The following is a 288,358-nucleotide window of genomic DNA, read 5'->3' as shown; positions in this document are numbered from 1 at the left end:
GCACTAACATGGCACTAACATGACAATGACATGACACTAACATGGCACTAACATGACAATGACATGACACTGACATGGCTCTAACATGGCACTAACATGACACTGACATGACACTGACATGACACTAACATGGCACTAACATGACACTGACATGACACTGACATGGCACTAACATCGCTCTAACATGGCACTAACATGGCACTAATACGTCACTAACATGACACTGACATGGCACTAACATGGCACTAACATGACACTAACATGACACTAACATGACACTAACATGACAATGACATGACAATGACATGGCACTAACATGACAATGACATGGCACTGACATGGCACTAACGTGACAATGACATGGCACTGACATGGCACTACCATGGCACTAACATGACACTAACATGACACTAACATGACAATGACATGGCACTGACATGACACTAACATGGCACTAACATGGCACTAACATGACACTAACATGACAATGACATGACAATGACATGGCACTAACATGACAATGACATGGCACTGACATGGCACTAACATGACACTAACATGACACTGACATGGCACTAACATGGCACTAACATGACACTAACATGACACTAACATGACAATGACATGGCACTAACATGACAATCACATGGCACTAACATGACAATGACAATGACATGACAATGACATGGCACTAACATGATAATGACATGGCACTGACATGACACTAACATGACACTAACATGACAATGACCTGGCACTAACATGACACTAACATGGCACTAACATGGCACTAACATGACACTAACATGGCACTAACATGACACTAACATGACAATGACATGGCACTAACATGACACTAACATGACACTAACATGACAATGACATGGCACTAACATGACAATGACATGGCACTGACATGGCACTAACATGGCACTAACATGACACTAACATGACAATGACATGGCACTGACATGGCACTAACATGGCACTAACATGACAATGACATGACAATGACATGGCACTAACATGGCACTGACATGGCACTAACATGGCACTAACATGACACTAACATGACACTAACATGACACTAACATGACAATGACATGACAATGACATGGCACTAACATGACAATGACATGGCACTAACATGGCACTGACATGACACTAACATGACAATGACATGGCACTAACATGACACTAACATGGCATTAACATGGCACTAACATGACAATGACATGACAATGACATGGCACTAACAAGACAATGACATGGCACTAACATGGCACTAACATGACACTAACATGACAATGACATGACAATGACATGGCACTAACATGACAATGACATGGCACTGACATGGCACTAACATGACACTAACATGACACTGACATGGCACTAAAATGGCACTAACATGACACTAACATGACACTAACATGACAATGACATGGCACTAACATGACAATAACATGGCACTAACATGACAATGACATGACAATGACATGGCACTAACATGACAATGACATGGCACTGACATGGCACTAACATGGCACTAACATGACACTAACATGACAATGACCTGGCGATAACATGACACTAACATGGCACTAACATGGCACTAACATGACACTAACATGGCATTAACATGACACTAACATGACACTAACATGACAATGACATGGCACTAAAATGACACTAACATGGCACTAACATGACAATGACATGACAATGACATGGCACTAACATGACAATGACATGGCACTGACATGGCACTAACATAGCACTAACATGACACTAACATGACACTAACATGATACTAACATGACAATGACATGGCACTAACATGACACTAACATTGCACTAACATTGCACTAACATGACACTAACATGACACTAACATGACAATGACCTGGCACTAACATGACACTAACATGGCACTAACATGGCACTAACATGACACTAACATGGCAATAACATGACACTAACATGACACTAACATGACAATGACATGGCACTAACATGACAATGACATGGAACTGACATGGCACTAACATGGCACTAACATGGCACTAACATGACACTAACATGATACTAACATGACAATGACATGGCACTAACATGATACTAACATTGCACTAACATGGCACTAACATGACACAAACATGACAATGACATGGCACTAACATGACAATGACATGGCACTAACATGGCACTAACATGACACTAACATGACAATGACATGGCACTAACATGACACTAACATGGCACTAACATGGCACTAACATGGCACTAACATGACACTAACATGACAATGACATGGCACTAACATGACACTAACATGACACTAACATGACAATGACATGACACTAACATGGCACTAACATGACAATGACATGACACTAACATGGCACTAACATGACAATGACATGACACTAACATGACAATGACATGGCACTAACATGACACTAACATGACACTGACATGGCACTAACATGACACTAACATTGGCACTGACATGGCACTAACATGACACTAACATGACAATGACATGGCACTAACATGACACTAACATGGCACTAACATGGCACTAACATGGCACTAACATGACACTAACATGACAATGACATGGCACTAACATGACACTAACATGACACTAACATGACAATGACATGACACTAACATGGCACTAACATGACACTAACATGATACTAACATGACAATGACATGGCACTAACATGATACTAACATGACACTAACATGGCACTAACATGGCACTAACATGGCACTAACATGACACTAACATGACAATGACATGGCACTAACATGACACTAACATGACACTAACATGACAATGACATGACACTAACATGGCACTAACATGACACCAACATGACACTAACATGGCACTAACATGACAATGACATGACACTAACATGACAATGACATGGCACTAACATGACAATTACATGACACTGACATGGCACTAACATGACACTAACATTGGCACTGACATGGCACTAACATGGCACTAACATGACACTAACATGGCACTAACATGACAATGACATGGCACTAACATGATAATGACATGACACTAACATGGCACTAACATGGCACTAACATGAGACTAACATGGCACTAACATGACAATGACATGGCACTAACATGACAATGACATGACACTGACATGGCACTAATATGGCACTAACATGACACTAACATGGCACTAATATGACAATGACATGGCACTAACATGACAATGACATGACACTAACATGGCACTAAGATGACACTGACATGACACTAACATGGCACTAACATGACACTAACATGACACTAACATGGCACTAACATGACACTAACATGGCACTGACATGACACTGACATGGCACTAACATGACACTAACATGGCACTAACATGACACTAACATGGCACTAACATGACACTAACATGGCACTAACATGACAATGACATGGCACTAACATGACAATAACATGGCACAAACATGTGACTAACATGGCACTAACATGACACTAACATAGCGCTAACATGACAATGACATGGCACTAACATGGCACTAACATGACTCTAACATGGCACTAACATGACACTAACATGGCACTAACATGACACTAACATGGCACTGACATGACAATGACATGGCACTAACATGACAATGACATGACACTGACATGGCACTAACATGACACTAACATGGCACTAACATGACACTAACATGGCACTAAAATGACACTAACATGGCATTAACATGACACTAACATGGAACTAAAATGACAATGACACTGACATGGCACTAACATGACACCAACATGGCACTAACATGACACTAACATGGCACTAACATGACACTAACATGGCACTAACATGACAATGACATGGCACTAACATGACAATGACATGACACTAACATGGCACTAACATGACAATGACATGACACTGACATGGCTCTAACATGGCATTAACATGACACTTCATGGCTCTAACATGGCACTAACATGGCACTAATACGTCACTAACATGACACTAACATGGCACTAACATGGCACTAACATGACACTGACATGACACTAACATGGCACTAACATGGCACTAATACGTCACTAACATGACACTGACATGACACTAACATGGCACTAATACGTCACTAATACGACACTAATACGACACTAACATGGCACTAACATGGCACTGACATGGCACTAACATCGCTCTAACATGGCACTAACATGGCACTAATACGTCACTAACATGACAATGACATTACACTAACATGGCACTAACATGACAATGACATGACACTGACATGGCTCTAACATGGCACTAACATGACACTGACATGACACTGACATGGCACTGACATGACACTAACATGGCACTAACATGACACTAACATGGCACTAACATGAAAATGACATGGCACTAACATGACAATGACATGACACTAACATGGCACTAACATGGCACCAACATGACACTAACATGGCACTATTATGACAATGACATGGCACTAACATGACAATGACATGACACTAACATGGCACTAACATGGCACTAACATGGCACTAACATGGCACTAACATGACACTGACATGGCACTAACATGACAATGACATGACACTAACATGGCACTAACATGACAATGACATGACACTGACATGGCTCTAACATGGCACTAACAAGACACTGACATGGCTCTAACATGGCACTAACCTGGCACTAATACGTCACTAACATGACACTAACATGGCACTAACATGGCACTAACATGACACTGACATGACACTAACATGGCACTAACATGGCACTAATACGTCACTAACATGACACTAACATGGCACTAACATTGCACTAACATGGCACTAATACGTCACTAACATGACACTAACATGGCACTAACATGGCACTAACATGACAATGACATGACACTAACATGGCACTAACATGACAATGACATGACACTGACATGGCTCTAACATGGCACTAACATGACACTGACATGACACTGACATGACACTAACATGGCACTAACATGACACTGACATGACACTGACATGGCACTAACATCGCTCTAACATGGCACTAACATGGCACTAATACGTCACTAACATGACACTGACATGGCACTAACATGGCACTAACATGACACTAACATGACACTAACATGACAATGACATGACAATGACATGGCACTAACATGACAATGACATGGCACTGACATGGCACTAACGTGACAATGACATGGCACTGACATGGCACTAACATGGCACTAACATGACACTAACATGACACTAACATGACAATGACATGGCACTAACATGACACTAACATGGCACTAACATGGCACTAACATGACACTAACATGACAATGACATGGCACTAACATGACCATGACATGGCACTGACATGGCACTAACATGACACTAACATGACACTGACATGGCACTAACATGGCACTAACATGACACTAACATGACACTAACATGACAATGACATGGCACTAACATGACAATCACATGGCACTAACATGACAATGACAATAACATGACAATGACATGGCACTAACATGATAATGACATGGCACTGACATGACACTAACATGACACTAACATGACAATGACCTGGCACTAACATGACACTAACATGGCACTAACATGGCACTAACATGACACTAACATGGCACTAACATGACACTAACATGACAATGACATGGCACTAACATGACACTAACATGACACTAACATGACAATGACATGACAATGACATGGCACTAACATGACAATGACATGGCACTGACATGGCACTAACATGGCACTAACATGACACTAACATGACAATGACATGGCACTGACATGGCACTAACATGGCACTAACATGACATTAACATGACAATGACATGGCACTAACATGACAATGACATGGCACTAACATGGCACTAACATGACACTAACATGACACTAACATGACAATGACATGGCACTAACATGACACTAACATGGCACTAACATGGCACTAACATGGCACTAACATGACACTAACATGACACTGACATGGCACTAACATGACACTAACATGGCACTAACATGACACTAACATGGCACTAACATGACACTAACATGGAACTAACATGACAATGAAATGACACTGACATGGCTCTAACATGGCACTAACATGACACTGACATGACACTGACATGGCACTGACATGACACTAACATGGCACTAACATGACACTAACATGGCACTAACATGACAATGACAGGGAACTAACATGACAATGACATGACACTAACATGACAATGACATGGCACTAACATGACAATGACATGACACTGACATGGCACTAACATGACACTAACATTGGCACTGACATGGCACTAACATGGCACTAACTTGACACTAACATGGCACTAACATGACAATGACATGGCACTAACATGATAATGACATGACACTAACATGGCACTAACATGGCACTAACATGAGACTAACATGGCACTAACATGACAATGACATGGCACTAACATGACAAAGACATGACACTGACATGGCACTAATATGGCACTAACATGGCACTAACATGGCACTAACATGACAATGACATGGCACTAACATGACAATGACATGACACTAACATGGCACTAAGATGACACTGACATGACACTAACATGGCACTAACATGACACTAACATGGCACTAACATGACACTAACATGGCACTAACATGACACTAACATGGCACTGACATGACACTGACATGGCACTAACATGACACTAACATGGCACTAACATGACACTAACATGGCACTAACATGACACTAACATGGCACTAACATGACAATGACATGGCACTGACATGACAATAACATGGCACAAACATGAGACTAACATGGCACTAACATAGCGCTAACATGACAATGACATGGCACTAACATGGCACTAACATGACTCTAACATGGCACTAACATGACACTAACATGGCACTAACATGACACTAACATGGCACTGACATGACAATGACATGGCACTAACATGACAATGACATGACACTGACATGGCACTAACATGACACTAACATGGCACTAACATGACACTAACATGGCACTAACATGACACTAACATGGCATTAACATGACACTAACATGGAACTAACATGACAATGACATGACACTGACATGGCACTAACATGACACTAACATGGCACTAACATGACACTAACATGGCACTAACATGACACTAACATGGCACTAATATGACAATGACATGGCACTAACATGACAATGACATGACACTAACATGACACTAACATGGCACTAACATGACACTAACATAGCACTAACATGACACTAACATGGAACTAACATGACAATGAAATGACACTGACATGGCTCTAACGTGGCACTAACATGACACTGACATGACACTGACATGGCACTGACATGACACTAACATGGCACTAACATGACACTAACATGGCACTAACATGACAATGACAGGGCACTAACATGACAATGACATGACACTAACATGACAATGACATGGCACTAACATGACAATGACATGACACTGACATGGCACTAACATGACACTAACATTGGCACTGACATGGCACTAACATGGCACTAACTTGACACTAACATGGCACTAACATGACAATGACATGGCACTAACATGATAATGACATGACACTAACATGGCACTAACATGAGACTAACATGGCACTAACATGACAATGACATGGCACTAACATGACAAAGACATGACACTGACATGGCACTAATATGGCACTAACATGGCACTAACATGGCACTAACATGACAATGACATGGCACTAACATGACAATGACATGACACTAACATGGCACTAAGATGACACTGACATGACACTAACATGGCACTAAGATGACACTGACATGACACTAACATGACACTAACATGGCACTAAGATGACACTGACATGACACTAACATGACACTAACATGGCACTAACATGACACTAACATGGCACTAACATGACACTAACATGGCACTGACATGACACTGACATGGCACTAACATGACACTAACATGGCACTAACATGACACTAACATGGCACTAACATGACACTAACATGGCACTAACATGACAATGACATGGCACTGACATGACAATAACATGGCACAAACATGAGACTAACATGGCACTAACATGACACTAACATAGCGCTAACATGACAATGACATGGCACTAACATGGCACTAACATGACTCTAACATGGCACTAACATGACACTAACATGGCACTAACATGAGACTAACATGGCACTGACATGACAATGACATGGCACTAACATGACAATGACATGACACTGACATGGCACTAACATGACACTAACATGGCACTAACATGACACTAACATGGCACTAACATGACACTAACATGGCATTAACATGACACTAACATGGAACTAACATGACAATGACATGACACTGACATGGCACTAACATGACACTAACATGGCACTAACATGACACTAACATGGCACTAACATGACACTAACATGGCACTAATATGACAATGACATGGCACTAACATGACAATGACATGACACTAACATGGCACTAACATGACAATGACATGACACTGACATGGCTCTAACATGGCATTAACATGACACTGACATGGCTCTAACATGGCACTAACATGGCACTAATACGTCACTAACATGACACTAACATGGCACTAACATGGCACTAACATGACACTTACATGACACTAACATGGCACTAACATGGCACTAATACGTCACTAACATGACACTGACATGACACTAACATGGCACTAATACGTCACTAATACGACACTAATACGACACTAACATGGCACTAACATGGCACTGACATGGCACTAACATCGCTCTAACATGGCACTAACATGGCACTAATACGTCACTAACATGACAATGACATTACACTAACATGGCACTAACATGACAATGACATGACACTGACATGGCTCTAACATCGCACTAACATGACACTTACATGACACTGACATGGCACTGACATGACACTAACATGGCACTAACATGACACTAACATGGCACTAACATGACAATGACATGGCACTAACATGACAATGACATGACACTAACATGGCACTAACATGGCACTAACATGACACTAACATGGCACTAACATGACAATGACATGGCACTAACATGACAATGACATGACACTAACATGGCACTAACATGGCACTAACATGGCACTAACATGGCACTAACATGACACTGACATGGCACTAACATGACAATGACATGACACTAACATGGCACTAACATGACAATGACATGACACTGACATGGCTCTAACATGGCACTAACATGACACTGATATGGCTCTAACATGGCACTAACATGGCACTAATACGTCACTAACATGACACTAACAATGCACTAACATGACAATGACATGGCACTAACATGACAATGACATGACACTGACATGGCACTAACATGACACTAACATGGCACTAACATGACACTAACATGGCACTAACATGACACTAACATGGCATTAACATGACACTAACATGGAACTAACATGACAATGACATGACACTGACATGGCACTAACATGACACTAACATGGCACTAACATGACACTAACATGGCACTAACATGACACTAACATGGCACTAATATGACAATGACATGGCACTAACATGACAATGACATGACACTAACATGACACTAACATGGCACTAACATGACACTAACATGGCACTAACATGACACTAACATGGAACTAACATGACAATGAAATGACACTGACATGGCTCTAACGTGGCACTAACATGACACTGACATGACACTGACATGGCACTGACATGACACTAACATGGCACTAACATGACACTAACATGGCACTAACATGACAATGACAGGGCACTAACATGACAATGACATGACACTAACATGACAATGACATGGCACTAACATGACAATGACATGACACTGACATGGCACTAACATGACACTAACATTGGCACTGACATGGCACTAACATGGCACTAACTTGACACTAACATGGCACTAACATGACAATGACATGGCACTAACATGATAATGACATGACACTAACATGGCACTAACATGAGACTAACATGGCACTAACATGACAATGACATGGCACTAACATGACAAAGACATGACACTGACATGGCACTAATATGGCACTAACATGGCACTAACATGGCACTAACATGACAATGACATGGCACTAACATGACAATGACATGACACTAACATGGCACTAAGATGACACTGACATGACACTAACATGGCACTAAGATGACACTGACATGACACTAACATGACACTAACATGGCACTAAGATGACACTGACATGACACTAACATGACACTAACATGGCACTAACATGACACTAACATGGCACTAACATGACACTAACATGGCACTGACATGACACTGACATGGCACTAACATGACACTAACATGGCACTAACATGACACTAACATGGCACTAACATGACACTAACATGGCACTAACATGACAATGACATGGCACTGACATGACAATAACATGGCACAAACATGAGACTAACATGGCACTAACATGACACTAACATAGCGCTAACATGACAATGACATGGCACTAACATGGCACTAACATGACTCTAACATGGCACTAACATGACACTAACATGGCACTAACATGAGACTAACATGGCACTGACATGACAATGACATGGCACTAACATGACAATGACATGACACTGACATGGCACTAACATGACACTAACATGGCACTAACATGACACTAACATGGCACTAACATGACACTAACATGGCATTAACATGACACTAACATGGAACTAACATGACAATGACATGACACTGACATGGCACTAACATGACACTAACATGGCACTAACATGACACTAACATGGCACTAACATGACACTAACATGGCACTAATATGACAATGACATGGCACTAACATGACAATGACATGACACTAACATGGCACTAACATGACAATGACATGACACTGACATGGCTCTAACATGGCATTAACATGACACTGACATGGCTCTAACATGGCACTAACATGGCACTAACATGGCACTAACATGGCACTAACATGACACTGACATGACACTAACATGGCACTAACATGGCACTAATACGTCACTAACATGACACTGACATGACACTAACATGGCACTAATACGTCACTAATACGACACTAATACGACACTAACATGGCACTAACATGGCACTGACATGGCACTAACATCGCTCTAACATGGCACTAACATGGCACTAATACGTCACTAACATGACAATGACATTACACTAACATGGCACTAACATGACAATGACATGACACTGACATGGCTCTAACATCGCACTAACATGACACTTACATGACACTGACATGGCACTGACATGACACTAACATGGCACTAACATGACACTAACATGGCACTAACATGACAATGACATGGCACTAACATGACAATGACATGACACTAACATGGCACTAACATGGCACTAACATGACACTAACATGGCACTAACATGACAATGACATGGCACTAACATGACAATGACATGACACTAACATGGCACTAACATGGCACTAACATGGCACTAACATGGCACTAACATGACACTGACATGGCACTAACATGACAATGACATGACACTAACATGGCACTAACATGACAATGACATGACACTGACATGGCTCTAACATGGCACTAACATGACACTGATATGGCTCTAACATGGCACTAACATGGCACTAATACGTCACTAACATGACACTAACAATGCACTAACATGGCACTAACATGACACTGACATGACACTAACATGGCATTAACATGTCACTAATACGTCACTAACATGACACTAACATGGCACTAACATTGCACTAACATGGCACTAATACGTCATTAACATGACACTAACATGGCACTAACATGGCACTAACATGACAATGACATGACACTAACATGGCACTAACATGACAAAGATATGACACTGACATGGCTCTAACATGGCACTAACATGACACTGACATGACACTGACATGACACTAACATGGCACTAACATGACACTGACATGACACTGACATGGCACTAACATCGCTCTAACATGGCACTAACATGGCACTAATACGTCACTAACATGACACTGACATGGCACTAACATGGCACTAACATGACACTAACATGACACTAACATGACACTAACATGACACTAACATGACAATGACATGACAATGACATGGCACTAACATGACAATGACATGGCACTGACATGGCACTAACGTGACAATGACATGGCACTGACATGGCACTGACATGGCACTAACATGGCACTAACATGACACTAACATGACACTAACATGACAATGATATGGCACTAACATGACACTAACATGGCACTAACATGGCACTAACATGACACTAACATGACAATGACATGACAATGACATGGCACTAACATGACAATGACATGGCACTGACATTGCACTAACATGACACTAACATGACACTGACATGGCAATAACATGGCACTAACTTGACACTAACATGGCACTAACATGACAATGACATGGCACTAACATGATAATGACATGACACTAACATGGCACTAACATGGCACTAACATGAGACTAACATGGCACTAACATGACAATGACATGGCACTAACATGACAAAGACATGACACTGACATGGCACTAATATGGCACTAACATGACACTAACATGGCACTAACATGACAATGACATGGCACTAACATGACAATGACATGACACTAACATGGCACTAAGATGACACTGACATGACACTAACATGGCACTAACATGACACTAACATGGCACTAACATGACACTAACATGGCACTAACATGACAATGACATGGCACTGACATGACAATAACATGGCACAAACATGAGACTAACATGGCACTAACATGACACTAACATAGCGCTAACATGACAATGACATGGCACTAACATGGCACTAACATGACTCTAACATGGCACTAACATGACACTAACATGACACTAACATGACACTAACATGGCACTGACATGACAATGACATGGCACTAACATGACAATGACATGACACTGACATGGCACTAACATGACACTAACATGGCACTAACATGACACTAACATGGCACTAACATGACACTAACATGGCATTAACATGACACTAACATGGAACTAACATGACAATGACATGACACTGACATGGCACTAACATGACACTAACATGGCACTAACATGACACTAACATGGCACTAACATGACACTAACATGGCACTAACATGACAATGACATGGCACTAACATGACAATGACATGACACTAACATGGCACTAACATGACAATGACATGACACTGACATGGCTCTAACATGGCATTAACATGACACTGACATGGCTCTAACATGGCACTAACATGGCACTAATACGTCACTAACATGACACTAACATGGCACTAACATGGCACTAACATGACACTGACATGACACTAACATGGCACTAACATGGCACTAATACGTCACTAACATGACACTGACATGACACTAACATGGCACTAATACGTCACTAATACGACACTAATACGACACTAACATGGCACTAACATGGCACTGACATGGCACTAACATTGCTCTAACATGGCACTAACATGGCACTAATACGTCACTAACATGACAATGGCATTACACTAACATGGCACTAACATGACAATGACATGACACTGACATGGCTCTAACATCGCACTAACATGACACTGACATGACACTGACATGGCACTAACATGACACTAACATGGCACTAACATGACACTAACATGGCACTAACATGACAATGACATGGCACTAACATGACAATGACATGGCACTAACATGACAATGACATGACACTAACATGGCACTAACATGGCACTAACATGACACTAACATGACAATGACATGGCACTAACATGACAATGACATGACACTAACATGGCACTAACATGGCACTAACATGGCACTAACATGACACTGACATGGCACTAACATGACAATGACATGACACTAACATGGCACTAACATGACAATGACATGACACTGACATGGCTCTAACATGGCACTAACATGACACTGACATGGCTCTAACATGGCACTAACATGGCACTAATACGTCACTAACATGACACTAACATGGCACTAACATGGCACTAACATGACACTGACATGACACTAACATGGCATTAACATGGCACTAATACGTCACTAACATGACACTAACATGGCACTAACATTGCACTAACATGGCACTAATACGTCACTAACATGACACTAACATGGCACTAACATGGCACTAACATGACAATGACATGACACTAACATGGCACTAAATGACAAAGACATGACACTGACATGGCTCTAACATGGCACTAACATGACACTGACATGACACTGACATGACACTAACATGGCACTAACATGACAATGACATGACACTGACATGGCACTAACATCGCTCTAACATGGCACTAAAATGGCACTAATACGTCACTAACATGACACTGACATGGCACTAACATGGCACTAACATGACACTAACATGACACTAACATGACACTAACATGACACTAACATGACAATGACATGACAATGACATGGCACTAACGTGACAATGACATGGCACTGACATGGCACTGACATGGCACTAACATGGCACTAACATGACACTAACATGACACTTACATGACAATGACATGGCACTAACATGACACTAACATGGCACTAACATGGCACTAACATGACACTAACATGACAATGACATGACAATGACATGGCACTAACATGACAATGACATGGCACTGACATGGCACTAACATGACACTAACATGACACTGACATGGCAATAACATGGCACTAACATGACACTAACATGACACTAACATGACAATGACATGGCACTAACATGACAATAACATGGCACTAACATGACAATGACAATGACATGACAATGACATGGCACTAACATGATAATGACATGGCACTGACATGACACTAACATGACACTAACATGACAATGACCTTGCACTAACATGACACTAACATGGCACTAACATGGCACTAACATGACACTAACATGGCACTAACATGACACTAACATGACACTAACATGACAATGACATGGCACTAACATGACACTAACATGACACTAACATGACAATGACATGACAATGACATGGCACTAACATGACAATGACATGGCACTGACATGGCACTAACATGGCACTAACATGACACTAACATGACAATGACATGGCACTGACATGGCACTAACATGGCACTAACATGACACTAACATGACAATGACATGGCACTAACATGACACTAACATTGCACTAACATGGCACTAACATGACATTAACATGACAATGACATGGCACTAACATGACAATGACATGGCACTAACATGGCACTAACATGACACTAACATGACACCAACATGACAATGACATGGCACTAACATGACACTAACATGGCACTAACATGGCACTAACATGGCACTAACATGACACTAACATGACACTGACATGGCACTAACATGACACTAACATGGCACTAACATGACACTAACATGGCACTAACATGACACTAACATGGAACTAACATGACAATGACATGACACTGACATGGCTCTAACATGAAACTAACATGACACTGACATGACACTGACATGGCACTGACATGACACTAACATGGCACTAACATGGCACTAACATGGCACTAACATGGCACTAACATGACACTAACATGACACTGACATGGCACTAACATGACACTACCATGGCACTAACATGACACTAACATGGCACTAACATGACAATGACATGGCACTAACATGACAATGACATGACACCAACATGGCACTAACATGGCACTAACATGACACTAACATGGCACTAACATGGCACTAACATGGCACTAACATGGCACTAACATGACACTAACATGACACTGACATGGCACTAACATGACACTACCATGGCACTAACATGACACTAACATGGCACTAACATGACAATGACATGGCACTAACATGACAATGACATGACACCAACATGGCACTAACATGGCACTAACATGACACTAACATGGCACTAACATGACAATGACATGGCACTAACATGACAATGACATGACACTAACATGGCACTAACATGGCACTAACATGGCACTAACATGACACTGACATGGCACTAACATGACAATGACATGACACTAACATGGCAATAACATGACAATGACATGGCACTGACATGGCTCTAACATGGCACTAACATGACACTGACATGGCTCTAACATGGCACTAACATGGCACTAATACGTCACTAACATGACACTAACATGGCACTAACATGGCACTAACATGACACTGACATGACACTAACATGGCACTAACATGGCACTAATACGTCACTAACATGACACTGACATGACACTAACATGGCACTAACATTGCACTAACATGGCACTAATACGTCACTAACATGACAATGACATGACACTAACATGGCACTAACATGACAATGACATGACACTGACATGGCTCTAACATGGCACTAACATGACACTGACATGACACTAACATGGCACTAACATGGCACTAACATGACACTGACATGACACTGACATGGCACTAACATGGCACTAACATGACACTAACATGACACTAACATGACACTAACATGACAATGACATGACAATGACATGGCACTAACATGACAATGACATGGCACTGACATGGCACTAACATGGCACTAACATGACACTAACATGACACTAACATGACAATGACATGGCACTAACATTGCACTAACATGGCACTAACATGGCACTAACATGACACTAACATGACACTAACATGACAATGACATGACAATGACATGACAATGACATGGCACTAACATGACAATGACATGGCACTGACATGGCACTAACATGACACTAACATGGCACTAACATGACAATGACATGGCACTAACATGACAATGACATGACACTAACATGGCACTAACATGGCACTAACATGGCACTAACATGGCACTAACATGACACTGACATGGCACTAACATGACAATGACATGACACTAACATGGCACTAACATGACAATGACATGACACTGACATGGCTCTAACATGGCACTAACATGACACTGATATGGCTCTAACATGGCACTAACATGGCACTAATACGTCACTAACATGACACTAACAATGCACTAACATGGCACTAACATGACACTGACATGACACTAACATGGCATTAACATGTCACTAATACGTCACTAACATGACACTAACATGGCACTAACATTGCACTAACATGGCACTAATACGTCATTAACATGACACTAACATGGCACTAACATGGCACTAACATGACAATGACATGACACTAACATGGCACTAACATGACAAAGATATGACACTGACATGGCTCTAACATGGCACTAACATGACACTGACATGACACTGACATGACACTAACATGGCACTAACATGGCACTAATACGTCACTAACATGACAATGACATGACACTAACATGGCACTAACATGACAATGACATGACACTGACATGGCTCTAACATGGCACTAACATGACACTGACATGACACTAACATGGCACTAACATGGCACTAACATGACACTGACATGACACTGACATGGCACTAACATGGCACTAACATGACACTAACATGACACTAACATGACACTAACATGACAATGACATGACAATGACATGGCACTAACATGACAATGACATGGCACTGACATGGCACTAACATGGCACTAACATGACACTAACATGACACTAACATGACAATGACATGGCACTAACATTGCACTAACATGGCACTAACATGGCACTAACATGACACTAACATGACACTAACATGACAATGACATGACAATGACATGACAATGACATGGCACTAACATGACAATGACATGGCACTGACATGGCACTAACATGACACTAACATGGCACTAACATGACAATGACATGGCACTAACATGACAATGACATGACACTAACATGGCACTAACATGGCACTAACATGGCACTAACATGGCACTAACATGACACTGACATGGCACTAACATGACAATGACATGACACTAACATGGCACTAACATGACAATGACATGACACTGACATGGCTCTAACATGGCACTAACATGACACTGATATGGCTCTAACATGGCACTAACATGGCACTAATACGTCACTAACATGACACTAACAATGCACTAACATGGCACTAACATGACACTGACATGACACTAACATGGCATTAACATGTCACTAATACGTCACTAACATGACACTAACATGGCACTAACATTGCACTAACATGGCACTAATACGTCATTAACATGACACTAACATGGCACTAACATGGCACTAACATGACAATGACATGACACTAACATGGCACTAACATGACAAAGATATGACACTGACATGGCTCTAACATGGCACTAACATGACACTGACATGACACTGACATGACACTAACATGGCACTAACATGACACTGACATGACACTGACATGGCACTAACATCGCTCTAACATGGCACTAACATGGCACTAATACGTCACTAACATGACACTGACATGGCACTAACATGGCACTAACATGACACTAACATGACACTAACATGACACTAACATGACACTAACATGACACTAACATGACAATGACATGACAATGACATGGCACTAACATGACAATGACATGGCACTGACATGGCACTAACGTGACAATGACATGGCACTGACATGGCACTGACATGGCACTAACATGGCACTAACATGACACTAACATGACACTAACATGACAATGATATGGCACTAACATGACACTAACATGGCACTAACATGGCACTAACATGACACTAACATGACAATGACATGACAATGACATGGCACTAACATGACAATGACATGGCACTGACATTGCACTAACATGACACTAACATGACACTGACATGGCAATAACATGGCACTAACTTGACACTAACATGGCACTAACATGACAATGACATGGCACTAACATGATAATGACATGACACTAACATGGCACTAACATGGCACTAACATGAGACTAACATGGCACTAACATGACAATGACATGGCACTAACATGACAAAGACATGACACTGACATGGCACTAATATGGCACTAACATGACACTAACATGGCACTAACATGACAATGACATGGCACTAACATGACAATGACATGACACTAACATGGCACTAAGATGACACTGACATGACACTAACATGGCACTAACATGACACTAACATGGCACTAACATGACACTAACATGGCACTAACATGACAATGACATGGCACTGACATGACAATAACATGGCACAAACATGAGACTAACATGGCACTAACATGACACTAACATAGCGCTAACATGACAATGACATGGCACTAACATGGCACTAACATGACTCTAACATGGCACTAACATGACACTAACATGACACTAACATGACACTAACATGGCACTGACATGACAATGACATGGCACTAACATGACAATGACATGACACTGACATGGCACTAACATGACACTAACATGGCACTAACATGACACTAACATGGCACTAACATGACACTAACATGGCATTAACATGACACTAACATGGAACTAACATGACAATGACATGACACTGACATGGCACTAACATGACACTAACATGGCACTAACATGACACTAACATGGCACTAACATGACACTAACATGGCACTAACATGACAATGACATGGCACTAACATGACAATGACATGACACTAACATGGCACTAACATGACAATGACATGACACTGACATGGCTCTAACATGGCATTAACATGACACTGACATGGCTCTAACATGGCACTAACATGGCACTAATACGTCACTAACATGACACTAACATGGCACTAACATGGCACTAACATGACACTGACATGACACTAACATGGCACTAACATGGCACTAATACGTCACTAACATGACACTGACATGACACTAACATGGCACTAATACGTCACTAATACGACACTAATACGACACTAACATGGCACTAACATGGCACTGACATGGCACTAACATTGCTCTAACATGGCACTAACATGGCACTAATACGTCACTAACATGACAATGGCATTACACTAACATGGCACTAACATGACAATGACATGACACTGACATGGCTCTAACATCGCACTAACATGACACTGACATGACACTGACATGGCACTAACATGACACTAACATGGCACTAACATGACACTAACATGGCACTAACATGACAATGACATGGCACTAACATGACAATGACATGGCACTAACATGACAATGACATGACACTAACATGGCACTAACATGGCACTAACATGACACTAACATGACAATGACATGGCACTAACATGACAATGACATGACACTAACATGGCACTAACATGGCACTAACATGGCACTAACATGACACTGACATGGCACTAACATGACAATGACATGACACTAACATGGCACTAACATGACAATGACATGACACTGACATGGCTCTAACATGGCACTAACATGACACTGACATGGCTCTAACATGGCACTAACATGGCACTAATACGTCACTAACATGACACTAACATGGCACTAACATGGCACTAACATGACACTGACATGACACTAACATGGCATTAACATGGCACTAATACGTTACTAACATGACACTAACATGGCACTAACATTGCACTAACATGGCACTAATACGTCACTAACATGACACTAACATGGCACTAACATGGCACTAACATGACAATGACATGACACTAACATGGCACTAAATGACAAAGACATGACACTGACATGGCTCTAACATGGCACTAACATGACACTGACATGACACTGACATGACACTAACATGGCACTAACATGACAATGACATGACACTGACATGGCACTAACATCGCTCTAACATGGCACTAAAATGGCACTAATACGTCACTAACATGACACTGACATGGCACTAACATGGCACTAACATGACACTAACATGACACTAACATGACACTAACATGACACTAACATGACAATGACATGACAATGACATGGCACTAACGTGACAATGACATGGCACTGACATGGCACTGACATGGCACTAACATGGCACTAACATGACACTAACATGACACTTACATGACAATGACATGGCACTAACATGACACTAACATGGCACTAACATGGCACTAACATGACACTAACATGACAATGACATGACAATGACATGGCACTAACATGACAATGACATGGCACTGACATGGCACTAACATGACACTAACATGACACTGACATGGCAATAACATGGCACTAACATGACACTAACATGACACTAACATGACAATGACATGGCACTAACATGACAATAACATGGCACTAACATGACAATGACAATGACATGACAATGACATGGCACTAACATGATAATGACATGGCACTGACATGACACTAACATGACACTAACATGACAATGACCTTGCACTAACATGACACTAACATGGCACTAACATGGCACTAACATGACACTAACATGGCACTAACATGACACTAACATGACACTAACATGACAATGACATGGCACTAACATGACACTAACATGACACTAACATGACAATGACATGACAATGACATGGCACTAACATGACAATGACATGGCACTGACATGGCACTAACATGGCACTAACATGACACTAACATGACAATGACATGGCACTGACATGGCACTAACATGGCACTAACATGACACTAACATGACAATGACATGGCACTAACATGACACTAACATTGCACTAACATGGCACTAACATGACATTAACATGACAATGACATGGCACTAACATGACAATGACATGGCACTAACATGGCACTAACATGACACTAACATGACACCAACATGACAATGACATGGCACTAACATGACACTAACATGGCACTAACATGGCACTAACATGGCACTAACATGACACTAACATGACACTGACATGGCACTAACATGACACTAACATGGCACTAACATGACACTAACATGGCACTAACATGACACTAACATGGAACTAACATGACAATGACATGACACTGACATGGCTCTAACATGGCACTAACATGACACTGACATGACACTGACATGGCACTGACATGACACTAACATGGCACTAACATGGCACTAACATGGCACTAACATGGCACTAACATGACACTAACATGACACTGACATGGCACTAACATGACACTACCATGGCACTAACATGACACTAACATGGCACTAACATGACAATGACATGGCACTAACATGACAATGACATGACACCAACATGGCACTAACATGGCACTAACATGACACTAACATGGCACTAACATGGCACTAACATGGCACTAACATGGCACTAACATGACACTAACATGACACTGACATGGCACTAACATGACACTACCATGGCACTAACATGACACTAACATGGCACTAACATGACAATGACATGGCACTAACATGACAATGACATGACACCAACATGGCACTAACATGGCACTAACATGACACTAACATGGCACTAACATGACAATGACATGGCACTAACATGACAATGACATGACACTAACATGGCACTAACATGGCACTAACATGGCACTAACATGACACTGACATGGCACTAACATGACAATGACATGACACTAACATGGCAATAACATGACAATGACATGGCACTGACATGGCTCTAACATGGCACTAACATGACACTGACATGGCTCTAACATGGCACTAACATGGCACTAATACGTCACTAACATGACACTAACATGGCACTAACATGGCACTAACATGACACTGACATGACACTAACATGGCACTAACATGGCACTAATACGTCACTAACATGACACTGACATGACACTAACATGGCACTAACATTGCACTAACATGGCACTAATACGTCACTAACATGACAATGACATGACACTAACATGGCACTAACATGACAATGACATGACACTGACATGGCTCTAACATGGCACTAACATGACACTGACATGACACTAACATGGCACTAACATGGCACTAACATGACACTGACATGACACTGACATGGCACTAACATGGCACTAACATGACACTAACATGACACTAACATGACACTAACATGACAATGACATGACAATGACATGGCACTAACATGACAATGACATGGCACTGACATGGCACTAACATGGCACTAACATGACACTAACATGACACTAACATGACAATGACATGGCACTAACATTGCACTAACATGGCACTAACATGGCACTAACATGACACTAACATGACACTAACATGACAATGACATGACAATGACATGGCACTAACATGACAATGACATGGCACTGACATGGCACTAACATGGCACTAACATGACACTAACATGACACTAACATGACAATGACATGGCACTGACATGGCAATAACATGGCACTAACATGACACTAACATGACACTAACATGACAATGACATGACAATGACATGGCACTAACATGACAATAACATGGCACTAACATGACAATGACAATGACATGACAATGACATGGCACTAACATGATAATGACATGGCACTGACATGACACTAACATGACACTAACATGACAATGACCTTGCACTAACATGACACTAACATGGCACTAACATGGCACTAACATGACACTAACATGGCAGTAACATGACACTAACATGACACTAACATGACAATGACATGGCACTAACATGACACTAACATGACACTAACATGACAATGACATGACAATGACATGGCACTAACATGACAATGACATGGCACTGACATGGCACTAACATGGCACTAACATGACACTAACATGACAATGACATGGCACTGACATGGCACTAACATGGCACTAACATGACACTAACATGACAATGACATGGCACTAACATGACACTAACATTGCACTAACATGGCACTAACATGACATTAACATGACAATGACATGGCACTAACATGACAATGACATGGCACTAACATGGCACTAACATGACACTAACATGACACTAACATGACAATGACATGGCACTAACATGACACTAACATGGCACTAACATGGCACTAACATGGCACTAACATGACACTAACATGACACTGACATGGCACTAACATGACACTAACATGGCACTAACATGACACTAACATGGCACTAACATGACACTAACATGGAACTAACATGACAATGACATGACACTGACATGGCTCTAACATGGCACTAACATGACACTGACATGACACTGACATGGCACTGACATGACACTAACATGGCACTAACATGGCACTAACATGGCACTAACATGGCACTAACATGACACTAACATGACACTGACATGGCACTAACATGACACTACCATGGCACTAACATGACACTAACATGGCACTAACATGACAATGACATGGCACTAACATGACAATGACATGACACCAACATGGCACTAACATGGCACTAACATGACACTAACATGGCACTAACATGACAATGACATGGCACTAACATGACAATGACATGACACTAACATGGCACTAACATGGCACTAACATGGCACTAACATGACACTGACATGGCACTAACATGACAATGACATGACACTAACATGGCAATAACATGACAATGACATGGCACTGACATGGCTCTAACATGGCACTAACATGACACTGACATGGCTCTAACATGGCACTAACATGGCACTAATACGTCACTAACATGACACTAACATGGCACTAACATGGCACTAACATGACACTGACATGACACTAACATGGCACTAACATGGCACTAATACGTCACTAACATGACACTGACATGACACTAACATGGCACTAACATTGCACTAACATGGCACTAATACGTCACTAACATGACAATGACATGACACTAACATGGCACTAACATGACAATGACATGACACTGACATGGCTCTAACATGGCACTAACATGACACTGACATGACACTAACATGGCACTAACATGGCACTAACATGACACTGACATGACACTGACATGGCACTAACATGGCACTAACATGACACTAACATGACACTAACATGACACTAACATGACAATGACATGACAATGACATGGAACTAACATGACAATGACATGGCACTGACATGGCACTAACATGGCACTAACATGACACTAACATGACACTAACATGACAATGACATGGCACTAACATTGCACTAACATGGCACTAACATGGCACTAACATGACACTAACATGACAATGACATGACACTGACATGGCTCTAACATGGCACTAACATGACACTGACATGGCTCTAACATGGCACTAACATGGCACTAATACGTCACTAACATGACACTAACATGGCACTAACATGGCACTAACATGACACTGACATGACACTAACATGGCATTAACATGGCACTAATACGTCACTAACATGACACTAACATGGCACTAACATTGCACTAACATGGCACTAATACGTCACTAACATGACACTAACATGGCACTAACATGGCACTAACATGACAATGACATGACACTAACATGGCACTAAATGACAAAGACATGACACTGACATGGCTCTAACATGGCACTAACATGACACTGACATGACACTGACATGACACTAACATGGCACTAACATGACAATGACATGACACTGACATGGCACTAACATCGCTCTAACATGGCACTAAAATGGCACTAATACGTCACTAACATGACACTGACATGGCACTAACATGGCACTAACATGACACTAACATGACACTAACATGACACTAACATGACACTAACATGACAATGACATGACAATGACATGGCACTAACGTGACAATGACATGGCACTGACATGGCACTGACATGGCACTAACATGGCACTAACATGACACTAACATGACACTTACATGACAATGACATGGCACTAACATGACACTAACATGGCACTAACATGGCACTAACATGACACTAACATGACAATGACATGACAATGACATGGCACTAACATGACAATGACATGGCACTGACATGGCACTAACATGACACTAACATGACACTGACATGGCAATAACATGGCACTAACATGACACTAACATGACACTAACATGACAATGACATGGCACTAACATGACAATAACATGGCACTAACATGACAATGACAATGACATGACAATGACATGGCACTAACATGATAATGACATGGCACTGACATGACACTAACATGACACTAACATGACAATGACCTTGCACTAACATGACACTAACATGGCACTAACATGGCACTAACATGACACTAACATGGCACTAACATGACACTAACATGACACTAACATGACAATGACATGGCACTAACATGACACTAACATGACACTAACATGACAATGACATGACAATGACATGGCACTAACATGACAATGACATGGCACTGACATGGCACTAACATGGCACTAACATGACACTAACATGACAATGACATGGCACTGACATGGCACTAACATGGCACTAACATGACACTAACATGACAATGACATGGCACTAACATGACACTAACATTGCACTAACATGGCACTAACATGACATTAACATGACAATGACATGGCACTAACATGACAATGACATGGCACTAACATGGCACTAACATGACACTAACATGACACCAACATGACAATGACATGGCACTAACATGACACTAACATGGCACTAACATGGCACTAACATGGCACTAACATGACACTAACATGACACTGACATGGCACTAACATGACACTAACATGGCACTAACATGACACTAACATGGCACTAACATGACACTAACATGGAACTAACATGACAATGACATGACACTGACATGGCTCTAACATGGCACTAACATGACACTGACATGACACTGACATGGCACTGACATGACACTAACATGGCACTAACATGGCACTAACATGGCACTAACATGGCACTAACATGACACTAACATGACACTGACATGGCACTAACATGACACTACCATGGCACTAACATGACACTAACATGGCACTAACATGACAATGACATGGCACTAACATGACAATGACATGACACCAACATGGCACTAACATGGCACTAACATGACACTAACATGGCACTAACATGGCACTAACATGGCACTAACATGGCACTAACATGACACTAACATGACACTGACATGGCACTAACATGACACTACCATGGCACTAACATGACACTAACATGGCACTAACATGACAATGACATGGCACTAACATGACAATGACATGACACCAACATGGCACTAACATGGCACTAACATGACACTAACATGGCACTAACATGACAATGACATGGCACTAACATGACAATGACATGACACTAACATGGCACTAACATGGCACTAACATGGCACTAACATGACACTGACATGGCACTAACATGACAATGACATGACACTAACATGGCAATAACATGACAATGACATGGCACTGACATGGCTCTAACATGGCACTAACATGACACTGACATGGCTCTAACATGGCACTAACATGGCACTAATACGTCACTAACATGACACTAACATGGCACTAACATGGCACTAACATGACACTGACATGACACTAACATGGCACTAACATGGCACTAATACGTCACTAACATGACACTGACATGACACTAACATGGCACTAACATTGCACTAACATGGCACTAATACGTCACTAACATGACAATGACATGACACTAACATGGCACTAACATGACAATGACATGACACTGACATGGCTCTAACATGGCACTAACATGACACTGACATGACACTAACATGGCACTAACATGGCACTAACATGACACTGACATGACACTGACATGGCACTAACATGGCACTAACATGACACTAACATGACACTAACATGACACTAACATGACAATGACATGACAATGACATGGCACTAACATGACAATGACATGGCACTGACATGGCACTAACATGGCACTAACATGACACTAACATGACACTAACATGACAATGACATGGCACTAACATTGCACTAACATGGCACTAACATGGCACTAACATGACACTAACATGACACTAACATGACAATGACATGACAATGACATGGCACTAACATGACAATGACATGGCACTGACATGGCACTAACATGGCACTAACATGACACTAACATGACACTAACATGACAATGACATGGCACTGACATGGCAATAACATGGCACTAACATGACACTAACATGACACTAACATGACAATGACATGACAATGACATGGCACTAACATGACAATAACATGGCACTAACATGACAATGACAATGACATGACAATGACATGGCACTAACATGATAATGACATGGCACTGACATGACACTAACATGACACTAACATGACAATGACCTTGCACTAACATGACACTAACATGGCACTAACATGGCACTAACATGACACTAACATGGCAGTAACATGACACTAACATGACACTAACATGACAATGACATGGCACTAACATGACACTAACATGACACTAACATGACAATGACATGACAATGACATGGCACTAACATGACAATGACATGGCACTGACATGGCACTAACATGGCACTAACATGACACTAACATGACAATGACATGGCACTGACATGGCACTAACATGGCACTAACATGACACTAACATGACAATGACATGGCACTAACATGACACTAACATTGCACTAACATGGCACTAACATGACATTAACATGACAATGACATGGCACTAACATGACAATGACATGGCACTAACATGGCACTAACATGACACTAACATGACACTAACATGACAATGACATGGCACTAACATGACACTAACATGGCACTAACATGGCACTAACATGGCACTAACATGACACTAACATGACACTGACATGGCACTAACATGACACTAACATGGCACTAACATGACACTAACATGGCACTAACATGACACTAACATGGAACTAACATGACAATGACATGACACTGACATGGCTCTAACATGGCACTAACATGACACTGACATGACACTGACATGGCACTGACATGACACTAACATGGCACTAACATGGCACTAACATGGCACTAACATGGCACTAACATGACACTAACATGACACTGACATGGCACTAACATGACACTACCATGGCACTAACATGACACTAACATGGCACTAACATGACAATGACATGGCACTAACATGACAATGACATGACACCAACATGGCACTAACATGGCACTAACATGACACTAACATGGCACTAACATGACAATGACATGGCACTAACATGACAATGACATGACACTAACATGGCACTAACATGGCACTAACATGGCACTAACATGACACTGACATGGCACTAACATGACAATGACATGACACTAACATGGCAATAACATGACAATGACATGGCACTGACATGGCTCTAACATGGCACTAACATGACACTGACATGGCTCTAACATGGCACTAACATGGCACTAATACGTCACTAACATGACACTAACATGGCACTAACATGGCACTAACATGACACTGACATGACACTAACATGGCACTAACATGGCACTAATACGTCACTAACATGACACTGACATGACACTAACATGGCACTAACATTGCACTAACATGGCACTAATACGTCACTAACATGACAATGACATGACACTAACATGGCACTAACATGACAATGACATGACACTGACATGGCTCTAACATGGCACTAACATGACACTGACATGACACTAACATGGCACTAACATGGCACTAACATGACACTGACATGACACTGACATGGCACTAACATGGCACTAACATGACACTAACATGACACTAACATGACACTAACATGACAATGACATGACAATGACATGGAACTAACATGACAATGACATGGCACTGACATGGCACTAACATGGCACTAACATGACACTAACATGACACTAACATGACAATGACATGGCACTAACATTGCACTAACATGGCACTAACATGGCACTAACATGACACTAACATGACAATGACATGACAATGACATGGCACTAACATGACAATGACATGGCACTGACATGGCACTAACATGACACTAACATGGCACTAACATGGCACTAATACGTCACTAACATGACACTGACATGACACTAACATGGCACTAACATTGCACTAACATGGCACTAATACGTCACTAACATGACAATGACATGACACTAACATAGCACTAACATGACAATGACATGACACTGACATGGCTCCAACATGGCACTAACATGACACTGACATGACACTAACATGACACTGACATGACACAAACATGGCACTAACATGGCACTAACATGACACTGACATGACACTGACATGGCACTAACATGGCACTAACATGACACTAACATGACACTAACATGACACTAACATGACAATGACATGACAATGACATGGCACTAACATGACAATGACATGGCACTGACATGGCACTAACATGGCACTAACATGACACTAACATGACACTAACATGACAATGACATGGCACTAACATGACACTGACATGTCACTAACATGGCACTAACATGACACTAACATGACACTAACATGACAATGCCATGGCACTAACATGACAATAACATGGCACTAACATGACAATGACATGACAATGACATGGCACTAACATGACAATGACATGGCACTGACATGGCACTAACATGGCACTAACATGACACTAACATGACAATGACATGGCACTAACATGAAACTAACATGGCACTAACATGACAATGACATGACAATGACATGGCACTAACATGACAGTGACATGGCACTGACATGGCACTGACATGGCACTAACATGACACTAACATGATAATAACATGACAATGACATGGCACTAACATGACACTAACATTGCACTAACATGGCACTAACATGACATTAACATGACAATGACATGGCACTAACATGACAATGACATGGCACTAACATGACACTAACATGACACTAACATGACACTAACATGACAATGACTTGGCACTAATATGACAATAACATGGCACTAACATGGCACTAACATGACACTAACATGACACTAACATGACAATGACATGGCACTAACATGACAATAACATGACAATGACATGACACTAACATGACACTAACATGGCACTAACATGACAATGACATGACACTAACATGACACTAACATGGCACTAACATGACACCAACATGACACTAACATGGCACTAACATGACAATGACATGGCACTAACATGGCACTAACATGACAATGACATGGCACTAACATGACAATGACATGACACTGACATGGCACTAACATGACACTAACATGACACTAACATGACACTGACATGACACTGACATGGCACTAACATGACACTAACATGGCACTAACATGACACTAACATGGCACTAACATGACACTAACATGGAACTAACATGACAATGACATGACACTGACATGGCACTAATATGACACTAACATGGCACTAACATGACACTAACATGGCACTAACATGACACTAACATGGCACTAACATGACAATGACATGGCACTAACATGGCACTAACATGGCACTAATACGTCACTAACATGACACTAACATGGCACTAACATGGCACTAACATGACACTGACATGACACTTACATGGCACTAACATGGCACTAATACGTCACTAACATGACACTGACATGACACTACATGGCACTAACATGGCACTAACATGGCACTAACATGACACTGACATGACACTGACATGGCACTAACATCGCTCTAACATGGCACTAACATGGCACTAATACGTCACTAACATGACACTAACATGGCAGTAACATGGTACTAACATGACACTGACATGACACTGACATGGCACTAACATGACACTAACATGACACTAACATGGCACTGACATGGCACTGACATGGCACTGACATGGCACTGACATGACACTAACATGGCACTAACATGACACTAACATGGCACTAACATGACACTAACATGACACTAACATGGCACTTACATGGCACTGACATGGCACTGACATGGCACTGACATGACACTAACATGGCACTAACATGACACTAACATGGCACTAACATGACAATGACATAGCACTAACATGACAATGACATGACACTAACATGACACTAACATGACAATGACCTGGCACTAACATGACACTAACATGGCACTAACATGGCACTAACATGACACTAACATGGCACTAACATGACACTAACATGACACTAACATGACACTAACATGACAATGACATGGCACTAACATGACACTAACATGACACTAACATGACAATGACATGGCAATGACATGGCACTAACATGACAATGACATGGCACTGACATGGCACTAACATGGCACTAACATGACACTAACATGACACTAACATGACACTAACATGACACTAACATGACAATGACATGACAATGACATGGCACTAACATGACAATGACATGGCACTGACATGGCACTAACGTGACAATGACATGGCACTGACATGGCACTGACATGGCACTAACATGGCACTAACATGACACTAACATGACACTAACATGACAATGATATGGCACTAACATGACACTAACATGGCACTAACATGGCACTAACATGACACTAACATGACAATGACATGACAATGACATGGCACTAACATGACAATGACATGGCACTGACATGGCACTAACATGACACTAACATGACACTGACATGGCAATAACATGGCACTAACTTGACACTAACATGGCACTAACATGACAATGACATGGCACTAACATGATAATGACATGACACTAACATGGCACTAACATGGCACTAACATGAGACTAACATGGCACTAACATGACAATGACATGGCACTAACATGACAAAGACATGACACTGACATGGCACTAATATGGCACTAACATGACACTAACATGGCACTAACATGACAATGACATGGCACTAACATGACAATGACATGACACTAACATGGCACTAAGATGACACTGACATGACACTAACATGGCACTAACATGACACTAACATGGCACTAACATGACACTAACATGGCACTAACATGACACTAACATGGCACTGACATGACACTGACGTGGCACTAACATGACACTAACATGGCACTAACATGACACTAACATGGCACTAACATGACACTAACATGGCACTAACATGAAAATGACATGGCACTGACATGACAATAACATGGCACAAACATGAGACTAACATGGCACTAACATGACACTAACATAGCGCTAACATGACAATGACATGGCACTAACATGGCACTAACATGACTCTAACATGGCACTAACATGACACTAACATGACACTAACATGGCACTGACATGACAATGACATGGCACTAACATGACAATGACATGACACTGACATGGCACTAACATGACACTAACATGGCACTAACATGACACTAACATGGCACTAACATGACACTAACATGGCATTAACATGACACTAACATGGAACTAACATGACAATGACATGACACTGACATGGCACTAACATGACACTAACATGGCACTAACATGACACTAACATGGCACTAACATGACACTAACATGGCACTAACATGACAATGACATGGCACTAACATGACAATGACATGACACTAACATGGCACTAACATGACAATGACATGACACTGACATGGCTCTAACATGGCATTAACATGACACTGACATGGCTCTAACATGGCACTAACATGGCACTAATACGTCACTAACATGACACTAACATGGCACTAACATGGCACTAACATGACACTGACATGACACTAACATGGCACTAACATGGCACTAATACGTCACTAACATGACACTGACATGACACTAATATGGCACTAATACGTCACTAATACGACACTAATACGACACTAACATGGCACTAACATGGCACTGACATGGCACTAACATTGCTCTAACATGGCACTAACATGGCACTAATACGTCACTAACATGACAATGACATTACACTAACATGGCACTAACATGACAATGACATGACACTGACATGGCTCTAACATCGCACTAACATGACACTGACATGACACTGACATGGCACTGACATGACACTAACATGGCACTAACATGACACTAACATGGCACTAACATGACAATGACATGGCACTAACATGACAATGACATGACACTAACATGGCACTAACATGGCACTAACATGACACTAACATGGCACTAACATGACAATGACATGGCACTAACATGACAATGACATGACACTAACATGGCACTAACATGGCACTAACATGGCACTAACATGACACTGACATGGCACTAACATGACAATGACATGACACTAACATGGCACTAACATGACAATGACATGACACTGACATGGCTCTAACATGGCACTAACATGACACTGACATGGCTCTAACATGGCACTAACATGGCACTAATACGTCACTAACATGACACTAACATGGCACTAACATGTTACTAACATGACACTGACATGACACTAACATGGCATTAACATGGCACTAATACGTCACTAACATGACACTAACATGGCACTAACATTGCACTAACATGGCACTAATACGTCACTAACATGACACTAACATGGCACTAACATGGCACTAACATGACAATGACATGACACTAACATGGCACTAACATGACAAAGACATGACACTGACATGGCTCTAACATGGCACTAACATGACACTGACATGACACTGACATGACACTAACATGGCACTAACATGACAATGACATGACACTGACATGGCACTAACATCGCTCTAACATGGCACTAACATGGCACTAATACGTCACTAACATGACACTGACATGGCACTAACATGGCACTAACATGACACTAACATGACACTAACATGACACTAACATGACACTAACATGACAATGACATGACAATGACATGGCACTAACGTGACAATGACATGGCACTGACATGGCACTGACATGGCACTAACATGGCACTAACATGACACTAACATGACACTTACATGACAATGACATGGCACTAACATGACACTAACATGGCACTAACATGGCACTAACATGACACTAACATGACAATGACATGACAATGACATGGCACTAACATGACAATGACATGGCACTGACATGGCACTAACATGACACTAACATGACACTGACATGGCAATAACATGGCACTAACATGACACTAACATGACACTAACATGACAATGACATGGCACTAACATGACAATAACATGGCACTAACATGACAATGACAATGACATGACAATGACATGGCACTAACATGATAATGACATGGCACTGACATGACACTAACATGACACTAACATGACAATGACCTTGCACTAACATGACACTAACATGGCACTAACATGGCACTAACATGACACTAACATGGCACTAACATGACACTAACATGACACTAACATGACAATGACATGGCACTAACATGACACTAACATGACACTAACATGACAATGACATGACAATGACATGGCACTAACATGACAATGACATGGCACTGACATGGCACTAACATGGCACTAACATGACACTAACATGACAATGACATGGCACTGACATGGCACTAACATGGCACTAACATGACACTAACATGACAATGACATGGCACTAACATGACACTAACATTGCACTAACATGGCACTAACATGACATTAACATGACAATGACATGGCACTAACATAACAATGACATGGCACTAACATGGCACTAACATGACACTAACATGACACTAACATGACAATGACATGGCACTAACATGACACTAACATGACACTAACATGGCACTAACATGGCACTAACATGACACTAACATGACACTGACATGGCACTAACGTGAAACTAACATGGCACTAACATGACACTAACATGGCACTAACATGACACTAACATGGAACTAACATGACAATGACATGACACTGACATGGCTCTAACATGGCACTAACATGACACTGACATGACACTGACATGGCACTGACATGACACTAACATGGCACTAACATGGCACTAACATGGCACTAACATGACACTAACATGACACTGACATGGCACTAACATGCCACTACCATGGCACTAACATGACACTAACATGGCACTAACATGACAATGACATGGCACTAACATGACAATGACATGACACCAACATGGCACTAACATGGCACTAACATGACACTAACATGGCACTAACATGACAATGACATGGCACTAACATGACAATGACATGACACTAACATGGCACTAACATGGCACTAACATGGCAGTAACATGGCACTAACATGGCACTAATACGTCACTAACATGACACTAACATGGCACTAACATGGCACTAACATGACACTGACATGACACTAACATGGCACTAACATGGCACTAATACGTCAGTAACATGACACTGACATGACACTAACATGGCACTAACATTGCACTAACATGGCACTAATACGTCACTAACATGACAATGACATGACACTAACATGGCACTAACATGACAATGACATGACACTGACATGGCTCTAACATGGCACTAACATGACACTAACATTGCACTAACATGGCACTAACATGACATTAACATGACAATGACATGGCACTAACATGACAATGACATGGCACTAACATGGCACTAACATGACACTAACATGACACCAACATGACAATGACATGGCACTAACATGACACTAACATGGCACTAACATGGCACTAACATGGCACTAACATGACACTAACATGACACTGACATGGCACTAACATGACACTAACATGGCACTAACATGACACTAACATGGCACTAACATGACACTAACATGGAACTAACATGACAATGACATGACACTGACATGGCTCTAACATGGCACTAACATGACACTGACATGACACTGACATGGCACTGACATGACACTAACATGGCACTAACATGGCACTAACATGGCACTAACATGGCACTAACATGACACTAACATGACACTGACATGGCACTAACATGACACTACCATGGCACTAACATGACACTAACATGGCACTAACATGACAATGACATGGCACTAACATGACAATGACATGACACCAACATGGCACTAACATGGCACTAACATGACACTAACATGGCACTAACATGGCACTAACATGGCACTAACATGGCACTAACATGACACTAACATGACACTGACATGGCACTAACATGACACTACCATGGCACTAACATGACACTAACATGGCACTAACATGACAATGACATGGCACTAACATGACAATGACATGACACCAACATGGCACTAACATGGCACTAACATGACACTAACATGGCACTAACATGACAATGACATGGCACTAACATGACAATGACATGACACTAACATGGCACTAACATGGCACTAACATGGCACTAACATGACACTGACATGGCACTAACATGACAATGACATGACACTAACATGGCAATAACATGACAATGACATGGCACTGACATGGCTCTAACATGGCACTAACATGACACTGACATGGCTCTAACATGGCACTAACATGGCACTAATACGTCACTAACATGACACTAACATGGCACTAACATGGCACTAACATGACACTGACATGACACTAACATGGCACTAACATGGCACTAATACGTCACTAACATGACACTGACATGACACTAACATGGCACTAACATTGCACTAACATGGCACTAATACGTCACTAACATGACAATGACATGACACTAACATGGCACTAACATGACAATGACATGACACTGACATGGCTCTAACATGGCACTAACATGACACTGACATGACACTAACATGGCACTAACATGGCACTAACATGACACTGATATGACACTGACATGGCACTAACATGGCACTAACATGACACTAACATGACACTAACATGACACTAACATGACAATGACATGACAATGACATGGCACTAACATGACAATGACATGGCACTGACATGGCACTAACATGGCACTAACATGACACTAACATGACACTAACATGACAATGACATGGCACTAACATTGCACTAACATGGCACTAACATGGCACTAACATGACACTAACATGACACTAACATGACAATGACATGACAATGACATGGCACTAACATGACAATGACATGGCACTGACATGGCACTAACATGGCACTAACATGACACTAACATGACACTAACATGACAATGACATGGCACTGACATGGCAATAACATGGCACTAACATGACACTAACATGACACTAACATGACAATGACATGACAATGACATGGCACTAACATGACAATAACATGGCACTAACATGACAATGACAATGACATGACAATGACATGGCACTAACATGATAATGACATGGCACTGACATGACACTAACATGACACTAACATGACAATGACCTTGCACTAACATGACACTAACATGGCACTAACATGGCACTAACATGACACTAACATGGCAGTAACATGACACTAACATGACACTAACATGACAATGACATGGCACTAACATGACACTAACATGACACTAACATGACAATGACATGACAATGACATGGCACTAACATGACAATGACATGGCACTGACATGGCACTAACATGGCACTAACATGACACTAACATGACAATGACATGGCACTGACATGGCACTAACATGGCACTAACATGACACTAACATGACAATGACATGGCACTAACATGACACTAACATTGCACTAACATGGCACTAACATGACATTAACATGACAATGACATGGCACTAACATGACAATGACATGGCACTAACATGGCACTAACATGACACTAACATGACACTAACATGACAATGACATGGCACTAACATGACACTAACATGGCACTAACATGGCACTAACATGGCACTAACATGACACTAACATGACACTGACATGGCACTAACATGACACTAACATGGCACTAACATGACACTAACATGGCACTAACATGACACTAACATGGAACTAACATGACAATGACATGACACTGACATGGCTCTAACATGGCACTAACATGACACTGACATGACACTGACATGGCACTGACATGACACTAACATGGCACTAACATGGCACTAACATGGCACTAACATGGCACTAACATGACACTAACATGACACTGACATGGCACTAACATGACACTACCATGGCACTAACATGACACTAACATGGCACTAACATGACAATGACATGGCACTAACATGACAATGACATGACACCAACATGGCACTAACATGGCACTAACATGACACTAACATGGCACTAACATGACAATGACATGGCACTAACATGACAATGACATGACACTAACATGGCACTAACATGGCACTAACATGGCACTAACATGACACTGACATGGCACTAACATGACAATGACATGACACTAACATGGCAATAACATGACAATGACATGGCACTGACATGGCTCTAACATGGCACTAACATGACACTGACATGGCTCTAACATGGCACTAACATGGCACTAATACGTCACTAACATGACACTAACATGGCACTAACATGGCACTAACATGACACTGACATGACACTAACATGGCACTAACATGGCACTAATACGTCACTAACATGACACTGACATGACACTAACATGGCACTAACATTGCACTAACATGGCACTAATACGTCACTAACATGACAATGACATGACACTAACATGGCACTAACATGACAATGACATGACACTGACATGGCTCTAACATGGCACTAACATGACACTGACATGACACTAACATGGCACTAACATGGCACTAACATGACACTGACATGACACTGACATGGCACTAACATGGCACTAACATGACACTAACATGACACTAACATGACACTAACATGACAATGACATGACAATGACATGGAACTAACATGACAATGACATGGCACTGACATGGCACTAACATGGCACTAACATGACACTAACATGACACTAACATGACAATGACATGGCACTAACATTGCACTAACATGGCACTAACATGGCACTAACATGACACTAACATGACAATGACATGACAATGACATGGCACTAACATGACAATGACATGGCACTGACATGGCACTAACATGACACTAACATGGCACTAACATGGCACTAATACGTCACTAACATGACACTGACATGACACTAACATGGCACTAACATTGCACTAACATGGCACTAATACGTCACTAACATGACAATGACATGACACTAACATAGCACTAACATGACAATGACATGACACTGACATGGCTCCAACATGGCACTAACATGACACTGACATGACACTAACATGACACTGACATGACACAAACATGGCACTAACATGGCACTAACATGACACTGACATGACACTGACATGGCACTAACATGGCACTAACATGACACTAACATGACACTAACATGACACTAACATGACAATGACATGACAATGACATGGCACTAACATGACAATGACATGGCACTGACATGGCACTAACATGGCACTAACATGACACTAACATGACACTAACATGACAATGACATGGCACTAACATGACACTGACATGTCACTAACATGGCACTAACATGACACTAACATGACACTAACATGACAATGCCATGGCACTAACATGACAATAACATGGCACTAACATGACAATGACATGACAATGACATGGCACTAACATGACAATGACATGGCACTGACATGGCACTAACATGGCACTAACATGACACTAACATGACAATGACATGGCACTAACATGAAACTAACATGGCACTAACATGACAATGACATGACAATGACATGGCACTAACATGACAGTGACATGGCACTGACATGGCACTGACATGGCACTAACATGACACTAACATGATAATAACATGACAATGACATGGCACTAACATGACACTAACATTGCACTAACATGGCACTAACATGACATTAACATGACAATGACATGGCACTAACATGACAATGACATGGCACTAACATGACACTAACATGACACTAACATGACACTAACATGACAATGACTTGGCACTAATATGACAATAACATGGCACTAACATGGCACTAACATGACACTAACATGACACTAACATGACAATGACATGGCACTAACATGACAATAACATGACAATGACATGACACTAACATGACACTAACATGGCACTAACATGACAATGACATGACACTAACATGACACTAACATGGCACTAACATGACACCAACATGACACTAACATGGCACTAACATGACAATGACATGGCACTAACATGGCACTAACATGACAATGACATGGCACTAACATGACAATGACATGACACTGACATGGCACTAACATGACACTAACATGACACTAACATGACACTGACATGACACTGACATGGCACTAACATGACACTAACATGGCACTAACATGACACTAACATGGCACTAACATGACACTAACATGGAACTAACATGACAATGACATGACACTGACATGGCACTAATATGACACTAACATGGCACTAACATGACACTAACATGGCACTAACATGACACTAACATGGCACTAACATGACAATGACATGGCACTAACATGGCACTAACATGGCACTAATACGTCACTAACATGACACTAACATGGCACTAACATGGCACTAACATGACACTGACATGACACTTACATGGCACTAACATGGCACTAATACGTCACTAACATGACACTGACATGACACTACATGGCACTAACATGGCACTAACATGGCACTAACATGACACTGACATGACACTGACATGGCACTAACATCGCTCTAACATGGCACTAACATGGCACTAATACGTCACTAACATGACACTAACATGGCAGTAACATGGTACTAACATGACACTGACATGACACTGACATGGCACTAACATGACACTAACATGACACTAACATGGCACTGACATGGCACTGACATGGCACTGACATGGCACTGACATGACACTAACATGGCACTAACATGACACTAACATGGCACTAACATGACACTAACATGACACTAACATGGCACTTACATGGCACTGACATGGCACTGACATGGCACTGACATGACACTAACATGGCACTAACATGACACTAACATGGCACTAACATGACAATGACATAGCACTAACATGACAATGACATGACACTAACATGACACTAACATGACAATGACCTGGCACTAACATGACACTAACATGGCACTAACATGGCACTAACATGACACTAACATGGCACTAACATGACACTAACATGACACTAACATGACACTAACATGACAATGACATGGCACTAACATGACACTAACATGACACTAACATGACAATGACATGGCAATGACATGGCACTAACATGACAATGACATGGCACTGACATGGCACTAACATGGCACTAACATGACACTAACATGACACTAACATGACACTAACATGACACTAACATGACAATGACATGACAATGACATGGCACTAACATGACAATGACATGGCACTGACATGGCACTAACGTGACAATGACATGGCACTGACATGGCACTGACATGGCACTAACATGGCACTAACATGACACTAACATGACACTAACATGACAATGATATGGCACTAACATGACACTAACATGGCACTAACATGGCACTAACATGACACTAACATGACAATGACATGACAATGACATGGCACTAACATGACAATGACATGGCACTGACATGGCACTAACATGACACTAACATGACACTGACATGGCAATAACATGGCACTAACTTGACACTAACATGGCACTAACGTGACAATGACATGGCACTAACATGATAATGACATGACACTAACATGGCACTAACATGGCACTAACATGAGACTAACATGGCACTAACATGACAATGACATGGCACTAACATGACAAAGACATGACACTGACATGGCACTAATATGGCACTAACATGACACTAACATGGCACTAACATGACAATGACATGGCACTAACATGACAATGACATGACACTAACATGGCACTAAGATGACACTGACATGACACTAACATGGCACTAACATGACACTAACATGGCACTAACATGACACTAACATGGCACTAACATGACACTAACATGGCACTGACATGACACTGACGTGGCACTAACATGACACTAACATGGCACTAACATGACACTAACATGGCACTAACATGACACTAACATGGCACTAACATGAAAATGACATGGCACTGACATGACAATAACATGGCACAAACATGAGACTAACATGGCACTAACATGACACTAACATAGCGCTAACATGACAATGACATGGCACTAACATGGCACTAACATGACTCTAACATGGCACTAACATGACACTAACATGACACTAACATGGCACTGACATGACAATGACATGGCACTAACATGACAATGACATGACACTGACATGGCACTAACATGACACTAACATGGCACTAACATGACACTAACATGGCACTAACATGACACTAACATGGCATTAACATGACACTAACATGGAACTAACATGACAATGACATGACACTGACATGGCACTAACATGACACTAACATGGCACTAACATGACACTAACATGGCACTAACATGACACTAACATGGCACTAACATGACAATGACATGGCACTAACATGACAATGACATGACACTAACATGGCACTAACATGACAATGACATGACACTGACATGGCTCTAACATGGCATTAACATGACACTGACATGGCTCTAACATGGCACTAACATGGCACTAATACGTCACTAACATGACACTAACATGGCACTAACATGGCACTAACATGACACTGACATGACACTAACATGGCACTAACATGGCACTAATACGTCACTAACATGACACTGACATGACACTAATATGGCACTAATACGTCACTAATACGACACTAATACGACACTAACATGGCACTAACATGGCACTGACATGGCACTAACATTGCTCTAACATGGCACTAACATGGCACTAATACGTCACTAACATGACAATGACATTACACTAACATGGCACTAACATGACAATGACATGACACTGACATGGCTCTAACATCGCACTAACATGACACTGACATGACACTGACATGGCACTGACATGACACTAACATGGCACTAACATGACACTAACATGGCACTAACATGACAATGACATGGCACTAACATGACAATGACATGACACTAACATGGCACTAACATGGCACTAACATGACACTAACATGGCACTAACATGACAATGACATGGCACTAACATGACAATGACATGACACTAACATGGCACTAACATGGCACTAACATGGCACTAACATGACACTGACATGGCACTAACATGACAATGACATGACACTAACATGGCACTAACATGACAATGACATGACACTGACATGGCTCTAACATGGCACTAACATGACACTGACATGGCTCTAACATGGCACTAACATGGCACTAATACGTCACTAACATGACACTAACATGGCACTAACATGTTACTAACATGACACTGACATGACACTAACATGGCATTAACATGGCACTAATACGTCACTAACATGACACTAACATGGCACTAACATTGCACTAACATGGCACTAATACGTCACTAACATGACACTAACATGGCACTAACATGGCACTAACATGACAATGACATGACACTAACATGGCACTAACATGACAAAGACATGACACTGACATGGCTCTAACATGGCACTAACATGACACTGACATGACACTGACATGACACTAACATGGCACTAACATGACAATGACATGACACTGACATGGCACTAACATCGCTCTAACATGGCACTAACATGGCACTAATACGTCACTAACATGACACTGACATGGCACTAACATGGCACTAACATGACACTAACATGACACTAACATGACACTAACATGACACTAACATGACAATGACATGACAATGACATGGCACTAACGTGACAATGACATGGCACTGACATGGCACTGACATGGCACTAACATGGCACTAACATGACACTAACATGACACTTACATGACAATGACATGGCACTAACATGACACTAACATGGCACTAACATGGCACTAACATGACACTAACATGACAATGACATGACAATGACATGGCACTAACATGACAATGACATGGCACTGACATGGCACTAACATGACACTAACATGACACTGACATGGCAATAACATGGCACTAACATGACACTAACATGACACTAACATGACAATGACATGGCACTAACATGACAATAACATGGCACTAACATGACAATGACAATGACATGACAATGACATGGCACTAACATGATAATGACATGGCACTGACATGACACTAACATGACACTAACATGACAATGACCTTGCACTAACATGACACTAACATGGCACTAACATGGCACTAACATGACACTAACATGGCACTAACATGACACTAACATGACACTAACATGACAATGACATGGCACTAACATGACACTAACATGACACTAACATGACAATGACATGACAATGACATGGCACTAACATGACAATGACATGGCACTGACATGGCACTAACATGGCACTAACATGACACTAACATGACAATGACATGGCACTGACATGGCACTAACATGGCACTAACATGACACTAACATGACAATGACATGGCACTAACATGACACTAACATTGCACTAACATGGCACTAACATGACATTAACATGACAATGACATGGCACTAACATAACAATGACATGGCACTAACATGGCACTAACATGACACTAACATGACACTAACATGACAATGACATGGCACTAACATGACACTAACATGACACTAACATGGCACTAACATGGCACTAACATGACACTAACATGACACTGACATGGCACTAACGTGAAACTAACATGGCACTAACATGACACTAACATGGCACTAACATGACACTAACATGGAACTAACATGACAATGACATGACACTGACATGGCTCTAACATGGCACTAACATGACACTGACATGACACTGACATGGCACTGACATGACACTAACATGGCACTAACATGGCACTAACATGGCACTAACATGGCACTAACATGACACTAACATGACACTGACATGGCACTAACATGCCACTACCATGGCACTAACATGACACTAACATGGCACTAACATGACAATGACATGGCACTAACATGACAATGACATGACACCAACATGGCACTAACATGGCACTAACATGACACTAACATGGCACTAACATGACAATGACATGGCACTAACATGACAATGACATGACACTAACATGGCACTAACATGGCACTAACATGGCAGTAACATGGCACTAACATGGCACTAATACGTCACTAACATGACACTAACATGGCACTAACATGGCACTAACATGACACTGACATGACACTAACATGGCACTAACATGGCACTAATACGTCAGTAACATGACACTGACATGACACTAACATGGCACTAACATTGCACTAACATGGCACTAATACGTCACTAACATGACAATGACATGACACTAACATGGCACTAACATGACAATGACATGACACTGACATGGCTCTAACATGGCACTAACATGACACTGACATGACACTAACATGACACTGACATGACACTAACATGGCACTAACATGGCACTAACATGACACTGACATGACACTGACATGGCACTAACATGGCACTAACATGACACTAACATGACACTAACATGACACTAACATGACAATGACATGACAATGACATGGCACTAACATGACAATGACATGGCACTGACATGGCACTAACATGGCACTAACATGACACTAACATGACACTAACATGACAATGACATGGCACTAACATTGCACTAACATGGCACTAACATGGCACTAACATGGCACTAACATGACACTAACATGACAATGACATGGCACTAACATGACAATGACATGGCACTGACATGGCACTAACATGACACTAACATGGCACTAACATGGCACTAATACGTCACTAACATGACACTGACATGACACTAACATGGCACTAACATTGCACTAACATGGCACTAATACGTCACTAACATGACAATGACATGACACTAACATAGCACTAACATGACAATGACATGACACTGACATGGCTCTAACATGGCACTAACATGACACTGACATGACACTAACATGACACTGACATGACACAAACATGGCACTAACATGGCACTAACATGACACTGACATGACACTGACATGGCACTAACATGGCACTAACATGACACTAACATGACACTAACATGACACTAACATGACAATGACATGACAATGACATGGCACTAACATGACAATGACATGACAATGACATGGCACTAACATGACAATGACATGGCACTGACATGGCACTAACATGGCACTAACATGACACTAACATGACAATGACATGGCACTGACATGGCACTAACATGGCACTAACATGACACTAACATGACAATGACATGGCACTAACATGACACTAACATTGCACTAACATGGCACTAACATGACATTAACATGACAATGACATGGCACTAACATAACAATGACATGGCACTAACATGGCACTAACATGACACTAACATGACACTAACATGACAATGACATGGCACTAACATGACACTAACATGGCACTAACATGGCACTAACATGGCACTAACATGACACTAACATGACACTGACATGGCACTAACGTGAAACTAACATGGCACTAACATGACACTAACATGGCACTAACATGACACTAACATGGAACTAACATGACAATGACATGACACTGACATGGCTCTAACATGGCACTAACATGACACTGACATGACACTGACATGGCACTGACATGACACTAACATGGCACTAACATGGCACTAACATGGCTCTAACATGGCACTAACATGACACTAACATGACACTGACATGGCACTAACATGCCACTACCATGGCACTAACATGACACTAACATGGCACTAACATGACAATGACATGGCACTAACATGACAATGACATGACACCAACATGGCACTAACATGGCACTAACATGACACTAACATGGCACTAACATGACAATGACATGGCACTAACATGACAATGACATGACACTAACATGGCACTAACATGGCACTAACATGGCAGTAACATGGCACTAACATGGCACTAATACGTCACTAACATGACACTAACATGGCACTAACATGGCACTAACATGACACTGACATGACACTAACATGGCACTAACATGGCACTAATACGTCAGTAACATGACACTGACATGACACTAACATGGCACTAACATTGCACTAACATGGCACTAATACGTCACTAACATGACAATGACATGACACTAACATGGCACTAACATGACAATGACATGACACTGACATGGCTCTAACATGGCACTAACATGACACTGACATGACACTAACATGACACTGACATGACACTAACATGGCACTAACATGGCACTAACATGACACTGACATGACACTGACATGGCACTAACATGGCACTAACATGACACTAACATGACACTAACATGACACTAACATGACAATGACATGACAATGACATGGCACTAACATGACAATGACATGGCACTGACATGGCACTAACATGGCACTAACATGACACTAACATGACACTAACATGACAATGACATGGCACTAACATTGCACTAACATGGCACTAACATGGCACTAACATGGCACTAACATGACACTAACATGACAATGACATGGCACTAACATGACAATGACATGGCACTGACATGGCACTAACATGACACTAACATGGCACTAACATGGCACTAATACGTCACTAACATGACACTGACATGACACTAACATGGCACTAACATTGCACTAACATGGCACTAATACGTCACTAACATGACAATGACATGACACTAACATAGCACTAACATGACAATGACATGACACTGACATGGCTCTAACATGGCACTAACATGACACTGACATGACACTAACATGACACTGACATGACACAAACATGGCACTAACATGGCACTAACATGACACTGACATGACACTGACATGGCACTAACATGGCACTAACATGACACTAACATGACACTAACATGACACTAACATGACAATGACATGACAATGACATGGCACTAACATGACAATGACATGGCACTGACATGGCACTAACATGGCACTAACATGACACCAACATGACACTAACATGACAATGACATGGCACTAACATGACACTGAAATGTCACTAACATGGCACTAACATGACACTAACATGACACTAACATGACAATGCCATGGCACTAACATGACAATAACATGGCACTAACATGACAATGACAATGACATGACAATGACATGGCACTAACATGACAATGACATGGCACTGACATGGCACTAACATGGCACTAACATGACACTAACATGACAATGACATGGCACTAACATGACACTAACATGGCACTAACATGACAATGACATGACAATGACATGGCACTAACATGACAGTGACATGGCACTGACATGGCACTGACATGGCACTAACATGACACTAACATGATAATAACATGACAATGACATGGCACTAACATGACACTAACATTGCACTAACATGGCACTAACATGACATTAACATGACAATGACATGGCACTAACATGACAATGACATGGCACTAACATGACACTAACATGACACTAACATGACACTAACATGACAATGACTTGGCACTAATATGACAATAACATGGCACTAACATGGCACTAACATGACACTAACATGACACTAACATGACAATGACATGGCACTAACATGACACTAACATGACAATGACATGACACTAACATGACACTAACATGGCACTAACATGACAATGACATGACACTAACATGACACTAACATGGCACTAACATGACACCAACATGACACTAACATGGCACTAACATGACAATGACATGGCACTAACATGGCACTAACATGACAATGACATGGCACTAACATGACAATGACATGACACTGACATGGCACTAACATGACACTAACATGACACTAACATGACACTGACATGGCACTAACATGACACTAACATGGCACTAACATGACACTAACATGGCACTAACATGACACTAACATGGAACTAACATGACAATGACATGACACTGACATGGCACTAATATGACACTAACATGGCACTAACATGACACTAACATGGCACTAACATGACACTAACATGGCACTAACATGACAATGACATGGCACTAACATGGCACTAACATGGCACTAATACGTCACTAACATGACACTAACATGGCACTAACATGGCACTAACATGACACTGACATGACACTTACATGGCACTAACATGGCACTAATACGTCACTAACATGACACTGACATGACACTACATGGCACTAACATGGCACTAACATGGCACTAACATGACACTGACATGACACTGACATGGCACTAACATCGCTCTAACATGGCACTAACATGGCACTAATACGTCACTAACATGACACTAACATGGCAGTAACATGGTACTAACATGACACTGACATGACACTGACATGGCACTAACATGACACTAACATGACACTAACATGGCACTGACATGGCACTGACATGGCACTGACATGACACTAACATGGCACTAACATGACACTAACATGGCACTAACATGACACTAACATGACACTAACATGGCACTGACATGGCACTGACATGGCACTGACATGGCACTGACATGACACTAACATGGCACTAACATGACACTAACATGGCACTAACATGACAATGACATAGCACTAACATGACACTAACATGACACTAACATGACAATGACCTGGCACTAACATGACACTAACATGGCACTAACATGGCACTAACATGACACTAACATGGCACTAACATGACACTAACATGACACTAACATGACACTAACATGACAATGACATGGCACTAACATGACACTAACATGACACTAACATGACAATGACATGGCAATGACATGGCACTAACATGACAATGACATGGCACTGACATGGCACTAACATGGCACTAACATGACACTAACATGACAATGACATGGCACTGACATGGCACTAACATGGCACTAACATGACACTAACATGACAATGACATGGCACTAACATGACACTAACATTGCACTAACATGGCACTAACATGACATTAACATGACAATGACATGGCACTAACATGACAATGACATGGCACTAACATGGCACTAACATGACACTAACATGACACTAACATGACAATGACATGGCACTAACATGACACTAACATGGCACTAACATGGCACTAACATGGAACTAACATGACAATGACATGACACTGACATGGCACTAATATGACACTAACATGGCACTAACATGACACTAACATGGCACTAACATGACACTAACATGGCACTAACATGACAATGACATGGCACTAACATGGCACTAACATGGCACTAATACGTCACTAACATGACACTAACATGGCACTAACATGGCACTAACATGACACTGACATGACACTTACATGGCACTAACATGGCACTAATACGTCACTAACATGACACTGACATGACACTACATGGCACTAACATGGCACTAACATGGCACTAACATGACACTGACATGACACTGACATGGCACTAACATCGCTCTAACATGGCACTAACATGGCACTAATACGTCACTAACATGACACTAACATGGCAGTAACATGGTACTAACATGACACTGACATGACACTGACATGGCACTAACATGACACTAACATGACACTAACATGGCACTGACATGGCACTGACATGGCACTGACATGACACTAACATGGCACTAACATGACACTAACATGGCACTAACATGGCACTAACATGGCACTAACATGACACTAACATGACACTGACATGGCACTAACATGACACTAACATGGCACTAACATGACACTAACATGGCACTAACATGACAATGACATGGCACTAACATGGCACTAACATGACACTAACATGGCACTAACATGACAATGACATGGCACTAACATGACAATGACATGAAACCAACATGGCACTAACATGGCACTAACATGACACTAACATGGCACTAACATGACAATGACATGGCACTAACATGACAATGACATGACACTAACATGGCACTAACATGGCACTAACATGACACTGACATGGCACTAACATGACAATGACATGACACTAACATGGCACTAACATGACAATGACATGACACTGACATGGCTCTAACATGGCACTAACATGACACTGACATGGCTCTAACATGGCACTAACATGGCACTAATACGTCACTAACATGACACTAACATGGCACTAACATGGCACTAACATGACACTGACATGACACTAACATGGCACTAACATGGCACTAATACGTCACTAACATGACACTGACATGACACTAACATGGCACTAACATTGCACTAACATGGCACTAATACGTCACTAACATGACAATGACATGACACTAACATGGCACTAACATGACAATGACATGACACTGACATGGCTCTAACATGGCACTAACATGACACTGACATGACACTAACATGACACTGACATGACAATGACATGGCACTAACATGACACTAACATGGCACTAACATGGCACTAACATGACACTAACATGACAATGACATGACAATGACATGGCACTAACATGACAATGACATGGCACTGACATGGCACTAACATGACACTAAAATGACACTGACATGGCAATAACATGGCACTAACATGACACTAACATGACACTAACATGACAATGACATGGCACTAACATGACAATAACATGGCACTAACATGACAATGACAATGACATGACAATGACATGGCACTAACATGATAATGACATGGCACTGACATGACACTAACATGACACTAACATGACAATGACCTTGCACTAACATGACACTAACATGGCACTAACATGGCACTAACATGACACTAACATGGCACTAACATGACACTAACATGACACTAACATGACAATGACATGGCACTAACATGACACTAACATGACACTAACATGACAATGACATGACAATGACATGGCACTAACATGACAATGACATGGCACTGACATGGCACTAACATGGCACTAACATGACACTAACATGACAATGACATGGCACTGACATGGCACTAACATGGCACTAACATGACACTAACATGACAATGACATGGCACTAACATGACTCTAACATTGCACTAACATGGCACTAACATGACATAAACATGACAATGACATGGCACTAACATGACAATGACATGGCACTAACATGGCACTAACATGACACTAACATGACACTAACATGACAATGACATGGCACTAACATGACACTAACATGGCACTAACATGGCACTAACATGACACTAACATGACACTGACATGGCACTAACATGACACTAACATGGCACTAACATGACACTAACATGGCACTAACATGACACTAACATGGAACTAACATGACAATGACATGACACTGACATGGCTCTAACATGGCACTAACATGACACTGACATGGCACTGACATGGCACTGACATGACACTAACATGGCACTAACATGGCACTAACATGGCACTAACATGGCACTAACATGACACTAACATGACACTGACATGGCACTAACATGACACTACCATGGCACTAACATGACACTAACATGGCACTAACATGACAATGACATGGCACTAACATGACAATGACATGACACCAACATGGCACTAACATGGCACTAACATGACACTAACATGGCACTAACATGACAATGACATGGCACTAACATGACAATGACATGACACTAACATGGCACTAACATGGCACTAACATGGCACTAACATGACACTGACATGGCACTAACATGACAATGACATGACACTAACATGGCAATAACATGACAATGACATGACACTGACATGGCTCTAACATGGCACTAACATGACACTGACATGGCTCTAACATGGCACTAACATGGCACTAATACGTCACTAACATGACACTAACATGGCACTAACATGGCACTAACATGATACTGACATGACACTAACATGGCACTAACATGGCACTAATACGTCACTAACATGACAATGACATGACACTAACATGGCACTAACATTGCACTAACATGGCACTAATACGTCACTAACATGACAATGACATGACACTAACATGGCACTAACATGACAATGACATGACACTGACATGGCTCTAACATGGCACTAACATGACACTGACATGGCTCTAACATGGCACTAACATGACACTGACATGGCTCTAACATGGCACTAACATGGCACTAATACGTCACTAACATGACACTAACATGGCACTAACATGGCACTAACATGACACTGACATGACACTAACATGGCACTAACATGGCACTAATACGTCACTAACATGACACTGACATGACACTAACATGGCACTAACATTGCACTAACATGGCACTAATACGTCACTAACATGACAATGACATGACAATAACATGGCACTAACATGACAATGACATGACACTGACATGGCTCTAACATGGCACTAACATGACACTGACATGACACTAACATGACACTGACATGACAATGACATGGCACTAACATGACACTAACATGGCACTAACATGGCACTAACATGACACTAACATGACAATGACATGACAATGACATGGCACTAACATGACAATGACATGGCACTGACATGGCACTAACATGACACTAAAATGACACTGACATGGCAATAACATGGCACTAACATGACACTAACATGACACTAACATGACAATGACATGGCACTAACATGACAATAACATGGCACTAACATGACAATGACAATGACATGACAATGACATGGCACTAACATGATAATGACATGGCACTGACATGACACTAACATGACACTAACATGACAATGACCTTGCACTAACATGACACTAACATGGCACTAACATGGCACTAACATGACACTAACATGGCACTAACATGACACTAACATGACACTAACATGACAATGACATGGCACTAACATGACACTAACATGACACTAACATGACAATGACATGACAATGACATGGCACTAACATGACAATGACATGGAACTGACATGGCACTAACATGGCACTAACATGACACTAACATGACAATGACATGGCACTGACATGGCACTAACATGGCACTAACATGACACTAACATGACAATGACATGGCACTAACATTACACTAACATTGCACTAACATGGCACTAACATGACATTAACATGACAATGACATGGCACTAACATGACAATGACATGGCACTAACATGGCACTAACATGACACTAACATGACACTAACATGACAATGACATGGCACTAACATGACACTAACATGGCACTAACATGGCACTAACATGACACTAACATGACACTGACATGGCACTAACATGACACTAACATGGCACTAACATGACACTAACATGGCACTAACATGACACTAACATGGAACTAACATGACAATGACATGACACTAACATGGCACTAACATGGCACTAACATGGCACTAACATGACACTGACATGGCACTAACATGACAATGACATGACACTAACATGGCACTAACATGACACTAACATGGCACTAACATGACACTAACATGACACTGACATGGCACTAACATGACACTACCATGGCACTAACATGACACTAACATGGCACTAACATGACAATGACATGGCACTAACATGACAATGACATGACACCAACATGGCACTAACATGGCACTAACATGACACTAACATGGCACTAACATGACAATGACATGGCACTAACATGACAATGACATGACACTAACATGGCACTAACATGGCACTAACATGGCACTAACATGACACTGACATGGCACTAACATGACAATGACATGACACTAACATGGCAATAACATGACAATGACATGACACTGACATGGCTCTAACATGGCACTAACATGACACTGACATGGCTCTAACATGGCACTAACATGGCACTAATACGTCACTAACATGACACTAACATGGCACTAACATGGCACTAACATGATACTGACATGACACTAACATGGCACTAACATGGCACTAATACGTCACTAACATGACACTGACATGACACTAACATGGCACTAACATTGCACTAACATGGCACTAATACGTCACTAACATGACAATGACATGACACTAACATGGCACTAACATGACAATGACATGACACTGACATGGCTCTAACATGGCACTAACAAGACACTGACATGACACTAACATGACACTGACATGACACTAACATGGCACTAACATGGCACTAACATGACACTGACATGACACTGACATGGCACTAACATGGCACTAACATGACACTAACATGACACTAACATGACACTAACATGACAATGACATGACAATGACATGGCACTAACATGACAATGACATGGCACTGACATGGCACTAACATGGCACTAACATGACACTAACATGACACTAACATGACAATGACATGGCACTAACATTGCACTAACATGGCACTAACATGGCACTAACATGACACTAACATGACAATGACATGACAATGACATGGCACTAACATGACAATGACATGGCACTGACATGGCACTAACATGACACTAACATGGCACTAACATGGCACTAATACGTCACTAACATGACACTGACATGACACTAACATGGCACTAACATTGCACTAACATGGCACTAATACGTCACTAACATGACAATGACATGACACTAACATAGCACTAACATGACAATGACATGACACTGACATGGCTCTAACATGGCACTAACATGACACTGACATGACACTAACATGACACTGACATGACACAAACATGGCACTAACATGGCACTAACATGACACTGACATGACACTGACATGGCACTAACATGGCACTAACATGACACTAACATGACACTAACATGACAATGACATGACAATGACATGGCACTAACATGACAATGACATGGCACTGACATTGCACTAACATGGCACTAACATGACACTAACATGACACTAACATGACAATGACATGGCACTAACATGACACTGACATGTCACTAACATGGCACTAACATGACACTAACATGACACTAACATGACAATGCCATGGCACTAACATGACAATAACATGGCACTAACATGACAATGACAATGACATGACAATGACATGGCACTAACATGACAATGACATGGCACTGACATGGCACTAACATGGCACTAACATGACACTAACATGACAATGACATGGCACTAACATGACACTAACATGGCACTAACATGACAATGACATGACAATGACATGGCACTAACATGACAGTGACATGGCACTGACATGGCACTGACATGGCACTAACATGACACTAACATGATAATAACATGACAATGACATGGCACTAACATGACACTAACATTGCACTAACATGGCACTAACATGACATTAACATGACAATGACATGGCACTAACATGACAATGACATGGCACTAACATGAAACTAACATGACACTAACATGACACTAACATGACAATGACTTGGCACTAATATGACAATAACATGGCACTAACATGGCACTAACATGACACTAACATGACACTAACATGACGATGACATGGCACTAACATGACACTAACATGACAATGACATGACACTAACATGACACTAACATGGCACTAACATGACAATGACATGACACTAACATGACACTAACATGGCACTAACATGACACCAACATGACACTAACATGGCACTAACATGACAATGACATGGCACTAATATGGCACTAACATGACAATGACATGGCACTAACATGACAATGACATGACACTGACATGGCACTAACATGACACTAACATGACACTAACATGACACTGACATGGAACTGACATGGCACTAACATGACACTAACATGGCACCAACATGACATTAACATGGCACTAACATGACACTAACATGGAACTAACATGACAATGACATGACACTGACATGGCACTAATATGACACTAACATGGCACTAACATGACACTAACATGGCACTAACATGACACTAACATGGCACTAACATGACAATGACATGGCACTAACATGGCACTAACATGGCACTAATACGTCACTAACATGACACTAACATGGCACTAACATGGCACCAACATGACACTGACATGACACTTACATGGCACTAACATGGCACTAATACGTCACTAACATGACACTGACATGACACTACATGGCACTAACATGGCACTAACATGGCACTAACATGACACTGACATGACACTGACATGGCACTAACATCGCTCTAACATGGCACTAACATGGCACTAATACGTCACTAACATGACACTAACATGGCAGTAACATGGTACTAACATGACACTGACATGACACTGACATGGCACTAACATGACACTAACATGACACTAACATGGCACTGACATGGCACTGACATGGCACTGACATGGCACTGACATGACACTAACATGGCACTAACATGACACTAACATGGCACTAACATGACACTAACATGACACTAACATGGCACTGACATGGCACTGACATGGCACTGACATGGCACTGACATGACACTAACATGGCACTAACATGACACTAACATGGCACTAACATGACAATGACATAGCACTAACATGACAATGACATGACACTAACATGACACTAACATGACACTAACATGACAATGACCTGGCACTAACATGACACTAACATGGCACTAACATGGCACTAACATGACACTAACATGGCACTAACATGACACTAACATGACACTAACATGACACTAACATGACACTAACATGGCACTAACATGGCACTAACATGACAATGACATAGCACTAACATGACAATGACATGACACTAACATGACACTAACATGACACTAACATGACAATGACCTGGCACTAACATGACACTAACATGGCACTAACATGGCACTGACATGGCACTGACATGGCACTGACATGACACTAACATGGCACTAACATGACACTAACATGGCACTAACATGACAATGACATAGCACTAACATGACAATGACATGACACTAACATGACACTAACATGACACTAACATGACAATGACCTGGCACTAACATGACACTAACATGGCACTAACATGGCACTAACATGACACTAACATGGCACTAACATGACACTAACATGACAATGACATGGCACTAACATGACAATGACATGGCACTAACATGACACTAACATGACAATGACATGGCACTAACATGACACTAACATGGCACTAACATGGCACTAACATGGCACTAACATGACACTAACATGACACTGACATGGCACTAACATGACACTAACATGGCACTAACATGACACTAACATGGCACTAACATGACACTAACATGGAACTAACATGACAATGACATGACACTGACATGGCTCTAACATGGCACTAACATGACACTGACATGACACTGACATGGCACTGACATGACACTAACATGGCACTAACATGGCACTAACATGGCACTAACATGGCACTAACATGACACTAACATGACACTGACATGGCACTAACATGACACTAACATGGCACTAACATGACACTAACATGGCACTAACATGACACTAACATGGCACTAACATGACACTAACATGGCACTAACATGACACTAACATGGCACTGACATGGCACTAACATGGCACTAACATGACACTAACATGACACTAACATGACAATGACATGGCACTAACATGACACTGACATGTCACTAACATGGCACTAACATGACACTAACATGACACTAACATGACAATGCCATGGCACTAACATGACAATAACATGGCACTAACATGACAATGACAATGACATGACAATGACATGGCACTAACATGACAATGACATGGCACTGACATGGCACTAACATGGCACTAACATGACACTAACATGACAATGACATGGCACTAACATGACACTAACATGGCACTAACATGACAATGACATGACAATGACATGGCACTAACATGACAGTGACATGGCACTGACATGGCACTGACATGGCACTAACATGACACTAACATGATAATAACATGACAATGACATGGCACTAACATGACACTAACATTGCACTAACATGGCACTAACATGACATTAACATGACAATGACATGGCACTAACATGACAATGACATGGCACTAACATGACACTAACATGACACTAACATGACACTAACATGACAATGACTTGGCACTAATATGACAATAACATGGCACTAACATGGCACTAACATGACACTAACATGACACTAACATGACAATGACATGGCACTAACATGACACTAACATGACAATGACATGACACTAACATGACACTAACATGGCACTAACATGACAATGACATGACACTAACATGAAACTAACATGGCACTAACATGACACCAACATGACACTAACATGGCACTAACATGACAATGACATGGCACTAACATGGCACTAACATGACAATGACATGGCACTAACATGACAATGACATGACACTGACATGGCACTAACATGACACTAACATGACACTAACATGACACTGACATGACACTGACATGGCACTAACATGACACTAACATGGCACTAACATGACACTAACATGGCACTAACATGACACTAACATGGAACTAACATGACAATGACATGACACTGACATGGCACTAATATGACACTAACATGGCACTAACATGGCACTAATACGTCACTAACATGACACTAACATGGCAGTAACATGGTACTAACATGACACTGACATGACACTGACATGGCACTAACATGACACTAACATGACACTAACATGGCACTGACATGGCACTGACATGGCACTGACATGGCACTGACATGACACTAACATGGCACTAACATGACACTAACATGGCACTAACATGACACTAACATGACACTAACATGGCACTGACATGGCACTGACATGGCACTGACATGGCACTGACATGACACTAACATGGCACTAACATGACACTAACATGGCACTAACATGACAATGACATAGCACTAACATGACAATGACATGACACTAACATGACACTAACATGACACTAACATGACAATGACCTGGCACTAACATGACACTAACATGGCACTAACATGGCACTAACATGACACTAACATGGCACTAACATGACACTAACATGACACTAACATGACACTAACATGACAATGACATGGCACTAACATGACACTAACATGACACTAACATGACAATGACATGGCAATGACATGGCACTAACATGACAATGACATGGCACTGACATGGCACTAACATGGCACTAACATGACACTAACATGACAATGACATGGCACTGACATGGCACTAACATGGCACTAACATGACACTAACATGACAATGACATGGCACTAACATGACACTAACATTGCACTAACATGGCACTAACATGACATTAACATGACAATGACATGGCACTAACATGACAATGACATGGCACTAACATGACACTAACATGACAATGACATGGCACTAACATGACACTAACATGGCACTAACATGGCACTAACATGGCACTAACATGACACTAACATGACACTGACATGGCACTAACATGACACTAACATGGCACTAACATGACACTAACATGGCACTAACATGACACTAACATGGAACTAACATGACAATGACATGACACTGACATGGCTCTAACATGGCACTAACATGACACTGACATGACACTGACATGGCACTGACATGACACTAACATGGCACTAACATGGCACTAACATGGCACTAACATGGCACTAACATGACACTAACATGACACTGACATGGCACTAACATGACACTAACATGGCACTAACATGACACTAACATGGCACTAACATGACACTAACATGGCACTAACATGACACTAACATGGCACTAACATGACACTAACATGGCACTGACATGGCACTAACATGGCACTAACATGACACTAACATGACACTAACATGACAATGACATGGCACTAACATGACACTGACATGTCACTAACATGGCACTAACATGACACTAACATGACACTAACATGACAATGCCATGGCACTAACATGACAATAACATGGCACTAACATGACAATGACAATGACATGACAATGACATGGCACTAACATGACAATGACATGGCACTGACATGGCACTAACATGGCACTAACATGACACTAACATGACAATGACATGGCACTAACATGACACTAACATGGCACTAACATGACAATGACATGACAATGACATGGCACTAACATGACAGTGACATGGCACTGACATGGCACTGACATGGCACTAACATGACACTAACATGATAATAACATGACAATGACATGGCACTAACATGACACTAACATTGCACTAACATGGCACTAACATGACATTAACATGACAATGACATGGCACTAACATGACAATGACATGGCACTAACATGACACTAACATGACACTAACATGACACTAACATGACAATGACTTGGCACTAATATGACAATAACATGGCACTAACATGGCACTAACATGACACTAACATGACACTAACATGACAATGACATGGCACTAACATGACACTAACATGACAATGACATGACACTAACATGACACTAACATGGCACTAACATGACAATGACATGACACTAACATGAAACTAACATGGCACTAACATGACACCAACATGACACTAACATGGCACTAACATGACAATGACATGGCACTAACATGGCACTAACATGACAATGACATGGCACTAACATGACAATGACATGACACTGACATGGCACTAACATGACACTAACATGACACTAACATGACACTGACATGACACTGACATGGCACTAACATGACACTAACATGGCACTAACATGACACTAACATGGCACTAACATGACACTAACATGGAACTAACATGACAATGACATGACACTGACATGGCACTAATATGACACTAACATGGCACTAACATGACACTAACATGGCACTAACATGACACTAACATGGCACTAACATGACAATGACATGGCACTAACATGGCACTAACATGGCACTAATACGTCACTAACATGACACTAACATGGCACTAACATGGCACTAACATGACACTGACATGACACTTACATGGCACTAACATGGCACTAATACGTCACTAACATGACACTGACATGACACTACATGGCACTAACATGGCACTAACATGGCACTAACATGACACTGACATGACACTGACATGGCACTAACATCGCTCTAACATGGCACTAACATGGCACTAATACGTCACTAACATGACACTAACATGGCAGTAACATGGTACTAACATGACACTGACATGACACTGACATGGCACTAACATGACACTAACATGACACTAACATGGCACTGACATGGCACTGACATGGCACTGACATGGCACTGACATGACACTAACATGGCACTAACATTACACTAACATGGCACTAACATGACACTAACATGACACTAACATGGCACTGACATGGCACTGACATGGCACTGACATGGCACTGACATGACACTAACATGGCACTAACATGACACTAACATGGCACTAACATGACAATGACATAGCACTAACATGACAATGACATGACACTAACATGACACTAACATGACACTAACATGACAATGACCTGGCACTAACATGACACTAACATGGCACTAACATGGCACTAACATGACACTAACATGGCACTAACATGACACTAACATGACACTAACATGACACTAACATGACAATGACATGGCACTAACATGACACTAACATGACAATGACATGGCAATGACATGGCACTAACATGACAATGACATGGCACTGACATGGCACTAACATGGCACTAACATGACACTAACATGACAATGACATGGCACTGACATGGCACTAACATGGCACTAACATGACACTAACATGACAATGACATGGCACTAACATGACACTAACATTGCACTAACATGGCACTAACATGACATTAACATGACAATGACATGGCACTAACATGACAATGACATGGCACTAACATGGCACTAACATGACACTAACATGACACTAACATGACAATGACATGGCACTAACATGACACTAACATGGCACTAACATGGCACTAACATGGCACTAACATGACACTAAGATGACACTGACATGGCACTAACATGACACTAACATGGCACTAACATGACACTAACATGGCACTAACATGACAATAACATGGAACTAACATGACAATGACATGACACTAACATGACACTAACATGACAATGACATGGCACTAACATGACACTAACATGACACTAACATGACAATGACATGGCAATGACATGGCACTAACATGACAATGACATGGCACTGACATGGCACTAACATGGCACTAACATGACACTAACATGACAATGACATGGCACTGACATGGCACTAACATGGCACTAACATGACACTAACATGACAATGACATGGCACTAACATGACACTAACATTGCACTAACATGGCACTAACATGACATTAACATGACAATGACATGGCACTAACATGACAATGACATGGCACTAACATGACACTAACATGACAATGACATGGCACTAACATGACACTAACATGGCACTAACATGGCACTAACATGGCACTAACATGACACTAACATGACACTGACATGGCACTAACATGACACTAACATGGCACTAACATGACACTAACATGGCACTAACATGACACTAACATGGAACTAACATGACAATGACATGACACTGACATGGCTCTAACATGGCACTAACATGACACTGACATGACACTGACATGGCACTGACATGACACTAACATGGCACTAACATGGCACTAACATGGCACTAACATGGCACTAACATGACACTAACATGACACTGACATGGCACTAACATGACACTAACATGGCACTAACATGACACTAACATGGCACTAACATGACACTAACATGGCACTAACATGACACTAACATGGCACTAACATGACACTAACATGGCACTGACATGGCACTAACATGGCACTAACATGACACTAACATGACACTAACATGACAATGACATGGCACTAACATGACACTGACATGTCACTAACATGGCACTAACATGACACTAACATGACACTAACATGACAATGCCATGGCACTAACATGACAATAACACGGCACTAACATGACAATGACAATGACATGACAATGACATGGCACTAACATGACAATGACATGGCACTGACATGGCACTAACATGGCACTAACATGACACTAACATGACAATGACATGGCACTAACATGACACTAACATGGCACTAACATGACAATGACATGACAATGACATGGCACTAACATGACAGTGACATGGCACTGACATGGCACTGACATGGCACTAACATGACACTAACATGATAATAACATGACAATGACATGGCACTAACATGACACTAACATTGCACTAACATGGCACTAACATGACATTAACATGACAATGACATGGCACTAACATGACAATGACATGGCACTAACATGACACTAACATGACACTAACATGACAATGACTTGGCACTAATATGACAATAACATGGCACTAACATGGCACTAACATGACACTAACATGACACTAACATGACAATGACATGGCACTAACATGACACTAACATGACAATGACATGACACTAACATGACACTAACATGGCACTAACATGACAATGACATGACACTAACATGACACTAACATGGCACTAACATGACACCAACATGACACTAACATGGCACTAACATGACAATGACATGGCACTAACATGGCACTAACATGACAATGACATGGCACTAACATGACAATGACATGACACTGACATGGCACTAACATGACACTAACATGACACTAACATGACACTGACATGACACTGACATGGCACTAACATGACACTAACATGGCACTAACATGACACTAACATGGCACTAACATGACACTAACATGGAACTAACATGACAATGACATGACACTGACATGGCACTAATATGACACTAACATGGCACTAACATGACACTAACATGGCACTAACATGACACTAACATGGCACTAACATGACAATGACATGGCACTAACATGGCACTAACATGGCACTAATACGTCACTAACATGACACTAACATGGCACTAACATGGCACTAACATGACACTGACATGACACTTACATGGCACTAACATGGCACTAATACGTCACTAACATGACACTGACATGACACTACATGGCACTAACATGGCACTAACATGGCACTAACATGACACTGACATGACACTGACATGGCACTAACATCGCTCTAACATGGCACTAACATGGCACTAATACGTCACTAACATGACACTAACATGGCAGTAACATGGTACTAACATGACACTGACATGACACTGACATGGCACTAACATGACACTAACATGACACTAACATGGCACTGACATGGCACTGACATGGCACTGACATGGCACTGACATGACACTAACATGGCACTAACATTACACTAACATGGCACTAACATGACACTAACATGACACTAACATGGCACTGACATGGCACTGACATGGCACTGACATGGCACTGACATGACACTAACATGGCACTAACATGACACTAACATGGCACTAACATGACAATGACATAGCACTAACATGACAATGACATGACACTAACATGACACTAACATGACACTAACATGACAATGACCTGGCACTAACATGACACTAACATGGCACTAACATGGCACTAACATGACACTAACATGGCACTAACATGACACTAACATGACACTAACATGACACTAACATGACAATGACATGGCACTAACATGACACTAACATGACAATGACATGGCAATGACATGGCACTAACATGACAATGACATGGCACTGACATGGCACTAACATGGCACTAACATGACACTAACATGACAATGACATGGCACTGACATGGCACTAACATGGCACTAACATGACACTAACATGACAATGACATGGCACTAACATGACACTAACATTGCACTAACATGGCACTAACATGACATTAACATGACAATGACATGGCACTAACATGACAATGACATGGCACTAACATGGCACTAACATGACACTAACATGACACTAACATGACAATGACATGGCACTAACATGACACTAACATGGCACTAACATGGCACTAACATGACACTAAGATGACACTGACATGGCACTAACATGACACTAACATGGCACTAACATGACACTAACATGGCACTAACATGACAATAACATGGAACTAACATGACAATGACATGACACTGACATGGCTCTAACATGGCACTAACATTGCACTAACATGGCACTAACATGACATTAACATGACAATGACATGGCACTAACATGACAATGACATGGCACTAACATGACACTAACATGACACTAACATGACACTAACATGACAATGACTTGGCACTAATATGACAATAACATGGCACTAACATGGCACTAACATGACACTAACATGACACTAACATGACAATGACATGGCACTAACATGACACTAACATGACAATGACATGACACTAACATGACACTAACATGGCACTAACATGACAATGACATGACACTAACATGACACTAACATGGCACTAACATGACACCAACATGACACTAACATGGCACTAACATGACAATGACATGGCACTAACATGGCACTAACATGACAATGACATGGCACTAACATGACAATGACATGACACTGACATGGCACTAACATGACACTAACATGACACTAACATGACACTGACATGACACTGACATGGCACTAACATGACACTAACATGGCACTAACATGACACTAACATGGCACTAACATGACACTAACATGGAACTAACATGACAATGACATGACACTGACATGGCACTAATATGACACTAACATGGCACTAACATGACACTAACATGGCACTAACATGACACTAACATGGCACTAACATGACAATGACATGACACTGACATGACACTTACATGGCACTAACATGGCACTAATACGTCACTAACATGACACTGACATGACACTACATGGCACTAACATGGCACTAACATGGCACTAACATGACACTGACATGACACTGACATGGCACTAACATCGCTCTAACATTGCACTAACATGGCACTAATACGTCACTAACATGACACTAACATGGCAGTAACATGGTACTAACATGACACTGACATGACACTGACATGGCACTAACATGACACTAACATGACACTAACATGGCACTGACATGGCACTGACATGGCACTGACATGGCACTGACATGACACTAACATGGCACTAACATGACACTAACATGGCACTAACATGACACTAACATGACACTAACATGGCACTGACATGGCACTGACATGGCACTGACATGGCACTGACATGACACTAACATGGCACTAACATGACACTAACATGGCACTAACATGACAATGACATAGCACTAACATGACAATGACATGACACTAACATGACACTAACATGACACTAACATGACAATGACCTGGCACTAACATGACACTTACATGGCACTAACATGGCACTAACATGACACTAACATGGCACTAACATGACACTAACATGACACTAACATGACACTAACATGACAATGATGTGGCACTAACATGACACTAACATGACAATAACATGACAATGACATGGCAATGACATGGCACTAACATGACAATGACATGGCACTGACATGGCACTAACATGGCACTAACATGACACTAACATGACAATGACATGGCACTGACATGGCACTAACATGGCACTAACATGACACTAACATGACAATGACATGGCACTAACATGACACTAACATTGCACTAACATGGCACTAACATGACATTAACATGACAATGACATGGCACTAACATGACAATGACATGGCACTAACATGGCACTAACATGACACTAACATGACACTAACATGACAATGACATGGCACTAACATGACACTAACATGGCACTAACATGGCACTAACATGGCACTAACATGACACTAACATGACACTGACATGGCACTAACATGACACTAACATGGCACTAACATGACACTAACATGGCACTAACATGACAATAACATGGAACTAACATGACAATGACATGACACTGACATGGCTCTAACATGGCACTAACATGACACTGACATGACACTGACATGGCACTGACATGACACTAACATGGCACTAACATGGCACTAACATGGCACTAACATGGCACTAACATGACACTAACATGACACTGACATGGCACTAACATGACACTAACATGGGACTAACATGACACTAACATGGCACTAACATGACAATGACATGGCACTAACATGACAATGACATGAAACCAACATGGCACTAACATGGCACTAACATGACACTAACATGGCACTAACATGACAATGACATGGCACTAACATGACAATGACATGACACTAACATGGCACTAACATGGCACTAACATGGCACTAACATGACACTGACATGGCACTAACATGACAATGACATGACACTAACATGGCACTAACATGACAATGACATGACACTGACATGGCTCTAACATGGCACTAACATGACACTGACATGGCTCTAACATGGCACTAACATGGCACTAATACGTCACTAACATGACACTAACATGGCACTAACATGGCACTAACATGACACTGACATGACACTAACATGGCACTAACATGGCACTAATACGTCACTAACATGACACTGACATGACACTAACATGGCACTAACATTGCACTAACATGGCACTAATACGTCACTAACATGACAATGACATGACACTAACATGGCACTAACATGACACTGACATGACACTAACATGGCACTAACATGACACTAACATGGCACTAACATGACACTAACATGGCACTAACATGACACTAACATGGCACTGACATGGCACTAACATGGCACTAACATGACACTAACATGACACTAACATGACAATGACATGGCACTAACATGACACTGACATGTCACTAACATGGCACTAACATGACACTAACATGACAATAACATGACAATGCCATGGCACTAACATGACAATAACATGGCACTAACATGACAATGACAATGACATGACAATGACATGGCACTAACATGACAATGACATGGCACTGACATGGCACTAACATGACAATGACAATGACATGACAATGACATGGCACTAACATGACAATGACATGGCACTGACATGGCACTAACATGGCACTAACATGACACTAACATGACAATGACATGGCACTAACATGACACTAACATGGCACTAACATGACAATGACATGGCAATGACATGGCACTAACATGACAGTGACATGGCACTGACATGGCACTGACATGGCACTAACATGACACTAACATGATAATAACATGACAATGACATGGCACTAACATGACACTAACATTGCACTAACATGGCACTAACATGACATTAACATGACAATGACATGGCACTAACATGACAATGACATGGCACTAACATGACACTAACATGACACTAACATGACAATGACTTGGCACTAATATGACAATAACATGGCACTAACATGGCACTAACATGACACTAACATGACACTAACATGACAATGACATGGCACTAACATGACACTAACATGACAATGACATGACACTAACATGACACTAACATGGCACTAACATGACAATGACATGACACTAACATGACACTAACATGGCACTAACATGACACCAACATGACACTAACATGGCACTAACATGACAATGACATGGCACTAACATGGCACTAACATGACAATGACATGGCACTAACATGACAATGACATGACACTGACATGGCACTAACATGACACTAACATGACACTAACATGACACTGACATGACACTGACATGGCACTAACATGACACTAACATGGCACTAACATGACACTAACATGGCACTAACATGACACTAACATGGAACTAACATGACAATGACATGACACTGACATGGCACTAATATGACACTAACATGGCACTAACATGACACTAACATGGCACTAACATGACACTAACATGGCACTAACATGACAATGACATGGCACTAACATGGCACTAACATGGCACTAATACGTCACTAACATGACACTAACATGGCACTAACATGGCACTAACATGACACTGACATGACACTTACATGGCACTAACATGGCACTAATACGTCACTAACATGACACTGACATGACACTACATGGCACTAACATGGCACTAACATGGCACTAACATGACACTGACATGACACTGACATGGCACTAACATCGCTCTAACATGGCACTAACATGGCACTAATACGTCACTAACATGACACTAACATGGCAGTAACATGGTACTAACATGACACTGACATGACACTGACATGGCACTAACATGACACTAACATGACACTAACATGGCACTGACATGGCACTGACATGGCACTGACATGGCACTGACATGACACTAACATGGCACTAACATGACACTAACATGGCACTAACATGACACTAACATGACACTAACATGGCACTGACATGGCACTGACATGGCACTGACATGGCACTGACATGACACTAACATGGCACTAACATGACACTAACATGGCACTAACATGACAATGACATAGCACTAACATGACAATGACATGACACTAACATGACACTAACATGACACTAACATGACAATGACCTGGCACTAACATGACACTAACATGGCACTAACATGGCACTAACATGACACTAACATGGCACTAACATGACACTAACATGACACTAACATGACACTAACATGACAATGACATGGCACTAACATGACACTAACATGACAATAACATGACAATGACATGGCAATGACATGGCACTAACATGACAATGACATGGCACTGACATGGCACTAACATGGCACTAACATGACACTAACATGACAATGACATGGCACTGACATGGCACTAACATGGCACTAACATGACACTAACATGACAATGACATGGCACTAACATGACACTAAGATTGCACTAACATGGCACTAACATGACATTAACATGACAATGACATGGCACTAACATGACAATGACATGGCACTAACATGGCACTAACATGACACTAACATGACACTAACATGACAATGACATGGCACTAACATGACACTAACATGGCACTAACATGGCACTAACATGGCACTAACATGACACTAACATGACACTGACATGGCACTAACATGACACTAACATGGCACTAACATGACACTAACATGGCACTAACATGACAATAACATGGAACTAACATGACAATGACATGACACTGACATGGCTCTAACATGGCACTAACATTGCACTAACATGGCACTAACATGACATTAACATGACAATGACATGGCACTAACATGACAATGACATGGCACTAACATGACACTAACATGACACTAACATGACACTAACATGACAATGACTTGGCACTAATATGACAATAACATGGCACTAACATGGCACTAACATGACACTAACATGACACTAACATGACAATGACATGGCACTAACATGACACTAACATGACAATGACATGACACTAACATGACACTAACATGGCACTAACATGACAATGACATGACACTAACATGACACTAACATGGCACTAACATGACACCAACATGACACTAACATGGCACTAACATGACAATGACATGGCACTAACATGGCACTAACATGACAATGACATGGCACTAACATGACAATGACATGACACTGACATGGCACTAACATGACACTAACATGACACTAACATGACACTGACATGACACTGACATGGCACTAACATGACACTAACATGGCACTAACATGACACTAACATGGCACTAACATGACACTAACATGGAACTAACATGACAATGACATTACACTGACATGGCACTAATATGACACTAACATGGCACTAACATGACACTAACATGGCACTAACATGACACTAACATGGCACTAACATGACAATGACATGGCACTAACATGGCACTAACATGGCACTAATACGTCACTAACATGACACTAACATGGCACTAACATGGCACTAACATGACACTGACATGACACTTACATGGCACTAACATGGCACTAATACGTCACTAACATGACACTGACATGACACTACATGGCACTAACATGGCACTAACATGGCACTAACATGACACTGACATGACACTGACATGGCACTAACATCGCTCTAACATGGCACTAACATGGCACTAATACGTCACTAACATGACACTAACATGGCAGTAACATGGTACTAACATGACACTGACATGACACTGACATGGCACTAACATGACACTAACATGACACTAACATGGCACTGACATGGCACTGACATGGCACTGACATGGCACTGACATGGCACTGACATGACACTAACATGGCACTAACATGACACTAACATGGCACTAACATGACACTAACATGACACTAACATGGCACTGACATGGCACTGACATGGCACTGACATGGCACTGACATGACACTAACATGGCACTAACATGACACTAACATGGCACTAACATGACAATGACATAGCACTAACATGACAATGACATGACACTAACATGACACTAACATGACACTAACATGACAATGACCTGGCACTAACATGACACTAACATGGCACTAACATGGCACTAACATGACACTAACATGGCACTAACATGACACTAACATGACACTAACATGACACTAACATGACAATGACATGGCACTAACATGACACTAACATGACAATAACATGACAATGACATGGCAATGACATGGCACTAACATGACAATGACATGGCACTGACATGGCACTAACATGGCACTAACATGACACTAACATGACAATGACATGGCACTGACATGGCACTAACATGGCACTAACATGAAACTAACATGACAATGACATGGCACTAACATGACACTAACATTGCACTAACATGGCACTAACATGACATTAACATGACAATGACATGGCACTAACATGACAATGACATGGCACTAACATGGCACTAACATGACACTAACATGACACTAACATGACAATGACATGGCACTAACATGACACTAACATGGCACTAACATGGCACTAACATGGCACTAACATGACACTAACATGACACTGACATGGCACTAACATGACACTAACATGGCACTAACATGACACTAACATGGCACTAACATGACAATAACATGGTACTATTATGACAATGACATGACACTGACATGGCTCTAACATGGCACTAACATGACACTGACATGACACTGACATGGCACTGACATGACACTAACATGGCACTAACATGGCACTAACATGGCACTAACATGGCACTAACATGACACTAACATGACACTGACATGGCACTAACATGACACTAACATGGGACTAACATGACACTAACATGGCACTAACATGACAATGACATGGCACTAACATGACAATGACATGAAACCAACATGGCACTAACATGGCACTAACATGACACTAACATGGCACTAACATGACAATGACATGGCACTAACATGACAATGACATGACACTAACATGGCACTAACATGGCACTAACATGGCACTAACATGACACTGACATGGCACTAACATGACAATGACATGACACTAACATGGCACTAACATGACAATGACATGACACTGACATGGCTCTAACATGGCACTAACATGACACTGACATGGCTCTAACATGGCACTAACATGGCACTAATACGTCACTAACATGACACTAACATGGCACTAACATGGCACTAACATGACACTGACATGACACTAACATGGCACTAACATGGCACTAATACGTCACTAACATGACACTGACATGACACTAACATGGCACTAACATTGCACTAACATGGCACTAATACGTCACTAACATGACAATGACATGACACTAACATGGCACTAACATGACACTGACATGACACTAACATGGCACTAACATGGCACTAACATGACACTGACATGACACTGACATGGCACTAACATGGCACTAACATGACACTAACATGACACTAACATGACACTAACATGACAATGACATGACAATGACATGGCACTAACATGACAATGACATGGCACTGACATGGCACTAACATGGCACTAACATGACACTAACATGACACTAACATGACAATGACATGGCACTAACATTACACTAACATGGCACTAACATGGCACTAACATGGCACTAACATGACACTAACATGACAATGACATGACAATGACATGGCACTAACATGACAATGACATGGCACTGACATGGCACTAACATGACACTAACATGGCACTAACATGGCACTAATACGTCACTAACATGACACTGACATGACACTAACATGGCACTAACATTGCACTAACATGGCACTAATACGTCACTGACATGACAATGACATGACACTAACATGGCACTAACATGACAATGACATGACACTGACATGGCTCTAACATGGCACTAACATGACACTGACATGACACTAACATGACACTGACATGACACTAACATGGCACTAACATGGCACTAACATGACACTGACATGACACTGACATGGCACTAACATGGCACTAACATGACACTAACGTGACACTAACATGCCACTAACATGACAATGACATGACAATGACATGGCACTAACATGACAATGACATGGCACTGACATGGCACTAACATGGCACTAACATGACACTAACATGACACTAACATGACAATGACATGGCACTAACATGACACTGACATGTCACTAACATGGCACTAACATGACACTAACATGACACTAACATGACAATGCCATGGCACTAACATGACAATAACATGGCACTAACATGACAATGACAATGACATGACAATGACATGGCACTAACATGACAATGACATGGCACTGACATGGCACTAACATGGCACTAACATGACACTAACATGACAATGATATGGCACTAACATGACACTAACATGGCACTAACATGACAATGACATGACAATGACATGGCACTAACATGACAGTGACATGGCACTGACATGGCACTAACATGGCACTAACATGACACTAACATGATAATAACATGACAATGACATGGCACTAACATGACACTAACATTGCACTAACATGGCACTAACATGACATTAACATGACAATGACATGGCACTAACATGACAATGACATGGCACTAACATGGCACTAACATGACACTAACAAGACACTAACATGACAATGACATGGCACTAACATGACACTAACATGGCACTAACATGGCACTAACATGGCACTAACATGACACTAACATGACACTGACATGGCACTAACATGACACTAACATGGCACTAACATGACACTAACATGGCACTAACATGACACTAACATGGAACTAACATGACAATGACATGACACTGACATGGCTCTAACATGGCACTAACATGACACTGACATGACACTGACATGGCACTGACATGACACTAACATGGCACTAACATGACACTAACATGGCACTAACATGACACTAACATGGCACTAACATGACACTAACATGGCACTAACATGACAATGACATGGCACTGACATGACAATAACATGGCACAAACATGAGACTAACATGGCACTAACATGACACTAACATGGCACTAACATGACACTAACATGACACTAACATGGCACTGACATGGCACTGACATGGCACTGACATGGCACTGACATGACACTAACATGGCACTAACATGACACTAACATGGCACTAACATGACAATGACATAGCACTAACATGACAATGACATGACACTAACATGACACTAACATGACACTAACATGACAATGACCTGGCACTAACATGACACTAACATGGCACTAACATGGCACTAACATGACACTAACATGGCACTAACATGACACTAACATGACACTAACATGACACTAACATGACAATGACATGGCACTAACATGACACTAACATGACAATAACATGACAATGACATGGCAATGACATGGCACTAACATGACAATGACATGGCACTGACATGGCACTAACATGGCACTAACATGACACTAACATGACAATGACATGGCACTGACATGGCACTAACATGGCACTAACATGAAACTAACATGACAATGACATGGCACTAACATGACACTAACATTGCACTAACATGGCACTAACATGACATTAACATGACAATGACATGGCACTAACATGACAATGACATGGCACTAACATGGCACTAACATGACACTAACATGACACTAACATGACAATGACATGGCACTAACATGACACTAACATGGCACTAACATGGCACTAACATGGCACTAACATGACACTAACATGACACTGACATGGCACTAACATGACACTAACATGGCACTAACATGACACTAACATGGCACTAACATGACAATAACATGGAACTATTATGACAATGACATGACACTGACATGGCTCTAACATGGCACTAACATGACACTGACATGACACTGACATGGCACTGACATGACACTAACATGGCACTAACATGGCACTAACATGGCACTAACATGGCACTAACATGACACTAACATGACACTGACATGGCACTAACATGACACTAACATGGGACTAACATGACACTAACATGGCACTAACATGACAATGACATGGCACTAACATGACAATGACATGAAACCAACATGGCACTAACATGGCACTAACATGACACTAACATGGCACTAACATGACAATGACATGGCACTAACATGACAATGACATGACACTAACATGGCACTAACATGGCACTAACATGGCACTAACATGACACTGACATGGCACTAACATGACAATGACATGACACTAACATGGCACTAACATGACAATGACATGACACTGACATGGCTCTAACATGGCACTAACATGACACTGACATGGCTCTAACATGGCACTAACATGGCACTAATACGTCACTAACATGACACTAACATGGCACTAACATGGCACTAACATGACACTGACATGACACTAACATGGCACTAACATGGCACTAATACGTCACTAACATGACACTGACATGACACTAACATGGCACTAACATTGCACTAACATGGCACTAATACGTCACTAACATGACAATGACATGACACTAACATGGCACTAACATGACACTGACATGACACTAACATGGCACTAACATGGCACTAACATGACACTGACATGACACTGACATGGCACTAACATGGCACTAACATGACACTAACATGACACTAACATGACACTAACATGACAATGACATGACAATGACATGGCACTAACATGACAATGACATGGCACTGACATGGCACTAACATGGCACTAACATGACACTAACATGACACTAACATGACAATGACATGGCACTAACATTACACTAACATGGCACTAACATGGCACTAACATGGCACTAACATGACACTAACATGACAATGACATGACAATGACATGGCACTAACATGACAATGACATGGCACTGACATGGCACTAACATGACACTAACATGGCACTAACATGGCACTAATACGTCACTAACATGACACTGACATGACACTAACATGGCACTAACATTGCACTAACATGGCACTAATACGTCACTGACATGACAATGACATGACACTAACATGGCACTAACATGACAATGACATGACACTGACATGGCTCTAACATGGCACTAACATGACACTGACATGACACTAACATGACACTGACATGACACTAACATGGCACTAACATGGCACTAACATGACACTGACATGACACTGACATGGCACTAACATGGCACTAACATGACACTAACGTGACACTAACATGCCACTAACATGACAATGACATGACAATGACATGGCACTAACATGACAATGACATGGCACTGACATGGCACTAACATGGCACTAACATGACACTAACATGACACTAACATGACAATGACATGGCACTAACATGACACTGACATGTCACTAACATGGCACTAACATGACACTAACATGACACTAACATGACAATGCCATGGCACTAACATGACAATAACATGGCACTAACATGACAATGACAATGACATGACAATGACATGGCACTAACATGACAATGACATGGCACTGACATGGCACTAACATGGCACTAACATGACACTAACATGACAATGACATGGCACTAACATGACACTAACATGGCACTAACATGACAATGACATGACAATGACATGGCACTAACATGACAGTGACATGGCACTGACATGGCACTAACATGGCACTAACATGACACTAACATGATAATAACATGACAATGACATGGCACTAACATGACACTAACATTGCACTAACATGGCACTAACATGACATTAACATGACAATGACATGGCACTAACATGACAATGACATGGCACTAACATGGCACTAACATGACACTAACAAGACACTAACATGACAATGACATGGCACTAACATGACACTAACATGGCACTAACATGGCACTAACATGGCACTAACATGACACTAACATGACACTGACATGGCACTAACATGACACTAACATGGCACTAACATGACACTAACATGGCACTAACATGACACTAACATGGAACTAACATGACAATGACATGACACTGACATGGCTCTAACATGGCACTAACATGACACTGACATGACACTGACATGGCACTGACATGACACTAACATGGCACTATCATGACACTAACATGGCACTAACATGACACTAACATGGCACTAACATGACACTAACATGGCACTAACATGACAATGACATGGCACTGACATGACAATAACATGGCACAAACATGAGACTAACATGGCACTAACATGACACTAACATAGCGCTAACATGACAATGACATGGCACTAACATGGCACTAACATGACTCTAACATGGCACTAACATGACACTAACATGGCACTAACATGACACTAACATGGCACTGACATGACAATGACATGGCACTAACATGACAATGACATGACACTGACATGGCACTAACATGACACTAACATGGCACTAACATGACACTAACATGGCACTAACATGACACTAACATGGCATTAACATGACACTAACATGGAACTAACATGACAATGACATGACACTGACATGGCACTAACATGACACTAACATGGCACTAACATGACACTAACATGGCACTAACATGACACTAACATGGCACTAATATGACAATGACATGGCACTAACATGACAATGACATGACACTAACATGGCACTAACATGACAATGACATGACACTGACATGGCTCTAACATGGCATTAACATGACACTGACATGGCTCTAACATGGCACTAACATGGCACTAATACGTCACTAACATGACACTAACATGGCACTAACATGGCACTAACATGACACTGACATGACACTAACATGGCACTAACATGGCACTAATACGTCACTAACATGACACTGACATGACACTAACATGGCACTAATACGTCACTAATACGACACTAATACGACACTAACATGGCACTAACATGGCACTGACATGGCACTAACATCGCTCTAACATGGCACTAACATGGCACTAATACGTCACTAACATGACAATGACATTACACTAACATGGCACTAACATGACAATGACATGACACTGACATGGCTCTAACATCGCACTAACATGACACTTACATGACACTGACATGGCACTGACATGACACTAACATGGCACTAACATGACACTAACATGGCACTAACATGACAATGACATGGCACTAACATGACAATGACATGACACTAACATGGCACTAACATGGCACTAACATGACACTAACATGGCACTAACATGACAATGACATGGCACTAATATGACAATGACATGACACTAACATGGCACTAACATGGTACTAACATGGCACTAACATGACACTGACATGGCACTAACATGACAATGACATGACACTAACATGGCACTAACATGACAATGACATGACACTGACATGGCTCTAACATGGCACTAACATGACACTGACACGGCTCTAACATGGCACTAACATGGCACTAATACGTAACTAACATGACACTAACATGGCACTAACATGGCACTAACATGACACTGACATGACACTAACATGGCATTAACATGGCACTAATACGTCACTAACATGACACTAACATGGCACTAACATTGCACTAACATGGCACTAATACGTCACTAACATGACACTAACATGGCACTAACATGGCACTAACATGACAATGACATGACACTAACATGGCACTAACATGACAAAGACATGACACTGACATGGCTCTAACATGGCACTAACATGACACTGACATGACACTGACATGACACTAACATGGCACTAACATGACACTGACATGACACTGACATGGCACTAACATCGCTCTAACATGGCACTAACATGGCATTAATACGTCACTAACATGACACTGACATGGCACTAACATGGCACTAACATGACACTAACATGACACTAACATGACACTAACATGACACTAACATGACAATGACATGACAATGACATGGCACTAACATGACAATGACATGGCACTGACATGGCACTAACGTGACAATGACATGGCACTGACATGGCACTGACATGGCACTAACATGGCACTAACATGACACTAACATGACACTAACATGACAATGACATGGCACTAACATGACACTAACATGGCACTAACATGGCACTAACATGACACTAACATGACAATGACATGACAATGACATGGCACTAACATGACAATGACATGGCACTGACATGGCACTAACATGACACTAACATGACACTGACATGGCAATAACATGGCACTAACTTGACACTAACAAGGCACTATAATGACAATGACATGGCACTAACATGATAATGACATGACACTAACATGGCACTAACATGGCACTAACATGAGACTAACATGGCACTAACATGACAATGACATGGCACTAACATGACAAAGACATGACACTGACATGGCACTAATATGTCACTAACATGACACTAACATGGCACTAACATGACAATGACATGGCACTAACATGACAATGACATGACACTAACATGGCACTAAGATGACACTGACATGGCACTAAGATGACACTGACATGACACTAACATGGCACTAACATGACACTAACATGGCACTAACATGACACTAACATGGCACTAACATGACACTAACATGGCACTGACATGACACTGACATGGCACTAACATGACACTAACATGGCACTAACATGACACTAACATGGCACTAACATGACACTAACATGGCACTAACATGACAATGACATGGCACTGACATGACAATAACATGGCACAAACATGAGACTAACATGGCACTAACATGACACTAACATAGCGCTAACATGACAATGACATGGCACTAACATGGCACTAACATGACTCTAACATGGCACTAACATGACACTAACATGGCACTAACATGACATTAACATGGCACTGACATGACAATGACATGGCACTAACATGACAATGACATGACACTGACATGGCACTAACATGACACTAACATGGCACTAACATGACACTAACATGGCACTAACATGACAATGACATGGCACTAACATGACAAAGACATGACACTGACATGGCACTAATATGGCACTAACATGACACTAACATGGCACTAACATGACAATGACATGGCACTAACATGACAATGACATGACACTAACATGGCACTAAGATGACACTGACATGGCACTAAGATGACACTGACATGACACTAACATGGCACTAACATGACACTAACATGGCACTAACATGACACTAACATGGCACTAACATGACACTAACATGGCACTGACATGACACTGACATGGCACTAACATGACACTAACATGGCACTAACATGACACTAACATGGCACTAACATGACACTAACATGGCACTAACATGACAATGACATGGCACTGACATGACAATAACATGGCACAAACATGAGACTAACATGGCACTAACATGACACTAACATAGCGCTAACATGACAATGACATGGCACTAACATGGCACTAACATGACTCTAACATGGCACTAACATGACACTAACATGGCACTAACATGACATTAACATGGCACTGACATGACAATGACATGGCACTAACATGACAATGACATGACACTGACATGGCACTAACATGACACTAACATGGCACTAACATGACACTAACATGGCACTAACATGACACTAACATGGCATTAACATGACACTAACATGGAACTAACATGACAATGACATTTCACTGACATGGCACTAACATGACACTAACATGGCACTAACATGACACTAACATGGCACTAACATGACACTAACATGGCACTAACATGACAATGACATGGCACTAACATGACAATGACATGACACTAACATGGCACTAACATGACAATGACATGACACTGACATGGCTCTAACATGGCATTAACATGACACTGACATGGCTCTAACATGGCACTAACATGGCACTAATACGTCACTAACATGACACTAACATGGCACTAACATGGCACTAACATGACACTGACATGACACTAACATGGCACTAACATGGCACTAATACGTCACTAACATGACACTGACATGACACTAACATGGCACTAATACGTCACTAATACGACACTAATACGACACTAACATGGCACTAACATGGCACTGACATGGCACTAACATCGCTCTAACATGGCACTAACATGGCACTAATACGTCACTAACATGACAATGAAATTACACTAACATTGCACTAACATGACAATGACATGACACTGACATGGCTCTAACATCGCACTAACATGACACTGACATGGCACTGACATGACACTAACATGGCACTAACATGACACTAACATGGCACTAACATGACAATGACATGGCACTAACATGACAATGACATGACACTAACATGGCACTAACATGGCACTAACATGACACTAACATGGCACTAACATGACAATGACATGGCACTAACATGACAATGACATGACACTAACATGGCACTAACATGGCACTAACATGGCACTAACATGACACTGACATGGCACTAACATGACAATGACATGACACTAACATGGCACTAACATGACAATGACATGACACTGACATGGCTCTAACATGGCACTAACATGACACTGACATGGCTCTAACATGGCACTAACATGGCACTAATACGTCACTAACATGACACTAACATGGCACTAACATGGCACTAACATGACACTGACATGGCTCTAACATGGCACTAACATGACACTAATACGTCACTAACATGAAACTAACATGGCACTAACATGGCACTAACATGACACTGACATGACACTAACATGGCATTAACATGGCACTAATACGTCACTAACATGACACTAACATGGCACTAACATTGCACTAACATGGCACTAATACGTCACTAACATGACACTAACATGGCACTAACATGGCACTAACATGACAATGACATGACACTAACATGGCACTAACATGACAAAGACATGACACTGACATGGCTCTAACATGGCACTAACATGACACTGACATGACACTGACATGACACTAACATGGCACTAACATGACAATGACATGACACTGACATGGCACTAACATCGCTCTAACATGGCACTAACATGGCACTAATACGTCACTAACATGACACTGACATGGCACTAACATGGCACTAACATGACACTAACATGACACTAACATGACACTAACATGACACTAACATGACAATGACATGACAATGACATGGCACTAACATGACAATGACATGGCACTGACATGGCACTAACGTGACAATGACATGGCACTGACATGGCACTGACATGGCACTAACATGGCACTAACATGACACTAACATGACAATGACATGGCACTAACATGACACTAACATGGCACTAACATGGCACTAACATGACACTAACATGACAATGACATGACAATGACATGGCACTAACATGACAATGACATGGCACTGACATGGCACTATCATGACACTAACATGACACTGACATGGCAATAACATGGCACTAACTTGACACTAACATGACACTAACATGACAATGACATGGCACTAACATGACAATAACATGGCACTAACATGACAATGACAATGACATGACAATGACATGGCACTAACATGATAATGACATGGCACTGACATGACACTAACATGACACTAACATGACAATGACCTTGCACTAACATGACACTAACATGGCACTAACATGGCACTAACATGACACTAACATGGCACTAACATGACACTAACATGACACTAACATGACAATGACATGGCACTAACATGACACTAACATGACAATGACATGACAATGACATGGCACTAACATGACAATGACATGGCACTGACATGGCACTAACATGGCACTAACATGACACTAACATGACAATGACATGGCACTGACATGGCACTAACATGGCACTAACATGACACTAACATGACAATGACATGGCACTAACATGACACTAACATTGCACTAACATGGCACTAACATGACATTAACATGACAATGACATGGCACTAACATGACAATGACATGGCACTAACATGGCACTAACATGACACTAACATGACACTAACATGACAATGACATGGCACTAACATGACACTAACATGGCACTAACATGGCACTAACATGGCACTAACATGACACTAACATGACACCGACATGGCACTAACATGACACTAACATGGCACTAACATGACACTAACATGGCACTAACATGACACTAACATGGAACTAACATGACAATGACATGACACTGACATGGCTCTAACATGGCACTAACATGACACTGACATGACACTGACATGGCACTGACATGACACTAACATGGCACTAACATGGCACTAACATGGTACTAACATGGCACTAACATGACACTAACATGACACTGACATGGCACTAACATGACACTAACATGGCACTAACATGACACTAACATGGCACTAACATGACAATGACATGGCACTAACATGACAATGACATGACACTAACATGGCACTAACATGGCACTAACATGGCACTAACATGACACTGACATGGCACTAACATGACAATGACATGACACTAACATGGCAATAACATGACAATGACATGACACTGACATGGCTCTAACATGGCACTAACATGACACTGACATGGCTCTAACATGGCACTAACATGGCACTAATACGTCACTAACATGACACTAACATTGGCACTGACATGGCACTAACATGGCACTAACTTGACACTAACATGGCACTAACATGACAATGACATGGCACTAACATGATAATGACATGACACTAACATGGCACTAACATGGCACTAACATGAGACTAACATGGCACTAACATGACAATGACATGGCACTAACATGACAAAGACATGACACTGACATGGCACTAATATGGCACTAACATGACACTAACATGGCACTAACATGACAATGACATGGCACTAACATGACAATGACATGACACTAACATGGCACTAAGATTACACTGACATGACACTAACATGGCACTAACATGACACTAACATGGCACTAACATGACACTAACATGGCACTAACATGACACTAACATGGCACTGACATGACACTGACATGGCACTAACATGACACTAACATGGCACTAACATGACACTAACATGGCACTAACATGACACTAACATGGCACTAACATGACAATGACATGGCACTGACATGACAATAACATGGCACAAACATGAGACTAACATGGCACTAACATGACACTAACATAGCGCTAACATGACAATGACATGGCACTAACATGGCACTAACATGACTCTAACATGGCACTAACATGACACTAACATGGCACTAACATGACACTAACATGGCACTGACATGACAATGACATGGCACTAACATGACAATGACATGACACTGACATGGCACTAACATGACACTAACATGGCACTAACATGACACTAACATGGCACTAACATGACACTAACATGGCATTAACATGACACTAACATGGAACTAACATGACAATGACATGACACTGACATGGCACTAACATGACACTAACATGGCACTAACATGACACTAACATGGCACTAACATGACACTAACATGGCACTAATATGACAATGACATGGCACTAACATGACGATGACATGACACTAACATGGCACTAACATGACAATGACATGACACTGACATGGCTCTAACATGGCATTAACATGACACTGACATGGCTCTAACATGGCACTAACATGGCACTAATACGTCACTAACATGACACTAACATGGCACTAACATGGCACTAACATGACACTGACATGACACTAACATGGCACTAACATGGCACTAATACGTCACTAACATGACACTGACATGACACTAACATGGCACTAATACGTCACTAATACGACACTAATACGACACTAACATGGCACTAACATGGCACTGACATGGCACTAACATCGCTCTAACATGGCACTAACATGGCACTAATACGTCACTAACATGACAATGACATTACACTAACATGGCACTAACATGACAATGACATGACACTGACATGGCTCTAACATCGCACTAACATGACACTTACATGACACTGACATGGCACTGACATGACACTAACATGGCACTAACATGACACTAACATGGCACTAACATGACAATGACATGGCACTTACATGACAATGACATGACACTAACATGGCACTAACATGGCACTAACATGACACTAACATGGCACTAACATGACAATGACATGGCACTAATATGACAATGACATGACACTAACATGGCACTAACATGGTACTAACATGGCACTAACATGACACTGACATGGCACTAACATGACAATGACATGACACTAACATGGCACTAACATGACAATGACATGACACTGACAAGGCTCTAACATGGCACTAACATGACACTGACACGGCTCTAACATGGCACTAACATGGCACTAATACGTAACTAACATGACACTAACATGGCACTAACATGGCACTAACATGACACTGACATGACACTAACATGGCATTAACATGGCACTAATACGTCACTAACATGACACTAACATGGCACTAACATGGCACTAACATGGCACTAACATGGCACTAACATGACACTAACATGACACTGACATGGCACTAACATGACACTAACATGGCACTAACATGACACTAACATGGCACTAACATGACAATGACATGGCACTAACATGACAATGACATGACACTAACATGGCACTAACATGGCACTAACATGGCACTAACATGACACTGACATGGCACTAACATGACAATGACATGACACTAACATGGCAATAACATGACAATGACATGACACTGACATGGCTCTAACATGGCACTAACATGACACTGACATGGCTCTAACATGGCACTAACATGGCACTAATACGTCACTAACATGACACTAACATTGGCACTGACATGGCACTAACATGGCACTAACTTGACACTAACATGGCACTAACATGACAATGACATGGCACTAACATGATAATGACATGACACTAACATGGCACTAACATGGCACTAACATGAGACTAACATGGCACTAACATGACAATGACATGGCACTAACATGACAAAGACATGACACTGACATGGCACTAATATGGCACTAACATGACACTAACATGGCACTAACATGACAATGACATGGCACTAACATGACAATGACATGACACTAACATGGCACTAAGATTACACTGACATGACACTAACATGGCACTAACATGACACTAACATGGCACTAACATGACACTAACATGGCACTAACATGACACTAACATGGCACTGACATGACACTGACATGGCACTAACATGACACTAACATGGCACTAACATGACACTAACATGGCACTAACATGACACTAACATGGCACTAACATGACAATGACATGGCACTGACATGACAATAACATGGCACAAACATGAGACTAACATGGCACTAACATGACACTAACATAGCGCTAACATGACAATGACATGGCACTAACATGGCACTAACATGACTCTAACATGGCACTAACATGACACTAACATGGCACTAACATGACACTAACATGGCACTGACATGACAATGACATGGCACTAACATGACAATGACATGACACTGACATGGCACTAACATGACACTAACATGGCACTAACATGACACTAACATGGCACTAACATGACACTAACATGGCATTAACATGACACTAACATGGAACTAACATGACAATGACATGACACTGACATGGCACTAACATGACACTAACATGGCACTAACATGACACTAACATGGCACTAACATGACACTAACATGGCACTAATATGACAATGACATGGCACTAACATGACAATGACATGACACTAACATGGCACTAACATGACAATGACATGACACTGACATGGCTCTAACATGGCATTAACATGACACTGACATGGCTCTAACATGGCACTGACATGGAACTAACATCGCTCTAACATGGCACTAACATGGCACTAATACGTCACTAACATGACAATGACATTACACTAACATGGCACTAACATGACAATGACATGACACTGACATGGCTCTAACATCGCACTAACATGACACTTACATGACACTGACATGGCACTGACATGACACTAACATGGCACTAACATGACACTAACATGGCACTAACATGACAATGACATGGCACTTACATGACAATGACATGACACTAACATGGCACTAACATGGCACTAACATGACACTAACATGGCACTAACATGACAATGACATGGCACTAATATGACAATGACATGACACTAACATGGCACTAACATGGTACTAACATGGCACTAACATGACACTGACATGGCACTAACATGACAATGACATGACACTAACATGGCACTAACATGACAATGACATGACACTGACAAGGCTCTAACATGGCACTAACATGACACTGACACGGCTCTAACATGGCACTAACATGGCACTAATACGTAACTAACATGACACTAACATGGCACTAACATGGCACTAACATGACACTGACATGACACTAACATGGCATTAACATGGCACTAATACGTCACTAACATGACACTAACATGGCACTAACATTGCACTAACATGGCACTAATACGTCACTAACATGACACTAACATGGCACTAACATGGCACTAACATGACAATGACATGACACTAACATGGCACTAACATGACAAAGACATGACACTGACATGGCTCTAACACGGCACTAACATGACACTGACATGACACTGACATGACACTAACATGGCACTAACATGACACTGACATGACACTGACATGGCACTAACATCGCTCTAACATGGCACTAACATGGCACTAATACGTCACTAACATGACACTGACATGGCACTAACATGGCACTAACATGACACTAACATGACACTAACATGACACTAACATGACAATGACATGACAATGACATGGCACTAACATGACAATGACATGGCACTGACATGGCACTAATGTGACAATGACATGGCACTGACATGGCACTGACATGGCACTAACATGGCACTAACATGACACTAACATGACACTAACATGACAATGACATTGCACTAACATGACACTAACATGGCACTAACATGGCACTAACATGACACTAACATGACAATGACATGACAATGACATGGCACTAACATGACAATGACATGGCACTGACATGGCACTAACATGACACTAACATGACACTGACATGGCAATAACATGGCACTAACTTGACACTAACATGGCACTATAATGACAATGACATGGCACTAACATGATAATGACATGACACTAACATGGCACTAACATGGCACTAACATGAGACTAACATGGCACTAACATGACAATGACATGGCACTAACATGACAAAGACATGACACTGACATGGCACTAATATGGCACTAACATGACACTAACATGGCACTAACATGACAATGACATGGCACTAACATGACAATGACATGACACTAACATGGCACTAAGATGACACTGACATGGCACTAAGATGACACTGACATGACACTAACATGGCACTAACATGACACTAACATGGCACTAACATGACACTAACATGGCACTAACATGACACTAACATGGCACTGACATGACACTGACATGGCACTAACATGACACTAACATGGCACTAACATGACACTAACATGGCACTAACATGACACTAACATGGCACTAACATGACAATGACATGGCACTGACATGACAATAACATGGCACAAACATGAGACTAACATGGCACTAACATGACACTAACATAGCGCTAACATGACAATGACATGGCACTAACATGACACTAACATGGCACTGACATGACAATGACATGGCACTAACATGACAATGACATGACACTGACATGGCACTAACATGACATTAACATGGCACTAACATGACACTAACATGGCACTAACATGACACTAACATGGCATTAACATGACACTAACATGGAACTAACATGACAATGACATTTCACTGACATGGCACTAACATGACACTAACATGGCACTAACATGGCACTAACATGACAATGACATGACACTGACATGGCTCTAACATGGCATTAACATGACAATGACATGGCACTGACATGACAATAACATGGCACAAACATGAGACTAACATGGCACTAACATGACACTAACATAGCGCTAACATGACAATGACATGGCACTAACATGGCACTAACATGACTCTAACATGGCACTAACATGACACTAACATGGCACTAACATGACACTAACATGGCACTGACATGACAATGACATGGCACTAACATGACAATGACATGACACTGACATGGCACTAACATGACACTAACATGGCACTAACATGACACTAACATGGCACTAACATGACACTAACATGGCATTAACATGACACTAACATGGAACTAACATGACAATGACATGACACTGACATGGCACTAACATGACACTAACATGGCACTAACATGACACTAACATGGCACTAACATGACACTAACATGGCACTAATATGACAATGACATGGCACTAACATGACAATGACATGACACTAACATGGCACTAACATGACAATGACATGACACTGACATGGCTCTAACATGGCATTAACATGACACTGACATGGCTCTAACATGGCACTGACATGGAACTAACATCGCTCTAACATGGCACTAACATGGCACTAATACGTCACTAACATGACAATGACATTACACTAACATGGCACTAACATGACAATGACATGACACTGACATGGCTCTAACATCGCACTAACATGACACTTACATGACACTGACATGGCACTGACATGACACTAACATGGCACTAACATGACACTAACATGGCACTAACATGACAATGACATGGCACTTACATGACAATGACATGACACTAACATGGCACTAACATGGCACTAACATGACACTAACATGGCACTAACATGACAATGACATGGCACTAATATGACAATGACATGACACTAACATGGCACTAACATGGTACTAACATGGCACTAACATGACACTGACATGGCACTAACATGACAATGACATGACACTAACATGGCACTAACATGACAATGACATGACACTGACAAGGCTCTAACATGGCACTAACATGACACTGACACGGCTCTAACATGGCACTAACATGGCACTAATACGTAACTAACATGACACTAACATGGCACTAACATGGCACTAACATGACACTGACATGACACTAACATGGCATTAACATGGCACTAATACGTCACTAACATGACACTAACATGGCACTAACATTGCACTAACATGGCACTAATACGTCACTAACATGACACTAACATGGCACTAACATGGCACTAACATGACAATGACATGACACTAACATGGCACTAACATGACAAAGACATGACACTGACATGGCTCTAACACGGCACTAACATGACACTGACATGACACTGACATGACACTAACATGGCACTAACATGACACTGACATGACACTGACATGGCACTAACATCGCTCTAACATGGCACTAACATGGCACTAATACGTCACTAACATGACACTGACATGGCACTAACATGGCACTAACATGACACTAACATGACACTAACATGACACTAACATGACAATGACATGACAATGACATGGCACTAACATGACAATGACATGGCACTGACATGGCACTAATGTGACAATGACATGGCACTGACATGGCACTGACATGGCACTAACATGGCACTAACATGACACTAACATGACACTAACATGACAATGACATTGCACTAACATGACACTAACATGGCACTAACATGGCACTAACATGACACTAACATGACAATGACATGACAATGACATGGCACTAACATGACAATGACATGGCACTGACATGGCACTAACATGACACTAACATGACACTGACATGGCAATAACATGGCACTAACTTGACACTAACATGGCACTATAATGACAATGACATGGCACTAACATGATAATGACATGACACTAACATGGCACTAACATGGCACTAACATGAGACTAACATGGCACTAACATGACAATGACATGGCACTAACATGACAAAGACATGACACTGACATGGCACTAATATGGCACTAACATGACACTAACATGGCACTAACATGACAATGACATGGCACTAACATGACAATGACATGACACTAACATGGCACTAAGATGACACTGACATGGCACTAAGATGACACTGACATGACACTAACATGGCACTAACATGACACTAACATGGCACTAACATGACACTAACATGGCACTAACATGACACTAACATGGCACTGACATGACACTGACATGGCACTAACATGACACTAACATGGCACTAACATGACACTAACATGGCACTAACATGACACTAACATGGCACTAACATGACAATGACATGGCACTGACATGACAATAACATGGCACAAACATGAGACTAACATGGCACTAACATGACACTAACATAGCGCTAACATGACAATGACATGGCACTAACATGACACTAACATGGCACTGACATGACAATGACATGGCACTAACATGACAATGACATGACACTGACATGGCACTAACATGACATTAACATGGCACTAACATGACACTAACATGGCACTAACATGACACTAACATGGCATTAACATGACACTAACATGGAACTAACATGACAATGACATTTCACTGACATGGCACTAACATGACACTAACATGGCACTAACATGGCACTAACATGACAATGACATGACACTGACATGGCTCTAACATGGCATTAACATGACACTGACATGGCTCTAACATGGCACTAACATGGCACTAATACGTCACTAACATGACACTAACATGGCACTAACATGGCACTAACATGACACTGACATGACACTAACATGGCACTAACACGTCACTAACATGACACTGACATGACACTAACATGGCACTAATACGTCACTAATACGACACTAATACGACACTAACATGGCACTAACATGGCACTGACATGGCACTAACATCGCTCTAACATGGCACTAACATGGCACTAATACGTCACTAACATGACAATGACATTACACTAACATGGCACTAACATGACAATGACATGACACTGACATGGCTCTAACATCGCACTAACATGACACTGACATGACACTGACATGGCACTGACATGACACTAACATGGCACTAACATGACACTAACATGGCACTAACATGACAATGACATGGCACTAACATGACAATGACATGACACTAACATGGCACTAACATGGCACTAACATGACACTAACATGGCACTAACATGACAATGACATGGCACTAACATGACAATGACATGACACTAACATGGCACTAACATGGCACTAACATGGCACTAACATGACACTGACATGGCACTAACATGACAATGACATGACACTAACATGGCACTAACATGACAATGACATGACACTGACATGGCTCTAACATGGCACTAACATGGCACTAATACGTCACTAACATGACACTAACATGGCACTAACATGGCACTAACATGACACTGACATGGCTCTAACATGGCACTAACATGGCACTAATACGTCACTAACATGACACTAACATGGCACTAACATGGCACTAACATGACACTGACATGACACTAACATGGCATTAACATGGCACTAATACGTCACTAACATGACACTAACATGGCACTAACATTGCACTAACATGGCACTAATACGTCACTAACATGACACTAACATGGCACTAACATGGCACTAACATGACAATGACATGACACTAACATGGCACTAACATGACAAAGACATGACAGTGACATGGCTCTAACATGGCACTAACATGACACTGACATGACACTGACATGACACTAACATGGCACTAACATGACAATGACATGACACTGACATGGCACTAACATCGCTCTAACATGGCACTAACATGGCACTAATACGTCACTAACATGACACTGACATGGCACTAACATGGCACTAACATGACACTAACATGACACTAACATGACACTAACATGACACTAACATGACAATGACATGACAATGACATGGCACTAACATGACAATGACATGGCACTGACATGGCATTAACGTGACAATGACATGGCACTGACATGGCACTGACATGGCACTAACATGGCACTAACATGGCACTAACATGACACTAACATGACAATGACATGACAATGACATGGCACTAACATGACAATGACATGGCACTGACATGGCACTAACATGACACTAACATGACACTGACATGGCAATAACATGGCACTAACTTGACACTAACATGACACTAACATGACAATGACATGGCACTAACATGACAATAACATGGCACTAACATGACAATGACAATGACATGACAATGACATGGCACTAACATGATAATGACATGGCACAGACATGACACTAACATGACACTAACATGACAATGACCTTGCACTAACATGACACTAACATGGCACTAACATGGCACTAACATGACACTAACATGGCACTAACATGACACTAACATGACACTAACATGACAATGACATGGCACTAACATGACACTAACATGACACTAACATGACAATGACATGACAATGACATGGCACTAACATGACAATGACATGGCACTGACATGGCACTAACATGGCACTAACATGACACTAACATGACAATGACATGGCACTGACATGGCACTAACATGGCACTAACATGACACTAACATGACAATGACATGGCACTAACATGACACTAACATTGCACTAACATGGCACTAACATGACATTAACATGACAATGACATGGCACTAACATGACAATGACATGGCACTAACATGGCACTAACATGACACTAACATGACACTAACATGACAATGACATGGCACTAACATGACACTAACATGGCACTAACATGGCACTAACATGGCACTAACATGACACTAACATGACACTGACATGGCACTAACATGACACTAACATGGCACTAACATGACACTAACATGGCACTAACATGACACTAACATGGAACTAACATGACAATGACATGACACTGACATGGCTCTAACATGGCACTAACATGACACAGACATGACACTGACATGGCACTGACATGACACTAACATGGCACTAACATGGCACTAACAGGGCACTAACATGGCACTAACATGACACTAACATGACACTGACATGGCACTAACATGACACTAACATGGCACTAACATGACACTAACATGGCACTAACATGACAATGACATGGCACTAACATGACAATGACATGACACCAACATGGCACTAACATGGCACTAACATGACACTAACATGGCACTAACATGACAATGACATGGCACTAACATGACAATGACATGACACTAACATGGCACTAACATGGCACTAACATGACACTGACATGGCACTAACATGACAATGACATGACACTAACATGGCAATAACATGACAATGACATGACACTGACATGGCTCTAACATGGCACTAACATGACACTGACATGGCTCTAACATGGCACTAACATGGCACTAATACGTCACTAACATGACACTAACATGGCACTAACATGGCACTAACATGACACTGACATGACACTAACATGGCACTAACATGGCACTAATACGTCACTAACATGACACTGACATGACACTAACATGCACTAACATTGCACTAACATGGCACTAATACGTCACTAACATGACAATGACATGACACTAACATGGCACTAACATGACAATGACATGACACTGACATGGCTCTAACATGGCACTAACATGACACTGACATCACACTAACATGACACTGACATGACACTAACATGGCACTAACATGGCACTAACATGACACTGACATGACACTGACATGGCACTAACATGGCACTAACATGACACTAACATGACACTAACATGACACTAACATGACAATGACATGACAATGACATGTCACTAACATGACAATGACATGGCACTGACATGGCACTAACATGGCACTAACATGACACTAACATGACAATGACATGGCACTAACAATACACTAACATGGCACTAACATGGCACTAACATGACACTAACATGACAATGACATGGCAATGACATGGCACTAACATGACAATGACATGGCACTGACATGGCACTAACATGACACTAACATGGCACTAACATGGCACTAATACGTCACTAACATGACACTGACATGACACTAACATGGCACTAACATTGCACTAACATAGCACTAATACGTCACTAACATGACAATGACATGACACTAACATGGCACTAACATGACAATGACATGACACTGACATGGCTCTAACATGGCACTAACATGACACTGACATGGCTCTAACATGGCACTAACATGGCACTAATACGTCACTAACATGACACTAACATTGGCACTGACATGGCACTAACATGGCACTAACTTGACACTAACATGGCACTAACATGACAATGACATGGCACTGACATGATAATGACATGACACTAACATGACACTAACATGGCACTAACATGACACTAACATGGCACTAACATGACAATGACATGGCACTAACATGACAATGACATGACACCAACATGGCACTAACATGGCACTAACATGACACTAACATGGCACTAACATGACAATGACATGGCACTAACATGACAATGACATGACACTAACATGGCACTAACATGGCACTAACATGGCACTAACATGACACTGACATGGCACTAACATGACAATGACATGACACTAACATGGCAATAACATGACAATGACATGACACTGACATGGCTCTAACATGGCACTAACATGACACTGACATGGCTCTAACATGGCACTAACATGGCACTAATACGTCACTAACATGACACTAACATGGCACTAACATGGCACTAACATGACACTGACATGACACTAACATGGCACTAACATGGCACTAATACGTCACTAACATGACACTGACATGACACTAACATGCACTAACATTGCACTAACATGGCACTAATACGTCACTAACATGACAATGACATGACACTAACATGGCACTAACATGACAATGACATGACACTGACATGGCTCTAACATGGCACTAACATGACACTGACATCACACTAACATGACACTGACATGACACTAACATGGCACTAACATGGCACTAACATGACACTGACATGACACTGACATGGCACTAACATGGCACTAACATGACACTAACATGACACTAACATGACACTAACATGACAATGACATGACAATGACATGTCACTAACATGACAATGACATGGCACTGACATGGCACTAACATGGCACTAACATGACACTAACATGACAATGACATGGCACTAACAATACACTAACATGGCACTAACATGGCACTAACATGACACTAACATGACAATGACATGGCAATGACATGGCACTAACATGACAATGACATGGCACTGACATGGCACTAACATGACACTAACATGGCACTAACATGGCACTAATACGTCACTAACATGACACTGACATGACACTAACATGGCACTAACATTGCACTAACATAGCACTAATACGTCACTAACATGACAATGACATGACACTAACATGGCACTAACATGACAATGACATGACACTGACATGGCTCTAACATGGCACTAACATGACACTGACATGGCTCTAACATGGCACTAACATGGCACTAATACGTCACTAACATGACACTAACATTGGCACTGACATGGCACTAACATGGCACTAACTTGACACTAACATGGCACTAACATGACAATGACATGGCACTAACATGATAATGACATGACACTAACATGGCACTAACATGGCACTAACATGAGACTAACATGGCACTAACATGACAATGACATGGCACTAACATGACAAAGACATGACACTGACATGGCACTAATATGGCACTAACATGACACTAACATGGCACTAACATGACAATGACATGGCACTAACATGACAATGACATGACACTAACATGGCACTAAGATGACACTGACATGACACTAACATGGCACTAACATGACACTAACATGGCACTAACATGACACTAACATGGCACTGACATGACACTGACATGGCACTAACATGACACTAACATGGCACTAACATGACACTAACATGGCACTAACATGACACCAACATGGCACTAACATGACAATGACATGGCACTGACATGACAATAACATGGCACAAACATTAGACTAACATGGCACTAACATGACACTAACATAGCGCTAACATGACAATGACATGGCACTAACATGGCACTAACATGACTCTAACATGGCACTAACATGACACTAACATGGCACTAACATGACACTAACATGGCACTGACATGACAATGACATGGCACTAACATGACAATGACATGACACTGACATGGCACTAACATGACACTAACATGGCACTAACATGACACTAACATGGCACTAACATGACACTAACATGGCATTAACATGACACTAACATGGAACTAACATGACAATGACATGACACTGACATGGCACTAACATGACACTAACATGGCACTAACATGACACTAACATGGCACTAACATGACACTAACATGGCACTAATATGACAATGACATGGCACTAACATGACAATGACATGACACTAACATGGCACTAACATGACAATGACATGACACTGACATGGCTCTAACATGGCATTAACATGACACTGACATGGCTCTAACATGGCACTAACATGGCACTAATACGTCACTAACATGACACTAACATGGCACTAACATGGCACTAACATGACACTGACATGACACTAACATGGCACTAACATGGCACTAATACGTCACTAACATGACACAGACATGACACTAACATGGCACTAATACGTCACTAATACGACACTAATACGACACTAACATGGCACTAACATGGCACTGACATGGCACTTACATCGCTCTAACATGGCACTAACATGGCACTAATACGTCACTAACATGACAATGACATTACACTAACATGGCACTAACATGACAATGACATGACACTGACATGGCTCTAACATCGCACTAACATGACACTTACATGACACTGACATGGCACTGACATGACACTAACATGGCACTAACATGACACTAACATGGCACTAACATGACAATGACATGGCACTAACATGACAATGACATGACACTAACATGGCACTAACATGGCACTAACATGACACTAACATGGCACTAACATGACAATGACATGGCACTAATATGACAATGACATGACACTAACATGGCACTAACATGGTACTAACATGGCACTAACATGACACTGACATGGCACTAACATGACAATGACATGACACTAACATGTCACTAACATGACAATGACATGACACTGACATGGCTCTAACATGGCACTAACATGACACTGACACGGCTCTAACATGGCACTAACATGGCACTAATACGTAACTAACATGACACTAACATGGCACTAACATGGCACTAACATGGCACTAACATGACACTGACATGACACTAACATGGCATTAACATGGCACTAATACGTCACTAACATGACACTAACATGGCACTAACATTGCACTAACATGGCACTAATACGTCACTAACATGACACTAACATGGCACTAACATGGCACTAACATGACAATGACATGACACTAACATGGCACTAACATGACAAAGACATGACACTGACATGGCTCTAACATGGCACTAACATGACACTGACATGACACTGACATGACACTAACATGGCACTAACATGACACTGACATGACACTGACATGGCACTAACATCGCTCTAACATGGCACTAACATGGCACTAATACGTCACTAACATGACACTGACATGGCACTAACATGGCACTAACATGACACTAACATGACACTAACATGACACTAACATGACACTAACATGACAATGACATGACAATGACATGGCACTAACATGACAATGACATGGCACTGACATGGCACTAACGTGACAATGACATGGCACTGACATGGCACTGACATGGCACTAACATGGCACTAACATGACACTAACATGACACTAACATGACAATGACATGGCACTAACATGACACTAACATGGCACTAACATGGCACTAACATGACACTAACATGACAATGACATGACAATGACATGGCACTAACATGACAATGACATGGCACTGACATGGCACTAACATGACACTAACATGACACTGACATGGCAATAACATGGCACTAACTTGACACTAACATGGCACTATAATGACAATGACATGGCACTAACATGATAATGACATGACACTAACATGGCACTAACATGGCACTAACATGAGACTAACATGGCACTAACATGACAATGACATGGCACTAACATGACAAAGACATGACACTGACATGGCACTAATATGGCACTAACATGACACTAACATGGCACTAACATGACAATGACATGGCACTAACATGACAATGACATGACACTAACATGGCACTAAGATGACACTGACATGGCACTAAGATGACACTGACATGACACTAACATGGCACTAACATGACACTAACATGGCACTAACATGACACTAACATGGCACTAACATGACACTAACATGGCACTGACATGACACTGACATGGCACTAACATGACACTAACATGGCACTAACATGACACTAACATGGCACTAACATGACACTAACATGGCACTAACATGACAATGACATGGCACTGACATGACAATAACATGGCACAAACATGAGACTAACATGGCACTAACATGACACTAACATAGCGCTAACATGACAATGACATGGCACTAACATGGCACTAACATGACTCTAACATGGCACTAACATGACACTAACATGGCACTAACATGACACTAACATGGCACTGACATGACAATGACATGGCACTAACATGACAATGACATGACACTGACATGGCACTAACATGGCACTAACATGACACTAACATGGCACTAACATGACACTAACATGGCATTAACATGACACTAACATGGCACTAACATGACAATGACATGACACTGACATGGCTCTAACATGGCATTAACATGACACTGACATGGCTCTAACATGGCACTAACATGGCATTAATACGTCACTAACATGACACTAACATGGCACTAACATGGAACTAACATGACACTGACATGACACTAACATGGCACTAACATGGCACTAATACGTCACTAACATGACACTGACATGACACTAACATGGCACTAATACGTCACTAATACGACACTAATACGACACTAACATGGCACTAACATGGCACTGACATGGCACTAACATCGCTCTAACATGGCACTAACATGGCACTAATACGTCACTAACATGACAATGACATTACACTAACATGGCACTAACATGACAATGACATGACACTGACATGGCTCTAACATCGCACTAACATGACACTTACATGACACTGACATGGCACTGACATGACACTAACATGGCACTAACATGACACTAACATGGCATTAACATGACACTAACATGGAACTAACATGACAATGACATGACACTGACATGGCACTAACATGACACTAACATGGCACTAACATGACACTAACATGGCACTAACATGACACTAACATGGCACTAATATGACAATGACATGGCACTAACATGACAATGACATGACACTAACATGGCACTAACATGACAATGACATGACACTGACATGGCTCTAACATGGCATTAACATGACACTGACATGGCTCTAACATGGCACTAACATGGCACTAATACGTCACTAACATGACACTAACATGGCACTAACATGGCACTAACATGACACTGACATGACACTAACATGGCACTAACATGGCACTAATACGTCACTAACATGACACAGACATGACACTAACATGGCACTAATACGTCACTAATACGACACTAATACGACACTAACATGGCACTAACATGGCACTGACATGGCACTTACATCGCTCTAACATGGCACTAACATGGCACTAATACGTCACTAACATGACAATGACATTACACTAACATGGCACTAACATGACAATGACATGACACTGACATGGCTCTAACATCGCACTAACATGACACTTACATGACACTGACATGGCACTGACATGACACTAACATGGCACTAACATGACACTAACATGGCACTAACATGACAATGACATGGCACTAACATGACAATGACATGACACTAACATGGCACTAACATGGCACTAACATGACACTAACATGGCACTAACATGACAATGACATGGCACTAATATGACAATGACATGACACTAACATGGCACTAACATGGTACTAACATGGCACTAACATGACACTGACATGGCACTAACATGACAATGACATGACACTAACATGTCACTAACATGACAATGACATGACACTGACATGGCTCTAACATGGCACTAACATGACACTGACACGGCTCTAACATGGCACTAACATGGCACTAATACGTAACTAACATGACACTAACATGGCACTAACATGGCACTAACATGGCACTAACATGACACTGACATGACACTAACATGGCATTAACATGGCACTAATACGTCACTAACATGACACTAACATGGCACTAACATTGCACTAACATGGCACTAATACGTCACTAACATGACACTAACATGGCACTAACATGGCACTAACATGACAATGACATGACACTAACATGGCACTAACATGACAAAGACATGACACTGACATGGCTCTAACATGGCACTAACATGACACTGACATGACACTGACATGACACTAACATGGCACTAACATGACACTGACATGACACTGACATGGCACTAACATCGCTCTAACATGGCACTAACATGGCACTAATACGTCACTAACATGACACTGACATGGCACTAACATGGCACTAACATGACACTAACATGACACTAACATGACACTAACATGACACTAACATGACAATGACATGACAATGACATGGCACTAACATGACAATGACATGGCACTGACATGGCACTAACGTGACAATGACATGGCACTGACATGGCACTGACATGGCACTAACATGGCACTAACATGACACTAACATGACACTAACATGACAATGACATGGCACTAACATGACACTAACATGGCACTAACATGGCACTAACATGACACTAACATGACAATGACATGACAATGACATGGCACTAACATGACAATGACATGGCACTGACATGGCACTAACATGACACTAACATGACACTGACATGGCAATAACATGGCACTAACTTGACACTAACATGGCACTATAATGACAATGACATGGCACTAACATGATAATGACATGACACTAACATGGCACTAACATGGCACTAACATGAGACTAACATGGCACTAACATGACAATGACATGGCACTAACATGACAAAGACATGACACTGACATGGCACTAATATGGCACTAACATGACACTAACATGGCACTAACATGACAATGACATGGCACTAACATGACAATGACATGACACTAACATGGCACTAAGATGACACTGACATGGCACTAAGATGACACTGACATGACACTAACATGGCACTAACATGACACTAACATGGCACTAACATGACACTAACATGGCACTAACATGACACTAACATGGCACTGACATGACACTGACATGGCACTAACATGACACTAACATGGCACTAACATGACACTAACATGGCACTAACATGACACTAACATGGCACTAACATGACAATGACATGGCACTGACATGACAATAACATGGCACAAACATGAGACTAACATGGCACTAACATGACACTAACATAGCGCTAACATGACAATGACATGGCACTAACATGGCACTAACATGACTCTAACATGGCACTAACATGACACTAACATGGCACTAACATGACACTAACATGGCACTGACATGACAATGACATGGCACTAACATGACAATGACATGACACTGACATGGCACTAACATGGCACTAACATGACACTAACATGGCACTAACATGACACTAACATGGCATTAACATGACACTAACATGGCACTAACATGACAATGACATGACACTGACATGGCTCTAACATGGCATTAACATGACACTGACATGGCTCTAACATGGCACTAACATGGCATTAATACGTCACTAACATGACACTAACATGGCACTAACATGGAACTAACATGACACTGACATGACACTAACATGGCACTAACATGGCACTAATACGTCACTAACATGACACTGACATGACACTAACATGGCACTAATACGTCACTAATACGACACTAATACGACACTAACATGGCACTAACATGGCACTGACATGGCACTAACATCGCTCTAACATGGCACTAACATGGCACTAATACGTCACTAACATGACAATGACATTACACTAACATGGCACTAACATGACAATGACATGACACTGACATGGCTCTAACATCGCACTAACATGACACTTACATGACACTGACATGGCACTGACATGACACTAACATGGCACTAACATGACACTAACATGGCACTAACATGACAATGACATGGCACTAACATGACAATGACATGACACTAACATGGCACTAACATGGCACTAACATGACACTAACATGGCACTAACATGACAATGACATGGCACTAATATGACAATGACATGACACTAACATGGCACTAACATGGTACTAACATGGCACTAACATGACACTGACATGGCACTAACATGACAATGACATGACACTAACATGTCACTAACATGACAATGACATGACACTGACATGGCTCTAACATGGCACTAACATGACACTGACACGGCTCTAACATGGCACTAACATGGCACTAATACGTAACTAACATGACACTAACATGGCACTAACATGGCACTAACATGGCACTAACATGACACTGACATGACACTAACATGGCATTAACATGGCACTAATACGTCACTAACATGACACTAACATGGCACTAACATTGCACTAACATGGCACTAATACGTCACTAACATGACACTAACATGGCACTAACATGGCACTAACATGACAATGACATGACACTAACATGGCACTAACATGACAAAGACATGACACTGACATGGCTCTAACATGGCACTAACATGACACTGACATGACACTGACATGACACTAACATGGCACTAACATGACACTGACATGACACTGACATGGCACTAACATCGCTCTAACATGGCACTAACATGGCACTAATACGTCACTAACATGACACTGACATGGCACTAACATGGCACTAACATGACACTAACATGACACTAACATGACACTAACATGACACTAACATGACAATGACATGACAATGACATGGCACTAACATGACAATGACATGGCACTGACATGGCACTAACGTGACAATGACATGGCACTGACATGGCACTGACATGGCACTAACATGGCACTAACATGACACTAACATGACACTAACATGACAATGACATGGCACTAACATGACACTAACATGGCACTAACATGGCACTAACATGACACTAACATGACAATGACATGACAATGACATGGCACTAACATGACAATGACATGGCACTGACATGGCACTAACATGACACTAACATGACACTGACATGGCAATAACATGGCACTAACTTGACACTAACATGGCACTATAATGACAATGACATGGCACTAACATGATAATGACATGACACTAACATGGCACTAACATGGCACTAACATGAGACTAACATGGCACTAACATGACAATGACATGGCACTAACATGACAAAGACATGACACTGACATGGCACTAATATGGCACTAACATGACACTAACATGGCACTAACATGACAATGACATGGCACTAACATGACAATGACATGACACTAACATGGCACTAAGATGACACTGATATGGCACTAAGATGACACTGACATGACACTAACATGGCACTAACATGACACTAACATGGCACTAACATGACACTAACATGGCACTAACATGACACTAACATGGCACTGACATGACACTGACATGGCACTAACATGACACTAACATGGCACTAACATGACACTAACATGGCACTAACATGACACTAACATGGCACTAACATGACAATGACATGGCACTGACATGACAATAACATGGCACAAACATGAGACTAACATGGCACTAACATGACACTAACATAGCGCTAACATGACAATGACATGGCACTAACATGGCACTAACATGACTCTAACATGGCACTAACATGACACTAACATGGCACTAACATGACACTAACATGGCACTGACATGACAATGACATGGCACTAACATGACAATGACATGACACTGACATGGCACTAACATGGCACTAACATGACACTAACATGGCACTAACATGACACTAACATGGCATTAACATGACACTAACATGGAACTAACATGACAATGACATTTCACTGACATGGCACTAACATGACACTAACATGGCACTAACATGACACTAACATGGCACTAACATGACACTAACATGGCACTAACATGACAATGACATGGCACTAACATGACAATGACATGACACTAACATGGCACTAACATGGCACTAACATGACACTAACATGGCACTAACATGACAATGACATGGCACTAATATGACAATGACATGACACTAACATGGCACTAACATGGTACTAACATGGCACTAACATGACACTGACATGGCACTAACATGACAATGACATGACACTAACATGTCACTAACATGACAATGACATGACACTGACATGGCTCTAACATGGCACTAACATGACACTGACACGGCTCTAACATGGCACTAACATGGCACTAATACGTAACTAACATGACACTAACATGGCACTAACATGGCACTAACATGGCACTAACATGACACTGACATGACACTAACATGGCATTAACATGGCACTAATACGTCACTAACATGACACTAACATGGCACTAACATTGCACTAACATGGCACTAATACGTCACTAACATGACACTAACATGGCACTAACATGGCACTAACATGACAATGACATGACACTAACATGGCACTAACATGACAAAGACATGACACTGACATGGCTCTAACATGGCACTAACATGACACTGACATGACACTGACATGACACTAACATGGCACTAACATGACACTGACATGACACTGACATGGCACTAACATCGCTCTAACATGGCACTAACATGGCACTAATACGTCACTAACATGACACTGACATGGCACTAACATGGCACTAACATGACACTAACATGACACTAACATGACACTAACATGACACTAACATGACAATGACATGACAATGACATGGCACTAACATGACAATGACATGGCACTGACATGGCACTAACGTGACAATGACATGGCACTGACATGGCACTGACATGGCACTAACATGGCACTAACATGACACTAACATGACACTAACATGACAATGACATGGCACTAACATGACACTAACATGGCACTAACATGGCACTAACATGACACTAACATGACAATGACATGACAATGACATGGCACTAACATGACAATGACATGGCACTGACATGGCACTAACATGACACTAACATGACACTGACATGGCAATAACATGGCACTAACTTGACACTAACATGGCACTATAATGACAATGACATGGCACTAACATGATAATGACATGACACTAACATGGCACTAACATGGCACTAACATGAGACTAACATGGCACTAACATGACAATGACATGGCACTAACATGACAAAGACATGACACTGACATGGCACTAATATGGCACTAACATGACACTAACATGGCACTAACATGACAATGACATGGCACTAACATGACAATGACATGACACTAACATGGCACTAAGATGACACTGATATGGCACTAAGATGACACTGACATGACACTAACATGGCACTAACATGACACTAACATGGCACTAACATGACACTAACATGGCACTAACATGACACTAACATGGCACTGACATGACACTGACATGGCACTAACATGACACTAACATGGCACTAACATGACACTAACATGGCACTAACATGACACTAACATGGCACTAACATGACAATGACATGGCACTGACATGACAATAACATGGCACAAACATGAGACTAACATGGCACTAACATGACACTAACATAGCGCTAACATGACAATGACATGGCACTAACATGGCACTAACATGACTCTAACATGGCACTAACATGACACTAACATGGCACTAACATGACACTAACATGGCACTGACATGACAATGACATGGCACTAACATGACAATGACATGACACTGACATGGCACTAACATGGCACTAACATGACACTAACATGGCACTAACATGACACTAACATGGCATTAACATGACACTAACATGGAACTAACATGACAATGACATTTCACTGACATGGCACTAACATGACACTAACATGGCACTAACATGACACTAACATGGCACTAACATGACACTAACATGGCACTAACATGACAATGACATGGCACTAACATGACAATGACATGACACTAACATGGCACTAACATGACAATGACATGACACTGACATGGCTCTAACATGGCATTAACATGACACTGACATGGCTCTAACATGGCACTAACATGGCACTAATACGTCACTAACATGACACTAACATGGCACTAACATGGCACTAACATGACACTGACATGACACTAACATGGCACTAACATGGCACTAATACGTCACTAACATGACACTGACATGACACTAACATGGCACTAATACGTCACTAATACGACACTAATACGACACTAACATGGCACTAACATGGCACTGACATGGCACTAACATCGCTCTAACATGGCACTAACATGGCACTAATACGTCACTAACATGACAATGACATTACACTAACATGGCACTAACATGACAATGACATGACACTGACATGGCTCTAACATCGCACTAACATGACACTGACATGACACTGACATGGCACTGACATGACACTAACATGGCACTAACATGACAATGACATGGCACTAACATGACAATGACATGACACTAACATGGCACTAACATGGCACTAACATGACACTAACATGGCACTAACATGACAATGACATGGCACTAACATGACAATGACATGACACTAACATGGCACTAACATGGCACTAACATGGCACTAACATGACACTGACATGGCACTAACATGACAATGACATGACACTAACATGGCACTAACATGACAATGACATGACACTGACATGGCTCTAACATGGCACTAACATGACACTGACATGGCTCTAACATGGCACTAACATGGCACTAATACGTCACTAACATGACACTAACATGGCACTAACATGGCACTAACATGACACTGACATGGCTCTAACATGGCACTAACATGGCACTAATACGTCAATAACATGACACTAACATGGCACTAACATGGCACTAACATGACACTGACATGACACTAACATGGCATTAACATGGCACTAATACGTCACTAACATGACACTAACATGGCACTAACATTGCACTAACATGGCACTAATACGTCACTAACATGACACTAACATGGCACTAACATGGCACTAACATGACAATGACATGACACTAACATGGCACTAACATGACAAAGACATGACACTGACATGGCTCTAACATGGCACTAACATGACACTGACATGACACTGACATGACACTAACATGGCACTAACATGACAATGACATGACACTGACATGGCACTAACATCGCTCTAACATGGCACTAACATGGCACTAATACGTCACTAATATGACACTGACATGGCACTAACATGGCACTAACATGACACTAACATGACACTAACATGACACTAACATGACACTAACATGACAATGACATGACAATGACATGGCACTAACATGACAATGACATGGCACTGACATGGCACTAACGTGACAATGACATGGCACTGACATGGCACTGACATGGCACTAACATGGCACTAACATGACACTAACATGACAATGACATGGCACTAACATGACACTAACATGGCACTAACATGGCACTAACATGACACTAACATGACAATGACATGACAATGACATGGCACTAACATGACAATGACATGGCACTGACATGGCACTAACATGACACTAACATGACACTGACATGGCAATAACATGGCACTAACTTGACACTAACATGAAACTAACATGACAATGACATGGCACTAACATGACAATAACATGGCACTAACATGACAATGACAATGACATGACAATGACATGGCACTAACATGATAATGACATGGCACTGACATGACACTAACATGACACTAACATGACAATGACCTTGCACTAACATGACACTAACATGGCACTAACATGGCACTAACATGACACTAACATGGCACTAACATGACACTAACATGACACTAACATGACAATGACATGGCACTAACATGACACTAACATGACACTAACATGACAATGACATGACAATGACATGGCACTAACATGACAATGACATGGCACTGACATGGCACTAACATGGCACTAACATGACACTAACATGACAATGACATGGCACTGACATGGCACTAACATGGCACTAACATGACACTAACATGACAATGACATGGCACTAACATGACACTAACATTGCACTAACATGGCACTAACATGACATTAACATGACAATGACATGACACTAACATGACAATGACATGGCACTAACATGACACTAACATGGCACTAACATGGCACTAACATGGCACTAACATGACACTAACATGACACTGACATGGCACTAACATGACACTAACATGGCACTAACATGACACTAACATGGCACTAACATGACACTAACATGGAACTAACATGACAATGACATGACACTGACATGGCTCTAACATGGCACTAACATGACACTGACATGACACTGACATGGCACTGACATGACACTAACATGGCACTAACATGGCACTAACATGGCACTAACATGGCACTAACATGACACTAACATGACACTGACATGGCACTAACATGACACTAACATGGCACTAACATGACACTAACATGGCACTAACATGACAATGACATGGCACTAACATGACAATGACATGACACCAACATGGCACTAACATGGCACTAACATGACACTAACATGGCACTAACATGACAATGACATGGCACTAACATGACAATGACATGACACTAACATGGCACTAACATGGCACTAACATGGCACTAACATGACACTGACATGGCACTAACATGACAATGACATGACACTAACATGGCAATAACATGACAATGACATGACACTGACATGGCTCTAACATGGCACTAACATGACACTGACATGGCTCTAACATGGCACTAACATGGCACTAATACGTCACTAACATGACACTAACATGGCACTAACATGGCACTAACATGACACTGACATGACACTAACATGGCACTAACATGGCACTAATACGTCACTAACATGACACTGACATGACACTAACATGCACTAACATTGCACTAACATGGCACTAATACGTCACTAACATGACAATGACATGACACTAACATGGCACTAACATGACAATGACATGACACTGACATGGCTCTAACATGGCACTAACATGACACTGACATGACACTAACATGACACTGACATGACACTAACATGGCACTAACATGGCACTAACATGACACTGACATGACACTGACATGGCACTAACATGGCACTAACATGACACTAACATGACACTAACATGACACTAACATGACAATGACATGACAATGACATGGCACTAACATGACAATGACATGGCACTGACATGGCACTAACATGGCACTAACATGACACTAACATGACAATGACATGGCACTAACAATACACTAACATGGCACTAACATGGCACTAACATGACACTAACATGACAATGACATGGCAATGACATGGCACTAACATGACAATGACATGGCACTGACATGGCACTAACATGACACTAACATGGCACTAACATGGCACTAATACGTCACTAACATGACACTGACATGACACTAACATGGCACTAACATTGCACTAACATGGCACTAATACGTCACTAACATGACAATGACATGACACTAACATGGCACTAACATGACAATGACATGACACTGACATGGCTCTAACATGGCACTAACATGACACTGACATGACACTAACATGACACTGACATGACACTAACATGGCACTAACATGGCACTAACATGACACTGACATGACACTGACATGGCACTAACATGGCACTAACATGACACTAACATGACAATGACATGACAATGACATGGCACTAACATGACAATGACATGGCACTGACATGGCACTAACATGGCACTAACATGACACTAACAAGACACTAACATGACAATGACATGGCACTAACATGACACTGACATGTCACTAACATGGCACTAACATGACACTAACATGACACTAACATGACAATGCCATGGCACTAACATGACAATAACATGGCACTAACATGACAATGACAATGACATGACAATGACATGGCACTAACATGACAATGACATGGCACTGACATGGCACTAACATGGCACTAACATGACAATGACATGACAATGACATGGCACTAACATGACAGTGACATGGCACTGACATGGCACTGACATGGCACTAACATGACACTAACATGATAATAACATGACAATGACATGGCACTAACATGACACTAACATTGCACTAACATGGCACTAACATGACATTAACATGACAATGACATGGCACTAACATGACAATGACATGGCACTAACATGGCACTAACATGACACTAACATGACACTAACATGACAATGACATGGCACTAATATGACAATAACATGGCACTAACATGGCACTAACATGGCACTAACATGACACTAACATGACACTAACATGACAATGACATGGCACTAACATGACACTAACATGACAATGACATGACACTAACATGACACTAACATGGCACTGACATGACAATGACATGACACTAACATGACACTAACATGGCACTAACATGACACCAACATGACACTAACATGGCACTAACATGACAATGACATGACACTAACATGGCACTAACATGACAATGACATGGCACTAACATGACAATGACATGACACTGACATGGCACTAACATGACACTAACATGACACTAACATGACACTGACATGACACTGACATGGCACTAACATGACACTAACATGGCACTAACATGACACTAACATGGCACTAACATGACACTAACATGGAACTAACATGACAATGACATGACACTGACATGGCACTAATATGACACTAACATGGCACTAACATGACACTAACATGGCACTAACATGACACTAACATGGCACTAACATGACAATGACATGGCACTTACATGGCACTAACATGGCACTAATACGTCACTAACATGACACTAACATGGCGCTAACATGGCACTAACATGACACTGACATGACACTTACATGGCACTAACATGGCACTAATACGTCACTAACATGACACTGACATGACACTACATGGCACTAACATGGCACTAACATGGCACTAACATGACACTGACATGACACTGACATGGCACTAACATCGCTCTAAAATGGCACTAACATGGCACTAATACGTCACTAACATGACACTAACATGGCAGTAACATGGTACTAACATGACACTGACATGACACTGACATGGCACTAACATGACACTAACATGACACTAACATGGCACTGACATGGCACTGACATGGCACTGACATGGCACTGACATGACACTAACATGGCACTAACATGACACTAACATGACACTAACATGACAATGACATGGCACTAACATGACACTAACATGGCACTAACATGGCACTAACATGGCACTAACATGACACTAACATGGCACTAACATGGCACTAACATGACACTAACATGACACTAACATGACAATGACATGGCACTAACATGACACTAACATGGCACTAAAATGGCACTAACATGACACTAACATGGCACTAACATGGCACTAACATGGCACTAACATGACACTAACATGACACTGACATGGCACTAACATGACACTAACATGGCACTAACATGACACTAACATGGCACTAACATGACACTAACATGGAACTAACATGACAATGACATGACACTGACAGGGCTCTAACATGGCACTAACATGACACTGACATGACACTGACATGGCACTGACATGACACTAACATGGCACTAACATGGCACTAACATGGCACTAACATGGCACTAACATGACACTAACATGACACTGACATGGCACTAACATGACACTACCATGGCACTACCATGGCACTAACATGACACTAACATGGCACTAACATGACAATGACATGGCACTAACATGACAATGACATGACACCAACATGGCACTAACATGGCACTAACATGACACTAACATGGCACTAACATGACAATGACATGGCACTAACATGACAATGACATGACACTAACATGGCACTAACATGGCACTGACATGGCACTAACATGACAATGACATGACACTAACATGACAATGACATGACACTAACATGGCACTAACATGGCACTAACATGGCACTAACATGACACTGACATGGCACTAACATGGCTCTAACATGGCACTAACATGACACTGACATGACACTGACATGGCACTGACATGACACTAACATGGCACTAACATGGCACTAACATGGCACTAACATGGCACTAACATGACACTAACATGACACTGACATGGCACTAACATGACACTACCATGGCACTACCATGGCACTAACATGACAATGACATGACACTAACATGACAATGACATGACACTAACATGGCACCAACATGGCACTAACATGGCACTAACATGACACTAACATGGCACTAACATGACAATGACATGGAACTAACATGACAATGACATGACACTAACATGGCACTAACATGGCACTAACATGGCACTAACATGACACTGACATGGCACTAACATGACAATGACATGACACTAACATGGCAATAACATGACAATGACATGACACTAACATGGCTCTAACATGGCACTAACATGACACTGACATGGCTCTAACATGGCACTAACATGGCACTAATACGTCACTAACATGACACTAACATGGCACTAACATGGCACTAACATGACACCGACATGACACTAACATGGCACTAACATGATACTAATACGTCACTAACATGACACTGACATGACACTAACATGGCACTAACATTGCACTAACATGGCACTAATACGTCACTAACATGACAATGACATGACACTAACATGGCACTAACACTACAATGACATGACACTGACATGGCTCTAACATGGCACTAACATGACACTGACATGACACTAACATGACACTGACATGACACTAACATGGCACTAACATGGCACTAACATGACACTGACATGACACTGACATGGCACTAACATGGCACTAACATGACACTAACATGAAACTAACATGACACTAACATGACAATGACATGACAATGACATGGCACTAACATGACAATGACATGGCACTGACATGGCACTAACATGGCACTAACATGACACTAACATGACACTAACATGACAATGACATGGCACTAACATTGCACTAACATGGCACTAACATGGCACTAACATCACACTAACATGACAATGACATGACAATGACATGGCACTAACATGAAAATGACATGGCACTGACATGGCACTAACATGAAAATAACATGGCACTAATACGTCACTAAAATGACACTGACATGACACTAACATGGCACTAACATTGCACTAACATGGCACTAATACGTCACTAACATGACAATGACATGACACTAACATAGCACTAACATGACAATGACATGACACTGACATGGCTCTAACATGGCACTAAAATGACACTGACATGACACTAACATGACACTGACATGACACTAACATGGCACTAACGTGGCACTAACATGACACTGACATGACACTGACATGGCACTAACATGGCACTAACATGACACTAACATGACACTAACATGACACTAACATGACAATGACAAGACAATGACATGGCACTAACATGACAATGACATGGCACTGACATGGCACTAACATGGCACTAACATGACACTAACATGACACTAACATGACACTAACATGACAATGACATGGCACTAACATGACACTGACATGTCACTAACATGGCACTAACATGACACTAACATGACACTAACATGACAATGCCATGGCACTAACATGACAATAACATGGCACTAACATGACAATGACAATGACATGACAATGACATGGCACTAACATGACAGTGACATGGCACTAACATGACACTAACATGGCACTAACATGACAATGACATGACAATGACATGGCACTAACATGACAGTGACATGGCACTGACATGGCACTGACATGGCACTAACATGACACTAACATGATAATAACATGACAATGACATGGCACTAACATGACACTAACATTGCACTAACATGGCACTAACATGACATTAACATGACGATGACATGGCACTAACATGACAATGACATGGCACTAACATGACACTAACATGACACTAACATGACACTAACATGACAATGACTTGGCACTAATATGACAATAACATGGCACTAACATGGCACTAACATGACACTAACATGACACTAACATGACAATGACATGGCACTAACATGACACTAACATGACAATGACATGACACTAACATGACACTAACATGGCACTAACATGACAATGACATGACACTAACATGACACTAACATGGCACTAACATGACACCAACATGACACTAACATGGCACTAACATGACAATGACATGACACTAACATGGCACTAACATGACAATGACATGGCACTAACATGACAATGACATGACACTGACATGGCACTAACATGACACTAACATGACACTAACATGACACTGACATGACACTGACATGGCACTAACATGACACTAACATGGCACTAACATGACACTAACATGGCACTAACATGACACTAACATGACACTAACATGACACTAACATGACACTGACATGACACTGACATGGCACTAACATGACACTAACATGGCACTAACATGACACTAACATGGCACTAACATGACACTAACATGGAACTAACATGACAATGACATTACACTGACATGGCACTAATATGACACTAACATGGCACTAACATGACACTAACATGGCACCAACATGACACTAACATGGCACTAACATGACAATGACATGGCACTAACATGGCACTAACATGGCACTAATACGTCACTAACATGACACTAACATGGCACTAACATGGCACTAACATGACACTGATATGACACTTACATGGCACTAACATGGCACTAATACGTCACTAACATGACACTGACATGACACTACATGGCACTAACATGGCACTAACATGGCACTAACATGACACGTACATGACACTGACATGGCACTAACATCGCTCTAACATGGCACTAACATGGCACTAATACGTCACTAACATGACACTAACATGGCAGTAACATGGTACTAACATGACACTGACATGACACTGACATGGCACTAACATGACACTAACATGACACTAACATGGCACTGACATGGCACTGACATGGCACTGACATGGCACTGACATGACACTAACATGGCACTAACATGACACTAACATGGCACTAACATGACACTAACATGGCACTGACATGGCACTGACATGGCACTGACATGGCACTGACATGACACTAACATGGCACTAACATGACACTAACATGGCACTAACATGACACTAACATGACACTAACATGGCACTGACATGGCACTGACATGGCACTGACATGGCACTGACATGACACTAACATGGCACTAACATGACACTAACATGGCACTAACATGACAATGACATGGCACTAACATGACAATGACATGACACTAACATGACACTAACATGACAATGACCTGGCACTAACATGACACTAACATGGCACTAACATGGCACTAACATGACACTAACATGGCACTAACATGACACTAACATGACACTAACATGACAATGACATGGCACTAACATGACACTAACATGACACTAACATGACAATGACATGGCAATGACATGGCACTAACATGACAATGACATGGCACTGACATGGCACTAACATGGCACTAACATGACACTAACATGACAATGACATGGCACTGACATGGCACTAACATGGCACTAACATGACACTAACATGACAATGACATGGCACTAACATGACACTAACATTGCACTAACATGGCACTAACATGACATTAACATGACAATGACATGGCACTAACATGACAATGACATGGCACTAACATGACACTAACATGACACTAACATGACACTAACATGACAATGACATGGCACTAACATGACACTAACATGGCACTAACATGACACTAACATGACACTGACATGGCACTAACATGACACTAACATGGCACTAACATGACACTAACATGGCACTAACATGATACTAACATGGAACTAACATGACAATGACATGACACTGACATGGCTCTAACATGGCACTAACATGACACTGACATGACACTAACATGGCACTAACATGGCACTAACATGGCACTAACATGGCACTAACATGACACTAACATGACACTGACATGGCACTAACATGACACTAACATGGCACTAACATGACACTAACATGGCACTAACATGACAATGACATGGCACTAACATGACAATGACATGAAACCAACATGGCACTAACATGGCACTAACATGACACTAACATGGCACTAACATGACAATGACATGGCACTAACATGACAATGACACGACACTAACATGGCACTAACATGGCACTAACATGGCACTAACATGACACTGACATGGCACTAACATGACAATGACATGACACTAACATGGCACTAACATGACAATGACATGACACTGACATGGCTCTAACATGGCACTAACATGACACTGACATGGCTCTAACATGGCACTAACATGGCACTAATACGTCACTAACATGACACTAACATGGCACTAACATGGCACTAACATGACACTGACATGACACTAACATGGCACTAACATGGCACTAATACGTCACTAACATGACACTGACATGACACTAACATGGCACTAACATTGCACTAACATGGCACTAATACGTCACTAACATGACAATGACATGACACTAACATGGCACTAACATGACAATGACATGACACTGACATGGCTCTAACATGGCACTAACATGACACTGACATGACACTAACATGACACTGACATGACACTAACATGGCACTAACATGGCACTAACATGACACTGACATGACACTGACATGGCACTAACATGGCACTAACATGACACTAACATGACACTAACATGACACTAACATGACAATGACATGACAATGACATGACAATGACATGGCACTAACATGACAATGACATGGCACTGACATGGCACTAACATGGCACTAACATGACACTAACATGACACTAACATGACAATGACATGGCACTAACATTACACTAACATGGCACTAACATGGCACTAACATGACACTAACATGACAATGACATTACAATGACATGGCACTAACATGACAATGACATGGCACTGACATGGCACTAACATGACACTAACATGGCACTAACATGGCACTAATACGTCACTAACATGACACTGACATGACACTAACATGGCACTAACATTGCACTAACATGGCACTAATACGTCACTAACATGACAATGACATGACACAAACATGGCACTAACATGACAATGACATGACACTGACATGGCTCTAACATGGCACTAACATGACACTGACATGACACTAACATGACACTGACATGACACTAACATGGCACTAACATGGCACTAACATGACACTGACATGACACTGACATGGCACTAACATGGCACTAACATGACACTAACATGACACTAACATGACACTAACATGCCACTAACATGACAATGACATGACAATGACATGGCACTAACATGACAATGACATGGCACTGACATGGCACTAACATGGCATTAACATGACACTAACATGACACTAACATGACAATGACATGGCACTAATATGACACTGACATGTCACTAACATGGCACTAACATGACACTAACATGACACTAACATGACAATGCCATGGCACTAACATGACAATAACATGGCACTAACATGACAATGACAATGACATGACAATGACATGGCACTAACATGACAATGACATGGCACTGACATGGCACTAACATGGCACTAACATGACACTAACATGACAATGACATGGCACTAACATGACACTAACATGGCACTAACATGACAATGACATGACAATGACATGGCACTAACATGACAGTGACATGGCACTGACATGGCACTAACATGGCACTAACATGACACTAACATGATAATAACATGACAATGACATGGCACTAACATGACACTAACATTGCACTAACATGGCACTAACATGACATTAACATGACAATGACATGGCACTAACATGACAATGACATGGCACTAACATGGCACTAACATGACACTAACATGACACTAACATGACAATGACATGGCACTAACATGACACTAACATGGCACTAACATGGCACTAACATGGCACTAACATGACACTAACATGACACTGACATGGCACTAACATGACACTAACATGGCACTAACATGACACTAACATGGCACTAACATGACAATAACATGGAACTAACATGACAATGACATGACACTGACATGGCTCTAACATGGCACTAACATGACACTGACATGACACTGACATGGCACTGACATGACACTAACATGGCACTAACATGACACTAACATGGCACTAACATGACAATGACAGGGCACTAACATGACAATGACATGACACTAACATGACAATGACATGGCACTAACATGACAATGACATGACACTGACATGGCACTAACATGACACTAACATTGGCACTGACATGGCACTAACATGGCACTAACTTGACACTAACATGGCACTAACATGACAATGACATGGCACTAACATGATAATGACATGACACTAACATGGCACTAACATGGCACTAACATGAGACTAACATGGCACTAACATGACAATGATATGGCACTAACATGACAAAGACATGACACTGACATGGCACTAATATGGCACTAACATGACACTAACATGGCACTAACATGACAATGACATGGCACTAACATGACAATGACATGACACTAACATGGCACTAAGATGACACTGACATGACACTAACATGGCACTAACATGACACTAACATGGCACTAACATGACACTAACATGGCACTAACATGACACTAACATGGCACTGACATGACACTGACATGGCACTAACATGACACTAACATGGCACTAACATGACACTAACATAGCGCTAACATGACAATGACATGGCACTAACATGGCACTAACATGACTCTAACATGGCACTAACATGACACTAACATGGCACTAACATGACACTAACATGGCACTGACATGACAATGACATGGCACTAACATGACAATGACATGACACTGACATGGCACTAACATGACACTAACATGGCACTAACATGACACTAACATGGCACTAACATGACACTAACATGGCATTAACATGACACTAACATGGAACTAACATGACAATGACATGACACTGACATGGCACTAACATGACACTAACATGGCACTAACATGACACTAACATGGCACTAACATGACACTAACATGGCACTAATATGACAATGACATGGCACTAACATGACAATGACATGACACTAACATGGCACTAACATGACAATGACATGACACTGACATGGCTCTAACATGGCATTAACATGACACTGACATGGCTCTAACATGGCACTAACATGGCACTAATACGTCACTAACATGACACTAACATGGCACTAACATGGCACTAACATGACACTGACATGACACTAACATGGCACTAATACGTCACTAACATGACACTGACATGACACTAACATGGCACTAATACGTCACTAATACGACACTAATACGACACTAACATGGCACTAACATGGCACTGACATGGCACTAACATCGCTCTAACATGGCACTAACATGGCACTAACATGACAATGACATGGCACTAACATGACAATGACATGACACTAACATGACACTAACATGACAATGACCTGGCACTAACATGACACTAACATGGCACTAACATGGCACTAACATGACACTAACATGGCACTAACATGACACTAACATGACACTAACATGACAATGACATGGCACTAACATGACACTAACATGACACTAACATGACAATGACATGGCAATGACATGGCACTAACATGACAATGACATGGCACTGACATGGCACTAACAAGGCACTAACATGACACTAACATGACAATGACATGGCACTGACATGGCACTAACATGGCACTAACATGACACTAACATGACAATGACATGGCACTAACATGACACTAACATTGCACTAACATGGCACTAACATGACATTAACATGACAATGACATGGCACTAACATGACAATGACATGGCACTAACATGGCACTAACATGACACTAACATGACACTAACATGACAATGACATGGCACTAACATGACACTAACATGGCACTAACATGGCACTAACATGGCACTAACATGACACTAACATGACACTGACATGGCACTAACATGACACTAACATGGCACTAACATGACACTAACATGGCACTAACATGATACTAACATGGAACTAACATGACAATGACATGACACTGACATGGCTCTAACATGGCACTAACATGACACTGACATGACACTAACATGGCACTAACATGGCACTAACATGGCACTAACATGGCACTAACATGACACTAACATGACACTGACATGGCACTAACATGACACTAACATGGCACTAACATGACACTAACATGGCACTAACATGACAATGACATGGCACTAACATGACAATGACATGAAACCAACATGGCACTAACATGGCACTAACATGACACTAACATGGCACTAACATGACAATGACATGGCACTAACATGACAATGACACGACACTAACATGGCACTAACATGGCACTAACATGGCACTAACATGACACTGACATGGCACTAACATGACAATGACATGACACTAACATGGCACTAACATGACAATGACATGACACTGACATGGCTCTAACATGGCACTAACATGACACTGACATGGCTCTAACATGGCACTAACATGGCACTAATACGTCACTAACATGACACTAACATGGCACTAACATGGCACTAACATGACACTGACATGACACTAACATGGCACTAACATGGCACTAATACGTCACTAACATGACACTGACATGACACTAACATGGCACTAACATTGCACTAACATGGCACTAATACGTCACTAACATGACAATGACATGACACTAACATGGCACTAACATGACAATGACATGACACTGACATGGCTCTAACATGGCACTAACATGACACTGACATGACACTAACATGACACTGACATGACACTAACATGGCACTAACATGGCACTAACATGACACTGACATGACACTGACATGGCACTAACATGGCACTAACATGACACTAACATGACACTAACATGACACTAACATGACAATGACATGACAATGACATGACAATGACATGGCACTAACATGACAATGACATGGCACTGACATGGCACTAACATGGCACTAACATGACACTAACATGACACTAACATGACAATGACATGGCACTAACATTACACTAACATGGCACTAACATGGCACTAACATGACACTAACATGACAATGCCATGACAATGACATGGCACTAACATGACAATGACATGGCACTGACATGGCACTAACATGACACTAACATGGCACTAACATGGCACTAATACGTCACTAACATGACACTGACATGACACTAACATGGCACTAACATTGCACTAACATGGCACTAATACGTCACTAACATGACAATGACATGACACAAACATGGCACTAACATGACAATGACATGACACTGACATGGCTCTAACATGGCACTAACATGACACTGACATGACACTAACATGACACTGACATGACACTAACATGGCACTAACATGGCACTAACATGACACTGACATGACACTGACATGGCACTAACATGGCACTAACATGACACTAACATGACACTAACATGACACTAACATGCCACTAACATGACAGTGACATGGCACTGACATGGCACTAACATGGCACTAACATGACACTAACATGATAATAACATGACAATGACATGGCACTAACATGACACTAACATTGCACTAACATGGCACTAACATGACATTAACATGACAATGACATGGCACTAACATGACAATGACATGGCACTAACATGGCACTAACATGACACTAACATGACACTAACATGACAATGACATGGCACTAACATGACACTAACATGGCACTAACATGGCACTAACATGGCACTAACATGACACTAACATGACACTGACATGGCACTAACATGACACTAACATGGCACTAACATGACACTAACATGGCACTAACATGACAATAACATGGAACTAACATGACAATGACATGACACTGACATGGCTCTAACATGGCACTAACATGACACTGACATGACACTGACATGGCACTGACATGACACTAACATGGCACTAACATGACACTAACATGGCACTAACATGACAATGACAGGGCACTAACATGACAATGACATGACACTAACATGACAATGACATGGCACTAACATGACAATGACATGACACTGACATGGCACTAACATGACACTAACATTGGCACTGACATGGCACTAACATGGCACTAACTTGACACTAACATGGCACTAACATGACAATGACATGGCACTAACATGATAATGACATGACACTAACATGGCACTAACATGGCACTAACATGAGACTAACATGGCACTAACATGACAATGATATGGCACTAACATGACAAAGACATGACACTGACATGGCACTAATATGGCACTAACATGACACTAACATGGCACTAACATGACAATGACATGGCACTAACATGACAATGACATGACACTAACATGGCACTAAGATGACACTGACAAGACACTAACATGGCACTAACATGACACTAACATGGCACTAACATGACACTAACATGGCACTAACATGACACTAACATGGCACTGACATGACACTGACATGGCACTAACATGACACTAACATGGCACTAACATGACACTAACATAGCGCTAACATGACAATGACATGGCACTAACATGGCACTAACATGACTCTAACATGGCACTAACATGACACTAACATGGCACTAACATGACACTAACATGGCACTGACATGACAATGACATGGCACTAACATGACAATGACATGACACTGACATGGCACTAACATGACACTAACATGGCACTAACATGACACTAACATGGCACTAACATGACACTAACATGGCATTAACATGACACTAACATGGAACTAACATGACAATGACATGACACTGACATGGCACTAACATGACACTAACATGGCACTAACATGACACTAACATGGCACTAACATGACACTAACATGGCACTAATATGACAATGACATGGCACTAACATGACAATGACATGACACTAACATGGCACTAACATGACAATGACATGACACTGACATGGCTCTAACATGGCATTAACATGACACTGACATGGCTCTAACATGGCACTAACATGGCACTAATACGTCACTAACATGACACTAACATGGCACTAACATGGCACTAACATGACACTGACATGACACTAACATGGCACTAATACGTCACTAACATGACACTGACATGACACTAACATGGCACTAATACGTCACTAATACGACACTAATACGACACTAACATGGCACTAACATGGCACTAACATGGCACTAATACGTCACTAACATGACAATGACATTACACTAACATGGCACTAACATGACAATGACATGACACTGACATGGCTCTAACATCGCACTAACATGACACTTACATGACACTGACATGGCACTGACATGACACTAACATGGCACTAACATGACACTAACATGGCACTAACATGACAATGACATGGCACTAACATGACAATGACATGACACTAACATGGCACTAACATGGCACTAACATGACACTAACATGGCACTAACATGACAATGACATGGCACTAACATGACAATGACATGACACTAACATGGCACTAACATGACAATGACATGACATTGACATGGCTCTAACATGGCACTAACATGACACTGACACGGCTCTAACATGGCACTAACATGGCACTAATACGTCACTAACATGACACTAACATGGCACTAACATGGCACTAACATGACACTGACATGACACTAACATGGCATTAACATGGCACTAATACGTCACTAACATGACACTAACATGGCACTAACATTGCACTAACATGGCACTAATACGTCACTAACATGACACTAACATGGCACTAACATGGCACTAACATGACAATGACATGACACTAACATGGCACTAACATGACAAAGACATGACACTGACATGGCACTAACATCGCTCTAACATGGCACTAACATGGCACTAATACGTCACTAACATGACACTGACATGGCACTAACATGGCACTAACATGACACTAACATGACACTAACATGACACTAACATGACACTAACATGACAATGACATGACAATGACATGGCACTAACATGACAATGACATGGCACTGACATGGCACTAACGTGACAATGACATGGCACTGACATTGCACTGACATGGCACTAACATGGCACTAACATGACACTAACATGACACTAACATGACAATGACATGGCACTAACATGAGACTAACATGGCACTAACATAGCGCTAACATGACAATGACATGGCACTAACATGGCACTAACATGACTCTAACATGGCACTAACATGACACTAACATGGCACTAACATGACACTAACATGGCACTGACATGACAATGACATGGCACTAACATGACAATGACATGACACTGACATGGCACTAACATGACACTAACATGGCACTAACATGACACTAACATGGCACTAACATGACACTAACATGGCATTAACATGACACTAACATGGAACTAACATGACAATGACATGACACTGACATGGCACTAACATGACACTAACATGGCACTAACATGACACTAACATGGCACTAACATGACACTAACATGGCACTAATATGACAATGACATGGCACTAACATGACAATGACATGACACTAACATGGCACTAACATGACAATGACATGACACTGACATGGCTCTAACATGGCATTAACATGACACTGACATGGCTCTAACATGGCACTAACATGGCACTAATACGTCACTAACATGACACTAACATGGCACTAACATGGCACTAACATGACACTGACATGACACTAACATGGCACTAATACGTCACTAACATGACACTGACATGACACTAACATGGCACTAATACGTCACTAATACGACACTAATACGACACTAACATGGCACTAACATGGCACTGACATGGCACTAACATCGCTCTAACATGGCACTAACATGGCACTAATACGTCACTAACATGACAATGACATTACACTAACATGGCACTAACATGACAATGACATGACACTGACATGGCTCTAACATCGCACTAACATGACACTTATATGACACTGACATGGCACTGACATGACACTAACATGGCACTAACATGACACTAACATGGCACTAACATGACAATGACATGGCACTAACATGACAATGACATGACACTAACATGGCACTAACATGGCACTAACATGACACTAACATGGCACTAACATGACAATGACATGGCACTAACATGACAATGACATGACACTAACATGGCACTAACATGGTACTAACATGGCACTAACATGACACTGACATGGCACTAACATGACAATGACATGACACTAACATGGCACTAACATGACAATGACATGACATTGACATGGCTCTAACATGGCACTAACATGACACTGACACGGCTCTAACATGGCACTAACATGGCACTAATACGTCACTAACATGACACTAACATGGCACTAACATGGCACTAACATGACACTGACATGACACTAACATGGCATTAACATGGCACTAATACGTCACTAACATGACACTAACATGGCACTAACATTGCACTAACATGGCACTAATACGTCACTAACATGACACTAACATGGCACTAACATGGCACTAACATGACAATGACATGACACTAACATGGCACTAACATGACAAAGACATGACACTGACATGGCTCTAACATGGCACTAACATGACACTGACATGACACTGACATGACACTAACATGGCACTAATATGACACTGACATGACACTGACATGGCACTAACATCGCTCTAACATGGCACTAACATGGCACTAATACGTCACTAACATGACACTGACATGGCACTAACATGGCACTAACATGACACTAACATGACACTAACATGACACTAACATGACACTAACATGACAATGACATGACAATGACATGGCACTAACATGACAATGACATGGCACTGACATGGCACTAACGTGACAATGACATGGCACTGACATTGCACTGACATGGCACTAACATGGCACTAACATGACACTAACATGACACTAACATGACAATGACATGGCACTAACATGACACTAACATGGCACTAACATGGCACTAACATGACACTGACATGACAATGACATGACAATGACATGGCACTAACATGACAATGACATGGCACTGACATGGCACTAACATGACACTAACATGACACTGACATGGCAATAACATGGCACTAACTTGACACTAACATGGCACTAACATGACAATGACATGGCACTAACATGATAATGACATGACACTAACATGGCACTAACATGGCACTAACATGAGACTAACATGGCACTAACATGACAATGACATGGCACTAACATGACAAAGACATGACACTGACATGGCACTAATATGGCACTAACATGACACTAACATGGCACTAACATGACAATGACATGGCACTAACATGACAATGACATGACACTAACATGGCACTAAGATGACACTGACATGACACTAACATGGCACTAACATGACACTAACATGGCACTAACATGACACTAACATGGCACTAACATGACACTAACATGGCACTGACATGACACTGACATGGCACTAACATGACACTAACATGGCACTAACATGACACTAACATGGCACTAACATGACACTAACATGGCACTAACATGACAATGACATGGCACTGACATGACAATAACATGGCACAAACATGAGACTAACATGGCACTAACATGACACTAACATAGCGCTAACATGACAATGACATGGCACTAACATGGCACTAACATGACTCTAACATGGCACTAACATGACACTAACATGGCACTAACATGACACTAACATGGCACTGACATGACAATGACATGGCACTAACATGACAATGACATGACACTGACATGGCACTAACATGACACTAACATGGCACTAACATGACACTAACATGGCACTAACATGACACTAACATGGCATTAACATGACACTAACATGGAACTAACATGACAATGACATGACACTGACATGGCACTAACATGACACTAACATGGCACTAACATGACACTAACATGGCACTAACATGACACTAACATGGCACTAACATGGCACTAATACGTCACTAACATGACACTAACATGGCACTAACATGGCACTAACATGACACTGACATGACACTGACATGACACTAACATGGCACTAACATGGCACTAATACGTCACTAACATGACACTGACATGACACTAACATGGCACTAATACGTCACTAATACGACACTAATACGACACTAACATGGCACTAACATGGCACTGACATGGCACTAACATCGCTCTAACATGGCACTAACATGGCACTAATACGTCACTAACATGACAATGACATTACACTAACATGGCACTAACATGACAATGACATGACACTGACATGGCTCTAACATCGCACTAACATGACACTGACATGACACTGACATGGCACTGACATGACACTAACATGGCACTAACATGACACTAACATGGCACTAACATGACAATGACATGGCACTAACATGACAATGACATGACACTAACATGGCACTAACATGGCACTAACATGACACTAACATGGCACTAACATGACAATGACATGGCACTAACATGACAATGACATGACACTAACATGGCACTAACATGGCACTAACATGGCACTAACATGACACTGACATGGCACTAACATGACAATGACATGACACTAACATGGCACTAACATGACAATGACATGACACTGACATGGCTCTAACATGGCACTAACATGACACTGACATGGCTCTAACATGGCACTAACATGGCACTAATACGTCACTAACATGACACTAACATGGCACTAACATGGCACTAACATGACACTGACATGACACTAACATGGCATTAACATGGCACTAATACGTCACTAACATGACACTAACATGGCACTAACATTGCACTAACATGGCACTAATACGTCACTAACATGACACTAACATGGCACTAACATGGCACTAACATGACAATGACATGACACTAACATGGCACTAACATGACAAAGACATGACACTGACATGGCTCTAACATGGCACTAACATGACACTGACATGACACTGACATGACACTAACATGGCACTAACATGACAATGACATGACACTGACATGGCACTAACATCGCTCTAACATGGCACTAACATGGCACTAATACGTCACTAACATGACACTGACATGGCACTAACATGGCACTAACATGACACTAACATGACACTAACATGACACTAACATGACACTAACATGACAATGACATGGCACTAACATGACAAAGACATGACACTGACATGGCACTAATATGGCACTAACATGACACTAACATGGCACTAACATGACAATGACATGGCACTAACATGACAATGACATGACACTAACATGGCACTAAGATGACACTGACATGACACTAACATGGCACTAACATGACACTAACATGGCACTAACATGACACTGACATGGCACTAACATGACACTAACATGGCACTAACATGACACTAACATGGCACTAACATGACACTAACATGGCACTAACATGACAATGACATGGCACTGACATGACAATAACATGGCACAAACATGGGACTAACATGGCACTAACATGACACTAACATAGCGCTAACATGACAATGACATGGCACTAACATGGCACTAACATGACTCTAACATGGCACTAACATGACACTAACATGGCACTAACATGACACTAACATGGCACTGACATGACAATGACATGGCACTAACATGACAATGACATGACACTGACATGGCACTAACATGACACTAACATGGCACTAACATGACACTAACATGGCACTAACATGACACTAACATGGCATTAACATGACACTAACATGGAACTAACATGACAATGACATGACACTGACATGGCACTAACATGACACTAACATGGCACTAACATGACACTAACATGGCACTAACATGACACTAACATGGCACTAACATGACAATGACATGGCACTAACATGACAATGACATGACACTAACATGGCACTAACATGACAATGACATGACACTGACATGGCTCTAACATGGCATTAACATGACACTGACATGGCTCTAACATGGCACTAACATGGCACTAATACGTCACTAACATGACACTAACATGGCACTAACATGGCACTAACATGACACTGACATGACACTAACATGGCACTAACATGGCACTAATACGTCACTAACATGACACTGACATGACAATAACATGGCACTAATACGTCACTAATACGACACTAATACGACACTAACATGGCACTGACATGGCACTAACATCGCTCTAACATGGCACTAATACGTCACTAACATGACAATGACATTACACTAACATGGCACTAACATGACAATGACATGACACTGACATGGCTCTAACATCGCACTAACATGACACTGACATGACACTGACATGGCACTGACATGACACTAACATGGCACTAACATGACACTAACATGGCACTAACATGACAATGACATGGCACTAACATGACAATGACATGACACTAACATGGCACTAACATGGCACTAACATGACACTAACATGGCACTAACATGACAATGACATGGCACTAACATGACAATGACATGACACTAACATGGCACTAACATGGCACTAACATGGCACTAACATGACACTGACATGGCACTAACATGACAATGACATGACACTAACATGGCACTAACATGACAATGACATGACACTGACATGGCTCTAACATGGCACTAACATGACACTGACATGGCTCTAAAATGGCACTAACATGGCACTAATACGTCACTAACATGACACTAACATGGCACTAACATGGCACTAACATGACACTGACATGACACTAACATGGCATTAACATGGCACTAATACGTCACTAACATGACACTAACATGGCACTAACATTGCACTAACATGGCACTAATACGTCACTAACATGACACTAACATGGCACTAACATGACAATGACATGACACTAACATGGCACTAACATGGCACTAACATGACAAAGACATGACACTGACATGGCTCTAACATTGCACTAACATGACACTGACATGACACTGACATGACACTAACATGGCACTAACATGACAATGACATGACACTGACATGGCACTAACATCGCTCTAACATGGCACTAACATGGCACTAATACGTCACTAACATGACACTGACATGGCACTAACATGGCACTAACATGACACTAACATGACACTAACATGACACTAACATGACAATGACACGGCACTAACATGACAATGACATGGCACTGACATGGCACTAACGTGACAATGACATGGCACTGACATAGCACTGACATGGCACTAACATGGCACTAACATGACACTAACATGACAATGACATGGCACTAACATGACACTAACATGGCACTAACATGGCACTAACATGACACTAACATGACAATGACATGACAATGACATGGCACTAACATGACAATGACATGGCACTGACATGGCACTAACATGACACTAACATGACACTGACATGGCAATAACATGGCACTAACATGACACTAACATGACACTAACATGACAATGACATGGCACTAACATGACAATACCATGGCACTAACATGACAATGACAATGACATGACAATGACATGGCACTAACATGATAATGACATGGCACTGACATGACACTAACATGACACTAACATGACAATGACCTTGCACTAACATGACACTAACATGGCACTAACATGGCACTAACATGACACTAACATGGCACTAACATGACACTAACATGACACTAACATGACAATGACATGGCACTAACATGACACTAACATGACACTAACATGACAATGACATGACAATGACATGGCACTAACATGACAATGACATGGCACTGACATGGCACTGACATGGCACTAACATGGCACTAACATGACACTAACATGACAATGACATGGCACTGACATGGCACTAACATGGCACTAACATGACACTAACATGACAATGACATGGCACTAACATGACACTAACATTGCACTAACATGGCACTAACATGACATTAACATGACAATGACATGGCACTAACATGACAATGACATGGCACTAACATGGCACTAACATGACACTAACATGACACTAACATGACAATGACATGGCACTAACATGACACTAACATGGCACTAACATGGCACTAACATGGCACTAACATGACACTAACATGACACTGACATGGCACTAACATGACACTAACATGGCACTAACATGACACTAACATGGCACTAACATGACACTAACATGGAACTAACATGACAATGACATGACACTGACATGGCTCTAACATGGCACTAACATGACACTGACATGACACTGACATGGCACTGACATGACACTAACATGGCACTAACATGGCACTAACATGGCACTAACATGGCACTAACATGACACTAACATGACACTGACATGGCACTAACATGACACTAACATGGCACTAACATGACACTAACATGGCACTAACATGACAATGACATGGCACTAACATGACAATGACATGACACCAACATGGCACTAACATGGCACTAACATGACACTAACATGGCACTAACATGACAATGACATGGCACTAACATGACAATGACATGACACTAACATGGCACTAACATGGCACTAACATGGCACTAACATGACACTGACATGGCACTAACATGACAATGACATGACACTAACATGGCAATAACATGACAATGACATGACACTGACATGGCTCTAACATGGCACTAATACGTCACTAACATGACACTAACATGGCACTAACATGGCACTAACATGACACTGACATGACACTAACATGGCACTAACATGGCACTAATACGTCACTAACATGACACTGACATGACACTAACATGGCACTAACATTGCACTAACATGGCACTAATACGTCACTAACATGACAATGACATGACACTAACATGGCACTAACATGACAATGACATGACACTGACATGGCTCTAACATGGCACTAACATGACACTGACATGGCACTAACATGACAATGACATGACACTAACATGGCACTAACATGGCACTAACATGGCACTAACATGACACTGACATGGCACTAACATGACAATGACATGACACTAACATGGCACTAACATGACAATGACATGACACTGACATGGCTCTAACATGGCACTAACATGACACTGACATGGCTCTAACATGGCACTAACATGGCACTAATACGTCACTAACATGACACTAACATGGCACTAACATGGCACTAACATGACACTGACATGACACTAACATGGCATTAACATGGCACTAATACGTCACTAACATGACACTAACATGGCACTAACATTGCACTAACATGGCACTAATACGTCACTAACATGACACTAACATGGCACTAACATGGCACTAACATGACAATGACATGACACTAACATGGCACTAACATGACAAAGACATGACACTGACATGGCTCTAACATGGCACTAACATGACACTGACATGACACTGACATGACACTAACATGGCACTAACATGACAATGACATGACACTGACATGGCACTAACATCGCTGTAACATGGCACTAACATGGCACTAATACGTCACTAACATGACACTGACATGGCACTAACATGGCACTAACATGACACTAACATGACACTAACATGACACTAACATGACACTAACATGACAATGACATGGCACTAACATGACAAAGACATGACACTGACATGGCACTAATATGGCACTAACATGACACTAACATGGCACTAACATGACAATGACATGGCACTAACATGACAATGACATGACACTAACATGGCACTAAGATGACACTGACATGACACTAACATGGCACTAACATGACACTAACATGGCACTAACATGACACTGACATGGCACTAACATGACACTAACATGGCACTAACATGACACTAACATGGCACTAACATGACACTAACATGGCACTAACATGACAATGACATGGCACTGACATGACAATAACATGGCACAAACATGAGACTAACATGGCACTAACATGACACTAACATAGCGCTAACATGACAATGACATGGCACTAACATGGCACTAACATGACTCTAACATGGCACTAACATGACACTAACATGGCACTAACATGACACTAACATGGCACTGACATGACAATGACATGGCACTAACATGACAATGACATGACACTGACATGGCACTAACATGACACTAACATGGCACTAACATGACACTAACATGGCACTAACATGACACTAACATGGCACTAACATGACAATGACATGGCACTAACATGACAATGACATGACACTAACATGGCACTAACATGACAATGACATGACACTGACATGGCTCTAACATGGCATTAACATGACACTGACATGGCTCTAACATGGCACTAACATGGCACTAATACGTCACTAACATGACACTAACATGGCACTAACATGGCACTAACATGACACTGACATGACACTAACATGGCACTAACATGGCACTAATACGTCACTAACATGACACTGACATGACACTAACATGGCACTAATACGTCACTAATACGACACTAATACGACACTAACATGGCACTGACATGGCACTAACATCGCTCTAACATGGCACTAACATGGCACTAATACGTCACTAACATGACAATGACATTACACTAACATGGCACTAACATGACAATGACATGACACTGACATGGCTCTAACATCGCACTAACATGACACTGACATGACACTGACATGGCACTGACATGACACTAACATGGCACTAACATGACACTAACATGGCACTAACATGACAATGACATGGCACTAACATGACAATGACATGACACTAACATGGCACTAACATGGCACTAACATGACACTAACATGGCACTAACATGACAATGACATGGCACTAACATGACAATGACATGACACTAACATGGCACTAACATGGCACTAACATGGCACTAACATGACACTGACATGGCACTAACATGACAATGACATGACACTAACATGGCACTAACATGACAATGACATGACACTGACATGGCTCTAACATGGCACTAACATGACACTGACATGGCTCTAAAATGGCACTAACATGGCACTAATACGTCACTAACATGACACTAACATGGCACTAACATGGCACTAACATGACACTGACATGACACTAACATGGCATTAACATGGCACTAATACGTCACTAACATGACACTAACATGGCACTAACATTGCACTAACATGGCACTAATACGTCACTAACATGACACTAACATGGCACTAACATGACAATGACATGACACTAACATGGCACTAACATGGCACTAACATGACAAAGACATGACACTGACATGGCTCTAACATTGCACTAACATGACACTGACATGACACTGACATGACACTAACATGGCACTAACATGACAATGACATGACACTGACATGGCACTAACATCGCTCTAACATGGCACTAACATGGCACTAATACGTCACTAACATGACACTGACATGGCACTAACATGGCACTAACATGACACTAACATGACACTAACATGACACTAACATGACAATGACACGGCACTAACATGACAATGACATGGCACTGACATGGCACTAACGTGACAATGACATGGCACTGACATAGCACTGACATGGCACTAACATGGCACTAACATGACACTAACATGACAATGACATGGCACTAACATGACACTAACATGGCACTAACATGGCACTAACATGACACTAACATGACAATGACATGACAATGACATGGCACTAACATGACAATGACATGGCACTGACATGGCACTAACATGACACTAACATGACACTGACATGGCAATAACATGGCACTAACATGACACTAACATGACACTAACATGACAATGACATGGCACTAACATGACAATACCATGGCACTAACATGACAATGACAATGACATGACAATGACATGGCACTAACATGATAATGACATGGCACTGACATGACACTAACATGACACTAACATGACAATGACCTTGCACTAACATGACACTAACATGGCACTAACATGGCACTAACATGACACTAACATGGCACTAACATGACACTAACATGACACTAACATGACAATGACATGGCACTAACATGACACTAACATGACACTAACATGACAATGACATGACAATGACATGGCACTAACATGACAATGACATGGCACTGACATGGCACTAACATGGCACTAACATGACACTAACATGACAATGACATGGCACTGACATGGCACTAACATGGCACTAACATGACACTAACATGACAATGACATGGCACTAACATGACACTAACATTGCACTAACATGGCACTAACATGACATTAACATGACAATGACATGGCACTAACATGACAATGACATGGCACTAACATGGCACTAACATGACACTAACATGACACTAACATGACAATGACATGGCACTAACATGACACTAACATGGCACTAACATGGCACTAACATGGCACTAACATGACACTAACATGACACTGACATGGCACTAACATGACACTAACATGGCACTAACATGACACTAACATGGCACTAACATGACACTAACATGGAACTAACATGACAATGACATGACACTGACATGGCTCTAACATGGCACTAACATGACACTGACATGACACTGACATGGCACTGACATGACACTAACATGGCACTAACATGGCACTAACATGGCACTAACATGGCACTAACATGACACTAACATGACACTGACATGGCACTAACATGACACTAACATGGCACTAACATGACACTAACATGGCACTAACATGACAATGACATGGCACTAACATGACAATGACATGACACCAACATGGCACTAACATGGCACTAACATGACACTAACATGGCACTAACATGACAATGACATGGCACTAACATGACAATGACATGACACTAACATGGCACTAACATGGCACTAACATGGCACTAACATGACACTGACATGGCACTAACATGACAATGACATGACACTAACATGGCAATAACATGACAATGACATGACACTGACATGGCTCTAACATGGCACTAATACGTCACTAACATGACACTAACATGGCACTAACATGGCACTAACATGACACTGACATGACACTAACATGGCACTAACATGGCACTAATACGTCACTAACATGACACTGACATGACACTAACATGGCACTAACATTGCACTAACATGGCACTAATACGTCACTAACATGACAATGACATGACACTAACATGGCACTAACATGACAATGACATGACACTGACATGGCTCTAACATGGCACTAACATGACACTGACATGACACTAACATGACACTGACATGACACTAACATGGCACTAACATGGCACTAACATGACACTGACATGACACTGACATGGCACTAACATGGCACTAACATGACACTAACATGACACTAACATGACACTAACATGACAATGACATGACAATGACATGGCACTAACATGACAATGACATGGCACTGACATGGCACTAACATGGCACTAACATGACACTAACATGACAATGACATGGCACTAACAATACACTAACATGGCACTAACATGGCACTAACATGACACTAACATGACAATGACATGGCAATGACATGGCACTAACATGACAATGACATGGCACTGACATGGCACTAACATGACACTAACATGGCACTAACATGGAACTAATACGTCACTAACATGACACTGACATGACACTAACATGGCACTAACATTGCACTAACATGGCACTAATACGTCACTAACATGACAATGACATGACACTAACATGGCACTAACATGACAATGACATGACACTGACATGGCTCTAACATGGCACTAACATGACACTGACATGACACTAACATGACACTGACATGACACTAACATGGCACTAACATGACATTAACATGACAATGACATGGCACTAACATGACAATGACATGGCACTAACATGGCACTAACATGACACTAACATGACACTAACATGACAATGACATGGCACTAATATGACAATAACATGGCACTAACATGGCACTAACATGGCACTAACATGACACTAACATGACACTAACATGACAATGACATGGCACTAACATGACACTAACATGACAATGACATGACACTAACATGACACTAACATGGCACTAACATGACAATGACATGACACTAACATGACACTAACATGGCACTAACATGACACCAACATGACACTAACATGGCACTAACATGACAATGACATGACACTAACATGGCACTAACATGACAATGACATGGCACTAACATGACAATGACATGACACTGACATGGCACTAACATGACACTAACATGACACTAACATGACACTGACATGACACTGACATGGCACTAACATGACACTAACATGGCACTAACATGACACTAACATGGCACTAACATGACACTAACATGGAACTAACATGACAATGACATGACACTGACATGGCACTAATATGACACTAACATGGCACTAACATGACACTAACATGGCACTAACATGACACTAACATGGCACTAACATGACAATGACATGGCACTAACATGGCACTAACATGGCACTAATACGTCACTAACATGACACTAACATGGCGCTAACATGGCACTAACATGACACTGACATGACACTTACATGGCACTAACATGGCACTAATACGTCACTAACATGACACTGACATGACACTACATGGCACTAACATGGCACTAACATGGCACTAACATGACACTGACATGACACTGACATGGCACTAACATCGCTCTAACATGGCACTAACATGGCACTAATACGTCACTAACATGACACTAACATGGCAGTAACATGGTACTAACATGACACTGACATGACACTGACATGGCACTAACATGACACTAACATGGCACTAACATGGCACTGACATGGCACTGACATGGCACTGACATGGCACTGACATGACACTAACATGGCACTAACATGACACTAACATGGCACTAAAATGACACTAACATGACACTAACATGGCACTGACATGGCACTGACATGGCACTGACATGGCACTGACATGACACTAACATGGCACTAACATGACACTAACATGGCACTAACATGACAATGACATGGCACTAACATGACAATGACATGACACTAACATGACACTAACATGACACTAACATGACAATGACCTGGCACTAACATGACACTAACATGGCACTAACATGGCACTAACATGACACTAACATGGCACTAACATGACACTAACATGACACTAACATGACAATGACATGGCACTAACATGACACTAACATGACACTAACATGACAATGACATGACAATGACATGGCACTAACATGACAATGACATGGCACTGACATGGCACTAACATGGCACTAACATGACACTAACATGACAATGACATGGCACTAACATGACACTAACATTGCACTAACATGGCACTAACATGACATTAACATGACAATGACATGGCACTAACATGACAATGACATGGCACTAACATGGCACTAACATGACACTAACATGACACTAACATGACAATGACATGGCACTAACATGACACTAACATGGCACTAATATGGCACTAACATGGCACTAACATGACACTAACATGACACTGACATGGCACTAACATGACACTAACATGGCACTAACATGACACTAACATGGCACTAACATGACACTGACATGGAACTAACATGACAATGACATGACACTGACATGGCTCAAACATGGCACTAACATGACACTGACATGACACTGACATGGCACTGACATGACACTAACATGGCACTAACATGGCACTAACATGGCACTAACATGGCACTAACATGGCACTAACATGACACTAACATGACACTGACATGGCACTAACATGACACTAACATGGCACTAACATGACACTAACATGGCACTAACATGACAATGACATGGCACTAACATGACAATGACATGACACCAACATGGCACTAACATGGCACTAACATGACACTAACATGGCACTAACATGACAATGACATGGCACTAACATGACAATGACATGACACTAACATGGCACTAACATGGCACTAACATGGCACTAACATGACACTGACATGGCACTAACATGACAATGGCATGACACTAACATGGCACTAACATGACAATGGCATGACACTGACATGGCTCTAACATGGCACTAACATGACACTGACATGGCTCTAACATGGCACTAACATGGCACTAATACGTCACTAACATGACACTAAAATGGCACTAACATGGCACTAACATGACACTGACATGACACTAACATGGCACTAACATGGCACTAATACGTCACTAACATGACACTGACATGACACTAACATGGCACTAACATTGCACTAACATGGCACTAATACGTCACTAACATGACAATGACATGACACTAACATGGCACTAACATGACAATGACATGACACTGACATGGCTCTAACATGGCACTAACATGACACTGACATGACACTAACATGACACTGACATGACACTAACATGGCACTAACATGGCACTAACATGACACTGACATGACACTGACATGGCACTAACATGGCACTAACATGACACTAACATGACACTAACATGACACTAACATGACAATGACATGACAATGACATGGCACTAACATGACAATGACATGGCACTGACATGGCACTAACATGGCACTAACATGACACTAACATGACACTAACATGACAATGACATGGCACTAACATTACACTAACATGGCACTAACATGGCATTAACATGACACTAACATGACAATGACATGACAATGACATGGCACTAACATGACAATGACATGGCACTGACATGGCACTAACATGACACTAACATGGCACTAACATGGCACTAATACGTCACTAACATGACACTGACATGACACTAACATGGCACTAACATTGCACTAACATGGCACTAATACGTCACTAACATGACAATGACATGACACTAACATGGCACTAACATGACAATGACATGACACTGACATGGCTCTAACATGGCACTAACATGACACTGACATGACACTAACATGACACTGACATGACACTAACATGGCACTAACATGGCACTAACATGACACTGACATGACACTGACATGGCACTAACATTGCACTAACATGACACTAACATGACACTAACATGCCACTAACATGACAATGACATGACAATGACATGGCACTAACATGACAATGACATGGCACTGACATGGCACTAACATGGCACTAACATGACACTAACATGGCACTAACATGACACTAACATGACACTAACATGACAATGCCATGGCACTAACATGACAATAACATGGCACTAACATGACAATGACAATGACATGACAATGGCATGGCACTAACATGACAATGACATGGCACTGACATGGCACTAACATGGCACTAACATGACACTAACATGACAATGACATGGCACTAACATGACACTAACATGGCACTAACATGACAATGACATGACAATGACATGGCACTAACATGACAGTGACATGGCACTGACATGGCACTAACATGGCACTAACATGACACTAACATGATAATAACATGACAATGACATGGCACTAACATGGCACTAACATTGCACTAACATGGCACTAACATGACATTAACATGACAATGACATGGCACTAACATGACAATGACATGGCACTAACATGGCACTAACATGACACTAACATGACACTAACATGACAATGACATGGCACTAACATGACACTAACATGGCACTAATATGGCACTAACATGGCACTAACATGACACTAACATGACACTGACATGGCACTAACATGACACTAACATGGCACTAACATGACACTAACATGGCACTAACATGACACTGACATGGAACTAACATGACAATGACATGACACTGACATGGCTCTAACATGGCACTAACATGACACTGACATGACACTGACATGGCACTGACATGACACTAACATGGCACTAACATGGCACTAACATGGCACTAACATGGCACTAACATGGCACTAACATGACACTAACATGACACTGACATGGCACTAACATGACACTAACATGGCACTAACATGACACTAACATGGCACTAACATGACAATGACATGGCACTAACATGACAATGACATGACACCAACATGGCACTAACATGGCACTAACATGACACTAACATGGCACTAACATGACAATGACATGGCACTAACATGACAATGACATGACACTAACATGGCACTAACATGGCACTAACATGGCACTAACATGACACTGACATGGCACTAACATGACAATGGCATGACACTAACATGGCACTAACATGACAATGGCATGACACTGACATGGCTCTAACATGGCACTAACATGACACTGACATGGCTCTAACATGGCACTAACATGGCACTAATACGTCACTAACATGACACTAAAATGGCACTAACATGGCACTAACATGACACTGACATGACACTAACATGGCACTAACATGGCACTAATACGTCACTAACATGACACTGACATGACACTAACATGGCACTAACATTGCACTAACATGGCACTAATACGTCACTAACATGACAATGACATGACACTAACATGGCACTAACATGACAATGACATGACACTGACATGGCTCTAACATGGCACTAACATGACACTGACATGACACTAACATGACACTGACATGACACTAACATGGCACTAACATGGCACTAACATGACACTGACATGACACTGACATGGCACTAACATGGCACTAACATGACACTAACATGACACTAACATGACACTAACATGACAATGACATGACAATGACATGGCACTAACATGACAATGACATGGCACTGACATGGCACTAACATGGCACTAACATGACACTAACATGACACTAACATGACAATGACATGGCACTAACATTACACTAACATGGCACTAACATGGCATTAACATGACACTAACATGACAATGACATGACAATGACATGGCACTAACATGACAATGACATGGCACTGACATGGCACTAACATGACACTAACATGGCACTAACATGGCACTAATACGTCACTAACATGACACTGACATGACACTAACATGGCACTAACATTGCACTAACATGGCACTAATACGTCACTAACATGACAATGACATGACACTAACATGGCACTAACATGACAATGACATGACACTGACATGGCTCTAACATGGCACTAACATGACACTGACATGACACTAACATGACACTGACATGACACTAACATGGCACTAACATGGCACTAACATGACACTGACATGACACTGACATGGCACTAACATTGCACTAACATGACACTAACATGACACTAACATGCCACTAACATGACAATGACATGACAATGACATGGCACTAACATGACAATGACATGGCACTGACATGGCACTAACATGGCACTAACATGACACTAACATGGCACTAACATGACACTAACATGACACTAACATGACAATGCCATGGCACTAACATGACAATAACATGGCACTAACATGACAATGACAATGACATGACAATGGCATGGCACTAACATGACAATGACATGGCACTGACATGGCACTAACATGGCACTAACATGACACTAACATGACAATGACATGGCACTAACATGACACTAACATGGCACTAACATGACAATGACATGACAATGACATGGCACTAACATGACAGTGACATGGCACTGACATGGCACTAACATGGCACTAACATGACACTAACATGATAATAACATGACAATGACATGGCACTAACATGGCACTAACATTGCACTAACATGGCACTAACATGACATTAACATGACAATGACATGGCACTAACATGACAATGACATGGCACTAACATGGCACTAACATGACACTAACATGACACTAACATGACAATGACATGGCACTAATATGACAATAACATGGCACTAACATGGCACTAACATGGCACTAACATGACACTAACATGACAATGACATGGCACTAACATGACACTAACATGACAATGACATGACACTAACATGACACTAACATGGCACTAACATGACAATGACATGACACTAACATGACACTAACATGGCACTAACATGACACCAACATGACACTAACATGGCACTAACATGACAATGACATGACACTAACATGACAATGACATGACACTGACATGGCACTAACATGACACTAACATGACACTAACATGACACTGACATGACACTGACATGGCACTAACATGACACTAACATGGCACTAACATGACACTAACATGGCACTAACATGACACTAACATGGAACTAACATGACAATGACATGACACTGACATGGCACTAACATGGAACTAACATGACAATGACATGACACTGACATGGCACTAATATGACACTAACATGGCACTAACATGACACTAACATGGCACTAACATGACACTAACATGGCACTAACATGACACTGACATGACACTGATGTGGCACTGACATGACACTAACATGGCACCAACATGGCACTAACATGGCACTAACATGGCACTAACATGACACTAACATGACACTGACATGGCACTAACATGACACTAACATGACACTAACATGACACTAACATGGCACTAACATGACAATGACATGGCACTAACATGACAATCACATGACACCAACATGGCACTGACATGGCACTAACATGACACTAACATGGCACTAACATGACAATGACATGGCACTAACATGACAATGACATGACACTAACATGGCAATAACATGACAATGACATGACACTGACATGGCTCTAACATGGCACTAACATGACACTGACATGGCTCTAACATGGCACTAACATGGCACTAATACGTCACTAACATGACACTAACATGGCACTAACATGGCACTAACATGACACTGACATGACACTAACATGGCACTAAAATGGCACTAATACGTCACTAACATGACACTGACATGACACTAACATGGCACTAACATTGCACTAACATGGCACTAATACGTCACTAACATGACAATGACATGACACTAACATGGCACTAACATGACACTGACATGGCTCTAACATGGCACTAACATGGCACTAATACGTCACTAACATGACACTAACATGGCACTACCATGGCACTAACATGACACTGACATGACACTAACATGGCACTAACATGGCACTAATACGTCACTAACATGACACTGACATGACACTAACATGGCACTATCATTGCACTAACATGGCACTAATACGTCACTAACATGACAATGACATGACACTAACATGGCACTAACATGACAATGACATGACACTGACATGGCTCTAACATGGCACTAACATGACACTGACATGACACTAACATGACACTGACATGACACTAACATGGCACTAACATGGCACTAACATGACACTGACATGACACTGACATGGCACTAACATGGCACTAACATGACACTGACATGACACTAACATGACACTGACATGACACTAACATGGCACTAACATGGCACTAACATGACACTGACATGACACTGACATGGCACTAACATGGCACTAACATGACACTAACATGACACTTACATGACACTAACATGACAATGACATGACAATGACATGGCACTAACATGACAATGACATGGCACTGACATGGCACTAACATGGCACTAACATGACACTAACATGGCACTAACATGACAATGACATGGCACTAACATGACAATGACATGACACTAACATGACACTAACATGACACTAACATGACAATGACCTGGCACTAACATGACACTAACATGGCACTAACATGGCACTAACATGGCACTAACATGACACTAACATGGCACTAACATGACACTAACATGACACTAACATGACAATGACATGGCACTAACATGACACTAACATGACACTAACATGACAATGACATGACAATGACATGGCACTAACATGACACTAACATGACAATGACATGGCACTAACATGACACTAACATGACACTAACATGACAATGACATGACAATGACATGGCACTAACATGACAATGACATGGCACTGACATGGCACTAACATGGCACTAACATGACACTAACATGACAATGACATGGCACTGACATGGCACTAACATGGCACTAACATGACACTAACATGACAATTACATGGCACTAACATGACACTAACATTGCACTAACATGGCACTAACATGACATTAACATGACAATGACATGGCACTAACATGACAATGACATGGCACTAACATGGCACTAACATGACACTAACATGACACTAACATGACAATGACATGGCACTAACATGGCACTAACATGGCACTAACATGACACTAACATGACACTGACATGGCACTAACATGAAACAAACATGGCACTAACATGACACTAACATGGCACTAACATGACACTAACATGGAACTAACATGACAATGACATGACACTGACATGGCTCTAACATGGCACTAACATGACACTGACATGACACTGACATGGCACTGACATGACACTAACATGGCACTAACATGACACTAACATGGCACTAAAATGACACTAACATGACACTAACATGGCACTGACATGGCACTGACATGGCACTGACATGGCACTGACATGACACTAACATGGCACTAACATGACACTAACATGGCACTAACATGACAATGACATGGCACTAACATGACAATGACATGACACTAACATGACACTAACATGACACTAACATGACAATGACCTGGCACTAACATGACACTAACATGGCACTAACATGGCACTAACATGACACTAACATGGCACTAACATGACACTAACATGACACTAACATGACAATGACATGGCACTAACATGACACTAACATGACACTAACATGACAATGACATGACAATGACATGGCACTAACATGACAATGACATGGCACTGACATGGCACTAACATGGCACTAACATGACACTAACATGACAATGACATGGCACTAACATGACACTAACATTGCACTAACATGGCACTAACATGACATTAACATGACAATGACATGGCACTAACATGACAATGACATGGCACTAACATGGCACTAACATGACACTAACATGACACTAACATGACAATGACATGGCACTAACATGACACTAACATGGCACTAATATGGCACTAACATGGCACTAACATGACACTAACATGACACTGACATGGCACTAACATGACACTAACATGGCACTAACATGACACTAACATGGCACTAACATGACACTGACATGGAACTAACATGACAATGACATGACACTGACATGGCTCTAACATGGCACTAACATGACACTGACATGACACTGACATGGCACTGACATGACACTAACATGGCACTAACATGGCACTAACATGGCACTAACATGGCACTAACATGGCACTAACATGACACTAACATGACACTGACATGGCACTAACATGACACTAACATGGCACTAACATGACACTAACATGGCACTAACATGACAATGACATGGCACTAACATGACAATGACATGACACCAACATGGCACTAACATGGCACTAACATGACACTAACATGGCACTAACATGACAATGACATGGCACTAACATGACAATGACATGACACTAACATGGCACTAACATGGCACTAACATGGCACTAACATGACACTGACATGGCACTAACATGACAATGGCATGACACTAACATGGCACTAACATGACAATGGCATGACACTGACATGGCTCTAACATGGCACTAACATGACACTGACATGGCTCTAACATGGCACTAACATGGCACTAATACGTCACTAACATGACACTAAAATGGCACTAACATGGCACTAACATGACACTGACATGACACTAACATGGCACTAACATGGCACTAATACGTCACTAACATGACACTGACATGACACTAACATGGCACTAACATTGCACTAACATGGCACTAATACGTCACTAACATGACAATGACATGACACTAACATGGCACTAACATGACAATGACATGACACTGACATGGCTCTAACATGGCACTAACATGACACTGACATGACACTAACATGACACTGACATGACACTAACATGGCACTAACATGGCACTAACATGACACTGACATGACACTGACATGGCACTAACATGGCACTAACATGACACTAACATGACACTAACATGACACTAACATGACAATGACATGACAATGACATGGCACTAACATGACAATGACATGGCACTGACATGGCACTAACATGGCACTAACATGACACTAACATGACACTAACATGACAATGACATGGCACTAACATTACACTAACATGGCACTAACATGGCATTAACATGACACTAACATGACAATGACATGACAATGACATGGCACTAACATGACAATGACATGGCACTGACATGGCACTAACATGACACTAACATGGCACTAACATGGCACTAATACGTCACTAACATGACACTGACATGACACTAACATGGCACTAACATTGCACTAACATGGCACTAATACGTCACTAACATGACAATGACATGACACTAACATGGCACTAACATGACAATGACATGACACTGACATGGCTCTAACATGGCACTAACATGACACTGACATGACACTAACATGACACTGACATGACACTAACATGGCACTAACATGGCACTAACATGACACTGACATGACACTGACATGGCACTAACATTGCACTAACATGACACTAACATGACACTAACATGCCACTAACATGACAATGACATGACAATGACATGGCACTAACATGACAATGACATGGCACTGACATGGCACTAACATGGCACTAACATGACACTAACATGGCACTAACATGACACTAACATGACACTAACATGACAATGCCATGGCACTAACATGACAATAACATGGCACTAACATGACAATGACAATGACATGACAATGGCATGGCACTAACATGACAATGACATGGCACTGACATGGCACTAACATGGCACTAACATGACACTAACATGACAATGACATGGCACTAACATGACACTAACATGGCACTAACATGACAATGACATGACAATGACATGGCACTAACATGACAGTGACATGGCACTGACATGGCACTAACATGGCACTAACATGACACTAACATGATAATAACATGACAATGACATGGCACTAACATGGCACTAACATTGCACTAACATGGCACTAACATGACATTAACATGACAATGACATGGCACTAACATGACAATGACATGGCACTAACATGGCACTAACATGACACTAACATGACACTAACATGACAATGACATGGCACTAATATGACAATAACATGGCACTAACATGGCACTAACATGGCACTAACATGACACTAACATGACAATGACATGGCACTAACATGACACTAACATGACAATGACATGACACTAACATGACACTAACATGGCACTAACATGACAATGACATGACACTAACATGACACTAACATGGCACTAACATGACACCAACATGACACTAACATGGCACTAACATGACAATGACATGACACTAACATGACAATGACATGACACTGACATGGCACTAACATGACACTAACATGACACTAACATGACACTGACATGACACTGACATGGCACTAACATGACACTAACATGGCACTAACATGACACTAACATGGCACTAACATGACACTAACATGGAACTAACATGACAATGACATGACACTGACATGGCACTAACATGGAACTAACATGACAATGACATGACACTGACATGGCACTAATATGACACTAACATGGCACTAACATGACACTAACATGGCACTAACATGACACTAACATGGCACTAACATGACACTGACATGACACTGATGTGGCACTGACATGACACTAACATGGCACCAACGTGGCACTAACATGGCACTAACATGGCACTAACATGACACTAACATGACACTGACATGGCACTAACATGACACTAACATGACACTAACATGACACTAACATGGCACTAACATGACAATGACATGGCACTAACATGACAATCACATGACACCAACATGGCACTGACATGGCACTAACATGACACTAACATGGCACTAACATGACAATGACATGGCACTAACATGACAATGACATGACACTAACATGGCAATAACATGACAATGACATGACACTGACATGGCTCTAACATGGCACTAACATGACACTGACATGGCTCTAACATGGCACTAACATGGCACTAATACGTCACTAACATGACACTAACATGGCACTAACATGGCACTAACATGACACTGACATGACACTAACATGGCACTAAAATGGCACTAATACGTCACTAACATGACACTGACATGACACTAACATGGCACTAACATTGCACTAACATGGCACTAATACGTCACTAACATGACAATGACATGACACTAACATGGCACTAACATGACACTGACATGGCTCTAACATGGCACTAACATGGCACTAATACGTCACTAACATGACACTAACATGGCACTACCATGGCACTAACATGACACTGACATGACACTAACATGGCACTAACATGGCACTAATAAGTCACTAACATGACACTGACATGACACTAACATGGCACTAACATGGCACTAACATGGCACTAATACGTCACTAACATGACACTGACATGACACTAACATGGCACTAACATTGCACTAACATGGCACTAATACGTCACTAACATGACAATGACATGACACTAACATGGCACTAACATGACAATGACATGACACTGACATGGCTCTAACATGGCACTAACATGACACTGACATGACACTAACATGACACTGACATGACACTAACATGGCACTAACATGGCACTAACATGACACTGACATGACACTGACATGGCACTAACATGGCACTAACATGACACTGACATGACACTAACATGACACTGACATGACACTAACATGGCACTAACATGGCACTAACATGACACTGACATGACACAGACATGGCACTAACATGGCACTAACATGACACTAACATGACACTTACATGACACTAACATGACAATGACATGACAATGACATGGCACTAACATGACAATGACATGGCACTGACATGGCACTAACATGGCACTAACATGACACTAACATGGCACTAACATGACAATGACATGGCACTAACATGACAATGACATGACACTAACATGACACTAACATGACACTAACATGACAATGACCTGGCACTAACATGACACTAACATGGCACTAACATGGCACTAACATGGCACTAACATGACACTAACATGGCACTAACATGACACTAACATGACACTAACATGACAATGACATGGCACTAACATGACACTAACATGACACTAACATGACAATGACATGACAATGACATGGCACTAACATGACACTAACATGACAATGACATGGCACTAACATGACACTAACATGACACTAACATGACAATGACATGACAATGACATGGCACTAACATGACAATGACATGGCACTGACATGGCACTAACATGGCACTAACATGACACTAACATGACAATGACATGGCACTGACATGGCACTAACATGGCACTAACATGACACTAACATGACAATTACATGGCACTAACATGACACTAACATTGCACTAACATGGCACTAACATGACATTAACATGACAATGACATGGCACTAACATGACAATGACATGGCACTAACATGGCACTAACATGACACTAACATGACACTAACATGACAATGACATGGCACTAACATGGCACTAACATGGCACTAACATGACACTAACATGACACTGACATGGCACTAACATGAAACAAACATGGCACTAACATGACACTAACATGGCACTAACATGACACTAACATGGAACTAACATGACAATGACATGACACTGACATGGCTCTAACATGGCACTAACATGACACTGACATGACACTGACATGGCACTGACATGACACTAACATGGCACTAACATGGCACTAACATGGCACTAACATGGCACTAACATGACACTAACATGACACTGACATGGCACTAACATGACACTAACATGGCACTAACATGACACTAACATGGCACTAACATGACAATGACATGGCACTAACATGACAATGACATGAGACCAACATGGCACTAACATGGCACTAACATGACACTAACATGGCACTAACATGACAATGACATGGCACTAACATGACAATGACATGACACTAACATGGCACTAACATGGCACTAACATGGCACTAACATGACACTGACATGGCACTAACATGACAATGACATGACACTAACATGGCACTAACATGACAATGACATGACACTGACATGGCTCTAACATGGCACTAACATGACACTGACATGGCTCTAACATGGCACTAACATGGCACTAATACGTCACTAACATGACACTAACATGGCACTAACATGACACTGACATGACACTAACATGGCACTAACATGGCACTAATACGTCACTAACATGACACTGACATGACACTAACATGGCACTAACATGACAATGACATAACACTGACATGGCTCTAACATGGCACTAACATGACACTGACATGACACTAACATGACACTGACATGACACTAACATGGCACTAACATGGCACTAACATGACACTGACATGACACTGACATGGCACTAACATGGCACTAACATGACACTAACATGACACTAACATGACACTAACATGACAATGACATGACAATGACATGGCACTAACATGACAATGACATGGCACTAACATGGCACTAACATGACACTAACATGACACTAACATGACAATGACATGGCACTAACATTACACTAACATGGCACTAACATGGCACTAACATGACACTAACATGACAATGACATGACAATGACATGGCACTAACATGACAATGACATGGCACTGACATGGCACTAACATGACACTAACATGGCACTAACATGGCACTAATACGTCACTAACATGACACTGACATGACACTAACATGGCACTAACATTGCACTAATATGGCACTAATACGTCACTAACATGACAATGACATGACACTAACATGGCACTAACATGACAATGACATGACACTGACATGGCTCTAACATGGCACTAACATGACACTGACATGACACTAACATGACACTGACATGACACTAACATGGCACTAACATGGCACTAACATGACACTGACATGACACTGACATGGCACTAACATGGCACTAACATGACACTAACATGACACTAACATGACAATGACATGACAATGACATGGCACTAACATGACAATGACATGGCACTGACATGGCACTAACATGGCACTAACATGACACTAACATGACAATGACATGGCACTAACATGACACTGACATGTCACTAACATGGCACTAACATGACACTAACATGACACTAACATGACAATGCTGTGGCACTAACATGACACTAACATTGCACTAACATGGCACTAACATGATATTAACATGACAATGACATGGCACTAACATGACAATGACATGGCACTAACATGGCACTAACATGACACTAACATGACACTAACATGACAATGACATGGCACTAACATGACACTAACATGGCACTAACATGGCACTAACATGACACTGACATGACACTAACATGGCACTAACATGGCACTAATACGTCACTAACATGACACTAACATGGCACTAACATGGCACTAACATGACATTGACATGACACTAACATGGCACTAACATGGCACTAATACGTCACTAACATGACACTGACATGACACTAACATGGCACTAACATTGCACTAACATGGCACTAATACGTCACTAACATGACAATGACATGACACTAACATGGCACTAACATGACAATGACATGACACTGACATGGCTCTAACATGGCACTAACATGACACTGACATGACACTAACATGACACTGACATGACACTAACATGGCACTAACATGGCACTAACATGACACTAACATGACAATGACATGGCACTGACATGGCACTAACATGGCACTAACATGACACTAACATGACAATGACATGGCACTAACATGACACTAACATTGCACTAACATGGCACTAACATGATATTAACATGACAATGACATGGCACTAACATGACAATGACATGGCACTAACATGGCACTAACATGACACTAACATGACACTAACATGACAATGACATGGCACTAACATGACACTAACATGGCACTAACATGGCACTAACATGACACTGACATGACACTAACATGGCACTAACATGGCACTAATACGTCACTAACATGACACTAACATGGCACTAACATGGCACTAACATGACACTGACATGAAACTAACATGGCACTAACATGGCACTAATACGTCACTAACATGACACTGACATGACACTAACATGGCACTAACATTGCACTAACATGGCACTAATACGTCACTAACATGACAATGACATGACACTAACATGGCACTAACATGACAATGACATGACACTGACATGGCTCTAACATGGCACTAACATGACACTGACATGACACTAACATGACACTGACATGACACTAACATGGCACTAACATGGCACTAACATGACACTGACATGACACTGACATGGCACTAACATGGCACTAACATGACACTAACATGACACTAACATGACACTAACATGACAATGACATGACAATGACATGGCACTAACATGACAATGACATGGCACTGACATGGCACTAACATGGCACTAACATGACACTAACATGACACTAACATGACAATGACATGGCACTAACATTACACTAACATGGCACTAACATGGCACTAACATGACATTAACATGACAATGAAATGACAATGACATGGCACTAACATGACAATGACATGGCACTGACATGGCACTAACATGACACTAACATGGCACTAACATGGCACTAATACGTCACTAACATGACACTGACATGACACTAACATGGCACTAACATTGCACTAACATGGCACTAATACGTCACTAACATGACAATGACATGACACTAACATGGCACTAACATGACACTGACATGGCTCTAACATGGCACTAACATGACACTGACATGACACTAACATGACACTGACATGACACTAACATGGCACTAACATGGCACTAACATGACACTGACATGACACTGACATGGCACTAACATGGCACTAACATGACACTAACATGACACTAACATGGAACTAACATGACAATGACATGACACTGACATGGCTCTAACATGGCACTAACATGACACTGACATGACACTGACATGGCACTAACATGAAACAAACATGGCACTAACATGACACTAACATGGCACTAACATGACACTAACATGGAACTAACATGACAATGACATGACACTGACATGGCTCTAACATGGCACTAACATGACACTGACATGACACTGACATGGCACTGACATGACACTAACATGGCACTAACATGGCACTAACATGGCACTAACATGGCACTAACATGACACTAACATGACACTGACATGGCACTAACATGACACTAACATGGCACTAACATGACACTAACATGGCACTAACATGACAATGACATGGCACTAACATGACAATGACATGAGACCAACATGGCACTAACATGGCACTAACATGACACTAACATGGCACTAACATGACAATGACATGGCACTAACATGACAATGACATGACACTAACATGGCACTAACATGGCACTAACATGGCACTAACATGACACTGACATGGCACTAACATGACAATGACATGACACTAACATGGCACTAACATGACAATGACATGACACTGACATGGCTCTAACATGGCACTAACATGACACTGACATGGCTCTAACATGGCACTAACATGGCACTAATACGTCACTAACATGACACTAACATGGCACTAACATGACACTGACATGACACTAACATGGCACTAACATGGCACTAATACGTCACTAACATGACACTGACATGACACTAACATGGCACTAACATGACAATGACATAACACTGACATGGCTCTAACATGGCACTAACATGACACTGACATGACACTAACATGACACTGACATGACACTAACATGGCACTAACATGGCACTAACATGACACTGACATGACACTGACATGGCACTAACATGGCACTAACATGACACTAACATGACACTAACATGACACTAACATGACAATGACATCACAATGACATGGCACTAACATGACAATGACATGGCACTAACATGGCACTAACATGACACTAACATGACACTAACATGACAATGACATGGCACTAACATTACACTAACATGGCACTAACATGGCACTAACATGACACTAACATGACAATGACATGACAATGACATGGCACTAACATGACAATGACATGGCACTGACATGGCACTAACATGACACTAACATGGCACTAACATGGCACTAATACGTCACTAACATGACACTGACATGACACTAACATGGCACTAACATTGCACTAATATGGCACTAATACGTCACTAACATGACAATGACATGACAATGACATGGCACTAACATGACACTGACATGTCACTAACATGGCACTAACATGACACTAACATGACACTAACATGACAATGCCATGGCACTAACATGACAATAACATGGCACTAACATGACAATGACAATGACATGACAATGACATGGCACTAACATGACAATGACATGGCACTGACATGGCACTAACATGGCACTAACATGACACTAACATGACAATGACATGGCACTAACATGACACTAACATGGCACTAACATGACAATCACATGACAATGACATGGCACTAACATGACAGTGACATGGCACTGACATGGCACTAACATGGCACTAACATGACACTAACATGATAATAACATGACAATGACATGGCACTAACATGACACTAACATTGCACTAACATGGAACTAACATGACAATGACATGACACTGACATGGCACTAATATGACACTAACATGGCACTAACATGACACTAACATGGCACTAACATGACACTAACATGGCACTAACATGACAATGACATGGCACTAACATCTCACTAACATGGCACTAATACGTCACTAACATGACACTAACATGGCACTAACATGGCACTAACGTGACACTGACATGACACTTACATGGCACTAATATGGCACTAATACGTCACTAACATGACACTGACATGACACTACATGGCACTAACATGGCACTAACATGGCACTAACATGACACTGACATGACACTGACATGGCACTAACATCGCTCTAACATGGCACTAACATGGCACTAATACGTCACTAACATGACACTAACATGGCAGTAACATGGTACTAACATGACACTGACATGACACTGACATGGCACTAACATGACACTAACATGACACTAACATGGCACTGACATGGCACTGACATGGCACTGACATGGCACTGACATGACACTAACATGGCACTAACATGACACTAACATGGCACTAACATGACACTAACATGACACTAACATGGCACTGACATGGCACTGACATGGCACTGACATGGCACTGACATGACACTAACATGGCACTAACATGACACTAACATGGCACTAACATGACAATGACATGGCACTAACATGACAATGACATGACACTAACATGACACTAACATGACACTAACATGACAATGACCTGGCACTAACATGACACTAACATGGCACTAACATGGCACTAACATGACACTAACATGGCACTAACATGACACTAACATGACACTAACATGACAATGACATGGCACTAACATGACACTAACATGACACTAACATGACACTAACATGACAATGACATGACAATGACATGACAATGACATGGCACTAACATGACAATGACATGGCACTGACATGGCACTAACATGGCACTAACATGACACTAACATGACAATGACATGGCACTGACATGGCACTAACATGGCACTAACATGACACTAACATGACAATGACATGGCACTAACATGACACTAACATTGCACTAACATGGCACTAACATGATATTAACATGACAATGACATGGCACTAACATGACAATGACATGGCACTAACATGGCACTAACATGACACTAACATGACACTAACATGACAATGACATGGCACTAACATGACACTAACATGGCACTAACATGGCACTAACATGACACTGACATGACACTAACATGGCACTAACATGGCACTAATACGTCACTAACATGACACTAACATGGCACTAACATGGCACTAACATGACACTGACATGACACTAACATGGCACTAACATGGCACTAATACGTCACTAACATGACACTGACATGACACTAACATGGCACTAACATTGCACTAACATGGCACTAATACGTCACTAACATGACAATGACATGACACTAACATGGCACTAACATCACAATGACATGACACTGACATGGCTCTAACATGGCACTAACATGACACTGACATGACACTAACATGACACTGACATGACACTAACATGGCACTAACATGGCACTAACATGACACTGACATGACACTGACATGGCACTAACATGGCACTAACATGACACTAACATGACACTAACATGACACTAACATGACAATGACATGACAATGACATGGCACTAACATGACAATGACATGGCACTGACATGGCACTAACATGGCACTAACATGACACTAACATGACACTAACATGACAATGACATGGCACTAACATTACACTAACATGGCACTAACATGGCACTAACATGACACTAACATGACAATGACATGACAATGACATGGCACTAACATGACAATGACATGGCACTGACATGGCACTAACATGACACTAACATGGCACTAACATGGCACTAATACGTCACTAACATGACACTGACATGACACTAACATGGCACTAACATTGCACTAACATGGCACTAATACGTCACTAACATGACAATGACATGACACTAACATGGCACTAACATGACAATGACATGACACTGACATGGCTCTAACATGGCACTAACATGACACTGACATGACACTAACATGACACTGACATGACACTAACATGGCACTAACATGGCACTAACATGACACTGACATGACACTGACATGGCACTAACATGGCACTAACATGACACTAACATGACACTAACATGACAATGACATGACAATGACATGGCACTAACATGACAATGACATGGCACTGACATGGCACTAACATGGCACTAACATGACACTAACATGACAATGACATGGCACTAACATGACACTGACATGTCACTAACATGGCACTAACATGACACTAACATGACACTAACATGACAATGCCATGGCACTAACATGACAATAACATGGCACTAACATGACAATGACAATGACATGACAATGACATGGCACTAACATGACAATGACATGGCACTGACATGGCACTAACATGGCACTAACATGACACTAACATGACAATGACATGGCACTAACATGGCACTAACATGGCACTAACATGACACTGACATGACACTAACATGGCACTAACATGGCACTAATACGTCACTAACATGACACTAACATGGCACTAACATGGCACTAACATGACACTGACATGACACTAACATGGCACTAACATGGCACTAATACGTCACTAACATGACACTGACATGACACTAACATGGCACTAACATTGCACTAACATGGCACTAATACGTCACTAACATGACAATGACATGACACTAACATGGCACTAACATGACAATGACATGACACTGACATGGCTCTAACATGGCACTAACATGACACTGACATGACACTAACATGACACTGACATGACACTAACATGGCACTAACATGGCACTAACATGACACTGACATGACACTGACATGGCACTAACATGGCACTAACATGACACTAACATGACACTAACATGACACTAACATGACAATGACATGACAATGACATGGCACTAACATGACAATGACATGGCACTGACATGGCACTAACATGGCACTAACATGACACTAACATGACACTAACATGACAATGACATGGCACTAACATTACACTAACATGGCACTAACATGGCACTAACATGACACTAACATGACAATGACATGACAATGACATGGCACTAACATGACAATGACATGGCACTGACATGGCACTAACATGACACTAACATGGCACTAACATGGCACTAATACGTCACTAACATGACACTGACATGACACTAACATGGCACTAACATTGCACTAACATGGCACTAATACGTCACTAACATGACAATGACATGACACTAACATGGCACTAACATGACAATGACATGACACTGACATGGCTCTAACATGGCACTAACATGGCACTAACATGACACTGACATGACACTAACATGGCACTAACATGGCACTAATACGTCACTAACATGACACTAACATGGCACTAACATGGCACTAACATGACACTGACATGACACTAACATGGCACTAACATGGCACTAATACGTCACTAACATGACACTGACATGACACTAACATGGCACTAACATTGCACTAACATGGCACTAATACGTCACTAACATGACAATGACATGACACTAACATGGCACTAACATGACAATGACATGACACTGACATGGCTCTAACATGGCACTAACATGACACTGACATGACACTAACATGACACTGACATGACACTAACATGGCACTAACATGGCACTAACATGACACTGACATGACACTGACATGGCACTAACATGGCACTAACATGACACTAACATGACACTAACATGACACTAACATGACAATGACATGACAATGACATGGCACTAACATGACAATGACATGGCACTGACATGGCACTAACATGGCACTAACATGACATTAACATGACACTATCATGACAATGACATGGCACTAACATTACACTAACATGGCACTAACATGGCACTAACATGACACTAACATGACAATGACATGACAATGACATGGCACTAACATGACAATGACATGGCACTGACTCGGCACTAACATGACACTAACATGGCACTAACATGGCACTAATACGTCACTAACATGACACTGACATGACACTAACATGGCACTAACATTGCACTAACATGGCACTAATACGTCACTAACATGACAATGACATGACACTAACATGGCACTAACATGACAATGACATGACACTGACATGGCTCTAACATGGCACTAACATGACACTGACATGACACTAACATGACACTGACATGACACTAACATGGCACTAACATGGCACTAACATGACACTGACATGACACTGACATGGCACTAACATGGCACTAACATGACACTAACATGACACTAACATGACAATGACATGACAATGACATGGCACTAACATGACAATGACATGGCACTGACATGGCACTAACATGGCACTAACATGACACTAACATGACAATGACATGGCACTAACATGACACTGACATGTCACTAACATGGCACTAACATGACAATAACATGACACTAACATGACAATGCCATGGCACTAACATGACACTAACATTGCACTAACATGGCACTAACATGATATTAACATGACAATGACATGGCACTAACATGACAATGACATGGCACTAACATGATACTAACATGACACTAACATGACACTAACATGACAATGACATGGCACTAACATGACACTAACATGGCACTAACATGGCACTAACATGACACTGACATGACACTAACATGGCACTAACATGGCACTAACATGGCACTAACATGACACTAACATGGCACTAACATGGCACTAACATGACACTGACATGACACTAACATGGCACTAATATGGCACTAATACGTCACTAACATGACACTGACATGACACTAACATGGCACTAACATTGCACTAACATGGCACTAATACGTCACTAACATGACAATGACATGACACTAACATGGCACTAACATGACAATGACATGACACTGACATGGCTCTAACATGGCACTAACATGACACTGACATGACACTAACATGACACTGACATGACACTAACATGGCACTAACATGGCACTAACATGACACTAACATGACAATGACATGGCACTGACATGGCACTAACATGGCACTAACATGACACTAACATGACAATGACATGGCACTAACATGACACTAACATTGCACTAACATGGCACTAACATGATATTAACATGACAATGACATGGCACTAACATGACAATGACATGGCACTAACATGGCACTAACATGACACTAACATGACACTAACATGACAATGACATGGCACTAACATGACACTAACATGGCACTAATACGTCACTAACATGACAATGACATGACACTAACATGGCACTAACATGACAATGACATGACACTGACATGGCTCTAACATGGCACTAACATGACACTGACATGACACTAACATGACACTGACATGACACTAACATGGCACTAACATGGCACTAACATGACACTGACATGACACTGACATGGCACTAACATGGCACTAACATGACACTAACATGACACTAACATGACACTAACATGACAATGACATGACAATGACATGGCACTAACATGACAATGACATGGCACTGACATGGCACTAACATGGCACTAACATGACACTAACATGACACTAACATGACAATGACATGGCACTAACATTACACTAACATGGCACTAACATGGCACTAACATGACACTAACATGACAATGACATGACAATGACATGGCACTAACATGACAATGACATGGCACTGACATGGCACTAACATGACACTAACATGGCACTAACATGGCACTAATACGTCACTAACATGACACTGACATGACACTAACATGGCACTAACATTGCACTAACATGGCACTAATACGTCACTAACATGACAATGACATGACACTAACATGGCACTAACATGACAATGACATGACACTGACATGGCTCTAACATGGCACTAACATGACACTGACATGACACTAACATGACACTGACATGACACTAACATGGCACTAACATGGCACTAACATGACACTGACATGACACTGACATGGCACTAACATGGCACTAACATGACACTAACATGACACTAACATGGAACTAACATGACAATGACATGACACTGACATGGCTCTAACATGGCACTAACATGACACTGACATGACACTGACATGGCACTGACATGACACCAACATGGCACTAACATGGCACTAACATGGCACTAACATGGCACTAACATGACACTAACATGACACTAACATGACACTGACATGGCACTAACATGACACTAACATGGCACTAACATGACACTAACATGGCACTAACATGACAATGACATGGCACTAACATGACAATGACATGACACCAACATGGCACTAACATGGCACTAACATGACACTAACATGGCACTAACATGACAATGACATGGCACTAACATGACAATGACATGACACTAACATGGCACTAACATGGCACTAACATGGCACTAACATGACACTGACATGGCACTAACATGACAATGACATGACACTAACATGGCACTAACATGACAATGACATGACACTGACATGGCTCTAACATGGCACTAACATGACACTGACATGGCTCTAACATGGCACTAACATGGCACTAATACGTCACTAACATGACACTAACATGGCACTAACATGGCACTAACATGACACTGACATGACACTAACATGGCACTAACATGGCACTAATACGTCACTAACATGACACTGACATGACACTAACATGGCACTAACATTGCACTAACATGGCACTAATACGTCACTAACATGACAATGACATGACACTAACATGGCACTAACATGACAATGACATGACACTGACATGGCTCTAACATGGCACTAACATGACACTGACATGACACTAACATGACACTGACATGACACTAACATGGCACTAACATGGCACTAACATGACACTGACATGACACTGACATGGCACTAACATGGCACTAACATGACACTAACATGACACTAACATGACACTAACATGACAATGACATGACAATGACATGGCACTAACATGACAATGACATGGCACTGACATGGCACTAACATGGCACTAACATGACACTAACATGACACTAACATGACAATGACATGGCACTAACATTACACTAACATGGCACTAACATGGCACTAACATGACACTAACATGACAATGACATGACAATGACATGGCACTAACATGACAATGACATGGCACTGACATGGCACTAACATGACACTAACATGGCACTAACATGGCACTAATACGTCACTAACATGACACTGACATGACACTAACATGGCACTAACATTGCACTAACATGGCACTAATACGTCACTAACATGACAATGACATGACACTAACATGGCACTAACATGACAATGACATGACACTGACATGGCTCTAACATGGCACTAACATGACACTGACATGACACTAACATGACACTAACATGACACTAACATGGCACTAACATGGCACTAACATGACACTGACATGACACTGACATGGCACTAACATGGCACTAACATGACACTAACATGACACTAACATGACAATGACATGACAATGACATGGCACTAACATGACAATGACATGGCACTGACATGGCACTAACATGGCACTAACATGACACTAACATGACAATGACATGGCACTAACATGACACTGACATGTCACTAACATGGCACTAACATGACACTAACATGACACTAACATGACAATGCCATGGCACTAACATGACAATAACATGGCACTAACATGACAATGACAATGACATGACAATGACATGGCACTAACATGACAATGACATGGCACTGACATGGCACTAACATGGCACTAACATGACACTAACATGACAATGACATGGCACTAACATGACACTAACATGGCACTAACATGACAATGACATGACAATGACATGGCACTAACATGACAGTGACATGGCACTGACATGGCACTAACATGGCACTAACATGACACTAACATGATAATAACATGACAATGACATGGCACTAACATGACACTAACATTGCACTAACATGGAACTAACATGACAATGACATGACACTGACATGGCACTAATATGACACTAATATGGCACTAACATGACACTAACATGGCACTAATATGACACTAACATGGCACTAACATGACAATGACATGGCACTAACATCGCACTAACATGGCACTAATACGTCACTAACATGACACTAACATGGCACTAACATGGCACTAACGTGACACTGACATGACACTTACATGGCACTAACATGGCACTAATACGTCACTAACATGACACTGACATGACACTACATGGCACTAACATGGCACTAACATGGCACTAACATGACACTGACATGACACTGACATGGCACTAACATCGCTCTAACATGGCACTAACATGGCACTAATACGTCACTAACATGACACTAACATGGCAGTAACATGGTACTAACATGACACTGACATGACACTGACATGGCACTAACATGACACTAACATGACACTAACATGGCACTGACATGGCACTGACATGGCACTGACATGGCACTGACATGACACTAACATGGCACTAACATGACACTAACATGGCACTAACATGACACTAACATGACACTAACATGGCACTGACATGGCACTGACATGGCACTGACATGGCACTGACATGACACTAACATGGCACTAACATGACACTAACATGGCACTAACATGACAATGACATGGCACTAACATGACAATGACATTACACTAACATGACACTAACATGACACTAACATGACAATGACCTGGCACTAACATGACACTAACATGGCACTAACATGGCACTAACATGACACTAACATGGCACTAACATGACACTAACATGACACTAACATGACAATGACATGGCACTAACATGACACTAACATGACACTAACATGACACTAACATGACAATGACATGACAATGACATGGCACTAACATGACAATGACATGGCACTGACATGGCACTAACATGGCACTAACATGACACTAACATGACAATGACATGGCACTGACATGGCACTAACATGGCACTAACATGACAATGACATGGCACTAACATGACACTAACATTGCACTAACATGGCACTAACATGATATTAACATGACAATGACATGGCACTAACATGACAATGACATGGCACTAACATGGCACTAACATGACACTAACATGACACTAACATGACAATGACATGGCACTAACATGACACTAACATGGCACTAACATGGCACTAACATGACACTGACATGACACTAACATGGCACTAACATGGCACTAATACGTCACTAACATGACACTAACATGGCACTAACATGGCACTAACATGACACTGACATGACACTAACATGGCACTAACATGGCACTAATACGTCACTAACATGACACTGACATGACACTAACATGGCACTAACATTGCACTAACATGGCACTAATACGTCACTAACATGACAATGACATGACACTAACATGGCACTAACATGACAATGACATGACACTGACATGGCTCTAACATGGCACTAACATGACACTGACATGACACTAACATGACACTGACATGACACTAACATGGCACTAACATGGCACTAACATGACACTGACATGACACTGACATGGCACTAACATGGCACTAACATGACACTAACATGACACTAACATGACACTAACATGACAATGACATGACAATGACATGGCACTAACATGACAATGACATGGCACTGACATGGCACTAACATGGCACTAACATGACACTAACATGACACTAACATGACAATGACATGGCACTAACATTACACTAACATGGCACTAACATGGCACTAACATGACACTAACATGACAATGACATGACAATGACATGGCACTAACATGACAATGACATGGCACTGACATGGCACTAACATGACACTAACATGGCACTAACATGGCACTAATACGTCACTAACATGACACTGACATGACACTAACATGGCACTAACATTGCACTAACATGGCACTAATACGTCACTAACATGACAATGACATGACACTAACATGGCACTAACATGACAATGACATGACACTGACATGGCTCTAACATGGCACTAACATGACACTGACATGACACTAACATGACACTGACATGACAATGACATGGCACTAACATGACACTGACATGTCACTAACATGGCACTAACATGACACTAACATGACACTAACATGACAATGCCATGGCACTAACATGACAATAACATGGCACTAACATGACAATGACAATGACATGACAATGACATGGCACTAACATGACAATGACATGGCACTGACATGGCACTAACATGGCACTAACATGACACTAACATGACAATGACATGGCACTAACATGACACTAACATGGCACTAACATGACAATGACATGACAATGACATGGCACTAACATGACAGTGACATGGCACTGACATGGCACTAACATGGCACTAACATGACACTAACATGATAATAACATGACAATGACATGGCACTAACATGACACTAACATTGCACTAACATGGAACTAACATGACAATGACATGACACTGACATGGCACTAATATGACACTAATATGGCACTAACATGACACTAACATGGCACTAACATGACACTAACATGGCACTAACATGACAATGACATGGCACTAACATCGCACTAACATGGCACTAATACGTCACTAACATGACACTAACATGGCACTAACATGGCACTAACGTGACACTGACATGACACTTACATGGCACTAACATGGCACTAATACGTCACTAACATGACACTGACATGACACTACATGGCACTAACATGGCACTAACATGGCACTAACATGACACTGACATGACACTGACATGGCACTAACGTCGCTCTAACATGGCACTAACATGGCACTAATACGTCACTAACATGACACTAACATGGCAGTAACATGGTACTAACATGACACTAACATGACACTGACATGGCACTAACATGACACTAACATGACACTAACATGGCACTGACATGGCACTGACATGGCACTGACATGGCACTGACATGACACTAACATGGCACTAACATGACACTAACATGACACTAACATGACACTAACATGGCACTGACATGGCACTGACATGGCACTGACATGGCACTGACATGACACTAACATGGCACTAACATGACACTAACATGGCACTAACATGACAATGACATGGCACTAACATGACAATGACATGACACTAACATGACACTAACATGACACTAACATGACAATGACCTGGCACTAACATGACACTAACATGGCACTAACATGGCACTAACATGACACTAACATGGCACTAACATGACACTAACATGACACTAACATGACAATGACATGGCACTAACATGACACTAACATGACACTAACATGACACTAACATGACAATGACATGACAATGACATGGCACTAACATGACAATGACATGGCACTGACATGGCACTAACATGGCACTAACATGACACTAACATGACAATGACATGGCACTGACATGGCACTAACATGGCACTAACATGACAATGACATGGCACTAACATGACACTAACATTGCACTAACATGGCACTAACATGATATTAACATGACAATGACATGGCACTAACATGACAATGACATGGCACTAACATGGCACTAACATGACACTAACATGACACTAACATGACAATGACATGGCACTAACATGACACTAACATGGCACTAACATGGCACTAACATGACACTGACATGACACTAACATGGCACTAACATGGCACTAATACGTCACTAACATGACACTAACATGGCACTAACATGGCACTAACATGACACTGACATGACACTAACATGGCACTAACATGGCACTAATACGTCACTAACATGACACTGACATGACACTAACATGGCACTAACATTGCACTAACATGGCACTAATACGTCACTAACATGACAATGACATGACACTAACATGGCACTAACATGACAATGACATGACACTGACATGGCTCTAACATGGCACTAACATGACACTGACATGACACTAACATGACACTGACATGACACTAACATGGCACTAACATGGCACTAACATGACACTGACATGACACTGACATGGCACTAACATGGCACTAACATGACACTAACATGACACTAACATGACACTAACATGACAATGACATGACAATGACATGGCACTAACATGACAATGACATGGCACTGACATGGCACTAACATGGCACTAACATGACACTAACATGACACTAACATGACAATGACATGGCACTAACATTACACTAACATGGCACTAACATGGCACTAACATGACACTAACATGACAATGACATGACAATGACATGGCACTAACATGACAATGACATGGCACTGACATGGCACTAACATGACACTAACATGGCACTAACATGGCACTAATACGTCACTAACATGACACTGACATGACACTAACATGGCACTAACATTGCACTAACATGGCACTAATACGTCACTAACATGACAATGACATGACACTAACATGGCACTAACATGACAATGACATGACACTGACATGGCTCTAACATGGCACTAACATGACACTGACATGACACTAACATGACACTGACATGACACTAACATGGCACTAACATGGCACTAACATGACACTGACATGACACTGACATGGCACTAACATGGCACTAACATGACACTAACATGACACTAACATGACAATCACATGACAATGACATGGCACTAACATGACAATGACATGGCACTGACATGGCACTAACATGGCACTAACATGACACTAACATGACAATGACATGGCACTAACATGACACTGACATGTCACTAACATGGCACTAACATGACACTAACATGACACTAACATGACAATGCCATGGCACTAACATGACAATAACATGGCACTAACATGACAATGACAATGACATGACAATGACATGGCACTAACATGACAATGACATGGCACTGACATGGCACTAACATGGCACTAACATGACACTAACATGACAATGACATGGCACTAACATGACACTAACATGACACTAACATTCAAAAAATGACATGACAATGACATGGCACTAACATGACAGTGACATGGCACTGACATGGCACTAACATGGCACTAACATGACACTAACATGATAATAACATGACAATGACATGGCACTAACATGACACTAACATTGCACTAACATGGCACTAACATGACATTAACATGACAATGACATGGCACTAACATGACAATGACATGGCACTAACATGGCACTAACATGACACTAACATGACACTAACATGACAATGACATGGCACTAATATGACACTAACATGACACTAACATGACACTAACATGACAATGACATGGCACTAACATGACACTAACATGACAATGACATGACACTAACATGACAATGACATGGCACTGACATGGCACTAACATGACACTAACATGGCACTAACATGGCACTAATACGTCACTAACATGACACTGACATGACACTAACATGGCACTAACATTGCACTAACATGGCACTAATACGTCACTAACATGACACTAACATGGCACTAACATGACACTAACATGGCACTAACATGACAATGACATGGCACTAACATCGCACTAACATGGCACTAATACGTCACTAACATGACACTAACATGGCACTAACATGGCACTAACGTGACACTGACATGACACTTACATGGCACTAACATGGCACTAATACGTCACTAACATGACACTGACATGACACTACATGGCACTAACATGGCACTAACATGGCACTAACATGACACTGACATGACACTGACATGGCACTAACATCGCTCTAACATGGCACTAACATGGCACTAATACGTCACTAACATGACACTAACATGGCAGTAACATGGTACTAACATGACACTAACATGACACTGACATGGCACTAACATGACACTAACATGACACTAACATGGCACTGACATGGCACTGACATGGCACTGACATGGCACTGACATGACACTAACATGGCACTAACATGACACTAACATGACACTAACATGACACTAACATGGCACTGACATGGCACTGACATGGCACTGACATGGCACTGACATGACACTAACATGGCACTAACATGACACTAACATGGCACTAACATGACAATGACATGGCACTAACATGACAATGACATGACACTAACATGACACTAACATGACACTAACATGACAATGACCTGGCACTAACATGACACTAACATGGCACTAACATGGCACTAACATGACACTAACATGGCACTAACATGACACTAACATGACACTAACATGACAATGACATGGCACTAACATGACACTAACATGACACTAACATGACACTAACATGACAATGACATGACAATGACATGGCACTAACATGACAATGACATGGCACTGACATGGCACTAACATGGCACTAACATGACACTAACATGACAATGACATGGCACTGACATGGCACTAACATGGCACTAACATGACAATGACATGGCACTAACATGACACTAACATTGCACTAACATGGCACTAACATGATATTAACATGACAATGACATGGCACTAACATGACAATGACATGGCACTAACATGGCACTAACATGACACTAACATGACACTAACATGACAATGACATGGCACTAACATGACACTAACATGGCACTAACATGGCACTAACATGACACTGACATGACACTAACATGGCACTAACATGGCACTAATACGTCACTAACATGACACTAACATGGCACTAACATGGCACTAACATGACACTGACATGACACTAACATGGCACTAACATGGCACTAATACGTCACTAACATGACACTGACATGACACTAACATGGCACTAACATTGCACTAACATGGCACTAATACGTCACTAACATGACAATGACATGACACTAACATGGCACTAACATGACAATGACATGACACTGACATGGCTCTAACATGGCACTAACATGACACTGACATGACACTAACATGACACTGACATGACACTAACATGGCACTAACATGGCACTAACATGACACTGACATGACACTGACATGGCACTAACATGGCACTAACATGACACTAACATGACACTAACATGACACTAACATGACAATGACATGACAATGACATGGCACTAACATGACAATGACATGGCACTGACATGGCACTAACATGGCACTAACATGACACTAACATGACACTAACATGACAATGACATGGCACTAACATTACACTAACATGGCACTAACATGGCACTAACATGACACTAACATGACAATGACATGACAATGACATGGCACTAACATGACAATGACATGGCACTGACATGGCACTAACATGACACTAACATGGCACTAACATGGCACTAATACGTCACTAACATGACACTGACATGACACTAACATGGCACTAACATTGCACTAACATGGCACTAATACGTCACTAACATGACAATGACATGACACTAACATGGCACTAACATGACAATGACATGACACTGACATGGCTCTAACATGGCACTAACATGACACTGACATGACACTAACATGACACTGACATGACACTAACATGGCACTAACATGGCACTAACATGACACTGACATGACACTGACATGGCACTAACATGGCACTAACATGACACTAACATGACACTAACATGACAATCACATGACAATGACATGGCACTAACATGACAATGACATGGCACTGACATGGCACTAACATGGCACTAACATGACACTAACATGACAATGACATGGCACTAACATGACACTGACATGTCACTAACATGGCACTAACATGACACTAACATGACACTAACATGACAATGCCATGGCACTAACATGACAATAACATGGCACTAACATGACAATGACAATGACATGACAATGACATGGCACTAACATGACAATGACATGGCACTGACATGGCACTAACATGGCACTAACATGACACTAACATGACAATGACATGGCACTAACATGACACTAACATGACACTAACATTCAAAAAATGACATGACAATGACATGGCACTAACATGACAGTGACATGGCACTGACATGGCACTAACATGGCACTAACATGACACTAACATGATAATAACATGACAATGACATGGCACTAACATGACACTAACATTGCACTAACATGGCACTAACATGACATTAACATGACAATGACATGGCACTAACATGACAATGACATGGCACTAACATGGCACTAACATGACACTAACATGACACTAACATGACAATGACATGGCACTAATATGACACTAACATGACACTAACATGACACTAACATGACAATGACATGGCACTAACATGACACTAACATGACAATGACATGACACTAACATGACAATGACATGGCACTGACATGGCACTAACATGACACTAACATGGCACTAACATGGCACTAATACGTCACTAACATGACACTGACATGACACTAACATGGCACTAACATTGCACTAACATGGCACTAATACGTCACTAACATGACAATGACATGACACTAACATGGCACTAACATGACAATGACATGACACTGACATGGCTCTAACATGGCACTAACATGACACTGACATGACACTAACATGACACTGACATGACACTAACATGGCACTAACATGGCACTAACATGACACTGACATGACACTGTAATGGCACTAACATGGCACTAACATGACACTAACATGACACTAACATGACAATGACATGGCACTAACATGACAATGACATGGCACTGACATGGCACTAACATGGCACTAACATGACACTAACATGACACTAACATGACAATGACATGGCACTAACATGACACTGACATGTCACTAACATGGCACTAACATGACACTAACATGACACTAACATGACAATGCCATGGCACTAACATGACAATAACATGGCACTAACATGACAATGACAATGACATGACAATGACATGGCACTAACATGACAATGACATGGCACTGACATGGCACTAACATGGCACTAATACGTCACTAACATGACACTGACATGACACTAACATGGCACTAACATTGCACTAACATGGCACTAATACGTCACTAACATGACAATGACATGACACTAACATGGCACTAACATGACAATGACATGACACTGACATGGCTCTAACATGGCACTAACATGACACTGACATGACACTAACATGACACTGACATGACACTAACATGGCACTAACATGGCACTAACATGACACTGACATGACACTGACATGGCACTAACATGGCACTAACATGACACTAACATGACACTAACATGACACTAACATGACAATGACATGACAATGACATGGCACTAACATGACAATGACATGGCACTGACATGGCACTAACATGGCACTAACATGACACTAACATGACACTAACATGACAATGACATGGCACTAACATTACACTAACATGGCACTAACATGGCACTAACATGACACTAACATGACAATGACATGACAATGACATGGCACTAACATGACAATGACATGGCACTGACATGGCACTAACATGACACTAACATGGCACTAACATGGCACTAATACGTCACTAACATGACACTGACATGACACTAACATGGCACTAACATTGCACTAACATGGCACTAATACGTCACTAACATGACAATGACATGACACTAACATGGCACTAACATGACAATGACATGACACTGACATGGCTCTAACATGGCACTAACATGACACTGACATGACACTAACATGACACTGACATGACACTAACATGGCACTAACATGGCACTAACATGACACTGACATGACACTGACATGGCACTAACATGGCACTAACATGACACTAACATGACACTAACATGACAATGACATGACAATGACATGGCACTAACATGACAATGACATGGCACTGACATGGCACTAACATGGCACTAACATGACACTAACATGACAATGACATGGCACTAACATGACACTGACATGTCACTAACATGGCACTAACATGACACTAACATGACACTAACATGACAATGCCATGGCACTAACATGACAATAACGTGGCACTAACATGACAATGACAATGATATGACAATGACATGGAACTAACATGACAATGACATGGCACTGACATGGCACTAACATGGCACTAACATGACACTAACATGACAATGACATGGCACTAACATGACACTAACATGGCACTAACATGACAATGACATGACAATGACATGGCACTAACATGACAGTGACATGGCACTGACATGGCACTAACATGGCACTAACATGACACTAACATGATAATAACATGACAATGACATGGCACTAACATGACACTAACATTGCACTAACATGGAACTAACATGACAATGACATGACACTAACATGATAATAACATGACAATGACATGGCACTAACATGACACTAACATTGCACTAACATGGAACTAACATGACAATGACATGACACTGACATGGCACTAATATGACACTAATATGGCACTAACATGACACTAACATGGCACTAACATGACACTAACATGGCACTAACATGACAATGACATGGCACTAACATCGCACTAACATGGCACTAATACGTCACTAACATGACACTAACATGGCACTAACATGGCACTAACGTGACACTGACATGACACTTACATGGCACTAACATGGCACTAATACGTCACTAACATGACACTGACATGACACTACATGGCACTAACATGGCACTAACATGGCACTAACATGACACTAACATGGCACTAACATCGCTCTAACATGGCACTAACATGGCACTAATACGTCACTAACATGACACTAACATGGCAGTAACATGGTACTAACATGACACTGACATGACACTGACATGGCACTAACATGACACTAACATGACACTAACATGGCACTGACATGGCACTGACATGGCACTGACATGACACTAACATGGCACTAACATGACACTAACATGGCACTAACATGACACTAACATGACACTAACATGGCACTGACATGGCACTGACATGGCACTGACATGGCACTGACATGACACTAACATGGCACTAACATGACACTAACATGGCACTAACATGACAATGACATGGCACTAACATGACAATGACATGACACTAACATGACACTAACATGACACTAACATGACAATGACCTGGCACTAACATGACACTAACATGGCACTAACATGGCACTAACATGACACTAACATGGCACTAACATGACACTAACATGACACTAACATGACAATGACATGGCACTAACATGACACTAACATGACACTAACATGACACTAACATGACAATGACATGACAATGACATGGCACTAACATGACAATGACATGGCACTGACATGGCACTAACATGGCACTAACATGACACTAACATGACAATGACATGGCACTGACATGGCACTAACATGGCACTAACATGACACTAACATGACAATGACATGGCACTAACATGACACTAACATTGCACTAACATGGCACTAACATAATATTAACATGACAATGACATGGCACTAACATGACAATGACATGGCACTAACATGGCACTAACATGACACTAACATGACAATGACATGGCACTAACATGACACTAACATGGCACTAACATGGCACTAACATGACACTGACATGACACTAACATGGCACTAACATGGCACTAATACGTCACTAACATGACACTAACATGGCACTAACATGGCACTAACATGACACTGACATGACACTAACATGGCACTAACATGGCACTAATACGTCACTAACATGACACTGACATGACACTAACATGGCACTAACATTGCACTAACATGGCACTAATACGTCACTAACATGACAATGACATGACACTAACATGACACTAACATGACACTAACATGACACTAACATGACAATGACATGACAATGACATGGCACTAACATGACAATGACATGGCACTGACATGGCACTAACATGGCACTAACATGACACTAACATGACAATGACATGGCACTGACATGGCACTAACATGGCACTAACATGACACTGACATGACACTGACATGACACTAACATGGCACTAACATGACACTAACATGACACTAACATGACAATGACATGGCACTAACATGACACTAACATGACACTAACATGACACTAACATGACAATGACATGACAATGACATGGCACTAACATGACAATGACATGGCACTGACATGGCACTAACATGGCACTAACATGACACTAACATGACAATGACATGGCACTGACATGGCACTAACATGGCACTAACATGACACTAACATGACAATGACATGGCACTAACATGACACTAACATTGCACTAACATGGCACTAACATAATATTAACATGACAATGACATGGCACTAACATGACAATGACATGGCACTAACATGGCACTAACATGACACTAACATGACAATGACGTGGCACTAACATGACACTAACATGGCACTAACATGGCACTAACATGACACTGACATGACACTAACATGGCACTAACATGGCACTAATACGTCACTAACATGACACTAACATGGCACTAACATGGCACTAACATGACACTGACATGACACTAACATGGCACTAACATGGCACTAATACGTCACTAACATGACACTGACATGACACTAACATGGCACTAACATTGCACTAACATGGCACTAATACGTCACTAACATGACAATGACATGACACTAACATGGCACTAACATGACAATGACATGACACTGACATGGCTCTAACATGGCACTAACATGACACTGACATGACACTAACATGACACTGACATGACACTAACATGGCACTAACATGGCACTAACATGACACTGACATGACACTGACATGGCACTAACATGGCACTAACATCACACTAACATGACACTAACATGACACTAACATGACAATGACATGACAATGACATGGCACTAACATGACAATGACATGGCACTGACATGGCACTAACATGGCACTAACATGACACTAACATGACACTAACATGACAATGACATGGCACTAACATTACACTAACATGGCACTAACATGGCACTAACATGACACTAACATGACAATGACATGACAATGACATGGCACTAACATGACAATGACATGGCACTGACATGGCACTAACATGACACTAACATGGCACTAACATGGCACTAATACGTCACTAACATGACACTGACATGACACTAACATGGCACTAACATTGCACTAACATGGCACTAATACGTCACTAACATGACAATGACATGACACTAACATGGCACTAACATGACAATGACATGACACTGACATGGCTCTAACATGGCACTAACATGACACTGACATGACACTAACATGACACTGACATGACACTAACATGGCACTAACATGGCACTAACATGACACTGACATGACACTGACATGGCACTAACATGGCACTAACATGACACTAACATGACACTAACATGACAATGACATGACAATGACATGGCACTAACATGACAATGACATGGCACTGACATGGCACTAACATGGCACTAACATGACACTAACATGACAATGACATGGCACTAACATGACACTGACATGTCACTAACATGGCACTAACATGACACTAACATGACACTAACATGACAATGCCATGGCACTAACATGACAATAACATGGCACTAACATGACAATGACAATGACATGACAATGACATGGCACTAACATGACAATGACATGGCACTGACATGGCACTAACATGGCACTAACATGACACTAACATGACAATGACATGGCACTAACATGACACTAACATGGCACTAACATGACAATGACATGACAATGACATGGCACTAACATGACAGTGACATGGCACTGACATGGCACTAACATGGCACTAACATGACACTAACATGATAATAACATGACAATGACATGGCACTAACATGACACTAACATTGCACTAACATGGCACTAACATGACATTAACATGACAATGACATGGCACTAACATGACAATGACATGGCACTAACATGGCACTAACATGACACTAACATGACACTAACATGACAATGACATGGCACTAATATGACACTAACATGACACTAACATGACACTAACATGACAATGACATGGCACTAACATGACACTAACATGACAATGACATGACACTAACATGACAATGACATGGCACTGACATGGCACTAACATGACACTAACATGGCACTAACATGGCACTAATACGTCACTAACATGACACTGACATGACACTAACATGGCACTAACATTGCACTAACATGGCACTAATACGTCACTAACATGACAATGACATGACACTAACATGGCACTAACATGACAATGACATGACACTGACATGGCTCTAACATGGCACTAACATGACACTGACATGACACTAACATGACACTGACATGACACTAACATGGCACTAACATGGCACTAACATGACACTGACATGACACTGTAATGGCACTAACATGGCACTAACATGACACTAACATGACACTAACATGACAATGACATGGCACTAACATGACAATGACATGGCACTGACATGGCACTAACATGGCACTAACATGACACTAACATGACACTAACATGACAATGACATGGCACTAACATGACACTGACATGTCACTAACATGGCACTAACATGACACTAACATGACACTAACATGACAATGCCATGGCACTAACATGACAATAACATGGCACTAACATGACAATGACAATGACATGACAATGACGTGGCACTAACATGACAATGACATGGCACTGACATGGCACTAACATGGCACTAACATGACACTAACATGACAATGACATGGCACTAACATGACACTAACATGACAATGACATGGCACTAACATGACACTAACATGGCACTAACATGACAATGACATGACAATGACATGGCACTAACATGACACTAACATGACACTAACATGACACTGACATGACACTGACATGGCACTAACATGACACTAACATGGCACTAACATGACACTAACATGGCACTAACATGACACTAACATGGAACTAACATGACAATGACATGACACTGACATGGCACTAATATGACACTAACATGGCACTAACATGACACTAACATGGCACTAACATGACACTAACATGGCACTAACATGACAATGACATGGCACTAACATCGCACTAACATGGCACTAATACGTCACTAACATGACACTAACATGGCACTAACATGGCACTAACGTGACACTGACATGACACTTACATGGCACTAACATGGCACTAATACGTCACTAACATGACACTGACATGACACTACATGGCACTAACATGGCACTAACATGGCACTAACATGACACTGACATGACACTGACATGGCACTAACATCGCTCTAACATGGCACTAACATGGCACTAATACGTCACTAACATGACACTAACATGGCAGTAACATGGTACTAACATGACACTGACATGACACTGACATGGCACTAACATGACACTAACATGACACTAACATGGCACTGACATGGCACTGACATGGCACTGACATGACACTAACATGGCACTAACATGACACTAACATGGCACTAACATGACACTAACATGACACTAACATGGCACTGACATGGCACTGACATGGCACTGACATGGCACTGACATGACACTAACATGGCACTAACATGACACTAACATGGCACTAACATGACAATGACATGGCACTAACATGACAATGACATGACACTAACATGACACTAACATGACAATGACCTGGCACTAACATGACACTAACATGGCACTAACATGGCACTAACATGACACTAACATGGCACTAACATGACACTAACATGACACTAACATGACAATGACATGGCACTAACATGACACTAACATGACACTAACATGACACTAACATGACAATGACATGACAATGACATGGCACTAACATGACAATGACATGGCACTGACATGGCACTAACATGGCACTAACATGACACTAACATGACAATGACATGGCACTGACATGGCACTAACATGGCACTAACATGACACTAACATGACAATGACATGGCACTAACATGACACTAACATTGCACTAACATGGCACTAACATGATATTAACATGACAATGACATGGCACTAACATGACAATGACATGGCACTAACATGGCACTAACATGACACTAACATGACAATGACATGGCACTAACATGACACTAACATGGCACTAACATGGCACTAACATGGCACTAACATGACACTAACATGACACTGACATGGCACTAACATGACACTAACATGGCACTAACATGACACTAACATGGCACTAACATGACACTAACATGGAACTAACATGACAATGACATGACACTGACATGGCTCTAACATGGCACTAACATGACACTGACATGACACTGACATGGCACTGACATGACACCAACATGGCACTAACATGGCACTAACATGTCACTAACATGGCACTAACATGACACTAACATGACACTAACATGACACTGACATGGCACTAACATGACACTAACATGGCACTAACATGACACTAACATGGCACTAACATGACAATGACATGGCACTAACATGACAATGACATGACACCAACATGGCACTAACATGGCACTAACATGACACTAACATGGCACTAACATGACAATGACATGGCACTAACATGACAATGACATGACACTAACATGGCACTAACATGGCACTAACATGGCACTAACATGACACTGACATGGCACTAACATGACAATGACATGACACTAACATGGCACTAACATGACAATGACATGACACTGACATGGCTCTAACATGGCACTAACATGACACTGACATGGCTCTAACATGGCACTAACATGGCACTAATACGTCACTAACATGACACTAACATGGCACTAATATGGCACTAACATGACACTGACATGACACTAACATGGCACTAACATGGCACTAATACGTCACTAACATGACACTGACATGACACTAACATGGCACTAACATTGCACTAACATGGCACTAATACGTCACTAACATGACAATGACATGACACTAACATGGCACTAACATGACAATGACATGACACTGACATGGCTCTAACATGGCACTAACATGACACTGACATGACACTAACATGACACTGACATGACACTAACATGGCACTAACATGGCACTAACATGACACTGACATGACACTGACATGGCACTAACATGGCACTAACATGACACTAACATGACACTAACATGACACTAACATGACAATGACATGACAATGACATGGCACTAACATGACAATGACATGGCACTGACATGGCACTAACATGGCACTAACATGACACTAACATGACACTAACATGACAATGACATGGCACTAACATTACACTAACATGGCACTAACATGGCACTAACATGACACTAACATGACAATGACATGACAATGACATGGCACTAACATGACAATGACATGGCACTGACATGGCACTAACATGACACTAACATGGCACTAACATGGCACTAATACGTCACTAACATGACACTGACATGACACTAATATGGCACTAACATTGCACTAACATGGCACTAATACGTCACTAACATGACAATGACATGACACTAACATGGCACTAACATGACAATGACATGACACTGACATGGCTCTAACATGGCACTAACATGACACTGACATGACACTAACATGACACTGACATGACACTAACATGGCACTAACATGGCACTAACATGACACTGATATGACACTGACATGGCACTAACATGGCACTAACATGACACTAACATGACACTAACATGACAATGACATGACAATGACATGGCACTAACATGACAATGACATGGCACTGACATGGCACTAACATGGCACTAACATGACACTAACATGACAATGACATGGCACTAACATGACACTGACATGTCACTAACATGGCACTAACATGACACTAACATGACACTAACATGACAATGCCATGGCACTAACATGACAATAACATGGCACTAACATGACAATGACAATGACATGACAATGACATGGCACTAACATGACAATGACATGACACTGACATGGCTCTAACATGGCACTAACATGACACTGACATGACACTGACATGGCACTGACATGACACTAACATGGCACTAACATGGCACTAACATGGCACTAACATGGCACTAACATGACACTAACATGACACTGACATGGCACTAACATGACACTAACATGGCACTAACATGACACTAACATGGCACTAACATGACAATGACATGGCACTAACATGACAATGACATGAGACCAACATGGCACTAACATGGCACTAACATGACACTAACATGGCACTAACATGACAATGACATGGCACTAACATGACAATGACATGACACTAACATGGCACTAACATGGCACTAACATGGCACTAACATGACACTGACATGGCACTAACATGACAATGACATGACACTAACATGGCACTAACATGACAATGACATGACACTGACATGGCTCTAACATGGCACTAACATGACACTGACATGGCTCTAACATGGCACTAACATGGCACTAATACGTCACTAACATGACACTAACATGGCACTAACATGACACTGACATGACACTAACATGGCACTAACATGGCACTAATACGTCACTAACATGACACTGACATGACACTAACATGGCACTAACATGACAATGACATAACACTGACATGGCTCTAACATGGCACTAACATGACACTGACATGACACTAACATGACACTGACATGACACTAACATGGCACTAACATGGCACTAACATGACACTGACATGACACTGACATGGCACTAACATGGCACTAACATGACACTAACATGACACTAACATGACACTAACATGACAATGACATGACAATGACATGGCACTAACATGACAATGACATGGCACTAACATGGCACTAACATGACACTAACATGACACTAACATGACAATGACATGGCACTAACATTACACTAACATGGCACTAACATGGCACTAACATGACACTAACATGACAATGACATGACAATGACATGGCACTAACATGACAATGACATGGCACTGACATGGCACTAACATGACACTAACATGGCACTAACATGGCACTAATACGTCACTAACATGACACTGACATGACACTAACATGGCACTAACATTGCACTAACATGGCACTAATACGTCACTAACATGACAATGACATGACACTAACATGGCACTAACATGACAATGACATGACACTGACATGGCTCTAACATGGCACTAACATGACACTGACATGACACTAACATGACACTGACATGACACTAACATGGCACTAACATGGCACTAACATGACACTGACATGACACTGACATGGCACTAACATGGCACTAACATGACACTAACATGACACTAACATGACAATGACATGACAATGACATGGCACTAACATGACAATGACATGGCACTGACATGGCACTAACATGGCACTAACATGACACTAACATGACAATGACATGGCACTAACATGACACTGACATGTCACTAACATGGCACTAACATGACACTAACATGACACTAACATGACAATGCTGTGGCACTAACATGACACTAACATTGCACTAACATGGCACTAACATGATATTAACATGACAATGACATGGCACTAACATGACAATGACATGGCACTAACATGGCACTAACATGACACTAACATGACACTAACATGACAATGACATGGCACTAACATGACACTAACATGGCACTAACATGGCACTAACATGACACTGACATGACACTAACATGGCACTAACATGGCACTAATACGTCACTAACATGACACTAACATGGCACTAACATGGCACTAACATGACATTGACATGACACTAACATGGCACTAACATGGCACTAATACGTCACTAACATGACACTGACATGACACTAACATGGCACTAACATTGCACTAACATGGCACTAATACGTCACTAACATGACAATGACATGACACTAACATGGCACTAACATGACAATGACATGACACTGACATGGCTCTAACATGGCACTAACATGACACTGACATGACACTAACATGACACTGACATGACACTAACATGGCACTAACATGGCACTAACATGACACTAACATGACAATGACATGGCACTGACATGGCACTAACATGGCACTAACATGACACTAACATGACAATGACATGGCACTAACATGACACTAACATTGCACTAACATGGCACTAACATGATATTAACATGACAATGACATGGCACTAACATGACAATGACATGGCACTAACATGGCACTAACATGACACTAACATGACACTAACATGACAATGACATGGCACTAACATGACACTAACATGGCACTAACATGGCACTAACATGACACTGACATGGCACTAACATGGCACTAACATGGCACTAATACGTCACTAACATGACACTAACATGGCACTAACATGGCACTAACATGACACTGACATGAAACTAACATGGCACTAACATGGCACTAATACGTCACTAACATGACACTGACATGACACTAACATGGCACTAACATTGCACTAACATGGCACTAATACGTCACTAACATGACAATGACATGACACTAACATGGCACTAACATGACAATGACATGACACTGACATGGCTCTAACATGGCACTAACATGACACTGACATGACACTAACATGACACTGACATGACACTAACATGGCACTAACATGGCACTAACATGACACTGACATGACACTGACATGGCACTAACATGGCACTAACATGACACTAACATGACACTAACATGACACTAACATGACAATGACATGACAATGACATGGCACTAACATGACAATGACATGGCACTGACATGGCACTAACATGGCACTAACATGACACTAACATGACACTAACATGACAATGACATGGCACTAACATTACACTAACATGGCACTAACATGGCACTAACATGACATTAACATGACAATGACATGACAATGACATGGCACTAACATGACAATGACATGGCACTGACATGGCACTAACATGACACTAACATGGCACTAACATGGCACTAATACGTCACTAACATGACACTGACATGACACTAACATGGCACTAACATTGCACTAACATGGCACTAATACGTCACTAACATGACAATGACATGACACTAACATGGCACTAACATGACACTGACATGGCTCTAACATGGCACTAACATGACACTGACATGACACTAACATGACACTGACATGACACTAACATGGCACTAACATGGCACTAACATGACACTGACATGACACTGACATGGCACTAACATGGCACTAACATGACACTAACATGACACTAACATGGAACTAACATGACAATGACATGACACTGACATGGCTCTAACATGGCACTAACATGACACTGACATGACACTGACATGGCACTGACATGACACCAACATGGCACTAACATGGCACTAACATGGCACTAACATGGCACTAACATGACACTAACATGACACTAACATGACACTGACATGGCACTAACATGACACTAACATGGCACTAACATGACACTAACATGGCACTAACATGACAATGACATGGCACTAACATGACAATGACATGACACCAACATGGCACTAACATGGCACTAACATGACACTAACATGGCACTAACATGACAATGACATGGCACTAACATGACAATGACATGACACTAACATGGCACTAACATGGCACTAACATGGCACTAACATGACACTGACATGGCACTAACATGACAATGACATGACACTAACATGGCACTAACATGACAATGACATGACACTGACATGGCTCTAACATGGCACTAACATGACACTGACATGGCTCTAACATGGCACTAACATGGCACTAATACGTCACTAACATGACACTAACATGGCACTAATATGGCACTAACATGACACTGACATGACACTAACATGGCACTAACATGGCACTAATACGTCACTAACATGACACTGACATGACACTAACATGGCACTAACATTGCACTAACATGGCACTAATACGTCACTAACATGACAATGACATGACACTAACATGGCACTAACATGACAATGACATGACACTGACATGGCTCTAACATGGCACTAACATGACACTGACATGACACTAACATGACACTGACATGACACTAACATGGCACTAACATGGCACTAACATGACACTGACATGACACTGACATGGCACTAACATGGCACTAACATGACACTAACATGACACTAACATGACACTAACATGACAATGACATGACAATGACATGGCACTAACATGACAATGACATGGCACTGACATGGCACTAACATGGCACTAACATGACACTAACATGACACTAACATGACAATGACATGGCACTAACATTACACTAACATGGCACTAACATGGCACTAACATGACACTAACATGACAATGACATGACAATGACATGGCACTAACATGACAATGACATGGCACTGACATGGCACTAACATGGCACTAATACGTCACTAACATGACACTGACATGACACTAATATGGCACTAACATTGCACTAACATGGCACTAATACGTCACTAACATGACAATGACATGACACTAACATGGCACTAACATGACAATGACATGACACTGACATGGCTCTAACATGGCACTAACATGACACTGACATGACACTGACATGACACTAACATGGCACTAACATGGCACTAACATGACACTGACATGACACTGACATGGCACTAACATGGCACTAACATGACACTAACATGACACTAACATGACAATGACATGACAATGACATGGCACTAACATGACAATGACATGGCACTGACATGGCACTAACATGGCACTAACATGACACTAACATGACAATGACATGGCACTAACATGACACTGACATGTCACTAACATGGCACTAACATGACACTAACATGACACTAACATGACAATGCCATGGCACTAACATGACAATAACATGGCACTAACATGACAATGACAATGACATGACAATGACATGGCACTAACATGACAATGACATGGCACTGACATGGCACTAACATGGCACTAACATGACACTAACATGACAATGACATGGCACTAACATGACACTAACATGGCACTAACATGACAATGACATGACAATGACATGGCACTAACATGACAGTGACATGGCACTGACATGGCACTAACATGGCACTAACATGACACTAACATGATAATAACATGACAATGACATGGCACTAACATGACACTAACATTGCACTAACATGGAACTAACATGACAATGACATGACACTGACATGGCACTAATATGACACTAACATGGCACTAACATGACACTAACATGGCACTAACATGACACTAACATGGCACTAACATGACAATGACATGGCACTAACATCTCACTAACATGGCACTAATACGTCACTAACATGACACTAACATGGCACTAACATGGCACTAACGTGACACTGACATGACACTTACATGGCACTAATATGGCACTAATACGTCACTAACATGACACTGACATGACACTACATGGCACTAACATGGCACTAACATGGCACTAACATGACACTGACATGACACTGACATGGCACTAACATCGCTCTAACATGGCACTAACATGGCACTAATACGTCACTAACATGACACTAACATGGCAGTAACATGGTACTAACATGACACTGACATGACACTGACATGGCACTAACATGACACTAACATGACACTGACATGGCACTGACATGGCACTGACATGGCACTGACATGACACTAACATGGCACTAACATGACACTAACATGGCACTAACATGACACTAACATGACACTAACATGGCACTGACATGGCACTGACATGGCACTGACATGGCACTGACATGACACTAACATGGCACTAACATGACACTAACATGGCACTAACATGACAATGACATGGCACTAACATGACAATGACATGACACTAACATGACACTAACATGACACTAACATGACAATGACCTGGCACTAACATGACACTAACATGGCACTAACATGGCACTAACATGACACTAACATGGCACTAACATGACACTAACATGACACTAACATGACAATGACATGGCACTAACATGACACTAACATGACACTAACATGACACTAACATGACAATGACATGACAATGACATGACAATGACATGGCACTAACATGACAATGACATGGCACTGACATGGCACTAACATGGCACTAACATGACACTAACATGACAATGACATGGCACTGACATGGCACTAACATGGCACTAACATGACACTAACATGACAATGACATGGCACTAACATGACACTAACATTGCACTAACATGGCACTAACATGATATTAACATGACAATGACATGGCACTAACATGACAATGACATGGCACTAACATGGCACTAACATGACACTAACATGACACTAACATGACAATGACATGGCACTAACATGACACTAACATGGCACTAACATGGCACTAACATGACACTGACATGACACTAACATGGCACTAACATGGCACTAATACGTCACTAACATGACACTAACATGGCACTAACATGGCACTAACATGACACTGACATGACACTAACATGGCACTAACATGGCACTAATACGTCACTAACATGACACTGACATGACACTAACATGGCACTAACATTGCACTAACATGGCACTAATACGTCACTAACATGACAATGACATGACACTAACATGGCACTAACATCACAATGACATGACACTGACATGGCTCTAACATGGCACTAACATGACACTGACATGACACTAACATGACACTGACATGACACTAACATGGCACTAACATGGCACTAACATGACACTGACATGACACTGACATGGCACTAACATGGCACTAACATGACACTAACATGACACTAACATGACACTAACATGACAATGACATGACAATGACATGGCACTAACATGACAATGACATGGCACTGACATGGCACTAACATGGCACTAACATGACACTAACATGACACTAACATGACAATGACATGGCACTAACATTACACTAACATGGCACTAACATGGCACTAACATGACACTAACATGACAATGACATGACAATGACATGGCACTAACATGACAATGACATGGCACTGACATGGCACTAACATGACACTAACATGGCACTAACATGGCACTAATACGTCACTAACATGACACTGACATGACACTAACATGGCACTAACATTGCACTAACATGGCACTAATACGTCACTAACATGACAATGACATGACACTAACATGGCACTAACATGACAATGACATGACACTGACATGGCTCTAACATGGCACTAACATGACACTGACATGACACTAACATGACACTGACATGACACTAACATGGCACTAACATGGCACTAACATGACACTGACATGACACTGACATGGCACTAACATGGCACTAACATGACACTAACATGACACTAACATGACAATGACATGACAATGACATGGCACTAACATGACAATGACATGGCACTGACATGGCACTAACATGGCACTAACATGACACTAACATGACAATGACATGGCACTAACATGACACTGACATGTCACTAACATGGCACTAACATGACACTAACATGACACTAACATGACAATGCCATGGCACTAACATGACAATAACATGGCACTAACATGACAATGACAATGACATGACAATGACATGGCACTAACATGACAATGACATGGCACTGACATGGCACTAACATGGCACTAACATGACACTAACATGACAATGACATGGCACTAACATGGCACTAACATGGCACTAACATGACACTGACATGACACTAACATGGCACTAACATGGCACTAATACGTCACTAACATGACACTAACATGGCACTAACATGGCACTAACATGACACTGACATGACACTAACATGGCACTAACATGGCACTAATACGTCACTAACATGACACTGACATGACACTAACATGGCACTAACATTGCACTAACATGGCACTAATACGTCACTAACATGACAATGACATGACACTAACATGGCACTAACATGACAATGACATGACACTGACATGGCTCTAACATGGCACTAACATGACACTGACATGACACTAACATGACACTGACATGACACTAACATGGCACTAACATGGCACTAACATGACACTGACATGACACTGACATGGCACTAACATGGCACTAACATGACACTAACATGACACTAACATGACACTAACATGACAATGACATGACAATGACATGGCACTAACATGACAATGACATGGCACTGACATGGCACTAACATGGCACTAACATGACACTAACATGACACTAACATGACAATGACATGGCACTAACATTACACTAACATGGCACTAACATGGCACTAACATGACACTAACATGACAATGACATGACAATGACATGGCACTAACATGACAATGACATGGCACTGACATGGCACTAACATGACACTAACATGGCACTAACATGGCACTAATACGTCACTAACATGACACTGACATGACACTAACATGGCACTAACATTGCACTAACATGGCACTAATACGTCACTAACATGACAATGACATGACACTAACATGGCACTAACATGACAATGACATGACACTGACATGGCTCTAACATGGCACTAACATGGCACTAACATGACACTGACATGACACTAACATGGCACTAACATGGCACTAATACGTCACTAACATGACACTAACATGGCACTAACATGGCACTAACATGACACTGACATGACACTAACATGGCACTAACATGGCACTAATACGTCACTAACATGACACTGACATGACACTAACATGGCACTAACATTGCACTAACATGGCACTAATACGTCACTAACATGACAATGACATGACACTAACATGGCACTAACATGACAATGACATGACACTGACATGGCTCTAACATGGCACTAACATGACACTGACATGACACTAACATGACACTGACATGACACTAACATGGCACTAACATGGCACTAACATGACACTGACATGACACTGACATGGCACTAACATGGCACTAACATGACACTAACATGACACTAACATGACACTAACATGACAATGACATGACAATGACATGGCACTAACATGACAATGACATGGCACTGACATGGCACTAACATGGCACTAACATGACATTAACATGACACTATCATGACAATGACATGGCACTAACATTACACTAACATGGCACTAACATGGCACTAACATGACACTAACATGACAATGACATGACAATGACATGGCACTAACATGACAATGACATGGCACTGACTCGGCACTAACATGACACTAACATGGCACTAACATGGCACTAATACGTCACTAACATGACACTGACATGACACTAACATGGCACTAACATTGCACTAACATGGCACTAATACGTCACTAACATGACAATGACATGACACTAACATGGCACTAACATGACAATGACATGACACTGACATGGCTCTAACATGGCACTAACATGACACTGACATGACACTAACATGACACTGACATGACACTAACATGGCACTAACATGGCACTAACATGACACTGACATGACACTGACATGGCACTAACATGGCACTAACATGACACTAACATGACACTAACATGACAATGACATGACAATGACATGGCACTAACATGACAATGACATGGCACTGACATGGCACTAACATGGCACTAACATGACACTAACATGACAATGACATGGCACTAACATGACACTGACATGTCACTAACATGGCACTAACATGACAATAACATGACACTAACATGACAATGCCATGGCACTAACATGACACTAACATTGCACTAACATGGCACTAACATGATATTAACATGACAATGACATGGCACTAACATGACAATGACATGGCACTAACATGATACTAACATGACACTAACATGACACTAACATGACAATGACATGGCACTAACATGACACTAACATGGCACTAACATGGCACTAACATGACACTGACATGACACTAACATGGCACTAACATGGCACTAACATGGCACTAACATGACACTAACATGGCACTAACATGGCACTAACATGACACTGACATGACACTAACATGGCACTAATATGGCACTAATACGTCACTAACATGACACTGACATGACACTAACATGGCACTAACATTGCACTAACATGGCACTAATACGTCACTAACATGACAATGACATGACACTAACATGGCACTAACATGACAATGACATGACACTGACATGGCTCTAACATGGCACTAACATGACACTGACATGACACTAACATGACACTGACATGACACTAACATGGCACTAACATGGCACTAACATGACACTAACATGACAATGACATGGCACTGACATGGCACTAACATGGCACTAACATGACACTAACATGACAATGACATGGCACTAACATGACACTAACATTGCACTAACATGGCACTAACATGATATTAACATGACAATGACATGGCACTAACATGACAATGACATGGCACTAACATGGCACTAACATGACACTAACATGACACTAACATGACAATGACATGGCACTAACATGACACTAACATGGCACTAATACGTCACTAACATGACAATGACATGACACTAACATGGCACTAACATGACAATGACATGACACTGACATGGCTCTAACATGGCACTAACATGACACTGACATGACACTAACATGACACTGACATGACACTAACATGGCACTAACATGGCACTAACATGACACTGACATGACACTGACATGGCACTAACATGGCACTAACATGACACTAACATGACACTAACATGACACTAACATGACAATGACATGACAATGACATGGCACTAACATGACAATGACATGGCACTGACATGGCACTAACATGGCACTAACATGACACTAACATGACACTAACATGACAATGACATGGCACTAACATTACACTAACATGGCACTAACATGGCACTAACATGACACTAACATGACAATGACATGACAATGACATGGCACTAACATGACAATGACATGGCACTGACATGGCACTAACATGACACTAACATGGCACTACCATGGCACTAATACGTCACTAACATGACACTGACATGACACTAACATGGCACTAACATTGCACTAACATGGCACTAATACGTCACTAACATGACAATGACATGACACTAACATGGCACTAACATGACAATGACATGACACTGACATGGCTCTAACATGGCACTAACATGACACTGACATGACACTAACATGACACTGACATGACACTAACATGGCACTAACATGGCACTAACATGACACTGACATGACACTGACATGGCACTAACATGGCACTAACATGACACTAACATGACACTAACATGGAACTAACATGACAATGACATGACACTGACATGGCTCTAACATGGCACTAACATGACACTGACATGACACTGACATGGCACTGACATGACACCAACATGGCACTAACATGGCACTAACATGGCACTAACATGGCACTAACATGACACTAACATGACACTAACATGACACTGACATGGCACTAACATGACACTAACATGGCACTAACATGACACTAACATGGCACTAACATGACAATGACATGGCACTAACATGACAATGACATGACACCAACATGGCACTAACATGGCACTAACATGACACTAACATGGCACTAACATGACAATGACATGGCACTAACATGACAATGACATGACACTAACATGGCACTAACATGGCACTAACATGGCACTAACATGACACTGACATGGCACTAACATGACAATGACATGACACTAACATGGCACTAACATGACAATGACATGACACTGACATGGCTCTAACATGGCACTAACATGACACTGACATGGCTCTAACATGGCACTAACATGGCACTAATACGTCACTAACATGACACTAACATGGCACTAACATGGCACTAACATGACACTGACATGACACTAACATGGCACTAACATGGCACTAATACGTCACTAACATGACACTGACATGACACTAACATGGCACTAACATTGCACTAACATGGCACTAATACGTCACTAACATGACAATGACATGACACTAACATGGCACTAACATGACAATGACATGACACTGACATGGCTCTAACATGGCACTAACATGACACTGACATGACACTAACATGACACTGACATGACACTAACATGGCACTAACATGGCACTAACATGACACTGACATGACACTGACATGGCACTAACATGGCACTAACATGACACTAACATGACACTAACATGACACTAACATGACAATGACATGACAATGACATGGCACTAACATGACAATGACATGGCACTGACATGGCACTAACATGGCACTAACATGACACTAACATGACACTAACATGACAATGACATGGCACTAACATTACACTAACATGGCACTAACATGGCACTAACATGACACTAACATGACAATGACATGACAATGACATGGCACTAACATGACAATGACATGGCACTGACATGGCACTAACATGACACTAACATGGCACTAACATGGCACTAATACGTCACTAACATGACACTGACATGACACTAACATGGCACTAACATTGCACTAACATGGCACTAATACGTCACTAACATGACAATGACATGACACTAACATGGCACTAACATGACAATGACATGACACTGACATGGCTCTAACATGGCACTAACATGACACTGACATGACACTAACATGACACTAACATGACACTAACATGGCACTAACATGGCACTAACATGACACTGACATGACACTGACATGGCACTAACATGGCACTAACATGACACTAACATGACACTAACATGACAATGACATGACAATGACATGGCACTAACATGACAATGACATGGCACTGACATGGCACTAACATGGCACTAACATGACACTAACATGACAATGACATGGCACTAACATGACACTGACATGTCACTAACATGGCACTAACATGACACTAACATGACACTAACATGACAATGCCATGGCACTAACATGACAATAACATGGCACTAACATGACAATGACAATGACATGACAATGACATGGCACTAACATGACAATGACATGGCACTGACATGGCACTAACATGGCACTAACATGACACTAACATGACAATGACATGGCACTAACATGACACTAACATGGCACTAACATGACAATGACATGACAATGACATGGCACTAACATGACAGTGACATGGCACTGACATGGCACTAACATGGCACTAACATGACACTAACATGATAATAACATGACAATGACATGGCACTAACATGACACTAACATTGCACTAACATGGAACTAACATGACAATGACATGACACTGACATGGCACTAATATGACACTAATATGGCACTAACATGACACTAACATGGCACTAACATGACACTAACATGGCACTAACATGACAATGACATGGCACTAACATCGCACTAACATGGCACTAATACGTCACTAACATGACACTAACATGGCACTAACATGGCACTAACGTGACACTGACATGACACTTACATGGCACTAACATGGCACTAATACGTCACTAACATGACACTGACATGACACTACATGGCACTAACATGGCACTAACATGGCACTAACATGACACTGACATGACACTGACATGGCACTAACATCGCTCTAACATGGCACTAACATGGCACTAATACGTCACTAACATGACACTAACATGGCAGTAACATGGTACTAACATGACACTGACATGACACTGACATGGCACTAACATGACACTAACATGACACTAACATGGCACTGACATGGCACTGACATGGCACTGACATGGCACTGACATGACACTAACATGGCACTAACATGACACTAACATGGCACTAACATGACACTAACATGACACTAACATGGCACTGACATGGCACTGACATGGCACTGACATGGCACTGACATGACACTAACATGGCACTAACATGACACTAACATGGCACTAACATGACAATGACATGGCACTAACATGACAATGACATGACACTAACATGACACTAACATGACACTAACATGACAATGACCTGGCACTAACATGACACTAACATGGCACTAACATGGCACTAACATGACACTAACATGGCACTAACATGACACTAACATGACACTAACATGACAATGACATGGCACTAACATGACACTAACATGACACTAACATGACACTAACATGACAATGACATGACAATGACATGGCACTAACATGACAATGACATGGCACTGACATGGCACTAACATGGCACTAACATGACACTAACATGACAATGACATGGCACTGACATGGCACTAACATGGCACTAACATGACAATGACATGGCACTAACATGACACTAACATTGCACTAACATGGCACTAACATGATATTAACATGACAATGACATGGCACTAACATGACAATGACATGGCACTAACATGGCACTAACATGACACTAACATGACACTAACATGACAATGACATGGCACTAACATGACACTAACATGGCACTAACATGGCACTAACATGACACTGACATGACACTAACATGGCACTAACATGGCACTAATACGTCACTAACATGACACTAACATGGCACTAACATGGCACTAACATGACACTGACATGACACTAACATGGCACTAACATGGCACTAATACGTCACTAACATGACACTGACATGACACTAACATGGCACTAACATTGCACTAACATGGCACTAATACGTCACTAACATGACAATGACATGACACTAACATGGCACTAACATGACAATGACATGACACTGACATGGCTCTAACATGGCACTAACATGACACTGACATGACACTAACATGACACTGACATGACACTAACATGGCACTAACATGGCACTAACATGACACTGACATGACACTGACATGGCACTAACATGGCACTAACATGACACTAACATGACACTAACATGACACTAACATGACAATGACATGACAATGACATGGCACTAACATGACAATGACATGGCACTGACATGGCACTAACATGGCACTAACATGACACTAACATGACACTAACATGACAATGACATGGCACTAACATTACACTAACATGGCACTAACATGGCACTAACATGACACTAACATGACAATGACATGACAATGACATGGCACTAACATGACAATGACATGGCACTGACATGGCACTAACATGACACTAACATGGCACTAACATGGCACTAATACGTCACTAACATGACACTGACATGACACTAACATGGCACTAACATTGCACTAACATGGCACTAATACGTCACTAACATGACAATGACATGACACTAACATGGCACTAACATGACAATGACATGACACTGACATGGCTCTAACATGGCACTAACATGACACTGACATGACACTAACATGACACTGACATGACAATGACATGGCACTAACATGACACTGACATGTCACTAACATGGCACTAACATGACACTAACATGACACTAACATGACAATGCCATGGCACTAACATGACAATAACATGGCACTAACATGACAATGACAATGACATGACAATGACATGGCACTAACATGACAATGACATGGCACTGACATGGCACTAACATGGCACTAACATGACACTAACATGACAATGACATGGCACTAACATGACACTAACATGGCACTAACATGACAATGACATGACAATGACATGGCACTAACATGACAGTGACATGGCACTGACATGGCACTAACATGGCACTAACATGACACTAACATGATAATAACATGACAATGACATGGCACTAACATGACACTAACATTGCACTAACATGGAACTAACATGACAATGACATGACACTGACATGGCACTAATATGACACTAATATGGCACTAACATGACACTAACATGGCACTAACATGACACTAACATGGCACTAACATGACAATGACATGGCACTAACATCGCACTAACATGGCACTAATACGTCACTAACATGACACTAACATGGCACTAACATGGCACTAACGTGACACTGACATGACACTTACATGGCACTAACATGGCACTAATACGTCACTAACATGACACTGACATGACACTACATGGCACTAACATGGCACTAACATGGCACTAACATGACACTGACATGACACTGACATGGCACTAACATCGCTCTAACATGGCACTAACATGGCACTAATACGTCACTAACATGACACTAACATGGCAGTAACATGGTACTAACATGACACTGACATGACACTGACATGGCACTAACATGACACTAACATGACACTAACATGGCACTGACATGGCACTGACATGGCACTGACATGGCACTGACATGACACTAACATGGCACTAACATGACACTAACATGACACTAACATGACACTAACATGGCACTGACATGGCACTGACATGGCACTGACATGGCACTGACATGACACTAACATGGCACTAACATGACACTAACATGGCACTAACATGACAATGACATGGCACTAACATGACAATGACATGACACTAACATGACACTAACATGACAATGACCTGGCACTAACATGACACTAACATGGCACTAACATGGCACTAACATGACACTAACATGGCACTAACATGACACTAACATGACACTAACATGACAATGACATGGCACTAACATGACACTAACATGACACTAACATGACACTAACATGACAATGACATGACAATGACATGGCACTAACATGACAATGACATGGCACTGACATGGCACTAACATGGCACTAACATGACACTAACATGACAATGACATGGCACTGACATGGCACTAACATGGCACTAACATGACAATGACATGGCACTAACATGACACTAACATTGCACTAACATGGCACTAACATGATATTAACATGACAATGACATGGCACTAACATGACAATGACATGGCACTAACATGGCACTAACATGACACTAACATGACACTAACATGACAATGACATGGCACTAACATGACACTAACATGGCACTAACATGGCACTAACATGACACTGACATGACACTAACATGGCACTAACATGGCACTAATACGTCACTAACATGACACTAACATGGCACTAACATGGCACTAACATGACACTGACATGACACTAACATGGCACTAACATGGCACTAATACGTCACTAACATGACACTGACATGACACTAACATGGCACTAACATTGCACTAACATGGCACTAATACGTCACTAACATGACAATGACATGACACTAACATGGCACTAACATGACAATGACATGACACTGACATGGCTCTAACATGGCACTAACATGACACTGACATGACACTAACATGACACTGACATGACACTAACATGGCACTAACATGGCACTAACATGACACTGACATGACACTGACATGGCACTAACATGGCACTAACATGACACTAACATGACACTAACATGACACTAACATGACAATGACATGACAATGACATGGCACTAACATGACAATGACATGGCACTGACATGGCACTAACATGGCACTAACATGACACTAACATGACACTAACATGACAATGACATGGCACTAACATTACACTAACATGGCACTAACATGGCACTAACATGACACTAACATGACAATGACATGACAATGACATGGCACTAACATGACAATGACATGGCACTGACATGGCACTAACATGACACTAACATGGCACTAACATGGCACTAATACGTCACTAACATGACACTGACATGACACTAACATGGCACTAACATTGCACTAACATGGCACTAATACGTCACTAACATGACAATGACATGACACTAACATGGCACTAACATGACAATGACATGACACTGACATGGCTCTAACATGGCACTAACATGACACTGACATGACACTAACATGACACTGACATGACACTAACATGGCACTAACATGGCACTAACATGACACTGACATGACACTGACATGGCACTAACATGGCACTAACATGACACTAACATGACACTAACATGACAATCACATGACAATGACATGGCACTAACATGACAATGACATGGCACTGACATGGCACTAACATGGCACTAACATGACACTAACATGACAATGACATGGCACTAACATGACACTGACATGTCACTAACATGGCACTAACATGACACTAACATGACACTAACATGACAATGCCATGGCACTAACATGACAATAACATGGCACTAACATGACAATGACAATGACATGACAATGACATGGCACTAACATGACAATGACATGGCACTGACATGGCACTAACATGGCACTAACATGACACTAACATGACAATGACATGGCACTAACATGACACTAACATGACACTAACATTCAAAAAATGACATGACAATGACATGGCACTAACATGACAGTGACATGGCACTGACATGGCACTAACATGGCACTAACATGACACTAACATGATAATAACATGACAATGACATGGCACTAACATGACACTAACATTGCACTAACATGGCACTAACATGACATTAACATGACAATGACATGGCACTAACATGACAATGACATGGCACTAACATGGCACTAACATGACACTAACATGACACTAACATGACAATGACATGGCACTAATATGACACTAACATGACACTAACATGACACTAACATGACAATGACATGGCACTAACATGACACTAACATGACAATGACATGACACTAACATGACAATGACATGGCACTGACATGGCACTAACATGACACTAACATGGCACTAACATGGCACTAATACGTCACTAACATGACACTGACATGACACTAACATGGCACTAACATTGCACTAACATGGCACTAATACGTCACTAACATGACAATGACATGACACTAACATGGCACTAACATGACAATGACATGACACTGACATGGCTCTAACATGGCACTAACATGACACTGACATGACACTAACATGACACTGACATGACACTAACATGGCACTAACATGGCACTAACATGACACTGACATGACACTGTAATGGCACTAACATGGCACTAACATGACACTAACATGACACTAACATGACAATGACATGGCACTAACATGACAATGACATGGCACTGACATGGCACTAACATGGCACTAACATGACACTAACATGACACTAACATGACAATGACATGGCACTAACATGACACTGACATGTCACTAACATGGCACTAACATGACACTAACATGACACTAACATGACAATGCCATGGCACTAACATGACAATAACATGGCACTAACATGACAATGACAATGACATGACAATGACATGGCACTAACATGACAATGACATGGCACTGACATGGCACTAACATGGCACTAATACGTCACTAACATGACACTGACATGACACTAACATGGCACTAACATTGCACTAACATGGCACTAATACGTCACTAACATGACAATGACATGACACTAACATGGCACTAACATGACAATGACATGACACTGACATGGCTCTAACATGGCACTAACATGACACTGACATGACACTAACATGACACTGACATGACACTAACATGGCACTAACATGGCACTAACATGACACTGACATGACACTGACATGGCACTAACATGGCACTAACATGACACTAACATGACACTAACATGACACTAACATGACAATGACATGACAATGACATGGCACTAACATGACAATGACATGGCACTGACATGGCACTAACATGGCACTAACATGACACTAACATGACACTAACATGACAATGACATGGCACTAACATTACACTAACATGGCACTAACATGGCACTAACATGACACTAACATGACAATGACATGACAATGACATGGCACTAACATGACAATGACATGGCACTGACATGGCACTAACATGACACTAACATGGCACTAACATGGCACTAATACGTCACTAACATGACACTGACATGACACTAACATGGCACTAACATTGCACTAACATGGCACTAATACGTCACTAACATGACAATGACATGACACTAACATGGCACTAACATGACAATGACATGACACTGACATGGCTCTAACATGGCACTAACATGACACTGACATGACACTAACATGACACTGACATGACACTAACATGGCACTAACATGGCACTAACATGACACTGACATGACACTGACATGGCACTAACATGGCACTAACATGACACTAACATGACACTAACATGACAATGACATGACAATGACATGGCACTAACATGACAATGACATGGCACTGACATGGCACTAACATGGCACTAACATGACACTAACATGACAATGACATGGCACTAACATGACACTGACATGTCACTAACATGGCACTAACATGACACTAACATGACACTAACATGACAATGCCATGGCACTAACATGACAATAACGTGGCACTAACATGACAATGACAATGATATGACAATGACATGGAACTAACATGACAAATACATGGCACTGACATGGCACTAACATGGCACTAACATGACACTAACATGACAATGACATGGCACTAACATGACACTAACATGGCACTAACATGACAATGACATGACAATGACATGGCACTAACATGACAGTGACATGGCACTGACATGGCACTAACATGGCACTAACATGACACTAACATGATAATAACATGACAATGACATGGCACTAACATGACACTAACATTGCACTAACATGGAACTAACATGACAATGACATGACACTAACATGATAATAACATGACAATGACATGGCACTAACATGACACTAACATTGCACTAACATGGAACTAACATGACAATGACATGACACTGACATGGCACTAATATGACACTAATATGGCACTAACATGACACTAACATGGCACTAACATGACACTAACATGGCACTAACATGACAATGACATGGCACTAACATCGCACTAACATGGCACTAATACGTCACTAACATGACACTAACATGGCACTAACATGGCACTAACGTGACACTGACATGACACTTACATGGCACTAACATGGCACTAATACGTCACTAACATGACACTGACATGACACTACATGGCACTAACATGGCACTAACATGGCACTAACATGACACTAACATGGCACTAACATCGCTCTAACATGGCACTAACATGGCACTAATACGTCACTAACATGACACTAACATGGCAGTAACATGGTACTAACATGACACTGACATGACACTGACATGGCACTAACATGACACTAACATGACACTAACATGGCACTGACATGGCACTGACATGGCACTGACATGACACTAACATGGCACTAACATGACACTAACATGGCACTAACATGACACTAACATGACACTAACATGGCACTGACATGGCACTGACATGGCACTGACATGGCACTGACATGACACTAACATGGCACTAACATGACACTAACATGGCACTAACATGACAATGACATGGCACTAACATGACAATGACATGACACTAACATGACACTAACATGACACTAACATGACAATGACCTGGCACTAACATGACACTAACATGGCACTAACATGGCACTAACATGACACTAACATGGCACTAACATGACACTAACATGACACTAACATGACAATGACATGGCACTAACATGACACTAACATGACACTAACATGACACTAACATGACAATGACATGACAATGACATGGCACTAACATGACAATGACATGGCACTGACATGGCACTAACATGGCACTAACATGACACTAACATGACAATGACATGGCACTGACATGGCACTAACATGGCACTAACATGACACTAACATGACAATGACATGGCACTAACATGACACTAACATTGCACTAACATGGCACTAACATAATATTAACATGACAATGACATGGCACTAACATGACAATGACATGGCACTAACATGGCACTAACATGACACTAACATGACAATGACATGGCACTAACATGACACTAACATGGCACTAACATGGCACTAACATGACACTGACATGACACTAACATGGCACTAACATGGCACTAATACGTCACTAACATGACACTAACATGGCACTAACATGGCACTAACATGACACTGACATGACACTAACATGGCACTAACATGGCACTAATACGTCACTAACATGACACTGACATGACACTAACATGGCACTAACATTGCACTAACATGGCACTAATACGTCACTAACATGACAATGACATGACACTAACATGGCACTAACATGACAATGACATGACACTGACATGGCTCTAACATGGCACTAACATGACACTGACATGACACTAACATGACACTGACATGACACTAACATGGCACTAACATGGCACTAACATGACACTGACATGACACTGACATGGCACTAACATGGCACTAACATCACACTAACATGACACTAACATGACACTAACATGACAATGACATGACAATGACATGGCACTAACATGACAATGACATGGCACTGACATGGCACTAACATGGCACTAACATGACACTAACATGACACTAACATGACAATGACATGGCACTAACATTACACTAACATGGCACTAACATGGCACTAACATGACACTAACATGACAATGACATGACAATGACATGGCACTAACATGACAATGACATGGCACTGACATGGCACTAACATGACACTAACATGGCACTAACATGGCACTAATACGTCACTAACATGACACTGACATGACACTAACATGGCACTAACATTGCACTAACATGGCACTAATACGTCACTAACATGACAATGACATGACACTAACATGGCACTAACATGACAATGACATGACACTGACATGGCTCTAACATGGCACTAACATGACACTGACATGACACTAACATGACACTGACATGACACTAACATGGCACTAACATGGCACTAACATGACACTGACATGACACTGACATGGCACTAACATGGCACTAACATGACACTAACATGACACTAACATGACAATGACATGACAATGACATGGCACTAACATGACAATGACATGGCACTGACATGGCACTAACATGGCACTAACATGACACTAACATGACAATGACATGGCACTAACATGACACTGACATGTCACTAACATGGCACTAACATGACACTAACATGACACTAACATGACAATGCCATGGCACTAACATGACAATAACATGGCACTAACATGACAATGACAATGACATGACAATGACATGGCACTAACATGACAATGACATGGCACTGACATGGCACTAACATGGCACTAACATGACACTAACATGACAATGACATGGCACTAAAATGACACTAACATGGCACTAACATGACAATGACATGACAATGACATGGCACTAACATGACAGTGACATGGCACTGACATGGCACTAACATGGCACTAACATGACACTAACATGATAATAACATGACAATGACATGGCACTAACATGACACTAACATTGCACTAACATGGCACTAACATGACATTAACATGACAATGACATGGCACTAACATGACAATGACATGGCACTAACATGGCACTAACATGACACTAACATGACACTAACATGACAATGACATGGCACTAATATGACACTAACATGACACTAACATGACACTAACATGACAATGACATGGCACTAACATGACACTAACATGACAATGACATGACACTAACATGACAATGACATGGCACTGACATGGCACTAACATGACACTAACATGGCACTAACATGGCACTAATACGTCACTAACATGACACTGACATGACACTAACATGGCACTAACATTGCACTAACATGGCACTAATACGTCACTAACATGACAATGACATGACACTAACATGGCACTAACATGACAATGACATGACACTGACATGGCTCTAACATGGCACTAACATGACACTGACATGACACTAACATGACACTGACATGACACTAACATGGCACTAACATGGCACTAACATGACACTGACATGACACTGTAATGGCACTAACATGGCACTAACATGACACTAACATGACACTAACATGACAATGACATGGCACTAACATGACAATGACATGGCACTGACATGGCACTAACATGGCACTAACATGACACTAACATGACACTAACATGACAATGACATGGCACTAACATGACACTGACATGTCACTAACATGGCACTAACATGACACTAACATGACACTAACATGACAATGCCATGGCACTAACATGACAATAACATGGCACTAACATGACAATGACAATGACATGACAATGACATGGCACTAACATGACAATGACATGGCACTGACATGGCACTAACATGGCACTAACATGACACTAACATGACAATGACATGGCACTAACATGACACTAACATGGCACTAACATGACAATGACATGACAATGACATGGCACTAACATGACACTAACATGACACTAACATGACACTGACATGACACTGACATGGCACTAACATGACACTAACATGGCACTAACATGACACTAACATGGCACTAACATGACACTAACATGGAACTAACATGACAATGACATGACACTGACATGGCACTAATATGACACTAACATGGCACTAACATGACACTAACATGGCACTAACATGACACTAACATGGCACTAACATGACAATGACATGGCACTAACATCGCACTAACATGGCACTAATACGTCACTAACATGACACTAACATGGCACTAACATGGCACTAACGTGACACTGACATGACACTTACATGGCACTAACATGGCACTAATACGTCACTAACATGACACTGACATGACACTACATGGCACTAACATGGCACTAACATGGCACTAACATGACACTGACATGACACTGACATGGCACTAACATCGCTCTAACATGGCACTAACATGGCACTAATACGTCACTAACATGACACTAACATGGCAGTAACATGGTACTAACATGACACTGACATGACACTGACATGGCACTAACATGACACTAACATGACACTAACATGGCACTGACATGGCACTGACATGGCACTGACATGACACTAACATGGCACTAACATGACACTAACATGGCACTAACATGACACTAACATGACACTAACATGGCACTGACATGGCACTGACATGGCACTGACATGGCACTGACATGACACTAACATGGCACTAACATGACACTAACATGGCACTAACATGACAATGACATGGCACTAACATGACAATGACATGACACTAACATGACACTAACATGACAATGACCTGGCACTAACATGACACTAACATGGCACTAACATGGCACTAACATGACACTAACATGGCACTAACATGACACTAACATGACACTAACATGACAATGACATGGCACTAACATGACACTAACATGACACTAACATGACACTAACATGACAATGACATGACAATGACATGGCACTAACATGACAATGACATGGCACTGACATGGCACTAACATGGCACTAACATGACACTAACATGACAATGACATGGCACTGACATGGCACTAACATGGCACTAACATGACACTAACATGACAATGACATGGCACTAACATGACACTAACATTGCACTAACATGGCACTAACATGATATTAACATGACAATGACATGGCACTAACATGACAATGACATGGCACTAACATGGCACTAACATGACACTAACATGACACTAACATGACAATGACATGGCACTAACATGACACTAACATGGCACTAACATGGCACTAACATGGCACTAACATGACACTAACATGACACTGACATGGCACTAACATGACACTAACATGGCACTAACATGACACTAACATGGCACTAACATGACACTAACATGGAACTAACATGACAATGACATGACACTGACATGGCTCTAACATGGCACTAACATGACACTGACATGACACTGACATGGCACTGACATGACACCAACATGGCACTAACATGGCACTAACATGTCACTAACATGGCACTAACATGACACTAACATGACACTAACATGACACTGACATGGCACTAACATGACACTAACATGGCACTAACATGACACTAACATGGCACTAACATGACAATGACATGGCACTAACATGACAATGACATGACACCAACATGGCACTAACATGGCACTAACATGACACTAACATGGCACTAACATGACAATGACATGGCACTAACATGACAATGACATGACACTAACATGACAATAACATGGCACTAACATGACAATGACAATGACATGACAATGACATGGCACTGACATGGCACTAACATGGCACTAACATGACACTAACATGACAATGACATGGCACTAACATGGCACTAACATGACACTGACATGTCACTAACATGGCACTAACATGACACTAACATGACACTAACATGACAATGCCATGGCACTAACATGACAATAACATGGCACTAACATGACAATGACAATGACATGACAATGACATGGCACTAACATGACAATGACATGGCACTGACATGGCACTAACATGGCACTAACATGACACTAACATGACAATGACATGGCACTAACATGACACTAACATGGCACTAACATGACAATGACATGACAATGACATGGCACTAACATGACACTAACATGACACTAACCTGACACTGACATGACACTGACATGGCACTAACATGACACTAACATGGCACTAACATGACACTAACATGGCACTAACATGACACTAACATGGAACTAACATGACAATGACATGACACTGACATGGCACTAATATGACACTAACATGGCACTAACATGACACTAACATGGCACTAACATGACACTAACATGGCACTAACATGACAATGACATGGCACTAACATCGCACTAACATGGCACTAATACGTCACTAACATGACACTGACATGACACTACATGGCACTAACATGGCACTAACATGGCACTAACATGACACTGACATGACACTGACATGGCACTAACATCGCTCTAACTTGGCACTAACATGGCACTAATACGTCACTAACATGACACTAACATGGCAGTAACATGGTACTAACATGACACTGACATGACACTGACATGGCACTAACATGACACTAACATGACACTAACATGGCACTGACATGGCACTGACATGGCACTGACATGGCACTGACATGACACTAACATGGCACTAACATGACACTAACATGGCACTAACATGACACTAACATGACACTAACATGGCACTGACATGGCACTGACATGGCACTGACATGGCACTGACATGACACTAACATGGCACTAACATGACACTAACATGGCACTAACATGACAATGACATGGCACTAACATGACAATGACATGACACTAACATGACACTAACATGACACTAACATGACAATGACCTGGCACTAACATGACACTAACATGGCACTAACATGGCACTAACATGACACTAACATGGCAATAACATGACACTAACATGACACTAACATGACAATGACATGGCACTAACATGACACTAACATGACACTAACATGACACTAACATGACAATGACATGACAATGACATGGCACTAACATGACAATGACATGGCACTGACATGGCACTAACATGGCACTAACATGACACTAACATGACAATGACATGGCACTGACATGGCACTAACATGGCACTAACATGACACTAACATGACAATGACATGGCACTAACATGACACTAACATTGCACTAACATGGCACTAACATGACATTAAAATGACAATGACATGGCACTAACATGACAATGACATGGCACTAACATGGCACTAACATGACACTAACATGACACTAACATGACAATGACATGGCACTAACATGACACTAACATGGCACTAACATGGCACTAACATGGCACTAACATGACACTAACATGACACTGACATGGCACTAACATGACACTAACATGGCACTAACATGACACTAACATGGCACTAACATGACACTAACATGGAACTAACATGACAATGACATGACACTGACATGGCTCTAACATGGCACTAACATGACACTGACATGACACTGACATGGCACTGACATGACACCAACATGGCACTAACATGGCACTAACATGGCACTAACATGGCACTAACATGACACTAACATGACACTAACATGACACTGACATGGCACTAACATGACACTAACATGGCACTAACATGACACTAACATGGCACTAACATGACAATGACATGGCACTAACATGACAATGACATGACACCAACATGGCACTAACATGGCACTAACATGACACTAACATGGCACTAACATGACAATGACATGGCACTGACATGGCACTAACATGGCACTAACATGACACTAACATGACAATGACATGGCACTAACATGACACTAACATGGCACTAACATGACAATGACATGACAATGACATGGCACTAACATGACACTAACATGACACTAACATGACACTGACATGACACTGACATGGCACTAACATGACACTAACATGGCACTAACATGACACTAACATGGCACTAACATGACACTAACATGGAACTAACATGACAATGACATGACACTGACATGGCACTAATATGACACTAACATGGCACTAACATGACACTAACATGGCACTAACATGACACTAACATGGCACTAACATGACAATGACATGGCACTAACATCGCACTAACATGGCACTAATACGTCACTAACATGACACTAACATGGCACTAACATGGCACTAACGTGACACTGACATGACACTTACATGGCACTAACATGGCACTAATACGTCACTAACATGACACTGACATGACACTACATGGCACTAACATGGCACTAACATGGCACTAACATGACACTGACATGACACTGACATGGCACTAACATCGCTCTAACATGGCACTAACATGGCACTAATACGTCACTAACATGACACTAACATGGCAGTAACATGGTACTAACATGACACTGACATGACACTGACATGGCACTAACATGACACTAACATGACACTAACATGGCACTGACATGGCACTGACATGGCACTGACATGACACTAACATGGCACTAACATGACACTAACATGGCACTAACATGACACTAACATGACACTAACATGGCACTGACATGGCACTGACATGGCACTGACATGGCACTGACATGACACTAACATGGCACTAACATGACACTAACATGGCACTAACATGACAATGACATGGCACTAACATGACAATGACATGACACTAACATGACACTAACATGACACTAACATGACAATGACCTGGCACTAACATGACACTAACATGGCACTAACATGGCACTAACATGACACTAACATGGCACTAACATGACACTAACATGACACTAACATGACAATGACATGGCACTAACATGACACTAACATGACACTAACATGACACTAACATGACAATGACATGACAATGACATGGCACTAACATGACAATGACATGGCACTGACATGGCACTAACATGGCACTAACATGACACTAACATGACAATGACATGGCACTGACATGGCACTAACATGGCACTAACATGACACTAACATGACAATGACATGGCACTAACATGACACTAACATTGCACTAACATGGCACTAACATGATATTAACATGACAATGACATGGCACTAACATGACAATGACATGGCACTAACATGGCACTAACATGACACTAACATGACACTAACATGACAATGACATGGCACTAACATGACACTAACATGGCACTAACATGGCACTAACATGGCACTAACATGACACTAACATGACACTGACATGGCACTAACATGACACTAACATGGCACTAACATGACACTAACATGGCACTAACATGACACTAACATGGAACTAACATGACAATGACATGACACTGACATGGCTCTAACATGGCACTAACATGACACTGACATGACACTGACATGGCACTGACATGACACCAACATGGCACTAACATGGCACTAACATGTCACTAACATGGCACTAACATGACACTAACATGACACTAACATGACACTGACATGGCACTAACATGACACTAACATGGCACTAACATGACACTAACATGGCACTAACATGACAATGACATGGCACTAACATGACAATGACATGACACCAACATGGCACTAACATGGCACTAACATGACACTAACATGGCACTAACATGACAATGACATGGCACTAACATGACAATGACATGACACTAACATGACAATAACATGGCACTAACATGACAATGACAATGACATGACAATGACATGGCACTGACATGGCACTAACATGGCACTAACATGACACTAACATGACAATGACATGGCACTAACATGGCACTAACATGACACTGACATGTCACTAACATGGCACTAACATGACACTAACATGACAATGCCATGGCACTAACATGACAATAACATGGCACTAACATGACAATGACAATGACATGACAATGACATGGCACTAACATGACAATGACATGGCACTGACATGGCACTAACATGGCACTAACATGACACTAACATGACAATGACATGGCACTAACATGACACTAACATGGCACTAACATGACAATGACATGACAATGACATGGCACTAACATGACACTAACATGACACTAACCTGACACTGACATGACACTGACATGGCACTAACATGACACTAACATGGCACTAACAGACACTAACATGGCACTAACATGACACTAACATGGAACTAACATGACAATGACATGACACTGACATGGCACTAATATGACACTAACATGGCACTAACATGACACTAACATGGCACTAACATGACACTAACATGGCACTAACATGACAATGACATGGCACTAACATCGCACTAACATGGCACTAATACGTCACTAACATGACACTAACATGGCACTAACATGGCACTAACATGACACTGACATGACACTTACATGGCACTAACATGGCACTAATACGTCACTAACATGACACTGACATGACACTACATGGCACTAACATGGCACTAACATGGCACTAACATGACACTGACATGACACTGACATGGCACTAACATCGCTCTAACTTGGCACTAACATGGCACTAATACGTCACTAACATGACACTAACATGGCAGTAACATGGTACTAACATGACACTGACATGACACTGACATGGCACTAACATGACACTAACATGACACTAACATGGCACTGACATGGCACTGACATGGCACTGACATGGCACTGACATGACACTAACATGGCACTAACATGACACTAACATGGCACTAACATGACACTAACATGACACTAACATGGCACTGACATGGCACTGACATGGCACTGACATGGCACTGACATGACACTAACATGGCACTAACATGACACTAACATGGCACTAACATGACAATGACATGGCACTAACATGACAATGACATGACACTAACATGACACTAACATGACACTAACATGACAATGACCTGGCACTAACATGACACTAACATGGCACTAACATGGCACTAACATGACACTAACATGGCAATAACATGACACTAACATGACACTAACATGACAATGACATGGCACTAACATGACACTAACATGACACTAACATGACACTAACATGACAATGACATGACAATGACATGGCACTAACATGACAATGACATGGCACTGACATGGCACTAACATGGCACTAACATGACACTAACATGACAATGACATGGCACTGACATGGCACTAACATGGCACTAACATGACACTAACATGACAATGACATGGCACTAACATGACACTAACATTGCACTAACATGGCACTAACATGACATTAAAATGACAATGACATGGCACTAACATGACAATGACATGGCACTAACATGGCACTAACATGACACTAACATGACACTAACATGACAATGACATGGCACTAACATGACACTAACATGGCACTAACATGACACTAACATGGCACTAACATGACACTGACATGACACTGACATGGCACTGACATGACACCAACATGGCACTAACATGGCACTAACATGGCACTAACATGGCACTAACATGACACTAACATGACACTAACATGACACTGACATGGCACTAACATGACACTAACATGGCACTAACATGACACTAACATGGCACTAACATGACAATGACATGGCACTAACATGACAATGACATGACACCAACATGGCACTAACATGGCACTAACATGACACTAACATGGCACTAACATGACAAGGACATGGCACTAACATGACAATGACATGACACTAACATGGCACTAACATGGCACTAACATGGCACTAACATGACACTGACATGGCACTAACATGACAATGACATGACACTAACATGGCACTAACATGACAATGACATGACACTGACATGGCTCTAACATGGCACTAACATGACACTGACATGGCTCTAACATGGCACTAACATGGCACTAATACGTCACTAACATGACACTAACATGGCACTAACATGACACTGACATGACACTAACATGGCACTAACATGGCACTAATACGTCACTAACATGACACTTACATGACACTAACATGGCACTAACATTGCACTAACATGGCACTAATACGTCACTAACATGACACTAACATGGCACTAACATGGCACTAACGTGACACTGACATGACACTTACATGGCACTAACATGGCACTAATACGTCACTAACATGACACTGACATGACACTACATGGCACTAACATGGCACTAACATGGCACTAACATGACACTGACATGACACTGACATGGCACTAACATCGCTCTAACATGGCACTAACATGGCACTAATACGTCACTAACATGACACTAACATGGCAGTAACATGGTACTAACATGACACTGACATGACACTGACATGGCACTAACATGACACTAACATGACACTAACATGGCACTGACATGGCACTGACATGGCACTGACATGACACTAACATGGCACTAACATGACACTAACATGGCACTAACATGACACTAACATGACACTAACATGGCACTGACATGGCACTGACATGGCACTGACATGGCACTGACATGACACTAACATGGCACTAACATGACACTAACATGGCACTAACATGACAATGACATGGCACTAACATGACAATGACATGACACTAACATGACACTAACATGACACTAACATGACAATGACCTGGCACTAACATGACACTAACATGGCACTAACATGGCACTAACATGACACTAACATGGCACTAACATGACACTAACATGACACTAACATGACAATGACATGGCACTAACATGACACTAACATGACACTAACATGACACTAACATGACAATGACATGACAATGACATGGCACTAACATGACAATGACATGGCACTAACATGACACTAACATGACAATGACATGGCACTGACATGGCACTAACATGGCACTAACATGACACTAACATGACAATGACATGGCACTAACATGACACTAACATTGCACTAACATGGCACTAACATGATATTAACATGACAATGACATGGCACTAACATGACAATGACATGGCACTAACATGGCACTAACATGACACTAACATGACACTAACATGACAATGACATGGCACTAACATGACACTAACATGGCACTAACATGGCACTAACATGGCACTAACATGACACTAACATGACACTGACATGGCACTAACATGACACTAACATGGCACTAACATGACACTAACATGGCACTAACATGACACTAACATGGAACTAACATGACAATGACATGACACTGACATGGCTCTAACATGGCACTAACATGACACTGACATGACACTGACATGGCACTGACATGACACCAACATGGCACTAACATGGCACTAACATGTCACTAACATGGCACTAACATGACACTAACATGACACTAACATGACACTGACATGGCACTAACATGACACTAACATGGCACTAACATGACACTAACATGGCACTAACATGACAATGACATGGCACTAACATGACAATGACATGACACCAACATGGCACTAACATGGCACTAACATGACACTAACATGGCACTAACATGACAATGACATGGCACTAACATGACAATGACATGACACTAACATGACAATAACATGGCACTAACATGACAATGACAATGACATGACAATGACATGGCACTGACATGGCACTAACATGGCACTAACATGACACTAACATGACAATGACATGGCACTAACATGGCACTAACATGACACTGACATGTCACTAACATGGCACTAACATGACACTAACATGACACTAACATGACAATGCCATGGCACTAACATGACAATAACATGGCACTAACATGACAATGACAATGACATGACAATGACATGGCACTAACATGACAATGACATGGCACTGACATGGCACTAACATGGCACTAACATGACACTAACATGACAATGACATGGCACTAACATGACACTAACATGGCACTAACATGACAATGACATGACAATGACATGGCACTAACATGACACTAACATGACACTAACCTGACACTGACATGACACTGACATGGCACTAACATGACACTAACATGGCACTAACATGACACTAACATGGCACTAACATGACACTAACATGGAACTAACATGACAATGACATGACACTGACATGGCACTAATATGACACTAACATGGCACTAACATGACACTAACATGGCACTAACATGACACTAACATGGCACTAACATGACAATGACATGGCACTAACATCGCACTAACATGGCACTAATACGTCACTAACATGACACTAACATGGCACTAACATGGCACTAACATGACACTGACATGACACTTACATGGCACTAACATGGCACTAATACGTCACTAACATGACACTGACATGACACTACATGGCACTAACATGGCACTAACATGGCACTAACATGACACTGACATGACACTGACATGGCACTAACATCGCTCTAACTTGGCACTAACATGGCACTAATACGTCACTAACATGACACTAACATGGCAGTAACATGGTACTAACATGACACTGACATGACACTGACATGGCACTAACATGACACTAACATGACACTAACATGGCACTGACATGGCACTGACATGGCACTGACATGGCACTGACATGACACTAACATGGCACTAACATGACACTAACATGGCACTAACATGACACTAACATGACACTAACATGGCACTGACATGGCACTGACATGGCACTGACATGGCACTGACATGACACTAACATGGCACTAACATGACACTAACATGGCACTAACATGACAATGACATGGCACTAACATGACAATGACATGACACTAACATGACACTAACATGACACTAACATGACAATGACCTGGCACTAACATGACACTAACATGGCACTAACATGGCACTAACATGACACTAACATGGCAATAACATGACACTAACATGACACTAACATGACAATGACATGGCACTAACATGACACTAACATGACACTAACATGACACTAACATGACAATGACATGACAATGACATGGCACTAACATGACAATGACATGGCACTGACATGGCACTAACATGGCACTAACATGACACTAACATGACAATGACATGGCACTGACATGGCACTAACATGGCACTAACATGACACTAACATGACAATGACATGGCACTAACATGACACTAACATTGCACTAACATGGCACTAACATGACATTAAAATGACAATGACATGGCACTAACATGACAATGACATGGCACTAACATGGCACTAACATGACACTAACATGACACTAACATGACAATGACATGGCACTAACATGACACTAACATGGCACTAACATGGCACTAACATGGCACTAACATGACACTAACATGACACTGACATGGCACTAACATGACACTAACATGGCACTAACATGACACTAACATGGCACTAACATGACACTAACATGGAACTAACATGACAATGACATGACACTGACATGGCTCTAACATGGCACTAACATGACACTGACATGACACTGACATGGCACTGACATGACACCAACATGGCACTAACATGGCACTAACATGGCACTAACATGGCACTAACATGACACTAACATGACACTAACATGACACTGACATGGCACTAACATGACACTAACATGGCACTAACATGACACTAACATGGCACTAACATGACAATGACATGGCACTAACATGACAATGACATGACACCAACATGGCACTAACATGGCACTAACATGACACTAACATGGCACTAACATGACAAGGACATGGCACTAACATGACAATGACATGACACTAACATGGCACTAACATGGCACTAACATGGCACTAACATGACACTGACATGGCACTAACATGACAATGACATGACACTAACATGGCACTAACATGACAATGACATGACACTGACATGGCTCTAACATGGCACTAACATGACACTGACATGGCTCTAACATGGCACTAACATGGCACTAATACGTCACTAACATGACACTAACATGGCACTAACATGGCACTAACATGACACTGACATGACACTAACATGGCACTAACATGGCACTAATACGTCACTAACATGACACTTACATGACACTAACATGGCACTAACATTGCACTAACATGGCACTAATACGTCACTAACATGACAATGACATGACACTAACATGGCACTAATACGTCACTAACATGACAATGACAAGACACTAACATGGCACTAACATGACAATGACATGACACTGACATGGCTCTAACATGGCACTAACATGACACTGACATGACACTAACATGGCACTAACATGGCACTAACATGACACTGACATGACACTGACATGGCACTAACATGGCACTAACATGACACTAACATGACACTAACATGACACTAACATGACAATGACATGACAATGACATGGCACTAACATGACAATGACATGGCACTGACATGGCACTAACATGGCACTAACATGACACTAACATGACACTAACATGACAATGACATGGCACTAACATTACACTAACATGGCACTAACATGGCACTAACATGACACTAACATGACAATGACATGACAATGACATGGCACTAACATGACAATGACATGGCACTGACATGGCACTAACATGACACTAACATGGCACTAACATGGCACTAATACGTCACTAACATGACACTGACATGACACTAACATGGCACTAACATTGCACTAACATGGCACTAATACGTCACTAACATGACAATGACATGACACTAACATGGCACTAACATGACAATGACATGACACTGACATGGCTCTAACATGGCACTAACATGACACTGACATGACACTAACATGAAACTGACATGACACTAACATGGCACTAACATGGCACTAACATGACACTGACATGACACTGACATGGCACTAACATGGCACTAACATGACACTAACATGACACTAACATGATAATGACATGACAATGACATGGCACTAACATGACAATGACATGGCACTGACATGGCACTAACATGGCACTAACATGACACTAACATGACAATGACATGGCACTAACATGACACTGACATGTCACTAACATGGCACTAACATGACACTAACATGACACTAACATGACAATGCCATGGCACTAACATGACAATAACATGGCACTAACATGACAATGACAATGACATGACAATGACATGGCACTAACATGACAATGACATGGCACTGACATGGCACTAACATGGCACTAACATGACACTAACATGACAATGACATGGCACTAACATGACACTAACATGGCACTAACATGACAATGACATGACAATGACATGGCACTAACATGACAGTGACATGGCACTGACATGGCACTAACATGGCACTAACATGACACTAACATGATAATAACATGACAATGACATGGCACTAACATGACACTAACATTGCACTAACATGGCACTAACATGACATTAACATGACAATGACATGGCACTAACATAACAATGACATGGCACTAACATGGCACTAACATGACACTAACATGACACTAACATGACAATGACATGGCACTAACATGACACTAACATGACAATGACATGACACTAACATGACACTAACATGGCACTAACATGACAATGACATGACACTAACATGACACTAACATGGCACTAACATGACACCAACATGACACTAACATGGCACTAACATGACAATGACATGACACTAACATGGCACTAACATGACAATGACATGGCACTAACATGACAATGACATGACACTGACATGGCACTAACATGACACTAACATGACACTAACATGACACTGACATGACACTGACATGGCACTAACATGACACTAACATGGCACTAACATGACACTAACATGGCACTAACATGACACTAACATGGAACTAACATGACAATGACATGACACTGACATGGCACTAATATGACACTAACATGGCACTAACATGACACTAACATGGCACTAACATGACAATGACATGGCACTAACATGGCACTAACATGGCACTAATACGTCACTAACATGACACTAACATGGCACTAACATGGCACTAACATGACACTGACATGACACTTACATGGCACTAACATGGCACTAATACGTCACTAACATGACACTGACATGACACTACATGGCACTAACATGGCACTAACATGGCACTAACATGACACTGACATGACACTGACATGGCACTAACATCGCTCTAACATGGCACTAACATGGCACTAATACGTCACTAACATGACACTAACATGGCAGTAACATGGTACTAACATGACACTGACATGACACTGACATGGCACTAACATGACACTAACATGACACTAACATGGCACTGACATGGCACTGACATGGCACTGACATGGCACTGACATGACACTAACATGGCACTAACATGACACTAACATGGCACTAACATTACACTAACATGACACTAACATGGCACTGACATGGCACTGACATGGCACTGACATGGCACTGACATGACACTAACATGGCACTAACATGACAATAACATGGCACTAACATGACAATGACATGGCACTAACATGACAATGACATGACACTAACATGACACTAACATGACACTAACATGACAATGACCTGGCACTAACATGACACTAACATGGCACTAACATGGCACTAACATGACACTAACATGGCACTAACATGACACTAACATGACACTAACATGACAATGACATGGCACTAACATGACACTAACATGACACTAACATGACAATGACATGGCACTGACATGGCACTAACATGGCACTAACATGACACTAACATGACAATGACATGGCACTAACATGACACTAACATTGCACTAACATAGCACTAACATGGCACTAACATGACAATGACATGACAATGACATGGCACTAACATGACAATGACATGGCACTAACATGGCACTAACATGACACTAACATGACACTAACATGACAATGACATGGCACTAACATGACACTAACATGGCACTAACATGGCACTAACATGGCACTAACATGACACTAACATGACACTGACATGGCACTAACATGACACTAACATGGCACTAACATGACACTAACATGGCACTAACATGACACTAACATGGAACTAACATGACAATGACATGACACTGACATGGCTCTAACATGGCACTAACATGACACTGACATGACACTGACATGGCACTGACATGACACTAACATGGCACTAACATGGCACTAACATGGCACTAACATGGCACTAACATGACACTAACATGACACTGACATGGCACTAACATGACACTAACATGGCACTAACATGACACTAACATGGCACTAACATGACAATGACATGGCACTAACATGACAATGACATGACACCAACATGGCACTAACATGGCACTAACATGCACTAACATGGCACTAACATGACAATGACATGGCACTAACATGACAATGACATGACACTAACATGGCACTAACATGGCACTAACATGGAACTAACATGACACTGACATGGCACTAACATGACAATGACATGACACTAACATGGCACTAACATGACAATGACATGACACTGACATGGCTCTAACATGGCACTAACATGACACTGACATGGCTCTAACATGGCACTAACATGGCACTAATACGTCACTAACATGACACTGACATGACACTAACATGGCACTAACATTGCACTAACATGGCACTAATAAGTCACTAACATGACAATGACATGACACTAACATGGCACTAACATGACAATGACATGACACTGACATGGCTCTAACATGGCACTAACATGACACTGACATGACACTAACATGACACTGACATGACACTAACATGGCACTAACATGGCACTAACATGACACTGACATGACACTGACATGGCACTAACATGGCACTAACATGACACTAACATGACACTAACATGACACTAACATGACAATGACATGACAATGACATGGCACTAACATGACAATGACATGGCACTGACATGGCACTAACATGGCACTAACATGACACTAACATGACACTAACATGACAATGACATGGCACTAACATTACACTAACATGGCACTAACATGGCACTAACATGACACTAACATGACAATGACATGACAATGACATGGCACTAACATGACAATGACATGGCACTGACATGGCACTAACATGACACTAACATGGCACTAACATGGCACTAATACGTCACTAACATGACACTGACATGACACTAACATGGCACTAACATTGCACTAACATGGCACTAATACGTCACTAACATGACAATGACATGACACTAACATGGCACTAACATGACAATGACATGACACTGACATGGCTCTAACATGGCACTAACATGACACTGACATGACACTAACATGACACTGACATGACACTAACATGGCACTAACATGGCACTAACATGACACTGACATGACACTGACATGGCACTAACATGGCACTAACATGACGCTAACATGACACTAACATGCCACTAACATGACAATGACATGACAATGACATGGCACTAACATGACAATGACATGGCACTGACATGGCACTAACATGGCACTAACATGACACTAACATGACAATGACATGGCACTAACATGACACTGACATGTCACTAACATGGCACTAACATGACACTAACATGACACTAACATGACAATGCCATGGCACTAACATGACAATAACATGGCACTAACATGACAATGACAATGACATGACAATGACATGGCACTAACATGACAATGACATGGCACTGACATGGCACTAACATGGCACTAACATGACACCAACATGACAATGACATGGCACTAACATGACACTAACATGGCACTAACATGACAATGACATGACAATGACATGGCACTAACATGACAGTGACATGGCACTGACATGGCACTAACATGGCACTAACATGACACTAACATGATAATAACATGACAATGACATGGCACTAACATGACACTAACATTGCACTAACATGGCACTAACATGACAGTAACATGACAATGACATGGCACTAACATGACAATGACATGGCACTAACATGGCACTAACATGACACTAACATGACACTAACATGACAATGACATGGCACTAATATGACAATAACATGGCACTAACATGGCACTAACATGACACTAACATGACACTAACATGACAATGACATGGCACTAACATGACACTAACATGACAATGACATGACACTAACATGACACTAACATGGCACTAACATGACAATGACATGACACTAACATGACACTAACATGGCACTAACATGACACCAACATGACACTAACATGGCACTAACATGACAATGACATGACACTAACATGGCACTAACATGACAATGACATGGCACTAACATTACAATGACATGACACTGACATGGCACTAACATGACACTAACATGACACTAACATGACACTGACATGACACTGACATGGCACTAACATGACACTAACATGGCACTAACATGACACTAACATGGCACTAACATGACACTAACATGGAACTAACATGACAATGACATGACACTGACATGGCACTAATATGACACTAACATGGCACTAACATGACACTGACATGACACTTACATGGCACTTACATGGCACTAACATGGCACTAATACGTCACTAACATGACACTGACATGGCACTAATATGACACTAACATGGTACTAACATGACACTAACATGGCACTAACATGGCACTAACATGGCACTAACATGACACTGACATGACACTTATATGGCACTAACATGGCACTAATACGTCACTAACATGACACTGACATGACACTACATGGCACTAACATGGCACTAACATGGCACTAACATGACACTGACATGACACTGACATGGCACTAACATCGCTCTAACATGGCACTAACATGGCACTAATACGTCACTAACATGACACTAACATGGCAGTAACATGGTACTAACATGACACTGACATGACACTGACATGGCACTAACATGACACTAACATGACACTAACATGGCACTGACATGGCACTGACATGGCACTGACATGGCACTGACATGACACTAACATGGCACTAACATGACACTAACATGGCACTAACATGACAATGACATGGCACTAACATGACAATGACATGACACTAACATGGCACTAACATGACACTAACATGGCACTAACATGACAATGACATGGCACTAACATGACAATGACATGACACTAACATGGCACTAACATGACAATGACATGACAATGACATGGCTCTAACATGGCACTAACATGACACTGACATGGCTCTAACATGGCACTAACATGGCACTAATACGTCACTAACATGACACTAACATGGCACTAACATGGCACTAACATGACACTGACATGACACTAACATGGCACTAACATGGCACTAATACGTCACTAACATGACACTGACATGACACTAACATGGCACTAATACGTCACTAATACGACACTAATACGACACTAACATGGCACTAACATGGCACTAACATGGCACTAACATGACACTGACATGACACTGACATGGCACTAACATCGCTCTAACATGGCACTAACATGGCACTAATACGTCACTAACATGACAATGACATTACACTAACATGGCACTAACATGACAATGACATGACACTGACATGGCTCTAACATGGCACTAACATGACACTGACATGAAACTGACATGGCACTGACATGACACTAACATGGCACTAACATGACAATGACATGGCACTAACATGACAATGACATGACACTAACATGGCACTAACATGGCACTAACATGGCACTAACATGACACTAACATGGCACTAACATGACAATGACATGGCACTAACATGACAATGACATGACACTAACATGGCACTAACATGGCACTAACATGGCACTAACATGACACTGACATGGCACTAACATGACAATGACATGACACTAACATGGCACTAACATGACAATGACATGACACTGACATGGCTCTAACATGGCACTAACATGACACTGACATGGCTCTAACATGGCACTAACATGGCACTAATACGTCACTAACATGACACTAACATGGCACTAACATGGCACTAACATGACACTGACATGACACTAACATGGCATTAACATGGCACTAATACGTCACTAACATGACACTAACATGGCACTAACATTGCACTAACATGGCACTAATACGTCACTAACATGACACTAACATGGCACTAACATGGCACTAACATGACAATGACATGACACTAACATGGCACTAACATGACAAAGACATGACACTGACATGGCTCTAACATGGCACTAACATGACACTGACATGACACTGACATGACACTAACATGGCACTAACATGACACTGACATGACACTGACATGGCACTAACATCGCTCTAACATGGCACTAACATGGCACTAATACGTCACTAACATGACACTGACATGGCACTAAAACGGCACTAACATGACACTAACATGACACTAACATGACACTAACATGACACTAACATGACAATGACATGACAATGACATGGCACTAACATGACAATGACATGGCACTGACATGGCACTAACGTGACAATGACATGGCACTGACATGGCACTGACATGGCACTAACATGGCACTAACATGACACTAACATGACACTAACATGACAATGACATGGCACTAACATGACACTAACATGGCACTAACATGACACTAACATGACACTAACATGACAATGACATGACAATGACATGGCACTAACATGACAATGACATGGCACTGACATGGCACTAACATGACACTAACATGAGACTGACATGGCACTAACATGGCACTAACATGACACTAACATGACACTAACATGACAATGACATGGCACTAACATGACAATAACATGGCACTAACATAAAAAAGGACAATGACATGACAATGACATGGCACTAACATGATAATGACATGGCACTGACATGACACTAACATGACACTAACATGACAATGACCTGGCACTAACATGACACTAACATGGCACTAACATGGCACTAACATGACACTAACATGGCACTAACATGACACTAACATGACACTAACATGACAATGACATGGCACTAACATGACACTAACATGACACTAACATGACAATGACATGACAATGACATGGCGCTAACATGACAATGACATGGCACTGACATGGCACTAACATGGCACTAACATGACACTAACATGACAATGACATGGCACTGACATGGCACTAACATGGCACTAACATGACAATGACATGGCACTAACATGACACTAACATTGCACTAACATGGCACTAACATGACATTAACATGACAATGACATGGCACTAACATGACAATGACATGGCACTAACATGGCACTAACATGACACTAACATGACACTATCATGACAATGACATGGCACTAACATGACACTAACATGGCACTAACATGGCACTAACATGGCACTAACATGACACTAACATGACACTGACATGGCACTAACATGACACTAACATGGCATTAACATGACACTAACATGGCACTAACATGACACTAACATGACACTGACATGGCTCTAACATGGCACTAACATGGCACTAATACGTCACTAACATGACAATAACATGGCACTAACATGGCACTAACATGACACTGACATGACACTAACATGGCACTAACATGGCACTAATACGTCACTAACATGATAATAACATGACAATGACATGGCACTAACATGACACTAACATTGCACTAACATGGCACTAACATGACAGTAACATGACAATGACATGGCACTAACATGACAATGACATGGCACTAACATGGCACTAACATGACACTAACATGACACTAACATGACAATGACATGGCACTAATATGACAATAACATGGCACTAACATGGCACTAACATGACACTAACATGACACTAACATGACAATGACATGGCACTAACATGACACTAACATGACAATGACATGACACTAACATGACACTAACATGGCACTAACATGACAATGACATGACACTAACATGACACTAACATGGCACTAACATGACACCAACATGACACTAACATGGCACTAACATGACAATGACATGACACTAACATGGCACTAACATGACAATGACATGGCACTAACATTACAATGACATGACACTGACATGGCACTAACATGACACTAACATGACACTAACATGACACTGACATGACACTGACATGGCACTAACATGACACTAACATGGCACTAACATGACACTAACATGGCACTAACATGACACTAACATGGAACTAACATGACAATGACATGACACTGACATGGCACTAATATGACACTAACATGGCACTAACATGACACTGACATGACACTTACATGGCACTTACATGGCACTAACATGGCACTAATACGTCACTAACATGACACTGACATGGCACTAATATGACACTAACATGGCACTAACATGACACTAACATGGCACTAACATGGCACTAACATGGCACTAACATGACACTGACATGACACTTATATGGCACTAACATGGCACTAATACGTCACTAACATGACACTGACATGACACTACATGGCACTAACATGGCACTAACATGGCACTAACATGACACTGACATGACACTGACATGGCACTAACATCGCTCTAACATGGCACTAACATGGCACTAATACGTCACTAACATGACACTAACATGGCAGTAACATGGTACTAACATGACACTGACATGACACTGACATGGCACTAACATGACACTAACATGACACTAACATGGCACTGACATGGCACTGACATGGCACTGACATGGCACTGACATGACACTAACATGGCACTAACATGACACTAACATGGCACTAACATGACAATGACATGGCACTAACATGACAATGACATGACACTAACATGGCACTAACATGACACTAACATGGCACTAACATGACAATGACATGGCACTAACATGACAATGACATGACACTAACATGGCACTAACATGACAATGACATGACAATGACATGGCTCTAACATGGCACTAACATGACACTGACATGGCTCTAACATGGCACTAACATGGCACTAATACGTCACTAACATGACACTAACATGGCACTAACATGGCACTAACATGACACTGACATGACACTAACATGGCACTAACATGGCACTAATACGTCACTAACATGACACTGACATGACACTAACATGGCACTAATACGTCACTAATACGACACTAATACGACACTAACATGGCACTAACATGGCACTAACATGGCACTAACATGACACTGACATGACACTGACATGGCACTAACATCGCTCTAACATGGCACTAACATGGCACTAATACGTCACTAACATGACAATGACATTACACTAACATGGCACTAACATGACAATGACATGACACTGACATGGCTCTAACATGGCACTAACATGACACTGACATGAAACTGACATGGCACTGACATGACACTAACATGGCACTAACATGACAATGACATGGCACTAACATGACAATGACATGACACTAACATGGCACTAACATGGCACTAACATGGCACTAACATGACACTAACATGGCACTAACATGACAATGACATGGCACTAACATGACAATGACATGACACTAACATGGCACTAACATGGCACTAACATGGCACTAACATGACACTGACATGGCACTAACATGACAATGACATGACACTAACATGGCACTAACATGACAATGACATGACACTGACATGGCTCTAACATGGCACTAACATGACACTGACATGGCTCTAACATGGCACTAACATGGCACTAATACGTCACTAACATGACACTAACATGGCACTAACATGGCACTAACATGACACTGACATGACACTAACATGGCATTAACATGGCACTAATACGTCACTAACATGACACTAACATGGCACTAACATTGCACTAACATGGCACTAATACGTCACTAACATGACACTAACATGGCACTAACATGGCACTAACATGACAATGACATGACACTAACATGGCACTAACATGACAAAGACATGACACTGACATGGCTCTAACATGGCACTAACATGACACTGACATGACACTGACATGACACTAACATGGCACTAACATGACACTGACATGACACTGACATGGCACTAACATCGCTCTAACATGGCACTAACATGGCACTAATACGTCACTAACATGACACTGACATGGCACTAAAACGGCACTAACATGACACTAACATGACACTAACATGACACTAACATGACACTAACATGACAATGACATGACAATGACATGGCACTAACATGACAATGACATGGCACTGACATGGCACTAACGTGACAATGACATGGCACTGACATGGCACTGACATGGCACTAACATGGCACTAACATGACACTAACATGACACTAACATGACAATGACATGGCACTAACATGACACTAACATGGCACTAACATGACACTAACATGACACTAACATGACAATGACATGACAATGACATGGCACTAACATGACAATGACATGGCACTGACATGGCACTAACATGACACTAACATGAGACTGACATGGCACTAACATGGCACTAACATGACACTAACATGACACTAACATGACAATGACATGGCACTAACATGACAATAACATGGCACTAACATAAAAAAGGACAATGACATGACAATGACATGGCACTAACATGATAATGACATGGCACTGACATGACACTAACATGACACTAACATGACAATGACCTGGCACTAACATGACACTAACATGGCACTAACATGGCACTAACATGACACTAACATGGCACTAACATGACACTAACATGACACTAACATGACAATGACATGGCACTAACATGACACTAACATGACACTAACATGACAATGACATGACAATGACATGGCGCTAACATGACAATGACATGGCACTGACATGGCACTAACATGGCACTAACATGACACTAACATGACAATGACATGGCACTGACATGGCACTAACATGGCACTAACATGACAATGACATGGCACTAACATGACACTAACATTGCACTAACATGGCACTAACATGACATTAACATGACAATGACATGGCACTAACATGACAATGACATGGCACTAACATGGCACTAACATGACACTAACATGACACTATCATGACAATGACATGGCACTAACATGACACTAACATGGCACTAACATGGCACTAACATGGCACTAACATGACACTAACATGACACTGACATGGCACTAACATGACACTAACATGGCATTAACATGACACTAACATGGCACTAACATGACACTAACATGACACTGACATGGCTCTAACATGGCACTAACATGGCACTAATACGTCACTAACATGACAATAACATGGCACTAACATGGCACTAACATGACACTGACATGACACTAACATGGCACTAACATGGCACTAATACGTCACTAACATGACACTGACATGACACTAACATGGCACTAATACTTCACTAATACGACACTAATACGACACTAACATGGCACTAACATGGCACTAACATGGCACTAACATGACACTGACATGACACTGACATGGCACTAACATCGCTCTAACATGGCACTAACATGGCACTAATACGTCACTAACATGACAATGACATTACACTAACATGGCACTAACATGACAATGACATGACACTGACATGGCTCTAACATGGCACTAACATGACACTGACATGACACTGACATGGCAATGACATGACACTAACATGGCACTAACATGACACTAACATGGCACTAACATGACAATGACATGGCACTAACATGACAATGACATGACACTAACATGGCACTAACATGGCACTAACATGACACTAACATGGCACTAACATGACAATGACATGGCACTAACATGACAATGACATGACACTAACATGGCACTAACATGGCACTAACATGGCACTAACATGACACTGACATGGCACTAACATGACAATGACATGACACTAACATGGCACTAACATGACAATGACATGACACTGACATGGCTCTAACATGGCACTAACATGACACTGACATGGCTCTAACATGGCACTAACATGGCACTAATACGTCACTAACATGACACTAACATGACACTAACATGGCACTAACATGGCACTAACATGGCACTAACATGACACTGACATGACACTAACATGGCATTAACATGGCACTAATACGTCACTAACATGACACTAACATGGCACTAACATTGCACTAACATGGCACTAATACGTCATTAACATGACACTAACATGGCACTAACATGGCACTAACATGACAATGACATGACACTAACATGGCACTAACATGACAAAGACATGACACTGACATGGCTCTAACATGGCACTAACATGACACTGACATGACACTGACATGACACTAACATGGCACTAACATGACACTGACATGACACTGACATGGCACTAACATCGCTCTAACATGGCACTAACATGGCACTAATACGTCACTAACATGACACTGACATGGCACTAACACGGCACTAACATGACACTAACATGACACTAACATGACACTAACATGACAATGACATGACAATGACATGGCACTAACATGACAATGACATGGCACTGACATGGCACTAACGTGACAATGACATGGCACTGACATGGCACTGACATGGCACTAACATGGCACTAACATGACACTAACATGACACTAACATGACAATGACATGGAACTAACATGACACTAACATGGCACTAACATGACACTAACATGACACTAACATGACAATGACATGACAATGACATGGCACTAACATGACAATGACATGGCACTGACATGGCACTAACATGACACTAACATGACACTGACATGGCACTAACATGGCACTAACATGACACTAACATGACACTAACATGACAATGACATGGCACTAACATGACAATAACATGGCACTAACATGACAATGACAATGACATGACAATGACATGGCACTAACATGATAATGACATGGCACTGACATGACACTAACATGACACTAACATGACAATGACCTGGCACTAACATGACGCTAACATGGCACTAACATGATAATAACATGACAATGACATGGCACTAACATGACACTAACATTGCACTAACATGGCACTAACATGACATTAACATGACAATGACATGGCACTAACATGACAATGACATGGCACTAACATGACACTAACATGACACTAACATGACAATGACATGGCACTAATATGACAATAACATGGCACTAACATGGCACTAACATGGCACTAACATGACACTAACATGACACTAACATGACAATGACATGGCACTAACATGACACTAACATGACAATGACATGACACTAACATGACACTAACATGGCACTAGCATGACAATGACATGACACTAACATGACACTAACATGGCACTAACATGACACCAACATGACACTAACATGGCACTAACATGACAATGACATGACACTAACATGGCACTAACATGACAATGACATGGCACTAACATGACAATGACATGACACTGACATGGCACTAACATGACACTAACATGACACTAACATGACACTGACATGACACTGACATGGCACTAACATGACACTAACATGGCACTAACATGACACTAACATGGCACTAACATGACACTAACATGGAACTAACATGACAATGACATGACACTGACATGGCACTAATATGACACTAACATGGCACTAACATGACACTGACATGACACTTACATGGCACTTACATGGCACTAACATGGCACTAATACGTCACTAACATGACACTGACATGGCACTAATATGACACTAACATGGCACTAACATGACACTAACATGGCACTAACATGGCACTAACATGGCACTAACATGACACTGACATGACACTTATATGGCACTAACATGGCACTAATACGTCACTAACATGACACTGACATGACACTACATGGCACTAACATGGCACTAACATGGCACTAACATGACACTGACATGACACTGACATGGCACTAACATGGCTCTAACATGGCACTAACATGGCACTAATACGTCACTAACATGACACTAACATGGCAGTAACATGGTACTAACATGACACTGACATGACACTGACATGGCACTAACATGACACTAACATGACACTAACATGGCACTGACATGGCACTGACATGGCACTGACATGGCACTGACATGACACTAACATGGCACTAACATGACACTAACATGGCACTAACATGACAATGACATGGCACTAACATGACAATGACATGACACTAACATGGCACTAACATGACACTAACATGGCACTAACATGACAATGACATGGCACTAACATGACAATGACATGACACTAACATGGCACTAACATGACAATGACATGACAATGACGTGGCTCTAACATGGCACTAACATGACACTGACATGGCTCTAACATGGCACTAACATGGCACTAATACGTCACTAACATGACACTAACATGGCACTAACATGGCACTAACATGACACTGACATGACACTAACATGGCACTAACATGGCACTAATACGTCACTAACATGACACTGACATGACACTAACATGGCACTAATACGTCACTAATACGACACTAATACGACACTAACATGGCACTAACATGACACTGACATGACACTGACATGGCACTAACATCGCTCTAACATGGCACTAACATGGCACTAATACGTCACTAACATGACAATGACATTACACTAACATGGCACTAACATGACAATGACATGACACTGACATGGCTCTAACATGGCACTAACATGACACTGACATGAAACTGACATGGCACTGACATGACACTAACATGGCACTAACATGACAATGACATGGCACTAACATGACAATGACATGACACTAACATGGCACTAACATGGCACTAACATGACACTAACATGGCACTAACATGACAATGACATGGCACTAACATGACAATGACATGACACTAACATGGCACTAACATGGCACTAACATGGCACTAATATGACACTAACATGGCACTAACATGACACTGACATGACACTGACATGGCACTAACATCGCTCTAACATGGCACTAACATGGCACTAATACGTCACTAACATGACACTGACATGGCACTAACACGGCACTAACATGACACTAACATGACACTAACATGACACTAACATGACAATGACATGACAATGACATGGCACTAACATGACAATGACATGGCACTGACATGGCACTAACGTGACAATGACATGGCACTGACATGGCACTGACATGGCACTAACATGGCACTAACATGACACTAACATGACACTAACATGACAATGACATGGAACTAACATGACACTAACATGGCACTAACATGACACTAACATGACACTAACATGACAATGACATGACAATGACATGGCACTAACATGACAATGACATGGCACTGACATGGCACTAACATGACACTAACATGACACTGACATGGCACTAACATGGCACTAACATGACACTAACATGACACTAACATGACAATGACATGGCACTAACATGACAATAACATGGCACTAACATGACAATGACAATGACATGACAATGACATGGCACTAACATGATAATGACATGGCACTGACATGACACTAACATGACACTAACATGACAATGACCTGGCACTAACATGACGCTAACATGGCACTAACATGATAATAACATGACAATGACATGGCACTAACATGACACTAACATTGCACTAACATGGCACTAACATGACATTAACATGACAATGACATGGCACTAACATGACAATGACATGGCACTAACATGACACTAACATGACACTAACATGACAATGACATGGCACTAATATGACAATAACATGGCACTAACATGGCACTAACATGGCACTAACATGACACTAACATGACACTAACATGACAATGACATGGCACTAACATGACACTAACATGACAATGACATGACACTAACATGACACTAACATGGCACTAGCATGACAATGACATGACACTAACATGACACTAACATGGCACTAACATGACACCAACATGACACTAACATGGCACTAACATGACAATGACATGACACTAACATGGCACTAACATGACAATGACATGGCACTAACATGACAATGACATGACACTGACATGGCACTAACATGACACTAACATGACACTAACATGACACTGACATGACACTGACATGGCACTAACATGACACTAACATGGCACTAACATGACACTAACATGGCACTAACATGACACTAACATGGAACTAACATGACAATGACATGACACTGACATGGCACTAATATGACACTAACATGGCACTAACATGACACTGACATGACACTTACATGGCACTTACATGGCACTAACATGGCACTAATACGTCACTAACATGACACTGACATGGCACTAATATGACACTAACATGGCACTAACATGACACTAACATGGCACTAACATGGCACTAACATGGCACTAACATGACACTGACATGACACTTATATGGCACTAACATGGCACTAATACGTCACTAACATGACACTGACATGACACTACATGGCACTAACATGGCACTAACATGGCACTAACATGACACTGACATGACACTGACATGGCACTAACATCGCTCTAACATGGCACTAACATGGCACTAATACGTCACTAACATGACACTAACATGGCAGTAACATGGTACTAACATGACACTGACATGACACTGACATGGCACTAACATGACACTAACATGACACTAACATGGCACTGACATGGCACTGACATGGCACTGACATGGCACTGACATGACACTAACATGGCACTAACATGACACTAACATGGCACTAACATGACAATGACATGGCACTAACATGACAATGACATGACACTAACATGGCACTAACATGACACTAACATGGCACTAACATGACAATGACATGGCACTAACATGACAATGACATGACACTAACATGGCACTAACATGACAATGACATGACAATGACGTGGCTCTAACATGGCACTAACATGACACTGACATGGCTCTAACATGGCACTAACATGGCACTAATACGTCACTAACATGACACTAACATGGCACTAACATGGCACTAACATGACACTGACATGACACTAACATGGCACTAACATGGCACTAATACGTCACTAACATGACACTGACATGACACTAACATGGCACTAATACGTCACTAATACGACACTAATACGACACTAACATGGCACTAACATGACACTGACATGACACTGACATGGCACTAACATCGCTCTAACATGGCACTAACATGGCACTAATACGTCACTAACATGACAATGACATTACACTAACATGGCACTAACATGACAATGACATGACACTGACATGGCTCTAACATGGCACTAACATGACACTGACATGAAACTGACATGGCACTGACATGACACTAACATGGCACTAACATGACAATGACATGGCACTAACATGACAATGACATGACACTAACATGGCACTAACATGGCACTAACATGACACTAACATGGCACTAACATGACAATGACATGGCACTAACATGACAATGACATGACACTAACATGGCACCAACATGGCACTAACATGGCACTAACATGACACTGACATGGCACTAACATGACAATGACATGACACTAACATGGCACTAACATGACAATGACATGACACTGACATGGCTCTAACATGGCACTAACATGACACTGACATGGCTCTAACATGGCACTAACATGGCACTAATACGTCACTAACATGACACTAACATGGCACTAACATGGCACTAACATGACACTGACATGACACTAACATGGCATTAACATGGCACTAATACGTCACTAACATGACACTAACATGGCACTAACATTGCACTAACATGGCACTAATACGTCACTAACATGACACTAACATGACACTGACATGACACTGACATGGCACTAACATGACACTAACATGGCACTAACATGACACTAACATGGCACTAACATGACACTAACATGGAACTAACATGACAATGACATGACACTGACATGGCACTAATATGACACTAACATGGCACTAACATGACACTAACATGGCACTAACATGACACTAACATGGAACTAACATGACAATGACATGGCACTAACATCGCACTAACATGGCACTAATACGTCACTAACATGACACTAACATGGCACTAACATGGCACTAACATGACACTGACATGACACTTACATGGCACTAACATGGCACTAATACGTCACTAACATGACACTGACATGACACTACATGGCACTAACATGGCACTAACATGGCACTAACATGACACTGACATGACACTGACATGGCACTAACATCGCTCTAACTTGGCACTAACATGGCACTAATACGTCACTAACATGACACTAACATGGCAGTAACATGGTACTAACATGACACTGACATGACACTGACATGGCACTAACATGACACTAACATGGCACTGACATGGCACTGACATGGCACTGACATGGCACTGACATGACACTGACATGGCACTAACATGACACTAACATGGCACTAACATGACACTAACATGACACTAACATGGCACTGACATGGCACTGACATGGCACTGACATGGCACTGACATGGCACTGACATGGCACTGACATGACACTAACATGGCACTAACATGACACTAACATGGCACTAACATGACAATGACATGGCACTAACATGACAATGACATGACACTAACATGACACTAACATGACACTAACATGACAATGACCTGGCACTAACATGACACTAACATGGCACTAACATGGCACTAACATGACACTAACATGGCACTAACATGACACTAACATGACACTAACATGACAATGACATGGCACTAACATGACACTAACATGACACTAACATGACACTAACATGACAATGACATGACAATGACATGGCACTAACATGACAATGACATGGCACTGACATGGCACTAACATGGCACTAACATGACACTAACATGACAATGACATGGCACTGACATGGCACTAACATGGCACTAACATGACACTAACATGACAATGACATGGCACTAACATGACACTAACATTGCACTAACATGGCACTAACATGACATTAACATGACAATGACATGGCACTAACATGACAATGACATGGCACTAACATGGCACTAACATGAAACTAACATGACACTAACATGACAATGACATGGCACTAACATGACACTAACATGGCACTAACATGGCACTAACATGGCACTAACATGACACTAACATGACACTAACATGGCACTAACATGACACTAACATGGCACTAACATGACACTAACATGGAACTAACATGACAATGACATGACACTGACATGGCTCTAACATGGCACTAACATGACACTGACATGACACTGACATGGCACTGACATGACACCAACATGGCACTAACATGTCACTAACATGGCACTAACATGGCACTAACATGACACTAACATGACACTAACATGACACTGACATGGCACTAACATGACACTAACATGGCACTAACATGACACTAACATGGCACTAACATGACAATGACATGGCACTAACATGACAATGACATGACACCAACATGGCACTAACATGGCACTAACATGACACTAACATGGCACTAACATGACAAGGACATGGCACTAACATGACAATGACATGACACTAACATGGCACTAACATGGCACTAACATGGCACTAACATGACACTGACATGGCACTAACATGACAATGACATGACACTAACATGGCACTAACATGACAATGACATGACACTGACATGGCTCTAACATGGCACTAACATGACACTGACATGGCTCTAACATGGCACTAACATGGCACTAATACGTCACTAACATGACACTAACATGGCACTAACATGGCACTAACATGACACTGACATGACACTAACATGGCACTAACATGGCACTAATACGTCACTAACATGACACTTACATGACACTAACATGGCACTAACATTGCACTAACATGGTACTAATACGTCACTAACATGACAATGACATGACACTAACATGGCACTAATACGTCACTAACATGACAATGACATGACACTAACATGGCACTAACATGACAATGACATGACACTGACATGGCTCTAACATGGCACTAACATGACACTGACATGACACTAACATGGCACTAACATGGCACTAACATGACACTGACATGACACTGACATGGCACTAACATGACACTAACATGACACTAACATGACACTAACATGACACTAACATGACAATGACATGACAATGACATGGCACTAACATGACAATGACATGGCACTGACATGGCACTAACATGGCACTAACATGACACTAACATGACACTAACATGACAATGACATGGCACTAACATTACACTAACATGGCACTAACATGGCACTAACATGACACTAACATGACAATGACATGACAATGACATGGCACTAACATGACAATGACATGGCACTGACATGGCACTAACATGACACTAACATGGCACTAACATGGCACTAATACGTCACTAACATGACACTGACATGACACTAACATGGCACTAACATTGCACTAACATGGCACTAATACGTCACTAACATGACAATGACATGACACTAACATGGCACTAACATGACAATGACATGACACTGACATGGCTCTAACATGGCACTAACATGACACTGACATGACACTGACATGGCACTAACATGGCACTAACATGACACTAACATGACACTAACATGACAATGACATGACAATGACATGGCACTAACATGACAATGACATGGCACTGACATGGCACTAACATGGCACTAACATGACACTAACATGACAATGACATGGCACTAACATGACACTGACATGTCACTAACATGGCACTAACATGACACTAACATGACACTAACATGACAATGCCATGGCACTAACATGACAATAACATGGCACTAACATGACAATGACAATGACATGACAATGACATGGCACTAACATGACAATGACATGGCACTGACATGGCACTAACATGGCACTAACATGACACTAACATGACAATGACATGGCACTAACATGACACTAACATGGCACTAACATGACAATGACATGACAATGACATGGCACTAACATGACAGTGACATGGCACTGACATGGCACTAACATGGCACTAACATGACACTAACATGATAATAACATGACAATGACATGGCACTAACATGACACTAACATTGCACTAACATGGCACTAACATGACATTAACATGACAATGACATGACACTAACATAACAATGACATGGCACTAACATGGCACTAACATGACACTAACATGACACTAACATGACAATGACATGGCACTAACATGACACTAACATGACAATGACATGACACTAACATGACACTAACATGGCACTAACATGACAATGACATGACACTAACATGACACTAACATGGCACTAACATGACACCAACATGACACTAACATGGCACTAACATGACAATGACATGACACTAACATGGCACTAACATGACAATGACATGGCACTAACATGACAATGACATGACACTGACATGGCACTAACATGACACTAACATGACACTAACATGACACTGACATGACACTGACATGGCACTAACATGACACTAACATGGCACTAACATGACACTAACATGGCACTAACATGACACTAACATGGAACTAACATGACAATGACATGACACTGACATGGCACTAATATGACACTAACATGGCACTAACATGACACTAACATGGCACTAACATGACACTAACATGGCACTAACATGACAATGACATGGCACTAACATGGCACTAACATGGCACTAATACGTCACTAACATGACACTAACATGGCACTAACATGGCACTAACATGACACTGACATGACACTTACATGGCACTAACATGGCACTAATACGTCACTAACATGACACTGACATGACACTACATGGCACTAACATGGCACTAACATGGCACTAACATGACACTGACATGACACTGACATGGCACTAACATCGCTCTAACATGGCACTAACATGGCACTAATACGTCACTAACATGACACTAACATGGCAGTAACATGGTACTAACATGACACTGACATGACACTGACATGGCACTAACATGACACTAACATGACACTAACATGGCACTGACATGGCACTGACATGGCACTGACATGGCACTGACATGACACTAACATGGCACTAACATGACACTAACATGGCACTAACATTACACTAACATGACACTAACATGGCACTGACATGGCACTGACATGGCACTGACATGGCACTGACATGACACTAACATGGCACTAACATGACAATAACATGGCACTAACATGACAATGACATGGCACTAACATGACAATGACATGACACTAACATGACACTAACATGACACTAACATGACAATGACCTGGCACTAACATGACACTAACATGGCACTAACATGGCAATAACATGACACTAACATGGCACTAACATGACACTAACATGACACTAACATGACAATGACATGGCACTAACATGACACTAACATGACACTAACATGACAATGACATGGCACTGACATGGCACTAACATGGCACTAACATGACACTAACATGACAATGACATGGCACTAACATGACACTAACATTGCACTAACATAGCACTAACATGGCACTAACATGACAATGACATGACAATGACATGGCACTAACATGACAATGACATGGCACTAACATGGCACTAACATGACACTAACATGGCACTAACATGACAATGACATGGCACTAACATGGCACTAACATGGCACTAATACGTCACTAACATGACACTAACATGGCACTAACATGGCACTAACATGACACTGACATGACACTTACATGGCACTAACATGGCACTAATACGTCACTAACATGACACTGACATGACACTACATGGCACTAACATGGCACTAACATGGCACTAACATGACACTGACATGACACTGACATGGCACTAACATCGCTCTAACATGGCACTAACATGGCACTAATACGTCACTAACATGACACTAACATGGCAGTAACATGGTACTAACATGACACTGACATGACACTGACATGGCACTAACATGACACTAACATGACACTAACATGGCACTGACATGGCACTGACATGGCACTGACATGGCACTGACATGACACTAACATGGCACTAACATGACACTAACATGGCACTAACATTACACTAACATGACACTAACATGGCACTGACATGGCACTGACATGGCACTGACATGGCACTGACATGACACTAACATGGCACTAACATGACAATTACATGGCACTAACATGACAATGACATGGCACTAACATGACAATGACATGACACTAACATGACACTAACATGACACTAACATGACAATGACCTGGCACTAACATGACACTAACATGGCACTAACATGGCACTAACATGGCACTAATACGTCACTAACATGACACTAACATGGCAGTAACATGGTACTAACATGACACTGACATGACACTGACATGGCACTAACATGACACTAACATGGCACTGACATGGCACTGACATGGCACTGACATGGCACTGACATGACACTGACATGGCACTAACATGACACTAACATGGCACTAACATGACACTAACATGACACTAACATGGCACTGACATGGCACTGACATGGCACTGACATGGCACTGACATGGCACTGACATGGCACTGACATGACACTAACATGGCACTAACATGACACTAACATGGCACTAACATGACAATGACATGGCACTAACATGACAATGACATGACACTAACATGACACTAACATGACACTAACATGACAATGACCTGGCACTAACATGACACTAACATGGCACTAACATGGCACTAACATGACACTAACATGGCACTAACATGACACTAACATGACACTAACATGACAATGACATGGCACTAACATGACACTAACATGACACTAACATGACACTAACATGACAATGACATGACAATGACATGGCACTAACATGACAATGACATGGCACTGACATGGCACTAACATGGCACTAACATGACACTAACATGACAATGACATGGCACTGACATGGCACTAACATGGCACTAACATGACACTAACATGACAATGACATGGCACTAACATGACACTAACATTGCACTAACATGGCACTAACATGACATTAACATGACAATGACATGGCACTAACATGACAATGACATGGCACTAACATGGCACTAACATGAAACTAACATGACACTAACATGACAATGACATGGCACTAACATGACACTAACATGGCACTAACATGGCACTAACATGGCACTAACATGACACTAACATGACACTAACATGGCACTAACATGACACTAACATGGCACTAACATGACACTAACATGGAACTAACATGACAATGACATGACACTGACATGGCTCTAACATGGCACTAACATGACACTGACATGACACTGACATGGCACTGACATGACACCAACATGGCACTAACATGTCACTAACATGGCACTAACATGGCACTAACATGACACTAACATGACACTAACATGACACTGACATGGCACTAACATGACACTAACATGGCACTAACATGACACTAACATGGCACTAACATGACAATGACATGGCACTAACATGACAATGACATGACACCAACATGGCACTAACATGGCACTAACATGACACTAACATGGCACTAACATGACAAGGACATGGCACTAACATGACAATGACATGACACTAACATGGCACTAACATGGCACTAACATGGCACTAACATGACACTGACATGGCACTAACATGACAATGACATGACACTAACATGGCACTAACATGACAATGACATGACACTGACATGGCTCTAACATGGCACTAACATGACACTGACATGGCTCTAACATGGCACTAACATGGCACTAATACGTCACTAACATGACACTAACATGGCACTAACATGGCACTAACATGACACTGACATGACACTAACATGGCACTAACATGGCACTAATACGTCACTAACATGACACTTACATGACACTAACATGGCACTAACATTGCACTAACATGGTACTAATACGTCACTAACATGACAATGACATGACACTAACATGGCACTAATACGTCACTAACATGACAATGACATGACACTAACATGGCACTAACATGACAATGACATGACACTGACATGGCTCTAACATGGCACTAACATGACACTGACATGACACTAACATGGCACTAACATGGCACTAACATGACACTGACATGACACTGACATGGCACTAACATGACACTAACATGACACTAACATGACACTAACATGACACTAACATGACAATGACATGACAATGACATGGCACTAACATGACAATGACATGGCACTGACATGGCACTAACATGGCACTAACATGACACTAACATGACACTAACATGACAATGACATGGCACTAACATTACACTAACATGGCACTAACATGGCACTAACATGACACTAACATGACAATGACATGACAATGACATGGCTCTAACATGACAATGACATGGCACTGACATGGCACTAACATGACACTAACATGGCACTAACATGGCACTAATACGTCACTAACATGACACTGACATGACACTAACATGGCACTAACATTGCACTAACATGGCACTAATACGTCACTAACATGACAATGACATGACACTAACATGGCACTAACATGACAATGACATGACACTGACATGGCTCTAACATGGCACTAACATGACACTGACATGACACTGACATGGCACTAACATGGCACTAACATGACACTAACATGACACTAACATGACAATGACATGACAATGACATGGCACTAACATGACAATGACATGGCACTGACATGGCACTAACATGGCACTAACATGACACTAACATGACAATGACATGGCACTAACATGACACTGACATGTCACTAACATGGCACTAACATGACACTAACATGACACTAACATGACAATGCCATGGCACTAACATGACAATAACATGGCACTAACATGACAATGACAATGACATGACAATGACATGGCACTAACATGACAATGACATGGCACTGACATGGCACTAACATGGCACTAACATGACACTAACATGACAATGACATGGCACTAACATGACACTAACATGGCACTAACATGACAATGACATGACAATGACATGGCACTAACATGACAGTGACATGGCACTGACATGGCACTAACATGGCACTAACATGACACTAACATGATAATAACATGACAATGACATGGCACTAACATGACACTAACATTGCACTAACATGGCACTAACATGACATTAACATGACAATGACATGACACTAACATAACAATGACATGGCACTAACATGGCACTAACATGACACTAACATGACACTAACATGACAATGACATGGCACTAACATGACACTAACATGACAATGACATGACACTAACATGACACTAACATGGCACTAACATGACAATGACATGACACTAACATGACACTAACATGGCACTAACATGACACCAACATGACACTAACATGGCACTAACATGACAATGACATGACACTAACATGGCACTAACATGACAATGACATGGCACTAACATGACAATGACATGACACTGACATGGCACTAACATGACACTAACATGACACTAACATGACACTGACATGACACTGACATGGCACTAACATGACACTAACATGGCACTAACATGACACTAACATGGCACTAACATGACACTAACATGGAACTAACATGACAATGACATGACACTGACATGGCACTAATATGACACTAACATGGCACTAACATGACACTAACATGGCACTAACATGACACTAACATGGCACTAACATGACAATGACATGGCACTAACATGGCACTAACATGGCACTAATACGTCACTAACATGACACTAACATGGCACTAACATGGCACTAACATGACACTGACATGACACTTACATGGCACTAACATGGCACTAATACGTCACTAACATGACACTGACATGACACTACATGGCACTAACATGGCACTAACATGGCACTAACATGACACTGACATGACACTGACATGGCACTAACATCGCTCTAACATGGCACTAACATGGCACTAATACGTCACTAACATGACACTAACATGGCAGTAACATGGTACTAACATGACACTGACATGACACTGACATGGCACTAACATGACACTAACATGACACTAACATGGCACTGACATGGCACTGACATGGCACTGACATGGCACTGACATGACACTAACATGGCACTAACATGACACTAACATGGCACTAACATTACACTAACATGACACTAACATGGCACTGACATGGCACTGACATGGCACTGACATGGCACTGACATGACACTAACATGGCACTAACATGACAATAACATGGCACTAACATGACAATGACATGGCACTAACATGACAATGACATGACACTAACATGACACTAACATGACACTAACATGACAATGACCTGGCACTAACATGACACTAACATGGCACTAACATGGCAATAACATGACACTAACATGGCACTAACATGACACTAACATGACACTAACATGACAATGACATGGCACTAACATGACACTAACATGACACTAACATGACAATGACATGGCACTGACATGGCACTAACATGGCACTAACATGACACTAACATGACAATGACATGGCACTAACATGACACTAACATTGCACTAACATAGCACTAACATGGCACTAACATGACAATGACATGACAATGACATGGCACTAACATGACAATGACATGGCACTAACATGGCACTAACATGACACTAACATGGCACTAACATGACAATGACATGGCACTAACATGGCACTAACATGGCACTAATACGTCACTAACATGACACTAACATGGCACTAACATGGCACTAACATGACACTGACATGACACTTACATGGCACTAACATGGCACTAATACGTCACTAACATGACACTGACATGACACTACATGGCACTAACATGGCACTAACATGGCACTAACATGACACTGACATGACACTGACATGGCACTAACATCGCTCTAACATGGCACTAACATGGCACTAATACGTCACTAACATGACACTAACATGGCAGTAACATGGTACTAACATGACACTGACATGACACTGACATGGCACTAACATGACACTAACATGACACTAACATGGCACTGACATGGCACTGACATGGCACTGACATGGCACTGACATGACACTAACATGGCACTAACATGACACTAACATGGCACTAACATTACACTAACATGACACTAACATGGCACTGACATGGCACTGACATGGCACTGACATGGCACTGACATGACACTAACATGGCACTAACATGACAATTACATGGCACTAACATGACAATGACATGGCACTAACATGACAATGACATGACACTAACATGACACTAACATGACACTAACATGACAATGACCTGGCACTAACATGACACTAACATGGCACTAACATGGCACTAACATGACACTAACATGGCACTAACATGACACTAACATGACACTAACATGACAATGACATGGCACTAACATGACACTAACATGACACTAACATGACAATGACATGGCACTGACATGGCACTAACATGGCACTAACATGACACTAACATGACAATGACATGGCACTAACATGACACTAACATTGCACTAACATAGCACTAACATGGCACTAACATGACAATGACATGACAATGACATGGCACTAACATGACAATGACATGGCACTAACATGGCACTAACATGACACTAACATGACACTAACATGACAATGACATGGCACTAACATGACACTAACATGGCACTAACATGGCACTAACATGGCACTAACATGACACTAACATGACACTGACATGGCACTAACATGACACTAACATGGCACTAACATGACACTAACATGGCACTAACATGACACTAACATGGAACTAACATGACAATGACATGACACTGACATGGCTCTAACATGGCACTAACATGACACTGACATGACACTGACATGGCACTGACATGACACTAACATGGCACTAACATGGCACTAACATGGCACTAACATGGCACTAACATGACACTAACATGACACTGACAAGGCACTAACATGACACTAACATGGCACTAACATGACACTAACATGGCACTAACATGACAATGACATGGCACTAACATGACAATGACATGACACCAACATGGCACTAACATGGCACTAACATGCACTAACATGGCACTAACATGACAATGACATGGCACTAACATGACAATGACATGACACTAAAATGGCACTAACATGGCACTAACATGGCACTAACATGACACTGACATGGCACTAACATGACAATGACATGACACTAACATGGCACTAACATGACAATGACATGACACTGACATGGCTCTAACATGGCACTAACATGACACTGACATGGCTCTAACATGGCACTAACATGGCACTAATACGTCACTAACATGACAGTAACATGGCACTAACATGGCACTAACATGACACTGACATGACACTAACATGGCACTAACATGGCACTAATACGTCACTAACATGACACTGACATGACACTAACATGGCACTAACATTGCACTAACATGGCACTAATAAGTCACTAACATGACAATGACATGACACTAACATGGCACTAACATGACAATGACATGACACTGACATGGCTCTAACATGGCACTAACATGACACTGACATGACACTAACATGACACTGACATGACACTAACATGGCACTAACATGGCACTAACATGACACTGACATGACACTGACATGACAATGACATGACAATGACATGGCACTAACATGACAATGACATGGCACTAACATGGCACTAACATGGCACTAACATGACACTAACATGACAATGACATGACAATGACATGGCACTAACATGACAATGACATGGCACTGACATGACACTAACATGACACTAACATGGCACTAACATGGCACTAATACGTCACTAACATGACACTGACATGACACTAACATGGCACTAACATTGCACTAAAATGGCACTAATACGTCACTAACATGACAATGACATGACACTAACATGGCACTAACATGACAATGACATGACACTGACATGGCTCTAACATGGCACTAACATGACACTGACATGACACTAACATGACACTGACATGACACTAACATGGCACTAACATGGCACTAACATGACACTGACATGACACTGACATGGCACTAACATGGCACTAACATGACGCTAACATGACACTAACATGCCACTAACATGACAATGACATGACAATGTCATGGCACTAACATGACAATGACATGGCACTGACATGGCACTAACATGGCACTAACATGACACTAACATGACAATGACATGGCACTAACATGACACTGACATGTCACTAACATGGCACTAACATGACACTAACATGACACTAACATGACAATGCCATGGCACTAACATGACAATAACATGGCACTAACATGACAATGACAATGACATGACAATGACATGGCACTAACATGACAATGACATGGCACTGACATGGCACTAACATGGCACTAACATGACACTAACATGACAATGATATGGCACTAACATGACACTAACATGGCACTAACATGACAATGACATGACAATGACATGGCACTAACATGACAGTGACATGGCACTGACATGGCACTAACATGGCACTAACATGACACTAACATGATAATAACATGACAATGACATGGCACTAACATGACACTAACATTGCACTAACATGGCACTAACATGACATTAACATGACAATGACATGGCACTAACATGACAATGACATGGCACTAACATGGCACTAACATGACACTAACATGACACTAACATGACAATGACATGGCACTAATATGACAATAACATGGCACTAACATGGCACTAACATGACACTAACATGACACTAACATGACAATGACATGGCACTAACATGACACTAACATGACAATGACATGACACTAACATGACACTAACATGGCACTAACATGACAATGACATGACACTAACATGACACTAACATGGCACTAACATGACACCAACATGACACTAACATGGCACTAACATGACAATGACATGACACTAACATGGCACTAACATGACAATGACATGGCACTAACATGACAATGACATGACACTGACATGGCACTAACATGACACTAACATGACACTAACATGACACTGACATGACACTGACATGGCACTAACATGACACTAACATGGCACTAACATGACACTAACATGGCACTAACATGACAATGACATGACACTAACATGGCACTAACATGACAATGACATGGCACTAACATGACAATGACATGACACTGACATGGCACTAACATGACACTAACATGACACTAACATGACACTGACATGACACTGACATGGCACTAACATGACACTAACATGGCACTAACATGACACTAACATGGCACTAACATGACACTAACATGGAACTAACATGACAATGACATGACACTGACATGGCACTAATATGACACTAACATGGCACTAACATGACACTAACATGGCACTAACATGGCACTAACATGGCACTAACATGACACTGACATGACACTTATATGGCACTAACATGGCACTAATACGTCACTAACATGACACTGACATGACACTACATGGCACTAACATGGCACTAACATGGCACTAACATGGCACTAACATGACACTAACATGACACTAACATGACAATGACATGGCACTAACATGACACTAACATGACACTAACATGACAATGACATGACAATGACATGGCGCTAACATGACAATGACATGGCACTGACATGGCACTAACATGGCACTAACATGACACTAACATGACAATGACATGGCACTGACATGGCACTAACATGGCACTAACATGACAATGACATGGCACTAACATGACACTAACATTGCACTAACATGGCACTAACATGACATTAACATGACAATGACATGGCACTAACATGACAATGACATGGCACTAACATGGCACTAACATGACACTAACATGACACTATCATGACAATGACATGGCACTAACATGACACTAACATGGCACTAACATGGCACTAACATGGCACTAACATGACACTAACATGACACTGACATGGCACTAACATGACACTAACATGGCATTAACATGACACTAACATGGCACTAACATGACACTAACATGACACTGACATGGCTCTAACATGGCACTAACATGGCACTAATACGTCACTAACATGACAATAACATGGCACTAACATGGCACTAACATGACACTGACATGACACTAACATGGCACTAACATGGCACTAATACGTCACTAACATGACACTGACATGACACTAACATGGCACTAATACTTCACTAATACGACACTAATACGACACTAACATGGCACTAACATGGCACTAACATGGCACTAACATGACACTGACATGACACTGACATGGCACTAACATCGCTCTAACATGGCACTAACATGGCACTAATACGTCACTAACATGACAATGACATTACACTAACATGGCACTAACATGACAATGACATGACACTGACATGGCTCTAACATGGCACTAACATGACACTGACATGACACTGACATGGCAATGACATGACACTAACATGGCACTAACATGACACTAACATGGCACTAACATGACAATGACATGGCACTAACATGACAATGACATGACACTAACATGGCACTAACATGGCACTAACATGACACTAACATGGCACTAACATGACAATGACATGGCACTAACATGACAATGACATGACACTAACATGGCACTAACATGGCACTAACATGGCACTAACATGACACTGACATGGCACTAACATGACAATGACATGACACTAACATGGCACTAACATGACAATGACATGACACTGACATGGCTCTAACATGGCACTAACATGACACTGACATGGCTCTAACATGGCACTAACATGGCACTAATACGTCACTAACATGACACTAACATGACACTAACATGGCACTAACATGGCACTAACATGGCACTAACATGACACTGACATGACACTAACATGGCATTAACATGGCACTAATACGTCACTAACATGACACTAACATGGCACTAACATTGCACTAACATGGCACTAATACGTCATTAACATGACACTAACATGGCACTAACATGGCACTAACATGACAATGACATGACACTAACATGGCACTAACATGACAAAGACATGACACTGACATGGCTCTAACATGGCACTAACATGACACTGACATGACACTGACATGACACTAACATGGCACTAACATGACACTGACATGACACTGACATGGCACTAACATCGCTCTAACATGGCACTAACATGGCACTAATACGTCACTAACATGACACTGACATGGCACTAACACGGCACTAACATGACACTAACATGACACTAACATGACACTAACATGACAATGACATGACAATGACATGGCACTAACATGACAATGACATGGCACTGACATGGCACTAACGTGACAATGACATGGCACTGACATGGCACTGACATGGCACTAACATGGCACTAACATGACACTAACATGACACTAACATGACAATGACATGGAACTAACATGACACTAACATGGCACTAACATGACACTAACATGACACTAACATGACAATGACATGACAATGACATGGCACTAACATGACAATGACATGGCACTGACATGGCACTAACATGACACTAACATGACACTGACATGGCACTAACATGGCACTAACATGACACTAACATGACACTAACATGACAATGACATGGCACTAACATGACAATAACATGGCACTAACATGACAATGACAATGACATGACAATGACATGGCACTAACATGATAATGACATGGCACTGACATGACACTAACATGACACTAACATGACAATGACCTGGCACTAACATGACGCTAACATGGCACTAACATGATAATAACATGACAATGACATGGCACTAACATGACACTAACATTGCACTAACATGGCACTAACATGACATTAACATGACAATGACATGGCACTAACATGACAATGACATGGCACTAACATGACACTAACATGACACTAACATGACAATGACATGGCACTAATATGACAATAACATGGCACTAACATGGCACTAACATGGCACTAACATGACACTAACATGACACTAACATGACAATGACATGGCACTAACATGACACTAACATGACAATGACATGACACTAACATGACACTAACATGGCACTAGCATGACAATGACATGACACTAACATGACACTAACATGGCACTAACATGACACCAACATGACACTAACATGGCACTAACATGACAATGACATGACACTAACATGGCACTAACATGACAATGACATGGCACTAACATGACAATGACATGACACTGACATGGCACTAACATGACACTAACATGACACTAACATGACACTGACATGACACTGACATGGCACTAACATGACACTAACATGGCACTAACATGACACTAACATGGCACTAACATGACACTAACATGGAACTAACATGACAATGACATGACACTGACATGGCACTAATATGACACTAACATGGCACTAACATGACACTGACATGACACTTACATGGCACTTACATGGCACTAACATGGCACTAATACGTCACTAACATGACACTGACATGGCACTAATATGACACTAACATGGCACTAACATGACACTAACATGGCACTAACATGGCACTAACATGGCACTAACATGACACTGACATGACACTTATATGGCACTAACATGGCACTAATACGTCACTAACATGACACTGACATGACACTACATGGCACTAACATGGCACTAACATGGCACTAACATGACACTGACATGACACTGACATGGCACTAACATCGCTCTAACATGGCACTAACATGGCACTAATACGTCACTAACATGACACTAACATGGCAGTAACATGGTACTAACATGACACTGACATGACACTGACATGGCACTAACATGACACTAACATGACACTAACATGGCACTGACATGGCACTGACATGGCACTGACATGGCACTGACATGACACTAACATGGCACTAACATGACACTAACATGGCACTAACATGACAATGACATGGCACTAACATGACAATGACATGACACTAACATGGCACTAACATGACACTAACATGGCACTAACATGACAATGACATGGCACTAACATGACAATGACATGACACTAACATGGCACTAACATGACAATGACATGACAATGACGTGGCTCTAACATGGCACTAACATGACACTGACATGGCTCTAACATGGCACTAACATGGCACTAATACGTCACTAACATGACACTAACATGGCACTAACATGGCACTAACATGACACTGACATGACACTAACATGGCACTAACATGGCACTAATACGTCACTAACATGACACTGACATGACACTAACATGGCACTAATACGTCACTAATACGACACTAATACGACACTAACATGGCACTAACATGACACTGACATGACACTGACATGGCACTAACATCGCTCTAACATGGCACTAACATGGCACTAATACGTCACTAACATGACAATGACATTACACTAACATGGCACTAACATGACAATGACATGACACTGACATGGCTCTAACATGGCACTAACATGACACTGACATGAAACTGACATGGCACTGACATGACACTAACATGGCACTAACATGACAATGACATGGCACTAACATGACAATGACATGACACTAACATGGCACTAACATGGCACTAACATGACACTAACATGGCACTAACATGACAATGACATGGCACTAACATGACAATGACATGACACTAACATGGCACTAACATGGCACTAACATGGCACTAATATGACACTAACATGGCACTAACATGACACTGACATGACACTGACATGGCACTAACATCGCTCTAACATGGCACTAACATGGCACTAATACGTCACTAACATGACACTGACATGGCACTAACACGGCACTAACATGACACTAACATGACACTAACATGACACTAACATGACAATGACATGACAATGACATGGCACTAACATGACAATGACATGGCACTGACATGGCACTAACGTGACAATGACATGGCACTGACATGGCACTGACATGGCACTAACATGGCACTAACATGACACTAACATGACACTAACATGACAATGACATGGAACTAACATGACACTAACATGGCACTAACATGACACTAACATGACACTAACATGACAATGACATGACAATGACATGGCACTAACATGACAATGACATGGCACTGACATGGCACTAACATGACACTAACATGACACTGACATGGCACTAACATGGCACTAACATGACACTAACATGACACTAACATGACAATGACATGGCACTAACATGACAATAACATGGCACTAACATGACAATGACAATGACATGACAATGACATGGCACTAACATGATAATGACATGGCACTGACATGACACTAACATGACACTAACATGACAATGACCTGGCACTAACATGACGCTAACATGGCACTAACATGATAATAACATGACAATGACATGGCACTAACATGACACTAACATTGCACTAACATGGCACTAACATGACATTAACATGACAATGACATGGCACTAACATGACAATGACATGGCACTAACATGACACTAACATGACACTAACATGACAATGACATGGCACTAATATGACAATAACATGGCACTAACATGGCACTAACATGGCACTAACATGACACTAACATGACACTAACATGACAATGACATGGCACTAACATGACACTAACATGACAATGACATGACACTAACATGACACTAACATGGCACTAGCATGACAATGACATGACACTAACATGACACTAACATGGCACTAACATGACACCAACATGACACTAACATGGCACTAACATGACAATGACATGACACTAACATGGCACTAACATGACAATGACATGGCACTAACATGACAATGACATGACACTGACATGGCACTAACATGACACTAACATGACACTAACATGACACTGACATGACACTGACATGGCACTAACATGACACTAACATGGCACTAACATGACACTAACATGGCACTAACATGACACTAACATGGAACTAACATGACAATGACATGACACTGACATGGCACTAATATGACACTAACATGGCACTAACATGACACTGACATGACACTTACATGGCACTTACATGGCACTAACATGGCACTAATACGTCACTAACATGACACTGACATGGCACTAATATGACACTAACATGGCACTAACATGACACTGACATGACACTAACATGGCACTAACATGGCACTAATACGTCACTAACATGACACTGACATGACACTAACATGGCACTAATACTTCACTAATACGACACTAATACGACACTAACATGGCACTAACATGGCACTAACATGGCACTAACATGACACTGACATGACACTGACATGGCACTAACATCGCTCTAACATGGCACTAACATGGCACTAATACGTCACTAACATGACAATGACATTACACTAACATGGCACTAACATGACAATGACATGACACTGACATGGCTCTAACATGGCACTAACATGACACTGACATGACACTGACATGGCAATGACATGACACTAACATGGCACTAACATGACACTAACATGGCACTAACATGACAATGACATGGCACTAACATGACAATGACATGACACTAACATGGCACTAACATGGCACTAACATGACACTAACATGGCACTAACATGACAATGACATGGCACTAACATGACAATGACATGACACTAACATGGCACTAACATGGCACTAACATGGCACTAACATGACACTGACATGGCACTAACATGACAATGACATGACACTAACATGGCACTAACATGACAATGACATGACACTGACATGGCTCTAACATGGCACTAACATGACACTGACATGGCTCTAACATGGCACTAACATGGCACTAATACGTCACTAACATGACACTAACATGACACTAACATGGCACTAACATGGCACTAACATGGCACTAACATGACACTGACATGACACTAACATGGCATTAACATGGCACTAATACGTCACTAACATGACACTAACATGGCACTAACATTGCACTAACATGGCACTAATACGTCATTAACATGACACTAACATGGCACTAACATGGCACTAACATGACAATGACATGACACTAACATGGCACTAACATGACAAAGACATGACACTGACATGGCTCTAACATGGCACTAACATGACACTGACATGACACTGACATGACACTAACATGGCACTAACATGACACTGACATGACACTGACATGGCACTAACATCGCTCTAACATGGCACTAACATGGCACTAATACGTCACTAACATGACACTGACATGGCACTAACACGGCACTAACATGACACTAACATGACACTAACATGACACTAACATGACAATGACATGACAATGACATGGCACTAACATGACAATGACATGGCACTGACATGGCACTAACGTGACAATGACATGGCACTGACATGGCACTGACATGGCACTAACATGGCACTAACATGACACTAACATGACACTAACATGACAATGACATGGAACTAACATGACACTAACATGGCACTAACATGACACTAACATGACACTAACATGACAATGACATGACAATGACATGGCACTAACATGACAATGACATGGCACTGACATGGCACTAACATGACACTAACATGACACTGACATGGCACTAACATGGCACTAACATGACACTAACATGACACTAACATGACAATGACATGGCACTAACATGACAATAACATGGCACTAACATGACAATGACAATGACATGACAATGACATGGCACTAACATGATAATGACATGGCACTGACATGACACTAACATGACACTAACATGACAATGACCTGGCACTAACATGACGCTAACATGGCACTAACATGATAATAACATGACAATGACATGGCACTAACATGACACTAACATTGCACTAACATGGCACTAACATGACATTAACATGACAATGACATGGCACTAACATGACAATGACATGGCACTAACATGACACTAACATGACACTAACATGACAATGACATGGCACTAATATGACAATAACATGGCACTAACATGGCACTAACATGGCACTAACATGACACTAACATGACACTAACATGACAATGACATGGCACTAACATGACACTAACATGACAATGACATGACACTAACATGACACTAACATGGCACTAGCATGACAATGACATGACACTAACATGACACTAACATGGCACTAACATGACACCAACATGACACTAACATGGCACTAACATGACAATGACATGACACTAACATGGCACTAACATGACAATGACATGGCACTAACATGACAATGACATGACACTGACATGGCACTAACATGACACTAACATGACACTAACATGACACTGACATGACACTGACATGGCACTAACATGACACTAACATGGCACTAACATGACACTAACATGGCACTAACATGACACTAACATGGAACTAACATGACAATGACATGACACTGACATGGCACTAATATGACACTAACATGGCACTAACATGACACTGACATGACACTTACATGGCACTTACATGGCACTAACATGGCACTAATACGTCACTAACATGACACTGACATGGCACTAATATGACACTAACATGGCACTAACATGACACTAACATGGCACTAACATGGCACTAACATGGCACTAACATGACACTGACATGACACTTATATGGCACTAACATGGCACTAATACGTCACTAACATGACACTGACATGACACTACATGGCACTAACATGGCACTAACATGGCACTAACATGACACTGACATGACACTGACATGGCACTAACATGGCTCTAACATGGCACTAACATGGCACTAATACGTCACTAACATGACACTAACATGGCAGTAACATGGTACTAACATGACACTGACATGACACTGACATGGCACTAACATGACACTAACATGACACTAACATGGCACTGACATGGCACTGACATGGCACTGACATGGCACTGACATGACACTAACATGGCACTAACATGACACTAACATGGCACTAACATGACAATGACATGGCACTAACATGACAATGACATGACACTAACATGGCACTAACATGACACTAACATGGCACTAACATGACAATGACATGGCACTAACATGACAATGACATGACACTAACATGGCACTAACATGACAATGACATGACAATGACGTGGCTCTAACATGGCACTAACATGACACTGACATGGCTCTAACATGGCACTAACATGGCACTAATACGTCACTAACATGACACTAACATGGCACTAACATGGCACTAACATGACACTGACATGACACTAACATGGCACTAACATGGCACTAATACGTCACTAACATGACACTGACATGACACTAACATGGCACTAATACGTCACTAATACGACACTAATACGACACTAACATGGCACTAACATGACACTGACATGACACTGACATGGCACTAACATCGCTCTAACATGGCACTAACATGGCACTAATACGTCACTAACATGACAATGACATTACACTAACATGGCACTAACATGACAATGACATGACACTGACATGGCTCTAACATGGCACTAACATGACACTGACATGAAACTGACATGGCACTGACATGACACTAACATGGCACTAACATGACAATGACATGGCACTAACATGACAATGACATGACACTAACATGGCACTAACATGGCACTAACATGACACTAACATGGCACTAACATGACAATGACATGGCACTAACATGACAATGACATGACACTAACATGGCACTAACATGGCACTAACATGGCACTAATATGACACTAACATGGCACTAACATGACACTGACATGACACTGACATGGCACTAACATCGCTCTAACATGGCACTAACATGGCACTAATACGTCACTAACATGACACTGACATGGCACTAACACGGCACTAACATGACACTAACATGACACTAACATGACACTAACATGACAATGACATGACAATGACATGGCACTAACATGACAATGACATGGCACTGACATGGCACTAACGTGACAATGACATGGCACTGACATGGCACTGACATGGCACTAACATGGCACTAACATGACACTAACATGACACTAACATGACAATGACATGGAACTAACATGACACTAACATGGCACTAACATGACACTAACATGACACTAACATGACAATGACATGACAATGACATGGCACTAACATGACAATGACATGGCACTGACATGGCACTAACATGACACTAACATGACACTGACATGGCACTAACATGGCACTAACATGACACTAACATGACACTAACATGACAATGACATGGCACTAACATGACAATAACATGGCACTAACATGACAATGACAATGACATGACAATGACATGGCACTAACATGATAATGACATGGCACTGACATGACACTAACATGACACTAACATGACAATGACCTGGCACTAACATGACGCTAACATGGCACTAACATGATAATAACATGACAATGACATGGCACTAACATGACACTAACATTGCACTAACATGGCACTAACATGACATTAACATGACAATGACATGGCACTAACATGACAATGACATGGCACTAACATGACACTAACATGACACTAACATGACAATGACATGGCACTAATATGACAATAACATGGCACTAACATGGCACTAACATGGCACTAACATGACACTAACATGACACTAACATGACAATGACATGGCACTAACATGACACTAACATGACAATGACATGACACTAACATGACACTAACATGGCACTAGCATGACAATGACATGACACTAACATGACACTAACATGGCACTAACATGACACCAACATGACACTAACATGGCACTAACATGACAATGACATGACACTAACATGGCACTAACATGACAATGACATGGCACTAACATGACAATGACATGACACTGACATGGCACTAACATGACACTAACATGACACTAACATGACACTGACATGACACTGACATGGCACTAACATGACACTAACATGGCACTAACATGACACTAACATGGCACTAACATGACACTAACATGGAACTAACATGACAATGACATGACACTGACATGGCACTAATATGACACTAACATGGCACTAACATGACACTGACATGACACTTACATGGCACTTACATGGCACTAACATGGCACTAATACGTCACTAACATGACACTGACATGGCACTAATATGACACTAACATGGCACTAACATGACACTAACATGGCACTAACATGGCACTAACATGGCACTAACATGACACTGACATGACACTTATATGGCACTAACATGGCACTAATACGTCACTAACATGACACTGACATGACACTACATGGCACTAACATGGCACTAACATGGCACTAACATGACACTGACATGACACTGACATGGCACTAACATCGCTCTAACATGGCACTAACATGGCACTAATACGTCACTAACATGACACTAACATGGCAGTAACATGGTACTAACATGACACTGACATGACACTGACATGGCACTAACATGACACTAACATGACACTAACATGGCACTGACATGGCACTGACATGGCACTGACATGGCACTGACATGACACTAACATGGCACTAACATGACACTAACATGGCACTAACATGACAATGACATGGCACTAACATGACAATGACATGACACTAACATGGCACTAACATGACACTAACATGGCACTAACATGACAATGACATGGCACTAACATGACAATGACATGACACTAACATGGCACTAACATGACAATGACATGACAATGACGTGGCTCTAACATGGCACTAACATGACACTGACATGGCTCTAACATGGCACTAACATGGCACTAATACGTCACTAACATGACACTAACATGGCACTAACATGGCACTAACATGACACTGACATGACACTAACATGGCACTAACATGGCACTAATACGTCACTAACATGACACTGACATGACACTAACATGGCACTAATACGTCACTAATACGACACTAATACGACACTAACATGGCACTAACATGACACTGACATGACACTGACATGGCACTAACATCGCTCTAACATGGCACTAACATGGCACTAATACGTCACTAACATGACAATGACATTACACTAACATGGCACTAACATGACAATGACATGACACTGACATGGCTCTAACATGGCACTAACATGACACTGACATGAAACTGACATGGCACTGACATGACACTAACATGGCACTAACATGACAATGACATGGCACTAACATGACAATGACATGACACTAACATGGCACTAACATGGCACTAACATGACACTAACATGGCACTAACATGACAATGACATGGCACTAACATGACAATGACATGACACTAACATGGCACCAACATGGCACTAACATGGCACTAACATGACACTGACATGGCACTAACATGACAATGACATGACACTAACATGGCACTAACATGACAATGACATGACACTGACATGGCTCTAACATGGCACTAACATGACACTGACATGGCTCTAACATGGCACTAACATGGCACTAATACGTCACTAACATGACACTAACATGGCACTAACATGGCACTAACATGACACTGACATGACACTAACATGGCATTAACATGGCACTAATACGTCACTAACATGACACTAACATGGCACTAACATTGCACTAACATGGCACTAATACGTCACTAACATGACACTAACATGACACTGACATGACACTGACATGGCACTAACATGACACTAACATGGCACTAACATGACACTAACATGGCACTAACATGACACTAACATGGAACTAACATGACAATGACATGACACTGACATGGCACTAATATGACACTAACATGGCACTAACATGACACTAACATGGCACTAACATGACACTAACATGGAACTAACATGACAATGACATGGCACTAACATCGCACTAACATGGCACTAATACGTCACTAACATGACACTAACATGGCACTAACATGGCACTAACATGACACTGACATGACACTTACATGGCACTAACATGGCACTAATACGTCACTAACATGACACTGACATGACACTACATGGCACTAACATGGCACTAACATGGCACTAACATGACACTGACATGACACTGACATGGCACTAACATCGCTCTAACTTGGCACTAACATGGCACTAATACGTCACTAACATGACACTAACATGGCAGTAACATGGTACTAACATGACACTGACATGACACTGACATGGCACTAACATGACACTAACATGGCACTGACATGGCACTGACATGGCACTGACATGGCACTGACATGACACTGACATGGCACTAACATGACACTAACATGGCACTAACATGACACTAACATGACACTAACATGGCACTGACATGGCACTGACATGGCACTGACATGGCACTGACATGGCACTGACATGGCACTGACATGACACTAACATGGCACTAACATGACACTAACATGGCACTAACATGACAATGACATGGCACTAACATGACAATGACATGACACTAACATGACACTAACATGACACTAACATGACAATGACCTGGCACTAACATGACACTAACATGGCACTAACATGGCACTAACATGACACTAACATGGCACTAACATGACACTAACATGACACTAACATGACAATGACATGGCACTAACATGACACTAACATGACACTAACATGACACTAACATGACAATGACATGACAATGACATGGCACTAACATGACAATGACATGGCACTGACATGGCACTAACATGGCACTAACATGACACTAACATGACAATGACATGGCACTGACATGGCACTAACATGGCACTAACATGACACTAACATGACAATGACATGGCACTAACATGACACTAACATTGCACTAACATGGCACTAACATGACATTAACATGACAATGACATGGCACTAACATGACAATGACATGGCACTAACATGGCACTAACATGAAACTAACATGACACTAACATGACAATGACATGGCACTAACATGACACTAACATGGCACTAACATGGCACTAACATGGCACTAACATGACACTAACATGACACTAACATGGCACTAACATGACACTAACATGGCACTAACATGACACTAACATGGAACTAACATGACAATGACATGACACTGACATGGCTCTAACATGGCACTAACATGACACTGACATGACACTGACATGGCACTGACATGACACCAACATGGCACTAACATGTCACTAACATGGCACTAACATGGCACTAACATGACACTAACATGACACTAACATGACACTGACATGGCACTAACATGACACTAACATGGCACTAACATGACACTAACATGGCACTAACATGACAATGACATGGCACTAACATGACAATGACATGACACCAACATGGCACTAACATGGCACTAACATGACACTAACATGGCACTAACATGACAAGGACATGGCACTAACATGACAATGACATGACACTAACATGGCACTAACATGGCACTAACATGGCACTAACATGACACTGACATGGCACTAACATGACAATGACATGACACTAACATGGCACTAACATGACAATGACATGACACTGACATGGCTCTAACATGGCACTAACATGACACTGACATGGCTCTAACATGGCACTAACATGGCACTAATACGTCACTAACATGACACTAACATGGCACTAACATGGCACTAACATGACACTGACATGACACTAACATGGCACTAACATGGCACTAATACGTCACTAACATGACACTTACATGACACTAACATGGCACTAACATTGCACTAACATGGTACTAATACGTCACTAACATGACAATGACATGACACTAACATGGCACTAATACGTCACTAACATGACAATGACATGACACTAACATGGCACTAACATGACAATGACATGACACTGACATGGCTCTAACATGGCACTAACATGACACTGACATGACACTAACATGGCACTAACATGGCACTAACATGACACTGACATGACACTGACATGGCACTAACATGACACTAACATGACACTAACATGACACTAACATGACACTAACATGACAATGACATGACAATGACATGGCACTAACATGACAATGACATGGCACTGACATGGCACTAACATGGCACTAACATGACACTAACATGACACTAACATGACAATGACATGGCACTAACATTACACTAACATGGCACTAACATGGCACTAACATGACACTAACATGACAATGACATGACAATGACATGGCACTAACATGACAATGACATGGCACTGACATGGCACTAACATGACACTAACATGGCACTAACATGGCACTAATACGTCACTAACATGACACTGACATGACACTAACATGGCACTAACATTGCACTAACATGGCACTAATACGTCACTAACATGACAATGACATGACACTAACATGGCACTAACATGACAATGACATGACACTGACATGGCTCTAACATGGCACTAACATGACACTGACATGACACTGACATGGCACTAACATGGCACTAACATGACACTAACATGACACTAACATGACAATGACATGACAATGACATGGCACTAACATGACAATGACATGGCACTGACATGGCACTAACATGGCACTAACATGACACTAACATGACAATGACATGGCACTAACATGACACTGACATGTCACTAACATGGCACTAACATGACACTAACATGACACTAACATGACAATGCCATGGCACTAACATGACAATAACATGGCACTAACATGACAATGACAATGACATGACAATGACATGGCACTAACATGACAATGACATGGCACTGACATGGCACTAACATGGCACTAACATGACACTAACATGACAATGACATGGCACTAACATGACACTAACATGGCACTAACATGACAATGACATGACAATGACATGGCACTAACATGACAGTGACATGGCACTGACATGGCACTAACATGGCACTAACATGACACTAACATGATAATAACATGACAATGACATGGCACTAACATGACACTAACATTGCACTAACATGGCACTAACATGACATTAACATGACAATGACATGACACTAACATAACAATGACATGGCACTAACATGGCACTAACATGACACTAACATGACACTAACATGACAATGACATGGCACTAACATGACACTAACATGACAATGACATGACACTAACATGACACTAACATGGCACTAACATGACAATGACATGACACTAACATGACACTAACATGGCACTAACATGACACCAACATGACACTAACATGGCACTAACATGACAATGACATGACACTAACATGGCACTAACATGACAATGACATGGCACTAACATGACAATGACATGACACTGACATGGCACTAACATGACACTAACATGACACTAACATGACACTGACATGACACTGACATGGCACTAACATGACACTAACATGGCACTAACATGACACTAACATGGCACTAACATGACACTAACATGGAACTAACATGACAATGACATGACACTGACATGGCACTAATATGACACTAACATGGCACTAACATGACACTAACATGGCACTAACATGACACTAACATGGCACTAACATGACAATGACATGGCACTAACATGGCACTAACATGGCACTAATACGTCACTAACATGACACTAACATGGCACTAACATGGCACTAACATGACACTGACATGACACTTACATGGCACTAACATGGCACTAATACGTCACTAACATGACACTGACATGACACTACATGGCACTAACATGGCACTAACATGGCACTAACATGACACTGACATGACACTGACATGGCACTAACATCGCTCTAACATGGCACTAACATGGCACTAATACGTCACTAACATGACACTAACATGGCAGTAACATGGTACTAACATGACACTGACATGACACTGACATGGCACTAACATGACACTAACATGACACTAACATGGCACTGACATGGCACTGACATGGCACTGACATGGCACTGACATGACACTAACATGGCACTAACATGACACTAACATGGCACTAACATTACACTAACATGACACTAACATGGCACTGACATGGCACTGACATGGCACTGACATGGCACTGACATGACACTAACATGGCACTAACATGACAATAACATGGCACTAACATGACAATGACATGGCACTAACATGACAATGACATGACACTAACATGACACTAACATGACACTAACATGACAATGACCTGGCACTAACATGACACTAACATGGCACTAACATGGCAATAACATGACACTAACATGGCACTAACATGACACTAACATGACACTAACATGACAATGACATGGCACTAACATGACACTAACATGACACTAACATGACAATGACATGGCACTGACATGGCACTAACATGGCACTAACATGACACTAACATGACAATGACATGGCACTAACATGACACTAACATTGCACTAACATAGCACTAACATGGCACTAACATGACAATGACATGACAATGACATGGCACTAACATGACAATGACATGGCACTAACATGGCACTAACATGACACTAACATGGCACTAACATGACAATGACATGGCACTAACATGGCACTAACATGGCACTAATACGTCACTAACATGACACTAACATGGCACTAACATGGCACTAACATGACACTGACATGACACTTACATGGCACTAACATGGCACTAATACGTCACTAACATGACACTGACATGACACTACATGGCACTAACATGGCACTAACATGGCACTAACATGACACTGACATGACACTGACATGGCACTAACATCGCTCTAACATGGCACTAACATGGCACTAATACGTCACTAACATGACACTAACATGGCAGTAACATGGTACTAACATGACACTGACATGACACTGACATGGCACTAACATGACACTAACATGACACTAACATGGCACTGACATGGCACTGACATGGCACTGACATGGCACTGACATGACACTAACATGGCACTAACATGACACTAACATGGCACTAACATTACACTAACATGACACTAACATGGCACTGACATGGCACTGACATGGCACTGACATGGCACTGACATGACACTAACATGGCACTAACATGACAATTACATGGCACTAACATGACAATGACATGGCACTAACATGACAATGACATGACACTAACATGACACTAACATGACACTAACATGACAATGACCTGGCACTAACATGACACTAACATGGCACTAACATGGCACTAACATGGCACTAATACGTCACTAACATGACACTAACATGGCAGTAACATGGTACTAACATGACACTGACATGACACTGACATGGCACTAACATGACACTAACATGGCACTGACATGGCACTGACATGGCACTGACATGGCACTGACATGACACTGACATGGCACTAACATGACACTAACATGGCACTAACATGACACTAACATGACACTAACATGGCACTGACATGGCACTGACATGGCACTGACATGGCACTGACATGGCACTGACATGGCACTGACATGACACTAACATGGCACTAACATGACACTAACATGGCACTAACATGACAATGACATGGCACTAACATGACAATGACATGACACTAACATGACACTAACATGACACTAACATGACAATGACCTGGCACTAACATGACACTAACATGGCACTAACATGGCACTAACATGACACTAACATGGCACTAACATGACACTAACATGACACTAACATGACAATGACATGGCACTAACATGACACTAACATGACACTAACATGACACTAACATGACAATGACATGACAATGACATGGCACTAACATGACAATGACATGGCACTGACATGGCACTAACATGGCACTAACATGACACTAACATGACAATGACATGGCACTGACATGGCACTAACATGGCACTAACATGACACTAACATGACAATGACATGGCACTAACATGACACTAACATTGCACTAACATGGCACTAACATGACATTAACATGACAATGACATGGCACTAACATGACAATGACATGGCACTAACATGGCACTAACATGAAACTAACATGACACTAACATGACAATGACATGGCACTAACATGACACTAACATGGCACTAACATGGCACTAACATGGCACTAACATGACACTAACATGACACTAACATGGCACTAACATGACACTAACATGGCACTAACATGACACTAACATGGAACTAACATGACAATGACATGACACTGACATGGCTCTAACATGGCACTAACATGACACTGACATGACACTGACATGGCACTGACATGACACCAACATGGCACTAACATGTCACTAACATGGCACTAACATGGCACTAACATGACACTAACATGACACTAACATGACACTGACATGGCACTAACATGACACTAACATGGCACTAACATGACACTAACATGGCACTAACATGACAATGACATGGCACTAACATGACAATGACATGACACCAACATGGCACTAACATGGCACTAACATGACACTAACATGGCACTAACATGACAAGGACATGGCACTAACATGACAATGACATGACACTAACATGGCACTAACATGGCACTAACATGGCACTAACATGACACTGACATGGCACTAACATGACAATGACATGACACTAACATGGCACTAACATGACAATGACATGACACTGACATGGCTCTAACATGGCACTAACATGACACTGACATGGCTCTAACATGGCACTAACATGGCACTAATACGTCACTAACATGACACTAACATGGCACTAACATGGCACTAACATGACACTGACATGACACTAACATGGCACTAACATGGCACTAATACGTCACTAACATGACACTTACATGACACTAACATGGCACTAACATTGCACTAACATGGTACTAATACGTCACTAACATGACAATGACATGACACTAACATGGCACTAATACGTCACTAACATGACAATGACATGACACTAACATGGCACTAACATGACAATGACATGACACTGACATGGCTCTAACATGGCACTAACATGACACTGACATGACACTAACATGGCACTAACATGGCACTAACATGACACTGACATGACACTGACATGGCACTAACATGACACTAACATGACACTAACATGACACTAACATGACACTAACATGACAATGACATGACAATGACATGGCACTAACATGACAATGACATGGCACTGACATGGCACTAACATGGCACTAACATGACACTAACATGACACTAACATGACAATGACATGGCACTAACATTACACTAACATGGCACTAACATGGCACTAACATGACACTAACATGACAATGACATGACAATGACATGGCACTAACATGACAATGACATGGCACTGACATGGCACTAACATGACACTAACATGGCACTAACATGGCACTAATACGTCACTAACATGACACTGACATGACACTAACATGGCACTAACATTGCACTAACATGGCACTAATACGTCACTAACATGACAATGACATGACACTAACATGGCACTAACATGACAATGACATGACACTGACATGGCTCTAACATGGCACTAACATGACACTGACATGACACTGACATGGCACTAACATGGCACTAACATGACACTAACATGACACTAACATGACAATGACATGACAATGACATGGCACTAACATGACAATGACATGGCACTGACATGGCACTAACATGGCACTAACATGACACTAACATGACAATGACATGGCACTAACATGACACTGACATGTCACTAACATGGCACTAACATGACACTAACATGACACTAACATGACAATGCCATGGCACTAACATGACAATAACATGGCACTAACATGACAATGACAATGACATGACAATGACATGGCACTAACATGACAATGACATGGCACTGACATGGCACTAACATGGCACTAACATGACACTAACATGACAATGACATGGCACTAACATGACACTAACATGGCACTAACATGACAATGACATGACAATGACATGGCACTAACATGACAGTGACATGGCACTGACATGGCACTAACATGGCACTAACATGACACTAACATGATAATAACATGACAATGACATGGCACTAACATGACACTAACATTGCACTAACATGGCACTAACATGACATTAACATGACAATGACATGACACTAACATAACAATGACATGGCACTAACATGGCACTAACATGACACTAACATGACACTAACATGACAATGACATGGCACTAACATGACACTAACATGACAATGACATGACACTAACATGACACTAACATGGCACTAACATGACAATGACATGACACTAACATGACACTAACATGGCACTAACATGACACCAACATGACACTAACATGGCACTAACATGACAATGACATGACACTAACATGGCACTAACATGACAATGACATGGCACTAACATGACAATGACATGACACTGACATGGCACTAACATGACACTAACATGACACTAACATGACACTGACATGACACTGACATGGCACTAACATGACACTAACATGGCACTAACATGACACTAACATGGCACTAACATGACACTAACATGGAACTAACATGACAATGACATGACACTGACATGGCACTAATATGACACTAACATGGCACTAACATGACACTAACATGGCACTAACATGACACTAACATGGCACTAACATGACAATGACATGGCACTAACATGGCACTAACATGGCACTAATACGTCACTAACATGACACTAACATGGCACTAACATGGCACTAACATGACACTGACATGACACTTACATGGCACTAACATGGCACTAATACGTCACTAACATGACACTGACATGACACTACATGGCACTAACATGGCACTAACATGGCACTAACATGACACTGACATGACACTGACATGGCACTAACATCGCTCTAACATGGCACTAACATGGCACTAATACGTCACTAACATGACACTAACATGGCAGTAACATGGTACTAACATGACACTGACATGACACTGACATGGCACTAACATGACACTAACATGACACTAACATGGCACTGACATGGCACTGACATGGCACTGACATGGCACTGACATGACACTAACATGGCACTAACATGACACTAACATGGCACTAACATTACACTAACATGACACTAACATGGCACTGACATGGCACTGACATGGCACTGACATGGCACTGACATGACACTAACATGGCACTAACATGACAATAACATGGCACTAACATGACAATGACATGGCACTAACATGACAATGACATGACACTAACATGACACTAACATGACACTAACATGACAATGACCTGGCACTAACATGACACTAACATGGCACTAACATGGCAATAACATGACACTAACATGGCACTAACATGACACTAACATGACACTAACATGACAATGACATGGCACTAACATGACACTAACATGACACTAACATGACAATGACATGGCACTGACATGGCACTAACATGGCACTAACATGACACTAACATGACAATGACATGGCACTAACATGACACTAACATTGCACTAACATAGCACTAACATGGCACTAACATGACAATGACATGACAATGACATGGCACTAACATGACAATGACATGGCACTAACATGGCACTAACATGACACTAACATGGCACTAACATGACAATGACATGGCACTAACATGGCACTAACATGGCACTAATACGTCACTAACATGACACTAACATGGCACTAACATGGCACTAACATGACACTGACATGACACTTACATGGCACTAACATGGCACTAATACGTCACTAACATGACACTGACATGACACTACATGGCACTAACATGGCACTAACATGGCACTAACATGACACTGACATGACACTGACATGGCACTAACATCGCTCTAACATGGCACTAACATGGCACTAATACGTCACTAACATGACACTAACATGGCAGTAACATGGTACTAACATGACACTGACATGACACTGACATGGCACTAACATGACACTAACATGACACTAACATGGCACTGACATGGCACTGACATGGCACTGACATGGCACTGACATGACACTAACATGGCACTAACATGACACTAACATGGCACTAACATTACACTAACATGACACTAACATGGCACTGACATGGCACTGACATGGCACTGACATGGCACTGACATGACACTAACATGGCACTAACATGACAATTACATGGCACTAACATGACAATGACATGGCACTAACATGACAATGACATGACACTAACATGACACTAACATGACACTAACATGACAATGACCTGGCACTAACATGACACTAACATGGCACTAACATGGCACTAACATGACACTAACATGGCACTAACATGACACTAACATGACACTAACATGACAATGACATGGCACTAACATGACACTAACATGACACTAACATGACAATGACATGGCACTGACATGGCACTAACATGGCACTAACATGACACTAACATGACAATGACATGGCACTAACATGACACTAACATTGCACTAACATAGCACTAACATGGCACTAACATGACAATGACATGACAATGACATGGCACTAACATGACAATGACATGGCACTAACATGGCACTAACATGACACTAACATGACACTAACATGACAATGACATGGCACTAACATGACACTAACATGGCACTAACATGGCACTAACATGGCACTAACATGACACTAACATGACACTGACATGGCACTAACATGACACTAACATGGCACTAACATGACACTAACATGGCACTAACATGACACTAACATGGAACTAACATGACAATGACATGACACTGACATGGCTCTAACATGGCACTAACATGACACTGACATGACACTGACATGGCACTGACATGACACTAACATGGCACTAACATGGCACTAACATGGCACTAACATGGCACTAACATGACACTAACATGACACTGACAAGGCACTAACATGACACTAACATGGCACTAACATGACACTAACATGGCACTAACATGACAATGACATGGCACTAACATGACAATGACATGACACCAACATGGCACTAACATGGCACTAACATGCACTAACATGGCACTAACATGACAATGACATGGCACTAACATGACAATGACATGACACTAACATGGCACTAACATGGCACTAACATGGCACTAACATGACACTGACATGGCACTAACATGACAATGACATGACACTAACATGGCACTAACATGACAATGACATGACACTGACATGGCTCTAACATGGCACTAACATGACACTGACATGGCTCTAACATGGCACTAACATGGCACTAATACGTCACTAACATGACAGTAACATGGCACTAACATGGCACTAACATGACACTGACATGACACTAACATGGCACTAACATGGCACTAATACGTCACTAACATGACACTGACATGACACTAACATGGCACTAACATTGCACTAACATGGCACTAATAAGTCACTAACATGACAATGACATGACACTAACATGGCACTAACATGACAATGACATGACACTGACATGGCTCTAACATGGCACTAACATGACACTGACATGACACTAACATGACACTGACATGACACTAACATGGCACTAACATGGCACTAACATGACACTGACATGACACTGACATGACAATGACATGACAATGACATGGCACTAACATGACAATGACATGGCACTAACATGGCACTAACATGGCACTAACATGACACTAACATGACAATGACATGACAATGACATGGCACTAACATGACAATGACATGGCACTGACATGACACTAACATGACACTAACATGGCACTAACATGGCACTAATACGTCACTAACATGACACTGACATGACACTAACATGGCACTAACATTGCACTAAAATGGCACTAATACGTCACTAACATGACAATGACATGACACTAACATGGCACTAACATGACAATGACATGACACTGACATGGCTCTAACATGGCACTAACATGACACTGACATGACACTAACATGACACTGACATGACACTAACATGGCACTAACATGGCACTAACATGACACTGACATGACACTGACATGGCACTAACATGGCACTAACATGACGCTAACATGACACTAACATGCCACTAACATGACAATGACATGACAATGTCATGGCACTAACATGACAATGACATGGCACTGACATGGCACTAACATGGCACTAACATGACACTAACATGACAATGACATGGCACTAACATGACACTGACATGTCACTAACATGGCACTAACATGACACTAACATGACACTAACATGACAATGCCATGGCACTAACATGACAATAACATGGCACTAACATGACAATGACAATGACATGACAATGACATGGCACTAACATGACAATGACATGGCACTGACATGGCACTAACATGGCACTAACATGACACTAACATGACAATGATATGGCACTAACATGACACTAACATGGCACTAACATGACAATGACATGACAATGACATGGCACTAACATGACAGTGACATGGCACTGACATGGCACTAACATGGCACTAACATGACACTAACATGATAATAACATGACAATGACATGGCACTAACATGACACTAACATTGCACTAACATGGCACTAACATGACATTAACATGACAATGACATGGCACTAACATGACAATGACATGGCACTAACATGGCACTAACATGACACTAACATGACACTAACATGACAATGACATGGCACTAATATGACAATAACATGGCACTAACATGGCACTAACATGACACTAACATGACACTAACATGACAATGACATGGCACTAACATGACACTAACATGACAATGACATGACACTAACATGACACTAACATGGCACTAACATGACAATGACATGACACTAACATGACACTAACATGGCACTAACATGACACCAACATGACACTAACATGGCACTAACATGACAATGACATGACACTAACATGGCACTAACATGACAATGACATGGCACTAACATGACAATGACATGACACTGACATGGCACTAACATGACACTAACATGACACTAACATGACACTGACATGACACTGACATGGCACTAACATGACACTAACATGGCACTAACATGACACTAACATGGCACTAACATGACAATGACATGACACTAACATGGCACTAACATGACAATGACATGGCACTAACATGACAATGACATGACACTGACATGGCACTAACATGACACTAACATGACACTAACATGACACTGACATGACACTGACATGGCACTAACATGACACTAACATGGCACTAACATGACACTAACATGGCACTAACATGACACTAACATGGAACTAACATGACAATGACATGACACTGACATGGCACTAATATGACACTAACATGGCACTAACATGACACTAACATGGCACTAACATGGCACTAACATGGCACTAACATGACACTGACATGACACTTATATGGCACTAACATGGCACTAATACGTCACTAACATGACACTGACATGACACTACATGGCACTAACATGGCACTAACATGGCACTAACATGACACTGACATGACACTGACATGGCACTAACATCGCTCTAACATGGCACTAACATGGCACTAATACGTCACTAACATGACACTAACATGGCAGTAACATGGTACTAACATGACACTGACATGAAACTGACATGGCACTAACATGACACTAACATGACACTAACATGGCACTGACATGGCACTGACATGGCACTGACATGGCACTGACATGACACTAACATGGCACTAACATGACACTAACATGGCACTAACATGACAATGACATGGCACTAACATGACAATGACATGACACTAACATGGCACTAACGTGACACTAACATGGCACTAACATGACAATGACATGGCACTAACATGACAATGACATGACACTAACATGGCACTAACATGACAATGACATGACAATGACATGGCTCTAACATGGCACTAACATGACACTGACATGGCTCTAACATGGCACTAACATGGCACTAATACGTCACTAACATGACACTAACATGGCACTAACATGGCACTAACATGACACTGACATGACACTAACATGGCACTAACATGGCACTAATACGTCACTAACATGACACTGACATGACACTAACATGGCACTAATACGTCACTAATACGACACTAATACGACACTAACATGGCACTAACATGGCACTAACATGGCACTAACATGACACTGACATGACACTGACATGGCACTAACATCGCTCTAACATGGCACTAACATGGCACTAATACGTCACTAACATGACAATGACATTACACTAACATGGCACTAACATGACAATGACATGACACTGACATGGCTCTAACATGGCACTAACATGACACTGACATGAAACTGACATGGCACTGACATGACACTAACATGGCACTAACATGACAATGACATGGCACTAACATGACAATGACATGACACTAACATGGCACTAACATGGCACTAACATGACACTAACATGGCACTAACATGACAATGACATGGCACTAACATGACAATGACATGACACTAACATGGCACTAACATGGCACTAACATGGCACTAACATGACACTGACATGGCACTAACATGACAATGATATGACACTAACATGGCACTAACATGACAATGACATGACACTGACATGGCTCTAACATGGCACTAACATGACACTGACATGGCTCTAACATGGCACTAACATGGCACTAATACGTCACTAACATGACACTAACATGGCACTAACATGGCACTAACATGACACTGACATGACACTAACATGGCATTAACATGGCACTAATACGTCACTAACATGACACTAACATGGCACTAACATTGCACTAACATGGCACTAATACGTCACTAACATGACACTAACATGGCACTAACATGGCACTAACATGACAATGACATGACACTAACATTGCACTAACATGACAAAGACATGACACTGACATGGCTCTAACATGGCACTAACATGACACTGACATGACACTGACATGACACTAACATGGCACTAACATGACACTGACATGACACTGACATGGCACTAACATCACTCTAACATGGCACTAACATGGCACTAATACGTCATTAACATGACACTGACATGGCACTAAAACGGCACTAACATGACACTAACATGACACTAACATGACACTAACATGACAATGACATGACAATGACATGGCACTAACATGACAATGACATGGCACTGACATGGCACTAACGTGACAATGACATGGCACTGACATGGCACTGACATGGCACTAACATGGCACTAACATGACACTAACATGACACTAACATGACAATGACATGGCACTAACATGACACTAACATGGCACTAACATGACACTAACATGACACTAACATGACAATGACATGACAATGACATGGCACTAACATGACAATGACATGGCACTGACATGGCACTAACATGACACTAACATGAGACTGACATGGCACTAACATGGCACTAACATGACACTAACATGACACTAACATGACAATGACATGGCACTAACATGACAATAACATGGCACTAACATAAAAAAGGACAATGACATGACAATGACATGGCACTAACATGATAATGACATGGCACTGACATGACACTAACATGACACTAACATGACAATGACCTGGCACTAACATGACACTAACATGGCACTAACATGGCACTAACATGACACTAACATGGCACTAACATGACACTAACATGACACTAACATGACAATGACATGGCACTAACATGACACTAACATGACACTAACATGACAATGACATGACAATGACATGGCGCTAACATGACAATGACATGGCACTGACATGGCACTAACATGGCACTAACATGACACTAACATGACAATGACATGGCACTGACATGGCACTAACATGGCACTAACATGACAATGACATGGCACTAACATGACACTAACATTGCACTAACATGGCACTAACATGACATTAACATGACAATGACATGGCACTAACATGACAATGACATGGCACTAACATGGCACGAACATGACACTAACATGACACTATCATGACAATGACATGGCACTAACATGACACTAACATGGCACTAACATGGCACTAACATGGCACTAACATGACACTAACATGACACTGACATGGCACTAACATGACACTAACATGGCACTAACATGACACTAACATGGCACTAACATGACACTAACAAGACACTGACATGGCTCTAACATGGCACTAACATGGCACTAATACGTCACTAACATGACACTAACATGGCACTAACATGGCACTAACATGACACTGACATGACACTAACATGGCACTAACATGGCACTAATACGTCACTAACATGACACTGACATGACACTAACATGGCACTAATACTTCACTAATACGACACTAATACGACACTAACATGGCACTAACATGGCACTAACATGGCACTAACATGACACTGACATGACACTGACATGGCACTAACATCGCTCTAACATGGCACTAACATGGCACTAATACGTCACTAACATGACAATGACATTACACTAACATGGCACTAACATGACAATGACATGACACTGACATGGCTCTAACATGGCACTAACATGACACTGACATGACACTGACATGGCAATGACATGACACTAACATGGCACTAACATGACACTAACATGGCACTAACATGACAATGACATGGCACTAACATGACAATGACATGACACTAACATGGCACTAACATGGCACTAACATGACACTAACATGGCACTAACATGACAATGACATGGCACTAACATGACAATGACATGACACTAACATGGCACTAACATGGCACTAACATGGCACTAACATGACAATGACATGACACTAACATGGCACTAACATGACAATGACATGACACTGACATGGCTCTAACATGGCACTAACATGACACTGACATGGCTCTAACATGGCACTAACATGGCACTAATACGTCACTAACATGACACTAACATGACACTAACATGGCACTAACATGGCACTAACATGGCACTAACATGACACTGACATGACACTAACATGGCACTAATACTTCACTAATACGACACTAATACGACACTAACATGGCACTAACATGGCACTAACATGGCACTAACATGGCACTAACATGGCACTAACATGACACTAACATGACACTAACATGACAATGACATGGCACTAACATGACACTAACATGGCACTAACATGACACTAACATGACACTAACATGACAATGACATGACAATGACATGGCACTAACATGACAATGACATGGCACTGACATGGCACTAACATGACACTAACATGAGACTGACATGGCACTAACATGGCACTAACATGACACTAACATGACACTAACATGACAATGACATGGCACTAACATGACAATAACATGGCACTAACATAAAAAAGGACAATGACATGACAATGACATGGCACTAACATGATAATGACATGGCACTGACATGACACTAACATGACACTAACATGACAATGACCTGGCACTAACATGACACTAACATGGCACTAACATGGCACTAACATGACACTAACATGGCACTAACATGACACTAACATGACACTAACATGACAATGACATGGCACTAACATGACACTAACATGACACTAACATGACAATGACATGACAATGACATGGCGCTAACATGACAATGACATGGCACTGACATGGCACTAACATGGCACTAACATGACACTAACATGACAATGACATGGCACTGACATGGCACTCACATGGCACTAACATGACAATGACATGGCACTAACATGACACTAACATTGCACTAACATGGCACTAACATGACATTAACATGACAATGACATGGCACTAACATGACAATGACATGGCACTAACATGGCACTAACATGACACTAACATGACACTATCATGACAATGACATGGCACTAACATGACACTAACATGGCACTAACATGGCACTAACATGGCACTAACATGACACTAACATGACACTGACATGGCACTAACATGACACTAACATGGCACTAACATGACACTAACATGGCACTAACATGACACTAACATGACACTGACATGGCTCTAACATGGCACTAACATGGCACTAATACGTCACTAACATGACACTAACATGGCACTAACATGGCACTAACATGACACTGACATGACACTAACATGGCACTAACATGGCACTAATACGTCACTAACATGACACTGACATGACACTAACATGGCAATAATACTTCACTAATACGACACTAATACGACACTAACATGGCACTAACATGGCACTAACATGGCACTAACATGACACTGACATGACACTGACATGGCACTAACATCGCTCTAACATGGCACTAACATGGCACTAATACGTCACTAACATGACAATGACATTACACTAAAATGGCACTAACATGACAATGACATGACACTGACATGGCTCTAACATGGCACTAACATGACACTGACATGACACTGACATGGCAATGACATGACACTAACATGGCACTAACATGACACTAACATGGCACTAACATGACAATGACATGGCACTAACATGACAATGACATGACACTAACATGGCACTAACATGGCACTAACATGACACTAACATGGCACTAACATGACAATGACATGGCACTAACATGACAATGACATGACACTAACATGGCACTAACATGGCACTAACATGGCACTAACATGACACTGACATGGCACTAACATGACAATGACATGACACTAACATGGCACTAACATGACAATGACATGACACTGACATGGCTCTAACATGGCACTAACATGACACTGACATGGCTCTAACATGGCACTAACATGGCACTAACATGGCACTAATACGTCACTAACATGACACTAACATGACACTAACATGGCACTAACATGGCACTAACATCGCACTAACATGACACTGACATGACACTAACATGGCATTAACATGGCACTAATACGTCACTAACATGACACTAACATGGCACTAACATTGCACTAACATGGCACTAATACGTCATTAACATGACACTAACATGGCACTAACATGGCACTAACATGACAATGACATGACACTAACATGGCACTAACATGGCACTAACATGACACTGACATGACACTGACATGGCACTAACATCGCTCTAACATTGCACTAACATGGCACTAATACGTCACTAACATGACACTGACATGGCACTAACACGGCACTAACATGACACTAACATGACACTAACATGACACTAACATGACAATGACATGACAATGACATGGCACTAACATGACAATGACATGGCACTGACATGGCACTAACGTGACAATGACATGGCACTGACATGGCACTGACATGGCACTAACATGGCACTAACATGACACTAACATGACACTAACATGACAATGACATGGCACTAACATGACACTAACATGGCACTAACATGACACTAACATGACACTAACATGACAATGACATGACAATGACATGGCACTAACATGACAATGACATGGCACTGACATGGCACTAACATGACACTAACATGACACTGACATGGCATTAACATGGCACTAACATGACACTAACATGACACTAACATGACAATGACATGGCACTAACATGACAATAACATGGCACTAACATGACAATGACAATGACATGACAATGACATGGCACTAACATGATAATGACATGGCACTGACATGACACTAACATGACACTAACATGACAATGACCTGGCACTAACATGACGCTAACATGGCACTAACATGATAATAACATGACAATGACATGGCACTAACATGACACTAACATTGCACTAACATGGCACTAACATGACATTAACATGACAATGACATGGCACTAACATGACAATGACATGGCACTAACATGACACTAACATGACACTAACATGA

This window comes from Eucyclogobius newberryi, unplaced genomic scaffold (genome assembly GCF_026437365.1).
Source record: "Eucyclogobius newberryi isolate DKJ021-1_F unplaced genomic scaffold, fEucNew1.0.hap1 SCAF_16, whole genome shotgun sequence".
Classification (NCBI taxonomy): Eukaryota; Metazoa; Chordata; class Actinopteri; order Gobiiformes; family Gobiidae; genus Eucyclogobius; species Eucyclogobius newberryi.
This window is presented reverse-complemented; position numbering follows the sequence as displayed.